General features: G+C 38.7%; 7 protein-coding genes and 1 pseudogene across 10 annotated transcripts; 5 read left to right on the top strand and 3 right to left on the bottom strand.

Annotated features, from left to right (window-relative positions):
* Positions 1–49,704: 49,704 nt before the first annotated feature.
* On the top strand, positions 49,705–51,718 carry LOC127659542 (WD40 repeat-containing protein SMU1-like; annotated as a pseudogene).
* Positions 51,719–58,389: 6,671 nt separating this feature from the next.
* elp1 (elongator acetyltransferase complex subunit 1) lies at positions 58,390–98,892 on the bottom strand. The gene is made up of 37 exons (XM_052150212.1): positions 98,788–98,892; positions 89,476–89,655; positions 89,129–89,281; positions 88,941–89,022; positions 88,752–88,832; positions 88,576–88,661; positions 88,358–88,457; positions 84,262–84,352; positions 82,511–82,634; positions 82,311–82,404; positions 81,963–82,193; positions 81,589–81,759; positions 81,250–81,331; positions 78,713–78,868; positions 78,421–78,527; positions 78,156–78,259; positions 77,999–78,052; positions 77,700–77,805; positions 77,495–77,610; positions 74,561–74,634; positions 74,310–74,388; positions 74,095–74,174; positions 73,602–73,739; positions 73,344–73,429; positions 73,118–73,266; positions 71,388–71,511; positions 71,179–71,276; positions 66,788–66,989; positions 66,592–66,653; positions 64,295–64,357; positions 64,080–64,140; positions 63,874–63,987; positions 63,494–63,605; positions 63,238–63,365; positions 62,190–62,341; positions 58,695–58,770; positions 58,390–58,609 (listed from the first exon to the last, which is right to left on the bottom strand). The coding sequence occupies exons 2-37, from the start codon at positions 89,623–89,625 to the stop codon at positions 58,542–58,544; spliced, it is 3,954 nt and encodes a 1,317-aa protein (XP_052006172.1). The 5' UTR covers positions 89,626–89,655; positions 98,788–98,892; the 3' UTR covers positions 58,390–58,541.
* A 376-nt stretch (positions 98,893–99,268) lies between these two features.
* On the top strand, positions 99,269–130,019 carry tbc1d2 (TBC1 domain family, member 2). Its single transcript, XM_052150214.1, has 14 exons — positions 99,269–99,435; positions 101,238–101,668; positions 103,724–103,871; positions 114,413–114,536; positions 115,234–115,349; positions 116,051–116,283; positions 119,735–120,118; positions 120,646–120,756; positions 121,011–121,183; positions 122,634–123,131; positions 124,346–124,466; positions 126,846–127,031; positions 127,256–127,377; positions 128,985–130,019. The coding sequence occupies exons 2-14, from the start codon at positions 101,246–101,248 to the stop codon at positions 129,184–129,186; spliced, it is 2,841 nt and encodes a 946-aa protein (XP_052006174.1). The 5' UTR covers positions 99,269–99,435; positions 101,238–101,245; the 3' UTR covers positions 129,187–130,019.
* Positions 130,020–137,588: 7,569 nt separating this feature from the next.
* Positions 137,589–191,542, bottom strand: slc44a1b (solute carrier family 44 member 1b). Of its 2 annotated transcripts, XM_052150218.1 has the most exons (17): positions 191,410–191,542; positions 186,566–186,689; positions 182,324–182,413; positions 180,010–180,152; positions 169,372–169,508; positions 164,578–164,671; positions 164,310–164,479; positions 163,601–163,690; positions 159,088–159,254; positions 158,804–158,990; positions 155,105–155,273; positions 153,700–153,856; positions 150,531–150,614; positions 150,259–150,396; positions 146,987–147,223; positions 141,793–141,897; positions 137,589–138,360 (listed from the first exon to the last, which is right to left on the bottom strand). In XM_052150218.1, the coding sequence occupies exons 2-17, from the start codon at positions 186,623–186,625 to the stop codon at positions 138,337–138,339; spliced, it is 2,052 nt and encodes a 683-aa protein (XP_052006178.1). In that variant the 5' UTR covers positions 186,626–186,689; positions 191,410–191,542; the 3' UTR covers positions 137,589–138,336. The 2 variants fall into 2 exon arrangements, with proteins under 2 accessions (XP_052006178.1, XP_052006179.1); XM_052150219.1 differs by lacking the exons at positions 186,566–186,689; positions 191,410–191,542 and adding an exon at positions 182,995–183,263.
* Positions 191,543–197,652: 6,110 nt separating this feature from the next.
* abca1b (ATP-binding cassette, sub-family A (ABC1), member 1B) lies at positions 197,653–248,702 on the top strand. 3 transcript variants are annotated; one of them, XM_052149292.1, is made up of 47 exons: positions 197,653–197,746; positions 199,203–199,303; positions 201,416–201,509; positions 207,440–207,581; positions 207,753–207,871; positions 211,884–212,005; positions 212,583–212,774; positions 215,426–215,515; positions 218,835–219,075; positions 219,942–220,081; positions 220,237–220,353; positions 220,508–220,702; positions 224,291–224,496; positions 224,623–224,799; positions 225,126–225,348; positions 227,086–227,307; positions 228,755–229,070; positions 229,214–229,388; positions 229,511–229,642; positions 229,894–230,033; positions 230,151–230,288; positions 230,377–230,597; positions 231,163–231,238; positions 231,347–231,585; positions 231,702–231,753; positions 233,751–233,870; positions 233,968–234,116; positions 234,208–234,332; positions 234,415–234,513; positions 234,919–235,203; positions 235,288–235,426; positions 235,514–235,594; positions 236,098–236,267; positions 236,366–236,543; positions 236,654–236,769; positions 237,506–237,650; positions 237,742–237,865; positions 238,065–238,194; positions 238,357–238,477; positions 238,772–238,834; positions 238,940–239,046; positions 239,662–239,803; positions 243,427–243,561; positions 243,990–244,093; positions 246,107–246,199; positions 246,345–246,588; positions 247,166–248,702. In XM_052149292.1, exons 2-47 carry the CDS (start codon positions 199,238–199,240, stop codon positions 247,307–247,309), a joined length of 6,849 nt encoding a protein of 2,282 aa, XP_052005252.1. In that variant the 5' UTR covers positions 197,653–197,746; positions 199,203–199,237; the 3' UTR covers positions 247,310–248,702. The 3 variants fall into 3 exon arrangements, with proteins under 3 accessions (XP_052005252.1, XP_052005254.1, XP_052005253.1); XM_052149294.1 differs by having other exon boundaries at positions 197,717–197,751; XM_052149293.1 differs by lacking the exon at positions 197,653–197,746 and having other exon boundaries at positions 198,974–199,303.
* Positions 248,703–248,841: 139 nt separating this feature from the next.
* LOC127659475 (protein NipSnap homolog 3A-like) lies at positions 248,842–255,511 on the bottom strand. The gene is made up of 6 exons (XM_052149323.1): positions 255,360–255,511; positions 253,827–254,034; positions 253,362–253,523; positions 250,678–250,827; positions 250,418–250,504; positions 248,842–249,185 (listed from the first exon to the last, which is right to left on the bottom strand). The coding sequence occupies exons 1-6, from the start codon at positions 255,444–255,446 to the stop codon at positions 249,109–249,111; spliced, it is 771 nt and encodes a 256-aa protein (XP_052005283.1). The 5' UTR covers positions 255,447–255,511; the 3' UTR covers positions 248,842–249,108.
* Positions 255,512–279,716: 24,205 nt separating this feature from the next.
* Positions 279,717–282,154, top strand: LOC127659480 (probable pancreatic secretory proteinase inhibitor). Its single transcript, XM_052149328.1, has 4 exons — positions 279,717–279,885; positions 279,981–280,012; positions 280,105–280,217; positions 282,109–282,154. Exons 1-4 carry the CDS (start codon positions 279,834–279,836, stop codon positions 282,152–282,154), a joined length of 243 nt encoding a protein of 80 aa, XP_052005288.1. The 5' UTR covers positions 279,717–279,833.
* Positions 282,155–283,010: 856 nt separating this feature from the next.
* Positions 283,011–288,038, top strand: LOC127659473 (probable tRNA(His) guanylyltransferase). The gene is made up of 6 exons (XM_052149320.1): positions 283,011–283,473; positions 283,706–283,882; positions 284,057–284,226; positions 284,593–284,681; positions 286,834–286,941; positions 287,034–288,038. Exons 1-6 carry the CDS (start codon positions 283,220–283,222, stop codon positions 287,193–287,195), a joined length of 960 nt encoding a protein of 319 aa, XP_052005280.1. The 5' UTR covers positions 283,011–283,219; the 3' UTR covers positions 287,196–288,038.
* Positions 288,039–288,358: the final 320 nt, after the last annotated feature.

Here is a 288,358-nt window from a genome sequence, read left to right as displayed (position 1 = left end):
CAGTATTTGTCTGCGTTCCAGTCCTTCCGTGGTCCAATTTCACTCTTCTGTAACACTGTGTACAGAGTGGTTTGATCCACTCTGCTTCAAAGAAACAGTCCATCAGCGCTGAATCATCGCCACCATCGCCTGATGAATTAACCCCTGTACTGGGGAGTGTAGTAAACCGTTTTAAAAACATCCGCCTGTTTTAAATAAGCGGTTGTCAATGGTCCTAGATTTTACAACATTGTGGTCAGCACAATTTCCTTATTATTTTTCCTTGCTGTCTGTGACCCTATCAGAACAGACCTACCATGTGAGAAAACAGCCACTTCAAAAGAAGAGAATAGGCACATTCTTATTGTGTGACGATATTTGTTATTGAACTGTAAAGCTTTGCCATTTGTAATGGCTGCGACTCGACTTCAAATTGTCTCTTTTGTTTTCTCCATCAGCAGGGTTCTGTTTTTCTCATAGTGACATTTTTTAAAAGAGTCTGGCACAGTCAGAAAATGTCATGCTGTAGTCTATCAATGTGGGCAGAAGTTGCTGTGTAGTGTTGATGCTGATCTGGGATCCGTTTTATCGTATCACTAACAGTTAACTGTTTTGGCTGGTGTGGCTGAAGCTGGTCCTAGATCAGTGAAGTGTCCACCAGACAGGGACTGATATGTTTGCTAAAGGGCAGGTCTCCTGGGATATCTGCCATCTCTCATCATGCTGACGTCCTGATGCTTGGTGAAAAACCACAGGAGAGGCAGAAAAATATCACTGCTTGGCAAAGATATTGTTTTTTGTGTGTTTTTGATTCAATATATAGAGGTTGTTTCACAACTCCATATTATAAAATGTGTATCCTGCTTCTACAACGAACACTTTTTTTTTCCCCTGCCCTACAATCTAATCTGTACTGTGCTTTCTATCAGATCTATTCAGCTTCAACTAATAATGTAGACAATGTAGACACAAAAATAGACAGAACAAACTGAAGTCTCTCCAACAACAAACAGATATACATATGTGGTCTCTAATATAAATACATATATGATTCTAAGTTAGTTAGTCTTAGTTCTAACCATCAAACTGCTACTTGCAGTAAAAGACATTGCAATAAAAGGAGGGAGGGAAAACCAAGGCTTAATTATCACAAAAATACTGCAATAAAATAAGTGTCTAATTATCTCCAAATGTGTCTAATGCATATATCATTATCAATGAATGATGACTATAAACCAACCAAAATAGACAATATAATAATAGTAAATAAAATCAAACAAAATAGAAATGTAAATGTCCAAAAGCAAACATTTGCTGCATGTTGTTTGATTGACAGGCGGCTAATGTTTGTGCGCTAATTCCTCCAATGCCCATCTTGATGAGGCATTAAAGGGGACCTATTATGCAAAATTCACTTTTACATGGTGTTTGTACATATATGTGAGTCAGCAGTGTGTGTACACAACCACCATATAATGTTAAAAGTCCCCCCACTCCTCTTTCTTATATTTCTATTAATCACATTTTTTTCTGCGCTGGAGCAGATACAGTGAGAAGAATAATGTCTCTGCTTCATAAACGTCATAAGTGTTTTATAAAATTGTACATAAAAATCTTCATGTACTCCCGGCATCACAGCCACTGAAGACGCAGTGGACAAGGTGGACTGGTAATCTGGCATACCGGCATTTTCTCAAAAGGAGGATAATGTGACCCCCCATGTGCTACTTAAAGAAATAATTCACACAAAAATGTACATTCTCTTATCATTTACTCACCCTCGTTCTATCTGTCTATGACTTTATTTCTTCAGAACACAAATTAAGATTTTTAGAAGAACATTTCTGCTCTGTAGGTCCATTCAGTGTAAATTATGGGGTGCCAAAATGTTGATGCTCCAAAAAGCATATAAAAGGAGCATAAAAGTAATACATACAACTCCAGTGGTTTAATCTATGATTTCAGAATTGATGTGACAGATATGGGTGAGAAACAGATCAATATTTAAGTCTTTAATTACATTTATTTGCTAGAAATTCTTCACCCTGCCCAGTAGGTGGCGATATGCATGAAGAATGTGAATCACCAAAACAAAAGAAGAAAGTGAAAGTTAAAGTGGAGATTGACTGAGCAGGGAAGAGAATTAAAAGTAAAAAAAGGAATTAAATATTGATCTGTTTCTCACCATATCTATCATATCGCTTCTGAAGTCATGGATTAAACCACAGGAGGCACATAGATTAGGCAAGGCAAGTTTATTTATATTGCACATTTCATACACAATGGTAATTCAAAGTGCTTTACATAGAAGAGATTAAAATAAGAATAAAAAAAAAAATAAGAATAATTGAAACAGTTTAGAATATAAAATAAAATAACAGTACAAACAGTCGGACACACAGTGGCACAGTGCTCATTCAGTAAATGCACAGCTAAACAGATGTGTTTTGAGTCTGGATTTGAATGTGACTACTGTAGGAGCACATCTGATCTCTTCTGGAAGCTGGTTCCAGCTGCGGCTGGCATAATAGCTAAAAGCAGACTCTCCTTGCTTAGAGTGAACCCTTGGTATTTCTAGCTGATGTGATCCTAATGATCTGAGTGATCTGTTGGGTTTATATTCAGTGAGCATATCTGCAATATATTGAGGTCCTAGCCCATTGAGTGATTTATATACCAGTAATAATACTTTAAAATCAATCCTAAATGTAACTGGGAGCCAGTGTAAAGACCTGAGGACTGGTGTGATATGTTCATATTTTCTGGTTCTGCTCAGAATCCTTGCAGCAGCGTTCTGTATGAGCTGCAACTGTCTTATGGTCTTTTTGGCAAGGCCAGTGGGAAGTCCATTACAATAATCCACCCTGCTGGTGATGAAAGCATGCACAAGTTTCTCTAGGTCTTGACTGGAAACAAAGCATCTAATTCTTGCAATATTTTTCAGATGATAGTATGCTGATTTAGTTATTGCTTTGACATGACTACTGAAACTAAGGTCTGACTCTAGAGACACACCAAGATTCCTGACTTGATTTTTAGTTGTTTGACCCCTAGCGTCAAGGTATGCATTCACCTTGAGAACTTCATCTTTGTTTCCAAACGCAATGACTTCAGTTTTTTCTTTGTTTAACTGAAGAAAGTTTTGGCACATCCAACTGTTTACTTCATCAATGCATTGGCACAGGGAGTCAGTGGGGCTGTAATCGTTAGGTGATAGGGCTAAGTAGATCTGTGTGTCATCTGCATAGCTGTGGTAAGCATGGATTAGACTACTTTTATGTTAATTTATGTGATTTGAGGAGCTTAAAATATTTTAGCACCAATTAACTTTCATTATTCAAAAAATCTTAATTTGTGTTCTGTTCTGTGTTGTGGCTCTACAATCAGCTTGTATACACTATTATCCAAGCTGATAGGTCCTTTCCTTTACAAAAAAAAATAGAGTTCTGGCAAACTAGCCCACATCGTTCCTTCTTCCCACGGGATTGGGGACGACCAGGCTGGCGATGAAGGCGATTTGGGGATGACGACGGGCTCGGTTTCGAACCACCCGAACCACCCGCCCCCCCGGCACGCTTGCTTGCTTCCGTCCGAGCTCGGGAAGAGTGCGGCTCGCCTCGCAGCCAGCTAGCATTCTCCCTTGAGCCCCCGGAATTGGATGATGACATCACCGCTGCATCGGAGAGCGTTACAGCGGCATCTGATGCTGATGACTCGCCTGGGCTGCCACCTTGGGGTCTACTCGCTCAGTCTGAGGCTGATGCGCAGATGTCCGCTATGCTTTCCCGGGCCGCCGTGAGCACAAGGCTGGACTAGAAACTTCCGACCTCCCCTCACGGCTACTCGATCGGTTCCTCGGGTCATCAACAAGCATCTCCAAGATTGACAGGAAAACGGGCCAATTAAATACCACGCCCGCTTGCTGAAAACGAAAGAGGCAAGAAAAGTCACATTTATGACATGGGACGTAACAGCGCCGCTCATAGCCATTCCTGGAAGTGCATGACGAGCTGACGCGGTTGTGGAGGGCACCTTTTACTGCACGGAACCAACCCCTCCGCTCATACGCTCCCACTACCCTAGATGGCGGGGCGGACAACGTGTACACGGAGGTCCCCCAGTTTTCGGCAGTGAAGAAGCAGATGGAGGCGATGACCCACATCAACTCAGGTCACAGCACTCACATCCCTGGCAACCGCAACACGACGGCGGAGGCACTGTCGCGACAGGTTTCGCCCAGCGGAGAGTGGAGTCTCCACCCCCCAGGTGGTCCAGCTGATTTGGGACCGATACGGCACAGATAGATCTCTTCAACTTCTACTGCCCGCTCTGGTACTCCCTGACAGAAGCTCCTCTCGGGACAGACGTGCTGGCACACAGCTGGCCCCGGGGGCTGCACAAGTATGCATTTTCCCCACTGAGCATCCTTGCACTGGTGCTGTGCAAGATCAGGGAGGACGAGGAACAGGTCACCTTGATGGCTCCTTACTGGCCCACCCGGAACTGGTTCTCGGATCTTACGCTCCTCTCAACAGCACCTCCCTGGAAAATTCCCCTGAGGAAGGACCTTCTTTCTTAGGGACAGGATACCCTCTGGTACCCACGCCCAGACCTCTGGAACCTCCACGTCTGGCCCCTGTACAGGACGCAGACGATCTAGTGGATCTACCACCTGCAGTCGTAGACACGATCAACCAAGCCAGAGCTCCCTCCACCAGGCAACTTTACGCCCTAAAGTGGCACTCGTTCACGATTTTATTTGTGTTCTTCCCGAGCCGAAGACCCACAGAGATGCACAGTTCAGCCAGTGCTTTCATTCCTGCAGGAGAGGCTGGACTGGAGGCTGTCCCCCTCCACCTTGAAGATGTATTTTGCTGCTATTGTGATGGGAAGTCCCTGGGTAAGCACGAATTGATTATCAGGTTCCTTAAAGGTGCCTGGAGAACCTCCCTGGCCAAGCCTGTTCCCCTCTTGGGATCTCTCGGTAGTCCTCATGGGCCTTCAGAAACCCCCCTTCAAGCTGCTTGATCCAGTTGAGCTCAAGGCCCTCTCCCTGAAGACGGCCCTCCTGATCGCGTTAGACTCCATCAAGAGGGTTGAGACCTACAAGCGTTCTCTGTCAGCGACACCTGCCTGGAGTTCGGTCCGGCACATTCTCACGTTATCCTGAGGCCATGACCGGGCGATGTGCCCAAGGTTCCTACGACCCCCTTCAGTGACCAGGTCTGCCCCAGGAGGAGGCAGACCCAGCCCTCTCATTGCTGTGTTCGGTACATGCTTGGCCTTCCAGACTCAGGCCGTGCCCGCCCCCTTGTGGGTTCGAGCATACTCAACGATAACTGTGGCATCCTCGTGGGCACTGGCCAACAGCACCTCCCTAGCAGACATCTGCAGAGCAGTGGGCTGGGCAACCCCCAATAACTTTGCAGATTTTACAATCTCAGGGTTGAGTCGGTATCGTCCCGCGTTTTGTCAGGTCTGAGCCGGTAGAACTCGGTAATGCGGCACAATGTAATGCGACCAGGTGTTCCTCTTGCACACAGCGCCCTTCACCAAGTTTATCCTGTGTGCCTTCTCTTCCAGGTTAACCGCTAAGCGTCGCTTCCAGAATGTTCTCCTCCCTAGCCTTCTGACCTGCGAATTCAGTGGAGCAATTCTCATCCAGACCCACTATGAGCCACAGGTGTTCTGTACTGGGGTAGGGCTCCACATGCTTACTTCCCTCCTAAGGCAAACTCCCTGTGATATATTTTCTGCGGTACGGTCCCCCTGTCGGCAGACATGCGTCTCCCTTGGGCAGTCCCACTGCCCCGGTCGCCGTGCTTGTAGAGTTCCCCCCTCATTAGGTGGGACCTACCACCGCGCCACTCCTACGTACGGTTTCACAACCCTCGTGGTGTATTTGCCACACGTGAACTCCCCCTAGCTTGGGTAGGATGTGGCCTCCGCAGGGTCTTTTCCCCCTGAAAGAATAGGACCGGGAAAGACCGCCTTCCCCGACACATTTCATAGCACTAAGATAGCCCCAGCCACTTCACACTCTAAAAAGGCCACGGCTGCCGGGCTTGCTCCCATGCTGGTCAACCCGGCACCGGCTGGTGAACCCGGCACCCCTGGTTCACCACTCAGGGGTGCCGGGAACCTAAGGTCTGTATATGACATCTCTTTTGGGGGCCTTGGGGAGGGCTACGTGCAGCCGACACAGTTGCCTCTAGCATGCAGCAGCCTGCTTGCACCCGTCTCGTCAGTTCACGTAACATGGACTAGTGCATGCCGCTTTTGAATTGGACCCCTTGTGTCACTTCATTCGACACAACATTGAGTGAGTGACAGAAGGGGAACGTCATGGTTCCTGTCGTAACCTCCGTTCCCTGAGGGAGGGAATGTTCGTTGTGTCCCTCCTGCCACAGCTCTAGACCTACCACTGTAAACGACCATGCCTTATTCTCGGCTCCTCAGTGCAAATCCTGACTGACAGACGTATACCCGCTTCTATTTATACCTGTATGTTTGGGGGCGGAGCATGCAAATTCTGTCTGCCAATTTCACATTGGCCTATTCTCAAGTTCAGAGGTACGCAAGGCTCCCAAGGAAGACCCCATGTGTCACTACATTCGACACAATGTCTCGTACCCTCCCTCAGGGAACGGAGGTTACGAAATTAACCATGACGTTTTCAATACACTGATCACCATTTTAAATCATAATGTATGAAACAAATACATTTAAATCAGTTTATGTGTAGGGTCTAAATTGCCCTTAATGGTGACATAGTGAGTTATTGTTGTGCATAAAATATTGTTCAAAACTATGCAAAGAATGCAAAAAATGCTAATAAAGCAGAAAAAGATTGTCACTTGGCATGTCACATCCCACACAATAGAGGTGGTATAGAGCAGGGGTGGGCAAAGTTTTTTGGTATGGGGCCACATCAGGCTTTAAGTAGCACATGGGGGGTCACATTGAATTTCTTTTGAGATACAATGTTGTGCATTGATTTAGTTATTGTATCGTTTAAGCCAAGAAACAGTTTTATGTATACACAATTTAATGAAGTGTATTTGTGACTGATGGGAATATTCTGCCTGAAGTATTGCTCTACAAAGGCAGATTCTTTCTGTCAGGCATTAGATAATCTTGATAAAGGCTGAGCATAATTATCAATTATTTTATCATCTCTACTTTCCTGGTAATGTTTTATTCAAATTAACACACTATCTACATCAGGGGTAAGTATTATTAAAGAACTTACATTTTCTCCTATGCTATACATATTATATATGATGATGATCTTCTTTCGCTCCATCCAAGTGACACATTCACATGCATGACCATGGCTATGGGCCCTGGAAATCATTCCCACCTTTCCCCCATACTCCCTATGTATATTCGCCTTCAATTTAAATCTAAAGGATTTTCTCACCTTTTTTATCATGTGCCAGGTGAAAATTCAAAGACGGATTGCTTAGAAAAGTAATAGCACTCCTCTCCACAGCACTCAATTTGAGGTACCTGTCATGTCTGTAGCACAAACATTAGAGGGCAAGTCACATGCCTTAATTTAATACTTAAACCCTTAACCCTACCTATGAGCAATAGTAAATGTGATGCTTGCCTTAACAAGCAACACCAATAAACACAAATGTGCAACACCTAGCTGCAAATACAGTGTTTTATATTTGACAAGTTTGATCTTCATTTCACAGTGGTGCAGTCATCTCTAAAGCCCCAGTGAAGTGAAAAGGAGAAGATTATATATTCAAATTGCCGTTTCTCATTTGATGTCTCATTGTCGTAAAATAATATGGGATGAAAATGAATCGATTTCTGTTGTGTATGTGATTGAGGGTGATGCCAAGAAGCCTTTCAGACTGGCATGTTGTTTGGATGAATTTATGCATTAAGAGATGTGTATGCATGCATTTGCTAATAATTGTCCTTGTGAAGAAATGTTTTCTCGCAAAGGAATACACCCAGCTCTGCACATCATCTTTAACTAGTGGTGACACATAATCCACAAATGGGTGGAGGCACAAACTGTGCCTGAAAATGGGATTCAAATTATGCAAAGACTTCTATAGGTGCAGGGTCATTTGGTATGCTGACATTTACTTAATGACATTATACAGCCATAATGAAAAATCGAGTAACTAACCAGGAACGTGACGGAAATATAAAAAGATGTCAAGGAGCAGAACTTCCAAACGTAGGATTCGCCCTAAAACTGTTTATTCATGCTGGGTTTTAAACACTTGTGCTCATCCAAAACCTCTCCTCCCACGCACCATATTTGCTATTGCTGCAAGCATGGGTTAGAATTCATGAGTCTCTACTTCAGCATATGCAGGGGATCAGTCCTGCTCATTTATGCCTTATTCTCAAATGGACAGTACACAGCGATGGAAAGATTTCTTCTTTGTGACTGCAAGCTGCCTGTTGTCTGCTCAGTAGAGATGAGCATAATTTTCCAAAGTATGCAACTCTTGCGGCCATACGAAATGGGATACCATTAGTATTCGTAGGTATTTGTAAACCATACAAAGCACTAATGTACTAACGTCAAAATTTTAGGTTAAAACTGATATGAATGTATGTGGAAAGTGTATATCTTGTTTTAATTCATTTTCACTAAAAGAGAACTTGAAGCTAAATCCTGTCCTTTCAACTGACATGGCTCCTGCTCTTCTTTGATGAGATATCTTCCAAATGTGAGTGCTGTACCAGCTCTGTGTGTGAGTGTGTGTGTCAATGAAAGCAACAGAGGCACATTGCTGAAGTCTGATACTGACATATTGATTTGTCTTGTGTGTTGAGTGTGTGTTGCATGTTGGATGAATACGTGTGTGTTTGTTTTCCATGGTGAGTGAGTATTTATCCCAGCAGAGTGCACAGATATTGACTGGGGAATCTCCGACAAACAGAACCCTCCTCTAAATTATTTTCCCTCCATCTGTTTTTCTCCACTGACTTCCAGTTACTATCGACCTACAAAATATATATATATGTTTTTTTTTTTTTTTATTTAGCACAAAGCTGAGCTCGTCTAAATGCCCTTGTAAGTATGTGTGTGTGTTATGCTCCTTCCATTTTTCTCCTTCCATATTATTGTGCCTTTTTCAGATGAAAGCAAAGTAATTAGCATGTTAATTGTATTCTAATTGAACAAGCCCATTTCATTTATTTTACAATGGGCTCTCTAATCAGTCAGTCCTTTTTTTCTTTTTCATTTAGAAACGGATGGGCAATGTGCAAAAACAGTCAACTTTATACACAGATTTAATGGTGAATTGAGCAGTGAAAGTCCAAAACTTTGCACTCAGAAAGCAAAACTAAGTAGGCTACAGACCCCATCTAGAAATGTTTTCACACCTAACTTTATGCAGAGAAATTAACCCTCCATAACTTTACACAAAATAACTGACTCTGCATAATTTCACACAAAAACAAACTGACCCTCCATAACTTTACGCCAGAGATTACATGACAGAGTCTGTTCTCACAGGAAACCTTTTAACAATGCCCAGAACATTAGTATCACCTCAAATGTGAGATGGATTTTACCTTTGTAGGCTTTTATAGTCATTTGTTATTACAGAAGAATAAAAGATTTATAAATATATAGTGGCAAGAAAAGTTATGCAACCCCTTTGGATTTGCCTGCATTAATGTATAAATGGTAACACTGTATAATGATGGCCCATCAATAATAGGTCATTGTTCAGGAATTAATGCAGTACAAATGAGTAGTACTACATTAACACTTTAGTTACTACTATTAACTAATATGGAAACACGATTAACTAATCAATAAATAATAGTGAACTGATGACTGTGGTAGTTAACTGTTAGGTAATCAATAATCACTGAATTTGATTTGCCTAATTGAGAACTATTAACTAAATATGGCTAATTTAAAATAACTACTAATTATTTACTACTCACAACATTAACATGTGTCAAATGTTTTTATTGTGAACAATATAATGAAATGTGCCTTTAGAGAAATATGTGCCTCACACTTGTTCTTTGCAGGAATTAATTTATGGATGTAACAGCTCTTTAAATCATGGTTACAGTGTCTGGTAGAGTATCATAGTCAGCTTGCCTTACAGAAATATAAGGATGTAGGTGTTGTGTACTCTTTGGGATATCTCTTCGGTTCATTACAAATTATTAACTTCTGCATGTTTGATATTGCTGAAGTTCTTTTTTTTTTTCATTTTGGTAACCCATAAGTAATGAGTCAAGTGTTATAACGTAAACATGAAGGAAATACTAATGAGCTGGACCATTATTCTAAAGTGAGGGTCATGGTTACGCATTATTAATTAATGAAATCTTTCTATTTCCTTCCTTGGGAGTTAAAGGTTATCCAGACCATTATTCTGTGAAAACACATTATAAACCATTAATAGTAACCGAGGATACTTGTCAGTTAGTAATGAATACTCAAGTGTTTGTTCCTACATTTTATTCATTTAATCAAACAGATGGATAACAAACATTCAAAGACATTAAAAAAAACAATTCTGACATTAAATTATGAATCATTGAATTAAGTGCATATTCTACAAACCTTTAACAGGACAATGCTTTTAATTGCTAGTGCTCATGGTTACTACATGTTTTAAAAGCTTTATCTCTTAACATAAAGTAAAATAATGAATCAAAATTAAAAAAATATGTGTCTAAAAGACAAGTATTTTGATCTCCACAAAACTTCAACAGACAATGGAGAGAAAACCGGTGTGCAGCTATGAAGCCGATTCCACCTGTGTACTTCTGCCCTAGAGAGTTCACTCAGTAAATATGTACAGTTTTTATAAAATCAATTTTACATTGATTTCTGAAGGCACATTTCATGATCTTGTTCACAAAAAAAACATAATCATTCACCTTCACAAGTTAATGTTTTTATCAGAAATTCATTAGTAATTATTTTACATTAGCCATAGTTAGTTAATAGTTAATAGAAAATCAAATTCAGTGATTATTGATTACCTAACAGTGAACTACCACAGTCATCAGTTTGCTATTACTTACTGATTAGTTAATCATGTTTCCATATTAGTTAATAGTAGTAACTAAAGTGTTAATGTAGTACTACTCATTTGTCCAGCATTAATTCCTGCATAGTTACCTATTAATGATGGGCCATTATAATAAAGTGTTACTGTATAAATTTGTCTTAAAAGTTTATCTTCACCTAAGTTACAATGACACATGCAACAAAACACAATCTATTTTAAGTAATAACACTCAAATTATTGTATTGTTCTTGTACATGTTAAATACATCATTCAAATATTCACAGTGTAGGTTGGGAAAAAATATAACCCTTAGGATAATGACATCAACAAAAGCTAATTAGAGTCAGGAGTTGGCAAACAGGGCATTCAATAAATGAAATGGGAGGTGTGGGTTATAGCTACTTTGACTTATCAAAAGCATTCAAACATTTTGAGTTCGATATTCACAGGAAGCATCTGCTGACGTGGACCATGCCTCACAGAAAAAAGAGATCTCAGAAGACCTACGATCAAGAATGGTTGCTTTGCATAAAGCTGGAAAGGGTTACAAAGTTATCTTGAAGAGTTTAGGTATTCATCTGTCCACAGTTAGACATACTGTCAATACATTTATTAGAGATAATTTAGTACCGTGTCTACTCTCCCTAGAAGTGGCCATCCAGCCAAAATTACTCAAAGGGCACACCACAGAATGCTCAATGAGAAAAAAGTAAAATAGAATGGCATCTAAAGGCTTGAAGGATCATTGGATCTGGTTAACATCTCTGTTCATGAGCCTACTATATGGAAAACATTAAGCAAGCATGTGTCCATGGCATGACACCACAAACAAAGCCACAGCTTTCCAACAAAAACATGGCTGCACACCTGAATTTTGCCAAAGACCACATTGGCACCCTTGACATTCTCCGGAATGACCTCAGAGAGCTGTTCACACCAGAAATCCTTAGAATATGGCTGTGCTGAAGCAGTTTTGTACGGAAGAATTGTCCAAAATTCCTTCTGAAAGTTGTGCAGGTCTAATCCGCAGCTACTGGAAACACTTGGTTGAGGTTATTGCTGCCAATGGAGGTTTGACCAGTTATTATATCCAGGGGTTCACTTACTTTTTCCACAGCACTGTGAATTTTTAATGGGATGCGTTCAATAAAAGACATGAAATATTATAATTGTTTGTGTGTTGTTAGCTTAAGCACATTGTTATTTGTCTAACATTTTATTTGTCGAATTTGAGATGATACAGTATTACTATTATTACTGTGAGGATTTGTTGTATAAAATAGTTATATTCCTGTCATATTTACTTTGCATTCACCTGGAGCTTATACACCAATCAGACACAACAATAAAACCACCTGCCTAATATCATGTAGGTCCCCCTCGTGCCACCAAACAGCTCTGACCCATTGAGCTATGGACTTCACAAGACTTCTGAAGGTGTGGTATCTGGCACCAATATATTAGCAGCAGATCCTTTAAGTCTTGTAAGTTGTGAGGTGGGGCCTCCATGGATCGGACTTGTTGGTCCAGCACATCCCATAGATACTCAATCAGATTGAGAGATCTGGGGAATTTGGAGGCCAAGTCAACACATTGAACTCTTTGTCATGTTCCTCAGACCATTCCTGAACAATTTTTGCTGTGTGACAGGGTGCATTTTACATGGGAGTACACAGGGTGTAAGTGGTCTGCAACAATCTTTAGGTTTGTGGTATGTGTCAAAGTAAAATCCACATGAATGCCAGGACACAAGCAGAACATTGCCTAGTGCATCACACTGCCTCCTCCAGCTTGCCTTCTTCACATGGTGCATTCTGCCATTACATTACTGGGTTTCATTTTAATTCATGTGTAATTTAGTGAGAGATTATTGAAAAAGGACTTTTACGAGAGCAGGGCACTCTGAGCCACTGTCACAGACTGTCACTTAATCACTGCTGCAGCATCAAACTCTTCAAAGTGAAACACTGTCTTCACTCCGCACAGTGAGAAAAAGAATAGTTTTGTCATGCAATGCCTTCATTTCACACCAAGACAAGAGGATATTTCAATATTAAAATTGCAGCTCCAACTTAATGCAGCACATCGAGGTAAGTTTTAGCTCTAATTCTAACATGGGCTTTTCTGTGTAATGTGATGGTAATTTTCAGGGTGACAATGTAACTGGGCTCTTATGATAATTTTTTAAGTGTACATTTTTAAATCAGTGCAGCAATATATCAGTGTGCTTTGTCCCATGTCCCGCATTTGCAGCTGCTTCGGGTGGATTATTATACAGTATAACAAATGTTGAAATGGTACGGTCTCTTTAAGAACAGTGGCTGTTTAGCAAATCTGTTTCGGTTGAGCTTTTTACCACAACCATGCTGTATGTTAATCTGACTGTAAATAACAGAATGTGTATTAAAAGCGACTTAAATTGATTGTGTGGATCTCAACTTTGAAAGAAAAAAGGAAATTGGCCTCGGGGCCCTTGCTAGTCATAATCCGCCCCTGCATGGTGCAACAGTCAAGGATTTTCGTCCAGCACGTTTACATAGGAAAACAATGAAAAACAGAGCAGACACAATCAAAAACGTGTTCGGTGTGAACAGACCCTAACTCATACATTCACACACAGTAAAAAAAGTTCATAAGGCCTATATATTTAGGGGTGTGAATATATAGACGTTTTTTGGGGTGTGAACTATCCTATTACATGGCCTGAAGGAGCCATGACCTGAAACACTGAACTTGTTGCACCGCCATACTCTATAAAGAGCCATTTAATCTCTGCTTTCATAATAAATAAAAGGTTTCTAATTTGCTCTCCACAACAATGCTGTCATACAGGTATCTAACCATCCCAACTGATATACAACTGATAGTGTTATCACCACATGCACTGCCAAACATGTGTGACTGCAGAACCCAGTACATAAAAAGCACTCTTTAGACTGCAGGGCAGAAAGTAAAGGCATTATATGGAAGTGACAGACTGATCAGCAGATGAACGGAGGGAGACAGGAGGTGAGGACGAGATGAAAGCGATGGACACTGTGGTGAAGAGACTCTTCACAGCATTTGCTTTCAGCATGCCACTTCTGATCAAAGCCTGCTACAGTGCACAAAACTATTCAACAAACACACCAGAACAGAGAGAGAGAGAATTTTTTACATTTTAAATCCACCTTTATTATAACAATATTCATAAATGGTTAATTTTATGAGAACCTTTTACATACTGTACGCGTGTTCCACGAGACTGCACGCCTCCGTACAATGCGCATAGACTGCTTTTATGTCATCTGTGAGCTCAGCCTCTTCCAGCTTCATCAGAAACAGCTGAAACCCATTCCACAGTACCATCCAAAGTACCTTGGCCTGACTAAAAAGCCTCACTTTTGCTCAGTTTACCTTTGCTGATAAGGCTTTCACATATAACTGAAGAACCTCAGCCTTAATATTCTGACCGTGACTAACAAAAATGGCAGAGGCCTCCTCTTTGGTGCCCTCCCAGCAGTTGGCACTCAAGGCGACCGCCTAGTTCGCCTCTCCCTAGAAACGGCCCTGAAGACAGAGCCCCCTTTTTAGGAGGTAAAGAAAAAACAGCCCAATGACAAGTATCAGGCAAACATCCATCTTTGTAACATTCACAAAATACCTCGTTAAGATCAATTCCGATGGAAAACCATCAATGCCAGGGACCGCCCTTAACTGAGCAGTGTAACTGCAGTGGTGAGTTCATCAAATGATAAGGGAGTATCCAGAGCAGTCTTTGAATCCAATTGAGGGAGATCTTGAAATAAATGTTTAGCACAGTCCAGATCACAATGTTTTGCAGTATACAGACAAAAATAGAAATTCAATGCATGCCGACGTATCTCTGTAATGTTCGTAGTAATCTTTCCATCATGCAAACGGAGATAAGCCATTTGTTTATGTTGTGCCACAGAATGCTCCAAATTAAAAAAGCAAGCACTGGGAGCGTCCATATCATTAATGGAGACGAAGCAAGTCCTCACCAAAGCTCCTTTCACCCTCATTTAACTAGGATCCCAAGTCTTTTTTTATTCTGTAAAATGTGAAACAATCCATGATCATGTCTATGAAGCAGTTCTTTCTCAATAAAATCTATAGATTTTTCAAGTGCTTTAATAGCATCACTTGTCCTGCTTGTGGAATTAGAAGAATAATGCTGACAAAACATCCGTATTAGTGTTTTTCCAATTTCCCACCACTGTCTTAGTTGTCAAAGTATATATTTTTTATTTACAGCATTCTAAGAAAACCAAATATTTTTTTTACAAAATGAGGTATCTTTCAAAAGTTTAACATAAAAATCCCAATATGAAGATCTCCTTGAAAATTGTGACAAGCTTACTGTAATAAAACCATGTGATCCGAAAATCCCACTGGAAAAATAGAGCACTCAACAACCCATTACTGAAACACTTAGACACATAAATTCTATCCAAATGGGCAGCACTCATTCTATTATCAGTGACTTTCACCCAGGTATATTGTCTAGCAGTTTGATGTTTAATCCTCCACATATTTAGGAGTTCACTCTCTTTCATTAGTTTAGACAGATAAACAGAAGACAGCATATGTGGCTCCTCATAGGATAGATCAACAGTAAAATCTGCAGTACAATTCCAGTCTACCCCAACAAAAACAATTGTTATATCATTCTTTCAATACATCACTTAAAATGCTGAAAAATCTGATCCGCTCATGCCCCACATTCGGTGCATAAAAATGTATCAAATAAAAAAGAAACCTGTTAATTTCAGCTTTAACTACAAGACTGCCTTTAACTGATTCTTCTGTACTTAGTATATTGACTCCAGTTTCTGGGGAAAAAAGAATAGCCACCCCTGCACTAAAATGTGTGCCATGACAAAGTGCATACTGCCCCTGGCACCACATTCCCCACTCTGCTTCATTTGCTGCATCACTCTGGGTCTCCTGGAGCAAAGCAACATAAAAACTATTATTTCTGAAATCATGGCTCATTTAAGTCTATCCCTCCCATCATTATTATTAATTGAACCCACCCTTTAATACATCTGTGTCTATATTTAAGAGGGAGAATACAGATTAAAATTATATCAGAAAAAAGGAGAGATCAAGTGATGCATAGCTAGTCAATTACAAAAGGACTTCCTTTTTTCACCTTTCTTACATTTTCTTCAATACCCTTCAACATTGCTGGTATTTGGCACTCCAAGATTAATATTACCAACCATCCAGCAGCACTCGTTGTGGGTATATTCTCATCAAATTCAACAACACAATTATTATTGCGCTCACAATGCTCTGTTGCAGCTGACTGTGTTTGCACTTCAAACACTGGCTCAGAGACCACGGTTTGTGTTGTATTGGTATCCAAAATGTTTGCTTCAGGTCCGCCTGCAATTTCTTCTCCAACAGAGTTTGCGGAGGCAACTGCAAAATCAACCTGCAGTTCTGAAACAGTGCTCTGCACTCCTTGCTCCCTATGTGGACAAGCAAGCCGCTTATGCCCTATATCAACATTCAAAACACGCAAGTTTCCAATAGTTGCATAAACCATATAAACATGTCTACTAAAAGACTGAAAATGTTTTAATGACTGATGTTTACAGCCCAAAGAAATCATACTATATGAACTTGCAAACTTACCAAATCTCACTAGTTCACGTTCCAACACCTCGTGAGCAATGAACTGTGGAACATTTGATATTGTAACTTTACAAGAAGGTGCATAAAACGGAGTAACTTGCACAAAAATTGAATTTATCACAAGGCCACTTTTGAACAATCTTTTACAACCGCTTTGTTCATGTGGGAAGCCGATGCAATACTCTCATAACCCACCTCCTTCTCCTATTACCATGAGAAACTCCTCCACCACAACACCCTCTTTAGGTATACACCTGAGAGAGATCGAGGCTTAAAATGGGTTCCCAAATACTCCATGTGTTCTCGAGTTGACTAGACAGTCGAAGTCTGTATCTAAAAGGTGATTTTCTCTTTTACCTGTAAGGCCATATTGGGTGTTCCAATTTCTCCCAATCATTTTAAAAGTGCTCCAGCTCAGTCTTAAGAGTCTCTAGTTATAATCATTGTTTGGGGACAGGACTTTTTTTTACAGTAAAATTCTGTTGTACCCTAGTTAAATCATGTGACATGGGAGATTACCCTATTCTAACCCAAGAAACATTAAAACTAATTTCTGCCATATTTTCTGTTGGCAGTTGGCAATCAAAACTTGTGATGCCCAATTTACAGATAAATCACTCTATTTATTTATTTATTTATTTTTTCAATTAAAGATGGCTGAGAAAATAAGCATGCTGGTCAAAGCCAAGCTCATTATTTAGATCTGTTAGTCCGACTTCGCAAAATTCGGACTGGTGCAATTTCAGTTCGAATAATGCGTTTCCATGGCATTTTAAAAAGAAACAATTTTAGGCTTGGGATCGGAAAGGCATCAATAATCAGAACATTTTCCAGATGATTAATCGATACAGTATATTGGCATGTTTTTCAGATGTAATTAGGGATGCTCTTTGCACAATAATCTTTGTCTCTTCAGACATTTTTCTTAAGAGAGTAATTAAGTATTTCTTATGAGAGTAATATAAGTATTAAGTATGGCAGGATAAATTAAAGGGGTGACATACCGGACGCATCTGGTGGATGACATCTACCAGATGATATCTTGTTCTAAACTTCGAAACATTTATTTTCTACGAAGGTACGCACACAACACCACCGCCGCTGGAGTCTGCTCAAAATCATGTCGCAAATGGTCACGAAACACTTGAGAGCCAATGGCTGTGTCTCGTTTGGAAGGCTGTGTCCTCCGGAGGTCGCATTTGTCAACCGCATACGTCATCGAGGCTGTCTCGTTTCAGAAAAGCTAGTAGGACACTCTGAATGCAGCCTTCGAATGTGGCCTTCTTTCACTGGAATTCGGAGGATGCATGAGGTGTATCCTTCGTGGGCACTCACGACCCACAATTCTTTGCTTCAACGGAAATGTCTAAACCAAATGACGCCAATTTGCTCATAAATATGATGTTCAAACTCAAGGAATGTTAATTCACAAGTTGAAGTACCTCATTATATGGGTGCAGAGTATATATATATATAATAAAGTTTAGACTAAAAGTACACCTGTAAAACTGTCCAATAGAATTAGCCTTCTAGAATAAGTCTTCTAATTCTCCACCCGGTTGTGGTACAGTTCAGAGGAAACATCAAATCCTGCCAATGTTCCACTAATTTTTCGGTCCAATGAGACTTTCTTGATAGTCATGCTAGTTGATGTTCTGTTGCTGGTACATCAGGACTCCTCCCACTGAAACTTCCCGTGCCCTGTTTCTTGCTCTCTCATTGACTGTAGTTCAATGCTGCAGTTGTATTCAGTCAAAACACGTTTACATTGCGTTCTTTGCTCACGGCAGCGAGCTCCGATTTGCCTATGATTTCGGGCTTTTCACGGCGATCTCCACAAAACTGTCAAATTCATGTAGTGTAAACTCGGCAATAGTGAATCAGGCGCTAAACAAGCACAGATTGCACGTGCAAATAAACGTCCCTTTAAGCAGCCACAATTAATTCTTAGTGAATCTGCCCCATAGTTTTCCATTCAATTCCACCCAAATCATTATCAAAGGACAAAGTTAATTTACTCTAGCCATCTTTGGATGATATATTGTGCATATGTGACTTTCATATTGCCTATACAATGCATTTTAAGTTAAAAGTATGTTGTTTTGTAGTTTGACAGCTTGAATGAATCCTATTCAAAGCTACATACTGAGAAATTGCATAATAATTTATAATCTTTCAAAACCATTGTAATTTTTGTGTGTATGGTGACTAGATCAATGACTGCCTCCTGCACAGCACTGAAATCGAACTTTTAAAGGGCATGTAAACATAATGAAAAAGAAACAAAAGGCTCTGGATGAAGTGGAATATTTAGCTAATAGTGTAGCTAATTACTTTTTCAAAAGGGTGGACTAATTATTGCTTAAAAACTTGAAACTCTTTAAATTATAAGTAGTTTATACAAAGTAGTTTACCCAACATTGGTTACTTACAACAGTCCAATTTAAGTTGTGGCTCAGACAGTAAGGCAGATTGGACTGAAGTCTGTGATTAAGCTTTCTTCCGACCCAAATTCTGCCCTGGAGTTTCAGAACTCGGTGTATCCAAGAAAATCAATCATACATGTTAAATTATGCAAATCTTCCCTCTAATAGAATTTCACAGATTCTAGAACATTCTTCAGGAAATGTGTCCAACTGCGGATGTAATTTCCTGCCAGGTTTGAATCTCAATAATTCTGACTGATGAAAATCTTATTTTCAGAGATCAGGGCAGGATCATTGGTCTGTGGTAAAACTGGGCCATTTTTAGAGTATCAATTTCTCTGTGAAATCTGTCTTTCGAAAGGCAAGCAACACCAAATATTCTTTGTTCTGCCCTTTATTCTGTTAAAATAAATAGCATTAAAGCTTCACTAACCTACAATAACATGAATAAAATTATTGATAGTAATATTTAGAAGATATTATATGGAAAATGTGATTGATCACAGTTAATAAACTGCTTATATAAAAAAATCTCACAAGTATCATGATTTGTTCATGTTTTAAAACATTCAAAACATGTATGACTATATCATCTATTATTCCATTGTGTATTTAACATTTTTGCTTTTTTAATGGATTATTTCATTTTGTTTGGTATTCTCCATGTAACACAATGTCATATCAAATGTCCCACTAACAAGGAGATGTCTTACTGGCAACCTATTTTCTGCACCACACTGCCGTTATGCCCAGGAAGCAGCACTGCATTTGAAAGATGTCCATGACCGCTGCTGACCTTTGCCATTCATTTAGACCCATTTTGTGTCTGCTGAGAAATGTTACTTTATGCAGTGAGCCCTGTTTATACAATAGCTGTCAATCAAATGGCTACACACAAAATTGAAACTGATGGAATGCGAGAGCCACAACAAGCCTGCAGAATCCCCTGATAAACACAACAGCATGATCATATACATTCAAATGTTATGCAAACATAATACCACTTTGGGCGATAAAGATCAAACAAAACAACCCCATAAGTATCTATAGATTACTGCTACTTTAAAATATTTTTTTCTGCAGTGTGCGTATGATAAACATCCTGGTTACTTTCGTTGATAAAAGGCTAATGGGAATTGGAGAGCGGTATTTGCATGCCCCTCCCCCGGACATGCGGGTATAAAGGAACATTCATACCATTCATTCAGGTTTTGTGCTGAGGAGCTGAGAATAAGGACCCGGCCATTTCAGCGGGTAGTTCAGCGTCGTGGCAGGAGGGGCACAAAATATCTTTCCCTCCATCAGGAAATGGAGGTTCCGAAAGTAACCAGGACATTCCCTATCTGTCACTGACTCGACGTTGTGTCGATCTAGTGACACTAGTGGTCCCCTACAATAACGGCACTCCCAAGGGGAAGACACCGCAGAGACAACACCCCGCCCAGAGAGAGGGGGGAATTAAGTGGTAATACGTCACATGGTCTTGCTGAGTCTAATCAGAAGTATGCCATGTGGAGAAGTAACATGGTAAGTCCTACCTGGTCCTACATGGTAAGTGGGGAGGAAGCTCTATGAGGATGGAGACTAGGGCAGAGGGGTCTCTGCCCAAGGAAGACACAGTTTGCCAACCGGGAATTTTTATTTCAGCGGAAAATACAATCGCAAGGGGTTGCCTATAGGGAACCAGCGCATGCGGAGCACCTGTCCCAGCATGGGGCGTAGTTATCACAAGTTTTGGGCTGGCAGTGAGTTTCTCCGCAAACTCATTTGTTGCAAGGCTAGGAGGAAATCAGCCAGGGAACACATTTGTGAACACTGCTGGGAATCAACAACGCATCTTCAGCTCAGGGAGGTGAAATGTGCTAGGTGCAAGCGGTATACCCGGCCGGTCTGTCCGGACTTACCCATTTACGGACGGACTTAGCCGGTCTCGTCCCCCAACACGGGACGAGACCGGTTCAACCCAAAGGTTGTACAATCTCGCAAAGGTGTTGGGTGTAGCCCAGCCTGCTGCTCTGCAAATGTCAGCTAGAGAGGTGCCAGGAGGCCGCCATGCTCCTGGTGGAATGGGCTCGTAGCCCAGCAGGGGCAGCAGGTGCTGGGCCTGGTAGGCAACAGCTATCATCAATGACCCAATGGGTGGTCCTCTGTTTGGAGACAGCGCTTCCTTTCGCTGTCCACCAAAGCAGACAAAGAGCTGCTCAGAGATCCTAAAGCTCTGCGTGCAATCCAAATATATGCACAAAGCATGCAGTGGACACAGCAATGCTAAGGCTGGGTCTGCCTCCTCCTCGGGCAGTGCTTGCAGGTTCACCACCTGGTCCCTGAAAGGGGTCGTGGGAACCTTGGGCACATAGCCCATTCGGGGTCTCAGGATTATGTGAGAGTAGCCCGGACCGATCTCCAGGCACGTTTCAGCTGACAGAGAACGCTTGCAGGTCCCCAACCCTCTTGATGGAGGTGAGCGCCATCAGGAGGGCAGTCTTCAAGGAGAGTGCCTTAAGCTCTACTGACTCTAGGGGCTTGAAGGGAGCCCCATGCAGGCTTTGCAGGACTACGGAGAGGTCCCATGAGGGAACGAGATGAGGTCTGGAGGGATTCAACCTCCTAGCACCTCTCAGGAACCTGATAATCAGGTCAGTGCTTTCCTCGTGGTTTGCAGCTATGGCCGCCACGTACACCTTCAAGGTGGAGGGGGACAGCCGTCCTTCTAACCTCTCCTGCAGAAAGGAAGCACTGAGCTGACTGCGCATCTCTGGGGGTCTTCGTTTGTCAGGAAGAACACCACTTAGCAAATAGACGCTACTTCAAGGCATAGCCTGAGTGATGGTGTCTACCACGGCAGGTGGTAGGCCAATGAGGTCTTCTGCATCCCGTCCAAGGGCCAGACATAGAGATCCCAGAGGTCTGGTCACGGTTGCCAGACGGTGCCCCGTCCCTGAGAAAAAAGGTCCTTCCTCTGGGGATTTGCCAGGGAGGAGATGGCGTGAGGGGCATGAGGTCCGAGAACCAAGTCTGTGTGGGCCAGTAGGGAGCCACTATTAGCTGAACCACCTGAAGGTGGATTCTCCACTCTCCTGTCGCATCCGCCGTGGTGTTGAGGTCACCCGGGATGTGAGTGGCTCGCAGCGATTTGAGGTGCTGCTGACTCCAGAGGAGGAGACGGCGGGCGAGTTGAGACATGTGAGGGGAGCGTAACCCGCCTTGGCAGTTCATATATGCGTCCTTCAGGTCTACCGCCGCAAACCAATCTTGATGCCGGACGCTCGTTAGAATGCATCTTAACGTCAACATCTTGAACGGGAGTCTGTGTAAGGCCCAGTTCTGAACTTGTAAGATTGGCCGCAACCCACCACCTTTTTTCGGTACAATAATCTAGTGGCTGTAGAACCCGCTCTGCATTTCGGGTCAGCCATCGTGACGGGTTGGAACGCGTCCAAGCTCCAGGCGAGGGGAACCAAGGGAACAATTTTGTTGGATGTACCAGCAGGTGTCAAGTCAAGATTAATGAGACCTTCATATAACAAAAAGAAAAAAAGTGTATATCTGTTCATTTTCAGCCCCTTGAACATAAAATTGCCAAAAGTTGTAGAAACAACCTTATATAAACCCAACTAGGACCACTAATTTTAATCGGTATTCTCAGTATCACACCATAAAGGATTTCTCTCCAAATGTTCAGTGATGCTAGAGAAATAAAATGTGATGTATAACTGAAGCTCAAACAGATGAGTTTCATTAAGTTACACTGGAGAGAAATTGGTTCCTCTTTCTGTTTCATCATTTCTTTCATTCTGTTTAATTGCATTGATTCCTTTGAGTAAAGAAAACTCAAAACTAATCAGCTGCAGTGTATTTAGCATCATCGCTCATGAAACATGCTTTCCTGAAAAAGATAAATCAAGAGTCACAGCAAAGCTCTTTGGTCCGGTCTCATACAGAGAGATGCCTTGATATTGATTTTTTTCCTGTGAGGCAGTGAGAAAATTAAAGTTTATCCCACTAAATTTATGGTGTGCTGCCATTGCGGTCTAAGAAATAAATGTTTCTGTTAATATGTATTTCTTCAAGTACATGCACTTTTACAGGCGTGATTTTACTGGCCCGATTCATCTTGTGTTGTGAAGCGTCACAGTGCAATGAGGCCTTGAAGGTTGAAAACTGTGAGGATTTGACAAAAACAATTCCAGTTCAAATACGTCCAAAAATAGTCTTTAGTAATCACTGTCTAACCTCAAAGAACACTTAGAAGAACACTTCAAAGAACAATGCATGAATTAATTTACATCAAGATCAAACCGTAAAGAGGAAATAAGTCTGTAGGTAAAAACCAGCTGAACTGCTGTCTTTTCTTTGGAAGGGGTCATCTCCGAATGTATTGCTTTCAGTGTGAGAAAGATCATTTGAAAGAGAATGGGTGCCCTTTTAATATCATCAACAAAATGTCCTGAAAATCCCTTTTGTCACTTTAATTTTGTTTGTCATCTTTCTGTATACTTATGGGAAATAGGCTCGTTTGAGCAAAGCAAAGAACAACACAGGTGATGGACCCGACATAAGTTTTTGGTAAGAGACATAAAAACACTTTGAAAGGACTCAAAAGGTAAAGGGATGAGACAGATACAGTATATTGGATTATAATTTTAGTGTAGCTTAGGTTTATATTAAAGATCCTATGAAATGGCTCCTGCAAACACAGAATTTTTCCCTAACATTAGTGTCACATTTAAATGTGTTTTTGTTCTTGTTTTTGTTCATGTCTTTTATTTTGAAAGTTTAGTTCCTGTTCCCGTTTCATGCCATGTGGTTTCCTGGTCATGTGATATCCTGTTCCCCTTCGGTCACTCACTCGACTTTGTGTTGATGTAGAGACACTAGGGGTCTCTCTTGAGAGCTTTGGTTACCTCTATCTTTGAGAAAAGGCCAATGAGCATATGCTCTTGAAGATACGGCACAAATCAGCGGCTTTTCTCTTCTGCACCCCAGTGCAGACTATGCCCCTGGGTGATTCGTTAGCCTATCTAATATAGTATATTTCTCTAAACGAGAACAACACTTGGATGTTGAACATCTTTTTAAAGAAGCAAGATGCCCTTCCATCCTTGTGTTATTCCTGGATGAGGTCGTTACCTCTCCGCTTCAGACGGCCACGGGTGCTGCCTCACGTGTCTGGGCAGAGAACACACTGAGGCAGTGTTTGTGGATGGTTCATGTTCTCACTGCGAGAACTTGACCATGGCAACATTATGGCTTTCCTTCTCCGGGGATAAGCCACTCTAGCCACCCCCCACATCGCACCTTATACCCACGGGTGTAGGGCTGGCATGGCTAGAGGTGTTTTCAGGAGTTCAACAGGTGAGGTTTCGCCGGGTAAATCCCCTCGGACCACCCGTTCCCCAGCTTGCCCCGTTCGGGTCCAAGATGAGACCGGCTCGCCTTACAGCCAGTCTGATGTCTCTTTCGGAGCCCCTGAGCTGGATGAGAGTTTCGCCCCCATGAACGTGGACCCTCCAACTTCACGTGCCAAAATGCACCATACTCATGCCTCAGGCCAGAAGGTGGTGATGAGTGTAGAGATCGTCGCTAAAGAACCTCCTCCTCAGTCGCCTACCTGCCCCTGGCCAGGTACGCAGAGCAAGGTAAGTGTTTCGAGCCTCTCCTCAGCACAACCACCTTGGGAAAAAGCAACGCTCCCTGATGTGATGTCGCCTGCTCCCCCCCGGACCCAGGCTGTGCCCCCTTGTGGGTTCAAGCACACTCAACAAGGAGTGTGGCATCCTCATGGGCACTTGCCAATGGCACCTCTCTAGCAGACATCTGCAGAGCGGCGGGCTGGGCAACACCCAATACCTTCGCGAGATTTTACAATCTCCAGGTTGAGCCAGTCTCGTCCCGTGTTTTGACAGATCCGAAAATGTCGAATTTGGTAATACGGGACAGCTGGCCAGGTGTATCGCTTGCACATAGCACCTTTCCCCTCCCCTGAGGTGAAGACGTGCGCTCTACTCCCCCAGTCAAGTCAACAAGTCATGGACCCTGGGTGTCCTTCCTCCCTAGCCCTCTGGCTCCGAATTCAGTGGAGGAAGTTCGCAGCCAGACCCACCACAGGCACGGACTTGCCTGTACTGGAACAGGTGCTCCACAGTTTCTGATTATTCAAATATCGCCTGTGATGTATTTTCCGCGGTACGGTCCCCCTGTCTGTGGACCTGCGTCTCCCTTGGGCGTCTGTCCCCTGGTCGCTGTGTTCATAGAGCTCCTCCCCATCGAAGCAGGACCAACCACCACGCCACTTCCATATGTGGCTGGTATGCCCATGTGACGTATTTGCCACATGTTAATCTTCACGCCTTCCCTGATGTGTTATAGCATTAGATGCCCCAGCCACATCTAACACTCTATGGAGAGTGCATCTCCTTTAAGACTTGACAGTACACGTCCACTGTTATGATTGGCTCTCTGCTCATGACTGACCTGCTCTCTTCTTGCAATCTCACTACTCACCGCTACTGAGTGGGCTACGGAAGTGATTAAAGGTAAATTAGGTGTTGATGTGTGGTTTTGGAAAAGGTCAGATACAAATGTCTACCACAACGTGACATCACAGTTTGGAGGAAATAGAGCACAAGTCGTATTGGCAGCTTGGTTTCAACAAATGCTCTTTTTGGGGAAGATTTGAGATCTGAAAGTTACAGTATGTTATTATAATACAATGACTTACTAAAAGTCAAAAACTCAAGGACAATTTGTTTCTTAATGTCAGGAACCCTTAATGTCCTGAGCTGAGGTACAGTGTTTTATGAGACACAAAATCAAGACTCACGTTTTGTTAAGGTAATTATGTACAGCAGCATTACAGAAAGGATATTGATCCCCAAAAAAATATTTTTAATGATTTTAATGATTATATAATATTATATATTAATTATAAATAATCATTATAATAAATATTGAATCTATCAATCGCTTGTTTGTTTATTAAGGTTGCAGCATGGTTGCAGAAAGGTTCTAGGAATTAATAGGGAGAAAAAAACTTTCCTAGAAAACCCCAAATTCTAGGAATTTTCTAGGACCCAAAACATGACATTCCCAGAACGCTCTGGGACCAAAAAATGTCTAGTCTGCCGCAAATTTGCCACAAATTCACCGCTTGTAATTTTCATATGCAAATGAGCTTTGCGGCAAACATATCATGATTTTCTGCTAGTCTTTAGAAAGCAAAAAGAAACTGTATCCTAATCACTTATTATTATTATTACTAAAAAATATTGGTGGAACCCAGTTTGAGAACCGCTGGACCTAGCCAACTAGTCGATTAGCTGTCCACTCTGTGCAACCTCTATTTTCTATACTGCATAACGTTTGGTTACGTATGTAACCTCCGTTCCCCGAGGGAGGGAACGACACGTTGTGTCGGAGAAGCGACACTAGGGGTCTCTCTTGAGCGCCGATATTCACCTCTGATCTATGAAAAAAGGCCAATGAGAGTTGGCAGCCAGTATTTGCATGTCCCGCCCCCGGACATACGGGTATTTAAGCGGCGCAAATACGGGAGTTCATTCAGGATTTTTCTGAGGAGCCGAAATGGTGCGGCCACAACAGTGGCTCGGTTCAGTGACATGGCGGAGGAAAGACACAACGTGTCGTTCCCTCCCTCGGGAACGGAGGTTACATACGTAACCAAGCGTTCCCCTTCTGTCGCTCTCTCCACGTTGTGTCGGAGAAGCGACACTAGGGACCCATTCCAATCTTGCCATGTGCTGAACCGTGTACGTGAACTGCCGATACAGAGGCGGGCAGGGATTCATCCAGTGCCACGCATCGTCTGTACCCGGCTGCACGTACCCTTCCCCAATGCCCAATACTGAACATCGGGATCCTTCTAGTTACCCTGGGAGGGAACAAGGCGATGTTTGCCAACATGGGAACGGGCCAGCCTGGCTGGGCCTCTTTTCTCTCTATGTTTCTCGCATAGAGCAATCACGGCCGGGGCCCTTACACGCATATAGGGAAGGGGTCTTACCCAGACCCTCGCGGAGACCACACCTGCCCTTTTTCTTGGGGAGGAAAAGTGGTGGACACGTCACACGGCCGTCTTAGGGCTCGTGTGGAAAGTATGGTGCGGTGGTAGATCCCAGCCTCGAGGGGAGTTGCTACAGCAGCGACGGGCAGCTGTAACTGCCTAAGGGAGACACAGGGGTCCGCTCGTAGGGGACAGAACCGTGGAAATACACACAGGGAGCGTCCGCACAGGAGGCCTTCTACTTTACCTGTGGAGCACCTATACCAGTACAGGGTAGCCATCAGGGTACCCGCGGTGGCTTGGGTCGGCGAGTTCCTCCGCTGAACCGCTGGACCCAGAGGGCTGGGGAGGAATCGACCAGGGGCCCGACTTCGGAGTGGAGCGCCCTGGGAAGAAGGCGCACTACTTTACCTTGACGTCAGGAAAAGGGCTGGGCACAAGCGATCCACCCGGCCGGTCGGTCTACGTGTTACCGAGTTCTCACGGGCTCGGACCTGAGAAAACACGAGGCGCTAACCGACTCAGCGGAGGTTGTAAAACCTCGCGAAGGTGTTGGGTGTTGCCCAACCCGCGGCTCTACAGATGTCTGCTAGGGAGGTGCCCTTGGCCAGTGCCCACGAGGACGCAACACCCCTTGTTGAGTGAGCTCGGACCCGTACGGGTAGGGGCGCGACCTGGGTGTGATAAGCCAGTGTGATGGCATCGACAACCCAGTGGGCGAGCCTCTGTTTGGAGACGGCATTCCCTTTCTGCCGTCCCCAAAGCAGACAAAGAGCTGCTCAGAGCGTCTGGTGCTCTGTGTGCGGTCCAGGTAAATGTGCAGGGCGCACTGGACACAGCAACGAAAGGGCTGGGTCTGCCTCCTCCGGGGCAGTGCTTGCAGGTTCACTACCTGATCTCGGAATGGTGTGGTAGGAACCTTGGGCACATAGCCCGGTCAGCGGTCTTAGGATCACAGACGTATCTGCCGGACCGAACTCCAGGCAAGTGTCGCTGACAGAGAACAGCTTGCAGGTCCCCGACCCTCTTAATGGAGGCTGGCGCGATCAGCAGGGCCGTCTTAAGAGAGAGGCCCTGAGTCCAACTGATTCGAGCGGCTCGAAGGGAGGTCTCTGGAGTCCTGCCAAGACTACCGAGAGATCCCAGGAGGGAACTAGGCCTGGCGGGAGGGATTCAACCTCCAGAGCCTCTCAGGAACCTGAGGATCAGGTGGGTGCTTACCCAAAGACTTGCCGTCTACAGGATCGTGGTGGGCGGCGATAGCGGCAACATACACCTTGAGGGTGGGCCGGGGACAGCCTCCTGTCCAGCCTCTCCTGTAGGAACAGAAGCACTGACCTAATCACGCATCTCTGTGGGTCTTCGACTCGGGAAGAACACCAATCTGCGAACAAGCGCCACTTTAGAGCGTAAAGGTGCCTGGTAGAGGGAGCTCTGGCTTGGTTGATGGTATTCTAGCGGTCGCCGGTAAGCCGGCTAGCTCTTCAGCGTCCGTCCAGGGACCAGGCGTGGAGGTTCCAGAGGTCTGGGCGCGGGTGCCAGAGCGTGCCCGTCCCTGAGAGAGGAGGTCCTTTCTCAGAGGAATTCAGCCAGGGAGGAGCTGTCGCGAGGAGCCTGAGTTCCGAGAACCAAGTCCGAGTGGGCCAGTAGGGGGCCACCAACGTGACTTGCTCCTCGTCCTCCCTGACCTTGCACAGCACCGGTGCAAGAAGGCTCACTGGGGAAATGCGTGCTTGCGCAGCCCGAGGGCCAGCTGTGTGCCAGCGCATCTGTCCCAAGGGGAGCCTCTGTTAGGGCGTATCAGAGCGGGCAGTGGGAGGTTTCCTGGGCGGCGAACAGGTCTACCTGGGCCTTGCCAAACCGTTCCCAAATCAGCTGGACCGACTGGGGGTGAAGCCTCCACTCCCCACCGGGCAGGCGTTGTCGTGATAGCGCGTCCGCTACGACGTTGAGCTTGCGGGGATGTGAGTGGCACGCAGCGACTTGAGTTGCTGCTGGCTCCATAGGAGGAGACGGCGGGCGAGTTGTGACATGTGGCGGGAGCGTACGCTGCCTTGGCAATTTATGTATGCCACCACCGTGGTGCTGTCCGATCTCACGAGGACATGTTTGTCCCGAACTAACGGGAAGAACTTCCTGAGAGCAAGAAGGACGGTCAGCAACTCCAGGCAATTGATGTGCCAACGCAGCGGGGCCCCTTTCCAACGGCCCGCTGCTGCGTGCCCGCTGCACACGGCACCCCACCCGGACCGGGAGGCGTCGGTTGTGACAGGACGCGTCGGGACACCTGCTGCAGGGGCACTCCTGTCCGTAAAAGGCAGAGGTCTGTCCAGGGTCGGAGTGTTTTGAGGCAGGCGGGGGTGATCCTTACCCGATGCGTGCCGCGGTGCCATGCGTGTCTCGGGACTCGAGTCTGGAGCCAGTGCTGGAGTGGTCTCATATGCATCAACCCCAGCGGCACGACCGCTGGGAGGACGCCATATGCCCCAGGAGCCTCTGGAAAAGTTTTAGAGGGACCACTGTGCCTGGCTTGAAGGAAGCGAGGCAGTCCAGCACCGACTGAGCACGCTCGCTCGTGAGACGTGCTGTCATTGAGACCGAGTCTAACTCCAACCCGAGAAAAGAGATGCTCTGAACCGGAGTGAGCTTGCTCTTTTCCCAGTTGACCTGAAGCCCCAAGCGGCTGAGGTGCCGGAGCACCTGGTCTCTGTGTGTGCATAGTAACTCTCGAGAGTGTGCTAGGATGAGCCAGTCGTCGAGGTAGTTGAGAATCGCGGATGCCGGCTACTCATAGCAGGGCAAGGGCCGCCTCTGCGACTTTCGTGAAGGCGAGGGACAGAGACAAGCCGAAGGGGAGGACTTTGTACTGAAATGCCTGGCCGTCGAGCAGCGAACCGTAGGAAGGGTGGGTGTCGTGGCAGAATTGAGGCGTGGAAGTACGGCGTCCTTCAGGTCCACGCTGCGAACCAATCTAGATGCTGAATGCCAGCCAGAATATTTCTCTGCGTAAGCATTTTGAGCGGGAGTTTTAACAAGGCCCGATTGAAAACTTCGCAATTCCAGGACTGAGTCAGTAAGCCGCGCCTTTCTTGGGTACAATGAAGTAAGGGCTGTAGAAACCCTTCCTCATTTCGGTTGGAGGGACGGGCTCTACCGCGCCCTTGGCTAAGAGGGTCGCGATTTCCGTGCGCAGGGACCTGGCGTGCTCGCCGTGTACTGCGGAAGCGGGCGCCCTGAAGGGGGCGGAGCGGGCAAACTGAATTGCGTAACCGAGTCGAATGGTCGGTGCAGCCAGCGTGATGCGTTGGGAAGCGAAAGCCATGCTTCCCAGCTCTGTGCTAGGGGCACCAAAGGGTCGAGTATTTTGGGCGTACCGGCGGGGCCTCGCAGCGGGCGGAACAGGTAATGCAGTGTCGGGCGGCTTCGTTGCGGCCTGAGGCTGAGGTGCTGAGAATAGACTCAAAGCACTTACCTTGCTCCGCGCCCGGCAGGGGCGGGTTCTTGACTGAGGAGGAGGTCTGATGTTGGCGTCCTCTGGACTCGTCTGAACCGGCCGGCGCAGGGGACAGTCGTGGGCAGGCGGAAGGCGGGATCGCCGCGTCCGGTGTACCGGGACTGTTGTGATCTGAAAGCACATTGCCGTGAAAGCGGCATTTGTGGGCCAGGTGACCCAGAGGCAAAGGAAATAGCTCTTTTATTGAGAATGTGGGTACCACAGCCCCGTCAGGGGTGTGGCAAATGAAAAAACAAAGGATTCTCCTCCCGGCCCTCCACCGGAGGCGGAGCGGTCTTACCACCTCGGAGCTAACGTCTTCGGCTCTGGGTCAGCTGTCTCAGGAGCGGCTTGGGAGCCTTCCGGGTCCTGGAGGGGTTCGTGAGACAGGGGCGTCGCCGCCTGCGGAGTGCTTCGGCGCTGGGGCTGAGAGCTGGGCCGGGTTGAGGCGGAGCAGGAGCTGGTTTCCTCGCAGGGGATGCCCTCGGCGGGCAGGCGGGGCAGGGCTCGTAGCGGCAGGTCTGCGGCGGGGCATGATGTGCTGAAATGGCCTCCGTCTGCTTCTTCACCGTGGAGAACTGTTGGGCGAAGTCCTCGACGGTGTCACCGAAAAGGCCAATCTGGGAGACAGGTGCGTCCAGGAAGCGGTTTTTGTCAGCCTCACGCATCTCGACCAGGTTGAGCCAAAGATGGCGTTCCTGGACCACTAGGGTGGCCATCGTCTGTCCGAGTGCCTGCGCTGTGGCCTTCGTCGCTCTCAGGACAAGGTCGGTCGCTGAGCGCAGTTCCTGCAGCACATCAGGATCAGGTCCACCCCTGTGCATGTTTCTGAGAGCTTTGGCCTGGTGGACTTGCAGGAGGGCCATCGCATGCAGGGCGGAGGCAGCGCGTCCAGCCGTAGTGTAGGTCTTCGCGTTAAGCGAGGATGTTGTCCTACAGGGCTTGGACGGGAGTACGGGGCGACCCCGCCAGGAGGTAGGGCTACCGCGGCATAGATGGTGCGCAACTGCCCTATCAACCTGGGGAATCACGTCGTACCTGTGGCGCTCTCCGCGAGCCGCTATCACGCGGCGCGGACGGAGACCAGCGAGCGTGTCGGGGAATGGGAGGATCGCGGGGGGCTACCCGGCGAAACTGCACCCACTGCCGCCCCCAAATCGCCCCCAGCGCCAACCGCACCGTCCTTAATCCCGTGGGAAGAAGGAGCAATCGCGGGTGCAGCTGGGGTGGCTTGCTTTCTGTTGAAAGCGAGCCGCGACAGCAACGTGGTCATGGTCATGTTCTCGCAGTGAGAACATGAACCATCCACAAACGCCGCCTCGGTGTGATCGCGGCCCAAACACGCGAGACAGCGCCTGTGGCCATCTGAAGCAGAGAGCACTCTACCGCATCCAGGAACGACACAGGGGCGGAAAGGCATCTTGAAAAGACGGCGTCCTTAAAAGGACGTTCAACGCCGCTGTGTTTGCTCTTTTAGAGAAAATTACTCTTTTAGTAAAAACTCTTTTAATACACAGTGTGTGTGTATGCGTGTCTGCGCTGTCGAGCGCTCAGGGGCAACAATGCACGCCGTGCACTGAGAAGGAGAAAGCCGCTGTTGTGCGCCGTCAAGATCCAACAGCATGCAGATCGTCAGAGGAAAACAGGAACGTTTAAGTGGCGTGTAACTCGCAGCAAACTGCAGACAGACCATCGGCATCGGGGCGGGACATGCAGATACTGGCTGCCAACTCTCATTGGCCTTTTTTCATAGATCAGAGGTGAATATCGGCGCTCAAGAGAGACCTCTAGTGTCGCTTCTCCGACACAACGTGGAGAGAGCGACAGAAGGGGAACAATACACTAGACATTTATAGAAACTTGTTTGAAACCTTTACCACAAATTAAAGTTGAGATGCTAAGTATGGAGTGTTGCCCTCACAGGCAGAGCTGTTGTTTATGTTTCAAACACCGTGAACTAATCATTTTGACTGGTGGACTCTGTTATTTTCCCTGTCAGGTGGAGTCTATTCTGAGGAGAAAGTAGCAGCAGATGTCATCTGCAAAGGTTCAAAAGAGGAGCAACAAATTATCTCCACACTGTGATTTCCTGAACATGCCAATTAAAGCATTGCTGGTTTTACTTGAGGCTTGTGCCAGTGGTTAGCACTACTTTAGCAAACTTAAAATACTAAATTAATGAACATGAAAGCTCATGATTTGTCTTTAAATCTTTAAACCTTTAAATATGAAACTTTCCACAATAATCATGGTAACTTCAGTAGTACTTGAAAATCATCATAAATTTTCAAGTGCTCTGAAGTAATCGTCAAGCACTTAAGAGAACCATAAAGACATGGACTTATACAGACCCATGCAGGACAAATGCGAAATTACACTTCATACAATTTAATACAGTTAATGTTGAGATTCTTAAGCAGTGTCCCAAATTATGCAATATGTACTAAATAGACAGTTCGTGTACTCGGTACTAAATAATATATATTATGCACTCCCATGTAGTGTACGAATTTTCAAAGTGTAAGATTGTGCCAAATGTGCCAAAGCATTGTCCATTTAATAACTGAAAGAGAAGTGACGTTTAAACGCATCTGATGTGTTGCTGCTAGCTTTAGCACATTAGCCAACCTCAGTAATGCATACATACTGTTCACATAGAGTGTGGGGGGGTAAAGTATTCAACTTACATTTTAAGGTGCTGTTCACTGAAGTTTCACTTGTTACATTCTCCATTCATTACAATTGTTTTGTCAGAAGAGCATCTGAGCAAGGTAAGTCCAACCCTTTTGCAGTGCATTCCCACAGTGCATCCTGGTGCCATCACTTTACCAGTTAAAGGGCACAGACATACCCATACATCCACGTGATGTAAAAGAAAATGGGACTCATCGGACCAGGCGACCTTCTTCCACTGCTCCAAGGTCCAGTTCCGACACATATATGCCCATTGTAGGAGCTTTCTATGGCTGACAGGGGTCATCATGGTCATGCTGACAGGGAGCACCCCCACAAGCTTGCAGTTTCAGAGATGCTTTGACTCAGTCGTCTGGCCATAACAAATTGGCCCTTGTCAAAATCGCTCAGGTCTTTACTCCTGCCCATTTCTCCTGCATTCAACACATTAACTACAAGAACTGATTGTTCGTGTACCATCTAATCTACTCAGAACTTGACACGTGGCCTTGTTAGGAGACGTTATTCGCTTCACCTGTGAGTGGTCATAATGTTTTGGCTCATCTGTGTGTGTGTGTGTGTGTGTGTGTGTGTGTGTGTGTGTGTGTGTGTGTGTGTGTGTGTGTGTGTGTGTGTGTGTGTGTGTGTGAGCGTGTATTTATCACTTTATGGGGACCAAATGTCCCCATAAGGATAGTAAAACCCCAAATTTTTGACCTTGTGGGGACATTTTGTCGGTCCCCATGAGGAAAACAGCTTATAAATCATACTAAATTATGTTTTTGAAAATGTAAAAATGCAGAAAGTTTTCTGTGAGGGTTAGATTTAGGGGTAGGGTTAGGTTTAGGGGTTAGAATATAAAGTTTGTACAGTATAAAAACCATTATGTCTATGGAAAGTCCCCATAAAACATGGAAACACAACATGAGTGTGTGTGTGTGTGTGTGTGTGTGTGTGTGTGTGTGTGTGTGTGTGTGTGTGTGTGTGTGTGTGTGTGTGTGTTTTATATATATACTGTATAATGGTAGCTTTGTAATTTAAATTTCTCCTATTATTTCTCAGCTCGAAAGTAATAATCCAATGGCATTTTATTGTATAGATCATTATTATTATTATTAGCTTAACTCTTTATTGACATTTCAGTCTCTTGGAAATAAATCCATAACATATTCCCATGGATTTAGTTTCCTTAATATGTCAAAAGGTGTTGCTTTAGTAAACTCAAATGCCAATGCTGAGAGTAAAGTGGAAAAGGATATTAGTTTACATAGACTGGATCAATGGCTGTACACTGAGCTTGAGTGGGACAAACCTGTAAATCAGAAGTGTTGTGTCTCTAGAACATGGAAACATAATCTCTGATCTCATGAGTGCATAGTGAAGAGGATCCAGAAAGCCATCGACTAATCGATACAGCTTTTCACTGCACTGTAGCACAATGACAGCATGCCAATGTTTTGCTAATGTGCAATAATTAAAGGGATAGTTCACTCAAAAATGTTGATTGAAAATTCATAATTTACTCATCATCATGTTATTCCAAAACATGTATGACTTACTTTCCTCTGTGAAGGAGAGAATGTTAGCCTCAGTCACCGCTCATTTGCATTGTATATATGGAAGGAAGATGCAATGAAAGTGAATGGTGACTGGGGATAACATTCTGCCTAACATCTCCTTTTGTGTTCCACAGAAGAAAGAAATTCATACAGGTTTGGAATGACATTAGGATGAGTATTCATGATGACAGTATTTACATTTTTGGGTGAATTACCCTACAAAACACACATTTTGAGGAATGGTTTGTTATTTTCGATCACTGGAACTCTTTTGGAAAATGCACAGATTAGATGAATGATTTGATTTTGAGGAAGGTGGTATTAAAAGATATTGCTGCTCAGCTGGTGAGGAAATTAAATCTTAAGGTTTTGGAGGAAGATTGAATTTTAAATTCTTCATGTATTTTATAGAGAGCCATAATATCATGGCCATAAAAAGAGAGATTTTCATTTCTTTTTTTTATCTCAAAGCGGAATATGTTATGTAACATCCAGATGATGTGTAATTACCATATTTATTCAAAAAAATTGCCCAAAACCTAAGGATAGATTTCAACTGAGTTTCATTTTAAATACCGCAGGTAATTTACTTTCCACAGCATGCATGTTTTAAGCCATGAAAAAATGCAGATACAGTTCACTTTGGTCAATAATTATTCTTAGTATATGAATCATTCTATGTGGAATCCAGGATATTATTAAACATGCTTTTGTTTGACCTTTCCAAGCTCACACATTCCAATTCCATTCCATAAATGTCATTATTGATACTTACAAATACTGTATCTCTTTCCATTGTGTGGTATACAATGGCACAGATGGATGAAGCTATATAACATTTCTCCAGGGATAGTGGAGGAGTAATCCGAGAGATGACCAGATACCTCTCTTATTCTTTGGAAAGCACTCTTAAAAATGGTTTACTTCAAGAGCTGAAAGCCAAGAGCTTCTACATTGAAAAAATTTGGTGACATCTAAATGAACTGTTTTTATTTCAAGCCAAAAAACTAAATAGTATTTAACATCACTAGATGAACCTGACTCCATCAAACTTATTTTAAGGGTTAGATCAGGTAAACTGTTCATTGCTTTTGTTTTCCCACCAAAACTAATGTTACTTACTGGATGAAACGCTTACTGATTGACCAATTAAAACAGTTTACCAGGATAAACATTTTTGTTTGAATTTTTTTTCTCGCAATTGCAAGTTTAAAACACACACTTTCTTTAGGCTGTTGTAGTCTATCTGCCTCAAGGTTTGACATGTTGTGCATTCTGAAATGATATTATGCTCACTACAATTGTACAGAGCTGTTATCTGAGTTACCATAGCCTTTCTGTCAACTCAAACCAGTCTGGCCATTCTCCATTGACCTCTCTCATCAACAAGGCCTTTCCATCAACAGAACTGCCCCTCACTGGATGTTTTTTGTTTTTGGCACCATTCAGAGTAAATTCTAAAGACTGTTGTGTGTAAAAATCCCTCTCTCTGTAGTGTTGTGATGTATCAGCGCTTCCACTCCAGATTGGCTGCTGTTCTTGTTTAGTGCTCCATTAGGAGGAGGTGTCCATTACCAGTGAGGCCAGAGGAAGATGGATTTAGTTATTATTGCCTTTCTGCCAGTGCCGTGTGAAAGACTCGGGAAATCAATAGGCTCCTTGGAAAAGGCAACACCTCATATGTATAATAACACCAGATGACATCAGCTAATTTATGGGCCTTTAATACATGTTTCTTATGTCTAGTTCCCTTAAGTAGCACATTACAAAGCTTAAAACACTATAGGAGAGACTGGGGCTAGTTGTCACACTTTTTACTCCAGTGAAAAGTCCGATTCCCAGTGTAGGTTTATTTCTGAAAGTTAATTTCTGTTTTGGCACCAGTGGCGTAGCCAAGGGTGGGTCGGGGTGGGCCTGGGCCAACCCAAATAAGACCCAAGCCCACCCAGGATATTAGAGACATCAAATACTGTATATATTTATAAAATAGTTTAAAAATTTATACATTCTGATTTCTGATAGTGTGAAAGAACCTTTTGAATGTACTGTATCTCTGTTGTCAAATTTGGTTTAAATAAAAGATATGTATATCTTAAAATTGTACCTACAGTTATTGCCCACAAAAAAGGTACAGATCATTTAATAGCAGGTGGCAAGTTGTCACACTATGTGTTACATTTATTATAAAGTTAACACTACCTTGAATGTTGTTACGTTTGCAGGAGGAGGCAGACGAGGAGTGAGAATCTACATGCAGGTTTTATTGAACAAAGTGAAAACAAGACAGGAAACAAAGGAAACATCCACGGTGGGAAAACTGAAACCAAAACATGAAAACATAAGGGGGTACATGAACTTGGTAAAACAGGGCAAAACATCGACTAGCAGACATCTACAAACAAGCATGAGCAAACAACGATCGACAAGGGAGTGGAGGAACAGCGGGGTTTAAATACACAGACATGATGATAACAAAACGACAATCAGGTGAGAACAATGACAGAGTGATGAGGGCCGGGAATCATGGGAATTGTAGTTCATAACAAGTGACAAGAGAAACACGGGGCAGACAACAAGGGATCGTGACAAATGTACACCACTGTCATTGTTCAATTGTTTACCAAAGAGATATTAGAATATATGATATGGGAATTTTAGTTTAGAGGATAGAATTCATAAAAACTATTCTAATTGAAGAGGGTTTTGAATCAGTTTGAAGCCAACATACTTAACCACCTTTGTAGGAAAAAGCATTTATGTAATTGTTCTTTTGACTAATTAACTCAGTGTGACAACTAACCCCAGTCTCCCCTGTATTTCTTCCAATTAGTTTTCAATTTCTGACTTGTTTGAAGTGCTTGGTGTGGATATTACAGTTTCCATAATTCTCTAATAACGCAATTAACCGTGTCCAGTGCCTCGGGCCTGTGATAAACAGGGTCTTTGAAGTGAACTAACTAAATATCCATGACAGAGGTGAAAGGGCTTCAGAAAAAATTGGTGGACGGATTCAATTCAAAATCAAATGTTGTTGGTCGTTATAACATCTAAACCAGTGCTCGAATTGAGGGGGGGGCTGGTGGTATTCAGGGCCCCCCATAAGGCGTTAGGGACCCCCCATAAGAAGTAAAACATAGACTTAGGGGGGTCCCCAAGATACTTATATTTTAGTAAAAATAATAATGACAAATCTGATTAAATTCATGTAGTGGATACGGTAATTTTCGTGAATTAATTATTTATAATAATTTAAATTAAGTTTGTTTATAGGCTAGTTGTCATGTCTCTTTAAAATGTAAATGCCCCGCCCCACATCTAAAGACTGCTAAGCACATGGCAGCGTTGACAAGACTGCTAGCTTGGCACCACTCCGGTGAAGCTAACTTGCTAAGATGCTAAAAAATGGAGAATAATAAACCTCCACTTTCCTTCTCGGGAAGAGTAAGCTTCTTACTGACTTTTTTGAGGGGTAATTTTTTCTCTCTTTATATTTCTATTATATCCACCCCATTTCAGGGCTTTTGTATTCCTTGCATAAATTGGAAACATTTAGACTAACTCATCTACCTCATTTGCCTGCTCACACTACCCAGAGCATTAAAGAGCCACACCAGATGCTTGTTAGTGGAGCGTTTGATTTGCTTTAAAAACACTGCAGTGACAATCAGTCTTTGTCTGGCCTTGCATGTTGTAATTCTCTCTGTGCACTCATGGAAGGACTCCTCGTCTTATATTTTCCTGGATGTTATTTGTGTCTCAGATTGGACTCGTAGATAAGTGTTTTCTACGAGTGCTGTTTATATTGAAAAAGAGACTTTCCTTGTTTGATTCCTGATTGTTAATTCTCGATTTTTCCTAGAATATTCACTCAGCTACTTCAAAGTTATATTTTTGAACTATCACGTTTATTCCTACTTGCATTGAGAAGCATGTAATGTTCAGTTCTCCATGTCAGTTGTGGGCAAAGAGACTGAGTTTATACCTAGCCTGAGTATGCATTTCTTTTTGAGTTTCATTCCTCATTTGAGATTTTCGTTATCCCTGTTTCTGAATAAATGTGATGCTTACCAGTGATACTTACCTGTCCTGAGTTCTGTTCTAATCCAAGGACATGTTGATGATACTAGTCAGTGAATACTTGCCTGTCATGAGTTTTTTTATGTCTTCACCCACTGGTTCCTGAAATTACCTTGACAGCTGTTATGGATAAATGCTGAGTTGACTTTTGAGAATCTCCTGTGGACAGGCATATGTTAAACTTATGTACTATTCTAAAGACTGTATCCTGTTTCTCTATAGTATCATTACAGCCTGATAGTATTTTGCCATCCTTCTGCTACTGTTTAAGTAATAATAAAAGGTCCTTTAAACAGGTCCTTTTGAAGTTACCGACTGCTCCTTTATCACTGCCTTCTGAGACATTATAAAATAATTATTCCTGTGCCACTGCTGAATCTGACAGTGAAACCATCTGATTGTTTTCGAGACATTTCAATGTATTTTGAAGTCACATGCTTTTATAGGTCTTCAAGTGCCTTATATGTAGTCCCCTGGTATATTTGTCATAGTTGCCCCTTTGGGTCTGCTGCTTTGCCACCCTCTAAATCCAGTATTACTTGGAGTAAGCCATTTAAATGAAGAATAGTAGCTTATCTCTCTTTGTTATATAACATTGGACTGAAAATGTATTTTTTTTAAATTCTTTATCAACACAAAAGCCTGTTCTTTTATGTAAGCCTGTTTATAATAAATAGTATATAGTTATGCATATTATGATCAAATAAATATATTGTATATTTTGAATGAATTGTATATTGCGAGACTGGGTGGGGACCCGCCCATAAGACTTGATTCAATTCGAGCACTGCTCTAAAGTCACTTAAAACCATGTATGTTGTGAATGCTGAAGATACTTAAATTACAAAAGCACTACTACTCATGTTTGAAACATTAAACTAGAACAGTATGACTCAGTAAAATGTAAGCATTGAGTTCAGATCGTACAGATTGAGAACAAATTGTTCAAACATTAACAAATGCATTTTAAATACGGTAGACAATATCCTGTTATAAGAAAAGCATTTATTTGTCAGCACAGTGAGCTTTATGTAAATGTTTAGATGAAAAAGGATGCCAAAATACAGCTTGTACTGAAAGATCAGCCACTATATTCTGCTCTCTCTCTCTCTCTCTCTCTCTCTCTCTCTCTCTCTCTCTCTCTCTCTCTCTATAATGCAAAAAGACAGCTGTTTAATCACTTGCATAAAACAATTCCCATTCCAAAATAAGCTGTTTAAAAATAAGCTGCCCTGCTGTTTCAGTCCATTGTATATTTTAAAGAAAAGTAGATTTTTGTATTTTCCTTAAGAAAACGTGAGTGTGTAATATTATGTGATGACATTTTAATGCATGAAATAATGAAGAATGAGAACATAGGGGAGACTAGTTTTAGTTGTCACAACAAACCATCAGTTTGGCTAACAAAAATTGTCATGAATGAATTGTATAAAATAATAAGCCCTGGTAACACTTTACATTAACATTCCCTTTGTTAAGGGTTTGTAAAGGGGTTTATTAATGACTAATATGTATTTTACAAATGCATTATAAATTATTTATATGCAGTCATAACATGAATAAAAAAGGGCGACTGTCATTTAATATTTGCCTAACAGTGAGCATTTTACCTGACATGTTATACATGCTTAATAAACACTCTAATTCATACTTATATTAACCGAAAACATAAAATGTCCTAATTCATGATTTATGTCATGATGCAGCAAAAATAGATTGTTATAGTGAGATTAAAAGGAGTGATTATGTCATTTTGCTACATTTGAATAGGTTACTCATGTTGAATATGTGTTATTAAGCATTTATAACAAGTGAGGTAAAATGGCACACTGCATGTTGTTATAACTGCATATTCATGGTTTATAATGTACTTGTAAATGAATAATTAGTCATTACAAATTTGTTATATCTTCATACACCCTTAACAAGGGTTATGTGCCGAAATGTAATACAAAGGGTCAGGTGTTTGTTCAAATCAGTATTAGCAATAGTTGGCTAAATATTTATTATTGACCATATCAAGCTCCACTATTACACATGAACAGTTCTATGGAGACAATACATCATGCTCATCTTTTCTAAGAATTATAAACAAATTAAGACTTAGTGTACCCGCTCTGTAATAAACCATGGAAAAATACACCTACCAATAGGCCTTTATTAATAATGTAAGAGTGTGCATTCAACAATTCATTGCCACCCACTCTCTTTTCAGTCTGTGAGTAGTGGGGCTGTTTCCAGCAATGTACAGACTCATAAGTCAGAGAAAATACATTAGCTAGTGTGCGGTATGTGTACAATACCTCTGCTGTTGTAATACTCCCTAGCATAATAAAAAATTGCTCTCTTTGGCACTCAGTCTTTTTGACACTACAACACATATTGACTAGTTCGTAATGGACTCAAAACAGGTATTGAGGTATTATTGCTATTTGCAAAATGTCACAGTTGTGTTACTTTCAATGCTAGTGTTTAATGGCAAGCATCGCAATGGTAATCTGTGACAAAGACCCAATTGTCGTAGGTCCAAAATCTTCACATTAATAACAAAGCGTAAATATGTGCTACTTTGTGGTGGGCGATTAGATATACAGCAGTTAGCTGTATTTACAGGCAGGCAAATGATCTTGGCGTGTGTCCACACAATACACCAACATGAGAGACTGATGCAGTTATAAACGCTTTAACCTTGAGAGACCTTCACTCCCAGGCAAACGAGTCTTTTGGCGCCCCCTTCAGGGAAACTCAGAACTGCAGGTAATTACATGAATTGCCTCGTCAGTCGGAACTGGTACTTCGTGATTCACGCAAATGTGAAGAGGCTCATAATGGCACACCGTCCTGAGGCATAGGCTGTAATACAAAGCATGCAATCACAGCAAGATTTCTCAAGTGCTTGTGATCATTAGAGCCCGTGTTGGGATAGAGGACACTTACTCCAGACTAATTTTGATTATGCTTGGCTGAAAGATTAAATGGAATGGGTTGGATTGATGAGTCACGACCAGATTTACTTTTAATGTAACATATAAAAAGGACAAACAATGATATTTCATATATGGTGGTGCTGCCATTTACTGTAAGTGCTCAAAATAATAAAGAATAAGTGGAATTGGAAATATAGAGGAATTGTAAATTTTCCACTATAGTTTGGCTAACAGAAATGTAATTAATGAGTCGTAAAAAATAACACACAATTTCATATTAACATAAAAAGCCACTGCTAGAGAAAACAGAAAACATGCATCATGCAACTGGACTCCTTTTGACATCTTGACTGATATTAGTGGGGTATAACCTTTTGACAATTTCCCTGTGTGACAATTAGCCACGGTCTGTCCTACGTCAAATTAAAGGCAAATGTGTAATATTAGGCAAATTGAATATACTATAGGATTGCTGTTGAAGAGCTAGAGAATGAAAAGTGTTTTTAATCACCAGTTTATTAAATGCAAACACAGAGACAACTATATCAGACAACTACATTAATATCTTGACAGGAAGTCATTTTGCAAGACAGTGAATTTAGATCACACTTTAATAAAATTATATTTTATGTTGAAACTTATACCTTGATACATGCTGTGACAAAATTACAATGAATTGCAGCTGTTATGAATAATTAAATAGCATCTTTTCACAAACAGAAACAAAACCTAACATAGAAATATGTTAGACGATAAATCTTTTTAAGGAATAATAATATTATAAAAGTCAATTAAGCAAACTACAAAAAGAAAAAAAAAACTGGTGAAATGAAAATAGGATAAGATACAAATACAAAAGGAATAATACATTGCATTAATACATTGTAACATTCACAAACACTGAGATTCTTGGTTGCTGTTTTTATCTAAAGATTCTCTGAAGGCATTAGTATACTGCCTCATTGCACTTAAAGGGATAGTTCACCCACAATTCCCTCATTTACTCACCCTCATGCCATCCCAGATGTGTATGACTTTTTTCTTCTGCTGAACTCAAATAAATATTTGTAAAAGAATATGTCAGCTCTGTAGGTCCATACAATGCAAGTGAATGGTGATCAAAACTTTGAAGCTCCAAAAAGTACATAAAAGCAGCAAAAAAGTAATCCATAAGACTCTGGTGGTTTAATCCATGTCTTCTGAAGTGATCCAGTTGGTTTATGTGTGATCAGTGATAACAGACCAAAATGTAACACATTTTTAATTAAAAAAATGTATCAGCAGTCTCCTTGGCGATCTTGATTTCAAGCTACACTTCCTATAGCGCCATCTAGCGCTCTGCACATGCATCAAACCCTAGGAAGTGTAATCAATCTTGAAATTATGATCGTGCCTAGAGACTGCAATGGCAAGATGTACAGTGAAAAATGACTTATGTTTTGGTCTGTTCTCACACCAAGTTCGTCACTAGGTCAAAACCTTCTTGAGCTCGAGCCCTGAATGATTTTGTTCCAGCCCCAAATGATTTTGTCTGAAATTGCAGGTGTTTGAGTAAAACTGAAGCGGGAGTTAAGTAAGTGTTGGTTATTGTAGTGGCATTCCTGCTATTAAATGATATTCATCGGCTGTTTGTCACTTTATACCCGCTAAATATGCTTCATCGTCTGAAACACGTGCTATTCAAGCCTGGTTTATGCACGAGTGTTGCGCGAGCCATCACAAAACCACTCACGTGGCACCACAGTGCAGCTTTACAGTAAGTGTTGTTTATTGCAGCAGCTTTCATGCAAATTGTTTTAAAAACATGTTAAAAAAATGTTGTAAGGCGATTGTGAGAAACTTCAGCTTGGGAGGTCATGTAAATACTAAAAGTCTAGAGGTGCATTGTATCTCATATTTACATTCAAGTTACACAATAAAATGTACAAATCTTGCTCCCAAACTCCTAAAAATCACATGTTTTGGTGCTGTTCTTTTAGAAAATGTGTCATGAGGGAGCATGCCCATAGAACCCCCTACTAAATAAGCAGGGGTGTAAAGTAATTGAGTAAAAATACTTAAGTATTATACTGAAGTATTACTTTTAGGGATTTGTACTTTACTCTAGTGCAATTTAACATTTAACATTAACATTAACATTTATGCATTTGGCAGACGCTTTTATCCAAAGAGACTTACAGTGCACTTATTACAGGGACAATCCCCCCGGAGCAACCTGGAGTTAAGTGTCTTGCTCAAGGACACAATGGTGGTGGCTGTGGGGATCAAACCAGCAACCTTCTGATTACCATTTATGCGCTTTAGCCCACTACGCCACCACCACTCCTTAATTGAATTTAAACTGAATACTTGTACTTTTACTTAACTACATTTCCTAAGAAAAAATAGTACTTTTTACTACTTTCAATTTTATTTAAACTTGAAAGTATTCATTAAATTTTTGCATTTAATTTTCTTTCTTCTTACTGGACTGAAGTCACCTTTTCACTCCATCTGACAAATGAAAGATGACAGGCCAGAGGTCAGGCATTTCAATGGAGTGTCACACGGCAGCTGTGTGGAGTTCCGACTATCTGCAGAGGTGGAATTTGAGCTTCGGATACGTTTAAATATTTGTGCGACTAGACCGTATGTGACCGCCCGACTGAATGTGACGTATTCATACAAAACTGTTTCTTATGAAGTGAGAAACACTGATGGTTTTTGTCCTAAACTTTATTCTAAATGCCTGCTACTTCTACTGATTGGATAGTTAAGGTCAGAAATGATCATTTATTTTGCAAATATATCAAAACAAAAATATTTTCTAATTAAATGTGTAAATATAATTTATTTCAAAGCTTGTCTTTATATTTAAACCATATCTATTAATTTGTACTCCATATTAGCTGAATTATTATTATTGTTGTTGTTGTTGTTGTTGTTGGGCAACTATTAATTATAATAATAACTATAAAGCCAGCAATAATTATTAAAGTATTATAATAATAATGATAATACAAATAATTGAATATGAGTAAATATTAAGTATGAATGTTATTAAATTCATCCCTCCACTCAACAGCAAAATGTCTCAAAGGGGCTGTGTGCTCTGACATCGCAATTCATGAGTGCCATCTCCCATGCTATGAACACTGCGTGACTGTGGCAACATTTATGGGAAATAAAATGATGTGGCTCATTTCACATCTCAGGGCAGTTACGAAGTGAAATGTCCACTGTGTGGCGCTAAAAGTGAGTTTCTGAAAAAAAACACTACATTTTGTGGTGTCTCTATGACACTTTTGGCTCACGTGTCTTCTCGCGTGCTCTTCAGGACTCGTGCTCTGGTGCTTTGTATCGCAAATGCAACACTCAATCAGTTGAGCTTCTGCACAATTTGATCATGCTTAAACAAGCTTGTAAATGTAGTTTATTATGTAAACATTTAAATGAGTCATGTGCTATAGTAAAAGTGTTTATTTGTCATAAGATAGCATCAGGCCCAGTTCCAGATCAAAATCTCTGAGGGTGCGTCTGAAAATAGTGGGGTAATTACACATTTTTTAATAGTTTAAATTCTAAAGGTTTTCATGTACAAAAAATTTATTGCTTCATTTTTTTTTTTCACATGATCTTTCGTGAAAAATTCAATTGCTGCACCTGCAGATTAGGACGTACAGTACATTGATGCAGCATTCTGTGTGTTCATAAAACGCAGGGATTTTTGTATGTTTTCTGGGATTCAAGGAAATCTGCTTGCCAATTTACAGTATTAGACTTACATATTCAATTGAGCAGGGGTGTGCAATTATTTTGATACAGGGGTCACATCTACCATTAAGTAGAACATGGTAGAAAAATAGATAAGTTTCTGCCTAGTTGTATCTTTTAAGCCCGAAGTAGTAGTAGACTCATGCACTCAATGAATAATGCACAATTTTCTGAAGCGTATACAGACTGATGGGACCATTCTGCGATTGCTTGAAGTTTTGCTGCTTTTTAATCATGTGTTAGTAAAACTGAATAAAGGCTGTGTATAATTATTCATTGTTTATTTGACCATACTTCAATGCACTGGTAATTTAGTATTCAAATTAACACTCTACATCAGGGGTCTGGTTTAATATTAAAATAAAATATTTGGAAATTATAGATTCTAAAAGCTTATTTTAATGCAGAATATATGCAGAAAAGGACAGCGAAGTGGAGTGGCTGCATCACACTTTTCTTTGAGCAGAATATTGCACCATTAAGGGCTAAGAATTTTTTATAATTTTTTTTGAAGAGGAGAGAGAGAGAGAGAGAGAGAGAGAGAGAGAGAGAGAGAGAGAGAGAGAGAGAGAGAGAGAGAGAGAGAGAGAATGCACTCATGTAGGCCTATGTTTGCCAAATTGCACAAATTAAGGATGACATTAGGCAAAATATGTGCATTTATATATCTCTGCCTGCTTGCATTTATTATCTGTCAACCCTGAGCATATTAAAAGCAATCTCTTTTTTTTTTTTTACACTTAAGTTCAATTTATCATGAATACCTTTTTAATTTCACTCGAGTATATTTTTTGCTAGATACTTGAACTTTTAATTGAGTCAAATTTTCACTCAGTATGCATCCTTTTCACATCAATAGTTGTGCTTTTTCAATAAGGGAACGCTGCTTCACTTTATAGGTGCATTCATAAAAGTCTAGAAATGTACATCCTATGTGTAAAACAAAATGTTATAAATGTATATAGATTTTATTTCTATGCATTCATAGCTTATGTTTTGATACTAGAGACGCCCCTGCACAAAACCGATTGGATCGCTTCAGAAGACATTGATTAAACCATACTGATTAATTTTATGCTGCCTTTATGTGCTTTAATAGCATCATTAACTTGATTTGTAATTTGCAAATCTATTTTGTGAATATTAATTTTGGTGTAAATTATGATAAGTTAATTCAATAAAATCATCATCTTATAATGATCTGTGAAACTAGTGGGACTGTTGAATTCTAATTAATATTCTTCAGCGTTGCGTGACGTATCCTGTGTCAGTTAGTAGTTGTGATTGCTGTTACAGACCGCCAAGTGTCGCTGTTGTTTTGTTTTTCAGCGATACATCCAGCGTAGTCGAAGCGGACGCGCGTGTTGTCTTGTTGCGGTGTCTCTCCAGTGTGTCTATCGAAATAGAATCAACCGAGTAAGTCAATTAAAAGTTGTATTTGAAAACGTCGTATGTGATTATAACGTGCATGTCCGTTTTTGCAAGCTGTGTTTATGGTGTTTTAGGCGTTTAAGTGGCTCTCGAGATAGCATTGAGGAGGATTGTTTATGTTTTGCAAACAGTTTAGACATTACATGTTGTTTTTTCGTCCTAATCGCATCTGGTTCATTTGTGGTTCTTTTTCTAACCGATTCTAAGGTTTCATCTTACTCTGTTACATCTTAAGTGTCTATTTGCAAACACTGCAGAGCTAGATCTTTCCATCTGTTTTCTTTTCATTCTAATTAAATTCACCTTCGGAAAAGACCTGATGTTACACATAATATTTCATTGAATTAGAAGAGACTTTGTGTCCTTTTACTGTGAAGATCGCATTTTTGCAGGTCTTTCTAGACAACACAAGAAAACTGGAGACAGCAGAAAAGATGCCAGGACATTGCTACTTAATTTAAAGTTATCATTTGACAATAACATATACATGGGCGGCCAAAAGTTTGGAATAATGTACAGATTTTGCTCTTATGGAAAGAAGTAGTTACTTTTATTCACCAAAGTGGCATCAAACTGATCACAATGTATAGTCAAGACATTAATAATGTGAAAAATTACTATTACAATATGAAAAACGTAAACTACTTCAAAGAGTTCTCATCAATAAATCCTCCATGTGCAGCAATGACAGACACCTTTGTATGAAATCTTCAGTTTATTGGAGTTTAGAGAATTTTTTTTTTGTTGTTGTTGCCATTTTTGATCTAATATTGACCATAAGACATGTCAGTCTATTGCATATTGTGGCAACTCAAAAACAAATACATGATGAAATTTGATGAAAAATGACTTTTATTTTCAAATAGTGATGGTGCTGTTTTGTACATCAGTAATGTCCTGACTATACTTTGTGATCAGTTGAATGCCACTTTGGTGAATTAAAGTTAAAATTTCCTTCAAAAACATCAAAGCTGTACATTATTTCAAACTTTTAGCTGCCAGTGTAAGTGTGAGGATTGTTTTTTACTTTGAATTCAAAACCATTAGTTAATGTATCACTCTATACTTGAATTATATTTGTCTACTGAGAATCTTACAATTTGTTTATGAATTTGTCTTTGTCATGTTTCTCCAGCGTGATCATGCAGTACCTGAAGAAAAACAACTTGCATCGGACTTCAGCAACACAGGGGACAGTATTGAGAGTTTTGTGGCTGATATCAACAGCGGTCACTGAGACAATGTACTCAGTCCCTCAAACTCCCAGACAAGACCCTCATTGACCTTTATGAAAAGGTGAGAGGCCAATAAAATCAGGACATGATCGTTTTTGGTCTAAGTATGTTGTAATAATTAAGCTAATTACAAATGAGTTACTGACGTTTTTAGATGGATCGGGTATTAGTCCGACGAGCCTGATCCAAATCCGATACATGTGTTTGTCGTGTTCGTTACTATCAAGCTCAAAAAATAACAGAAGAACCAATGAAACACAATTAAAGTAGTTAATATGACTCGTGCATTTAATTCCAAGCAACTTGAAGACGTGCGATAGCTCAGTGAATCACAAAAGGCTGTTTTATAAGTAAAATGCACGCACAGCTCCAGTGTGTTATTGAAAGGCGCTGCTTTGTTTACACACACACACACACACACACACCGCGGCTATTTTTAGCCTTCACAGCGGTGCACAATATTTGAGCACTACTCAAGAACAACTCTGATTTAGATGCTTAAAAAGTTCAGTTCACTTATAATATACATTTAGAACGGCACCGGAGGTGCATTTTACCAGAATTTGAATAAGCAAATTAAACTACAGTGAACATATCTACAAACCGACACATACAGGACTTCCTGGAGAGCTCAGAATGTCAAAATAAAAGCCTGAGGGTTTTAAAAGTTAAAGGTGTCATGGAGAGACCCACGGAGGCAGAGATATGAACTCAGTAGCAGGGTTTATTGAACAGGTGATTGAAACTGTGATGTAAACATTGTGAGTAAATTCAGTTGAGCAGTGTGGCAAACAGCAGGTGAGTAATATCCAGACAGGGTACAGACACGATGAACAGATAACTCACAACAGTCTTATGATACTTGCAGGCAATAATGAAGACATAGTAGAAAGGTCTGGAGTCTCAGAGATACTATCGATGAGAACAGCCAAAGTGTATGCAGTCCTTGATTAGCCACTAATTATATGCAGGTGCGTGTAATCAAAACTCAGAGGAGAGCGAGCGCTGTGACAGCAGTGAGGAAGAGAGAGAGAGAGACCAACCAACCAACAGGTGGTTCTGTGACAAGGTGCACAATTATATTACTATATATTACTATTATAATATATTATTATTTGTTTACAAATTATAACAATATTTAAGTTGAATATGCTCCAAAAAATAACTGTGTGAATGAAATGTGAGCTGATGTTTTACAACTTAATTGAACAAAAAAAGTGAGCTGAATCCTTTAAAGTCCAGATTCAAGATGAAAAAAAAAATTTGGCAAAAATATAAATAAATATTAAAGAGTACTCTCAATTAGTTCCACACAATAATGTAAAGATATTCTAAAATGATTATGCAAAAAAACAACACTGGTATCGGATCGGGATCGGCCAATACTGAGATTTCCAATATCGGAAGAGAAAAAGTGGTACCGGTGCATCCTTATATAGAAGGCTGGATAACATGGATATTTACATTAGGAAGTGGGGTGGCTCTCGGTGAGGGGAAGCTGAGAGGGACTAGTGTTTTATTTATTTATTCTTTATTTTTATGACTAAATATTTTCTGCTTTATTGTATATTTGTGTTTGTCAGTTGACTTTTGATCACTGAACTGCTTGTTTATGTCAATAATTACATTGTTACTAGTGCAAATGTTCATTCCTGATATCGAAAACTGAATTACAACAAGTAAAAATGCTCATTTTTATATCTGTCATTTACTTTTCACTAGTGTCAATGTTATTTTCAGATATTTGTATATGGATTTCAGATATAAATAATTTGAAAAGTAATTAAAGATATCTTTAAAAGCGTACTAGTTACAGTGTATATATTATACATATATTATGTTACAGCCTTATTCCAAAATGGATTCAATTCATTATTTTCCTCAATTCTCCAAACAATACCCCATAATGACAACGTGAAAGAAGTTTGTTTGAAATCTTTGCAAATTTATTAAAAATAAAAAACGGAAAAATCACATGTACATATTTTTCACAGCTTTGCCATGACACTCAAAATTGAGCTCCGCTGCATCCCGTTTCCACTGATCATCCTTGAGATGTTTCTGTCAGCAGTAAGGAAAAGCGTAGAGCAGCTATTGCTCAGGCTCTTGCTGGTGAGGTCAGCATGGTGCCACACTCACGTCTCATAGCTCTGCTTGGACAGGTGAGAAAAACGTTCCCTGAAACTGATTATATAAATGGAGGATATTGTAACTTTTTTTACAATGCCACTTCATTGAGAGAGTCTCTTCATTTGATGCCTAGATTCCTGCGTTATAGTTTGATATGTTTTATGGTTTCTCGCTCTCTAAAGTCTCTAAAGTGGCAGCAGCATCAGCATCAGGGTCTTCTGCCTCCTGGTATGACCATTGATTTATTCAGAGGTACAGCAGCTGTGAAGGACGTAGAGGAAGAGCGATTTCCCACACAGCTGAACAGACACTTCAAGGTACAGGAAAGACCAGCATCTCTCCTCTACTGCAACATGAGATGTGTTAAAGAATTTGTACTAACCTGTGCATGTTTGTGTCTGCAGTTTGGTCAGAAGTCTCAAGTTGAGTGCTCGCTTCTCTCCTGACAGTCAGTATCTGGTCACTGGTTCTGTGGATGAATTTATCGAAGTTTGGAACTTCACCACTGGAAAAATCAGAAAGATCATTACCTCTACAACATAGCTACCTCACCGAGACTTCCTCATGTGTGTTTGCAGTATAATAGTACACTTTAACCTCTCAACTTTAACAATGTGTGTGTTTGTAGAGTATGTTAATGCACGGATGTGTTTTCATGTTGTGCAGGATCTGTAGTATCAGGCTCAGGATAACTTCATGATGATGGATGATGCCGTGCTGTGCATGTCTTTCAGTCGAGACAATGAGATGTTGGCCACAGGAGCTCAGGACGGCAAAGTTAAGGTCTCATACACACAACCAAACAAATTTCTGAAACATTTGTTAAATGCTGGTACATTCATTGGGATATTGATTATATTTTCTTGATTGTGTGATTCAGGTGTGGAAGATCCAGAGCAGTCAGTGACTGCGGCGGTTAGCTCACAGTAAGGGTGTCACCTGTCTCAGCGTCAGTAAAGACAGCACTGCATCATTCGACCTGACCATCAGCGGAGCACCACTCATCGCTGTTCTCAGCTTCCACTAAAACACAGTGAAATTAACCACATTACATTTGTTTCACAACAGGATTCATGGGCTGAAATCAGGCAAGTGTTTGAAGGAGTTCAGAGGTCATTCATCATTTGTGAACGAAGCCACATTTACTCCATCACGCCATTAGCGTCTCTTCCGACGGAACTGTGAAGGTATGAATGTTAATGCAGTATTAAATAAAAGGAATGAACTTTTAATATAGCTCTGAAGATTTTAACTTGTTTTGTAACAAGCTTGTTAAAGTGAGAACCAACTTGTAAAGGGATAGTTCACCTGAAAATTAAACTTCTCTCATAATTTACTAGGGATGGTACGATATATTGAATTTTTATGTATCACGACACAAACAAAACGACGAACCATATCGTGGCATAACTCGATATTTAGAAATTTGCAACATTGCTTTCTGTCCATGTGATCATAAATGAAGTAACCCATCAAACATCAATCTTTCTATCACTTGATTTTACCCATACTGCACTTTTTTCTACACAGTTTACAGTGTTCACACAAGGTCCTTTTGAAAGTGCTTGAAGTTAGCTTTTAGAAATGTAAGTACTGTAATACCTGGAAAATCACCTTATTTTGATGATAAAGTGCTTGAGATTAAAGCAGATCGATTCCTCTGTGTAATGTGTGTCCATCAAAGATGAGGCGCACTCCACTTTCATTAAATGTCTTTTCTGTTCTTTACAGTCAGATAAAAAAAAAGTAAAAAGAAATATTAATTTTAATCTCACACAGCATGATTCACTAAAGATACCGAGAGATTCTCATTAATGTTCAATGAACCAGAACACTGTGAGCTGCTCGTTGAACCCTTACCCTTAACCCTATACTTTGGTCAGACGCGTAACGCAAATCTCGTCATCAGCAGAGTGCTCAAGCACTGAATGTGTGCAGCCTGATTTTTCAAAGACGCACAGACACCTGAAATTATTTCACGAATTAGTGGATCCACAAGGTGGTAATACTCCCATTTGAGCCATTGTTGTCATGAAGAACTGCTAGATGATGACATAATCGCCAGTCAATAACAGGAGTTGAAGGCAAAAACAGCAACAGTTGATCTGCACGTCAAGTGTGTGTATATAGTATGAGGAGGTCAGGAGATACCTGCATTTGTATAACTCGAGTCTGAAGAAATATAAAGACATCTTTATGGGTCTAATCTCCTGAAGAGAAACTGTCCGGCATCTCATAGCAGTCGTAGCGCACATGTGCCAAACACCTGTATATGCACGCACCATTAAATGCAGTATACTTTGACAGGCTTGTGTTCGACTGTATGCAGATGCCGAGCGTTCGCATCAAAATCAAAGTATACTTTGGGCTTTAAAGTGACAGTAACCTTTTAGAGTTTCTTATAAAAATGAATGAAATCTCAATGTTATTACTTGTAAATGTGATAGCTCATATCATTATTATATATACAATTTCATGATATAAAAATAATAAATACAATGTAGAATTTTTGTATTTTCACAAAGTTACATTTTGATTATAATAATGATGACAAACACATTATTAAAATTAGGGCTGTCAATCAGTAAAAAAATGTAATCGAATTAATTACATGGTGTCCCGATTAATTAATCACGATTAATCGCATATACAAATATTTGCTGAGAAAGCCCCTCATATAACAATAATTCAATATATAATGATGAAATAATTATACATAGTTATCTTTAAATATATAAAAATATAAAAATCATAATATGATTAGAATACAATGTATTGTTTATTACCATATTATTGATCATAAGTCAATCATTGGCATACAGTTCACAGAAATCCATTTCACAAGTGAATTTGTCAATCAGTTTGAGATATATCATGAGGGCTTGTTTAAGGACCCGTCAATTTACACCTGCGTGAGTCATGCTTGTGTTGCGTCTCAGGTGCGTTGCATTATAAACATAAAATTTTTAGGTCACTGTGTCAAGTTAAATATAGTTTAATACTTGGAACACATCTTGAGATCCCTTGGTTCAGATTTGCGCTCCATCAAGTGTTTTGAACATAAGAACGTGATGCATGTTTGTGTTCTTCTGTCTGCTGAAGTGTTTTTCTTCACTGTAAAAACTGCACGTTGCCACACAGCTGAAGTTTCACTTACTGCCCTCTGGAGTAAACAGGTGGTACTACAAGCTTGCATTTCTCAGGAATCTTCTTTATTACATAGCGATTAATTGCGTACATTTTTTTTAACACGTTATTTTTTTATAAAATGAATCGCACTGAATTAACGCGTTAAATCGACAGCCCTAATTAAAATATAAATATACACTTTTGGGGCAGCGGGGGCGGTATTGCACTCTCTCTATCACACCGTTGTCACAAAAAGAGAGTTGAGCCAGAAGGCAAAGCTCTTGATCTACCGGTCAATTTTCGTTCCTACCCTCACCTATGGTCATGAAGGCTGGGTCATGACCAAAAGAACTAGGTCGCGAGTACAAGCAGCTGAAATGGGTTTCCTCAGATGGGTGGCAGGCTTTTCCCTTAGAGATAGGGTGAGGAGCTCAGTCATCCGTGAGGAGCTCGGAGTAGAGCCGCTGCTCCTTTGCGTCGAAAGGAGTCAGTTGAGGTGGTTTGGGCATCTGGTAAGGATGCACCCGGGGCGCCGACCAAGGAAGGTGTTCCAGGCACGTCCAGCTGGGAGGAGGCCTCGGGGAAGACCCAGGATTAGGTGGAGAGATTACATCTCCACACTGGCCTGGGAACGCCTCTGGGTCCCCCAGCCAGAGCTGGTTAATGTGGCTCAGGATAGGAAATTTTGGGGCCCCCTGCTGGAGCTGCTGCCCCCGCGACCCGACTTCGGAGATGTGTATGACTTTCTTTCTTCAGCAGAAAACAGACGAAGGGTTTTGGAAGAATATATCAGCTCTGTAGGTCCATACAATGCAAGTAAATGAAGGGCTAAACGGAGAAGCTCCAAAAAAACACAAAGGTAGCATAAAAGTAATTCTCCTGTGGTTTAATCAATGACTTCTGAAGAGATATAGTTGGTTCTGGGGGAGAACAGACCAAAATATAACTCTTGTTTCACTGTACATCTTGCCATTGCAGTCTCTAAATACAATCATATCATCAAGCACGATTACACTTCTTAGTTCTTAACATATTCACAGAGTGCTTGCTAGCTGGCGCTAGGAAGTGTAAATGAGCTTGAAATCATGACCTCCAAGGAGACTGCTGATGTCAAGATTTATGGTAAAAAGGAGTTTTATTTTGGTCTGTTCTCACCCAAAACGATTGGATCGTTTCCGAAGACATAAATTAAACCACTGGAATATGTATTACATTTATGCTGCCTTTATCTGTTTTTTGGATCTTCAAAGTTTTGGTCATAATTTACATACATTGTATGAACCAAAAGAGCTGAAATAGTCTTCTACTATTCTTGTGTTCAGCAGAAGAAAGAAAGCCTTTCATATCTGGGATGGCATGAGGGTGAGTAAAAAAAAAAAAATTTCTATTCCTCATTTAATCATATGCTAGTTTTTTCAGAAATCATTTAAGTCCAGTTGCAGTCTCACAAATATACTTATCTGTATTTTCTCTCCCAGATCTGGAATTTGAAGAGCACCGAATGCACCAGCACATTCAAGTCTCTGGACACCTCTGCTGGCAGACATCACCGTCAACAATGTGATCCTGCTCCCTAAAAACCCTGAACATTGTGTCGTGTGTAACCAATCTAACACTGTGGTCATCATGAACATGTAGGGCCAGGTGAGGAAAATAAAACACTGATCTGAAAACAGTTTTAAAAATGTTTTCTTCTAGATTGAATATAGAAAATTTGTCATATCAAATGAACTTGAAAAGGAAGACCAAATTGAGACGGTAATAGCATTGTTTATTGTAAGTTCATGCTAACTATTGTATTACTATTTCTGGGACAATCAATTAATCAATAAAATCCATAATAAAAACAACTGACAACAAATTTCAGTCGGAAATGAACACCATTCACGGAGAATCTCCATCAGTGAAGTCAGTTTACAGTATTATAAATTCAGAAAGTAGCGTTTGCTTTCATAAATCATTGCTGGAACTAGTTGAAGTGGAAAACAATTAATCGAAATAAAATCACAATATGACCTTGTGCGATTAATAAATCACAAAGGGCTGCGATTTTTACCCTTGTGCGACCTTCGGGACATTTTTGTCATTTTTTTCAGATAATTTGGTGCATTTTATACATTTTGCCAAAGATGTGTATTTTTGGGGGAATTTTATCCTCAGTTCCTATAATACATCTATAATACACTGTGTACACATAATGGTTACACTTAGGACCTTCAGGACAAAAATATCCCCATCGAAACCCATTAAAACTGCAATATTTGATCCCAGTGCCATTAAAGCAATCATTCCGGAGGCCTGGCTTCAAAATGTAACTTGTTTTTATATTTTCCACCAGATGGCGCCATTTTCCTCATGTTTTTCTCTATTTTCTGTTTGTTGTATTATAGAGCGCTGCAGGTCAATTTAATAAATGATGCAGCTAAAATTGTGTGGGTGTGTTGGTATGAATGCAGAGTGTGTTTTTTTTATGTGTGTGTGTGTAAAAAAACAAAAACAACTGGCATTATATAAGCAAACTGGCATTTGAAAGGTTAAAATCCTGAAAATGAATGAATATTTGGTTATGATCAGGACTGATGTTGGTACCGTTAGGATGTTGACTAACACATTGAAAGTGAGTTATATAATATTATTAAGGCAGTTTTTTGACACATTTTTGTCCTCTAAGGACCTCTGAAGCCACCAGACTATTTACTTAACCCTTGTGCACCCATTAAAAAAAAAGTTACTCAAAGTTTATTTGTGCTGCTCTGTACTTCTCCAGTCTATATTAAGAACATTATTTCAGTGTTTTTAGAGCAGTTCTGTGCTCCACAACTCCTGTTACATTCTTACAGTAACAGAAGTGCTTAGCGTTCGGTTCTGTTCGTGTGTGCTAAGTGCTTTTATTTATCATCTACAGTAGCAGCATCTCAGTCTCCGCCAGACACAGGTATCATAAAAATAATGTGAAATACAAAATGGGGTATAATTCAAACATCTTTATTAAATGATTACTGAGCAAACAGCATTAACAGAAACACCTGTAGAGTCCAGAAACATCTCCTCATTCTCCTGTCATTTGTTTACATCATGAGAGACTATCACTTTTATTACACTCCCAGCGGAAACAAGTGAAAGTGGAACTAATATTACCCACACCCACCATATAATAAATCTATATAAAATATTTACAAACTATAATATAATGGATTGTTAAATGAAATATAATATTGAATAAAAATACTTAATTGAAATGGTGACAAACTGGCCAAAACTTTCACTTTAAATTTAATTACACCGATGGGTTATCAGTTCAACTTCAGTTTGATTTAAGCCTGGTTCTTTAGGAATATCTTATATACAGTAGAGAATAGTTTGTATAGGCGTCATTGTTTTCAGTACCTAGTGTAAAGAGTAAAATAGAATATTTTGTGTTTTTTTTTTAATTATTCAACCAAACAACAGTATTTTATTACAGCAAAAACAAGGCAACAACTGGTATTACCAACAGGGAAATTCAGTGACATTGAGCAGAAAGCTTACATAAAACCAGTTTGACAGAGCTGCTGATAAAAAGTTAAACGATCAGCATCGGATGTTTAGATTAAAGGAAAATCCTGATTGGAGCATCCTTAATATTCAAGTTGACTGGGTTTCAAATAATTATAATGATAATTAGTAAACTAATAGTGATGATTAGTGGGCTGAGACCCTATCACAAAATGGACAAAAGCAGGTACATGGTGGAAGGGTACAATTTTAATAAGGCAGTGTTTTTTTTTGTTTCACCGTTTATATTTTAATTTGTTTGTTTGTGAACATGTGAATTATAATTTTTTTTTTTTCCATAATCTGTTCTAATCACTATATTTTTCAAAATAATCGCAGTATTATTTTTGGTCCAAATCGTGCAGCCCTATGATTATGCATATTACTGATCTCTGAGAATTTGTTTTCCCGTTACAGATTGTGAGGAGTTTCAGCTCCGGTAAGAGAGAGGGAGGTGATTTTGTGTGTTGTACTCTGTCTCCGCGTGGAGAGTGGATCTACTGTGTCGGAGAAGATTTCGTACTTCACTGTTTCAGCAGTCAATGGCAAACTAGAGAGAGAACCTTAACCGTAAGACTTCTCTTCCTCTGCCTCTCCCTTCATTCTTTGTGTTCCCTTTTGAATCGACAGCATTGGACAATGTCATGTCGACAGAACAACAAAGGGTTCCCACAGTCTTGGAAAATTCACAGAAGTTAATGTGTAAGAAAAATTCTTTTTTTGCTCAGCTCTAAAACTTTCAAGTCATAGTGATGTTCATTTTGTGAGAATTGTCCCAAAAGAACTTGAAAGTTTGAAATTGGTTAAAAGAATTTAACCAATTCTTTTCAATGAATTGGTTAAAACTTATCAGTCTGAATCAAAAGTTTCTAACCATTTTTAAGCACAAACAACTGGAAATGTTATGGAAATTCATTGGTTAAAAAGAATGGAAACCCTGACAATCATTTGGCCAATATTATTTATCTGTAATGTATGCTAACAAGTTTTGTTCTTTAGGTAAAACATTAAACTATTGTTTTATTTTTTATTTTTTCATTCCTTTCCATTAAATTTCTCACAGTTTACAATTAAAACATCTGACCACAAGTTGTCTGTTGCATGTTTAGGAAACAAATGTTGGAAACAAATGTTTCATTGACACTTCTCAGTTTAGTGTTCACACAGTGCTGTGGTTTTTATTAATGCTGTTATTTACTTGCCCTCATGTCATCCCAGATGTGTCCGAGTTTCTTCCTTCTTAATACAAATCAAGATTTTTTTAGAAGAATATTTCAGGTTTGTTGGTCCAGACAATACAAGTGAATGGTGACCAAAATTTTGAATTTTGAATCATACAGGTCTTTAATAGTGAAGCTGACATGGATATTTAAGCTAAATGAAACTCAAAAGACAATAGGCATGTAGGAATCTTTAATTCTTCCATAAAACAATGCAGAAATTTTACTTGAATAAAATACAAACAATAAGGTGTAATAATTAGTAACATATGAAGACTATTTAAGAATAGTTAGTTTCCATTTGATGGAGCTCCTCATCTTTGGTGCAGTCAAGATCTCCGTGTCTAAGGAGAAGACAGAAAGGACAGTTGTAGATTTACAGCAAAGATCACATGACTGCAGGATGAGTTTACAGTTCAAGTGACTCACCATGCTGAGGAACGCCTGGACTCGGATGCTGAAATGATGCCATAATGCTATTGGCTGTTGAGTTTGGACCAGTGAGCTGGAGAAAGAACCACCACAATTTACAATATGGTAAGCATGACTTAAAGCAGCAGTTTCACAAATGTAAATTCTGTAATTATGCCCTAATGTTGCTCCAAACCAATATGACTTGCTTTATTCTGTGGAATGCAAAAGGTGAATTCTTCACTGGGTTCATTTGCTATATTCACTGCCTGGCCATAAAAATTCACAGTCTAATATTTCATTGGACTGCCTTTAGCTTTGATTACAGCGTGCTTTAGTTTTAGCATTGTTTCGACAACCTTATGTTACAACATTTCTTTCTGTCCAGAGTTGCATAATATTTTGCTCGAGATCTTCTATTGATGACGGGAGAGTCGAACAACTCCAGCACACCCCCAAGACTTTCAATGGGGTTAAGGTCAGGACTCTGTGGCGGTTAATTAATGTGTGAAAATGATACCTCATGCTCCTCTTTAGCCATTAGAGGCCGATGAATCTTGGCATATTGTCGCCTTGGAATATGCCCGTGCCGTCAGGGAGAGAAAAATCCATTGATGGGATAACCTGGTCTTTCAGTACATTCAGCTGACTTCATTTTATTGCCGCATAACGTTGCTGAGCCTAGAACTGACCAATTAAAGCAACCCCAGATCATAACACTGCCTCCAGAGGCTTGTACAGTGGGCACTATGATGGGGCACTATTTACCACTATCCTTACAGGTTTTAATAATGGGTTGGACAGTTTTTAACCCAATTCCAGTGATTTCAGCAATATCCTTAGTTGTTTCCTTTGCTTGATGCAGGACAATAATGTGCCACTTCTGAAACACAGTAACATATTTTCCATGACCACGGGATAAATCTTCAGACAAGGTTGTTTACAAAATGAGAAGCTACACACTGCATCAGTTAGGGTTAAAAAAAAATTGTTGCCAGCTGAAACATTAATAACTGCAATAACAATCCAATCATAGGCTCTTAAGTATCTGCTTACAGTATTTAAAGCCAAACAGCAACTTTTTTTGGCCAGGCAGTGTGTGGCAGTGCAGGCCTCCATACTAAGAATAAATTACTTAGGAGCCATTGGCTCCTTAACTGAAACAAAGTAGCCAATTGGCTGTTTTTAGTAACCAAATCATATAGCTACTTGATTTATATAGAAAGCAGAAGAAAAGGAAGACCGCTGATAACCCATTAATCTAGCGTTTAATAAACGGTATATATAGTTGTGAAGATTCCAAGTTTGCATTTACCTTTTGTCTCATCGATGTTCACACCCCTTTCATAAAGTATCAAAAGCTGGATCTCATATATAAACTCAGGAAAAAAAGAAATCCCTTTTTCAGGACACTGTATTTTAAAATTATTTTGTAAAAATCCAAAATACTTTATTTAAAAGGTTTAAAGGTTTTCCATGCTTGTTTAAATGAACCATAAACCATTACTTTACATGCACCTGTGGAACAGTCGTTAGGCAATTAAGTTCACAGTTATAAAAACTTAGGACACTAAAGAAACCATTCTACTGACTCTGAAAAACACCAAAAGAAAGATGCCCAGGGTCCTGCTCATCTGCGTGAATGTGCCTTAGGCATGCTGCATGGAGGCAAGAGGACTGCAGATGTGGCCAGGGCAATAAATTGCAATGTCCATACTGTGAGACACCTAAGACAGCACTACAGGGAGACAGGAAAGACAGCTGATCGTACTCGCAGTGGCAGACCACATGTAACACCTGCACAGGATCGGTACATCAGAATATCACACCTGCGGGACAGGTACAGGATGGCAGTAACAACTGCCCGAGTTACACCAGGAACACACAATCCCTCCATCAGTGCTCAGACTGTCAGCAAGAGGCTGGACTGAGGGCTTGTAGGCCTGTTGTAAGGCAGGTCCTTACCAGAAATCACCGGCAACAACGTCGCCTATGGGCTCAAACCACTTTCACTGGATCAGACAGGACTGGCAAAAAGTGCTCTTCACTGACGAGTCGCAGTTTTGTCTCACCAGGTGTGATGGTTGGACTCAAGTTTATTGTCGAAGGAATGAGTGATTGATTTGGAAGAGGAGGGTCCGTCATGGTCTGGGGCGGTGTGTCACAGCATCATCAGACTGAGCTTGTTGTCATTGCAGGCAATCACAACGCTGTGCGTTACAGTGAGGATATCCTCCTCCCTCATGTGGTACCCTTCCCTGCAGGCTTGCCCTGACATGACCCTCCAGCATTACAATGCCACCAGCTATACTGCTCGTTCTGTGTGTGATTTCCTGCAACACAGGAATGTCAGTGTTCTGACATGGCCAGCGAAGAGTCCGGATCTCAATCCCGTTGAGCACGTCTGGGACCTGTTGGATCGGAGAGTGAGGGCTAGGGCCATTCCCCCCAGAAATGTCCGGGAACTTGCAAGTGCCTTGGAGAAAGAGTGGGGTAACATCTCACAGCAAGAACTGGCACATCTGGTCAGTCCATGAGGAGGAGATGCACTGCAGTACTTAATACACCAGATACTGACTGTTACTTTTGATTTTGACCTCACCTTTCATCAGGGTCACATTATTCCATTTCTGTTCATCACATGTCTGAGAAACTTGTTCAGTTGGTAGTGGACTTTTAATTATAAATAAACCTGAAATAAACATGGGACTTCTATTTTGAAATGTCTGCGGTCCCAGTTGTGAGCTCACATGACGGCTGATTCGCTGAGAAAGTGAATTGGATTCAAACTGTTAACCTGAGCTTCTGGAGTTCAAACTCTGTTCTTTTCAGGTGATTTATGAAAACGACCCGGTTCTAAAGAGTCATTTCTTCACACACAACCAGACTGTCGCCAATGGCAACTAGATATTAATGAATTATTTTTTATTATTTTAGCCGCAGTCTGGAGCCCTGTATTGCAAGTGAATAGTGACTCCAGTCTGTCAAGCTCCAAAAAGGACCAAAAAAAGGAAATGTAATCAATATGACTCATGCAATATATTACAAGTCTTCTGAAGCAATGCAGTTACCTTGTGTGAGAATTTTGGTCGTTATTCACTCATTTCAAATAATTTATATACCTGTTGAAAACCTTATCGTGTCTCGAACATCATGATCAGGGGTGCTTTGAGGTACCTCTGGGACCATGGACTCGCTGGTCCACTGACATTATTTTAGAAAGTAATTTTAAAGTAATTAGTATTAAGTGAACAGTAAATAACATTTTTAGAGAAGTAATTAGTAATTTGTAGTGGATGTAACTTACCAAATGAATCCTTGACTAACATTAAAGAAATTAAATGCTACAAAAGTATAGCATATGTAATATGTCATACGTGTATTTCATGTTAATGTACTAAAACATGTAAACTATGTAAAACATGCAACAAATGAGTTGAAAAGTTTGATTTCTCAGCCTAATGTGAGCCAGTCATGACTCTCTTGGCATGTGTGTGTGTTAATGTGACTTACTGGAGTTTGTCCCTGCTGCATGTTGTCACTCCAGATATCTGGGATGCCTGTCTCCATGAGCTGTAGAAGATCACTGTAGTTTCTCTGCAGGCTACTGGCCTGACCATCAAACTGGAAGAGCACCAGAGCCTTCAGCAGACTATGAACCTCCTCTGCAGGGTCACATGAGAATAATCATCACCATTAATCACACTTTATAGTTATACAGATGATTAACCAAAACTGAAATATCAATAACACTGCTGTCAATCTTTAAAGTAACATGGAGGTCAAACTATAATGTCACATAGCGAGATTTTAGCATGAGATGTACAATATATAGGTGATCGCCAGTGTTGGCTGAAATCCGATTGCAAAGTAAATACTGTAATTTAATTGCTTGTTTTAAGTATAAAGTAGTGTAATGCATTACATTTAAAATTCATGTAAACAGCCAATTAATTTAATTACTTTTAAGTACATTACTAGAATAATATCAGTTATGTTTAATACATGAATTATGTTCATGTGCATATCTGTTTGTGTTTCTGTGACAGCTGAAGAGTCACTGATAAGTAATTATAGAGGAGAAAGATGTTGTGCAACAATGAACAAGGACAAAATAAAAACGTTATTTTGAATTTGCTGAGTGTTTTTGAAAGTAACTTAAAAGTAATTAGTAATATGATTACTTTTTCAATGAAGTTATGTAATTGTATTACAATTTGTGAGTAATTTGTAGTGGATTACTTTTACCCAATACTGGTGACCAACATATCGGTATTGGCCAACATTAATATTTTTTTTCTCAGTATGATTTAAGATAATATTGAAAGAAAATAAAAGTGGGGTTTCCTTTAATAATTTAAACAATTTACACTTTTTCCTGAAACTTCCAAAAGTGAAACAGTTATTCATCCTTTCTACTTTACATTGTTTTGATATCTGAATTCACTTATACAATACTATTTATGAATTTCAGTGTGAATGCTAAACTAGAGTACTTAGTCATGTATAATTCAGAGTGTGTGTGTGTGTGTGTGTGTGTGTGCTTGTGTCCTCAGCTGACCTCTCATCTTATCAGCAATGGTGATGATCTGAGTAAGTGCATTCAGGAGGGCGATGTCTTCAAACGGGCTCCCCTCCTTCAGACTGTGCTTCTTGCCCTCTGCTTTCCTACGATTCTTAGATGACCTCCTGTCGAAAACATTTACAATCAATCAAGATCTTGATTCTTTGAGACTCAGTTAGCCTTGTGCTGGTTTCAGGTCATGAAATAATACAATATTGAAGTGAACTGGTATCTCTGCACTGATGTGACTCACGATGAAATGCGCGAGTTACTGTGAGAGTATTTTGAGCCAAGATGGCTGCCGGTCAGAACACTGCTGGCCTCAGAGTAGAGCTCAGCGTCTGCGCAGTCAGGACCATCCTCATCTGAAACAGACAGTAAGAGACTGTCAGCGATGCGATAGGAAATAATAATAAAAAAATATATACATGATAACTTCTGTTTTAGGTTCATAAGTTCACATGCTTTAATGACAGTATGTGCTCAACCTGACATGGACTCTCTGTACGTTTCATTAAAAATTAATGTAATTATCATATCTGAAACAATATTTTGTAAAAATCAAGCATGTTCATCCAGTCTCTTCATAAATGCAAAGCAAATCAATGAATATAATTCAAACTTCCTGTTTACCAAATAACTCAAGTCTGGCCTTGACTTTGAGTTCTCGCACCACAGCAAGACGGTTCTTGTGACGGATGAACAAAGCCTTCTGGGACTCCAGAAAAGACATCTGATTGCTTTGAACTAAAAACAACCAGTTAAAATATGTACTTAAGAAAAAGCACAAAAAACTGGATGATGACAAGAGAAATAAAAACATATATATAAGGGTTTACCTTCTAAAAGAGCAGGTTTAAGATTTGTCTCAATGATATCCTGTCTGTTATAAAAATAAATCTGAAATAAAAGATGAACAAGTTACAGATTATCATTCATTTTAAACCGCTATGAAGCTACTTACAAAATAAATGGACCTGAAATATTGATCCGAATTGAAATGATTTTATTATATGAAAAGACAGTGGAGTGACACAATAATGAATAATCTCACCAATCTCAGGGCTTCTTCCCATGCAGCTCCCTCTATCAGAGCAGATATCGCTTCCTCACAATCCTGACAACATACAGCCATCATGACCATTAGATCAGGGAAAAAATATCACAGCAACACATTTACAGAAGCAATATTAGGTCACTGTCAAAAGTAGACAGCACAGTCTTGAGGAGTCTTGTTTGAAGCAATGGATAAAAATAGAATTATGAATATAGCTGCAAGCAGCAATTATCTGGGTCCGAGCACATTTTGAGAGAAGATGACAAAACTAATCAAATTGGCTAGAATAGATCTTGTGTATTCTGTGGACACAGCTGTTTTGGAGTAAAATTTCAACTGCTTTGATCACAGTTGCACAATTAGGACTTTAAGATATAGCACCCAAATCATCAGAAACCGATTACATTTAGCATGTGACCTCAGAATGGGCTGTTATCCATGTGTATTAATTGCATTTATTTTTGTCATTTTTGACTTGAAACCATTTATATTAAATTAGGAAAATGTATTTCTTTATTTGAGCAGTACAAGACCTGGGTGACATTTTCTCCATTTGTCATCTGAACATACATAAAACAATTGGGCTTGATTTGATAAGACTAGGTAGTTGTAAAAAAAAAAAAAAAAAAACACTTTGGTATTCGCTATCAAAACTGACTGACCATTAAATATGAATGGGAAAGAACAAAAAACAAAGCATTTCTCTATCTGTAAAATACAATAAATAAATTAGCCATAAAAAAAGCAGACAGATATTACAGGGTGAGATTCTGAAACATCCTCAGTGCAAAACACCCACACAAACACACATACAACACACACAAATTAACTGGTGAGACCATAACACATATACATACATTTTATATATATATATATATACATACACATATACACACACACACATACATACATACGCACACATTTTTTTTTTACATTTGTCAAAAAACGAAAAAATATCAGTCAGAATGCTAAACACACACACACACACACACACAGAAATGAAAGTGCAAAGGTAACACAATGCAGAACACACACACATTTGCAAAAATAAATTTTTACTATAGAAAGTTTTAAATTGCAAAATGTTTATATACTTAAAAAAATAATAATTTGCAGTTCATTTCTGTTTCTTGATATTATTATGCATTTAATTTGTAACTACATTTTTATGTTTTAAATAATTTATTGGTAGAAAAACGCTTTTGTCTTCTCTTTGTAACATCATGGTCAGGTTTGATACAAGCATAATGACATTAACTGCAAAAACTGACACTTCAAATCAATTTTAAAATGCTAAACTTTGTAAAAAGATAGTTTGATAATGTCTATATATATAGACATTATCAAACTATCTTTTTACAAAGTTTAGCATTTTAAAATGGATTTGAAGTGTCAGTTTTTGCAGTTAATGTCATTATGCTTGTATATATATATATCTCCAAATGCATATCTTGTGATAAAATACAAGCCATCAGACTACACAGTAGGTGGCTACAGCCATTTACTGGCTATTACTGGCATGACATGGTTTTCAAATCATTTTATTTATATTTTGATCACCAGATAGCAGCAATCTACCTCCAATTTATGTCACATTCTCATATTTTCATCATGTTTCAACTTACGGAATAGTAGGTTCTTATTTTAAAAAAAAAATTTTATAAACATTTGCTTATTTGTAAATGCAATTTAATGGTAAAATTCAGAAATGTATTTATAAATAAGATAAAAAATAGCATAAAATCCTAAAAGAAAAGCATAATTTGATTGTTCTTCAAGGAAGAAGAAATGGTATCAATATAATCATATAAAAAAGGGTTACACATCTGACCCTTCGAGTCAAAAATGACTGCAAAAAGGGAGGTGCAATTTTTCAATACCATAGGACGGTTAAGTTTGAATAGTGCAGTCACAAAATACAGTCCAATTAGTTATAATATGCCACACCCAAAAGTGCAATAGCTCATCTCTTCCGATTGACTTAAAATGGGAAGTGAAAAATGATGGCTTGTCTCAAGGAATCTGTGGAAATACTTATTTGGATTCTAGCCCTTAAGGTTGCAGCGATATAAGCAGAAAAGTAAAATAGCTTCTTATAGCACCACCTAGCATCAAATGGGGTGTGTGTGTGCTTGAGCAGTAGTTTGAATTTGCGACCACCCTGCCAGTTTTGTGAGTCTCTGATGCCCAAACTGTTTTAGGGTAGAAGAAAAGGGTACAAATACAAAAGGGTTTCAGCACCTTCGGTGCTTGGACCCCTAATTATGAAATTAATAATAGAAGTCTTCTTGTACCTTAGCATACAGCTCCAAACACAGGGCGGCTTCTGTGTGCCTTCTGGCCTCTAGAAGTTTCTCTAAACATTAGACATGCACGTAGATTTATACAAGCTTTAATATTTTACAGATACTTGTAATGTAAGTAAATGACAAAACATTTAATTAGATTTTTCAAAATGTGGATCTTTGATTGCACAAATACACTCTTTACCTGCCAGGTCTCTGGCGAGCAGTGCCAGCTGTTCAGGTGGCAAGGGGATGTTTGTTGCCACTCCGAGGGCGTGTCTCCAGCTTGTACAGCTGATGAAGGCTTGGAGGGCACGAGTGGTTTCTCCACACCTCCATAGCAACAGCCCCGCCTGCTCTGCCTGCTGCTGCTCAACTAGATGCTCCCCATAGGCCACACTGAGGGTCTGATGAGATCACAAGGGTCAGAGGTCAATATCAAAACAACAGTATGTTCTTGCTGGGTGCTTCTAGTGTTATTCCTAGTTTTATACACTGCCTGGCCAAAAAAATAAAAAGTTTCCACACACAATGTGACAAGAACTTACAGGGACTAAACAGCTGTGTGGCCACAAGACAGACACTTGTTAGTGAGGCTAATCAGAAAAAAACAACTTCAATTTGTTAGGGAGCATAAAGATTGTACTGTGGAGCAATGTAAAAGTGTCATGTGGTCTGATGAGTCTAGATTTACCCTATTCCAAGCAGTGGGCACATCAGGGTAAGAAGGGAAGCACGCGACGCAATGCACCCATCATGCATAGTGCCCACTGTACAAGCCTCTGGAGGTAGTGTTAATATCTGGGGTTGCTTCAATTGGACAGGTCTAGGCTCAGCATTGTTATGCAGCAATAAAATGAATTCAGCTGAAATGTACTGAATGACCAGGATTTTTTCCTTCCTCTGGTGGCACGTGTAATTTCCATGATGACAATGCCAAGATTCATCAGGCTCAAATTGTGAAATTTTTTTAACTCTTTCCCCGCCAAACACGGAATTTTCCGGGTTTTATGAAAAAACGCTTCCCCGCCAAACACGGAATTTTCCTGGTATCCGTGTTTTAGGTGGTATACGGTAAGGAAGACCTACGCGCATGTTTTGAAAGAGTACGCAACTCTTTGATCAAAGAAACAGACTGCGATCGTCTAAAACGTGAAGTGGAACACCATACTAATACTAAAGCACTTGTTTGATAAAAATGCCTTTTTCTCAGCTTTTTGTCCGAAATGTTGTTTTTGACAAAACCTACCTCTGTTCAAGTGGCAATAAAAAAAGAACAAATGAAGATAAAATAAAATCGTTTTTTTTTTGCCTAAAAGCAGAGGCTCAGATCTTTATTTTGATATATAGCATCTTCATATATTCATGGAAGAAAATATTCTGCAGGCCATTAAAGTTTAGCGAAAATCGTCAAAAACCCTGGCGGTGGCTGGCAACTTTTTTTAAAAACGCTGGCGGGGAAAGAGTTAAGAATCAGACTGATCTGTGCTTGTGTCATGGTTGGCGGAAGCTTTTCATTCTTTAATGATTCCGTATAAACTTCTAGCAAAAGTGGAGCTAGTTCTGTAGCATAAGATCTAAAAAATTCAGAGGCAAAGCCACCTGGCCCTGGAGTATTGACTGTAGGCAAGGCCTTAATTACCTCGGCAAGCTCCTCAAATTTATCTCAGAATCAAGAGAATGTTTTTGCTCAGTTGTCAGTTTAGGGAGTTCTAATGATTCCACAAAGATTATAATATCTTAATCAGTAGATGAAGATGTGGAACTACAGAGATCAAGATAGAATTCTTTAAAAGCATTATTAATATTAATGGGTGAGGTAAATATTTCACCACTAGCAGATTTCACTGAAGGAATAGTAGAAAAAGACTTTATGTATCTAGCTAAAAGCTTCCCTGCTTTGTCCCCCGACACAAAGTATGACTGTCTTGCCCTGAATAGCCAAAACTCCACCTTCCGAGACAAAATAGTATTATATCTGCATTTCAAACATTCGGCACTTCATCTCTGCCTCGGCTCTTTTACTATTCCCTTCCCACACAATGAGTTCTCGTGCTTTGGATTTTTTGATGAATGAGGCATACTGTATGATCTGACCCCTAAGAACCACCTTAAGTGCCTCCCAAGCCACAACCACAGAGGATACTGAGGAACAGTTGGTCTCCATATAAACATTAATTTCAGCCTTGAACATTTGTTGGCATTCAGGATATTGCAAAAGGGATACATTAAAGCGCCAACTATATGTTTTTTTTTTCTCCGTATGTGGCAACACCTCTAAACTCACCAGGGCGTGATCGGAGACTAAATTGTTTCCAATTGAGCAATCCACAACAGATGAAATGAGGGACTTAGAGATATATATAAATCTTATGGGCTGATGAAAAAAATTATCGTCCCTACCAGATGGGTTCAAAAGTCTCCAAATATCTGTAAGACATATATTTGTACACATCCTGTGAAGCGTCAATGTTGCTCTAGGGGGCTTACTCACTTTTGCTTCACTATGACCAAAGACTGAGTCCATCAAAAGATTAAACTCCTCCCAATATTATATCAAGAGGGGTGCCTGCAGCTTGCAACATCCATTCATGATCTATAAAAAAGCCTGATCATCAACGTTAGGTGCATAAATATTAACCAAAATAAGTCTTTGCCCCTGAATTTCTGCTAAAACAATAATGACTCTTCCTAATTTATCTTTATTCTGTTTGGGATATTTGAATTGTAGAAGTTTACTTATCAGTGTAATGACTCTCCTGCTCTTACTTGAGCCAGCACTAAAGAAAACCTGTCCACCCCATATCTTCCCAAACTTTTTCAACTTCATGTGGGGAAAGATGCATTTCTTGAAGAAACACTATATAATATTTCTTACTCTTAAGAAGAAAAATAACCTTCCCTTTTTTTTTTTTTTTTATGGGGTGCCCCAACCCATTCACATTCCACGTGGAGAGAGACAATCCACTCATAATAACATTTGACATTTTGACATATTAGAAAAATTAGATTGTGTGTCAAAAATGTAATTATAGACCACATTCCAACAGTAGAGCCACAGTCAAACCCCAAACTTACCCCTGAACCAAACAAACAGAAAAAGAAAAATGTGCGCATTAACCCTGCGCACGACAGCGCCCATCCCTCTAAACTCAAACAATCCACGTATGCCTACAAGAGCTCCCGCGACAACTTTGCCACTGGAATGCTCAAGTCCAGTGTTTCTATACACATTTTGTGAGACAGAATTACACAACAAAATATAATCTATTAAACAAACTCCAGCCAATAGTAGGCATAAGTACAAAGAACATGCAGATTCATCCACAACACTGTCCTGAAGGAGCGTTATTCCACAAAACAAACTACAGCCGCTAGGCAGATCCAGCACAAAAAGAAACATTAAAAGGCACTCAGTACCTCGAACAGTCAAGTGAAGTCAGGCCCACTTGGCTGCAACGCGAGTACCACAAAATAACGTACTCACTCGATTGACTTTATGAAGGACAATGCTTAATGTGGGCATGTAAATATTTTGCAGCCATCCATAGCATCTATTCTCAATTTGGCCGTGAACATCAGTGCAAAAGCAACCTTCTGTTGATGTAAGAGTTTTTCAAGATCCTCCAAGTCAGCAACGACCTTCGTCAGCATTGCCAACAAGTTCAACAGTTCTCACCGAAATTCCCTCATTGCTAACCTTGTCAGGGGCATCAGCTTGAGCACGTAAGTGTCTTTTAATGTCTCCAGAGCCCGAAGATTTTAAATTCTTTTACATATTGTCTTCCTAGAACAGTCAAGGAACAGAGTGTATCGAATCTCACTGGTTTATGACAATAATAGTCTTAAATCTTACAAAGTGTGCAGAGCTCGTCATTCACGCGTCCGAACCTCGCATGGCATCACTCCCCCAATCAAACTCTTTAAAGGGGATCTAGGCGTTTCCTCAACTATAAATAAACTCTTAAAACATTTAAAACTTTAAATTGTGTATTAATGTCCAGTAGTGAATATATTTATGCATCACAGGAGAATTCTGTCATATTATGAACATTTCCACCATTTTTGATAAAGCTTTATTAATTGCAAAATTAGATTGGTTGTGATGTAAATGACACCACAACTGAGGGACAATTTTAATGACCTCCATTTAAAAAACAAAAACTGCTGCTGCTCAACTTCAACATCCTTGCTCTATTGAAATAAAAGAGTTTGATGTACTATTAAGACATACTCTAGCATTCACATCGCAAAGCTAACTTCCCAGTCCACCCAGAAAATTGTATTTAAATTGTCATGGTTAAGATGTTAAAATCATATGGCCGCACTCACGATTACATTTCAAAATGTATTCATTATTCAGCTACTTGGCCTGCTCTGGTGAATGACAGTGTGGACTTTGTATATAAAAGTACAGTTAAAAAGTACTTAAAGATACTCTACAGGAGCAAAAACAGTCTCTTTATTGGAAAATGGTCATGTAAAACAAATGTACAATGTTTGTAGCGCAAGACATCTTGACTAACAGTATTAGTGGAAGGAAAAATAAAATGTATGTTAAAAAAGTGTACAATATGGCCCCTTTGAAAAGCTTACCTTGTATTGTTGACTGTCTGAAGGGAACAGCTCAAGAGCATCACTGTACAGTCTCTGATCCTTTACCAAGTTTAACAACTCTGTGAAGTGCTCTTCACCTGAAATACATGAGTCAGAACAAGAGAATTAAACAGACAGATGGAGAAAGGAAACTGATAACAACAAAGTGAGAGTATTTGCTGATGGATTTACATGAGGGATGCTCTTACCACACTTGCTGAGGTGATTTAAGGCTTTTCTGTATCTCTTCAGGTGTCTATCAATAGTGTAGCGCTGATAGTTTGGCTCCAGGGTTTTCAGCATGTTCAGGAAGGGCAAGTACTCTTTAGGATCCTACATGTATGAGAGGAAAACTATAATCCATATACATTTACAAGTGTTATAAATAAAATGGTAGAAATATACTGAGCAATGTTGGGGAAGAAACTTGCCAGGCAACAAGCTACAGATAATTTAAATTAGTTCAGTCATGACAACTCTTTGAATAGCTAAAAGGGTTTATAATGGATATAACAAGTAGGTAGGTTTGGTTTTGGACAAGATCTGCTTGCACTGCAGAGCATGTACGAAAATGTGCTACCATTAAGAACATACACAGAAATGCTGAGTTGAGTATGTAAGCCATGTTGCTGCTGCACAATTAGACACATACACTCACCGACCACTTTATTAGGTACATCTGTACACCTACTTATTCATGTGATTACAACAGCAAAAGACCACGTTTGGTTCCACTTCTGTCAGCCAAGAACAGAAAGCTGAGGCTGCAGTGGGCCTACCATTTGTGTAGCTCAGCAAAAAACGAGATTTATCAGACCAGGCTATGTTTTTCCACTCTTAAACTGTCCAGTTTTGGCAAGCATGTGCCCACTACAGCCTCAGTTTCTGTTCTTGGCTGACAGAAGTGGAACCCAACGTGGTCTTCTGCTGTTTTAACCCATCCACCTCAAGGTTCAACATGTTGTGCATTCTGAGATGCTATTCTGCTCACTACAATTGTACAAAGTGGTTATCTGAGTTACCTTTAGCCTTTCTGTCAGCTCGAACCTCTCTGGCCATTATCCATTGACCTCTCTCATCAACAAGGCATTTCCGTCTCACTGGATTTTTTTGGCACCATTCTGATGGTTGATGTGAACATTTAACTAAAGCTACTGACCCATATCTGCATTGATTTTATGCACTGCACTGTTGCCACACAATTGGCTGATTAGATAATCATATGAATAAGTAGGTGTACAGGTGTACCTAATAAAGTGATCGGTGAGCGTACAATCCACTTGAAGCTCTTGAAGATCTAGACAGATGGTGATGGTGAGGAGGAGGGTTTCAGAGAAAAGACTTGTGGTGTGCTGCAGGGAAACTGGCTTACCAGCAAAGAACTGAAAAATTTAAATGTTAGACATTTCTAAAAGTTAGACATCTTCAGTCTCTAGTGCTCTGCGCATGTAACAACACGAGGCACAATATGCTCTGTGCATGCATCAAACATGAGGAATTGTAATCGAGCTGAATCAAAAGGAGTTATGAACAAACACACATCATACATACACATACATTTGTGTTCCCAGAAGAAGAAAGTCATAGGAGTTTGAGATGGCATAAGGGTGAGTAAATGATGAGATAATTCACATTTTTGGGTGAGCATTACATTAAATGAATCAGATTTCCCATCACTATTAGAAAATGAGAGATGTTCTAGTAGTGCGCGTTTGATTATTGACTCAAATTGCTTGGTTGCAAGGCTCTGTGTGCAATACAATGCAACATAAGAACAGCAATGTAGCGTTTTGTCGGGCTATACTGCTACTTGTTGGGGGGGGGGAAAGCTATAGTATTTTCAAAACAGCAACTGAAAAATCTAGTAAAGCGTAGCTAATTTTATGTAGTTAGCTATTCCCCAACACAAACACATCAGCGTTCAAATCTCTTGACTGACCTTCTGGGATTTCTCGGCCACCATGAGCACCAGATCAAAATCGTAGGTGCCGAGAGAGTGCTCATAAAGCTCGTTCACATTGACGAGGAATAGAAGGTACTTCAGGGCCTCTTCTGCGCTCACACCATTAGTGGCACTGGGGGGGTTCACTAAACACAACATCACATGGATGTTACAAACACATATTTAAACAAGCGTTTAATGGATTTCAGTAACTATAGCTCACCTCGTAATTCATGGACCTTCTGTAGAGCGATTTCCAACTCTGGTGGTGTTTTCCTCACATGCGACGTCAGAATACATAAACAATATCTGTGTGTAGATACAGTAAAAGCATCTCAGTGGAGGAAGAACAGGGCTTAGTGTACATAGAGTGTGGAATGTAAATAAATAAATGGGAGAAGCCTGTGGTTACAGCACCATACTGCACTTCCTGCATTATATTCAACATGAAATGCATGTACATTTATGACAGAGAACTTACTTCTGTGCATCGAGGGTCTCCATTGTGGATATAAAAGCATTGCAGATGATGTCCACCTTCTTTCCTGATTTACCTGAAGTAGAACTGGAGGTAGAGCTTGAAGGACACGGGTACATTGTTTTAGTGGTGTCTTCCTCTCTAAGAGTGACAAAATATAAAAATGTATTGACAATTATAAAACAGATTGTTCTGGATGCTGATTGGTCAACACAGCTGTGCTTAATTACACAATAGAGTAACAGCCCTGATGAGAACCATAGCAACCAACTATTAGCATTATTATGTCAGGGACTGTATTTTCAAGTGGAATGAAGACACATGATGAATTTACTTAATAAAACAATGTTTTAATGAAAAATGTGTCCTTAATATTTTTGCTTTGTTCACTCAAAAAACAAAACACGTTTATATTTACAATAAACCACGGCTTCTTGTGCCTCATTGCTTTAACATACATTGATACACACAAGATGAATTGATGATTCAGACTTACTTGAGTTCAGTGAGGAACAGGCTGATGTGGTTGATGGAATCGATCTGTTTTAGGAACATCTCAATGTTTTCGAGAAACACCTGTGAAAGGGATTATGGGAGAGAGGGTGGGTGGCAGTGCTGTTGTTAGTCATGCAGAAGATGCAAAAGATGTAGTGCAGAACTATCTTTAGAGGTTACTGTAAGAGGAAATGGCATAAGAGTGAGGTCACTCACACTGGGGTTGTGGTCATATATAAGGTTTAGGTTGATCCTCAGCTTCCTCATGCACTCGAAAGCATCTTTAAATCTGAGACTGAAACAAACATGACAACTAAATGACAAATAAAATCATTTGAGTTTCATTTGAGTTTTTACATAATATTAATTTTAAATGAGTTTTTCATGTCAAAACATTTCTTTTTGTCTTCTAGTCCTGTATACACTGTATTATCTGTAGCATTTTAGTGTCTGTAAATGGCAAATACCCATCAAGCCATTTCCTAAGCTGAGAAAGTACGAGGGCACGATGATGGATGGTTTCCAGGTTTCCTCTTGGCATCTTAAAAATCAAGAACAAAAGCATACATTTAACCATACACCACTGCTAAAATCAACAACAAAAATGCACATAGAGTGGGGTCCAAAAGTCCCCATTTAAACCTGAAAAAAAAGAAAAAAAAAAAGAAGATATATTTAACATTTTGCACTATTTCTTGATCACTATTAAAATGGAAGAAAATTTGTGATATTGGCCATGTTAATTCCTTTTTAGACAGGCCTGATTACCTTTCTTTCATTGAAGCACACAAGATACTAATTGGAACATTGTCAATCATCCTGGATAATTTATAAATCCGACAGCTCATACATATTGAGAATCATTCACAGCATGTTGTATCAGATGAATGAGTAGAGCACTAATCTACGGTGCACCATGCAGCACATGTAAACTATATTTTTATATAATTAAATCATAGCATTTGCACTTTAATCTCAACACAACTTTATTTAAATACCATCTAAAAAATGAAGGGGTATATCATGAAGGGGTATATCATTTTCATAAAGAAAATTTCCACACACAAACTTCAGTAATCTAAAACACAAAATACAAACACTCCAAAACTGTCCTACATTTCATTTGTCAGACTCAAAGGTCAGTGTAAAGAGATGAGATTTCAGACGTGACTTAAGTCTCTGTGTCGCAAACTGTTTATCCGGAAAGTGAAGTTTACGGCAATAAATACATGTCATAATAAAAGCATATTTCAAAATATAAGCTAGAGAACTGAAATTTAAGAAATTGTAACAGAAATATAACAGAACTGTATAGTACATTTTAATATTAACTGTAAAAATAATAATAATAACTAAGCAATATATCACAAGCAAGACTGCTGTTGAATAAAGGATTGGCAAAAAAATGCAACGACATGACGAAAAGATTAAGAATTAATTGATTAGACACCATTTTGATGATGAAATAGTGTTCAATAGCACATTGTCAAATTAGCATATTTATGCTGTGGTAACGAAATTGGTATCAAGACCGGCTAATGACATTTTGGTACCATGACAACACAACGTGTCCATTTCCACCCGGAGGCTTTCGGAAAACAATGCAAGATAGATTCAAGCATTTGGCATTTGACATTATTCTAAACAATTTTGAAGCAATTTGGGTAAATACAAGAGGACTATTTTAAAGTCTGTTGTAAGAGCCACACTTCCTGCTCACTTATGACCGTGAGCCAAAATAGTCACATCCATGTGATTAGCTCCGAAGACTATACATAAATCTCAATTTTGATCTAAATCACATATTGCGCACAGAAGATTTGAGACACTTCCCGTTTCCCATTTTTCACCATTAATTTAATGCCTCACCTTGGCAACACCATTCAATATATCAAAAATCTGTTCACGATTTAGCATTTTCAATGTCTTGGCATAATGTTGTCAGTCTCATGAAACCCCTAGGGGGAGTATTTAAATAAAATATTCAGAAATATTCAAAAAAAATCCAAAAGGGATGACCTCCTGTTGGGCGGAGCTAATAACTATACTTGTGAAAATTGTTCGGCTTGATGAGAACAATATATGTACCAAGTTTGGTGACTCTAGGTGAAAATGGGGGTGCTACAGAGACCCTGTTACATGACCATTTTAAAGGGGGCACCACAGAGCCCCCCCCACATGCCTGTGTGTGAAATTTTGCCCAGTCCCAATGGCCGACAACTCTGTGTGTGCAAAATTTCATTACATTTTAAGCAAGCCAAGTGCCTCAAAAACACCCAATTATAGGAGGGAATACTAACAATTAATGCATTGCCATGGCAACACTATTTAACATATCAAATATTCCTTTACAATATTTAAGCAATTTATGTAAACACATGAGAGCCATTTAAAAAAGTCTGTTAAAAGTGCCATACTTCCTGTCGCCAATTGGTGGTGCTATGACCGAGACCCATAATAGCTTTATCAATGTGATCAGCCCCAATTACTAAACACACAGCTGAAATGTAATCAAAATCACACAATGTACACAGAAGATATAAGGCACTTCCATTTTCCAATTTTTTGTCAAAAACGTATTGCTTTGTCATGGCACCATTCAAAATATTAAAAAATCCATTCGCAATTTAGCATCTACAATGCCTTGGCATGATGTTTCACAAATTTGGTGTTAGTCACACGAATCCACTAGGAGTATTTAAAATTTCAGAACCTGTGATTTTCAGAAAATCCAAAATGGCCTACTTCCTGTTGGATGGAGCTAATGACTGCGAGTATGAAAGGTGTTTGGTATTTACCAATTTTGGTAGATTGGTACATACCAACTCTGCCCAGCCCTAATGGCCGACGACTGTATGTGCAAAATTTGTGTGCAAAGTTTTCAAGCATGTGAAGTACCCCAAAAGTACTGAAAACCTTGAAAAAAATAATAATGATAATCCTTAGAACAACAATATGGCCTCTTTCAGTGATTGGGCACTAAATATTACATGTTCTTAGAAATGTGGCTATTATAATTTCTGGATTGAGCTTTTTAATTCACAGAAATGTTACAAAGTGATTTACTAATAAATTCTAAATAAAACCTTATTTTATTCATATTGGTGTTTTCATGCTAATAACAGATATGCCAATGGTTTTAATTTGGTCAAATATTAGCTGATAAATATCAGCAGCCAATACATTGGTGTATCCCTAACATACACTATTGCACAAGCTGTGGATTAATTTATTGCTTCTTGTCCAACTCCAATGCTGATAGTATAATTTGTGATAAAAAAAATTATCAAACTAGAAAAATGCAAAATAGCAGCAATTTCATCAGTAATCTCAGACACTTGGACCCCATTTTGTACTCCCACAATCACATGCATATGTGAGCCAAGTCACTGTCTGTTTACCTGCAAGATGAGTCTGGTGTCCTGAGGAACCACTGAAACAATACGAGAGCCACGTTCCACCTTACGCACAGTCTCATCATTCTGATTGGCTTCCGAGCTCAGAGCAGACTGCACACCTGTTTAGGGATGCCAGTGACATGCCTGCTCATTTATGTTTCTTTATTCTAGTACTTTCAAAAGTTTAATTCCTTTGAATACCACATACCTTTAACAGAGAGTGTGCGGAGGTTGAGACAGTGGCACATGTGAGAGTGAGTGGTGAGCAGGAGGAACTCATCGTACACTACAAACGAAGAGATGTTGGAGGCCACCTGAAGAAGAGCAGAAAAAAACTCATGCTCGCACATTGGCACCTGAGGCTTCATTTATTCATATATTCAATTAGCATTTTTAGCTATCTGTTGAAGTAACAGCCAAGGTTGTCACAAACACAACATAAGCAACATAATAAAAACACCATGTCAAATGGGACTAATTCATCATTTCTGAAATCCTCACACGTACCAGTGAGTCACCGATATAGAGGTGTGATCTCTCTGTGAGGCCTATCAAATACTCCTGGTGAAAGACAATTTCATATTAAGTGCTTGTTTTAGTTGAAGGGCAAGGCATGATATGAAACAGGTCAATTTAAAGTGGAGAATATACTGTATATCTTTACTTCTCCACTGAGGGTACACAGTGCTGTCTGAACACAAGGTCGGGGGAAGTTGATGGTATTGCCAGTTGAATCCTTCCATTCTGTTACACTGAGCTCTGATGAGTCTGCAATTCAATTACATATTACTTCAATTATAAAGATATTATACTGCTTAGAATATTAACAGACCTCGTATACATCTCAGGGTATGAAAACCATAAAACACAGGACACGTCACACAAAGATATATATGTAGAAGTCAATTGCCATTACTGGATTGACTCACCCATGACAAGTTTCCTTATCTGTCCATCTTCAAGCTGCAGGGCCACTGTACCACTTCTGAGACTGTGACACAAGCTGATCACATGACCATCCACTGGAACCTCAGACCTGAGGAATCAACATTACACATTTACGAAAAAGAAATTGTCACTTGATATACTGAACAGTTTACTCTTTGTCAGCAAGACAAAGTTCCATATCTATGGCGATTAGATCAGTCTGTTTTTGCTTGAGCTACAGTGAATGCAAATGTGGGCAAGATAGGTGGTGTTAGTTGTTTGAAGTGGCGGTACCCAATGTCCAGCGTATCCTTGGCATCATGGCTGTCTGATGGGGTGATTTTCAGCAAGTGGTTCAAGCTTTTTCCATGATTCACTGCTAAAAACACGTTCTCACTCAGCCACAGCAGCAAACGTAGTGTCAGAGGTTCCTCCTGATCCATGGCGATCCTACACAAGTGTTTATTTGAGTCCAAATTAGGGCCATCGATTTATTGGGTTAGTTCAGTGCTATTAATATATATGTATAAAATATACAAAAACAACAAATATTAATGCAATTAATCATGTCTTCGCACCCTAATAAGGAATTTTACTACCATCGGAGCAATTCCATTTTGAATTACCACCTGTTTTCAGCAGGGGGCAGTAAGCAAAACTCCAGCTGTATAGGCAACACGCAGATGTACAAACAACACTTACGGACAGCAGACAGCACAAGATGAGGATGTGTTCTTGCATTGAATCACAGCTGGATGGAGCTCAAAGACAGATGCTTGAAAATGTGTAAATTGACAAACTTGGAAAAGCCCTTATAATATATCTATCTTGGACAGATTGACGAATTCTATTGCAAAATGGATTGATGTGGACTGAAGGCCAATGATAGTTTATGTTCAATAATATAGAAATAAACAATATATTGCCTTCTAAAGACACTTTGTATTGTCTTATTAACGCTTTACTCGTCTGCCACAATAATATAATGCATTTTAATTATCTGAATTATTATATTTATAGTACATTTTATATTTATTAATTCACAATTTAGTGAATTTTTATATATCCGATTAACTGCGATTAATTAATTAACATAATTAACATTATGGTAAGTGTCTAATTTAGTTCACTTGTTAATTCGCTTCATTGTCTGTGCAGATGTAAGTTGTAATATTACATATAAGTTGTGTATATAGCTGATTAATTTCACATATGCAGTATAGGATGTGTTTGAGTGATATAATTAACATTGATTCAATTTGCCGTTGTTCAGCTCCTGCACCTCGCACATTTTGAAATCCCCAACATACTATGGTTGGATTATTTGAATCAATTAATTCTAGATTTAAAAAAACACAACAATTTAAACAACAACATTGTTCATATTTTTCCTCATCATAATTTTGTCAAGTTAAAATCGTTTGATTATCGTCATGACATGTCTTTTTCATCTCACTTTCGTTATTGTTTGTCAACAATCATTTTCAGCAGTAATTGTATTGTCGAGATTGGCTGGAGTGTTAATTTCGACCAAAAAAGAACAGCTGAAATTCAGCTCATTTCCATACATCTACTCGTTTTCAAACTGGGGTCCAGGGACCACCATGGGGCAGCAAGGGGTGCTACGGGGTCCATGAAAAATATTAGTGAAAAAACAAACAAAATGTAAACAATGTTTCTAAATGAAATACAAAATTAAAAAGCTAAAATAATTTACATTTACAGATTTTGACATTATTGCGTTTCATTCTGCTCTCTGAAGAATTGTTGAAAATTATGTGATTAATTGCGATTACTCTATTGACAGCACTAACTTTTATCAGGAAGTTGAACTCCTTAAGACATGAATTGTAATTTTGCAGTATATGTTGGAAATCATGAGCACTCACATTAAAATGAAGACTCCAGTCATATCAGTAACCTTATAAAAGCTGTTTTATTCTACATGAAGAGGGTCTGCACATGGGGGCTGCCATGTTAGAATCACATGACCAGCTGAATACTACTCACTTAGTCTCAGTAACCATCCTGTTATTTGACACTCATTGATTAAAGAAATCATGGCTGACTATGAATACTACATTTCTACAACAGCATCTGAAACAGGAAACTATTAATTTTAAATGATTCTGCATCCAAACCACTAGGTGTCAGTGTAAGACAAAAGTTATTGAGTGCACCTTTAAGTTTTATTAAAAATATATATTTCTTATTTATTTTGAAGAGTACATTGCTCTCCTTCCTTGCAGCGTACATATCCTCAAGAATAGTTGTGTGTTGTATTTTTCTTGGGACTTTTTCCTCCCCACTGTCACCTTTATTTAGCTCACTGGGGGTTGGTTAGGCACTATTCTCTGCAAAACTGCTTTCAAAAAATATTTATTGTGAAAAGCATTACTTTAATGAATTGAGTTGAAAAGGTTTTTCTTCAGATTTATACATTTATTAACAGTGGGCAAAAAAAAAAATATATTGTTGTCAATACAAAGTAACAATTTTCCAGATTAAATTTAATAATCGTATTATTATTTTTTTGCTTCATCACAATGACAATACAACATTTTTTTAAATCTTTAATTTAGCATTTTGCTAATTATTTAAGAGAGAGAGAGAGAGAGAGCTTCCTTTATATTTCAGGAAGGGAGATCATCATATTTTGAAGTACTTGGCAACAAAAAGTTTGAAAACCTCTGTTGTAGAAACCGCCTAAATGATTTAATCTGAATTCTGATTGCTCAAGAAGACCATCTGACTGAAATTTGTCAGTCAATTGTTATCAATGACTGCCACATATAAGAATGCAATTTTAAACAGAAAGGAAGTGTTTGTACCTGAATGTTTTCTTTAGAACTAACGGTGATGAGAGTACTCTGAAGCCAGATGCCCCAGGAGTTCCTCCATTTTCAACACCACCTGCATATATGAAATACAAGTGAGAAACTTTAATATATGCCTGATTCAATGTATAAAAAGCCTTTAAACAACTAACTAAACACAGTGTGTTGACTCTTGGTTTAGACTTTGAGCATGCAAAAATAGTCCAGCAACAAAGGGTGGCTTGCATCTTCACGTGAGAACTTGCACAGTTCAGCACTTGTTTTAGCACCTTAATGATAATTTTGGCTCCTTTTTAAGCTTTAAAGGAAGTTTAAAAATTCTCCTCAACCAACCTTGACCGTATACATAAATACGCCCGTCGGCTGTGAGAGCTGCGAGCTCATTGGTTCTCTCGGCTTGAGAGAGGAAAGTAACCAGGTTGACAGGAACAGGAAGTTGAAGTTCAAATGCACACATGGGTGGAGGAATTACACACTGACGAAATGTTGTGACTAGGACTTTATCTGCAAAACAGATGTTGGACAATTAGCTGTGAACACTGAAATCATAAAAAATTACATAGTCAGATGTGCCACTTGAAGTGCCAGACTATACTAAAAGTTTATTCATGAAACAAATGATCTAAAGTTGAATGTAATTAAGAAGCACACCACATAACAACAATCACTAATCATTCTAAAGAAAACTGGTCAGTCTTCACACTTACATCCATCGATCACTGCCACATTGGCATTGTCATAGCAATCGTTGCCCTGACTGCGCTGGGTGCTCCATCCCCAGTCGTAAGTGTAGCTGGCCCATCCACGGGTCAGGAGATGAAGACGCAAGGGCTTCTCTGGATCCCAGCACACATACGCTGGGGCCTTCAATGGCTCATTGCCAAAATGTAAACTCTGCTTTAGGTACCAGTGATAGTTCCCCACCGTCCACAGCTGAACTGGGAAAGAAAGAGGTCAGAGTTCATTCAAAGGAGAAGTGTGCAATTTTTCAATGTTAAAATACTTTCTACTATTCCAGTTTCATGTGCAAAGTTGACTCTGCAATATTGTCTTACAGTATGTGTTGGGATGGCCATTCTCTTCAGAATTCAAATCCTCCATCCAGACAGCCAGTACAGTAGAGTCACTGTTCCACAGAAGTTCCTTTACCTGACAAACACATTAACACTCTCACGTATCTACAAGCAAAAATATACATGTACACCATCAATCAAAATCTTTAATATCACATAGGTACTGATGAGTGAAAATCTACCTTGACCTGCTCTTTGCCAAAGGGAAGAGTGAACTCTCCATGTAGAAGTCCATTCTTCTCCATAAACACCACACTGTGTTTGTTTGGGTGTCGTTGTGTGGAGGCGATCAGGCTGCCAGAAGGTCTACAAAAAAAACCTAATTTTTAAATTTTCTAAACAAAATGTGAGTGGTATTAAAAGTCCATTGCTATTATATTCTGGTTTCTATATATGGTTCTGGTCCCTCCTTCAATATACAGGTAGTCTATGGGATATTTTGATCCTCTGGTGAAAATCTTATGTTTGATCCCTTAGAAAAGTATTATCACACCTCTATTCAACAAGTCACATGATTTGATGTAGCACAAAAGATGCGGGACGAGTTACAAGCTGAAGTTTAATACTAGGATAAAGGGTTTGTTCAAATTAAGAATGAGCAGAAGTGGTAACACTTTAAAGAAGATTCCATTCATTAACTTTAGTAAATGTATAAGGTATCATGAACTAACAATGAACAATCTAGCCCTTTAAGCTCTAAAAGTTGTTTTTAAAGATTTCCTGTTTCCGTAGCATGACCAAAATTAAAGGCTTATAACTTGACAAAAAAAAAAAAAGAGGGTCAATTGTTTGGTATAATTATAAAGGTTTAGGTAGCTCTGAAAAACTGCTTTTTCAACTCAACTCACCTGTATCTGAGTAAAATTGTGTTGATTCAACAAAGCAATCAAAAGTTATTTATCCTACAGTCCAAAAGCCTCTCCAAACAAATAAAACATAATTACACATGCAAAAACAACAATTACTAAAGGTATGCTCTATCTCTGAAGCATGCCAGCATGAGTAACGAGATCTCATTCAGTTCCATTCTGTGCAATTTGAGTCATCATTGAGTCTGTGTCATGTACTTGGTGCAATCTCCTGGTGGTCATATGTAACTAGAGTAAACGGTCCTCTCTGCCCATCTGATGACTTCCAAATTGCAACAATCTGAATCCTAATACAACTGGTTTAGCGTTCCGTGACACTGGACAATGTACTTCATCATTTCTGATGATGTCATCTGATAGTACATATAGTACATTATAGCCAGATAGTACATTATGTGCTGTGTGCACATACTGTAGTACTTAGCGTGGATTATCTAATGAGCAATGCATCCGATTATGTTGTGTGTGTGTGTGTGTGTGTGTGCTTATTTTAATGGATATCCCCTAATCTAAGTAATAGTATGTGATATTTCATGTTCCGTTTATTTTACGCGAAGTTATAAGCGAAAACGTGGCACATAAGCAAGGCTTGTTTACGTGGGTTTTGGGTGCTTAAACTTTAACTTAAAACTGCATTATTGTATGTTGAAATTAACATCAACCAAGATGAATAAATGCGGTTAAAGTATTGTTCGTTGTTATTTCATGTAAATTTCGTGTTCGCTGTTCTGCATAATGCAGCGGCTCATTTTAGCATATCGTAGCCCATTCGGCCCATTTTGCGGCCGACCCACCGGCCCGCTCGGTTCTCCCGATGGCCCCTGATCGGCCACAAATTGTGTCGGCCCACCGGGAAAATGCCCGGGATGCCAGATTACCAGTCCAGCCCTGACTGCAGAAATAATAGTTTATAAACTAAATATAATACCACAATCACAACCAGAACCAGAGGACATTTTGGCCTTTTTATGATACACATTAATATAAATAGTTTATTACAAATAATTTAAAAACACATATGTAAACTACTGTATATTGATTTCAAGACATTCCAAAGATCTTACTTCCAGCAGAGAGGCTGCTCCAGTCCATTAACAATCTCACTTGTGGCCTGCAGAACACATTCTCGGTTCCAGATTCGAACTTTTCGAGCACCTGAAAAACAAAATGCTGCTTTAATACAAAAATATCACAAACCTTCTCATGTAATGACAATAGGGTGCACAATTTTCAATTACATCTGTTAAAGAAGGGCAGCTTACTTCACTGTTCCTTCTAGGAAACAGTACATGTGTCATTTTTTATAAATTATAACATTTCTTCTTCACTCAAGTAAAAACAACAAAATAATGCACTTCTTTTGGGGTTTTATAGGTATAATTTACATCTTAATTTCTCAATTTAATCAATCATTTACATAAGCAAATAAGCAAATTTATGTAAATACAGTGCATTCAGAAAGTATTCAGACCCTTTACATTTCTTTCACATTTTGCTGTTACAGCCTTATGCTAAAGTATTTTTTTTTCCACATCAGTCTACTCTCCATACCCCATAATGACAAAGCAAAAAACAGATTTTTGATAACTTTGCAAATTCATTAAAAAGAAAAAACTGAAATATCACATTGACATAAGTATTCAGACCCTTAACTCAGTACTTAGTTGAAGCACCTTTGGAAGCAATTACAGCCTCAAGTCTTTTTGGGTATGATGTGACAAGCTTTGCACACCTGGATTTTCTGCCATTCTTCTCTGCAGATCCTCTCAAGCTGTTTGGTTGGATGGGGACCATCAGTGGACAGCCATTTTCAGGTCACTCCAGAGATGTTGGATTGGGTTCAAGTCCGGGCTCTGGCTTGGCCACTCAAGGGCATTCAAGGAGTTGTTTTAGGCCACTATTGTGTTGTCTTGGCTGTGTGCTTGGGGTCATTGTCCTGTTGGAAGGTGTACCTTCAACCCAGTCTTAGGTCACACTCTTTGCTGCATTCAGCTTTCCTTCAGTCCTGACCAGTCTCCCAGTACCTGCCTCTGAAAAACACCCACATAGAATGATGCTACCACTACCACCACCACCATGCTTCACCGTTGGGATGATATTGTGCAGGTGATGAGCGGTGCCTGGTTTCCTCTAGACATGATGCTTGGAATTGAGGCCAAACAGTTCAATCTTTGTTTCATCAGACCAGAGAATCTTGCTTCTCACTCTCTGAGAGTCCTTTAGGTACTTTTTTATGAGTCTTGCACAGATGAGAGGCTTCCGTCATACCACTCAGCCATAAAGCCCAGATTGGTGGAGTGTTGCAGTGATGGCTGTCCTTCTTCAAGTTTCTCCCATCTCCACACATGATCTCTGGAGCTCAACCAGAGTGATCATCGAGTACTTGGTCACCTCTCTTACCAAGGCTCTTCTCCCCTGATTGCTCAGTTTGGCCAGGTGGCCAGCTCTAGGAAGAGTCCAAACTTCCATTTTAGAATTACGGAGGCCACTACACTCTTGGAAACTTCAATGCAGCTGACATTTTTTTGTAACCTTCCCCAGATCTGTGCCTCGACACAAACCTGTCTCTGAGCTCTGCAGGCAGTTCCTTTGACCTCATGGCTTGGTTTTTGCTTTGATATGCATTTTCAGCTGAGACTTTATACAGGCAGGTGCTTGTCTTTCCAAATCATGTCAAATCGATTGAATTTGACACATGTGGACTCCTATCAAAGTGTAGAAACATCTCAAAGATGATCCAGAGGAATGGGATGCACATGAGCTAAATTTCAAGTGTCATAGCAAAGGGTCTGAATACTTATGTCAATGTGATAATCAGTTTTTTGCTTTGTCATTACAGGGATGAGTGTAGATTGATGTGGGAAAAAATAAATAATTAAAATCATTTTAGCATAAGGCTGCAACAACAAAATGTGAAGGGGTCTGAATACTTTCTGCATGCAATGTACAGTAAATAAAACATCATTTCTATAATTTGTAACAGAGAAAAAATTTGAATATTTCAAGAATTGGGGGCAGATTGCTGCAATCTGATGAAAAAAGAAAACTGAAAATCATGTTCCGACAATAATGGCCAGTAGATGGCTGCAGTCTTCTAGGCAGCCACCTACTGTGTAGTAATTATACATTTTATCACAAGTTATGGATTTGGATATATATTTAGACATTATAAAACTATTATTTGTCAAAGTTTAGCAATTGTTTTTTGTAAGTGTCAGTTTTTGCAATAGTCACATTATGCTTACAGTCAAACAAGCCAAAATCATCTTGTTACCAATCATTTATTTCAAACATCAAAATGTAATTAGTATAATAATGTCAAGAAAATGAACAGTAATATTCAGAAATGAACAGCGAAAATTCAATTAGTGTATGAAACAGAAGATTCAGACCTTGAACTTTGCTCTCGGTGGGTGTGTGTGTGTGTGTGTGTGTGTGTGTGTGTGTGTGGTGTTCTGCGTTCTGTCTTCTGGCTGTGTTAGTCTCGCCCATTAATTTGAGTGTGCTGTACTCTGGCTGATTTATAGATTTTATTTGACAAAATGAAAAAATACAATTACGAAATATGGCAAATGTTGTGTGTGTGTGGTGGTAGTGGGGCGTCACATTTTTTTTCACAACCGATTAGACTTATCGAATCAAGCGTTCAGATGGCTAGTGTAGGAAAAGTCACCAAGTCTTGTACTGATCAGATAAAGAAAATAATTTTTATTACATCAGAAAAAGTGATTTCTGTCCAAAATTAACAAACATTATAGGAAGGTTAAGGAGTGCTTAATACATACACCTTAATAAGTCATTAAGTCATTTTTAACTTGGAATCATGAAATAAAATAGGGATATATGATTTCCTTTAAGGATTTAAACCTTGGAAATATTGCACAGGGACAGAATGACATCAAAAATAATACTTCACAAACATTACTTAATATCAGTCTCTCTTTTTGGTCAATATTACATTTCCTGCTGTTTTGGGAACTTAGCAAACCAGGGTTTGAAAGTAACAACTGTCAACCCGCCAAATGCATGTGCAGAGTGCAGGACATTTTGCTCATCTATCCACCACTATGGTGGCCAAGTAAGACTGAGACTGTAAGACGTCTCAGAGTGACATTTGACAAAAAATGCTGTTAGACACAAAGATGCGTATTTGAAGAAACACACAATTATATTTTGAATAATGTTTCCACATACAAGGTTCCACTTGTATCAGCTAGGCACCTTGAGCATGTTTGATTAATCCATCTATCGCGACAAACAGCTGTGATCGACAGTAGTAATCCGAGGGACCGTGAAGTGAGACACAATTCAAAGAATTCAAAGAAACCCACGCACTTACTGAGGACACACATTTTTCAACGTCAGCTCAACTCGCTCATAACAAACACACACACACAAGATGGTCTTTTGTCGCCACCTGCTGGCTCAAATCTTTAATGTCACAGGGATGAATGAAAATTCACACATCTATGCTGCTTTTATAGGTTTGTTACGCCACAAACACAAGCGGAGTGATACAAATAGTAAAGCTTCCCAGTGCTGATGATGTGACCTTTCAGCACTCTTGGAAACCCTCTAGTCCAATCAGATTTGAGGACTGGAACTTACTGTTGTATAATATTTTAGATTATATTATATCCCTTATTTTGCATGAAGGAAAACCTTTGAGATACTGTGTGTATTTGAAAGTCAATTAAGTTTCTTAATTCGGAAGTGGACATCTCCTACTCTGTTTCTCTGCGTTTCATTAACACTGCATCTATGAATCCTCAACAACCCAGAACATTTACCATTACGCCAACGTAAAATGGAAGTGTCAAATCCTAGCTTATATATTCCTAGGAGTTTTGCACAAACTTCAGCAGATAGCACACACATCGGAGCGCTTCAGAAGCTGTTAAACTTCATGTGCTTTTCAGGAGCGGCTCTGAGTGCGGTCCACAGTGCTGGTCAGCGAGATGGTCAATGTTCATTTGGAGTGCTCACATCATGCAATAAAATCACACAGAAGTGACATTTATGCCATTTCCATATTTGCTTAAAACTCCCTAATTCGGACAGTATAATGTGATTGTAATGTGAAATGCACAAGCATCACGGTTAGATCAAATAATCGCAACAGGCCTAAATTACAACAATAGTACAGAGGGATATACTCACCAGTCTGGGGACAGACAGCGCTGACGGCAAAGAACTGCCCATCACCACGCCACGTGATCCTGGGCTTTCTGTCGTCCCACTGCAGAGCAGGTTGAACTTCCTGTAGCAGTGGAAGAGAACTATGTGAGGCCCTTCTTGAATTGAAAACTTTTTCAAATACTTGTAGTTGTTGGTGTTGTTCGGTTAGTTTAATCAATAAGGAGTCAAAGAAGTCTTACAGCAGCTTTCCGCTGAGCAGCCTGCTTGCCCTCAGATCCGTGAAACTGAGTCTCTTTCTTCCCCCAACCAACTGTGATGAACTTATCTGATGCACAGAAACAAAATCAATGTGTCAGCGGTGACAGTTTGAAAGCATGATATTGAGGGTATTAATAAAAACTGTTTTGTGACATACCTTCTCCAAAGTCATCCTGATGGATTGCAACCTCAGTTATGGGTTCAAAGTCTTTGGTCATCATGATAATGGTCTGCTGACCTGACATACCATAAGAGACACAAGCAGACACAAAAGTGAAATGTCATTATCACACACTTGGTTTCTGAACAGATCTGTCTGAGGTAATGAATGCGGTGTGTTGCAGACCTGTTGTCAGAGTGACCAACTCTTGGTCCGGGCTCCAAGTCATGCCGGTTAGGCCGCTCTCCACACTGCCAACACACTCTAACTGTGAGTGAGATATTTATATTGATAATCAGAACACAAAGCAAGGCCAGATGTGTTCCAAAAGATAATTTGAAGTGCAAAAGCATGTAGTTCAAATGAATAATCACCTGATCGATGTTGAGGTTGTAAAGAATGACATCACCGTTAGCAGTGGCCACACACACAGACTCCTGATCCGACAGGTATTGGATCGCCACGACAACCCCACTACCATCCTCTGGGAGATAATCATCTGCTGTCAGTGACACCTCCTTGTAAACCTAAAAAAGCACATTATTCAGCTATATCAAAATGTATTGAGGTTCGAACCTACAAACTTTAGGTCACCTTTCTAGATCTTTTAACCACTACAACACGCCACCTCACCAGCATGTGTAACTTTGAATGAAATAAATATCCTCAATGTCATTATTTGAAACTGAGACAATGGGAATTCATTTTAATCTTGAAATACCTCTCCGGTCCGAGGGTCATACTCTGTGATGGAAAGTTCGGAGGCCACCAGCACGGTTCCAGCTTCACTCCTGATGGAGAAACACTGTGGGGATCCCAGGATGGAAAGATCCACACACCTCAAGCGCTGCAGCAGACTGAGGTTTCTCATTTTGGGTTGATACGTTCAACAAGACGATATCTGGAAAAGTGTAACACCTTTGGTTAACATAACAAATGATTTGATTAAAAGAAATGCAACACAATGCCTTTAAACAAAATGTACAGTAACATGGTACAGTAATGGTATCAAATGTCATTGGTTACCAGATATATTAATTTACCATGGTATTTACAACCCCAATTCCGAAAAAGTTGGGACAGTATGTAAAATGCTAATAAAAACAAAAATGAGTGATTTGTCAATTATATTCACCCTTTGCTATATTGAAAGCACTACAACTACACATTATATGATGTTTTAACCTGTGAATTTCATTGTTTTTTTATGTACAGTCATTTCAAATCAGATGATTGCAACACACTCCAAAAAAGTTGGGACAGTCGAGTGTTTTCCACAGTGAAACATCACCATTTCTTCTAACAACACTTATTAAACATTTGGGCACTGAAGACGCAAGTTTGTTAAGTTGTAGAGAGTGGAATTTTCCCTCATTCATCCATTATGTAGGTCTTTAGTTGCATAATTGTACATTGCCGTATTGTGCTCTTCATAATGCACAACATTCTCAATTGGAGATGGTCAGGACTGCATGCTGGCCAAACTTCCACCCACACTGTCTGCTTATTCGGCCAAAATTGTGGTTTGAAGCTGACCTGGAGTAAATGGGATGTCCCTGGAAAAGAAGGTGCTGGATGGCAGTATATGCTGCTCCAAAATGTTTACATAACTGTCTGTATGAATGGTGCCCTCACAGATGTGACAAAGTAAGCTGTGGTACCATGATACATTTCCCAAAAAAAACATAATATCTAGGCCACAGTGAGGGTCTTACAATGGAAGTGAATGGGGGCCAAGTTCTAGAGGGTTTTAAGGCAGGAATGTGAAGCTTGTAATTTTACAAAAGCACACATTAATTATTCTGTTAAAATTCATGTGTTATTTAAGCTGTGAAGTTATTTAAACATTTTTTAATTTTAATACATATATAATAATTTAATAATTCTTACAGTCATTTTAAGGTTTGGTGAATACGTTAGATCATCATGGCAACAAAGTTGTAAAATTGGATATCAATTTACACAGAAAAGGTAAAAATGTAAGTGACTATCACACTAAAATCATGTTTACATGCATATTGTTTGTCATGTGCACTATACTTTTGAAACGGTGAGTATTTTAATGTTTACAGATTGGCCCCGTTCATTGTACAGGTGAAACTCGAAAAATTAGAATATCGTGCAAAAGTTCATTAATTTCAGTAATTCAACTTAAAAGGTGAAACTAATATATTATATAGACTCATTACAAGCAAAGTAAGATATTTCAAGCCTTTATCTGATATAATTTTGATGATTATGGCTTACAGCTTATGAAAACCCCAAATTCAGAATCTCAGAAAATTAGAATATTACATGAAATCAATAAAAAAAAGGATTTTAAATACAGAAATGTCGGCCCTCTGAAAAGTATAATCATGCATATGTACTCAGTACTTGGTTTGGGCCCCTTTTGCATTAATTACTGCCTCAATGCGGCGTGGCATGGATGCTATCAGCCTGTGGCACTGCTGAGGTGTTATGGAAGACCAAGATGCTTCAATAGCGGCCTTCAGCTCTTCTGCATTGTTTGGTCTCATGTCTCTCATCTTTCTCTTGGCAATGCCCCATAGATTCTCTATGGGGTTCAGGTCAGGCGAGTTTGCTGGCCAATCAAGCACAGTAATACCATGGTCATTGAACCAGGTTTTGGTACTTTTGGCAGTGTGGGCAGGTGCCAAGTCCTGCTGGAAAATGAAGTCAGCATCTCCATAAAGCTTGTCTGCTGAAGGAAGCATGAAGTGCTCTAAAATGTCCCAGTAGACGGCTGCGTTGACTCTGGACTTAATAAAGCACAGTGGACCAACACCAGCCGATGACATGGCTCCCCAAACCAACACAGACTGTGGAAACTTCACACTGGACTTCAAGCATCTTGGATTGTGTGCCTCTCCATTCTTCCTCCAGACTCTGGGACCTTGGTTTCCAAATGAGATGCAAAATTTGCTCTCATCAGAAAAGAGGACTTTGGACCACTGAGCAACAGACCAGTTCTTTTTTCTTTAGCCCAGGTAAGATGTTTGACATTTGAAGCCCATGTCCAGGACCCGTCTGTGTGTGGTGGCTCTTGATGCAGTAACTACAGCCTCAGTCCACTCCTTGTGAAGCTCCCCACACATTTGAATGGCCTTTTCCTGACAATCCTCTCCAGGCTACGGTCATCCCTGCTGCTTGTGCACCTTTTTCGTCCACACTTTTCCCTTCCACTTAACTTTCTATTAATGTGCTTTGATACAGCACTTTGAGAACATCCAACTTCTTTTGCAATTACCTTTTGAGGCTTTCCCTCCTTGTGGAGGGTGTCAATGATGGTTTTCTGCACAACTGTCAGGTCAGCAGTCTTCCCCATGATTGTGAATTCAACTGAACCAGACTGAGAGACCATTTAAAGGCTCAGGAACCCTTTGCAGGTGTTTAACTGATTAGAGTGTGACACTTTGAGCCTACAATACTGAACCTTTTCACAATATTCTAATTTTCTGAGATTCTGAATTTGGGGTTCTCTTTCATCATCTCGTGTTCGAGATCCACCTATGGGAAGGGCATCCGTACCTGACCTCTGCAGAAGCATCCAATTGCACCAAGTCTGGCTAGACAGACAGAAGCGCGTGTCCTATGCTCGGTAAGGTCCCGCCCCTTACCTAAGGGCATATAACAATCTGCACGCTGCTGCTCCTCAGTTGACATTCAGCTTCTCGCGACCTCTGTTTTGTACTCAGCTCGGTTGAAATTAGAGTTTTTCACTCACCCGTCTACAGGAGGATACATCGCACAGATCAGCCTCCGCCTGACATGATTAACCTTTTTCAGCCAACTTAGCTGTTTATTGTTTATTGCAAGCCGCCTAAGCTCGCTCTAAACTACCACCAGGCTGCCCGCCTTTTCTCTCTCCTGCTCCACGCAAGGATTTTTCGGAGTTTTCGAACATTTATGGCATTTTCTAAGCCTACGGCCTCCTCTGGGGGCAGCCTATCAGCGTGCCTGCCCGGCCGCGTCGCGATGCCCTCATCGCAGCCAAGGATTCCCATCCTTTATGTGTTGTGTGCATGGGTCTCAAACATGCAGAGGAGGCTCTAGAGTTTCCGGAAAACTGTAGCCACTGCCTGGCGTTGCCTAAAAAACTCCGCCGCCCGAGGCTCAAGGTCGCCGCTACCCAGTGCACCGACCTCGAACTCTCCGACTCCGATGGGGGTAACGGTGATGACGACGCGCTCCTGGTTTCCTCCGGGCGCGGCCTCGCTCAGCTGGGCTGATCAACACAACCCGAATTTCCTGAGGAGATTCTCTCAGTGGACCCCTCGTTAGCCAATGAGCCGGCTGGTTCTGGTGAGTACGACGATCGCGGGCCTTCTTGAAGGTTCGGAGGACGAGGATGCCATCCCGTCTTCTGTGACTCAGGCTAACGCCCCTGCAGCCCTCACCCAGTCTGTCCTCATCGAGGTTTGTGAGCGGCGGCCGCTCGCCTCAATATCGAATGGCCAGCTTTACAAAGTGCCACTGACCAAGAGAGGGGCGTGTATGACGGGAAACTCCTGGGACCCCCTCCAGGCTCGAGAAAACAACTTCTCCCCGTCCTTCCTGCATGCATAAAGCATATGAGGTACTTTTGGGGGACCCGCTGGACCTAAAACACGGTCTCGCGGGCCTTGAAGTAAAGGACATGACGGCCCTTGGGATGGGTGACCCCCAGCCATCGAGCCCTCTGTCGCCAGACACCTTAATCCATCTCAAGGTGGTCTACTTGCCCCCCAAACCTGTTCTCCCGAACAAAATGGACCGGTTTTCTGCCTCTATACACCAGGCCTCTTACAAAGCCTCGGCCTTGGCCGTCAGAGCCCTCAATGTCTCCTCTCTTCTGTCTGCATACCAGGCTGAACTCCTGGTCGATATGGGGCAACAATTGGAAAAAGGACCCCCACACCCTCTCTGTGGAAGGAGATTGTTACGGTGAATGACCTTGTTCTCCGTAATGCCCGTCAGGCCGTCCAAGCCTGCGGGCGCTCTATAGCGTTCTCAGTGGCTGGAGAACGTGCTCTTTGGCTTAACTTGTCGGGCCTCCCTGACAGTGAGAACGGCGCATTGCGGGTGCCCCTGTAGAGCCTGGCCAGGCTCTATTTGGCCCTGCCGTCGCTTTAATGCAACAGCGTTGCGACGACAAGAGGAAGGAGGACGGCGCTAAAATTATGCCTCCCGAGGAGGCGGCACCGCGCCAGGCACCACCAGCGCGACCACCCAACCCTCCTGCTTCGGGCGTCCTTTCCATTACCCGGTAAGGCAAAGCCTCGGAATAAGCCACCTCATCAGCAGGGTAACCCGCCTTCTGCTAAGCCTTGGGGTAGAATGTCTTTCGCGCGGCTGCGGCAAGAAACCCCCACTCTACCCCTCCGATTCTAAGCGAGGCGGCCGGCCTGATCCATGGCCTCAGGGGCTTTGAGTCCACGTTCTCGGGCCACCAGCCCCGGACTCTTGTTCGACCCTCCAAGTTCTCAAGAAAAGGAGGGTTTCACTCGGTGGGGTCAGCCCCCTACCAGTGGGTGCCCACCCTGTGTGTTCGGTTCAGAACCATGTGTGTTCCCCTGTTCAGCCCATATCAGGGAACTTCCATGTGCTGGAAGTGTTTACAGTGAGAAACAGTATGAGAGCAGTGTCACCACACAGCCCCTATTACATCTCTCCCACACACTCAATAAAGGCTTCGGCCCAAGTGTTTCAAAAAAGAAAAAGAACACAAAAAATCACAAAAATCCAGCACAGAGAGAGAACATCTCTCCACAACCCCTTATGTCACCCCTATGTTGTCCACTAGATGGCGCCATTGTATTTCAAATGAGCAACTTCGGGCATAAACGCAGCAATAAGCGCTTCCCGGCTCAGGTGGGCTCACTTGCGAGCCACACAACAGCTTGGCAGGCTGTGTCGGCTCCCGAGTGGGTGATTCGAACCATAACGAAAGGGTACAGGCTCCAGTTTGCCAGGAGACCTCCACCTTTCGGGCGTTATCTTTTCTCACACAGAAAAGAGCTGCACACATTCTGAAAGAAGAAATTTCCTCCCTCCTCGTGAAGGGGCGATTCAAGTAGTACCCGAGATCAATGCAATCAGGGGTTTTACTCCCGTTATTTCCTAGTTCCAAAGAAGGACGGCTCTCTCCGTCCTATTATGGATCTCAGAGTGTTAAACAAACATTTGAGGAAATACAATTTCAGAATGTTAACACACGGCACACTCGCAGCTCAATTCATCAGAACGACTGGTTCACATCAGTCGATCTGAAAGATGCCTTTTCCACATCAATATGTACGCCCGCACAGGAAATTTCTTACGCTTTGCCTATCAGGGCATATGCTCACGAATTCACAGTCCTCCCTTTCGGCCTCTCGCTGAGTCCGAGGGTGTTCTGTCTATGTGCTGAAGCGGGCTTAGCGCCGCTGAGAATAACGGGTCTCAGGATCCTAACATACATAGGCGATTGGTTAATCATAGCCAATTCCAGGGAAGAGGTGGTGCAAGACACTCGCCGTGTGCTCACGCACATCACATCACTCGGGTTCAGAGTGAATGTGAGCAAGAGCAATTTCACACCTGCCCAGAGTGTTATATTCCTGGGTCTGGAGCTGAATTCAATCTCAATCTGTGCGCCTTTCACAAGAACGCGTTAAGCTCTCTAATGAATTGTCTATCACAATTCAAGGAGGGGACGAATGTGCCATATCGCAAGTGTCTCAGATTACAGGGTCTTATGGCATCAGCTATTCAAGTTTTGCCTTTGGGCCTTCTGCGTATGAGGGCATTCATGAAGTGGGTTTTATCCCTCCACTTCAGCCCATTACTGCGACCTCTGCCGCTCTGTCACAGTGGCGCTGCGTGCACAGCAGCCTTGCGCCACTGGAGGAGTGCAGACATGTACGCACATGGGACCCCTCTCGGGGCTGTTATGTTGTGAAAAGTGGTAGCGACAGGCGGCGTCCTTAACAGGCTGGGGAGCCACTCAGGAGGGCAGGGCGGTGAGCGGTTCGTGGCCGAGCGAACTTCGTTCAGCCCACATAAATTATCTGGAGCTCATGACCGTATGGAAAGCTCTGAATCATTTTCTTCCCGTCTGCAGGGGCATCATGTGCTCGTTAGCTGCGACAATACCACTGCAGTGGCACACATCAATCGCCAGGGCGGCATGCGCTCGCCCAAGCTTCATGCCCTAGCTCACAGGCTTTTGGTGTGGAGCAGGCGGCACTTCCTGTCGTTACGCGCAACCCATGTTCCAGGTGTCCTGAACAGGGGCGCGGACCTTCTGTCGAGGGGAACCCGCTCTCACGGAGACTGGCGACTCCACCCCCAGATAGTGGGCATGTTGTGGGAGAAATTCGGGAAGGCTGACGTAGATCTCTTAGCCTCGCGAAAACTCCCACTGTCCTATGTTCTTCTCGCTAAGGGCGAGGGCAGCCCCTCGGCGTGGGCGACTTGCCCACCCGTGGCCCAAAGTGCTGCTCTCGGCGTTTCCCCCTGTGCCTGTTAATTCCTACCCTGGCCAGGGTGAGAGAGCAGGGCCTGTCCCTAATTTTGATAGCACCCAGGTGGCCCAAGGCACCATGGTTGGCAGAGATAATTCCTCTTCTGCATGCCCAACCGTGGCCCCTCCCTCTTCGCACAGACCTGCTGTCTCAGGCTGAACGGGGAAATATATCACCCACACCCGGACAGGGTGGCTCTGTGGGCTTGGCCCGTGAGAGGACAAACTTAAGCTCGATGGGGCTCCCCCACGGGTGGTTGCAACTATACAGAACGCTAGGGCTTCCTCCACAAGGTCCCTATATGACTGTAAGTGGCAAGTGTTTGAAGGGTGGTGTGATGAGCGTGGTTCAACATCATATCAGTGTTCAGTCTCTGATATTTTATGTTTTTTACAAGACCTTATGGATAAAGGCAGGACTTTTTCCACTATTAAGGTCTACCTGGCAGCTATTTCCGCTTGTCATGTTGGGTTTGATGGCTTAACGGCAGGGCAGCACCCCCTCATTCAGTAGATTTATGAAGGGTGCCCGCCGTTCTCTCCCAGTTACTAGAAGAACTGTCCCTGAATGGGACCTCTCCATGGTGCTGGAGGCTTTATGTCAGCCACCTTTTGAGCCCCTGGGAGGCGTTTCCCTGAAAATTCTGTCTTTTAAGACAGCGTTGCTCCTGGCCTTAGCATCAGCTAAACGTGTCAGTGACCTACATGCACTCTCTGTTCATTCCTCGTGCACTAAATTCTCTCTTAGTGGAGATAAGGTTTTTCTTAAGCCTAACCCGGCCTTTATGCCGAAATGCTTCCCAGCATTCTCGTGTGAGGTAATGGAGCTTTCCGCTTTTCACCCTCCTCCTTTTTCATCTGAAGAGGATCAGAGGCTGAATGGTCTGTGTCCGGTCCGTGTCCTGCGGGCTTACTTGGATAGGACCAGTGCTTTTCGGAAGAGCAATCAGCTCTTTATCTCTTGGGCTCCTCCTCACTCGGGAATCCCATTTCTAAGCAACGCCTCTCACATTGGCTTGTGGAAGCTATAATTTTGGCTTATGAATCTTCAGGAGTGCTGCCTCCAGAAGGCATCAGAGCCCACTCAACGAGGGGCATGGCCGCCTCTTGGGCTCTGTTCAGGGAGTTTCATTGCAGGACATCTGTTCTGCTGCCAGCTGGGCTTCTCCCCATACTTTTGTATGCGTTACTACCGACTGGATGTAACCAGGACCCCGGTAGCTCATTCTGTCCTGGGGTGGGTTCTTCATAGCCCCTCCCTGTTGGTTCCTTTTTTCTTTATATATGTAATATATTTTATATATATATATATATATATACATATATGAAGTAGGGAAAAAGGGGTAATGGGCCGGTTGGCTGTACACATTCATGTCACCGAGCATGCATTAACATTCCTGCTGGGTGTTGTCTTTACTGGGTGCTGCTGGGCTGATATTTATGTTTGTGCCACTAACATGTTTCTTCAGCTCTGCCAGTACACAGTTCTCACTTGTGTGCTTCAGGGTTGCCATGTGTGTAATTACGGGACGTGTCAAGCACCGCCTCCTTGGGGCTGACCGTTCCCTTTTCTGGCTTGCAGGACCTCACTGTGAGTGTATTGGGCAATCGGGGAGCTGTCCATGTCTCCCATAGGTGGATCTCGAACACGAGATGATGAAAGAGAACAATAGGTTACTCACGTAACCCGGTTCTCTGAAACATCGAGTGGAGAGATCCACTAGCTTGCCCCGCTTGCTGCACGAGAGCGAATATTCTTACTGAGGAGCAGCAGCGTGCAGATTGTTATATGCCCTTAGGTAAGGGGCGGGACCTTACCGAGCATAGGACACGCGCTTCTGTCTGTCTAGCCAGACTTGGTGCAATTGGATGCTTCTGCAGAGGTCAGGTACGGATGCCCTTCCCATAGGTGGATCTCTCCACTCGATGTTTCAGAGAACCGGGGTTACGTGAGTAACCTATTGTTTTCATAAGCTGTAAGCCACAATCATCAAAATTATATCAAATAAAGGCTTGAAATATCTTACTTTGCTTGTAATGAGTCTACATAATATATTAGTTTCACCTTTTAAGTTGAATTACTGAAATTAATGAACTTTTGCACGATATTCTAATTTTTCAAGTTTCACCTGTAAGTGCCTCACTTCAATTAATAAATCCTTTACAATTAAATAATATATACAAATTTTCACGTTGCTGTAATGTGAAAATCGTTACAATTTATTTTCTTACTGCGTTTTATGATAATTTGAGATTCAGAAAAATTCTTAAAAAGCTTAATTTTCTTTCTGCATACTATAATTTGTTATTCATTTGATTCTGGAGTAAAATAGGACAGGGGGGACATTTTCTTGACCGGTATGTGAAAATCCCCTATTCAGGAAAATAACTTTCCAAACATGTCAGTAGTTAAAAAAATGATGATACAGAAAAAAAAAAAACTTACGTTTAGACTAGCACAAAATCAAGTCAGTGAATGTAGGTAAAAATACAACTGTTATCTGAGATATATATATATATAATCGGAGAGAGATCAGTGAAACATACCTTGTTGTTTTCTTTTATCTCTGTTTAAATGAGCAAAATGCTCATTTACTACATTCACAACACACGCACGTTGTTGACAGTGCAGCAGGCTGAACTCTGACTTCCTGCACTGCACTGTGCTCATACTAACAGGTGCGGCCTCTACCGTCCTGGAGGAGAGTTACATGTTTTATTAATCGCGACATATGTAAATGAATGATCACACAAAAGTGTACAATTGGAGTACAAAATTTTCCAGTGTGTATATAATATATATAATTATAATATAATTCTATATATATATTAAATGTGATTATAACAGTGATCAAATCAGCCTTGACAATGTAAAAAACAGTCAACAAGTTTCAGAAAATTCGTAAGATAAGTTTTGCTGTGAAAACACGAGAAGTAATTGTTAGTTTGTTCTTGATGTTGTGGGAGGGGAAGGCTGTTTGTGGCACACCTCCTTAAAGACGTACCGGGTCCTCAGCCCTACCTAACGTTCCATATTTATTTTTTGTCTTATTTTCTCAATGCTTGGAAGCACTGAGACATGAGTCATTGATTTAGTCTCAGATATTGTTTAGATCTGCAGGAGTTGTGCTGGAGAGGCGCGCCCTGAACAACACATGGAGTGAAGAACCTTTGAGCGCTGTGTTAAAACTGAAGGTATGCGATCATAATCAACACATTTGATCATCTAACACACCTGACAGTGCGAATACTCGCGTCTAAACACTTGACAGCGTTAACAAGAATGACTTACAATACAGAGAAGGGTTTACTTATTACACGACAGGGTTCAGTTTTAGAATTAGTTTCATTAATGACATTAACAAACATTATTATAAAAACTGAACAGATTATTAATGCTATGTAGCTTCAATTCACATTAAATATGTGATTTTTGATTGTGTAAGTTTCTTTGATGGGAACAGATATGAGGTTAGAAATAGTTGTGAATATTGTGTAATATGTTCAAAGACTTGCATAAGGATGTCCACACTTTTTCTTCTCCTGTTTAGAAATTATGCCTGATCAGTTTCTTTACAGCTAGTTTTTTAAAAAATTTTAATAATCGGTAATTTATAAAACAGTTTGTATTATGTCTTTTGATGTAGACTGCTCAAAACAAATGTGTTTCTACTTTTTATTAATGTGACCTAGAAATGCTAAAAAAGTGACTAACCACTGTATCCCTTCTGTAAACGAAACACTTAGATAAACCGCATGTAAGGTGCCACAATAGAATCACTCAGTAAAGCACAGAGATGAAAGTGAGACACAGTGAAACAATAGTGATGAAATAATTCAAGATTTTTAAGAGTGCATTAACATGTGATTCAAGTTAAAGGTATAGTACACCCAAAAATGACAGTTATCTCATTATTTACACACACATCCCAGATGTGTATGACTTTCTTTCTTCTGCAGAACACAAACTAAGATTTTTAGAAAAATATTTCAGCTCTGTAGGTTCATACAACGCTAGTGAATGGTGACCAAAACATTGAAGCTCCAATAAGCACATAAAGGCAGCATAAATAGTTATCCATAAGACAGTGGTTTAAGGTATGTCTTCTGAAAGGATATGAAAGGTGTGGGTGAAAAGCAGATCAATATTTTAGTCAGTTTTTACTATAAATTCTCCCTGCCATATAGGTGGCGATATGCGCAACAAATGTGAATTGCCAAAAACAAAAGAAGAAAAATGTGAAGGTCATTAATAGTCAGAAATTACTTAAATATGAATCTGTTTCACACCCACACATATCATATCCCTTCTGAAGACATGGATTAAAACACTGGAGACATATGGCTTACTTTTATGCTGCATTTATGTGCGATTTGACTTTCAAAGTTCTGGCCACCATTCACTTACATTTTATGGACCTACAGAGCTGAAATATTCTTCTAAAAAACGTTGTTTGTGTTTAGCAGAAGAAAGAAAGTGTTGAAGTAATGCAATGCCATGAAGAATGAATAAAGTTAATGTATAAATGTTTTGTCGGGTAGCCTAAAAAAATGTGCTTCATGTGGTAAGATTAGGACAACTAGAAATAGATCCTTAAGGTAAGGGCTGGAAATAATTGAAGCCAATGGGATTGTGTCTCTTTCAATATGCATCCTTACAATATAAATGTAGATTTGAGATGTATTTCTATTTGAATAGACTCTGGACATCTGAAAGTGCCCCAGAACAAAATTTTTAATAACAAAAACAGACTCCTTAACTATTTTTGTTAAACTCCTTACAATTATTTGCGGATCTCATTCAATTTATTTGTGAACCAACTTTCTGTTTGTGAATCTTTTTCAATTTGTATGTTAATATGCAACAATTCCATCTCCATACTTAAGCTACCAAATGCAGGTTTCCACTTTGTACAGCACATTTCATGTGCACACTGAACCAAAGTCATACATTCTCCAAAATGAACTGTTCTTTTTTTTTTCTTCTTTTTGTGGAGATAACCAAATGGAGAGCGAGGGAAGTCTCTGCACTCGTTCATCTCCTCCTATACCACCAGACATTCATATATCTCCTGCAGACGGGTGTGTGGACTCTAATGAGACCCAACAGAAGAGTCTGGTCCAGTCAGACGGGGCTCAAAAAAAGGAAAACATCCAGATCAACCCTGCTCAGACAGACGGTACCCCCCCTTCCTCCAGCACTAAACTGTGTGGCTACCTCAACAAGCAGGGAGGACCTCTCAAAGCCTGGAAGTCCCGATGGTTTACTTATGAGGAGAAGAGCTGTCAGCTGTTTTACTATCGCATGGCACAGGATATCAATCCACTGGGTAAGGTGGATCTATCTCGGGCCACATTCAGCTACCCACTGCAGGGAGAGGAGGGGACCTTCCATATACAGACACCAGAGCGCACTGTCATTCTCAAGGTATGAAAATGTATTTAATTAAAATGAACATGAACATTTTGTTGCAGCTTGATTTCATTGCTTTCTATCCATTTAAATTTGTAAAATGGAAGTTTACTTAATCCATTTGAGTTGGGACTACACAAATACTTCCTATGGTGTAAATGTAGCATTGATGAAACCGGGCAGGGGATTTCCATTTCCCAGCATGCTTTGCAGGGGACTTGATAGGGAGAGTAAATGTTAAATGTAGTGTTATTTTATGTGTTTTTGTGCTAGATGAATATAAAGGGGAGATGTGTTAGTGCTTAATGTTTTGTTATGTTGAGATTTAGAAGAGTTTTTGTTAGCGTGAGCTAATGACAAGGACACTTAAATTTCACACGTGAAACTGATTGCTTGCTTTGTTGAGCAATTGCTGTGTTAACCATAGCATGGTTACTAAACTACACTCTGTAGTGCTTCTGACCAGAATGTATTTAGCATGCAACTTTCACTTAGTACATGAAGAAATAAAAAGAGATTTATTTGAGTTATATTTATATATAAATATGTAAAAAAAAATAGTTTACACAATTCAGCTGGGTTTTTCTACACATAGTGTTTAGGTTGAGATTACGTAGTCACTTACATGTAACAAACATTAGGAACCACAGTCTACGATTGAGTCAAGTTCAGCCAAACAGCAATTTTTTGAGTGTAGTTTTACATGATTACATGATTTAATAATACTAGATGGTGGATGTTGCCTGCAGCAGGGATAAAGAGTGTGCTAATTCAAAATCAATGAGAAATTTTCAGTGTACACTGTTGTATATATATACAGAAATTGTGCTTCATGTGGTAACATCTATTTCATTCATGGAGTCAAAATAGTATTTCATGTGACTAAATCAAGCTGACAAAGTAGAATATATATATATATATATATATCCCATAAAAATCCCATAAAAATTTCTTATATATATATATATATATATATATAAAGAAATTTTTATGGGATAAATCAAAAATAGATTTCAGTCTCCAAGTCTTTTTTATAGACTCAAGCCAAAAACGCATACCTATATAAATGTTATAATTTGTTTTTTTTTTTTTTTTATGGCTCATTTGGTGCCCTATACATGACATAAGTCATATATGGAGAAGACATGACCATTTAAAAAAATAAAAATAAATGTCTTACACTGAAAAAAAGTGGCAACCTGTAATTGTAATCTCAATGATCCTTTTTTTACATGATCTAACCCATAAAAATGGCACATCTGATGGGGTGTGTGCATGGTAATGACACTTCTGGTTATGATACACTGCATACAAGTTTGCATGATTATGCTTACTTAAATTGAGAAACAACACATGAAAAATAGCCATCAGGATTAAGCTACACACTTCCTGAATGAACTTTGGCTCCCATGTTTCCTCCTTAATGTATAATATAATGGTCATTGTTCTTTCTTTTCCCACAGGAAGAGTCTTATCAAATGTCTAATGAATGAGCATAGCTCATGTGACTTCAAAATTATCTATAAACTGTTTTATGGGCTATTAACAGCCTGGGAATTTCCAGGAAAAATCACTATAGCAATTGAAAGAGAAAGCAAACAAAAGAAAGTCTTTGCTTAATGATTTATGACGTTGATAACTCTAAAGGTTGCATTTCAAAAACGGGGGTGAAAGAGAGAGGGATATAAGAGACAGATTCAGAAAGCCTTGAAGACCTCATTATACATCTTTCTCTCTCTCCAAAATCTTGCATTTATCAGTGGGACCAGACAGCTGGCATTTTTTGAATGGGCACATTGATCACATGACTGCACTTCATGTTACATGAGCCTGAAATGAGGTCAAGTGAGAAAAGGCAGTTGGCTTGGCAGATTTTAATAAAGTACTGTGAATATGTCACAACGAAAAGACTAGATTCTGCTCTTTTATGGATTTTTACTGCTTTGCAGTGTTTGATTGCGTCACTTATATCACTTACACTTTAAATTTGAACGATGATGCAAATGTCTATAAATCATGTTGCGCAACTATGATTTAATAAAATGCTTTGAAACACCATTTTGTTTGCAGGCCGCTAACCGTGATGCCCAGATGTACTGGCTGCAGCAGCTGCAGTTGAAACGGGCGTTATACAGGGAGCAGCATAGTAGACATCAATCCCTGCCAAGAGCAGACAACCAAACACTAGACAGCACACCTTCAGCAAACAACAGCACTGGTAAGACTGCAAGACTTTGAGATTTTCAGCTCTGTAATATAAGGCAAGATCTTAAGGAAGGAATCATGAAACCTAACATTCCTAACATGAAAACGTTTGAATGCCAATTATCATTATGGAAGATACAGTGTATATAATCGGAATGTGTATGTGGTTTGTTTTTGAACTTCAGCTGTTTAGCCAGTCTTGTGATAATAAATAGCAGGGTTGGGAGGGTTATCCAGAATCCAGGGTGTGCTGAGTGACTCCAGCCAGGCAACCAAATTGGTCCGGTTGCTAGTGGTAACGATTAGTGGTTCTTCACGGAGAGTAGCATGAGCCTCCACATGCTGTGAGTCTCTGCAGTGTCATGCACAGTGAGTCATGTGATAAGATGTGCAGATTGACAGTCTCATAAACGGAGGCAACTGAGATTTGTCCTCATCCACCCGGATTGAGGTGAGTATCTGTGCCATATCGAGGACCTACTAAGAAGTGGGAATTGGGCATTCCAAATTGGGAGAAAAGTGGATAAAAAGAAAAAACATTTAAAAAACTAAATATCTTATGAAGTGTTGCTTCTAAAACAAGATACATTTCTAATTGATCTTGGTTTAAGGAGTTTTAGATATTTTTACAAAAAATAAAAAACAATGGATTTCCTTGATAAAAAAAAAAAAATACGATCATGCCTGGTAACAGGTGCATGTAAAATGACTAGAAATAGCATTTTAGCTTAATGTAAAGCTAAATATTAACATGACAGTTTTCACAAGGTTTATCTTTCTTTCTGCTGCTCCAAACTTCAAACGAACTTCTCTGTCTGCTCGTATGAATGTAACACATCATAAGAAAGAGTTTCACTGCTGTTCAAATACACTTTGGATTGCATCATTTAGATGTATAAAGGTTTTCCATCTGTACCCCAAATACCATAAAACAAAACAAAAAAATAGTTTTCATTGGCTTTAAAATGTGTTTCTGTTATCTTATATGTAGACATAAATATTCAAGAATGTTAAATTCTGTTAATATTGCTAAACTTGAATATTCAACCAGACTAAATATAGCTTTTCAATTGTCAGATTAACAACATTGTCCGGCTTTAGAGAGGACCTTTCTGGAAAATAATACACATTATGAGGATAATTAAACAATTATACTTAAAACATACTGTTGACAAAAATAGAATGTAAAATGAAAAACACTGCAAGATATTAACAATGCACTAACAATGTTTTATTTAGAAGATTTAAAAAACATTTCTCTCCCCAATTTAGAATGCCCAATCCCCATTACTTAGTAGGTCCTCGTGGTGGCGCGGTTACTCACCTCAATCTGGGTGGCGGAGGACAAATCTCCATTGCCTCCGTTTATGAGACTGTCAATCCACACATCTTATCACATGACTTGCTGTGCATGACACCGCAGAGACTCACAGCTTGTGGAGGCTTATGCTACTGTCCGCGATCCATGCACAACTTACCACGCACCCCATTGAGAGCGAGAACCCCTAATCGTTACCACAAGGAGGTTACCTCATGTGACTCTACCTTCCCTAGCAACCGGGCCAATTTGGTTGCTTAGGAGACCTGGCTGAGTCACTCAGCACACCCTGGATTCAAACTCGTGACTCCAGGTGTGGTAGTCAAAGAAGAAAAATCGTAAATAAAACCTTGTCAAATGATCCAGTCATAGGTTTTCGCCATCTGATCTGCGGGAGCCAATAAACGTATATAATTCTGCATAGAACCTACACCGTAGTCTGACATGCACCTATTTAAAAACTTAACTGCGTGTTGCATTGATGCAGACCACAACAGTTGTGATTGGTGGACTTTGTAACCAGGACATGCATGAATAGGTTTTCTTTGCCTAGCACAAAGTTAGCCCAATCAATCAAATAAAGTTGAACCATTTGACATTATGACATCAAAATAACTATGAGATTTTCTTTAAAAATATCCCTTTCGTGACTCAAGACTCTGTTTGTGGAATTGACATTCTATATGTGTTCAAATAAATATAGTAGTGTAAATATAATTCGAATATTTCAAATATTTACACTACTATATTTATTTGAACACATATAGAATGTCAATTCCACAAACAGAGTCTTGTGTCACAAAAGGGATATTTTTAAGAACATTTAATATTTTTTGTGATGTCATAATATGTAATGGTTAAATTGTTTCATCGATTTAATAGGCTAATAAAATGTATATGAAATCAAATAAATCTTTTAAATTCAGCTTTCTGCTAGGCAAAGAAAACATATTCATGCATGTCCAAGTTGGTTTGGCTTGAAAATGTGATAGACACAGAGAGTTTAATGGGTATTGTCACGAATGTCAAATATAAAACTAACTTTACCGCACTTCATGACTACTTGTAAATAAGTGAGACGCGACAAAAGATATCTGTTTACAGCTTATAAACTCTAAAAGCTTTTTTCTCATGGCTTTTCTTTTATGTTCATTTGATATGTCAGTGAAATAATGTGCGTGTTCTACTTGCAAACGTTCCGATCTGCACGATGATTTGAACATGTTTGTGTAAGCTTCAGGAATCATATTTAATAGTCTAAGTTATGGAAATAGAACTTCTTTTTGTCACTTCTAATTTGTCAGCAAATTAAAAAGCACATAATAAGAGTTGGTTATATTGCCTAAATGCATTGTAAAGTCTTTAAAACATACCCATTCAGTGTTCACCAAGCGAGGTATAGTTATTCAATACAGCGCGAACAACAAAAGTATGCCAAAATAATTATTTATTATTATTTAAGCCACTCAAGAGCAAGCATACAGGATTTTTCTCATTTATTTTTATTTATTACTCCTAGCAGTGTAGTAACATGTATAGCCTACCTTAATGTCAACGTGTTCACATATTTTGAACTTTGAATTTATAATGCTACAATAATTTAATAAATAATTTACAATACACAAATGGCATTGCTTTTGTTTATTTATGTACTGCATGTGTAATTAGCATTTTGGCTGTGTAAAATCAGTATAATGCAGACACCAATGCAGAACTATAACAATGCCGTAACAATGCCTCTAAGAAGTCTCCAAGAAACAGAAAATGAATGCATTTCTAGCATTAAGAATCAACAACACAGTAACTAAGTATCCAAAACTTCTCTACACTCATATGCTATTATTTCATTAATTTATTTAAGATTTTATCAAGGTCATATAAACTAATACATTTAGTGGACCGGAACAACTGCACAAGTTAAACCTGAACTCAATTTTATCCTAACTAACACTTAAAATGGTTGATCTCAGTTTGGGCCGTCGTGTTTTTTTATTACCAGAGGAGTTATGTACATTTAGATTATAAATTCCTTATTATAAATTCTTTATTTCAGGTGATAATCTGTGTTTGTGTTATTCTTTAAATTCAAAATAATCAGGAAATTGCACGGCTGTGTTTGCTGTTAAAACATATCTCAAAATAGAGGCCAGTGTTGCATGTGATTTCCACCCATGGCTACACTATAGGCCTGGAGCATTGGGAAAGGGCAGAGGGAGTGTTTGGAAATGCCCAAGAGTGGAGGGAGGAACAGAAAGAATTATGGGGGATGTTTAGTCAACCATGATACATGATCTGTAGCCGCAAAAGGGAGGTTGCAAAACCTCAGTCTGATATATTATTATAGCTCTCCGGGACTCACTCTTATGTACAGTCTCCAACTGCTTGTGTGTACATTCCTAGTGGGCATTCACTCATACTTTTATCCTTCTCATCAGGAGGGTGTGTAGCCAGGAAATGTGAAACCTGTGTATCATCTGCAAACCTGAAATAAATATTTTGCAATTACATAGTTTCACATGTTGTCAGTCAAGTAGAATCTTCTGTACAGACAGTTCTTTCTCATGTGTGGCCCATTTCAGACATGCAGCACTTACAGTAACAAACAATCTAGGGTTTGATATGAACGTTAACTGAAGATTGTGCTCAGTTTAGTTTCCCTGCACACTCGAGAGGAGGTATTCATATGCTTTAATGCTAATTATATTCCATATCCTCTACATGCAAATAATCGGCTTGAGTTATTAACCCTATAACACCGCCTGTGTCAAATTTGATATGCTATTTTCTAAAGCCTGTATATATTTTTTTTGTCTCCTTTTTTCTCCCCAATTTGGAATGCCCAATGCCCAATGCGCTCTTAAGTCCTCGTGGTGATGTAGTGACTCACCTCAATCCTGGTGGCAGAGGATGAATCTCAGTTGCCTCCACGTCTGAGACCATTAACCCACGCATCTTATCACGTGGCTTGTTGAGCGTATGTGTGTGTGTAGGCTTTATGCTATTCTCTGCAGCAATCACGTACAACTCATCACGCACCCCACTGAGAGTGAGAACCACATTTAAGCAACCATGAGGAGGTTACCCCATGTGACACTACCCTCCCTGGTTGCTTAGGAGACCTGACTGGAGTCACTTAGCATGCCAAGCCTGTGCATCATTAACATAATCAAAATCTTGCTGAAAATAGATAGATGTCTGCTGCAACCTGGTGTACTTTTCCGGGCTATTCTTGATTGAAAAATATTTGTTTAAATTTTCCAAAAATGTCCGCTTATTGCATGCACTCATTTGTTTTTATTTTAAATCTTTGCTGATTTAATAAATTAAAAGTGACAGTAATTATTTTATTGTTACTGATATTTTAAAATTAGTAATTGTGAAAGATAAGAAACTTGTGCTTGGTTAAAATTGTGTATATTATTTTATTGAAATTCATGGATCAAATATGATACCACAGGCTTTTGAGGCATATCTCTCAATCACCATTACATTACATTCATGCCCACCACACCAAAAAAAAAAGATTTGAAAATTCTGACTGTTTTTATAAGAAATATTTAAATTGTGAACTAATATTTCTGTGTATTTTCATATATGCAGCCTGCTCCGTCATTATAAAAATCTCATTATTTTACATTACTCTCAAACTCTCAAACATTTTGTATCTCTGAAAAGCCCAGTGAGTCCTCTGTATGTATGGGCTAAGAAAAACTTAAATAACAAATGTCCTACACAAACAATGTATTGCTGAGCCTCAGGATGATAATGACCTTTAGAAAATGATGTAACAAATACAATACATAAAAAAAGGCCTATTTATTTAAAAACAAAAATTTTAAGTTGGTACTAAAATCAGATTAATGGAAAAAAAATATGCATTTTCTGACAATTCTTTCACATGTCAGGCTTTACAGGGTTAATATTGCAAATACATGCATACATACATACTTTTCCAGAAAACCAAGTAGGACTGGGCTTATGACCAAGAGTGCTAAAAACACGTTCATGTCTTTTAGACAGAAGACATTCCTTTACAATCGCAAATACTGGTTTTCAGGCATTTGGACACAGCTGCTGGATGACACAGTCAAATGCAGAAAATAAGAAAATACATTTCTGAGCAGCTGAGGAGAAATTTCTGTGTAGAATCTTAATTACCGCACCATCTGATCAACCTAATCACCTAAAATTAGGCTACATTTAGAAACTATGATTTACTTTTAGTTTCACTCTGTGGTGGTTCACATATAGCATATGTGTCTTGTAGGAAGCACTTTTGTCATTATCAGGAATTTCAGGCATGCTGTGACATGGTAGAACTTCACCCTGTTTTTAAAACACAGAAGAATAGAACATTGTCTTGTTTCATCATTTGCAGAAAACAGGGTGGAACAGAACAGAGCAGAACAGTTTGTGATAGAACACTGAACATAATTGAGTCAAATGAATCATATTTTTCCAGTATTTTTTTCTCAATCATTTTTACATCAGTATCTACGGAGCCTGTTAGAGGACAAGGAGGGAATTTTTGTTTCTGAAATAGTCGTGTGTTCCCTCTCAATAGTTTTGAGTTTTCTCACCAAAATCTTTGCGTTCCCTAACAATAGCTTTATGGAAAGCCAATGTTACCTATGGCATTTGCAGTAAAACCAAAGTAAATTTTGTGGTTACTATGTTTTTACTACAAATACCACTGTTCTGCAATGGTTACTGTAGTAAAACCATGGTTAATTTTGTTTAAGGTGCACTCACTACTTTTTTTCTCATTAAAAAGATTAAATCCTAAAGACATGAATTATAATTTTTAAATGCACTAACCTAAAGGATTATTAGGAACGCCATACTAATACTGTGTTTGACCCCCTTTCGCCTTCAGAACTGCCTTAATTCTACGTGGCATTGATTCAACAAGGTGCTGAAAGCATTCTTTAGAAATGTTGGCCCATATTGATAGGATAGCATCTTGCAGTTGATGGAGATTTGTGGGATGCACATCCAGGGCACGCAGCTCCGTTCCACCACATCCCAAAGATGCTCTATTGGGTTGAGATCTGGTGACTGTGGGGGCCATTTTAGTACAGTGAACTCATTGTCATGTTCAAGAAACCAATTTGAAATGATTCGAGCTTTGTGACATGGTGCATTATCCTGCTGGAAGTAGCCATCAGAGGATGGGTACATGGTGGCCATAAAGGGATGGACATGGTCAGAAACAATGCTCAGGTAGGCCGTGGCATTTAAACGATGCCCAATTGGCACTAAGGGGCCTAAAGTCCATCCATCCATCTTCAACCGCTTATCCGAAGTCGGGTCGCGGGGGCAGCTGCTCCAGCAGGGGGCCCCAAACTTCCCTATCCCGAGCCACATTAACCAGCTCTGACTGGGGGACCCCGAGGCGTTCCCAGGCCAGTTTGGAGATGTAATCTCTCCACCTAATCCTGGGTCTTCCCCGAGGCCTCCTCCCAGCTGGACGTGCCTGAAACACCTCCCTAGGGAGGCGGCCAGGGGGCACCCTTACCAGATGCCCAAACCACCTCAACTGACTCCTTTCGACGCAAACTGCCTTAAAACTGCCTAAAGTGTGCCAAGAAAACATCCCCCACACCATTACACCACCAGCCTGCACAGTGGTAACAAGGCATGATGGATCCATGTTCTCATTCTGTTTACGCCAAATTCTGACTCTACCATCTGAATGTCTCAACAGAAATCGAGACTCATCAGACCAGGCAACATTTTTCCAGTCTTCAGCTGTCCAATTTTGGTGAGCTCTTGCAAATTGTAGCCTCTTTTTCCCATTTGTAGTGGAGATGAGTGGTACCCGGTGGGGTCTTCTGCTGTTGTAGCCCATCCGCCTCAAGGTTGTGCGTGTTGTGGCTTCACAAATGCTTTGCTGCATACCTCGGTTGTAACGAGTGGTTATTTCAGGCAAAGTTGCTCTTCTATCAGCTTGAATCAGTCGGCCCATTCTCCTCTGACCTCTAGCATCAACAAGGCATTTTCACCCACAGGACTGCTGCATACTGGATGTTTTTCCTTTTCACACCATTCTTTGTAAACCCTAGAAATGGTTGTGCGTGAAAATCCCAGTAACTGAGCAGATTGTGAAATACTCAGACCGGCCCGTCTGGCACCAACAACCATGCCACGCTCAAAATTGCTTAAATCACCTTTCTTTCCCATTCTGACATTCAGTTTGGAGTTCAGGAGATTGTCTTGACCAGGACCACACCCCTAAATGCATTGAAGCAACTGCCATGTGATTGGTTGATTAGATAATTGCATTAATGAGAAATTGAACAGGTGTTCCTAATAATCCTTTAGGTAGAAAATCATGGCCTATCATATCATATAATCATATCAGTAACCTTATAAAAGCTGTTTTATTCTACATGGAGAGGGTCCACACATGGGGGCTGCCATGTTAGAATCACATGACCAGCTGAACACTACTTGCTAAATCTCAGTAACCATCCTGTTATTGGACACTTTCACTCACTGATTAAAGTAATCATGGCTGACTGTGAATACATTTCTACAATGACATCTGAAACTGAAAACTATTGATTTTAAATTATGCTGCATCCAAACCACTAGGGGTCAGTGTAAGTCCAAGATGATACAAAAACAAAAGTTACTGAGTGCATCTTTAAGGGATGGATAAGGCTATTATAAAGCTGTGGTGGGTCTGGCGTAGTGTGCTAAAGCACAGAACATGTAAGCAGAAGGTTGCTGGTTCAATCCCCACAGCCACCACCTTGAGCATGGCACTTAACTCCAGGTTGCTTTAGGAGGATTGTAATGACTGTACTATACTGTAAGTCACTTTGCGGGAAAACATTCCCCTCTAAGAAGCTCTGTAAGTATAAAATAGACAGTGTTGAATATTTGCTCTCTTCTAACGTAAAGATCTCATCATGGCCGAAAGTGTATGGTTGAGGCCCATGTACGTATATCTTTGAAACGACATTCACAATTGCTTTTAAATATGAATTTGTCCGACATGCTAACACTAAAGCAGGAAAATCCATCGGGATAACCTGAATATTTCTTAGAAAAACTTCCATTTAAATTCAATGTACTGTGACTTAACACTGTGATCCCAAAGTGAATTTGTGTCTCGTTGTGTTGGAACCACCACATTCGTTGCCTGCAGAGAATGAGAGGGGTATAGTCCTGGATGAGTGAGGTGAAGTATAAAGGGGCCTTGATTTTGAAGCAGGCTGCCACAGGTAGCCAGTGGAGACAAAGACGGGTGTGATGTGAGCCCTTTTTGTTTGATTGAAGACCACAATGCATTTTGGACCATCTGCAGTGACTTAATTGCATGAGCTGGGAGGCCTGCCAATAGAGCATTGCAGTAGTCCAGTGCTGAGATGACAAGAGCTTAGACCAGGAGCTGTACAGCACATTCAGACAGGAAGAGTTTGATTTTGATGATGGTCTTCAAACACTAATCCCAGGCTGTCCTGGTAGGCATCTGTATTGTGTTGTTGTTATCAACAGGTGGGTTGGCAAGAATCACAAGAATTTCTGTCTTGGCAAGGTTGAGATAAAGGCGGAGGTTTTTTATCCAGGCAGAGATATCTGAAAAGCAGGAAGAGATATAAGCTAATGGTGGAGTTGTCAGGCTGGAAAGACAGGTAGAGCTGCATATCATCTGTGTAGCAATGATAGGAAAGAGAACCCATGTGCCATTGTGATCAGACCCAGTCATATGTATATAAAGAATAGGAGGGGGCCAAACACTGAACCCTGAGGCACTCCAGTAGTTAGTTAATGTTATTGGACCTTGAAGGATCTGCCTGTTAGGTATGACAGCTAAGTTAGTGGAGTTCCAGTTATGCCCAGCATGAGGATGAATGGTTTTGAGTTATTTCCTGTCAGTTGCATGGTTTCAGCAACAAACCAAAGGGCAAAAAGGCGAGATTTACCCAGTGGAGCGTTTGTTTTTCCTGAAAGTCAGGACATCAGCATTACCATTGCTCCAATATCACTCCATCACGAGCATAGGCTAACATATAAAAAGAAAATTGATTTTGTCAAATAGGCCTATAATAAGACTCAGACTGATCTCAAATATAGGAAATGACAGATGTTGAGAATGAACGTGAGTGCAGAAGGTAACCTACAGTGATAATGAGCTTCCACAAGCAAATATTCATTGTGGAAATAAAAAGACTTGTGGCATGAATTACAAACTTCTCCATTCACATTGGAGAAAACAAAAAAGGGGAGTTATAGTACGTCTTTCTCCTGTTTTAGTAACCTATCGGCCTCGCAAAATTTAGGAAATTCATAAAGTCTGATAATTACGCTTGCAAATTCCCTATGGATGATGCACAAACATGTAGATTTCTATAATTGAATCCAACTGTATTTGCTGATTTGGATTAAAAAATGTCCCATAAATACTTACCAGTATAAATTGTTCAAACTTATTTGTATTTTTCTTCTTCTTTTTTTTATAAGAGTGTTGTGAACCTTAACTAAAGAAGTTACAGACGTTTAAAGTAAATTTATTGAAAGTAAAATAGTAATTAAAATAAAGTTGTTAAGAAAATGCATGATAAATGTAAAGAAAAAAAAATGCAATCATTTATTTATTTTTGTTTTGTTTGCTCTGTATTTATTTAATTCAGAGAATAATGCTTTCATATTGCTGAAGTGTTACAATTTTCTCCAAGTATTTTCTGCTTATTTATTTATTACAACTTTTTATATAAAATGAAAAGAAGAAAAATCATTGAAAGTGCTTGAGTAGAGTGATAACTGTGCACAAATGTAGCTATGGAGGAGTAAAACACAGAGCAAGTTTCTTTTGATTTAGGGTGCGAGAGAGGGGCGGACAATCTCATTTGGCCATCCTAATAGCAGTCACACTAAATGTATGACACTGCCAGAACTTCATCAGAGGCTAAAGATCATCGCAAAGGCTATTAATCGCCATCTGTGAACATGTCACACTGAACGTTGTAAGATTGCCGATTTTGCCCAAGGACGACAGAAATCCTTTAGGATTCCTGTAATTTGTCTAAGACGGCAGAATCGTGGCCAAAATAGTACAGTGTGCACCGGGCTTTAGGGATAGGGTTAGTATGGGTTAGGGTTGGTATGATTGATACAGTCATGAATATAAAGATGACATTTTATACATTATTTCTCTTTCAATTTGCATTTGGATGTAACTAATACTTGAAGTTTGTTGAATGTACTTTATATTTTTGTTTTTTCAGCTGATTTCTTGCCCATGGTTAAGACTCCCTCTGGCCTGGTGGGCGAAGAAGCTGCCAGTCTACCAGCACCAGGAGTAAAAAACCCTCTCAATGTGTCAATCAAACACCCGCTGATTGAGCTGCAGTGAGTGTCTGTGTTTATTTAGCTATCTTGCAGGTCTTTTCTGGATGTTAATAGGGATGGAGTGGGATATTTCTATTTTTTTTAAATGAAATATAGCACGCACTGGCAGCCAACGTTAGTATCTTCCAAAGTATTTGTGTTGTAATTCTCAGAATTTCTCTAGAATTATGATTTTAAGGAAGTTAGACCCCTTATTCAGGCAAAAGCATGCACAATTTCCTTATAATGGTACTCTCGCTTACGTAAGTGACCAAGCTGCAGTGCTCAAGTTGACTCATGTCTTGTGGGGGGTCTTTTAAATAGGCGAGATCAGAAATGTATGTGATCCACCCATGCAATAAACTATATTATCATCATCACAGACGTCTGATGAATTTGCATATAGCAGGGGAATTGAAGATCGCAATAAAACCCCTTTTGCAGAAACATGTACGTAGAAGTGACCAAGTGTAAATGATGCCTAATTGAAAAGCAATCCGATCTGTAAAGAAGTATGAAGTAACCACATTTAAATACCCCGATAGGAAACACGTCTGTCTCAATGAGGATGTGGGAAGGGATATTTCTGTAAATGCTATGTCTAAATAAAACAACACGAAAACACTATATTTCATAGTAATGTGCCATTTGAAAAACAAATGAATGAATTGTTATTGTGATTTATTTCTTGAATGGTGTATCTGTGTTTGTATTACAGGAATACAATGTATAGTCTGCTTTGCCGACAGTCCCAGGAAATACGAGAAAGTGTTTTCCATGTGGATGATGATCACAACCCAAGTGACACCCAAAAAACACCATCTAAAGCATCAAGTAAGCATCACCACTTCCTCACCAAAAAATTATGGTAACACGGGAGGGTAAAATCTATTATAATGATTTTTATGGATGTATGATGTGTTTATATCCATTCAAAACTTAAAAGCTCTGAAAATAACATAAAATAAGCATAAAGGTTATCCGTATGACTTGAAGGGTTTAATCCATGTCTTCTGAAGTGATACAATCGGTTTTGGGTGAGAACAGACTAAAATGTATCTCCTTATTCACTATAAATCTTGACATCAGCGGTCTCCTTGGTGCATTCATGGAGCTTGAAAGTTTTCATTTTTGAGTGAACTATTCCTTTAACATAACGTAACGTCACATAATTAACAGTCATAATCCAAGCTTATAAGTTTTATAATGTGTTCCCCCACTTTTTAGATCATTCTTATGCCCCTGCTGTAACACATAAAAATGAATCTACTTGCATTTCAAAAACGTGTGTACTTATTTCGATGTTGAAATATTTTCTCCTATCCCAGTGTAATGTGTAGAGTATGTAAAAGTATGTTCTCCCATTTTTAGGTTGATTCCCCCCAAGGTATAAACGTTGCAACATTGACTCTACCAATAGCATGAGTTTGGGGCGGGACTATATGCTTGAAAACAGTCATTAGTTTTGCAGTTCTGTTTAGTGCCAATAGTGGTGCAGAAATTACCCACTTCTCATGAACGTCCTATCTCCACAGCTTTGCCAGTCCCCACACCTGGCTCCTCTCTAACCCCAGAATCTTCTAAAGCCAGGTGTCAAAGCCTGCACGAAAACCTGCAAGGTCAGTGTCTCTCCACCGTGCCACAAAACAGGAAGAGTAGCAAAGAAAAATCCAAACCTCCGGAACTCAAGGGTGCTAATGCTTTTGAACACACGTCTCACCTTCATCAGGAGAATCTTTCACTGGCTGAGGAGGTCAAAACACAGAAGGTAAAGTGTGGACAGTAAGACTGGATATTAATTGTAGCTTTATAGCTTTAGATTCCTGCTGGATTATTGAGCAACTAAAACTTTGTTTCATTATTATGTATCATTGTGGTACGTGCAAAGACAAGCATCACTATTACTAATGCTCATTCTAAAGGTTAGGGATTTGTTCCAACCATCTAGTGATCAGAATATTATAGAGACAGGGTTCTTTTGACTTGCTTACATAATAGTAATGGGTGACTATTTGCAGACCAATTGACTATAAATAAAAAAGAGGGATAAAGGCCGACTGGAAACTGCAGTGGGACAGAGGGAGATTTACAGACAGCTGTCTGACTGCAGTCTCCAGTCGGTCTTTATCCCTCTCTGAGGTTTGATTAGCCTGATTAGGGGCCGGGTGTGTAGCGTCACGACCTGGCCCTGCCCTCCACCCTGTCGCATATATATATATATTTGAACGATCTTGATACTGATTCTTAAATCACAAATCGATCTTTTACGCTGTGCAACCCTCCACTACACTGAGAGGAAATCACTCACATTTGCAACTAAATTTCACGTTATGCAATTAAAATGTATATGCTGAATTTGGCAACTGGCTGGTAAATGTTTACAGTTCACTCACCTGTAATTGTGTAGTATAGTGGTGGAGTATTCAGCAGCGAGATCCTTTCACTGCGTGTTCACTGCACATACAAGGAATTTGTCTTGGTGACAGAAGCTTCCAGTGCACAAACAATACAACAACAAAACAGAGATAATAATAAAAAATAGAATAAAAATAAAAAGTGAACAGATAATTGAAGTACAGTATCTCAATGTAAATTCTTGCAAATAGTACAAATTATGCAATTAAACAATAAACATGTAAAAAAATATATATATGAAATATAATATCTCATTTATTGATTGAATACATTGATTTATTCATTTTAAAACATTTGACAAATTATGAAAGCAAATTTAATTAAATCAAATTTAATTTTAGTATTTTTATATCAAATTAATGTATATTTTCATATTGTACCTAGTTAGAAGGTCCCCTGTATAATTAACAGTATTATCTGTAAGATAATGAAGGTATGAATCGATATTGAATGAAATCTAATTGAAATTGGAATCTAATCTAAGATCTTGTGAATCAGAATCGAATCAGGAAATCTTTATCAATCCCCATCATTTCCTAAATTCTGTACTAAAATGTTATTTTACTATATGTTATTAAACTATATCTAATGATACACTACATATTTATATTATTATATTTTATACTATTATATTGAACACTGGTATATTATACTATTATAAAAGTTTGTTAAAGACAAAATGAAAGTAATTTTTGTTAATATTATTTTATTAAACCATAAGCAATTATATACGTATATGTTATAAACAGCATATGTTTTTATATTCAATAATATTTTATAATATTATATGTTATTATTAGGGCTGTCAATCAATTAAAAACTTTAATTACATGCTATGCCGATTAATTAATCAAATTAATTGCAATTACTCAAAAATATCAATATTTGCTAACAAAAGCCCTCTAATAAAAATAATTCAATATTTTATAAATAATTAAATTTGAGTAATTTTAACTCAAATATACCTGTAAAATAAATATAATTCAGATAATTACATTACATTATAGTTGGCAGACGAGTAAAGCTGTAGTATGTAATGTCTGCGCCACCAAATTAAATTGCAAAAATAAACATGGTTTTCAAAGCTTTCTAAAAATGCCCTCCTTCTGCCAACAAACAGACAGTCCCGTCCCCAACTCACGCCGTTGGACGTGTCAATGTTATTTTCTCTCGAGACGGGTCGCTCAAAAAACAATTGAACTTTCACAGCGCCACTGAGAGTTTTCAAGAAAATGAACCTATAAATGGCTATTTATGGTTTTCTCTGTATTTTAATACTTCAGCTTTAAACATAGTTTAGAACCAAGTCTCAAGACCCCTACATTTGGAGGAGCTCACTTTGTGTTGTCGGTAAGTGTAGTGTGTTGTAAAGATGAGTCGTTCATGAACGATTCATTCATTTTGAACAAATCTTTTATATGAATCAGGAGAACAAGTAGTCTCAGAGAGTGATTCGTTAATTTTGTCGTAGCCGCGCATGGGCAAAATTCTTGCTTGTGATTCGTTCATTTGACGCAGGTACAGCTGAATAGGCTCTGTACAGGAAACCGAATTGATTAGTTCAATCCTCCCGAGTCTTCGGGTATGAGTCTTTCGTTCATTTGACACGTGACAGCTCCATAGGTACCCATGGGATCTGTACAAGAAACAAGGTACAAGACGTTCATTGACAGATGCATGGGCTCTGTATTGCAAACGAAGTTACTTTATACCTCCCAATTTAATACTCCCAACAAGTGGTTTGTGATGCTTTATTTTTGCCCTTACAGTTTCACTAAGTGTTTCTGGTCTATAATTTTAGCTTCTTTATTTCATGCAATTCATAACTATGTGAATATTTCTGTCATGATGTTTTTTTTTTACCCATAACATTGAATCTGGCAATAAAGAGTAATGTTTTAAACTTTGTATGACTTTTATCTTCTCATCAGAATATATCATAGACTACAAGGGCTAGTGGAAAACCCCATCCCCTCATTATTTATTTATTTATTTTTATGTTCTTGTTGGGAACTGTTGAGCCAAATCAAATATGCCTTACAGAATTTCCCTTTGAATTTACTGATATTTACCTAAGATCATTTTACTTTAATTTTACACTTGGGGAAAATACTGTGTCAACACTTCCTGCATTAAATACATGAATCAAATTAATCGTGGCAATTCTTATGATTTTAAAATGTCATTTATTGCCATACTGACATTCACTGATCACGATACGGACAACTACAACACACTGACTGTGAGCTGTAAATAAAAAAATGATGAAAAAAGACCAGTAATTGAACGAGTGCGGACCTATTAATGGTCACTTGACAAATGAACGAAGATCTGAAGACGGACTGGGGAGGTGAACTAATCAATTCTATTTCCTGTACAGAGCCCACACGGCTCTCACATGACAAATTAATGAAAGACTTGTACCCAAATACCGACTCGGGACTTGAACTAATCGATTCTGTTTCCTGTGGAGCTTGTGCGGCTGTCACGTGACAAATGAATGAAATTACTTGAATAAAGATTCGTTCATTTTGCTGAACGAGACCCAAAGATCCATGTCAGTAAATAGATCTGATCGTCCCATCACTGGTGTGTTGCCTGTACAGCTTACTGCCCCCTGCTGAATGAGACTTGTAAAAACATAAAGGTTGTACTTCAGCTAAAATTGCTTTGTTATTTTCAATTTTATATAATTAATTGCACTGAATTAATGTGGTAAATCAACAGCCCTATTTATTATATGGTGTGTAAAGGGCATTTAGGTGTGTAAAGAGCAGCTGTCTAATATTAAAATGTTTGATCAGGAGTTGGTGGTGCTGTTACATAAGGTGGTGGAAGCTGCCCAGCTGGAAAAGTGCACCTTTGCTCAGTTTCTAGCAGCTGAGGGCGAGCAGGAACGGCTGGAGCTCCTCAGACACGGCGAGCGGCGTATGGCCAAAATGCAACACCATATAGAGTCCCTGCAGCTGGAGAACGAGACTCTACAGAGGGACCTGAGTCAGCGGGATGCACATGTTGCTGAGCTCCAGGAGAGCGTGCAGCTCCTGATGCAGAAGAACCAGGCCAAACAGGAAGTCATCCTCAAGCTATCTGAGAAGCTGGCAGCCTGCGATGCCAACCAGCAAAGCACCAATGGATTGAAGTCAGAGACCTTTAAACATCTAGCTTTGGAGAATGAGAATTTGAAAGTGAGATAATGTTTGTAGAACCTTTTTTCTAGTTCGTTCTCAAGTGTCTTGGTACCGATCATGACACCAAATTTGAATATGCAATTGTAGATTTGAGAACTGACATTTCAGTCTGTTCCTCACACAAAGCTATTGTTTGGCTTCAGCAGACTTGTAATACAGCACACAAGTCATAATGCCTGCAGTTATGCTGCTTTTATGTTGACATTTTTGGAGATTGATAGCCCCTGGTGACCTTTCACTTTCATTGTATGGAATAAAGCAACATGCACATTCTGCTAAACATACCATTTTGGGGTTTATGTAAGAAAGAAAATCCAACACATTTGGAACAACATTAGAGGCGTAGACAATGACAGAGTTTTCCTTTTGAGGTGAACTATGAATTTTCTAAGTTGTGTGTCAGTCTGAAAAAAATTGAAAATCAATGCTGTAAATGTGCAAAATTTATGATCCAACCTTTTTATGCATGCTGAACCTCTTACTGTAAATGCAATCATAATCCCATTGGTTGCTATTTGTTTCAGGATGATTTGAAGGCATATACAATTCAGAACAAGTTCCTGAACTCAGAGATCTACCAGCTGACAACACTATGGCGGAAAAGCTCAGAGCAAGAGAAAAGTCTGATGCTAAAGGTGAAATTATTACTTACTATTCTATACTCTTACTTGAAATAGAATAATCTCTGTTGTGTTATGGCTGGAGATGTTGCTATAATCACTGAGCCTTCGAACAATCGCTGTATTTCTTGTCAAAACATTGCATCATTCAATGCATCGCATAACTCACTCAAGTTGTGTAGGGTAAATTTAGTCAGTCTTCAATGTCCCCTGGGACTCACAAAGTCATGTTGGAGGATAATCTTTGGGATCTTTACTGTGTGTGTTAGTGTGCTGTCCTGGAGGCCAGTAACTGTCAGATGGAGAGCAGGTATCTGGGAATCCTTCAGAAGCTTCAGCAGAGTAAGGAACTGAATTCAGAGCAGAGAGAGGAAGTTAAGAAGGTGATTAAGGATTCGGTTCAGGCAGATCTGAACACTGCCATCAAGCTAAATCCCATCAGGTAAACACAGTTACCTCTATGCCTGAAATCTTAACGTTTTGTTGGAAATGGCTAGCTGAAGTTCACAGCAGACATCTTCAGATTATTAAAACATGGTGTGGCTTAGTGGTTAAAGATTTGGGCTGCTAAACCAAAGGTTGTAGGCTGAAAACTCTAAAAAAGTTGAACTTACAGCACTATAGAGTGCAACAGTGCCCACCCACTTTTTTCAGCCATCTTGGTTCTCAATTTTTCCCATTCATTTTTTCCATAAGGATTTCATAGAGTCCTTCATAAAAGAGTACTAAGCTAAGAATCAATTCATCCAGCTCCAAAGTTAATCATAATATCACAACTTGTTTAAGTTGTTTAAGCCAAAAAAGGATTTGAAATTCGGACAAAACGACAAAGGTATAAGACTCTGTATTTAACATTAATCCCACGAGTGTTGTTATCGAAAATTAAAAAAAATTGGAAAAATATAAAACTATTGATTTAAAGTTGTTGATAAAGTATAGAAACAATATATATAAATATATTCAAATTAGTAATGATTTTTCATTGTTAATCGCGATTAATCGCTGATTTCTAAAGTGCTGAAATGTGACTATATATATATATATATATATATATATATATATATACATCTATATATACATCTATATATTTATTTTTTATTACTTCATAGGGAAAAAACTATTTGTAACAATAATGTTTTTTCAAACTAATCATTAATCATAAAACGTTAACATTAAATGGGAGGTTAACTAATTGAAATATCTAGCCCCCACAGTTTGCAATTTCATTGCAATGCACTTTAAACCTCTTAAACCCTCATTCTCCACAATATTAATAGTGGTTATCCACTTTCCAACAGCAATTGTGAAGCTGCATTTACATGATTTGCTGCTTTGAACTCCACATGAAAAGCGCTTGCAGAAAACGTCTTGTTTAGCTTTTAGCACTGTCCTCGTAATGATACTTCATCCAAATTGTCTATAACGTGACACAGGGTAAATGCTGATGCATCACTCCAGCAGGTCACATGAATGGGAATTATCACAGGCCCATATCGGTTAAGATGCCCTTCCTCCATCACTTGCTCGTTGAAATTGAATCGCTGTTGTGTGTGTGTTTGTGGTGTGTGTGTGTGTCAGTGTAATAATCCCCAGACACATCACAAAGGTTTTGCCCTATTCCAACCAGTGTTAAGAACTCACTTGGAACTTGGAGCTGAATGAATTATCAAAATCTATTGTGAAAATTGGTAAATGCGTTAATTGCGATTTTAAGAAAAAACCTATTATTTAAATTAATCGCATGCCACGTTATTTTTTGATAGCTCTAATAAATATATAGTAAAATAGTGAGTTTTCTATTATTTCGAACAATTTTTATCTCTACTTTTCAGTATTTAATTGATTAAATTTTTCTGTTTGTCCTCACACTAACAATTCACAATCTTCCGCAGTGATTACGATGAGTTTGGCTTTAAAATTGCCATAGACTACAAAGCTGAGGACCTTAAACTCCTTGCTAAGATTCAGGCCCTGGAGATCCGATCCCAAAACCTGCTGAAGCAAGAGGAATGCGACGGGCCCTTGTTGGCTCGCTGCACTCAGCTGCTGTTTGGACGTCCTGAAGAGGAGCTTTCCTCATCACCAGAACTGAAGAGTCTCCTCCGGACAGGATTACCACGAGAGTACCGTGCCAAGGTGTGGCATTTTATGATACATACTAGAACTAGAGAATATAGAGAGCGTTATCCTGACCGCTATCAGGAACTGTGTGAAAAGAGTAGAACCTCTCCTCACCTGGTGCCTAGACAGATTCAGCTGGACCTGGATCGCACGCTGACCAACAATCAACACTTCTCTCCTTCAAGCTCTTTGATTACACAGCTGGAAAGAGTGCTGCAGGCCTTCTCATGGCAAAAGCCCACCGTCGGATACGTCCAGGGACTCAACAGGTATTTAGAATCCCAATACTGAACACAAACATCCTCTTAAACAATGTTATAATATAACTTATGCAGTTGGTAATTGGTGCAGAGCCCACAATAGAAGTGAGAGAGAGAGAATTGTTATTACTTCTCAGTCCTTTAATAAGCTCTTTATTGGGGAATTGACTTTGGATGTACAATAAAAACATGTTGCAAAAAACAGTCTAATGTTGTCAGGTTCAGCAACAAAAACTACCCAATTTTCTCAGATTCACCTTAAAACCAAATTATAAAAATGTCTGAATCTAAATCTTAAATGCAAATGTTTAATCTAAATGTAAATCTTAAATAAAATGTATACATTTTTCAGGATCTGAGTCACAGTCTGTCTCCCTCGTGTTTCCTAAGACTCTTATTTTGAAGTGTTTCCCCCGGACAATGTTTCCCATCATGCACTGCCCTCATCACTACCACCTGTTCCCCATTGTTCTCACCTGTTTCCATTCCCTCATTAGCCTGTGTGTGTGTGTGTGTGCGTGCCTGCGTGTGTGCGTCGTGCGTGCGCGCGTGCGTGCGTGCGTGCGTTCGTTTTGTTGATTATCAGGCAAGGTTGTACATATTTTTGGTAAACACAAATTTTATATTGCCCCAATTGACTGGTTTGGTTGAACAATGGCAAACACTATAAAAAAAAATCTGAATGCTTAACAAAGCACAAAAAGGCAGAATATGTAGTAAAACAAGAACAGACGTTGACATTGTCAGGATTTTTACAGTGTCGACAGGAAAGCCTGGCTTCCGTTGTCAACTCTTCCTATTACAAATAAGTGTTAACAAAGTTGATGTTATCCAGACTTGTGTTTAGTTACTTGCTAAAAGTTACTGGCCAGATAGTCAAGAGAGGGGGTTGTTGGGGTGTTTGGGCAATCTATTTTGGAAACAATCATCATTTTTGCAAGTCTATTTGGTGCCGCTAGTGAGGTTGAAATTATACATATACCTTTACAATTTTTAGATGAGGTCAATCTACATTGTAAGTGATGTCTGCTTTATCCACCATAGTGACTACAGATGAAAACCTTTTAAAGCATCATCATGGGATATACTGACATCTTGTGGTCATCTATTGATTAGCCACTTTCTGAACTTGGCATTTTGCATAGCAAATAATAGTCCTAAAAGTGTATACACCCATAATCTAAATCAATGTTAAATAACACCATCTATGCCTTTGTAAACAGACTGGCAGCCATTGCACTGCTGGTGCTGCAGAAAGAAGAAGACGCCTTCTGGTGCCTGGTAGCGATTGTGGAGTACATCATGCCTCACGATTATTACACTAAAGACCTGCTGGGTTGTCAGGTATCAACTCTTTCTTAGGAAATCTGTAGTGGTTAACAGATATGTTTTTTTAAATGGGAAATTCCGATATCTGAATGGTATGGTGGTTGTTGTAATGCCAGTATATAAATACAAATGAATTAATTAAATGTAACTTTGTTTTATAATTTTTAGTACTCATAATTCACACAATTGTCTAAATACTTGATGTGCCACTACTTTTATATACTGTGTATTTATATATACAGTGGGTACGGAAAGTATTCAGACCCCCTTAAATTTTTCACTCTTTGTTATATTGCAGCCATTTGCTAAAATCATTTAAGTTCATTTTTTCCCTCATTATTGTACACACAGCACCCCATATTGACAGAAAAACACAGAATTGTTGACATTTTTGCACATTTATTAAAAAAGAAAAACTGAAATATCACATGGTCCTAAGTATACAGACCCTTTGCTGTGACACTCATATATTTAACTCAGGTGCTGTCCATTTCTTCTGATCATCCTTGAGATGGTTCTACACCTTCAATTGAGTCCAGCTGTGTTTGATTATACTGATTGGACTTGATTAGGAAAGCCACACACCTGTCTATATAAGACCTTACAGCTCACAGTGCATGTCAGAGCAAATGAGAATCATGAGGTCAAAGGAACTGCCTGAAGAGCTCAGAGACAGAATTGTGGCAAGGCACAGATCTGGCCAAGGTTACAAAAAATTTCTGCTGCCCTTAAGGTTCATAAGAGCACAGTGGCCTCCATAATCCTTAAATGGAAGACGTTTGGGACGACCAGAACCCTTCCTAGAGCTGGCCGTCCGGCCAAACTGAGCTATCGGGGGAGAAGAGCCTTGGTGAGAGAGGTAAAGAAGAACCCAAAGATCACTGTGGCTGAGCTCCAGAGATGCAGTCGGGAGATGGGAGAAAGTTGTAGTAAGTCAACCATCACTGCAGCCATTCACCAGTCGGGGCTTTATGGCAGAGTGGCCCGACGGAAGCCTCTCCTCAGTGCAAGACACATGAAAGCCTGCATGGAGTTTGCTAAAAACACCTGAAGGACTCCAAGATGGTGATAAATGAGATTCTCTGGTCTGATGAGACCAAGATAGAACTATTTGGCCTTAATTCTAAGCGGTATGTGTGGAGAAAACCAGGCACTGCTCATCACCTGTCCAATACAGTCTCAACAGTGAAGCATGGTGGTGGCAGCATCATGCTGTGGGGGTGTTTTTCAGCTGCAGGGACAGGACGACTGGTTGCAATCGAGGGAAAGATGAATGCGGCCAAGTACAGGGATATCCTGGACGAAAACCTTCTCCAGAGTGCTCTGGACCTCAGACTGGGCCGAAGGTTCACCTTCCAACAAGACAATGACCCTAAGCACACCGCTAAAATAACGAAGGAGTGGCTTCACAACAACTCCGTGACTGTTCTTGAATGGCCCAGCCAGAGCCCTGACTTCAACCCAATTGAGCATCTCTGGAGAGACCTGAAAATGGCTGTCCACCAACGTTTACCATCCAACCTGACAGAACTGGAGAGGATCTGCAAGGAGGAATGGCAGAGGATACCCAAATCCAGATGTGAAAAACTTGTTGCATCTTTCCCAAAAAGACTCATGGCTGTATTGGATCAAAAGGGTGCTTCTACTAAATACTGAACAAAGGGTCTGAATACTTAGGACCATGTGATATTTCAGTTTTTCTTTTTTAATAAATGTGCAAAAATGTCAACAATTCTGTGTTTTTCTGTCAATATGGGGTGCTGTGTGTACAATGAGGAAAAAAAATGAACTTAAATGATTTTAGCAAATGGCTGCAATATAACAAAGAGTGAAAAATTTAAGGGGGTCTGAATACTTTCCGTACCCACTGTATATATAAATATATACACCGATCATCCACAACATTAAAACCACCTGCCTAATATTGTGTAGTGCCACCAAAACAGCAACAACCCACATCTCAGTATAGCACTCTGAGATTATGTTCTTCTTACCACAATTGTACAGAGCGGTAATCTGAGTTACCATAGACTTTTTTTCTCCATTCTGATGGTTGATGTGAACATTAACTGAAGCTCCTGACCCGTATCTGAATGATTTTATCCACTGCTGTCACATTGGCTGATTAGATAATCGCATGGATGATTGTTGGTGTCAGATGGGCTGGTTTGAGTGTTTCTGTAACTGCTGATCTCCTGGGATTTTCACATACAACAGTCTCTAGAATTTAAAGTTAACTCAGATAACCGCTCTGTATAATTGTAGTGAGAAGAATATCATCTCCGAATGCTATTCTTAAATGCGGGTTGGAGCTGTTTTTGCAGCATGAGGGACATACGCAATATCTCATATATATATATATATATAATGTTTCTCATCTTCCTTTTGCTGCAGGCAGATCAGCGTGTGTTTAAGGACCTCATGTGGGAAAAGCTGCCTCGACTTATGGCCCATCTGGAAGCACAGAGAGTAGACGTGTCACTCATTACCGTTGAATGGTTCCTGGTTTTGTTTGTGGAGAGTTTGCCCAGCCGCATACTGTTTAAAATATGGGATGCCTTCCTGTATGAGGGCACCAAGGTAACAAACCTTTCTTGGAAATATGTTTATTTCATTGCTAGTGTCACAAACATTCAGAGTTTTTGGGTCAGGTCATATTTTAAATGTCAAAAACTGGATGTCAAAATTTTGGAGGGTGAAATGAAGAGGGAATAATGAGATAAACCCACATTTACCATCATTGTATAAAACAGAAGACAACCCTAAAGTTCAAATACAGTACAATGATGTATTTATTTTCACAGGTGATATTTCGGTATGCATTGGCTCTGTTCAAATACAGAGAGGAGCACATCTTAAAGATCCATGATAGTGTTGAGATGTACCAGTACCTCCGTCTCTTTCCCAATACCATTGCAGATGGAAGGTGAGATGAAATGTATAAAATGGGAGAACTGATTGAGAGAGAAAGAAAAAGAAAACGCTATTATACTTTAATAGGAGCGTAAAATGACAATATTAAAGCAACAACGACTGGGGAAAAAAGTCTGTTTATATTATGCATTCTAAATGTATTCTTAAAACATTACAAAGATATTCATAATACATATTGTAATTCATTAGATGTTTTCATAAACAACTGTATTTACAGTTATGCTATAATAGTTCATTTTTTAAAGGTATTATGAGAGTATAATAGAGGATAAACTATATAAAAAGTATTATAATACTCCTATTATTAGTATACAAATATAAATACATTAGAATAATTATAATGAATTATAACTCTGGTAATTTATTTAGGATAACATACAAATGGTGTGCATTATAAGGTATTATGAATGCTTTTTATAAACAGTCTACATATAAAGTGTCACTAACTACATAGATCAGCTCTGCTTGTCTGCTTTAATTTCTCATTTTCTGTCCCTTTTGCTCTTCCATCCATGTTAAAGGAAGCTGTTGCTGGTGTTGACAGCTATTTCTGCCATAGACATCAGCATATATAATTCATTGAGCCATGAAACAAAGAATCTTGTATGTGTGTATGAGAATGCAGCACTCGCACACAGAGGAACTGAATATGGGTCAATTGACTCTATGCTGCGGCTGTTTTAAAACTTTAAATGATGCCCCTTGGCACTGCAAGCATGCACCTGCTTTCTGTTTCTAGTGCATGTCATTGTTTCAAAACACTTTACACTTTTAAAGAACTTAAATATAGGCTTCATTTTCTTTGACAAGAAATAGATTTCTTTGCATTACGGTAATGAAAGTTGGGCAAAACCTGCTTAATTTATGCTAAATTAGCATCACAATGTTTAAGATTGTTAATAGTCTTACAAACAAGCTTAATTTTTTTATGTCAAGATTGAGATTTTTGCATTACGATGAGAATATTTAAAAAAAAAATTACTGTAATGAAAGATGGGCAAAAGCCACTTTTATTTAAAAAAAATAGGCTTTTAGACAAGAGATTATTTAATTACAGTAATGACAATTGGGCAAAACGTGATTGTCACAAAATTAATGTCGCTATGCAACACTTAAAAACAAGTGTAATCTTTTATGACAAGAACTAGATTTCTGCATTACGGTAATGAGAAATTTGTTTCGTTTTTTGGATTACGGTAATAAAAATTGGGTGAAACATACTTTACTAATGTATAAATACAAATATTTTTTATGGTCATCATTTTCTTTAACAAGAATGAGATTTTTGCATTACGGTAGTAAACAATTCGGGAAACCATGCTTAATTGTCACAAAATTAATGTCACAATGCAAAACATTTTTAATGGTCTAAAAAATAGCCTTAATGCTCTTTAACAAGAATGAGATATGTGCATTACGGTGATGAAAATGTGATACATTTTTTAATAAACGATCCAGAATTTTTTTTCTTGAAACATATAATTTCTTATTTCTTTCTGATGATCCTGGAATAAAATATAACCCAGGTATGTACTTAAGGTTTCATGAGATTAATCCTCATGTTTACTAAACAATCCCTATCCTATCTTCTGTCCACAGGAAGCTTACGAGCATTGCTTTCAATGACATGAACCCACTTCCCATGAAGCTGCTGCGGAACCGGCGCGCTGTGCATATGGAACGCCTCCGTGCAGAGATGAAAGAGCTGGAGAATTTGCAAAAAGCATACGAAGCTGAACATGTCCAGTGCAAAGAAAAAGAGCTGGATACACTGGCCAGTGAAGATGACGAGGATGTATAAAATGTCAGAAAATAAGATCTTTTTACAGAAAAAGCCTTGAATGCTGAAAAAGAAACACTACTTAAAGGGACAGTTCACAAAGAAATTTCAATTCTGTCAACATTTACTCAACCTCATGTTGTTCCAAACCCATTTGACTTTTTTTTTTCTTGTTTAATGATTGTTTATTTTGGGGGTGAACACAATGCACAAATGGTCAATTTTAAGACTTTATCAGTAGGGGGCTGAAGAAAGCTGCACTGTTCTCAGAATTGGGCATTTTGAGGGCCTATGATTTGCACTGACCCCTTAGTATGTTGTATTTAAACCCACAGCAAATGATTTTGTACTACACTGCTACTGTATATAAGACAAGCATGCAAGCTTGTAGTAATTACAAACTGATGACACGCTGATGATCAAGTCTGGGAGACTAGCATGCATATTATAAATGTTGTTTTTTTCCCCCACATCAATTTATTCATGTTTGATCCAAAGCCTGCTTAAAAAGCTGACACACCTGAAGAAACATTGTCCTTTTTTCTCCATTTTATTACTTTAAAAAAGGATACAATTGAAATCATAAATATAAAAATCAAACAAATCAACAAAAACTTAGTTCAATGTTACAAACAACTTTACTTCAGGTAAGAGCTAATAGTAATATCACATCAGATGAGTAAAATGATGTATTGCCTATCAATAACTGTATCTGATGACAGAAACGGCCCATTCCCCCTGTGTGACAAGAAGAGAAGCAGTTTCCCAAAATGAAGAGGAGAAATACTCACAATCTCATCTGGAAAAAAAGAAAGACAGTGGCTTGTCGCATAATAAAGCTATTGTTCTATCCATGTTAAGTCACATTTATTCTAATGCCAAACAGTTCACATTCCTACAAAAATGGCTCATTGTTTTAAAGAGTTAGAAAAGTCCCAGGTCAGGAGCATGCAAGTAATCTAAGTGTGTGTGTGCAGTGGTTATGGGTTTTGCTAGTTTGGCTCTGTCTCGTTCTAATACACACTCACAAGCCTATAGCTTTATGTCACAGCTGTTACTGTGATTTATAAAAGTAATGTTAAAAAAAGGCTGTGACAAAATCAGCTAAAAGGGTTTCAACCAGGTAACACAATAAAGAGTTTGTGCACTATTTAAATGTCCTTTTGTACACATTTGCAATAAAAAGTGTGAGCAAAAGCCAACATCTGAGGACAACATGATCCCGTCCTTGTGATTACAATACTGATGACCAAAGTAATGTAACTTTCTCAAGCAGTATTTGCCCTTCTGTACTGATCCTAAATGAGTTTTCCTGCCTAAATTGTTAATCGTTCAGAGCCCAAAACTCTGATCTTAGTTCAGCATGAAAGGGTGAATCTCACGAAAACATTTAAAAACATGTCAGTGTCATATTACATCCTAAAATCAAAATACAGACATATGTTATATTTTGCATAAAAAAGATGTATATTTTAGGACCATTAAGGTATTTTGCATGGTGCATGTTATTTTAATGAAAATTAAGCACATTTCCACCCCACATTCTTATTTATACATAATGGTAATATATGTTGTACATTTAATGAATACCATTATATATATATATATATATAATATAATAATCATATTACAGAATTTCTTAATGTTATATATTTAAAAAATATAATAAAGTACTTATAAAAAAGTAATAAGAATAATGAGAATCACCATTGAGAATAATGGGAAATACAAAAAGATTATTTATTATTTTTAATTTTGTTAAAGACAACTCAATTTAATTTGATGGAAATTGTTATGTTAAAAATAGGCTTAACCCTTTAAGCTCGGATGGGCCCCTGTCGGCGGTCTTGACCATTATGAATAGGTATTGTTTGAAAGTTTAAAAGCTGTACTTTCCAATGTATGCAGGCATGATGACCAAAACTGAACAAGTGCTTTGAAATTTGCAGACAAATCAGAAGTGCTTCGTTTTGATAATTTGTGAATTATTATAATCAGTAAAAACATCAAACTCATCAAATATCCAAGTGTCATATGTTGTTGAAAAGCTCTCAGAGTAGAATATAACCAGACAAATTGTTTTACTCACAGAGTATATGTCAGCCATTTATGAACATAACTTAGAGGAGGTGATTATCTTTCAAATGAGCTCACACACAAGGTAATCAGGGGCAAAGAACATGAGATAATTGAACGAAGCACAATGTGCACAGCATCTGGTATCAGTCTGGTATGACGTCATCAGAAATTATGTAGCATCATGGAACACTAAACCAAATTTGTTTACTACTAATCCTGAAATTGTTGTACAATCTTTTTTTAATAAAAAAGAATGCTAAACCAATCGGATCCTGTTCAGATTGGTGCAAAAATCATCCATATTTGGGCAGAGAGGCATGTGATTTGTGACTGTTACATATGGCCACCAGGAGATGGTGCCTAGCAAATAACACAGACTCAATAGTCGCGTTTCCACTATCGGGCCAAATGAGGGCATCCTAGTGCATGCCAGGGCCTATTGCGTTCCCACTCTCACTTCTAGGATTTATTGTGCCTCCTCGAGGCCAATGGACTTTGGCCCACTGATTACCCTTGGGCCAAGAAAGGCCAACTTGGTCAAAGGCAGAGTTTCGACAAACTTGCCAGGATATGCATCCAGCGCACAACGGTACAGGTTCGGGGATTTTTTATTTTTAATGCACGCAGTTTCTTAGGCTGAGAGTCTCAGAATTTATTATAATATATATCATTACAAATTTTGACATTTTTCTTTACACTGATACCAAACACTTGAATCTACTTGTTTTTGTTTTTTTGTCAAGTTATAAACCTTTATATTTATACATATATTCCATTCTGTGGTAAAATGTGACCGGGATATATTTCATGAGATTCACCCTAAAAGGCCATTTTCACCAAGCATCTTTAAACAACCTTCTAGTTTAGTCATCATCAATTTTTTGTTACCTGATAAAACTGTTGGTTGTGTAACCAAAAACAAATATCTCAAGCATTTCAAAGACAATTTTGTTGACAGAGAAGATCTTCTTTAAACATTTATGAAACATCTCTATATTGAATGTGCTATAAGACAATTGTAAAGTTCTATAAATGTTTTTACAGACATCTTTAACTCATCTCTGTGTTTAAATGTATGCCATCTTAGTGCAATATTTAACATGCTTTGCGCATAATAGTTTTGTGTGGCAAATTTTAAATCTTTCAGATTTTTTTTTTCTTTGTTTTTTGTTTTTTAATTCATGCTCTTAATATCTCATAAGTACATCTGTGTTCAATTGTGAATCCTCCCAAAAGGTCTTTGTGGTCTCCTTGTTTTAACACAATACACAAAATTTCCCTCCAATACAAGACACATAAACATGAAATAATGTATACGGTCAAGATAACCCATGTAAAGAATAATTATTCTTTTAGAATTATAAAAGCTAATTCCTCAGTCAATATTTATCAATATGTAACATGACATTCAAAACATCCATACATCAATTATTCAAGTCACAACATTTTTGCTAAGTCTGACATATGTTAGAAAAAGGACATAAATAAATGGATGCAGATTTTGAATTTATACATATTGTCGTAAGTGGCATCTGCCATGTTGTGGCATTTGATGAGCAAGGTAAATTACTATGAAGGTAGGGAGCTGTCATTTTTCTATTCATGTCCTGTACTGCACTGAACTAACCAAGGTAATCCAGCAGGGGGCGACATTCACTAAATTGGATCGGGCAAAATGCACAGCGCTGTCTAACAGAAAATAAAACAATGATTCTTTCAACATGTGCTGAACGAGTAGGAAGACTTTGGTTTGATGCAGATATGAAAGTTAGTGCTGCTATGCAGGTTATATGCCCTTAGCTTAAAAGGGTCATGAAATGGAGAATCAAATTTCCCTTGATATTTAGACTGTAAAGTTCAGAACTCAAAACTTACTCCACAGTCTAAAAAGAGCATTTATAGCTGCCACCCTGCTGAAACATCTCGTTTTGAAATCTGTCTGTTTGTGATGTCACAAAACATTGCTCATTTATTACTTTGACCGCTGCCATATATCTCACCGCTTTTAAAAGATGCAGTGTCAAGTTACAACTCTGAAAGGGAGAATCAATTCTCTTTCATTCAGCTGCTGCATGGACACGTTCTTCCTCCTATCTTCGCTATTTTCATTCTGTATGTAAGCATAGGGCGTCTTTGGCGAAGAACAATGGTCATATTTGGCCGTTTCGGTGCGTTTCCGGCAATGTGCGCCTCAATGCGCCTTCAGTATGTGTGTGCGTAATTTCACCATTCTTTTGACTATGATGGGGTTTGTTATTTTTTGGCTCATGCAGCATGGATTGCTTGTTAACAGTCAAAATATGATTCAAGCTTTGCAAAGGAACTGTTATTGAAGGATAGGGCAGATAAAAAAAAACTTCAAAAATGCAAGTAAACGTTTCATTCATGAATATTTCAAATGTCAAGACTGTTTGATAGTTTATGGTGCTGAATGTTAACAGTTGTGCATGAGATGACCAGTTTAATATTTTCAGATGCAATGTATTAGATGTGTGTTGTGTAAACGCTGCAATTTTATTTTATAATGTCAAGGTTCATTCTCTGAATTTGAGGGGCAGCATGATGTTAGCCAATCATAAGAGTGGGCATTTACGTTGAAGATTTAAGGAGGCGCTAAGGTCAAAACTGAGCGTTTCAGACAGAGGGCCAAAAACAGGGTGGAAAATGGTCATATATTACTAAATTGTGATTGTTTTGGTGCAAAGAAAAAAGTTTTATAACATTATCATTGGACCTCAGGGAATATTATATAAAGAAAAGCACTTCATGACCCCTTTAAAAGGGATAGTTCACTCAAAAATGTCAATTCTCTCATCATTTACACAAACAAAGATTTTTAGAAGAATATTTCTTAGCTCTGTAAGTTTATACAATCCAAGTGAATGGAGACTAAAACTCTGAAGCTCCAAAGAGCACAAAGGCAGCATAAGAGTAATCCTTAAGTCTCTGGTGGTTTAATTTATGTTTTCTGAAGCGTTCCAATCTGTTCTGGGTGAAAACAACCCAAAATATAACTCCTTTTTCACTATTAATCTTGAAATCAGCAGACTCCTTAGCAATCATGATTTCAAGCTCGATTACACTTCCTATAGCATCATCTAGAGCTCTTCCTATTGGTCAAGCACTAGGAAGTGTAATAGAGCTTGAAATCATGACCGTGCCTAGAGACTGCAATGGCAAGATGTACAGTGACGAAGGAGTACAATTTTGATATGTTCTCACCAAAAACTGATTGTATCACTTCAGAAGACAACAACTGGTGTCTTATGGATTTATGAAGCCTTTGTGTGTTTTTTTGGAGCTTTAAAATTTTGGTAACCATTCATTTGTGTTCTGCAGAAGAAAGAAAGTCATACACATCTGGAATGGCATGAGGGAAATGATGAGAGAATTGTCATTTTTGGGTGAACTATCCCTTTAAAGCAACAGAACACACCAGGGGTGGCAAAACAAAAACAACAAATGAGACATTTAACAAACAAAATGAGTAAACCTACAGAATAAGCTAAAGAAACAATGTAAAAGCTAACATTAAAACATGTTACCCAAAAGCAAAGGCAACATTTTGCTATAAGAATGTTAATATCTACCGGTTGAATGAAAAACATTTACCTGAGGAGAAATCAGGACTTTATGCTATTTATCATAGTTAGAAGATGCTCACGCACTCAATTTCAGTCAAATGGAAAAGAAAAGTCATGTCACTTAAACAAAATCAAAGAGATACTTTTACAAAGAAAACCCACATTGCAGCACCATCATTTCCCTCACTGCTGCTCATTTACCAACAGGAGCGACCTCATGTTTCTTTGAGGGAAGAACACGATTCTGTCATGAGGAATCAGCTCTGTAGCTTAAAACAAACCATCTCTGGGAACAGGCCCCAAAAATATTATTTTTTAAAGTCACTTAAATATGTATGAATGTCACTGCATTAGATATAAAATATCAAACAAAGTGCTAAACCTTTTCAGACTTTCAGAGCCATTTTTGAAATTACTTTCAACCAATTGGTGTAATATGATTATTAATGGATGTATGAAGTATGTTCCCCTAAAGTTCACACAGGTGTCTTAGAAGTTACCACTGGTGTCGTTCAGAACAACTAAAATTAACAATGGTCACGTTCCAAAAATGAGAATTTTTTTTTTTGTACCATGTTTATTGTAAATACATTGGCAAGAAAATGTATGTGAACCCTTTGGAATTACCTATATTTATGGATAAATTTGTCTTAAAATCTGTTTTGATCCTCATCCAAGTTACAATAATGAACAAACACAAAATGTTTAAACTAATAACATACAAATTATTGTATTGTTCTTGTACATACTGAATACATCATTCAAATATTCACAGTATAGGATCGAAAAAGTATGTGAACCCCTAGGCTAATGGCGTCAAAAAAAGTTGGCAAACCCGGCATTAAATTCATAACACATGATTGGAGGTGTGGGTTAGAGATACTTTGCCTTATAAAAAGCAAAAAAAAATTATGAGTTTGCTATTCACAAGAAGCGTCTGCTGATGTGGATCATGCCTCGCAAAAAAAGAGGTATCAGAAGACCTACAATAAAAAATTGTTGCTTTGCATAAAGATGGATAGCGTTACAAAGTTATCTTAGATATTAATCTGTCCACAGTTAGACAAACTGTCTATAAATGAAGACTATTTAGTACTGTAGCTACTCTCCCTAGAAGTGGCCGCCCATCCAAGATGACTCAATGGGCAAAGTGCAGAATGCTCAATGAGGGGGAATTTTATTTTTTTAAATACCATAGAGTGACCACTAAAGACTTTAAGGAATCTTTGGAACTGGTTCTCTGTTCATGAGTCTACTATATGGAAAACATTAAACAGGCATGGTGTCCATGGCAGGACACAGTTTTTTCCAGCAAAAACATTGCTGCATGCCTGAAGTTTGCCAAAGACCACCTTGATGCTCCACAACGCTACTGGGAAAATGTTTTGTGGACTGATGAAACTAAGGTAGAATTACTTGGGAAGAACATGCAGCACTACATATGGCATAAAAAAGGGCAAGAAAATCCAACTTTTGGAGTGGCCCAGTCAGAGCCCAGACCTTAACTTGATATAGATGCTGTGGAATGACCTCAAGAGAGCCATTCACACCAGACATCCTAAGAATATGGATGAGCTGAAGCAGTTCTGTAAGGAAGAATGGTCCAAAATTCCTTCTGAATGTTGTCCTGGTCTAATCCGCAGCTACCGGAAATGCTTGGTTGACGTTATTGCTCCCAAAGGATGATCAACCAGTTATTAAACCAACATTCTGAACAGCACTGGGCCAGCATTTGAGTCATTCAGGTTCCTGGGCACTACCATATCACAGGACCTGAAGTGGGAGACCCACACTGACTCCATTGTGTACAAGGCCCAGCGGAGGTTATACTTCCTTCACCAACTGCCACAGGCGCTGCTGATACAGTTCTACTCCGCAGTTTGTCCTCTACACTTCAATAACTGTCTGGTATGGTACAGCTATTAAATTGGACATCAGAAGACTACAAAGGACAGTTTGGACTGCTGAGTGGATAATTGGTTGCCCCCAGCCCTCCCTTCAAGAACTGTACACCTCCAGAGTGAGGAAAAAAGCTGGAAAAAATCCCTCTGGATCCCACTCACCCAGCCCACCTTTTTGAACTGTTGTCTTCTGGCCAGCACTACAGAGCACTGAGCACCAGAACCGTCGGGCAGAGAAACAGTTTTTTCCCTCAGGCTATCCTTTTCATAAACAGTTAAAACTGCCTCATTGAGCAATAATTAATGTGCAATACACCGCAATATTTTTCTAGTATACCCTACCTCTTCTGCTATACATTCCCTTGCATCTGTATATAACAGAATTGTATTTGTACATACGCATATACAGTATGTATATATATTTTTTGTATTATTGTTTATTTCTATATATACTTATAATTTCAATTTGCTTTTTATTTTTATTCTATTTTTTTATTATGTCTGTCTTGTTGTTATTTTGTTTGTGCACAGGAAGCTTGTGTCACCAAGACAAATTCCCTGTATATTTAAGCATACTTCACAATAAAGCTCATTCTGATTATTAAATACAAGGGTTCACTTACTTTTTCCACAGAAATGTGAATGCTTAATGAGATTCAATGAGTTCAATAAAGACATGAAAATGTATATATATATATATATATATATATATATATATATATATATATATATATATATATATATAATCTAATTTTATGACCAATTAATGCATTAAACCATCTACTTACAAAGGGTACACACTTTGTTTTCCACTGTAAATGCAATTGGTTTGATATTGTGTTGAATAATGCAAAGACATCCATACATTAAGAGTGTATTTTTAAATTCCACTCATATCCTTAGTTACAGCAGCAGCTGATTGTAGTTTAAAACCATTATCTTCCTTCTATCTTTCAGTATAATGCAACCAGGCCAATGTCTCACAACACTAACAGTCACAGCAAGAAAAAAGGACATTTAAAGTTTTGTCGTAACTCAGAAACAAACAAAAAAAAACATTGGAGGGAAATCAACCAACCTTTTTACACAGATGTTAAATGCAGGGATCTTCATTTTCAGGCATGGTAAAATTATTTTGTAAAACAACATGGCTAAGCATAAGTCTTTTTTAAAACGTAAGAAATAAAAGCATAGATGCTTCAGTATTTAGATTAAAAGAAGAAAAAAACAAGTGCTGCACTGCAGTATGACGTGGTTATTTTTTTTCCATTTACGCAAAGAAAACCAATTTAAAAAAGGTTTGTTATGAAAACTATACATAATAAAAACAGTGATTCTAGATATTATTAATACTGTGTTTCACTAGATGGCAACTGGTTTTTTTTAGTCTTATAAAAAGGACATCACTACGAAAAATGCATCAGCCTTTTAAAATATGCAGCGCTCCAATATAAAGTGCTTCATTACATTGTTATTTCATTTATTTTTTTTACAGTTTCTTATTAAAATATTGTATTCCCTGGAGTGAAACCATAGTAAACATGTTACACATTGGTAAAAATAAACATTTTGGAATGTCTTTAAAAAGTCCCATGGGCTGATTTTGGTCAAGCAGAGCTTGTCCCGGGAGCCTAAAGGAAAGAAACAAGTTATTTAAGTCTCATAACTCCCAGACAAACAAAGAATCAATCAGAGAACATCTGGAGGAGGCAATCCACTTCATCAATCTTCTTCAAGTAGCAAAATGAAATGCCAAAAAATGGGTTAAAACCATAAAAATGGCATTGCAAAACTTGAAGCAGGTGTGATAAGCCATGCATGTTGAGATATGATGTGATGTATGGAAAGCAGATTCTCATATCTGTAATAAGCCAACACCATTTACAGTGAAACATTCATGACTATAGAGAGTATATGGGTAGTTGACAAATAACATCATTTCAACATAAAGATTTTACATTCAAATGTATATGTATACTGTAAGGGAACATGTATATTTATATGCTGTGATCATTTCATTTCCATTTATTACCCATTTAAGTTTATTGCCATTTTTAATCACCAATTAACACGCAGTGAAAGGATCTCGCTGCTGAATACTCCACCACTATACTACACAATTACTGGTGAGTGAACTGTAAACATTTACCAGCCATATACATTTTAGTTGCATAGCGCGAAATTTGGTTGCAAATGTCAGTGATTTCCTCCCAGTGTAATGGAGGGTTGCACGGTGTATGGAGGGGGAGGCCTGGGTTGCTCAGTGGTAAAGATGCTGACTACCACCCCTGGAGTCTCGAGTTCGAATCCAGGGCATGCTGAGTGACTCCAACCAGGTCTCCTAAGCAACCAAATTGGCCCGGTTGCTAGGGAGGGTAGAGTCACAAGGGGGAAACTCCTTGTGATCGCCATAATGTGGTTCGTTCTCGGTGGGGTGCGTGGTGAGTTGTGCGTGGATGCCGCAGAGAATAGCGTGAAGCCTCCACACGCGTCATGTCTCTGTGGTAATCTGTTGAACAAGCCATGTGATAAGATGTACAGACTGACGGTCTCAGACGCGGAGGCAACTGAGATTCGTCCTCCGCCACCTGGATTGAGGTGAATCACTACACCACCACAAGGACTTAAGTGCGCATTGGGAATTGGGCATTCCAAATTGGGGAGAAAAAAAATAAATATCAATATCGAGATTGTTCAAATGAAGAAAATCTATATTTGTACGAGTCGAAAATTTTTCTGTGGTTATCATTATGCTACAAATGCTGTCGTTTGAAGCCTAGCGCACACTACAGGACTCAAGCTAGTCTCTTTATATGGTTTGAGATAGCAACTGGTCTGCGAAGAGAAGTCTCAGATCTCACGACTAACGGTCATGTAGTGTGCACACTCCTGCGACACGCCCTTTCATACCAGCTTGATATGTAGACGTCTTCTCATCAGGTGTGTCCCAACGAGTGAGAGACCTACAATGAGCCACAGCCAATGAAGTATAGAGAGAGCACAAGAGGAGACCAAGTTATTGGGAAGCAGGAGACAAAAAAAATTATACAAAAATAAAATAAAACAAAACATCACCCAATCTCCCTCCCTCTTTATTATTTTCATCTGGTTTTTTTTTATATATATATATTTCTTTGGTACAAATCGGCGCAAAAAGTTTCACGTATAAACTGTGCAAGTTTGTCAATTAGTTGCACTTTTGTAATTTTTAAAAGTGTTTTATCTGATCAATTTGAAACAGGACTTCACTAAAGACAGCTATAACAAGGTCCAAAATGTTTTCAGATTTGTCCCCCTCAGACACATTCAGACAATGGGCTCTTAGAGCCACAGCAGCAGAATGCCACTTAATAAAACAAGAATTTAAACTTTGCCGGTTACGAGCAGATTTAAAATAACCATACGATATGACCATTTTAAAAAGAACTAAGAAATCCACAAAATTCTTCAGTGTGTCAGATATCAACATTCAGATATGAGAAACATGCACATTAGAAACTCACTTAATACATGTAATTAGCCTTTAACGTCATGTTTGCGCTTATGTTAAATGCAAGTATAATTAAGAGAAACCGTTCTTCTTTCCTTTTTTGAACCTTTATTATCATTCAGTAAACTTCATACGTAATAACTGATGTCCTCGTGAAATCAGAGACTTTCCCCATGAAATCTGAACACAAGTGTTCAAAAGAGGCCAGGTGTAACGGTGATGTCTCGCTTGTACACTTGTGATCGGATCACCCAAAACGCATCTTAATAACAGGTGTACACAGGCTTCAGTCAGTGAGGAATGATCATGTTTTTGATACACCCAGTCTGCGATCAGTCCTGTAGTGTGCACACCAGCACGACGGAAAACAAGATTGAGTCATAGGGCGCCGACTGCAAGTCGTGTAGTGTGCGCTTGGCTTGAGCTTAACTTGTATTTAACCTTGAATCTTCCTTTAAGATGAGGTCATAAAGCACGTAAAGTGATATCAGATTTAGCTAAATGTTGTTTAAGTTGATAGTTCACCCAAAAATTAAAACTCTGGGACTGGAGGGTCTTTTCCATCCAAGCTTTCAAGCTCAAAAAAGGATGCAAAAGCACAATAAAAGAGGTACATACTGTACAACCAAGTACTCCTAAAAGCTTTGTTTGAGGATCAGGCCAAAATGTATGTCGTTAACCACATTAAAATGCAGTAAAGTTTAGACACTGCTTGACATTTCATGTCAACTACCCATGTACAGTGTGTTCCAATTATATCCTATAAGACAAACTATCCTGTTCTTACTAAAAGCTAACCACAATATCCCAGAGCTGCACAATAATAATTCAGGTGAGTAAACTGCATGATTTCCAATGGTATGTCCAGTAAGTTAGACTTTACAACTGTTTAACAATCCAAAGACTGTCTATTTCCAATGTCAACTTTAACTTTCACAGCTGAAAGATGGCCAATAAAAATGATGGGGAATCCATAATACCTGTTAAAATACAGGTGATATTTTGACACCAAACGTTACAGTGAAAGACTGTTATCATTACCTTTCCCTTCCTCTGGTCCTCTTGTTTATCCAGTCTGGTAGATAATTATCTTTCCTCCAAAGAGCAACATGGTGATTTTAAGGCCACAGATATAAAAATACAGTTTACAGCCACCAAATAAGTTCAAGAAAGTCAGTAAAAAAGAGGCATGAATGGATAAAAAAAATTAAATAATAATAATTATGAAAAATAAAACTATGAATCCACAAATAGAAAACTAGATGCTTGTGCTCTGTTAGTGTGAAGAAAAAAGGATGGATGAAAGAATGGATGTAGGGAGGTGGTGAGGAAGCATTAGTCAGTATGCAGCAGCAGCAGCGACGGGGATGTTCTGGAGCAGAGTGCCCAGGAAGAAGAGGGTGGAGGTGGGCAGGCAGACAGACAGGAAGATGATCATGTCTTGGGTGAGGCACAACACCAGCGTGTGCTCTGATAGGGCCCAGTCCACCAGCACGAACAGCAGCAGATAGTACAGGTGAAACTCCTGTAAGATCTGCCACTCTGTCCCTGCAACACCCACATCACCACTCACCATGGCCTTAACTTCCGTCAACTCTACATCTTCCTTGGGATGGGCGCGCTTGCTGCGCCCCCGCTCCTCCATCGCCATTGACCTCCGGCTGTTCTCCACAAACTCCTGCAGAAAATAAAACATGTTAATTCTGTGCGATTAACTATATAAAAAAAACAATTACACAACAGTAATAGAGAAGCTTCCTACTAACAGAGCAATTAAACTTGTTTTTGCAAGTCTCAGTCAGTATGATGCAGTAAGCGGATTTCTGCTGGACAGAGCAGATGTTTTAGAGGTTAGACGATTATGACGACTAATTGTCTGTTTTAGGGGTTACACGATTATGACGACTAATTGTCTGTTTTAGGGGTTACACGATTATGACGACTAATTGTCCGTTTTAGGGCTTTCCACGATTATGACGACTAATTGTCTGTTTTAGAGGTTACACGATTATGACGACTAATTGTCCGTTTTAGGGCTTTCACGATAATGACGACTAATTGTCTGTTTTAGAGGTTACACGATTATGACGACTAATTGTCCGTTTTAGGGCTTTCACGATTATGACGACTAATTGTCTGTTTTAGAGGTTACACGATTATGACGACTAATTGTCTGTTTTAGGGCTTTCACGATTATGACGACTAATTGTCCGTTTTAGGGGTTACACGATTATGACGACTAATTGTCCGTTTTAGGGGTTACACGATTATGACGACTAATTGTCTGTTTTAGGGGTTACACGATTATGACGACTAATTGTCCGTTTTAGGGGTTACACGATTATGACGACTAATTGTCTGTTTTAGGGGTTACACGATTATGACGACTAATTGTCTGTTTTAGGGGTTACACGATTATGACGACTAATTGTCTGTTTTAGGGGTTATCGACTTGATTATGACGACTAATTGTCTGTTTTAGGGCTTTCACGATTATGACGACTAATTGTCTGTTTTAGAGCTTACACGATTATGACGACTAATTGTCCGTTTTAGGGCTTTCACGATTATGACGACTAATTGTCCGTTTTAGAGGTTACACGATTATGACGACTAATTGTCCGTTTTAGGGCTTTCACGATTATGACGACTAATTGTCCGTTTTAGAGGTTACACGATTATGACGACTAATTGTCTGTTTTAGGGCTTTCACGATTATGACGACTAATTGTCCGTTTTAGGGCTTTCACGATTATGGCGACTAATTGTCCGTTTTAGGGGTTACCACGATTATGGCGACTAATTGTCCGTTTTAGGGCTTTCACGATTATGGCGACTAATTGTCCGTTTAGGGGTTACGATTATGACGACTAATTGTCCGTTTAGGGTTACGATTATGGCGACTAATTGTCCGTTTTAGAGGTTACACGATTATGACGACAAATTGTCCGTTTTAGAGGTTACACGATTATGACGACAAATTGTCTGCTTTAGGGCTTTCACGATTATGACGACTAATTGTCTGTTTTAGGGCTTTCACGATTATGACGACTAATTGTCCGTTTTAGGGGTTACGATTATGGCGACTAATTGTCCGTTTAGGGGTTACCGATTATGACGACTAATTGTCCGTTTTAGGGGTTACACGATTATGACGACTAATTGTCTGTTTTAGGGGTTACACGATTATGACGACTAATTGTCTGTTTTAGAGGTTACACGATTATGACGACTAATTGTCTGTTTTAGAGGTTACACGATTATGACGACTAATTGTTTTAGAGGTTACACGATTATGACGACTAATTGTCTGTTTTAGGGGTTACACGATTATGACGACTAATTGTCTGTTTTAGGGGTTACACGATTATGACGACTAATTGTCTGTTTTAGGGATAACACGATTATGACGACTAATTGTCTGTTTTAGGGCTTTCACGATTATGACGACTAATTGTTTTAGGGGTTACACGATTATGACGACTAATTGTCTGTTTTAGGGGTTACACGATTATGACGACTAATTGTCTGTTTTAGGGCTTTCACGATTATGACGACTAATTGTCTGTTTTAGGGGTTACACGATTATGACGACTAATTGTCTGTTTTAGGGCTTTCACGATTATGACGACAAATTGTCTTGTTTTAGGGCTTTTATGATGATTTCTTCACCACTGGAAGAAGATCGTGCAAATTTCCATTGAGATGACTGTAATGCACCTGCGGAATTTTGACATGCAAAGATATGTTGTGACCGCAATTTTAGTCCAATTTACATTTACACTGTTGTTTTTGGAACCAAACCAACCTGATATTAAGTTATATTAAATTGTTATATTATATTAATCATAAAATGGATCACTGGGGAATGTAGGCCAGTGATACCATAGGTTCATGTTCAGTTATATGTAAATAAATCAAACAATATATTGACTTCTAAAGCAAATTTTCTAATCAATGATTTACTCATCAGCCACAATAATGTAATGCCTTTAAATTATCTAAATTATTATACTTATTATTTATAATATTTTTGATTATTTCAATGAATATACTGAATTATCTTTATTTTGGGGTGTTTTATTTAGCAAATATTACAATGCGAATAATTTAATCAGCATTTCATGTATGTATAATTCAATTAAAATTGTATATAAATGGACAACCCTAATTACAACAGATCATAATCAGACAGACCCAATCAGACACGTTTCTTGCATGGCATTCACATACTGAAGGATACGTCCTATTGCAGAGCACAAAAGAAATGAAAAGAAAGCAGGGGTCTTAAAAAAAATACAAATATTAAGATAAACTAGTCTACCTCACTAATTAACTCCTAGTCCTCCCATCCCTAATTGTACTACCAAAACTTAAATGCATAGAAAAGGTTTGAAAATCTCAGCTTTCAAAAGTTGTGTATTTTAATTGGGCCATATTTTTAACAAACATTCAATTTCCTCTACAAACCTCTGTTTAACCTTTTCCACTTACCTTGGAAATAATTTTGCGATTGTCACATTATACAAAATATTATACGTCAGCAGTAGCAATTCACTTCCACAAAATAGGTCAGACTATTTTCATACCAATTACAATTCATACTGAAGTCCATATAAACCTGTCTCCAGAGCCCAATTTTCAAGCGGACTAGGGTTCCTTGGTGCTCATCTGAGTTTGGGAAAAACTTTCACACCAATCAAACCAACTGGACATAAAATTTACTTGGGTTTGCAACAAATGCTTTAGTACGAAAACAGGCTTAAATGGTCCCAGTAACTGAAGACAGAAAAAACAGAAACACTTTTAACCAAACCATCTCTCAGTCTTTCGCTGTGCAACAACCTCTACTGCCAATGACTTAGTATTTCTAAGGGGCTGTGATTCAGTGCAGCATCACTTGGCTCTAGTTTTTTCTTTTATTTCACAAAGCTTTTGGCTGCACCATTTGGCTAAATACAGGTGAAAGGGAAACCACCTTTCATAATAAATCAGCTTCCATTCAAGTGCATAAGAAACCAGCTTGCATGCATTTAAAAAAATGTCCAATGAAAGTTGGAAGTTGTCCACAGAGAATATCTGGGACACCATCTGAATCCTGAAATATTAATTGTATCCAAGTCAGCATACAGCCTACATGCAAAGGGAATGAAAGAAGCTACAACCACAAAAACGTGACACAGATGGCAAGTGCGCTTCAAACAGAGAAACCATTTATGGGTTTCTCATCCAACCCAAGTGACAGAGAAAGTTATTGAACACAGATTAAAGCATTTTTAAGATCAATGTTTTTTTTTACCTCTGTGTTTACAGTTAAAAGTTACTTATTTAATGTATTTTTGAAATATATACATACACATATATATATATATACATATACACATATATACATATATATACATATGCATATATACATATATACATATATATATATATATATATATATATATATATATATATATATATATATATACGTATATATATATATATATATATATATATATATATATATATATATATATATATATATATATATATATATATATATACATATATATATATATATATATATATACACGTATATATATATATATATATATATATATATATATATATATATATATATATATATATATATATATATATATATATATATATATATATATATATATATATATATATACGTATATATATATATATATATATATATATATATATATATATATATATATATATATATATATACATATATATATATATACACGTATATATATATATATATATATATATATATATATATATATACGTATATATATATATATATATATATATATATATATATATATATATATATATATATATATATATATATATATATATATATATATATATATACGATATATATATATACGTATATATATATACATGTATATATATATATATATATATATATATATATATATATATATATATATATATATATATATATATGTATATATATATATATATATATATATATATATATATATATATATATATATATATATATATATATATATATATATATATATATAAACAGTGCTGCAGCTCAGTGTCAGGGTCTTGGCAGTCTTCATATGGCCTAGGCCATCTTTATGTAGAGCAACAATTCTTTTTTTTCAGATCCTCAGAGAGTTCTTTGCCATGAGGTGCCATGTTGAACTTCCAGTGACCAGTATGAGGGAGTGTGAGAGTGATGACACCAAATTTAACACACCTGATCCCCATTCACACCTGAGACCTTGTAACACTAACAAGTCACATGACACCGGGGAGGGAAAATGGCTAATTGGGCCCAATTTGGACATTTTCACTTAGGGGTGTACTCACTTTTGTTGCCAGCGGTTTAGACATTAATGGCTGTGTGCCGAGTTATTTTGAGGGGACAGCAAATTTACACTGTTATACAAGCTGTACACTCACTACTTCACATTGTAGCAAAGTGTCATTTCTTCAGTGTTGACACATGAAAAGATATAATCAAATATTTACAAAAATGTGAGGGGTGTACTCACTTTTGTGAGATACTGATATATATATATTTTATAATTATAAAATATTGATAATGCATATTATTTTTTCATTGTGGTAATGACTATTTAGGTGTAATTGTAAAAAATAGAAATATACCAATAATAATAATCATCACTAAAAATAAAAATGTAGGCCATATACTGTAAAATCAATATGAACCATTCTCTACTTTTTTCTTCAGGATGGTGACTCACCATCAGGGCCTTGTCCATGTAGAACTCTCTCCCAGGTGTGCCGTTGTTGTATTTGGTGTCAATGGCAAAGCAGAGGAAGAGCACGTCCACCACGATTTCGAAGATAGACAGAAAGCAGTGTGCCACCAGGAATGCAAACAAACACACGATAATGAGTGGCAGCACCCACTCCGTGTAATCCCTCTGGTAGTTCAGAGCCAACACCCCTGCAAACGCTGTACACGTCACAATCAGGATCTGCATGGGTAAAATACATAAATGTTCAGTTTTTAGGTATTGCTCAAAGTAACAAGTATTGAGAAACATTGAACAGTTACATAACAGGTTGTTCATGGTTTCACAATGTTATTAAATCACCTGATCGATATACAAGTAGCATTACACAGCATAATCCCCACTTTACTAGTCATGGGAATTGTTAGGAAATAAAAATATTGTTTCTGATCTCAATTGTTCTTATTGATTCTGGTTCCTTAACAGTCCCATTAACGATTCTTTTAGTATTTTAGAAATGCAATTTTTATTGGATTTATTGTTCTCAGCAGCCTGTTACCAAATTATGCGATAATTTCATATTTTAACAGAAGGTTTAAGTTTCAAAAAGCCTAAAGTGCACACACGATAACAATTCTTGGTCCATATCATTCATGAAGAAATGAAATGGCTCGCGGTTCAATACGTTTTTGATTCACTAACAATGACTGGCTGATGAGAGTCATTCGTTCAAGAGGAAGCACTGTATGTTTTGCAGTTTCAAATGTTTTGCAGATTAAAAAAAAACAGACTCGCAAGAGTCGTTCATTTGGGAATCGAACTACACTGGTCTCGATGTATGTTTTACGATTCATAAAGGCCCCAATACACTTCCGGAGAAGTTCTTCTTCGTTCTCCGTTCAGGGATAAAAAGAAGTTTGAAACAACAGAGCAATGGTATACTGTTTGAGAATATTCAGAAGAGCAGAAGAGCTTGTGTAGCACAGATTGCTGATAAACTTAATGCTGGCCATGATAGAAAGATATCAGAACAAACAATGTATGGGGCTGCGTAGCCGCAGACCAGTCAGAGTGCCCATGCTGACCCCTGTCCACTGCCGAATGCACGTACAATGGGCATGTGAGTGTCAGAACTGGACCATGGAGCAATGGAAGAAGGTGGCCTGGTCTGATGAATCACTTATTCTTTTAGTTTATGTAGACGGCCGGGTGCGTATGCGTCATTTGCCTGGGGAAGAGATGGCAGCAGGATGCACCATGGGAAGAAGGCAGGCTGGAGGAGGCAGTGTGATGCTCTGGGAAATGTTCTGCTGGGAAACTTTGGGTCCTGGCATTCATGTGGAAGTTACTTTGACACGTACCACCTATCTAAAGATTGTTCCAGACCACGTACACCCCTTCATGGTAACGGTATTCACTGATGGCGGTGTCCTCTTCAAGCAGGATAATGTGCCCTGCCACACTGAAAAATTGTTCAGGAATGGTCTGAGGAACATGACAAAGAGTTCAAGGTGTTGGCTTGGCCTCCAAATTCCCCAGATCTCAATCCGATTGAGCTTCTATGGGATGTGCTGGACCAACAAATCCAATCCATGGAGGCCCCACCTCACAACTTACAGGACTTGAAGGATCTGCTGCTAATGTCTTGGTGTCAGATATCACAGGACACCTTCAGAGGTCTTGTGGAGTCCATGCCTCAACGTGTCATAGCTGTTTTGGTGGCACGAGGGGGACCTAGACAATATTAGGTATGTGGTTTTAAATGTGGTGGCTGATACCGATATGTATATGCAGTAGATAATGTTTCATTTGTCTTGTTTACATTCTAAATTCATTATGCTAATGTGCTAAAACTTTATACGTGGCCATAATATGCACCGATTATATTCTGTCATTGTAATTTATGTAATTTGTAATTTACACAGATACAACTGCAAAGATTGGTATATAAAGGAGTGTTAATGGGTCAAATACAGACAAAAGAATGATGATAGGCATATCTTAAGGCAGATGTGTGAATAGCTTTCGCTGCAGACGGTACATGAGTGAATGGGCACTTGAGAGTATTTGAGTCGATTCCATAGTCTTGGAAAATGTCTCTTTCGAACGCCCGTACAGATGTAGGTCAATTTGCACCAGCTCGCTAATAACTCTGCACGCCGTTTTGTTCATGCTGAATCTGACTGATCTTGACTAACTGAACAATGTAAACAAAATTAGCTGTCTGCCTCAAAGTAGGTGGTTTGGTCTTTGATTTCATATATAATATATCAGGGCCTTAAGAGTCATTCATTCGGGAATTGGACTACAATGGTCGTGCTGTATGTTTCACATTGTAGATTCAATTGAACCGATTCATAAGTGTCATTAGTTCAAGAATCAGACTACACTGGTCATGCTGTATGTTTCACGCTGTAGATTCAAAACAAAAGATTCATAAGAGTCATTAGTGAGGGAATCGGACTACACTGGTCGCACTGTATGTTTCAAGTTGTAGATTCACGCTGTGTGTATTATGCAGTAGATTCAAAAGAACAGATTTTTAAGAGTCATTAGTTCAGGAATCTGACTGTACTGGTCGCACTGGGAGTTTCACAATGTAGATTTAAAAGAACCGACTCAAGAGTCATTTGTTTGGAAAATCGGAATACACTGGTCACACTAAATGTGAGAACAACTCAAAGCCATCAAGGAATTAGCAAGAGATTACAATCGTAAATGGGTCATATCATGAGGGTTACAAATTTCCTTGAACTTTTAAAGTAAAAATGGTTCGTAAAAATAAATATTGTACATTTCCAAAAATAGCATTTTTTGAATTGAATCTAAGCTGCAAATACAGCTCTAAAATCCTTGGATATCTGACATTAGAAACTTAAAAAATTAACACATGGCCACCCAGATCTATGTGTCAATGACATCTATTCAGTGATAAGCGTCTACGACTTGTCAGTCACGATATTGTAAACAAAGTAATTTAACATATAAGTCTAAAGGCACAGTAGCAGACAAAAAGGACAGTTTATTTCTACGGGTCAGGGAAGGGGTGAAAATAATGGTCATTAAAAACTAACTTTTGACTACTTTTTGGCACAAAGACCTAAAATATTAAAAAGTATGATATGAACCCTTAAAACTGTTCAAAATCAATGAAGGTTTCCACCCTGTAGCAACCATGAGACCAAAACAACAACCTTTTAACTTACAGCTCTGATCTTTAAATACTTCCTGTAACCCATAACCCACTTCCCACAGAACCCACATAAGCTCCCCTTCACCTTGCCCAGAAACAGTACAAAATCTCCCACGGTGTTGATGGTCGCCACCCGTAGAGCGTTTTCCACCAGGATCATGAAGGCATCACGGGCCGACGTACAGAAACTGGTGCTGTTGATGGCCGTTGCCGCATATGCATTCTGCAAACAGAAAGATTGTCACCACAAGCATAAACAGATGCATCACCACACATCAGTGAGCACTAAAATATCAATCTGCATGAGCAAGCAACCTCAAATTGCAGTTTGTGAGAGTAAACCATTAACCGGCTCACCTGATTCAAATAATTGAGGCACTTCTCCAGGCACCACAGACAGCAGATACAGGCCTTCAGCATGCAGCGAGCACAAGCGTTTTCCTATGGGGTGTGTACATGGGGAGATCAGAATCAAAACACAAGCAAACATTACCCACAGTACATTGCTCTTGTTCTTTTCTTTAGAGCAGTGAGCATTTGTCAAGCTCACCCTTAATGTTCCAAATCTGCCCATATAAAGCTCCTGTTGATATCTATTAGCTCATTTATATTCCCAAGGTCCCCGGCCATATATCAAGTAAATGATACGTCACCTAAGTGGAACCCAAGAGGACAATAACAAACAGCTTGCAGTGTTACCTTCAAAATATACCTACCCAAATCACAACAAAATACCAAACGATTATTTGTGTGACATTTCAGAAAGAGGAAACTGTGCATCAACATCTTGTTTTACTTTTTGCATATTTTCATAGTCAACTAGTATTTTTAGTTTAAAGACATCATGTTACAAAATTGGGTACTATTTATTTTAATAAATGCCCATGATCTAAGTTATTCTAAAGAAGAAGAAAAAACATTTTTAATAAAAGATTTGGGACTTTTTATGTGGGGTTTTCTTCAGCTTTCATTTACCAGTGGTTTATTTTTATTAAAAACAAACATTTCTTTTTTTCTTTCTTTTTTTAATTTTTTATTATTTTAACAAGGTCTCATAATAACTGATTTAGATTTTTTTTTACCGGGTTTTCATCCTTTATTTTTGTAACTTTCCCAGTGCCTATTATGAATAGATTTTACTGTTTAACCTTGTCCCAGACTTTCAATATTATAATATAACAATCCATTACAAAATGATGACATGTTTAGGACTATGATAATCAAAGCAAAGAGTGGAATGAACAAACCATTTAAATATTTATTGTGTGAAAATTATTTAGTATACAAATATATTTTATTATACACTCACCTAAAGGATTATTAGGAACACGATACTAATACTGTGTTTGACCCCCTTTCGCCTTCAGAACTGCCTTAATTCTACGTGGCATTGATTCAACAAGGTGCTGAAAGCATTCTTTAGAAAGGTTGGCCCATATTGATAGGATAGCATCTTGCAGTTGATGGAGATTTGTGGAATGCACATCCAGGGCACGAAGCTCCCGTTCCACCACATCCCAAAGATGCTCTATTGGGTTGAGATCTGGTGACTGTGGGGGCCATTTTAGTACAGTGAACTCATTGTCATGTTCAAGAAACCAATTTGAAATGATTCGAGCTTTGTGACATGGTGCATTATCCTGCTGTAAGTAGCCATCAGAGGATGGGTACATGGTGGCCATAAAAGGATGGACATGGTCAGAAACAATGCTCAGGTAGGCCGTGGCATTTAAACGATGCCCAATTGGCACTAAGGGGCCTAAAGTGTGCCAAGAAAACATCCCCCACACCATTACACCACCACCACCAGCCTGCACAGTGGTAACAAGGCATGATGGATCCATGTTCTCATTCTGTTTACGCCAAATTCTGACTCTACCATCTGAATGTCTCAACAGAAATCGAGACTCATCAGACCAGGCAACATTTTTTTAGTCTTCAACTATCCAATTTTGGTGAGCTCTTGCAAATTGTAGCCTCTTTTTCCTATTTGTAGTGGAGATGAGTGGTACCCGGTGGGGTCTTCTGCTGTTGTAGCCCATCCGCCTCAAGGTTGTGCGTGTTGTGGCTTCACAAATGCTTTGCTGCATACCTCGGTTGTAACGAGTGGTTATTTCAGGCAAAGTTGCTCTTCTATCAGCTTGAATCAGTCGGCCCATTCTCCTCTGACCTCTAGCATCAACAATGCATTTTCGCCCACAGGACTGCTGCATACTGGATGTTTTTCCCTTTTCACACCATTCTTTGTAAACCCTAGAAATGGTTGTGCGTGAAAATCCCAGTAACTGAGCAGATTGTGAAATACTCAGACTGGTCCGTCTGGCACCAACAACCATGCCACGCTCAAAATTGCTTAAATCACCTTTCTTTCCCATTCTGACATTCAGTTTGGAGTTCAGGAGATTGTCTTGACCAGGACCACACCCCTAAATGCATTGAAGCAACTGCCATGTGATTGGTTGATTAGATAACTGCATTAATGAGAAATTGAACAGGTGTTCCTAATAATCCTTTAGGTGTGTAATATATAAACATATATATATATATATATATATGACTTTCCAACAGTTGTGGGGTCATTTCCACCACACCAAACAATTTAGCAACCAAGACTTATTTATTTGTTTCAAAAGTTAGTGTACTTTCTAAAATCAAGCTGTAACTTTGCCAAACCAGGCAAAAAGTGTGAAAGTATATTCAATAGTGTGTTTTTAAGAAACATAAAATGTTGGCTATGAAATTAGCCTTAGCAAGACAAAAGAGTCTGTCATTTTATTTCAGAAACTTTCCATCAGTGTCATTTCCATCACAGAATTTTAAACAATACAAAATTGTTACATTTTTTTTTTACTTTACTTTTAAGAAAGTGCCTGAAGCTGAAACACCCTAGTATAAAAAATAAATTTTTATTTTTTGTACACCAGTCAGTACAGAATACTAGTGTTAAGGCCCATTCACACCAAATCTGGTGAGACGAACATTTGATGTAAGTCAGTGCTGTTGCTGTTCAACAAACATATTTATACCAATCTCCTGTCCGCACCTTCAGCTTGTATAGATTAATATAGCATTTATTTACCTAATTCAGCATAACTGTTTCATTATGTTCTTTCTATGGTGTGGATGCATTTTGAGGAATATATTGTCTGTGTTTTTTATACGAGTGAGATGAGGAAAGAGCGCTGTTGTGTAAATATATGTCCTATTTATATTTGCACATGTATTTATCTACGAGTATCTACCAAACGGACTCCAGAATCCAACTTCTCATTTTATAATGTCTGGATAATATAACACAAGTTACAGTGATATAAATACACGTGCAAGAGCGTGCATTAAGAATAACAGTTTAGTATAAAATATGATGCATATATAAAAAATTATATAAAAGAAAATACAAGCTCACTGTCCTGTTGTCCTAGTAAAAAAGCATCTTGTCATAAACAAACATTCAACATGTATGATTTTTAATTTTTAAAAATTTTATTTCAATGGGACTATCATTGAAACAGAGCTGTGTATCTACCTTTCCTTTGAGTTGGTTGTGAATGTACATGAGGATGAGGCGTGGGATCTTGACCAGGGTGATGATGAAGGAGCCCTTGGCCACAGTGCCCAGGTGATAGCGCACCAGCCGCAGCACTGATGACAGGATGGGCGTCACTGGGAGTTTGGTTTTGTCCCTGGAGAATTATGAGAAAAGTTACTCTAAAGCATACATCAACTTCACCTTTCAAGGTATAACTGTAATCAACACTAAAGATTAGCTGAAGAAAAATAAAGTGATAGGCTCAAACTTCCACAAAAATAATATTATAAAATGCTAAGGTCTTATTTTTAAGGTGTTTAAAGCTGCACTGTGTAATTTCTGCACAGCTGGCAGCACCAAATGGCAGTACAAAAGTTGATAAAAAAATAAATATTAAAAATGCCACAAAGCCACATTGTTCACACTATACTTGGAAATCAGTCTACAAATGCTTTACTTACACAGTGACCCAAAAAGTACACTTGAGCCAAAAAAAGACTTAAAATAAGAATGTGCATTAAATAACAAAATAACAAACTAGATGGAATTTACACCGATCAGCCACAACATTAAAACTACCTTCCTAATATTGTGTAGGTCCCCCTCGTGCCACCAAAACAGCACCAACCTGCATCTCAGAATAGCATTCTAAGATTATATTCTTCTCATCACAATTATACAGAGTGATTATCTGAGTTACTGTAGACTTTGCCAGTTCAAACCAGTCTGTCCATTCTCTGTTGACCTCTCTCCTCAACAAGACATTTCCATCCACAGAAATGCCGCTCGCTGGATGTTTTTTTGTTTTAGGCAGCATTCAGAGTAAATTCTAGAGACTGTTGAGTGTGAAAATCCCAGGAGATCAGCAGTTACAGAAATACTCAAACCAGTCCGTCTGGCATCAACAATTAAGCCACTGTTGAAATCACTGAGATCAAAATTTTCCCCATTCTGATGGTTGATGTGAACATTAACTGAAGCTCCTGACCCATATCTGCTTGATTTTATGCACTGCTGCCACATGATTGGCTGATTAGATAATCATATGGATGATTGTTGGTGCCATACAAAAACACTTTTCAAACAAAACACTTCACAAAAAGTTTGTTAGTTTTCACATTTTAAAACATTGTTTAAAAATTGTAGTATAACAATATACTGTTAAAATTAAATAAAAAAGTATTTTACATTCACTGGTTGTCAAAAATGACAAAGAAAATTAAGTTAGTTCTGAGAAAAGCTCTAGCATCATTAAAAGCGACATAGATTTCCAAAAGTGTCTGAATACTTTTTTGGGCCACTGTCATTGTCTCTGAAAAATTACACAGTATAAACAAGAGAAAACTGTGGCATTGAGTGCATCTTCTCTCTAAAAACAACAATAGAAGGGAGCAATCCAGACCTTGTGAAATAGTAGGTTACCACAGCACCAGCAACGGTCATCTGTTGACAGGCCAGGATGAACTCACTGATCCAGATCAGACCCACTGCGTGGTACCAGGTCATGTACTGCAGCGCGCCTGTGAGCCTGAACTCAACCAAACCAGTGTCCTCATTCTTCTCTGGGTTCCCTGTGGACCAGAACGTGCAAGTCTGAGATTCTGTTGTGTTTGTAAGAGCCTTCTAAAATGGTAATGCTCATTTTTAAAATGAGAACGATATTACTGAGCAAAATTCTGCTAAAATTATCAGTACAAACAACTTGAACAGAATGCATTTTAAATTCAGTACACATTATTAAAAAAAAAAAAAACATTTTAAAATGTACAATATATTATAGTATAAAATCATTAACATTTACTATAGTATGACTGAGGTTTGAATTTGACATTGAGGAGTTACTAAAAGGAATATTCAGGGTTCAATACAAGTGAAGCTCAATTAACACCATTTGTAGAATCATTTTCATTTCAACAAAGATGTATTTCGACTCGTCCCTCATTTGTTCAAAAAATTATTATTTTAGTGTGATAACGAAAATCTCTTACTAAATATCTCTGTAAAGTTTTATCCAATTTTACAACTTAGGTTAGGGATGCAATCCTGCAATTGGATATAATTTTACACAAATAAGTATGTTTAAGTGATTTTATCACATGTTCACACATATCTTATAGCAAAACTTTTAACCCTTTAAGCTCGGATGGGCCCCCAAAGAAAACAATATTATCATAATATTAATAACTACAGTCTTGACCAACACAAAATAGGGATCATTTGAAAGCTTAGAAGCTGATGTAGGCATTATGAAAAAACTGAACAAGTGCTTTGAAATTTGCAGACAAATCAGAAGTGTTCCGTTTTGATCATTTATTGAAACATTTGTACCGTACCTATTATTTTCATCTGTAAAAACATCAAACTCATCATATAGCCACAAGCCATATGTTGTTGGAAAGCTCTCAAAGAGTATAATATAACAAAAAAATTTTACTCACCGAAAAATCTAGCGAGTAATAGCTAAGCATATGTTTTTGACATTCATGTTTCATATGAACAGATGTTGCTTATATACAATGTTTTGCTTATAACTTCACGATAAACAAACAGAACATGCAATCTCGCTTACCATTACTTAGAAGAGATGATTATCTTTAAAACGCGACCACATACAAAGTAATCGGATGCATATATCATTAGATAATTCACACAACGCACAATGTGCGCACAGCTTCTGGTTACAAACATGTTAGCTTTCCTGGATAAGATGACATCATCAGAAATACTGTAGCATCATGGAAAACAAAACCACTTGGATTGGGTTCTGATTGCTCCAACCGGTGGTGATAGTCCTCCATATTTGGGCAGAGAGTCATGTGATCAATCACGCTATTTACAAATGTCCACCAGGAGATGGCGCCAGGTCCTCCATGATGACTCATGAAAGTCATTCTGTGAAATGTCATTACTAAAGACATTACTAAAGTCTACATGCAGTGCTGGGTAGTAACAGATTACATGTAATCTGGATTATGAAATCAGATTACAAAAACGGAGTACTTGTAATTGGATTTAAATACATTTTTAAAAACTTGTAATCAAACAGTTACTTTTTATAGATTACATGATTATATGTTAACAAGGCAACGGCAGTAAATTGTAAATAATTTATTGATAATTTTCATATCAACATCATCATATTCTTACACCGAAGTGTAATAGTCTTAAACATGAAAATTTTGAGCATGTGCTCCTTTTACGTTACAACAGTAAGATATGCACCTCAGCTAAGGAATAGGTAATGGACTATTACTAAGTAGTAAGGGTTAAAAATAAGTCAGTCAGAGTTTAGAACACACATTGAACTTAATTGCTTCAAAGGATCTAGTGGATACCACCTCTAAATGGCACTTTTCCACTGCATGTTATGGTTCGACTCGTCTCAACTCTACTCGCTTTACTTTTCTGTGCTTGCATTTCCACTGCAGTTTAGTGCCCCGTCAACGTGGGTGGGATTATAGGCTGATCGTCATAGTTACGCCGCCTCTGCTGCCATGACTTTATCTTAAACACGACACAAACTGACTAAAACAATAACACGACCGCTAGCTGTTAGCTACTAGCTCATTGTGCTGCATAAAGCAGTTGTTGCATGGTGATTTTACACAAGTGTAACAGTTAAATTGAGCTTGGTTGTTTTAGAAGCAAGCTTCCAGTAGCTGGTCAACTAAATAAAGTGAAGCTTTCAAGGAGAGTATAGAGTTAACGTAACAAAACATACCATCCTCCATCGTGGATCAACACCTGTCCAGGGCACTCTGCCTCCAATTGCTCGCCAGTTTAGATACCGTCCATTTGGTCAAACCACTTCCACTTTACTTGATGGTTCTGTAGTCACTTTTAATTTTTTTTTTTTACTTTTCCCTACACTTAAAATGAACTTGATGTCTCAGCGTTTTGCATTATACACTTTGGCATGCACTGTCATTGCTATTAGATTTAATGTTTATTTCATCCATGTAATGTTTAATGCACTTTTAAAAAATGCCATACGTAAAGAGCTCTTTTTTGTTAGTAATGAAGAATGGAATACATTCTTCCTCTTTTTGTGATTTTTCTTAGGAATGTCTCAATCTATATAATAAAAACATTTGTAAAAGAAATTACTTAAAAAAAAAAAAAAGTGTTTGGTATAGTTTAATTATAATATTTTTATAACTTTTATAATATTTGTGTTGAGTTAAATTTGGGTATGCCAATGAAACAGGAATCTTTAAAAAACACCCTCAGAGCTTAAAGGGTAAAAAGGTGTGTACTCAGCATTTAGGGACTGGCCCCATTTACTTAAGTCCCTAACTGCATTTTTTTAATAAACAAGGCCCAAGTCAAAACTAGTTTATGTGGCAATCAACATATATCCCTTTAAAAGGGATATTTTACCATAATTTATATTATTTTAAAATTCTGACAAAATGTACTCACACTCGTGTTGTTCCAAAGATCCAAAGACTTTCTTTCATTGAACGCAAAATGAAATCCATAAATACGATAAAAGCGTACAATGACTAGGAACTACAACAACAACAACAACAACAACATAATAGTCCATACAGTTTATGCATCATATTCCAAGTCTTCTGAAGTCATAATGCATAACAACATAAATTTCTATACATGTGAGGAACAGACTTACATTGTTATTCACTGAAAATATTCCCATCTGCCACAGCTCTCAAATGTCATTAGTGTATGCACATATTCAAACTTGCAGTGTCAAGACACATCACCCCAGGTTTAATGTTAACAAAACCAAATGCCATTGGTTCTCACACGTCTTGTAACTGAATATGACATGCCAAGTACGAAAATGCGGAAATGTGAATGACAGTTTAAGAGCCAAAGCGGAAGAGATTTTATTTTTGTTATTATTACTTCAGTTTAACTCAATTCCTCACACAAAGCAATCATATGTCTTTAGAAGACTTGGAATAGAGTGCATGTGTCATGTGGACTACTTTTAAAGCAGTTGTAGGGCTTTTTTGTAAAAAAAAAATTATTTTTCCTGTATGTCAGCAAAAACATTCTTTCAAAAAACAAGTCATATGGTTTTGGAACACCATTAGTGAATTTGGAGAGAAGTTTCACTTTAAGGTGATCTCACCAGTGGTGCCGAGGAAGAGAAGGACCAGTATCCAGTAGACCCAGAATACAGAAAGAGCGAGAAAAGTATAGAAGGGCTGTAGTGCCAGCAGTGGAAGGTGAATAAACACTTTTCCTGCCACATGGAAAAGGGCAATGGTCAGGGCCACCCTTTTCCTCATGAACAACATCAGAAGCAACAAAATTCCCTGCCAGAGCAGAAAGGGGGAAATTAGCAGTGTGGCATAGTGAAAAATACCAGCTGAGATCTCTCTAAAAGATGCACACAGTGAGAAGAGGGCATACCGTAAACACAGTCGCTGAAACTGCGTAGATGAGAAGACCTTGAGCGTGGTTTTTCGGGGGCTTTATGTCACCATTGGCCTCATCTAATTCCTTCAAGTCCTTAGATATCGTTTCATTCGTTGTCATTCTGTAGTCGATATATAACCACCACAGAACGCTGGTGCCTCCTGAGAAACAAAGTACACAACCCAAAATCCCATTTCAACACTGTAACTACATGTATCAGATTAAACTGCATTGTCATTAGGTTCTTTCACAAATATAGCATCTGTTGTATATTTTACATTACATGAATACCCATTGTCAAACAGAATTTTCTTATGAAGCTGTTGCATTGCTGAGTGTAAAATTAGCTGTTTGAACATGTACAAGGATGATGTGATGCAAATAGTTTGCTGAAAAAGAGTTGGAACCAATCCCAAAGTTTAGAATTTTGGTGGTCATGTGTGAATGGTAGCAATTATATATATATATATATATATATATATATATACACTCACCTAAAGGATTATTAGGAACACCTGTTCAATTTCTCATTAATGCAATGATCTAATCAACCAATCACATGGCAGTTGCTTCAATGCATTTAGGGGTGTGGTCCTGGTCAAGACAATCTCCTGAACTCCAAACTGAATGTCAGAATGGGAAAGAAAGGTGATTTAAGCAATTTTGAGCGTGGCATGGTTGTTGGTGCCAGACGGGCCAGCCTGAGTATTTCACAATCTGCTCAGTTACTGGGATTTTCACGCACAACCATTTCTAGGGTTTACAAAGAATGGTGTGAAAAGGAAAAACATCCAGTATGCAGCAGTCCTGTGGGCTAAAATGCCTTGTTGATGCTAGAGGTCAGAGGAGAATGGGCCGACTGATTCAAGCTGATAGAAGAGCAACTTTGACTGAAATAACCACTCGTTACAACCGAGGTATGCAGCAAAGCATTTGTGAAGCCACAACACGCACAACCTTGAGGCGGATGGGCTACAACAGCAGAAGACCCCACCGGGTACCACTCATCTCCACTACAAATAGGAAAAAGAGGCTACAATTTGCAAGAGCTCACCAAAATTGGACAGCTGAAGACTAAAAAAATGTTGCCTGGTCTGATGAGTCTCGATTTCTGTTGAGACATTCAGATGGTAGAGTCAGAATTTGGCGTAAACAGAATGAGAACATGGATCCATCATGCCTTGTTACCACTGTGCAGGCTGGTGGTGGTGGTGTAATGGTGTGGGGGATGTTTTCTTGGCCCCTTAGTGCCAATTGGGCATCGTTTAAATGCCACGGCCTACCTGAGCATTGTTTCTGACCATGTCCATCCCTTTATGGCCACCATGTACCCATCCTCTGATGGCTACTTCCAGCAGGATAATGCACCATGTCACAAAGCTCGAATCATTTCAAATTGGTTTCTTGAACATGACAATGAGTTCACTGTACTAAAATGGCCCCCACAGTCACCAGATCTCAACCCAATAGAGCAGCTTTGGGATGTGGTGGAACGGGAGCTTCGTGCCCTGGATGTGCATTCCACAAATCTCCATCAACTGCAAGATGCTATCCTATCAATATGGGCTAACATTTCTAAAGAATGCTTTCAGCACCTTGTTGAATCAATGCCACGTAGAATTAAGGCAGTTCTGAAGGCGAAAGGGGGTCAAACACAGTATTAGTATCGTGTTCCTAATAATCCTTTAGGTGAGTGTATATATATATATAGAAAGCAGGGAAAATACAGAAATCGTAAATATAACAATTTTGTGTGCTAAATTGTTTTTTATTATTATTTAAAAAATTAACCCAATGAATTATGTCCCCAGACAATTATAAGGAATATTTCTACCATCAAAGCAATGCAAGCTTGAAATACTACCTGTTTTCAAAAGGGGGCAGTAAATGAAACTGAAGCTGTATATGCAACGTGCAGCTGTGCAAACAACAAACCGCACTAGGTCCACTAGCAACAGCACAAGATCAGAATGCATTCTTGCATTTCTAGCACAGCAGGACATATGGCAAAAGTGTGGTTCAGGAAGTAAAAATTAACACTCCAAATAAATTTTTTCCATTGACAAACTGATTTTCAAAGATAACCTTTAAACCTTTAGAGACTGACCTACCATGAGCTCAGAGGTTTCATCGATGGTGTATGCCTTTTTTGAAGCCACCAGTCTGCATTATTTCAACATCTTTCTTTAACAATCGTTTGATAGCAAAATTTCAACTAAATAAAAAGGTCCCGGCACACTTCATATGAAAACAAAGAACGAACGTGTGTGATGACATTTAGAACAACATCTGGCCAAAACAAAGGTGTTTTTGCATTAGTTTCGGTGGTTTGTAACAGCTCGCAAGGACAAACTTTCAGGAAAACATCTTAAGGTCCCGATATACTGCATACAGAATCAAAAAACGAACAAGTTTGATATAATTTAGAACTAAATCTGGCCAGAAAGAAGGTGTTTTTGCATTCGTTTCGGTGGTCCGGTGGGCAAACATTTAGGAAAAATTAGAACCGGCTGTTCAACACCTTCTTACTGCCATTGATCTACGTCATCAGTAGGTGTGACCTGAAGTTTCACCTACCTTAAGGCCATCACCTAATTCTGTTTATCTTGTGCAGTCAGTCAAAATCAGTCAATAAGAACACACCAGCATGTAGCGTTATTAGCTAGCTGGTGCAAATTTACCAACATCTGTACGATCGTTCATGTAGAGACATTTTCCAAGACTACGTCATGTGATTTTTTGTTTAATTAGTCTACAAAAGGAATCAAATTTACTCGACTAATCAAGTGCCTATTCAAAAGCCATTCACACATCTGCCTAAAGTAAGATATGCCTCTCTTATCATCATTCTTTTGTCTGCATTTTACCCATTAACACTCTTTTATACACCCATCTTTGCAGTCGTATCATAGTCATCATAAAGTACAGTAGCAGAGTGTAACTGGGGCATATTATGGCCGCATATAGCGTGTTAGCGCATTAGCGTAATGAATACAGAATGTAAACAAAACACATTACACATTTTCTACTGCATATATATGGTATTTTACTTTAAATCATTATCGAGTCGTTAAAACAGCTTCTTTTACTGATCTCGTGTGAATTATATTAACAGAAAGAGGCATGAATTCATTGATAATACATTGTAATGTCACATTAGTTCAGGTTTTACATGTAGTCTTGTGCATCCTCATATTTAAATGCTCCTCTAAATGCCTCCCACAGTGGTGTGGCAGTTGTCTATATTTGCCAGAAGTTTGCAGCTCTTCACCGGTAGTGGTGAACATGCAGCCAACCTTTTTGCATCAATGGACAATTTGCCGCAAGTTTGCCACAAAATTCATTTACATGTGAAAATGATTAGTGGCAAATTTCAAACATGGTCAAGCAGAGAAAGCTTCACTAATCAGAGAACCACGGCCAACAAAGCCAGCGAAACGTGCACACATTGTCAATGACGCAGTCAAGTCAGTCTCCCTTCACCTTTAAACTACCTGTACATTTCTGAATATATTGTTTCTATACTTATAATCAACAACCCCAATGATTCATATGTAATTATATTTCGCAGTGCTTCGTGGGATTGTAGAGTGTGCCCTTGTGAAAGACGGTAAGTGCACAGTCTTGTCCCTTTGTGAAATTTTAAAATACTTTTATGGCTCAAAACAAAGTTTGTAATGTTGTGATTCACCTCGTAGCAGGTTGGTTTGGTTTATTGCACATATGCTCTTTTATGAAGTATTTTATGAAAAGCTTGTGCAAAAATACTTTTTGGGCGGGCACGGTTGAACTTTATTCCGAATGCAAGGATTTCGAGATGTGTTTTTGTAGGTTTCAACTACGTTTAACTTGACACAGTGACCTAAAAACACTGTTCATGATGCAACGCAACCAAAGTGAGATGCTCCAAAAGCGTCACATACTGAACCTCTGTTTGCATGATTTACACCAGGAGAAGACCGTCACATCTTACACTGGCTATCAATTATGTCATTAACAACTAGTTGATCAATTTGTTTTGGTATACACTGCATGTAGAATATATGATAATGTGGTTGTCACAACCACTTCCACTATTCGGTAGTTAATTTGGTAGTACAATGCTGTTGTCACGCCAGTAAATTACAGAACGGTGTGTGTACAAACAAGATAACGCACTAAAAGGTGAACTGACAAAGGCATTTAGCTGCAGTATGTATGTGGCCAAAGTCATATGGGTTTGTAACGAGTAACCACATCGAGGTTGAGTAAATCGGGTGAGTAAATGAAGACAGAATATTAATTTTAGGGTGAACTATCCCTTTAATCCAGCAATTTATTGGGCTTCATGTGTGAAAGTGGTTGATGATGAGAACCAAGAGGACTTGATTTGAAAATCTGTCCAACCAATAATATTCAACTATCAAATGTTGATTTAAGAGTAGTACCTGAAATGTGCAAACACAGAAAGCAATGATGCCATTCACAGCATAAGAGGAGAAAAGTAGTGCAGAGAAAGTAAACTTGCCCAGAGAACCCAGAACCACCATTGCAGTGAGGATCCAAACCAGGACAGCAGAGATGTAACGGATTATCACCATGAGGATCATGGACAGAACTGCAGCATGCACAAAACAGATTGAGCAGTTAGAAGAATACACCTCCGACAGAGTGAGATCTCGGAAATAATGAGTGTTTAAAGACAACATGAAATCAAACTCGACCCAATTTACTTTTTGTATACTAATCGTTATATTATTGTGCACAATTCAGCATTCATCGCTGTATTTTATTCTGAAAACAAGATGTTTTCAAAATCTTTCATCTACTTTTGAAATTACTTTTCAAATCTGCTGACATCACCAATGCTGTGTGGGTGGGGAACATAACACATTAACCAATAATATTACAGCTAATTATCATAATCCAATCAAACCCAGATGGATACAATCAAGTGTTTAAACAAGGATTGTAGATTACACAAGTTTTTGCAAATGCCATTTCATGATGTCTTTAAGGGCTCAAAATCCTGCAATAATTTCAACAACAGGCCTTACATTAAGACATCTGTTTGTTAATGCTTAATCATGCAGAACTTAATGAGTCTTGATTAGATCTAAATATCAAGGGACCACAATTATCCATTTCAAATGAGAATAATTTCACAGATAAACACTCATTATCAGACAATTAAATCAATTCAGGTTCAACGGCAACCGGAGAGAAAAGTCAGTTACCTAGCGCCAGCAGACAAAGCCCGACAATGATCTCTTTGCTGGCCGCCACCCCGGCGATCAGTCTGTTTAACATGCTGTTATCACTGACAAACGTCACCACCGCTTCAGCAAACTTAGCATAGCAGGAGATATCCACCGGCGTGCAGCGGTTAAATACTGGAAGAGCTTTGCTGCAGTGATAGAAAAGGCCAGAATGATAGAGGACAGATCAAGGATGAAAGAGAAGCTTTAAAGGAGGAGATTGTTTATCAAGGGTTTGTTTTAATACCTCTCTGGTACTGGAAGTTTGGGACACTTGTCGAAGCGCTCGGGAAGTTGTGGGTACTTATGACCAGGTAACTCATATGAACAAAGCTCAGACCCTAAAAGAAAAAAAAAAAAAAAAAAAGAGGAAAACAGATGCAATTTATTCAATATCACACATCAGAGTTCCCACTCTTTCAAGGCACAATTTCACAGGACATTTTATGTGCCCAACAAGTGTAACATTTAAGCTAAAATACAAAATACTTTTTTATTTTGGCGTTTCAGTGTGTTTTGGACAATAGATTCTTACCTCCAGACAAGCAGTTCGCTACACGGCCAAGCTGTAATTTCATTAAATAAATACATAGTCTGTATGCGCTGCACACTTCAGAGTGTTCTGCTCTCTGTCATCTCACACACGCAAGAGCAGGCGTGATGATCATTATGAGGTGTTTTCAGTCTGTGAGCAGCCGGCTTCACATATATATTTTGAAGCACGCATCACTTGCAGACAATATATATATTCAATTAAATCACTTTTGCGGTATAATTAAATCACACAAGGGCATAATCACAATTTCAATTAGATTAATTGTGTATTCAAACATTCATTTTTGTCCAAATATGTCACATTCCATGACATTCTGAATGCCATTTTTATGACTAGATTCTGTGATTTCGTCCGTGTTTTCCGCATACTACATGTGGAAATCGCAGTAGAAGCAGACTCCGATCGTTGAATTATTGAATATGTATTCACATACCAAGGTGTAAAGGCCAAATCACCATGCTACAATTCAGGGTGTGAATTCGTTTTTCAAAAAAATCAATGTTCTGACCGTCATTGTTATCTAAAGTTTTTTAACTCAAATGTTTTTGTGGATAACGCAACAGCAATGTTGCAACGAAAATAAATCGTATTTTATACTATATCATACTGCTGAGATGACAGCAGATGAGCAGAAAATGTATGTGACAGGGATTCGATCATGACAGTCAACCGTTGACGTTGTTTCACAATGTGCAGCCGCCGGCAGTGACAAAACAATACAAATTTGTTTATAAATCCCGATCATTACCATATTTTTGTGTATGAAACAAAAACCTTGTTAGCAACACAGTCAAACAGTGCTATTATACTAAAATATTTTCCAGGACAAATAATTATTTTCCAGGACATTTAGGTATTTTTCAAAATATTCCATGACCTTTCCATGACTGGAAACTGCATTACAAAATTCCAGGTTTTCCTGGAAGCGTGGGCACCCTGCACATATACCTGCTAAAAAAAGATGGTCAAGCTTTAGAACGAGTTCAAGCTTTGCTTTTAAACATGATTATCCAGCTCAATAAGGTCACCGTACCAGCTTAACAATGGGGGTCTTCCAGTCATAACCAGATTTAACTTGATGGTCTTCCAGGTTAAACTAGGCCCCACCAGCTGCTAGCATGGCTAGACAATATACTGAATATTCTGCAATATTTTCAGAGTGTTAAGATGGAGATAATTGGAGTGTTTCTGATTTGAATCTCAGTGGAGTTCAATGCTGATAGATTCTAACAAATTTCAGTGAATCAGTTTAAAACACTGATTCAACCATTAATTTACGTCATCACTTAAAGGGGTCATGACATGAGAAACCAAATTTGCCTTGATCTTTTGGTATATAAGAGGTCTTTGTATCATTAAAACGTCCTGCAAGTTTAATATTTTAAGACGTCCTCCCCATTCTAAACGAATCATTTATTTAATCAAGCTCAAAATACAGCTCGTTCTGGATTCATGGTTAGAAGTGACGTGACGGTTAGAAGTGACGTACCAGCGTTTGCATATGACCGCCTCCAGCACAAGATAACTACGCTCATTTCGTATCGCCGTGCGCCTCACAAGTGTTCAGTCGATGGACAGCGAGCTCTGACAGAGACTACTTGTGCACAGGAAAATTACGATGCCACACAGATGTGCTGTTCCTGGCTGTGGTCAAACAAAATCTCTGAATAAGCTGCCGAAAGATCCAGACGTCAGGGAAAAATGGATGCAGTTTATTTTTTGCGGACGTCCCAGTCACGGCAGTGTTAACTTAAGCGTTTGTTCTGTACATTTTAAGGATGACTGTTTTGAGAACAAATCTCAATATGATGCTGGCTTTGCCAGAAAACTGTTGCTCAAAGATAAGTACGTGCCGACTATTCTGGGAACAAAGACGACGCAAACTGTAAGTAATCTATTTTAAACTTTAAACTACTTTTTAAAGCGCAATTTCATTCATTATGAATAATCACAGTGTTTTTACTTAGTTTACTTGCATATTGTTCTGGCTGGGGGCGTCAATAATTGATACATAGGCACTGACGTTAGCCAATCATAACAGTGGGTGTTAACACTGAAGTCTTAAATGGAAAACGCCCCCAAAACAGACTGTTTGAATCAGAGGATGAGAAACAGGGTGGGAAAAGGTCATAAATCACTAGATTTTAAAAGTTTTTCTTAAAAACAAAATATATTAATACTATAATTGCACCTAAGTGAACATAATAATACAATAAAAAAAACCCATGTCATGACCCCTTTAAAAATATTCATGGTAGTTCCAGTGTGACATTTTACATGGTTTAAATGAGCACTCAGTAATTTTGTTGTCATTAAAAAAGTTTAACTCCTAAAGACATGAATTGTAATTTTGCAGTATATGTAGGAAATCATGAGCACTCACATTAAAATGAAGACTTCAGTCATATCAGTAACCTTATAAAAGCTGTTTTATTCTACATGAAGAGGGTCCACACATGGGGGCTGGCATGTTACAATCACACGACCAGCTGAATCCTGTTATTGGACACTTTCACTCATTGATTAAAGTAATCATGGCTGACTGTGAATACTACATTTCTGCAATGGCATCTGAAACTGAAAACTATTGATTTTATATGATGCTGCATCCAAACCACTAGGGGTCAGTGTAAGTCCAAGATGACACAGACAAAAGTTACTTCAAAGTGCAACTTTAAAATGTTTTATTCAATATTGTTTATTTGTATTTATTGTAATTCTGGTGCATAAAATTTAAATGATTCAAGTTAATGATTATTAGAAGTCGACCAATATATCGGTTTTGCCGATTAATCGGCACTGATAACGATTTCTGAAACTATCGGTTATTGACAAAAATCCACACCGATAATTTTCCCCCATTGTGTCCCATTGAGTCCTGTTGTGTATAGTGCTGGAGCGGCTGGGAAGGGTGCGCTGTCATTATACAGTATGAGAGTGGCCTCTAGAGGTGAAATAAAAACTAGCACTGATGCCTCGTGGTGTTTGTTTTGACACATGAGACTGCACGTTGAATGTGTTGGAACACTGCACGGAGCTAAACAATGCAGATTTAAAACACCAACAACTAAAAGGTATGTTTACAGTACACATTGCTACATAGATGCTACATTAATAGAGAACAGCAGTATGTTTGCTGACAAGGCTGAAAGGATGCTAACATTAAATCTAACCTCAAGCGGTTAGAACAATGTGACAAAAAAGACGCAAGTCCTACCCAAATGTATAAATAAAATGTATTACCCTCTATTTGCATTAGTTTATATCAGTCATGTTTATGCTTTAGCCAGCCAAGTTGTATATTTAAAGGTAGTGAGAGATTTGAGAAAAATATCTTCATGCAGTCAAGCGAAACGTATAAACAAATCAGAAACGCATCTGAATTTAATTCATTTTTGTATCCTCACAGTAAAACGTATTTTTGTAATTTTGATTAGATAATCAAGTCATCTGTGTGTGTGTGTGTGTATGTGTGTGTGTGTGTGTGTGTGAGTTACTCACTTTCGTTCAATTTAAACAAGCGTAACAGTGCAAAATACAAACAAAAATATCACTGAATCTTATAGAAGCGTTAAAAAAAAAAAAGCTTAAGACATTGCAAATCACTAGTTTGCCCTAGTTTCACATTAAAGACACCTCACCAGAAGTGAAGTGATCGTTGTCTTAATTTAGGGTAATAAAGAGCGTTTACCTCACGCTTTTCATGAGAAGAGAAACCCAAAAGCATGTAAAATATAAAATACATTTTTATACGTACTTTTCATTGTTAGTTGATGTTAATTTCAATTTATCAGTTATCGGCTTGTCTTACCAACTTAGTTATCAAAATCCTGCAAAATCCTATATCGGTTGAACTCTAATAATTTCAGCAAGGATGTCAAATAAGATATACAAGGTAACTAATTCTTTTACTGTCAGAATTTTTGGCCCAAGCCTTGCTTAATTTCTCACTCTGCTTTCGACATACTACTTTTTTTTTTTTTTTAACAAACAACCCTCTCTACCCATTCAATTTATAGGTGAACTCCACAGCCATAACGAACTGTCCTTATAAACAGATGCACAGAAAACCACAGTGAAACTCCAGGGACATGGTGATGTCATTTATACTGCTCAAATGGAACGTGTCAAACCCTACAGACAGCAAAACTGGACTGTAAGACCTTTGTTCTGTTAGCTCAACCCTGAACGGGCCTTACTGGCTGTGTCTGACAGAAACGTATGTGTATATCTATATGCGTGTGTGTGTGTGTGTGTGTGTGTGTGTGTGTGTGTGTGTGTGTGTGTGTGTGTGTGTGTGTTGTTCATGGAGTGGCCATGAGTAAAAAAACACTGTGAAAGGACATAAGGCATGGGGGTCATGACCACATATACGAGTAAAGCCTTTGTCTAATGAGCTGAGGTACAGTCAGTGATGTCCTACCATTATATCTGTGACAATGACATGTTACATGCCCACAATAGCTGATTGGCTGACTGACTCACCATTCATCATGGCAAACCTCTTGAGGTCGAAGTAAGTCGACAGTTCCTCTGTGGGACATTGTGAAACGCACAGCGCCATGGATTTAATCTTCCTCTGGATGATGTCTATGTTGCAGGGATCCAGGAAAAAGACATATCTGTAAATAAAAACAACCACAAATTTTGTGTCAAGGCAGTATTTGGGTCATTACACAAATCGAATTTTAAACATTCTATTAGACATATGAGGTGTTGAAATGATAATAAATTGAATTGTGACATCTAAAGATAAATATGTTTTTAAATATATTGATAACAAATATTTAACAAGATAACAAGAGGTTTAATTTGAAATTAATTGAATCCTGTTTAGAAAGATAATTTAATGCTAATATTTCAACAAATATCCATTTAATTTATCAATTGTTGATTTTACAAAAACATGGTAACAGCGATGATATTTTGAGATCTAACATATATAACACAACAAAACATTTTAAAACTTTTTTAATATTAAAAACATAATTATATTTTTCCAAGGATGATGTCATTATAAAAATATATATATATATATATATATATATATTTATATATTTATAGAATAGAGAAACAAATCAATATTAAAGTCCATTTTTACTATAAATCTCCACTTTCACTTCCACATTCTTTTTCATTTGTTTTGACAATTCACATTTTCTGTGCGTGTTGCCACCTAATGGACAGGGAGGAGAATATATAGTAAAAAAAAAGAAAAAGAAAAGAAAAATCTATTTCTCACCCACACCTATCATATTGCTTCTGAATATATTGATTAAACCACTGGAGTCTTATGGATTACTTTTATACTGCCTTTATGTGCTTTTTGGAGCTTCAAAGTTTTGGTCACCATTTACGTGCATTGTATGGACCTACAGAGCTGAAATATTCTTCTTAAAATCTTTGTATGTGTTCTTCAGAATAAAAAAAGTCATACACATCTGGGATGGCATGAGGGTGAGTAAATGATGAGAGCATATTCATTTGTGGGTGAACTATCCCTTTAACAATTTTATTGCCATCTTTTATACATCATGTGCCGACAAGAAAATGGGCTGGTTACCCAGAGGCAAGACAGGTGCAATAAGTCTATTTTTACACATATGAGGGACACAAATGTCCCATTTAACATCATACCTAATGACGAATGAAATACCAAAACAAGCTGTTTTTTTTTTTTCATGAAGTATGATCCGATACCGCCGTTGGACTTCAATTACGGCATTGTTTGATAAAAATCAACTTTGAACAGCAGATATTTTTTTTTGTCACAGGACTGTTCAGCCCAGTATTTTGGCAGAGGGAAACTAAGAGCTTGTTTACGAGCCAATCCTCCGCTGTGGCCGTGGCTTTACTTCAGCACTTCATGCGGTGTGAAGTGGGCACCACACCCACATAGGGACGAGGGAGCCATTGTCTTGTGTGCTCAGCACAAAAACAGATTGTCAGTAGCAGGGGACGCACACACCTGAGGAAAGAGCTCTTCAGCATTCACACACAGCCTGTCAAAACAGCCTGGCCATACATAGATGAGGGTTTACTTTAAATACCCCGTGAAATCAAAATTGAAGTTCTGTGGCTTTTAGTCCATGTCTGTTAGATTAGAGTATGCTGGAGTACTCCTGAAATGTTGACAAAATAATTTTTAGCACTTGCAGACATTTAAAATTTACAGTCGCTATCTTCTGGTCTATCTTTTTTCAAATAAAATGCACTCCTCAGCATCACCGAACAGAACTGCAAAAAAATAACACTTCCCTCAATTGCCAGTCGGTGGAGAGACAGATGGTCCTGCCCAAACCTCAAGCTATTGAAAAATAAAAATAAATAAAGAGGCTAGCCTGTAAAATACAGAGAATACTGATGACAGGAGCAATGAAAATAAACCCTGAACCAGTATAACCCAATGCATGCTAAACAAACTGCTCACTACTTTTACGGTATGCAATAAATACACTGAATGCACATGAGGGCTAATTATAAGCCATAACCCCATTAAACAGAGCTGGATAAAGTGAAGGATCATGGGAAGTGGGACTAGGCTACTGGATGATGGTATAAACAGCTGAGAAAGTAAAACTAAGCTAATAGCATTAAGCAGATGAACTTTGCTCGGCTAACAACATTAGCTTGCTAGCTCAGTCAGTTTCCTAACACACACAGTACACACCCATGATGTACTTTTTCCACTACAGCAGCAAAACACCATGATTCCCAAACCTCACAAATACACAAAATAGAGCCTGAAACTCTTCAAGTCAAACTCACTTGAAGTACTCTTTTCTTCTTCAGCAAATGGTCAATGAAAGAAGGTGAAAGGTAGGTTCAGTGGCATTGCATAGGTTATCATTTTTACATTAAAGGTGCAAAAATCTGATATGATTTTTTAACAGGGGTGTGTAGAGTTTTTACATTAACTGTATGTCTCTACATGTTTTCCATGTTTCAAAGTAACTTGTCTCACAAACAAAAACTGAAACAAAAAGCTCATTATTAACTCACATTAATAAAATTCAGAAAGATGACACTTGTCCCTTTTGTAGGCTAACTGTCCAACATTTGTTTCCACACCCTTTGACAGAAAATAAATCGGGCCAGATCATGAATCGGGGCTGTTTTTAAACAATTGGCTGAATGCACATTGGTGCATCTCTATTAATAAATAGTTACTAAATTGTAATAAATACTGTGATCCATTGAATATCGATTGAACAGGTTGTAACATTTTGCTATGTTACTGATTGTAGTAGATACAGTCGAAAAGGTCAAAAACCACTCAGGAGGCACCATTTTTGTGGTGGTTTGCAGACATTTAACATTTTAAACTACCAAAGGTATGTTAACTTAGTTATATTATAGTCTAACATATCTAACAATTCTCCCAGCTGAATTGTTTTGGCTTTTGCTTGTAATATTTGTTTGTTAGGTGTTTATTGCCATATAAGCTACAATGGCTATTTCATGGCAAATACAGGTGGCAATCAAACATAAATACATAAATACAACACCTTGTGCTTGTAATGCTTTAAAAATTATGGGACATTAAAGTGTACCCATAGAAAGTGCCATTAGCATTACTGGGAAAGAAGACTATATGCAACTATAAAACAGACATCAATCAAACAGACTGATGTGTGAGTCAGAAGCCCTTTTCAGAGATCCAGGAAAGAATCATGGAAATGTCGTTCTGGCAAATGTTCAGGCACTGCAAGGTTTTGTTCATTCACACAGCCCAAACTTTCCCATAATCTGTGTTCTCACATTTACACACATCCCAGAAAAATGTTGTAAAGATAAAACTGACATCACAACGTGACATCTCATGTACAGCATCCGGATCCAGCTCCAGTCCTGCCCGATGTCCTACTCTTACCGCTATGTGTCGCTGAGTGATGACTACTAACTTCAGCCTGTGCCAGCCAGACATCACTTTAGTCTACTACGATGGACTTCACATAGGATGAACTGTTGCCAACTCCAAAATGAAAAACATCTGATTAGGGCTGGGACAACGCGTCGACGTCATCGATGACGTTGACGCCAAAAAATATGTTGACGCAAAATATGCCCGTCGATTCATCGGACCCAAAACAAAGATGGCGGCACCGGCGAGTAGTAGCAACACTAAAGTATGGGAATTCTTTCATTTAAAAGGAAACAATTCCGTGATATGTCGTCTTTGCAAAATGGAGATGGCCTTCCATTCTAGCACCACGGCAATGCACCAGCATCTGAAGAGGCGCCACCCGGGAGCAGCTGCAGATGACAGAGCACCGTAAGTTTTTTTTCAACTCCCCACTTTGCACTCGATGTTGGAGTAGGCTGTAATACGTTGTCGACACCTAAAGTTTTCGCTTATAGCTATTAATAATGCGCTTATAGCTATGAATGTCGTGAAAAATACATAAGAGGACACTGACAACGCGCTGACAGACAGGACCAAGCAGGTAACATTTAATAAAGTCTCAACTTTCAAATTTGGTCATTCAAAGAAAATTAAACCATAAATAGGCCTACTATTTTGTGGCTCTTTAATGTGTCGTGACAGATTGCCTCAGTTAAAGCTGCTCGTGAACCGATCATCTTTTCCTTGGTTAATTTATAGCATCAAATAGGCTAAACATGAATGTAGCCTACATCAGAAGGACTGTTGTTTTAACCGCGAAAAGATGTCAGTACAGTAGCCTACAATCCATTATTCAAATTCAAATCCACCGACGTTAATCTTCTCACTCCTGACTACTTTGTCGGACAAAAATGGCGTATTATGATTGATTGATCAGATCGCCAGTCAATCAATCTCCCGGCAAATGTTTTTTTTTTTTTACATTTTATACACCCCCACCCTCGATTAAAAAATAATCATTTATCCCAGCCCTACATCTGATACTTCACTGGCAACTGCCTGCGCCTCGGACTTAGGATGGACTTCACCAGAAATGAACTTCCACAAGGTTCCAGCCAGACTGTAAAGCACCTCACAGACCTCAGCCTGCATCATCTTTGTCAATAGATGGACTACACTCTCTTAAAATATAATACATAGACAATACATTAATGCCCATCTATAGCCTTCATCATCCAAATGACAAGGCATCTACAGTATGTGCACTTCTGCAGTTAATTCAGGATGCACTTCAAAGGCTTTTAGTCATTATTCTTAAAATAATTTGCCACTAACATTTACTCAATTTACAAATTCAACCCATGACTTCCTACACAGATAACTTATATTGGCATTATATTCATGCTGTATTCCCAGAGCCCACTCTTTCATTCTCTTATTAACAAATACATTGTGTACTGTATTACTAAACTTATGGTTAATTTAATAATCCGTGCAGGTGGCAAGTACCTCCCTGGTTTTGTTTTCAATCCATAGTAGGGCTGGGCGATATATTGAATATTAACGATATAATCGAGATAATTTACCAATATCGGGAAGATTTTAATGTGATTTCATTTGGCCATTAAGGTGAATCAGTAGAATAACTTCAAGATCCTTCAGGGCTGCACAATTAAACAAAATAACATCAAAATGGCAAATTGGTCATATGTGATTATTAATCCACAAAAGGCTGTGATTTAAAGACAGATAAACATTGTCTGTGTATGATTCAGATCAAACCGCTGTCATGCTGATCTGTGTGCTCGTGCATGGAAGTAATGAAGGTTCAAGTATTCGCGCAATTCCAAACATTAGTAACAGTTACAAGTTATTACACAAATCTACAAAATCGGCACAGAATAAAAGAAAAGGAGGAGATTACAGCGTTTCAGGATATGCGGAACATTGTAAACTGTCAAATACACATTGCCTTTTCTGTGTCACAATAAAAGCTCCTTGTGAAGTTGAAGTAAATACTGCAGTACTTTCGGTGTCAAAATAAAAGCCCCCAGGTTAAGATGAAGTAAACAGGGTATATTACTTTTTTATAACACAAATCTAATAATTAGAATAATAATGATAATTCAGCATTATATTATGATAATCAACCTGGTGTGTCCCAAAGTAATAATTTTGTATTATGCAATGTTCAATTGGGGTTTCAAAAATAAGTCAGTGAAGTAGATTTGCACAGTAAAACATTTGAAGGTAAATAATGTGTTTTATTAAGCTACTATGTATCATTGTGTGTGAAACATAAATATAAAGTGCATATCAATGAAAATTATTTAATTGAATTTTCCCTTGTTTTTATTTAATAAAAAAACTAATTATTCGATTTTTATGGAGGAGTGGTGGTGGCGTAGTGGGCTAAAGCACATAACTGGTAATCAGAAGGTTGCTGGTTCTATCTCCACAGCCACCACCATTGTGTCCTTGAGCAAGGCACTTAACTCCAGGTTGCTTCGGGGGGATTGTCCCTGTAATAAGTGCACTGTAAGTCGCTTTGGATAAAAGCATCTGCCAAATGCATAAATGTAAATTTAATGTCTTTAAAATATTTAATCTTCTTGGATACAGTGGCTGTTTGAATGAAATTATGGTTTCTCTGATAAAAAACAAAACACTTTTGAGCAATTTTAAAGCAAATACATAATTATCGAGATATATGTTGAATATCGTCAATAGGCTGAAGTAAACAAACTTCCACATTTCCCTCTAATTCAGTCGGTCGGTACATGTACCAGGTCATTCAGTTTGTTTATGAATGAGAAGTTTCACGATTTAGGTATTTTTTCAACTTTCCATGACTGGAAAACTGCATTGGAAAATTCCAGGTTTTCAGGACGTGTGGAACCCCTGTTCTAGTGGATAAGAGCACCACAAATCAGCCATCACAGGAAAGTCTGTATTGGGAAGATCCAGTCTGCATATCAATCTGCCAGGCCCAGACCAGTACCAGGACTGCCATTACACTTTGAAGTCCCAGTGCCTGTGCTAATCTAGTCAATAAAAGGCTAATATCAGCAGAGCGAGCAAGGTCAGTTGTCAAATCTTCCTAATGAGCGACATAATTGCTGCTTACTATAGGCCAACAGCAAGATAATGCAGATTAAAATCAATACAAAACATCATTCCTAATCCATTTAACTTGGATTTCCATTTAACAGTAGGAATAAATCTCCTACTGGATGTGCTCTTTTCTGCATCAACAATACTGTGTAATGGGTGAGAGGTGTTGTACATAATGGCTAAGAGCTTAGCCAGCATTCTTCTCTCCATCACCACCTCTAGGGGGTCATCCCCAAAACAGTGCTCACTTTTCTTATCAGTTTGTTCAGTCTTTTCAAGTCACCAGCCCTAATGCTGTTCCCCCAAACACACAATAGCATAAAAGAGTACTGCTGCCACCACAGACTCACAGAAGGAATGGAGCATTTCTCCCAAACTCCAAAAGATCTCAGCCTCCTCAAGAAAATAAGAGTCGGCTCTGGTCTTTTTTATATAAAATGTGTGGTGGCCCAGCTCAACTTATTTTCCAAGAGCACTCCAAAATATGTATAGGAGGTAACTATCTGAATGTCCTCCCCATGAATACTGACAGGAGACAGTGCTGGTTTTGCCCGCCTGCAGTCAACCACCATCTCTTTGGTTTTATGTACGTTAAGCTGGAGGTGGTTCAGTTTACACCAGTTCACAAAGTTCTCCACCAGGCTCCTGTACTCCTCATCTTTTCCTTCACTAATACACACCATGATCACAGAGTCATCAGAAAATTTCTGAAGGTGGCATGCCTCTGGGTTATATTTGAAATCAGAGCTGTAATAAGTGAATAGAAATGGTGCCAAAACAGTCCCCTGTGGCACACCTATATTGCTGACTGTCAAATCTGAAATCCAGTTCTGTAGATGCACATATTGCGGTCTGCCTGTCAGATAGTCTGTAATCCATGTTACAGTAGGTAAATCTACATGTGCTGCCCTTAACTTATCTTGAAGTAAGTGTGGCTATATAGAATTAAAAGCACTCGAGAAATCAAAGAATATAAATCTCACCATACTCCATGGCTTCTCCAAATGTAGATAAGCCCTGTGTAGTAGGAAGATGATGGCATCCTCCACTCTCACTTGTGACAGGTAGGCAAACTGCAGGGGATCCAATAAAGTGCCAACCTGTGATTTAAGGTGGGGCAAGATTATCTTTTCCAGTGTCTTCATCAGATGCGATGTCAACACCACTGGTCTGAAGTCATTCAGATCTTTACAGTTCCCAATTTTTGGCACTGGCCACACATGAAGTGTTCCAGAGGACCAGAACCTTTCCCAGACTCAAGCTCATATTACAAATCCGCAGCACCACTCAACTCAGCTTTTCTGCACATACCTTAAGGACCCTTGATGCCACCAGGGTCGGCTGACTTCCCAGCATGGAGCCTCCTCAATTCCAAAACAGTCCCTTAATGCATCATTCGCCTCATTTGACCATTTCCTCACTGTTCTGGTCATTATTGCCAGTTGCTCAACAAGTGGCTTATATCTACATAACAAATTAACCAAATTATGATCAGATTTGCCAACAGTGGGAGTGGAGAGGTACTGTTTGCATCACTGAGACTGGCATATAAAAGGTCCAATGTTTTGTTGTCTCTGGTTGGACATTTTACGAACTGGGTAAAAGTTGGCAGCACAGACGCAAGAGAAAAATCCCCCGTTATTAGGAAAAGTGCTTGTGGATGCAAGGTCTGCAGTCCAGCTGCGTGGTTATGAATAACATCACACACTAAGGCTGCATCGGCTGTAGGTGGTACATACACTGCAGTAACAATCACATGCGAATATTCCCTGGGTAGATAGTATGGCCACAGGCTTACCATTGACTGTGATGTGCCCTGGATTACACTGCCAGTCCCCCTCCTCTCCACTTACCACTTTCTTTAGGTTTCCGATCTTCCTGCACCATTTGAAAGCCCTCAATGGCCGCGTTTGCATCCGAGATCAGTCTATTCAACCGTGTCTCTGTGAAACACACGATACTGCACTCGTGATATTCCCACTGACTCTTCATCAGCGTCATGAACCCTTCCATCTTATTAGTGAGGCATCTTACATTTAACTGAAGTAATAACTGAAGATAGAGTTGGTTTAAACTTCTTTCTCTGCTTCTGACACTTCACCCCTTGTTCGTTTCTTTAACTCGCTGGGAATTTCCATTCTTAGTCCCATAAACACTGCCAGTTTCAGCAACTTGAGTAGCTGATTTTGTAAACAATGGGGAGTCATGTTTGCTTGGTCTGTTTGGTCTCTCTCAGGTGTTGCGAAGAATTTTAACGTCCGTTTTAGCATCATTCAAAATGATTACTGCTTCTCTAGGTGTCGTAGTTACTTAAAAACAAAGAATCACTCTAAAAACACTATAAAACAAAAAAAACATAAATCAAAACATAAAAACTACACAGAGCTGCTGCAACACAGTGCCACAAACACAGCGCCACCACATTTTGTGTTGGTTTAGATTGCTTTATTTAAAATAGCGTAAGGATCTCTTATGGGATTGTATTTATGTCTCTAAAAAGTCTGCAAAGCCACCTTTTATAAGAACTGTATTAAATGTATTTGTTATATATGCTCTGTACAAATCTGAAATTTAAAAAAAGTACTAAAAGAATTACTGGAATCGTTACAGGAACTGTTAAGGGACTGGAATCGTTAAGAGGAATCGGAACCGGAATAGTAAATTTCTTTGCGTTAATTAAACATAGTCGAAAGTAAGGTTGGGAATTGTAAAGATATAAATTACTGAACCTGCAGAGTTGTGTTCACAGTGCATGCTAACTGCATGGAAATAAAGCAAACTAAAATCACAGCACCTCAGAGATGATCGGAGATAATTTGCAGCATACTCACAGATGACATTACTCTTGCAAACAGTTTTCAGACGAATGAAACAGTGAAAAAGGGTGAAAACTCTTCTACATGCACTTGTTCCATGAGAGCAAACAACAAACAGCGAACCAGACACGGGCATTGAAAGCTTTTCTTTTGTCTGTTTTAAAAATATAATAAAGTGTTTCTTCAAGTGTTTGTGATTAACTGCATTTCTTGTCATGTGTCTCTCCGAGACAGGTCGCCCGCATGTTGCGTGTAGATGAGCAAAATTAACCTTGCATGAAATACATTTGGACGAGGAACTTGCGAACTTCAACCTCTTCGCATTTGGCAGGTTTCACACCCTGGCCACTATTTAATACATTTGGTGACTTTACAGATCCATGGTTTTGCCATTTTCCGATACTGTTGATCATCATCTGTTCACAATCGGCATCGGGATCTTTGGAAGACATCATCGATATCCGATTACATCATCCTATCCCCAGCCCTAGTATTTACAACATCCATCTCCCTAAGCTTTTAAAGCATGAGTGAATGAAGCAATAAGGTTGTAATCAGATAAAACAAACACCTAAATCACACAAAATCAAGGGCACCCACATGAAAATGCCACTAAAGTGAATCGGTAAGATTAATGATTCTGCATACACTACGAAAAAGGCTGTTTTCACACTTGGTTCGAATGCTTGGAACAAACTTTTTTGACCAAACATGCTTTTTCTTAAGGTGGCAGTTGCCACTCGATACCACCTTGTTAGATACGCCCCTGAATATCACTAAATATGAAGGTTAACCGAATACCCTCCGCCAGCACAGCCATCTCTCTGACAGCTCCAGAAGACATTTTCAAGCCATTATTATGTTCACTTCTGCTCTGACAAGCTGTTGAATGCTGCACCAAATGAATGCTGCACATAGTCCTGCGTCACGATGATGAGTCAGATCTCAGGACATCTCTGCTTCAGCTTCTTATTTAATTCAGTTCAACCACACTGGAGAACGACAAAAAGTAATTTGACAGCCATGAAAATTAAATGGCCTGAAATACCTATCTTTCCTGCAGGCTAGCACCCATTAAAGGCCACACACTGTGACAGTGCCCATACTGAATTATTCAAGGCTCGATGTGCGTAGCTCAGCCTTCTCGAAGCGAAACGGCAGCTGTCTGACATTCGCATTGATGTGATAATTGAAGGGCAAGAGCTTGAGCACTCTCATAGCACTGCTGACCATTCAAGACATGTGTGAAAAAGTAGAGGATGAGAAAGAGGGAATAAAAATTAGGGAAGAGGTTTCTACACACAGGCCGGGCACAAAAAAGGGTGAGACAGGCGAAAGGCAACTCACTTTCTGTCTGTGTGGTCAAGACCACTCAGCCGGACCCCTTCGATGGCCTCGTTGCGCTGGCCACATGTGTTCCCGTAGCTGTCATATCCAAACACCAGCCGTGCCGCCCCTCCAGTCATGATGGTAAAACCACAGATTCCACACTGAAGTAAGAGTGAATCAGCATTAATCAGAGGCAGTCAGCTAAAAAGAAAATAACTACAGGCATTGATTTGGGAAATAGAAAAGGCTTCATAATTAACAGAATACATCAAAACCTACATTAGTTATACAAGGCTTTGCTGCTAAATCAAGCAATTCCTGTGGATTTCATAATTTCGCAAACTTTGGCATTCTAGCAGAAGACTTGAATATTAATAGACGTAAACTGAATGTGGCATGTTCCAAACTAATATCAGGGTTCCCAAATGTTTTTAATTTCCATGACTTTTCCAGATGTTTGCGATAATTGGATGACAAGTTTTAAAAAATATATTCAAAAATCAACCAAATTCATGTATTAACTATTCAGACCAATTTGTGAACCAGTTTGACTGATTAATTAAAGAACAACTCAAAACATTATTCAAAGTAGAGGTCGACTGATATAGTTTTGAAGGCCAATGCCAATAGCGGTGTAGCCGATATTTTGCACAATTTAATATATTAGTAAAATACATATACATACATTTTAGCATTTAGCATTATTTTTACTTAATCTTCACGCAAACCTTTTGTAATATTGTAAAAAATAATAATAGAAAAATATTTTTTTCCTTATTTCTGTTTATTCTTCCCACTTTAGTAATTGTTTGCACGTAAAGACATTCTAATACATTAGGCTGAAGGCAATAACAACAGTACACAGAGTAGTCCAGCAACCTCGGAGGGTATGTACGCATTAGCAATCGCACTCTCATAAAAAGAAATGCGCAAGCACATAAACATAATGAGTTCATATGCGTCTGATGAGGCTAAGATATGCAGGACCATTTAAATGAGGCTGTTGCACACCCATCTATTATTGTAGTAACATTATGGCACGTAACAATTAAACATATTGTGATTGGTCATTTACATGTCTCAGACAGCACCTTCACGTGTTAGCAGGCGATTCTCTGCACCATCCCGGCTTAATAAACAAATCTGCAAAATGTGTAAATTTATCATCCAATGCTGATTATTTAAAAATATGAAATATCGGTCGATTTATCGGCCTATGTGATATATCGGTCGAACACTATATCAGACATCACTATGGTTTACTAACACAAATGTGCAATTAAAGTAAATATGGGGCACTTTAATGCACTCAGTGCACATTAGCACACCTAACTGAACTCAGAGCACATCCGTCATTCAGGGCACCAGATAGAGTTTGTGTGTATGGAGCACAGAACCACTCTTAAACCAATACAATGATACCTTTACATGTATTTAAGAAAGCACTACAGACAAAACAGCAGTGCACATAGGCGCAGAACAGCAGGCAGCGTGTTGAGACTACAGTATTTATTTATTTACATCGCAGCCCTCGTGGTTTGAAAATCACACTGGGTCATATCGCGATTTCGATTTTATTTCGGTTAATCGTTCAGCCCTAAATAGAATGATTTCAAGCAAAAAATTCAATATATGATAAGGCAATATATATATATATATATATATATATATATTATATATATATATATAAAATATATGATCGGTGGTTCGACAAAATCGTGTAATTAGTGTAGAATGAATTTGTATGGTAACACGTTACATTGTAGTGTCCATGTTATAGGGGAGGCCGGGGCTAGTTGTCAAAAAATATGTGTTCAATGAACAGTAGCTTTTTTTACTGGGCAATATTGGTGAAATTGTATGTGGCTATGTAGAAATTGATTTTCAAAAATAAACAAACTATGAGAAATATATCTACTGGAGTAAAAATGTGACAACTAGACCCAGTTTCCCCTATATATTATATATGTTATTAGAATGAATTACTGTTGCAATAATACAAACAATGTGTAATTACAAGCAGTTGGGGCTGCACAATTAATCAAATAAATAATTGAGATTAGTTAATTGTGGCAGTTGTAATTGTAATCGTGAAAAGTGTCAATTATAACAGTCTACTCATGTTGCGTCATCATTCTCCATTTTGTTTTCTATTAAATTTGTGTTTTTGCTGCAGTGCTTGATCCTTTTAACCAATCAGAAATATGTCCATTTCTCACTTCTGTGTATGATTTATTAAAAATTGGTATAATAGCTTTGTTTTATGCTTCTGGGAGTGTCAATAATTGACAATCAAATTATGAATTATGAATAATGACAATTGTTGGCTTACCATTCCTACACAGAACAATGTGAATAACAGGAACCACGGCAGATCCGTGCAGCTTCGGTCCTCCAGTGGTTTCCATTCTCTTTTTGTCCTCTGGAATACAAAAATCATTATTAGATTCAAATAATATTATTTTACATAACAGATAAAAATCATGTACATGTTAAGCAGACATCAAACAAGACTGCACAAATGAAACTGATGTCAAAACAAGACCATGTAGCCCTATATAGAATATTTCACATTAAAAGCAACAACCACAACAAATATGCAATTATCGGTGAAATCTCGTTACATAGAGATGACAACTGAAGTGAGACATATCTTATACTGGCAGTAGGACAACGCACCCCAGCTCATGTTTCCTAAAACACTGCAAAGCGTGAATATTGATCATGTGCACGAGTGCGCTGGTTTGTATTCTGATGCAAAGAACAAAGCATCATATAATCGGTCGGGTCAAATGCATGCATCGTTTTGAGCGAGCGCATAGAACATAATAATAGGATTACATGTGCTGCAAGCGACAGTGCAGCTCTTCACTGGCCCATCAAAGGCAATCAGCCGTGCAACAATGTATCACAGCGAGCGAAACAATGTAACAAACATTCCAAACAATGTATCGACACATTCATGTGAGCGATTCAATACATTGTATCAACATCCTGGTTTACCTCTGTGCTTCCACAGCATCCCATTGCCGGAGGGAGGTAAGGATCACAACAAACCTAATCGCTACACCGCAGGAAAACAATAACCCCAACTTGCAGGGAGTTGACGGTGTATTTTTGACCCTGCATTAATCGAGTGTCACACACTGAAACGACGCATCGATCACGTGAAGCTAAAAGGAGGGCTTTCCCCGGATACACTGCATAATAATGTTTGTTCGGTCCTCTCGCTCCAGGTAAAAGGGATTAATACTTTAGGATTTATCTCTCAGCACTTCCTGGTGGCTTGAGCAGGTGTAGCCGGAAAAGAACCGCAGCCGTCCAGTCACTGAGCGAGCTGGATGGGGAGGATCCAGAGGGGAATGTTGGGACACTGGAGGAGCCCGGGAAATTTAAAGCCTTGTGCTGCTGACTGGAGCGCTTAACAACAAACATTTGGACTCCGAGGCCATCCCATTGTCCAAGAACTCAAACAAAGCCCCAGAAACTAGCAATGCTAATAGATTAAAATACTAATAACGATTAATTTCCTGATTCCAGATGGTTTAGGGACAGTTATTTTATGTGTTGGAGGCCTACATCGTGGTTTTAGCTCATTTCAGTGATAAAATGAAGTTATTACATTTTAATATAATTATTTGAATCAGTTTTAAGTTATGTTGAGGCCTTCTTGGTTTGAAGTTTCCTGAGGTTCCCTAGTTGGCTCAGCCCCCTGGTTCAATAAAATAATAATATTTCATTAAATCTCCAATAAAAATTTGAATAGTCGCACTTTATTTTTCTTCTTTTTTTTCTCCCCAATTTGGAATTCCCATTGCGCTCCAAATCCCTGTGGTGGCGTAGTGACTTGCTTCAATCTGGGTGGTGGTGGATGAATCTCAGTTGCCTCCGCCTCTGAGACCGTCAATCCGTCAATCTTATCACGTGGCTTGTTGAGCGCGTTACCGGAGACATAGTGTGAAAGTCAGCCTCTTAACTCAATGAGCTACCCAGACCCCCAGTCGCTAATTCATTTTGACATTCCTTCTGTTTATTGGGTATTGGAACACTTGTCCAACTTACTGAAAAGACCCAAAGCAAGAACAGCAAATGTTTAATTGTGCATAATTGCATTGTGAAATGTATTGTTAAGATTTGTTATTACGGTCTTAATAACAAAGGCTGAAAAATCATATTTATAAATGTATTGCTAATTGCTAAATGGTTAACCCTCAGAGACCCTATAGCATAGAGATTGATGATATAATAATACGCTTCATTGTAAAAGTTTAATTGTTACAGCTGTCGCTTACATCATATTCTTTTTTAAATATTACTGAAACTAAAACTAAATGGTCCCACCTAACTTTTGTCTCAGCCTCAGATACACTCAAAGTTCAGAAGTTGCATACTTTTAACATTATGTTCTTTAAAAAGTTATTTTATAGTTTTGAAGACCCTTTCAACTTTCTGAAGTTCATTTTACAGATTTATAGCCTATTATTCATTCGAGTTGAGTGTGAGTCAGTATTTTAAGTTAGGTTAGAAGATAACAGGTTGTAAACAATAGGTTAAAAAATAATAATAATACTGAACTAAAATAGTACGTGAATCGTAATGTCAATATTTTCTAGTGAATCAACCTAATTTTTGTTAATAGGATCAACAATGGGGTCCAAAAGTGTGAGACCACGGGTTGCTAGGGTAAAATGGGGCCAAGGTAGGAAAATTCTTTATTTTTTTACTGATCGCAGTGTATCAAGACTATAAATGTATTTTTATTGAATATTAAAATCTGAGTGAAAATAAACATCGGAAGGTTGTTTTGATTCAAAATAAAAATTAAACGACGGTGAGGGGCCCTTTTACCCCACACTTGGCATTAAAAAAAACCTATGGGTGTAATATTGATACAGTGTAGATATAGGGGCAGTAGTTCTATGGCAAAATTTGTCAACTTGTGCAAATACTTTTCAGACACCAAGATGCTTTTTTGAGAAACAAATTAAGATAATGCTTATTCAAAATAACCAGTTCAGGAAAGGGTGCTCAAGCTCCCAGTAAATTACTGTTAATCACATCTGGCATTTCATAACATCTCAAGTATTTTATAAACAAATTACTCTCCATTGTGAGGCCTCTTTGAAAATTCTTCATAACAAATGTATTCACAAACAATGAAAAACATTTAGAACTTTCCTTATTGACCCTCATTTAATCATGCACTACATGACAAATGGACACCTTCCACAGCGAAGCTCAATGCATGCTTTGTAGTCTATTAGACAACATCATCTTGCACTACTGTTAAAATCAGAAAGATGCAGAGCTGCACATGTGCACAAAACACGATGATGTGACAATCAACAGACAATTTTTGGATCATGAACAGGTTAATTTGAGAAGAAAATCAACGTCAGACTACACAAAACAAGACGTTACAAAACATAACAACAAAATAAAAAAAATTACAACTTGCAGACAATGAAACTATGCAAGATCATTAATTATTCAAACCTGGTATATGCTGGGAACACCAGCTTTGAAAGGTTTAGTAAAACGGACATATTTTATTCAACTGTGAAATTTACTCAAAAAAGTGAGTAAATATGACAAGGCTTTCTACTTTAGGATTGATATACAATGACACATTTTAAAGATAAGTGATCATGAATAATATTTACTTATAAGCTAGAGCATTCATTTTTACATGTTTGAATTGAGCACAAATGTAGAATTTACTTAAAATTTTCAAGTTCACGCTTAAACTAAATTATTCAAAGTAGAAAGTTCTGTATACGCTATATGTACTTCACAACAACAACAAAAAAAACTCTGTGTAATCTTTCACTAACTGGACAGTTATTGCAAAAAGAAAAGAAAAAAAAACATTTGATTTAACCACCTTGAAGGAAACTAAAAGTGACAAATAAATATTTTGTCTCAAAATAAATGTGATAATTTAATGGATCTCAATAGCTACATTTGAAATTGCAAACATTTTAAAATTGAATAAATATTAGATCAAATAACCTCAACATTGATTGCACAATGACCTCATGATCAGGAACATTTTTGCAGTGCCTTGTGACAAACTGTGGGAATTTGTGCTGCTATTTAGTGTTTTAAGAAGAATATTTTTTTTTGAAGTGCCTTTCAACCCAGGGCCTTCAGCCCCATTGTACCCTACTACTATTCATTACTTACTAATTCATCAAAAACACTTTCATTACAAATTATATTATTAGCAAAGTTAAGATACTTAAACTTTAACGGGATATTTAAAAGTAATTCTCAATGTCTTTAAGCGCCATTTAGTAACACGAAAATAAGAGTAAAATTTAAATTTGAAGAACTCCTGAAAACAGTTCAAAACTATCGCTAAGCTATCTATAGCTTAAAGCAGACTGTTCGAGATATCTCCAGAAAACAAAAGTGAACACTAAGTGTAGTAAAATATGTGTTTACCTTTTCCTTGTGTATACCTTTTAGGCTCTATTTATTCTTAAAAGTGACACTTTTAATTTTTCTTCAGCTACTTTGACTGAGCTAAACTTATTAGCCATTTATTAAAGCTCATTAATGTCATTTTCACCTTTATCCAGCTGGACCTCGGCCGGTAGGAGCTTGATGTTGACCGTCTCACCTCGCTCATCTTCCGCGGTGTGCAGCATTCCAGCGCTCTACGCGGGGTCGAGCCCCAGCTCAGAGATGCCAGCCTGCAGCACAGAACAGAAGCATTGTTCCATTGTTCTCTGTAGTACCAGGGAGAGAGTGAGAATACTGAGTAATTGTGTGTGTTTGCGTGTGTCACAGGGAGAGATAGAGGAAAAAAGAAAGAAAAATAGAAAGATTGAGAGAAAGGGGTTCCACCCAGATTACAGTAAACAACATGAGCGATTTTAATATAAAAATGTAGTGTGCTTTGAAGCACTTGTACACTAGAGGGAGCTTGCACACAACAGATGCAGCATAACTTGTAATATACCTTTCTTACTGACAGACTTTCATTATTTCATCGATTTCACTTTTCAATAAAACCAGAAAACGACAAAAGTAGACAATTTTATATATCTTATTAAATATCAAATATACTATATAGAAACATATGTATATACCAAATATAAAAAAAAACTTCAAACAGAGTCTTGAAGGTCTAAAGGTGTCCTTTCTGTTTTGGTTTTTGATCAAATAAAAACACAATGGTGATTTGCATGTTGGTAACATCAACTGAATTTGATTTGGTGGATAAAAGCTTTTTAAATATTAATACCATTTTAAAACAAAATTGTTTCACTGCTTATTTTGAACACTCTATTTATTTATTTGTTTTTAGACTTTAATGAGAATTTTGTTATTTTCTTTTTACATTCCCTGGATGGTTACACAAGAAGTTCATCATAGAAGAGTCAGTTCATTTGTTTTTGTATAGTGCTTTTCACAACATCGTTTCAAAACAGCTTGACAGAAAATGAAACTGTAATATCTATAATGTCTTAGAGTCATCAGTATGTAGTATGATTAAACATGATTTTAAATAGTGTATAAAAAGAAGTAATTAAATAATAATTGTATTTAGATCTCCAGTGAGCAAGCCGAAGGCAACTGTGGCAAAAACACAAAACTCCATAAGATGTTGATTAACGGGAGAAAAATAGCCTTGAGAGTAACCAGACTCACTTTGGGTTCCAGTTCCTCTCTGGCTAAACAGCATATAATGCCAAAATTACTTATCTATAGTGCAAGTTATGGTTTAAAATTATTAAACTAAGTAAGTGTTACTTAGTGTTACTAAACTAAGTAAGTGTTACCTCCAAGCAGGAACGGAGCTAGTGCTTAAACAAAGATTTTGAATGAACTGTAAGATTAATGACTAATGACGTATGCAGTTCATCCAAGATGGACTTCAAAGTTCTCATAGATGCAATTGTCTTTTGTTAGTTGGCTGATGAAGGCTTTTGTTAGCAATTTATTGATAGTCTATGTATTCCATTTCAAGAGTGTAGTCCATTAATAAGTAAAAGTGATGTGGGTAGAGATCAATGAGGTGCATCGCAGTTCAACCGGCAGGTCAATTCGGTGAGATCTACCCTAAATCCAAGGATCATGCAGTGGCATATTGTCACTGTCTGATGAAAAACACAAAGAGAGACACGTAGCAGTGGAGTCAGACTCCAAGTAGGAAAGGAGCTAGATCTGGACAGCTCTGATAACCTTGGGATATGAATCCCAAGGCTGAGACAGGGAAACAAATAGAATAATATTAGCGTAGATGAAATTCAATTTATAGTAGAGTTATATATTATGAGAATTGTTTCTGAGAAATGTTTCTGGTTCCAGCAGACCTAACTAAAGCAAAACTAAACTAAACCTAACTGTGAGTTGATGGATAAATTAGGTATATGCCTGGCTAAATAGATGAGTCTTTAGTCTAGACTTAAACTCAGTGAGTGTGTCTGTGTCCCGATCAGGGTTAGGGAGACTAATCCATAGTTTAGGAGCCAAATATGAAAAGGATCTACCTCCTTTTGTGGAAATATAAAGTTGGATACCATCGGCATAACAGTAGAAACTTATTCCACGTTTCTTGATAATATCGCCCAGATAATATAAAATAATAATATAAATAATAACAGATAAAATAAAAGCAGAGACCCTAAAACTGATCCCTGTGACACTCCATACTTCTCTTTTGTTTGATCTTGATAATATCTCCCAGGGAAAGCATATATAAGGAGAAAAGCAGAGGCCCTAAAACTGATCCCTGTGGCACTCCATACTTATCTTTTGTTTGATTTGAAGATTCCTCGTTTACACAGACGAAGTGGTAGCAGTCTACTAAATAGGACCATGTTGATGCAAATCCACAAATGCCAACATAATTCATAGCCTATTCAAGAGAATGTTGTGATCTATCGTGTCGAAGGCAACACTAAGATCTAAAAGCACTAGAAGTGAAATGCAGCCTTGATCAGATAATAACAGCAAGTCATTTGTAACTCTTATAAGTGCAGTCTCTGTACTGGAATAGGGCCTAAATCCTGACTGAAACTGTTCATATATACTCTTTCTCTGTAGAAATGCACATACAGTAGTTGGCAGGACTCTACCTTTCCTAGTATATTTTACCTAAATGGGAGATTTGAAATTGGTCTATAATTAGCCAATTTGCCAGGATCAATCTGTGGCATCTTAATAAGTGGTTTGATAACTGCCATTTTAAAGTTTCTTGGGACATGTCCTAAGGATAACAAGGATTTAATAATATAAAGAAATTCATGAAGCCATTATTATTGAACTTCAACAGAATATCTGGTTCAATCAAGGCTTTATTCCTAACCAATTTAGCCAGAGTACTGAATAAACACCTAGGATTGTTGATGTTATTTTCTAAAGTTTGCTCAAATATGCTGACCTGCTAGCTTTTTGTGCCTGCTTGTAGCTACAGACACTACCCTTCCTTGAACTGCAAAATACCTCTAATTTTGTATTCTTCCACTTGCATTTTCTGAGCTGCTCTCTTGAGAGTATGTGTGTGATAATTTTACCATGGTGTGAGGCTTTCTTTAATTTTCTTTAATCGAAGTTGGGGCAACACTATCAAGCGTGCTAGTGAAGACTAGATTTTCTGGTATTACATCAAGTCCTGCTAGACTTTTGGGCTTACTGAGTATATGAGATAAATCTGGTAGATTATTAGTGAAGCTATATTTAGTGGTCGAAAGAATAGTTCTACCTGAACGATAGCGTGGTATAGACTGTGTAACAAGAGCTGATCGCAGCATACAAGAGATGAGATAATGATCTGAGATGTCATCGCTCTGCGGCATAATTTCTTTAGTATCAACATCAACACCATGTGACAGAATTAAATCTAGCGTATGATTATGGCAATGAGTTGGTCCCGTCACATTTTGTCTGACTCCAAGAGAGTGGAGAATGTCAGTAAATGCTAATCCCAATGTGTCATTTTCAAGTCACCATCAAATAAAGCTCTAGCCAGAGTAACTTCTAGATCTGATCAAAATTAGCAAATTCACCAATGAAATCAGAATACAGCCCGGGTGATCTATATACTGTAGCAAGAGCAACAAATTACTTTTTTATTTGTATATGATGGTGTCACATTAAGAATTATTAGTTCAAAAGACTTAAACGTATATCCTGTCCTCTGAGTAACACCAAAAAGTTTACTGTAAATTGCATCAACACCTCCTTGACCCTTCTGATGAAGCTCATATTTATAACAATAACCTGGGGAAGTAGATTCATTTAAACTAATACATTACTTTATAGTTTAAGCCAGGTTTCCAAACTATGATCTGTAATAATTTCATTGACAATTAGCGCTTTGTTTGAAAGAGAGTTTAGCCCTACATTTATGTGATGTTTATCTTAAATGTTTTTGTTATTTTCAAGCTTTATATTGCAAAATTTTCTCAGTGATTTTGTGAGGGGTTTGTATTTGGTAGGTCAGGGAACAGACACAGACTCTATCTGATATCTAGTTGATACAGTCTCTATGTGTTGTAGTTTATGTGGCCTGTGTAAAGTCTCAAGGCAGCTAGCAGATGTTCGGATTAGCCAGTTTGTCTGCTTCCTGACCTGGGCCCCAGTTAGTCAAATATTATCACTAATAAGACTATGAGCCAAATTACTAGAGAGGAGAGTGGCACCTTCCCTGGAGGGATGGAGTCCATCTCTCTTTATTCAGTCAGGTCTACCCCAAAAACTCTTCCAATTATTTATACATCCTATGCTATTCTCCAGACATCATTCAGACATCCAGCCATTCAGTGAAACTAATCTATTATAAACCTCGCAACCACAATGAGCAGGGAGGGGGCCAGAGCATATTACAGTGTCTAACATAATTTTTGCAAGTTTCCACACCTCTTTAACATTATCTCTAGTGATGTCTGATTGGCGAATTCTGACATGTTAGTACTGACATAAATAACAATTTTAGAAAATCTATATTTAGCATTAGCCAGCACTTGTAAATTTAACAATAGTGGCTGGAGTCGCTATTTCCATGTTCCTTACAATAGAATCTCATATAAAGGGTGCTTTCAACATGATTCTCAGTGGATGCATCACTGAGTGGGGAGAATAGATTGGAAACCCGAACAGGAGAGTGGTGTCGCTTTGCTGAGCGAGTATGCTGCCGAGACCTCACTCAAATGTCCTGCTGCGTGGGCTCTACAGCTGGAACAATGTGTGTGTGCTGCTCGCTGTTCTAACCACATCCGAAACAGTATCTATCAGTTTCTCCACTTGCGTTCAGATGTGTGTCTTTAACTCATTAACCTTCTCTGTCAGCCTGACTAATTCATTACATTTATTACATGTAAATCCCTCAATGATGATGGAAGAAGCTTTAGTAAACATGTGGCATGCAATACAGGAAAAATAACATGAGCGGATGCCATGACTTACTGCAATTGTTTGTCGTTGATATGGTGGTTCTTAAGCTGCGTGGGTTTGTGCTCGATGTGAATCTCTCATGCAATTGTTTGCTGTTGTTGTGGTACTTCCTGATCAGCAGAGGTCTGAGATTGATGCAATAATCTGTGACACAGAGGAGAAATGAATGCATGCAGTCAAAATGGAGATGTAGACAAATATGTTTTTTGTATGAATTGCCATTTTCAGTGTGTTTAATAAATAAATAAATAAATAAAAATGTGTCATTGACCCATATAAAGAAATGTTAAATAGAATAGTGGTCTCAGACCCTGTAAATTAATAATATTATAATTACTATTAATTATACTAGTAATGTTTCAAACCCTCTTCTCTTTAAACACTATTCATAGATTGCACAGTTCCCCTGTTGAATCCTGTAAATACTGATGGCAAAAATTCTTTATTCTATTATTCTGTAACTTAGGTTTTGTCATTTTTTAGGTTTTATTTTCTCAAGGTACTTGGCCCTGAATTCACAAGGGTCAGAGTATGGTTCTTGGCCCAACTTTATCTCAAACATTTCAATAGGCACTTGCACTTTGTGTTTATGTGCGATCTTCAGCTATTTTATTCATGGAATATTCAGAAAGGTGCCTACTCTCTCATTGCCAGATGTTCAAATATTTTTAGAACAGTGAAAAAAATATTTCAAAGTCTTCACAAGATCTGTAGGAGGCTGTTTTGCTTTGCTCTTATAAACAAGGCAAGGTTATAACTCCTTTAACCCTGTGGCCTGAACTTTCCCCTTAAATCTGATGAAACAGCATCGACATGTCTGTCACACACTTACTAAGTCAGCAAGTTGTGCTTGTTTATTAGTTCACCTATAGTTTTTAGATCTTATTGTTTTTACTCTAATTTGTGTGGTTCATATTAATCTTCTAACTCCCAGCATCTGGATATGTTTTCTTCTAGAAAGAATCAGTCTTCAGTCCTCTTTTACATTCAGAGGGTACACTGAAGGTGGCAGGTATTTTCCCTGCAGGCTACACTGAGCTAAGAGCTGAGGAATGACCCCCTTCTCTGGGAAACAAAACTGTGTGCCTACTTCTTGAGAGCAACATAAAGGAAATTTACTAATCTGCTCATCAAACTTTTAAAACTTCTTTAAAGGGATAGTTCTCCCAAAAATGAAAATTCTCTCATAATTTACTCACCTACATGCCATCCTAGATGTGTGACATTCTTTCTTTTGAAGAACACCAATAAAGATTTTTAGAAGAATATTTCAGCTCTGTAGGTCCATAAAATGCAAGTGAATGGTGACCAAAACTTTGAAGCTCCAAAAAGCACATAAATACAGCATAAAATTAATCCAGATGACTCCAGTGGTTTAATTTAGATCAATATTTAAATCCCTTTTTACTGTAAATCTCCACTTTCACTTTCACATTCTTTCATATTTTGAAAGTGATAGTGGAGATTTACAGAAAAAAAAAAAAATTTAAATATTCATCTATCAACAATAGTAGTCTATGAACAGTAAACTGTGGGAAATGTCTTTATTGTCGATTGCAAAATTAAACTATAATAGATTTAAATTTGGGGCAACAACATTAGCAGCTATTTCTAATCCTTTTTTTATTATTATTGGTAACAAGCGTTGAGCATGTGTTTCAACAGTTTCTGAATATTGTTTTCCGTTATATCATCACTGTCTCCACCAACTGCTTAAAATGCAGAAATATTTCATTATTTCCTGTGGAAGGAGCTGACAGTGGTTGGCAGTACGTGGCAACAGCTGGAGTGGGGCAGCCGCATTGTGCCAAGTGATAAGATGTGTTGACCTTTCCTCCAGAAAATAAGATTACAAAACAGGTTACGTACGGTCATCTGCAGCTTGAATCGACTGGATCTAATTTTTACACTTTCCAGTTCTGCCCTACAAATCCTTAAAAAAAAACTATACCAACACTGAAACTGAGAAAATTGGCTTCAAAGCATTTTGATGACATTTTAAAACTCACATTTCTCTGAATCTGAGCATTGCTGAGCCAAAAGACAGATCATAGTCTAAGAGACCCACTTACAGTCATAACTCAATTTTGATTTGGGATCTTGGCTTTGTAGGGCATTATTGTTTCAGTATTCTAGATTTAACTGTGTACAGTTCATATTATAAATCATCTTATCTGGATACATATTTCATGCTTTCGTACAGTTATATTAAACGTGTTTCGTTCCACAATAATGATTAAATATTATCTTGTTTCATATCCCTGTCTGTTATTCAGTTTTACATAAGAATGGATCAAATTATACTTTTGGAACACACAATTCATTTTTATTTGGCAATCGCTTGAGAATCATTAAACAGTACATGACTCAGTGTTTGAGTTCCTCAAAATGCATACCAGACCTAGCTTGAGACCAGCACCGGGATTGTCCAGAATTTCATTTTCTTTCACAATGTCTACATTGCATCTACACTGCAACACTATGTGAGAGACACAACAGATAATAGCAAGGCATATAGAAAGTAAATCTTGTCATATGCTATGGTACAAGATTAGATTATATCTGATAAGCTGAGTTTCCATAAGTGGTTTATTGAGAATTCAGGCCCTGGTTTGTAAATCATTCATTTAACTTGATTTAATTTAATTAGATTCACAAATAAATGAATCACCATATACGGATGAAAAGAAGTTCTTTCAATAACAATAAGTGTCATTAATATGTCTTATTCTGGTCTAGATCACCAAAGAAACCATACATACCGGGCCAGCATGAGAGATCTTTTGGATACATCATGATTCAGAATGAACCCTTAATCATATGTACCTGGACATTGAGTCAGATAAAAGGAAGATGACCTTTGCTTCTGTTCCCATAACTGGTCTGTCACCTAATACTCCATGTTTGCCTTTGTGCACCATTTCCCATCAGCACATAGGATAAAAAAAGAAAAAATAGCCATATCAAAACTATAACAACTTAATTGACCCTTAACCTTTTGTGAAATTCCACTGGCTGTGTTAGTTGAGTTTTTAACACAGTTGCTGACATGCTTAAATACTCAGTCTCAATTCTGATGTTTTGGGGCCAACATTGGTTGTGCCAAACGCAGGCTGTAACAAACTGAGGAATTCTATCATCCTATCCTGGTAAATGTATATATATGTATGTGTGTGTATATATATATATATATATATATATATATATATATATATATATATATATATATAGAAATTTATATACACTGGCAGCCAAAAGTTTGGAATTATGTACAGATTTTGCTCTTATGGAAAGAAATGTGCATGGCCGGCCCCAATCAAGCAAATCAGCCGAGCACGCTCTCCCTCGAACAGCCGCACCTCGGCTGATTAGCCCGATTAGGAGCTGGCCGTGAGCACTCATGGACTGCCCCCTCGTCACATAATTCTATTATTTATACATATACATCACAAATTATTATTTAGTATTTTTGTTATCTTTACAAAGCGTCATCATATATCAGTCCAAAAGTAGAAAAACTTGTTATATTTATTTGCTAATTTGAGAAAGTTTCACTGGTAAATAAAATAATAATGCATTTTATTTAACCTTTGCTGGTGTTCCCAACATATTTGAATAATTAATGAGCTTACATGGTTTCACTGTTTGTAAGATTATTTATTTATTGTTGATTTTTTGGTAACTTCTTGTTTGTGTTGTCTAAAGTTCATTTTCTACTAAAAATTTCCCGTTCATGATAAAAACTAATTCTGTTGATTGTGAACACTTGGTGATTTTGTGTACCAAGTGTTCAGGTCTGGATGCGCAACTTTGCTTTATCCATAATTGTCAATAAAAAAAGTTACTCAGAAATCCTTTGAGGACAAAAATGTCCATGTCAAAAAAACTGCCATTATAATAATATAAATATTATTTACTTTCCACTTTCAATCAGTTTGTTTTTTAACCAAAAGCATTCGTGAACATAACAACCAAAATTCCTTAATTTTCAGGATTTTAAGCCTTTAATCATTTGTTTATATAATGCCACTGTTGTGAAAAAAACACAAACAATTATTTATTATCCATATAGGCTACAAAATGGGGAAATTATTAATTAATTATTTATTTTAATACAATTATTTATTTTTTGGGATAATCACAGTCTGGGATATTTCAGTGATTAGCAACAGCATTGATTTTGATGCATTATAATGTTTTGTAAACCCTTTAAATGCCAGTTTGTTTACATAATCCCACTGCTATTTTTTACACACAACACACACACACACACATTGGGTTTCCATGTTTTATATGGACTTTCCATAGACACAATATTTTTTATACTATACAAACTATTTATTCTATCCCCTAACCCTAAACCTAACCCTCACAGAAAACTGTCTGCATTTTTTAGATGTTTTGTAAGATGTTTTCCTTATGGGGACTGACAAAATGTCCCCACAACATCAAAAATGTTGGGTTTTACTATCCTTATGGGGACATTTGGTCCCCACAAAGAGATAAATACATGCTCATACACACACACACACACACACACACACACACACACACACACACACACACACACACACACACACACACACACACACACACATTCACACATTTCTCACACATACAAATCACACTCTGACATTCATACCAACACACCCACACAATTTTAGCTGCATCGTTTATTCAATTGGCCTTTAGTGCTCTATAAACAGAAAATAGGAAAAAAGCATGTATTTGCTCCATAGGCTAAACATGAAAAAAAAGTGGCGCCATCTGGTGGAAAATATTTAAAATTTACATTTTGAAGCTAGGGCTCCGAAATGAAAGCATAATATTATACACAGTGTATTTTTATTGTATATTATTTTGTATACTCTATATTGTATATAATTTTTTTATACAGTCTTCTTATTTTATGTATACTATATATTGTATACTGTGTTGTGTAACAAGATGTGTAAACTGTGTTGTGTGTAAATCAGATGTTTATTGTAAATGTCATACTGCTATGTTGCTTGGAACCGCGCCCAAGACTTTCACCCACTGCTGCACTTGTGTATTTGGTTGAGTGACAATAAAAGGATTTGATTTGAATTTATTTGATTTGATTTGATTTGAACGAGTTTGAAATATCAAAATTCCCCAAACAATCCCAAACTTTTGGCTAAATTTATGCTGTTGGCATTAACACAGCCAAAATGAACGAAAAAGACAAAAATGTCCTGGAGTTCGCACAAAGGTTAAAGTTTCTATTGCCAGTAATGCAAGGTTGTCTTATGGGCCAGTGGTTTCTACCACTTTCATGCCAAGGACTCCCAAATATTGTGATCCTCTTGCAAGGTACTTTTCTTGATATATAAAGGAGGCCATAAATTATCATGAATAAAGGCAAATTTATACTATGTGAGAAAAATAGTGAAATGCACAATTAAATAAATAAATAGCTTTTATATAGTCATTGTACTGAAGCCCAAGAAAAAAGATTAGGCTAAATATAATTAATATCACTTGTGATTTAAAAGAAAGAAAGAAAGAAAGAAAAGAAAGAAAGATGCAAAATTAAAGTATAATTAAGTCAAGTTTGTAAAAAAAGAAACAAAATCTCTAAAATGTGTTAAGGCTCCCAGTGGAACACGTCTGTACATCATGTAGTCCATGAAAAAGGATAAATATTAAATTAAAATTTTACCTTTTTTTTAAGTAATGTGTGCAGATTTGTAAATAAATGTTACTGTATAAACTGAAATGCTTAATTAAATTTGCTCACTTTCACTTTAATCAATATTATGTCATGAAGTTTTTACTTAATCTTATACCATCAAAATGTAGTTAGAAAAACTGTGCAAACGCTTCATATAAATGAAATAAATCTTACAGCTCTGATTGATAGACTGCCTGCTTTTAAGATTGGTTCAGGGTGAATATAATAAGTACATTGTCATCATCTGCGCAGTTCTACTTTGAATTATATATGATAGCACTGGTTTTGTGAGCAATGAAAATCAAAAAAAATTTTTTTTGCCTTTTTCCCCCAGTTGTTTTTTTTTTTTATTATTTTTTTTTAGAAAAGACGTGTTTCATGCCCGTGCTGTTTTCATGGCATTCATTTGTTAGCATATGTTTGTCATTAAGAGTTGTTTTGGGCTAACACGTGTTCATTCAGTAAAACACATCCTCGTGACCGACAGTAACCCCAGCGCTCGCGCAGAGCGGATGCGCTATAAAACCTCTTCAGTCGCGTCAGAAGCTCCTTCAGAGCCTGTGAGAGCGACCGGGTGCGTCACAAACCGGACTATACCGCTGTTTTTAAAGGATTGCAGCGAATGTCCATAAAGAAGTCAAACAGTGTGTCTGGGTAAGGTACATGTGTGCTTCATTTCTTTGAAAACGTTTGTATTTTCTAAGAAGTGCGTAGCGAACAAACGGGTCCAGCTCTTTATTGTCATTGTAAAGGTACAGTGATATTATAGAAATGGTCTGGCCTCTTTTATTTAACTTTTTGAATTGTCATTATACTAAACACAGTGCAAATACTAGTAAATAATAGTTACTTTGATATTTTTGGAAGCGACCGTAACAGTAGTCAAAAGAATTCCTTCAATGAGAGGAAAAACAGAGTTTTTTTTTTTTAACATAATGCTACAAGAACAAAGCAAACGAAAAATAAAGAAAAAATGAATAATAAGAGTAGACAAACATGCTGTATCAGAGCAAAAAGGAAAGTGCTCTGGAACAATGATACATGCAGACAAAGGTTCAGGTCTCAGGTGACTGAAATAACAAAAGCAGATATTCAGAGAGCTTTTACCACCTGCATCTGGGATGGGGAAAGAAATCAAAAGATATACTGTATGTGCAACAGTATGGAAGTCGAGGGGTGCCAATGCAAAAAGAACAAAGGGGAAAAAAGCATGTATTTGCTCCATAGGCTAAACATGAAAAAAAAAATGGTGCCATCAACCTGTTACTTTACAAATAAACAAACCAATTTGTAAATGGACAAAAATAGACACATAATAAATCATGTATATAATTCACATTTAAAAGTTAATTAAATGTATAAAATAGTATATTAATAAATAATTGTTAATGCATAATTGGGAGAGTCATAGAGAAAACACTAAAGGACAATATCTCGGAATAAAAAGTATCTTCCAGCTGTTCAATGGGATTTGAGCTGAACTTCAAGGAAAACACTTTTGTAATTCTACTTAATAACAAATGGAATCATTAATCATAGGAAGCATTTGGTTTGTCATAGATACAGGCATGAGTTCTTACAAGCATATGGAGAAGATTGAACTGAGAAATCAAAGAGGTCTCTTTTGTGATTCTTCTGTTTCTGGCCAGCTCATTAAATCACAGCAACATTTTTAGGACATAAACACTGAGAACACTGAGAGCGATAAATAACGACCACTCATGGATGTGTGGACTCATTTTGCATTTGAATAGTGTTGTTAGCAAGGGCACACATTTGCCTCCAGCAAATCTGTGCATTTTAAATGAAGCTCTTTGATCAAACATAGCCGTTAGAGTGAATCTAACAACCCCAGACACCCTAATGGCCGGTGAATTTCCTTGCTTGATCATTTACTGATACTGCAAGGTCCATCACTTCCAGGAATTCTGGGAAAGCAAAAGTAGGCCCTCCCCAAAACAGAGCAGGAGAGATGAGACGTGATAGAGTGAGTGAGTGAGTGGCAGAAAGTCAGATAGGAGGCTGCACTTTGTCCTGGACTTTTGAGCTGCTCTGTTGGTCGCTGCTGGAGGCCTTTTTCAATCTGCGTGTCCTCGGTGTATCATTGCAGTTGAGAGCTGAGAGTGAAGAGGGACCCGAGTGAAGATGTCTGTCTCCACTCAGCTGGGTCTGCTGCTGTGGAAGAATTTCACCTACAGAAGGAGACAAACGGTAAGGAAACCACAACTTTCCCTCTCTCTCTCCCTCTCTCTTTCTCTCTCTCTCTCTTTCTATGTGTAGAAACATAGAAAGATAGAAACATAGCTTTTCTGTGTATTTTACATTCAAGATTTTGGAGATACAACGTTAGGGCACTTTTATTCTCAGAAATGGAACAATCGTGTCTGATTCAGTAATCATGAACAGACAAGTATAACATGTTCCTAATAGACCTTTTCCACACTCCGGGTTACGTGTTCCAAAAATATTTTTCAAGTGTTAACATCTAAATTAACTGTTTTTATTCAAGTAAAAATACTATTTAACATCACTGAATCAACCTGAATACATTAGACTACATCAACAAAACTAATTTTTAGGGTTAGATCAAGTAGAAATAGCACCTTAATGTAAGTTGCAGGCTACCACTTTTTACAGTGTGGTTGAGATTCATTTGTATTTATGAATTTTATGTCACTGCTGATTAAAACTTTTTAGTCATTTTTGATTTACCTACATTTTTATCACTTTTTTACTTCTGAAAGTGCATTCCTGTAACGTTGAGCTGTTTACATTTGATAATAACTGGCCTGTTAAGTCATTATAATAATTTCATTGCACTATTTAAACGTAATGCTTCTCTCTCATGGATCTTTCACTATAAAAAATTGCTGTAAATTTACGGCCAAATTCCTGCAGTGATTCTTAAATACAGTAGTTTGCAGTTGAAAATGTTGCATTCTGGGAGATCAAGAGCAGACTCACTGAAGAGACTAGTTTAATTACTAGCATAACTCTTGTTGTTATCAAGACACAGATATCAACTCTCGGAATACAAAACGCTACAATGGTGATAATTAACAAACATACTTTTACTTTAAAAAGTAAAACCTGAACATTAAAATTCAAGTAACTTAGACTACAACAAAAACAACATAAAAATAAACCAGTAAATAGAAACATTCTTAAGTAATTTCTTCATGCCGCTGTGCATGCTGGGAACATAGCTGTTAATTTCAACAACAGTATATAGTGTGTAATTTGACTGCTATATGCTGCTAAATTACAGTTGTATACTGTAGCTGCAAAAACAGTAATTGATTTTACAGTATCATGCTGGCAACCCTGCTGCCAGTTCTTTACTGTTTTTTGACGAGAAAATCTTTAATAGTGTAGGGATATGCTTAGGAAATCTGTAAAAAAAAAAAGTGGTTCCATTAGTTAACAAAATTAGTAAACATGAACTAACAATGAAATGTACTTATTAAACATTTAACTAATATAGTTAATGTTCATTTTAACATATAGTAATACATTTTAACATGAAAAGTTGTATTTGTTAACATTATTTAATGCACTATGAACTAACATGAACCAACAATGAACAATTGTATTTTTATTAACTAACATTAATAAAAATGTATAAATGCTATTGTTCATTGTTTGTCCATGATGCCTAATGCATTAACTAATGTTAACCAATGGAACCTTACTGTAAAGTGTTACCAAAACAGTTGCAATTGTTACTTTAAGGAGCTATTTCTACCTGATCTAATCCATCAATGCTTTTTTATTTGGAGTAAGCCCATGTAGTGAAAAATTGTTGTCAATATTCTGACTGGAGTTTAGCTGTTACCACAATATGAAGCACATGTCTTGGGTTACTTGACAGTGTGAAAACCCTGCGTGATAGACTTAGTTTTTAAGATTTGAACAACACATCACTGATACATGTACTGTTTTATTGGTTCAGATAAATAAGCATTACCCTCAAACATACTCACTGACTGGAGATACAGGAGTCATGTCTCTTCCATTATCCACTGGCTCTTAATAGACTTGCCTTGGTGACACTTTGCTCCCAGTGGATGCTTCTCTATATACATACTATATCTAGAGAGTCTGATTGATCCTCTGTTATGTATTAATAATAAATGTTGTTAATAAAAACTTGCCCTTGACGTCAGTAGACCAGAGGCCCTTACTTTAGACATGAGGGCACATTAGAGACTGAGAGCTTTTTCTTAAAAGATCTGTTATTGAGCGAGACGCTGATGTACTCCATTGTCTGCACTTTAAAGAAAACGCTGACTGTTTTTGACCCCCTGTGTTTGCCTCGTGCAGCTCCAACTACTGACGGAGATTGTATGGCCTCTATTTATATTCTTCATCTTGATTTCTGTGAGGTTGAACTACCCACCTTATGAACAACATGAATGTGAGTACAAACTCCTCTTTTTTCTATGTATTTAAATGTACACAGTCAAAAACAATTCTATTCAATTTTATGCATGTTCAGAGTTTCAAAGTGGTTAAAAAGTGGAATGAACATTGCAGGTTGTATATTTTTACATCACTTCAATTCAACTCAATCAGACTCTTCAATTCAAAATGTTTTTTTTTTTACAGTAAACAAACACAGTGAAAACTGTTTAGAAGTGAAGCTGTGTCCATACAATGCAGTAACAATTACAGTACCTGTTTTGTTTTTTTTTGTTTTTAGTTTTTGTTTTTTAACTCAGACTCCTGACTTGGCATTGGAAAAAGAAATGGCTCCCACTTATTTTTTGCAAAGCAAGATCTAATCAAGAATATCAACTGGTTGTGCAGTGCAACTATTGTTGATCCTGTGCAAACTCATTTTTACATTCACTTGATTACAAAACATAAATTCATGTTGCATGGAAAATGCAGGTTCGATATCTATGATTTGTGCCATCACTGAACTCTATTTATCATTATCATATATGTCAAGATTGCAAGGTGTTTTATGAGTTCTGACTGATAACTGTAGTAATCAGTGATCTGTCGGTCAGAGATGATGTTTAGAATGATTGGGAGATGCTATCAGGGACATGCTTGGATTTAAAGTGTGCCCAATAGACAAAATGATCATCATTGCCACAGTTTAGGGCACATTTAAACTGGAAATGCAGAGAATATTAAATTAAACTTGTCAGTTACTGCATAAATGCATGGAAAAAACTGATTTTCCTAACTTGTAAAACCACGTGCATCAATTATATTGTGTGTATACAGTATACATATATTTATATTCATTATCTTTTTGTACAGTCTTTATTTAGTACTTTGATAGTGCTTAATTGCCTTTCTAATCTCATTGGAAAAGTTCTATATAAAGACGTTGCCCTGCTCTGTGTATATTATTCATGAAAATGGCACACAATTAAATAATTTTATACACAGTTCCTGACCAGTTGAATCTTCCCTTTATTTTATATTATATTAGTTTAAATGTATATATTTAGGAGATGTTTTTATCCAAATGAGGAAAACAAAATGAATTTATACTATTCACATTGCATTGTAGGCTATGTTGTATATACAGCTATGGAAACTTAAAGGGATAGTTCACCCAAAATGAAAAATCTCTCATCATTTACTCACCTTCATGCCATCCCAGATGTGTAAGACTTTTCTTCTGTAGAACACAAATTAAGATTTTTAGAAGAATATTTCAACTCTGTAGGTTTGTCCAATGCTAGTGAATGGTGACCAAAACTTTGAAGCTCCAAAAAGCACATAAAGGCAGCATAAAAGTAATCCATACGACTCCAGTGGTTTAATCAGTGTCTTCTGAAGTGATCCAGTCAGTTTTGGGTGAGAACAGACAAAAACATAACTTAATTTTTCACTGCACATCTTGACATCATCAGGCTCCTTGACGATCATGATTTCATGTTCGTTTACACTTCCTAGCACCAACTAGCGCGTGCGTCAAGCACCAGGAAATATAACAGAGCTTGAAATCACGATCATGCCTACAGACTGCAATGGAAAGATGTACAGTGAAAAAGGAGTTACATTTTGATCTCTTCTCACACAAAATCAATTAGATAACCTTATAGACATGGATTTAACCTCTGGAGTCATTTGGATTACTTTTATGCTGCCTTTATGTGTTATTTGGAGCCTAAAAATATTTGGTCACCATTCACTTGCATTTTATGAACTTACAGAGCTGAAATATTCTGCTAAAAATCTTTGTTTGTGTTCTGCAGAAGAAGAAAGTCTTACACATCTGGGATGTCATGAGAGTGAGTTAAGGATGAGAGAATTTTCATTTTTGGGTGAACTATCCCTTTAATGAATATGAGTTTCGTGAGGTTATGGACTTTCTATTCTTCTTTGTGGAAATGTGAGTCCTGATCATGTGATCATGGTGATGTCCAAATAGTCACATTTGTTTATGTGCTTCAACTATGGTTTGACAGGAAACAGGAAGGACTCTTCTTTGTATAATTTCACTTCTCCTTAATGTCGGGATTTGTGTGCTGATGGACGAAAAGGTTTGCTATGTATCCTGTTGTATGTGAGTGCGGGCACGTTGCATTCTTTCACGTTGATGCGATTAGATGGACACAAAGCACTTTGCACAGTGTCCAGAAATAATCAATTTAAGATTCCTAAACTGACAATATTACTAAGTGCTTTAAGTTGTATCCACACGAATTAGGGAAAGTATTATTAGAATATTGAGTGAATCTTACGAAAAACATAGCTATAAAGAAAATGAAGCCCATTTTAGGACCATTAAGATTTTTTTGCATTTTGATATTATTTTCATGACATTTAAGCATTATAGTAATTGTTTAATGTATTACAGTAAAATAATTACAGCTATAAAATGTAGTCTTGTGTTAAATCTGCAGTACAACAATTACTGTCATGATGTATAAATGCTTGAGAATTAAAATAATAAATAATTAAATGTTATTAAATTATAATTTTTAAATAATAAATCATAATTTATTCGTAGTGGAGATTTTGTTTGCATGAAAGTAATACAAATAAAATAGGTTTTATTTTCTTCAAGAAATATATATATATAATTTTTTTTCTTTTGATTTTGAAGTGAAATACGACAGGTGAGAGAGAAATATATTCAAACATTTTCTACATTTGGAACAAATTCCCCCTATGAATTGATTACTTCATGTTTTAAGAGTTATCTTATCTTTGTTGTGCTCAGCAGTGGAGCAGCTGGCAGTCTCATGGTTGACTGATAGCAGACCTACATATTTGACTCATTATAGAAATAGCAGTGATACAGGAGGACATAGGTCAGACATACCGCTTAGGTAATCATTCTATAAGGTCCCCTGTTCGAGTATGCATTCTCCAGGGATGAAGAGTCTGATATCTGATGACAGTTGTCTTGTCAGATGTCAGTGTCTTGATTATGTTGGTTTAATCGTATACACCAGTAGTTCTCAACTGGTTTTGCTTGAGGACCCAGATTTAGCATTTAAAATCAAGCGGTGACCCAACACAGTACCAACATTTTTTATTAGGTAAAAACTGATTGGACCCAACAATAAGCAAAATTATTAACATCACAGGCAAAATAGGAAAAATGACTCTAGCACAATGAATAATCAACTACAGATATGTAATCTGGGTTGCATTTTCTTTTACCTTGTATTGTTTTGTTCAAGGTTTTCGAAGAAGTGGGCATGTCACGCAACCCGCCTATGTTGACACCTGCCTAATTTATCTGGCTTCTACCAAGTAACAGTTGAATTTGTGTCAAAGTACCATAGAGGTTAATTCCGTAGAGTTTGATTCAATTCTCCTCCATTTTAAAAAGTTCATAAGCCTATTTATATTTGCTCTCCAAACTATGCACGACTATATGGCTGGATTCATTTTAGCATTGATTTTCCCTGCTGTCTATCACCATATTAGAACAGACCTGCAACCCAGTTTTTTAGTCGTGACCCACCAGTTGAGAACCACTGAAATACATTTTATTTAGCTGTCAATACATCAACTCTTATATACATACCTTGGGTCTTTAGAGACCCGGGACCTGATTCCACCTCCTGTACCTCATCCATTTTTTGGAGTTGTAGCCAAACCTCTTAAGTGTTCCTCAGTCTCTCGCTTATAAATAGTGTAACACATTTTTTTTTTATAATGGCTTAAGAATCAAAAGAGCCCCTAGGTATGTAAGAGTGTTATTTTTTTATGTATTTTTTTGCACTTCCATAAATTATATTTTAATGGTTATTTTGTATCATCTGTATATGCACTCATTTAGCACTTTAGGAACACTATGGTCCTAATAAAATTATTCTGCTGTTGTAGCCCATCCGACTCAAGGTTCGACATGAGATGATATTCTGTTCACTACAATTGTACAGAGCAGTTATCTGAGTTACTGTAGACTTTTTTTCCAGCTCCAACCAGTCTGGCCATTTTCCGTTGACCTGTCTCATCAATTCCATCCACAGAACTGCCATTCACTGGATGTTTTTAGAGACTGTTGTGTGTAAAAATCCCAGGAGATCAGCAGTTACGGAAAAACTCCAGCCCATTTGGCACCAACAATCATGCTACGGTCGAAATCACTGAGGTCAAAAAATTTCCCCGTTCTGATGGTTGATGTGAACATTTAACTAAAGCTCCTGACCCATATCTGCATGATATTATGCACTGCACTGCTGCCACACGATTGGTTGATTAGGTTATCGCATGAATAGGTAGATTTACAGGTGTACCTATGTAAGGGGGTTAAGATGGGCAAGGAGGAGGCGAGAACCGGCTTGTCAATATAAATAATAATTTAATAGAAACTTAAACCAAAAGCACAAACATAAACACACACACACGATGGACATGCCCGTAATTCTCTCTCTCTCGAACCGTCGTCACCGGCCACCTTTATCCCTCGCGCACCCATCAGGCTGATTGGGGACCGGGCGTGCGACATTCTAGCCTGGCCCCGCCCCCCTCCGCTCCACAACCTAATAAAGTGCTCAGTGAGTGTAAGTTTACTATCACATAATATCTTTTTCTTTGTTTATTAAAATAGAAATGAATACTATATTCGATAAATAAATATTATATCACGTTGCTTTTCTATACAACAGTGAATTAACAAAAGCTGTGAATTATCAGTATTCCAAACAACTGCACACATACTATTATACATGTTTTTTCTTACTCAACGGAAGGTCACTTCACACCCGAGTCCGTAAAAACATGAAATGAACAATTATTTCACTCCTGTACAATAGCGGTGCTGTTGTCATACAGTCTCCTGTCCGCACCTTCAGCTTGTATAGATTAATATAGCATTTATTTACCTAATTCAGCATAACTGTTTCATTATGTTCTTTCTATGGTGTGGATGCATTTTGAGGAATATATTGTCTGTGTTTTTTATACGAGTGAGATGAGGAAAGAGCGCTGTTGTGTAAATATATGTCCTATTTATATGTGCACATGTATTTATCTACGAGTATCTACCAAACGGACTCCAGAATCCAACTTCTCATTTTATAATGTCTGGATAATATAACACAAGTTACAGTGATATAAATACACGTGCAAGAGCGTGCATTAAGGATAACAGTTTAGTATAAAATATGATGCATATATTATAAACTCGCTGGATTGAGCAGCTGCACTGACTGACAAAAATCTCTTATCTCATTGGTCAGTCAGTTTTCATTGCAGTCCGAAGAAAAAAAATTTGCACACTCTCCATAAAAAACCTTTGGATTGTCGGAGGATGATTTGTTGGACACAGTATGAATAGTGGCATCAGAATCCGTTGTTTCCATACAAGCGAACATTCGTACCAAAAAAACGGGTTCAGTGTGAACAGGCCTTAACAAATGAACAGTGTGATATGACTATTGTCATTTGGGTGTTCTAATGAAATTATGTACATTGTGCATTTATTTAGACTCATTAAGTGCCTGAGAAAATACATATAAGCCACACATAAGTTACACATACATTACATATGTGTAGATTGTGTGTTATGTGTAGCTCAATATGTTTTTGACAGTCAGTTTCGTCTCAAGAAATTTCAGTGTGCAAGTAATGAATCCTGTTCTAGATTTGTCCTGATTTGTTGCATTACCTCTTTGATATATGATAAATAAAACATGAAATTATATGAAAATATTATTTTATAATTATCTTGAAAATATTTAGAAAATCTGACACTATCTGGGCATTTTGTAGATCCATTTGTGAAAGATATAAGTGCCGGGTCTCTAAAGACCTGAATATGTAAGCGTGGTTGGTGAAATAATGTGGAAACTCTTTTCACTGCTCTTGAATGCGGTAGTTAATTTTGTCTCCTTTGATTTGTCTCTTTGTTTGTTACAGGCCACTTTCCCAACAAAGCCATGCCCTCAGCGGGGACCCTGCCCTGGATCCAGGGCATCGTGTGTAATGCCAACAATCCGTGCTTCCGACACCCCACCCCTGGGGAATCTCCGGGAGTTGTTGGGAACTTCAACGATTCCATGTAAGTTGTTGCCTACAGCTGAAGATTTCGAAAAAGTATAAATATCAGCTCTAATATGGTCAATTAAATGTGATTCATAGCTGTGAGTGCAACTTGGGAAATTAACTGTGTCAGTTGGTAGTGATGCATGATTTTTCAGGTAGTAATTTGGATTTCAAACATCTTTTTCAGAATCTCACGCCTGTTTTCTGATGCCAAGAAGATATTACTGTACAGTCAAAATGACAAGAGTTTAGATGGATTCAAGGAACTCATCAGTGCTGTAAAAGTCATGCAAAACAACACAGATAGTGAGTACAGTAGACTGGCCTAGAATGAAAACTTAATCACATAGTCTTAAAGGAGTGATTCAGCTAATAAATTACAATTCTATCATCTTCTTAACCTCATATAGTTGCAAACCTGTGTGGCTAACTTCCTTACATGGAACAAAAGGAGATGAACATAGAATGCACAGTAAAATCATAAAGTGCCTAGGGCACCAAAAAGCACCATAAGAGTACATTAAAATTAGTCCTTACAATTTGTATTGTATTTAAAAGCAAAGCATGATCAGAACTGCTACATCTGTGTTGCATGGAAGAGAGAAAGCTATATGGTTTTTCAACAAATCAACACGAGACATAAAAATGACAGAATTTTCATATTTAGTGGAACTACTCCTTTAATGTTTCTTGTCTGAAATGTCCTCAGCAATTGTTCCTGCCTGTCAGCAATGTGTTGTCTGATAGCCCAACGTGACTCATTCAAATTCACAGTAAATCCTTGTAAATGTTAAAGGTTGAAGCCCATCAATCTTTGAGGATTTGTTGTGATAGTGAAATTTTCCACTGGGACAGGAGGTGGGTGGCTCAAAAGATCAAAACCTGCATACAAGCTGTGGCAAGTCAGTGTCAGGGCTTGTGTGGGTGCAAATGAGACAAACGAACCCAGAATGCAATCTTCTGGCATTACCTGCTCTGCTCACTTAGCGTATGCTGGGTAAGCAGTACAAAACGGCTCTTTCCAGACTTCTCTTCTCACGCTAAGTGATTTTTAATCTAATGGAGGAGGTTACACAGCATGTCTGGACCAACAATTTCGAACATGTATTGAATAGAAGATAGAAGTACGCTTGCTACAGTTCAAAGATTACATTTTTTAGCTCAGTGATGATGAGTGAAATGAGTAGATAATATTTCATTGTTATCTTTAGAGGTGCACAGATAATGTAAAGAGAGAAGATGTGTAAACAGACAGAAAGTAGTGGTATTGATCCAAAGGTTCTCAGGTAACCCGAATACACTCCCAAAAGGCAATGTAACTCACAACAATTCCATAATGCCCCTCATCTTATCAATTTATCTCATTAAGTTTTTTTTTTATTGATTGCCGTACTCAGGAAACCGACAGAAACTAAGAATGTAAGAACAATTTAGAAAACTAGTTTCTTTTTAGTTTTTTTATTTTCTTTAATGATAGCAAAAAAATGACAAAATGTGAATAAAAGAGCATTTTTTTTTAGAAGTTGTATGTTTTAATTAAATATTATTTATTTTTGGTGTTTTTGCCCCTTTTTGACTTTATTTTGTATTGAGATGACAGGAAATGGGGGAAGTGGGGGATAGGGTTTGGTGCATAATGCCATTTGGAATTGAAACTTGTGTCTCAAAAATAATCTGAAATGTTTTAGTATGATGCTTTATAACTGTTCAGTTTAGGGGTTAAGTCAAATGTGAGAGCACAAAATGTGGAAAATCTTAAGTGAATTGAGCCCAGTCAGTCCACCTGTTCAAATTAAAGCTTTAACATTGTCTATCCTGCATGACAATAGGAATGCTTTGAACTCAAATTCCAGTCATTGTGAAGCTTATCGCAGCTTCCACGTGCTGCGATCTCATTCATTTTTGTCTTTATTCTTTTCTTTTAAGTACAAATGATGGCAACAAACATAAAATAGTTTACTGGGTTTATGGTTATAGTTATCGCTTGAACCCAATAACACAGAGATAATTTGCTATGATTAATGTGATTCTGGATTCCCAAAGAACTTCAAATATCTGCTTTTATTTAAGTCTCATAATGGGTTACAATTGCATTCAAAACATGTAGACCAAAAATATGAGGACAGTCTTTCTATATCCAACAAGCCAAGAGCTGTATTAGGCTTAAAGGACACAAAAGACCTGACAAGTATATCTGTGCTTCAAATTCTCTGGTCTAGACTTTAATGATTTGGGATTCTTTTATAGTTTGTCTGGTATTCTCTTTGACATATTGAGGCCCAAGCTTAACCTGTGACTTGTATCACTATTCTTGTAGAATTCCAGTACTGATAAAATGTATAGGCTACAATAAATGCCTTGTAAAGGTTAAGTATACTTTGGTTTCCCCAAGCCACTACGTATCATGCACAGTGCACTTGATGTACATGTTGTCATCTCAATACATCTCATACATCTTAACTGTATTTTAATACTCTTTTAGAAATGGCGCATGTGCGACGACCTGCAAAGAAGCGGACTGTTTGCGTGACTTGAAAAACTATGCTGTTTGATTTTGCCGATAACGAAATTTGCGAAATGCACGCTGTGCACGAAACATGAAGAATATTTTGGCCTTAATTCGTTCGTACAGGCTCGCAGTCAAAAGAGTATAGTTTGAAAGGCTTGAGCTCTCGACCATTCTTAAACTGAAGTACTGTATACTCTAGCCTTAAAGGTGCTGTAAGTGATTTTTGCCGTTCTGGAACTTCCACGTCCATGAGACTGAGCCGTTAAATTAGACACTCTCACCCCCGCTTTCCAAAAACACCATCATGCAAATATAGTGTTGAGATCACCACTGAACAGTAGAGCAGTGCATCTTCTCACGGTTGTCATGCACAACAGCAGCTAAATAGAGCCCTCGGCTAACAACTGTTATGAATCTGATATTAAATCTGAATGTTCCACTTCAACTACTACACTATGAGAATGTCCAAAATTATTGACAGGCAGAAAGCATATCAAAATCTTCTCATTGATTGATCAAAGAATGTGTCCGTGGCCACTTACAGCATCTTTAAGTCACACAAATTTAATACATGTAAATGTTTTCTTAGCTACCCATATAGTTGCCACAGATTACATTTGCAAACTTTAAGGTTATCAATAATAAATAGGTTATAATGTTTTATTTTTTTTTACACATGTGAATGAAAATGTAATTAAGGATCTGTGGAATGGGCTTCGGAAAACCCTGCATTATGTAACTCTTTTGCATAAATCATTGTGTGGTATATCCCATCTGCTTACTTATTGGAAGAACTCCAAACATTTATCATGTGACTTCACCACAGCTCATTTGCAATCTGTAGACCTTCTCATTTTGAACTTGCACATACCTGTCCTCTCTAGAATACCTTTCAAATGCAATTGGCCATAACCTAACAGAAGTTCCTTGCACATGTCCTCTCAAACCCAATTGACTACTCCTACCCCCTTTTCCCTTTTTCAAAAGAATGATTAGTGAGAATGGGTTTGAATAGTTTAGGAATCCTCAACCTCCTGGGGGGTTTTGGCCCTCTCCAGCAGAGATGAGTTTGGACACACTTCCAGTCTTTGTTTCTCTGAACAGCACAGAAGGAAGACATCGAGACTGTTGGGTTGCTTTGGGTGAGGGCTGTGAGTTGGTAGCAGGTAGTTGTTAGGCAGGTGTGAATGACCACACTTAAAACAAGCATACACATACACAGGTATGAGATTTTAGGTGTATGCATATACTGTGAAAAAGAGTAAATGTAAATGTAAAATTGTAGTTTGTTTTTACACATGACAAAGGAGTTAATGCCGCAAATTTAGGAAAGAAGGGGAGTCTTGTGCAACTCCTGTCCCATTTTTATGGATTTGTGGAGGTTTTTTTCAACCCCTCTCACACGATGAATCAGCTGATGTTTCTTTCCACACCCAGCTGAACCACACTACCTGGCCTGCTCAGACATGCACTTGAACTTTCAAAGAGGAATGAAATTTAAGGAGAGTAGGACAGTGTGTGTACAGTCTCAATGGCTCTATACCTCACTGAACACCACTAAAATTCAACATGTGAGTGCATGTACTCACAAACAAAAGTTTGACGTCTCTGGAAGGAATGCAACTTGAAAGCAAACTGATGGAAAAGGGGGTGTGTTTCCCAAAATTAATCCTAAAATGTGGAGGTGGTTCTGCTGAAATGTAAAGTCTGGTCAAATTGCTGAAAACTGATAAGTACAGCCATTGAATGGAGGTTTTGAAAGACATTCCTTAACACACACACACACTAAAGTGGTATATCTGTCCTCAGGTTTCAAGCTGAAGGACTTCCTCCGTGAAAACGAGACCCTGTCCACATTTCTCCAACAAAACACCTCCCTTTCCCAGCATTCTGTTAAGAATATTCTGGATGCTGATGTGAATCTAGAAAAGGTGAGCAAGTAACAGCAATATTAGTGTGTGTGAAATGTTAGTTCACCCAAAAATGTTTGTTCTGTCATATGGGGATTTAAAAAGGACCATAAAAATAGTCCATTGCGTATGAAACTTGACACATTGCCAAAGTATACTTCGTTTGGCATCATTGCGGATCGCTCCATGCACAGTATTGGTTCCAGAATGCACAAAAAAGAAGTATACCCAGGCCTTTAGAGAAAAGGGAGCTGATGTAATTTGGTGTCATTGGCCAAGCTTGAATAATGTCTTAAATTTCAACGGCCAAATTGGCTTGGGCAAATTGTCCCAATTAAATTTTTTGTTTGTGAATCAACAGTTGCTATCCGTATAACATGCCCTTGTGGCATAAACTTCTGTTAACACAAAATGACTAAATGCTGCCCAGTTTTACCCTAATGTACCCTCAGAATGTGTATGCAGGACATCTAGGCCAAGTGATTTATAATGTCCCTCTCCTGATAAGAAACTCTTGGGTCACATGAGCAGCTCCTCTCAATATTCCTCTTCTTATCTGGCCCTCACTACTTATCACTGATCCTACTCATATTTTTAGGTGCTGATCAAAGGTTTTGGAGTCCATCTGAGGGACATGTGCAGCTCCACCACACTTGAAGACTTTGTGACCTTCTCAGACAAGCGGGTGGCTAGAATCACTCAGGACACCATCTGCAAGTCTTCTAAAACCTGGCTGGACCAGGCCGAGATACACTTCAAGTCCAACCTGGATTTCCTCAAACCTATTAGGGTAAGAAACCTGGTACAATTATCAAAGTGAACTGCTTTGATAAATGGTTTACCAATTACCAAAGACATACCATGGTAATACCATTACAGTAGCATTATAATTGGGTGAATTCGGGTAATCTGCGACATTTTCACCCCAACACTTCAGACTTGAACATAAACTAAGTTACGTTCTAGTCAGAATGTGTAACTTGGGTTGTGAATACACAGTTTCCTTAAAATTGTGCTACATATAACTCAATATCCTAAACTGTCTAAACATGAGGAATTCACAACAGATATTGACTTAATTTAAAGGTGCAGTATATAAGATTCAGAAACCTTCGTTGTTAATGACACTTGTGGCCATTTAGTGAACTGCAGCCAGCTACCTGTTGCTCATGCTCACGCTCGTTCACACTCCATAGAAACGCGAGCGAACAAGCATCAGCCAAAACAGTGATCAGCCAACAAAATGGCTTTTTTGGTTTGTGTAGGAGTCAGTGTTGTGCTGGAAGTTGGACATTTGCTGGATTCCATCTCTAAGATTACCTAGTGTTGCTGTTTGTTGTCGCTGTTGAATAGCGGAAGAGAAACACTGAGGCAAGGCTCTCGGGAGCGCACATAAACGTCACATCATTTGGCTTTTCCCGGCAAAACCGATCCGCTCCCACATGAAAATCAGTCTACAGACTTTAATAGGCAACCTAGGAAGTCCAGGAAGAGCTCATTTTTAAAGTTGCATTACAAGCCGTCCACAAATTGGCAAAAATAAAAAGGGCGAAAATTGTTACATACTGTACCTTTTAAAGGACATTTTCATCAAAAGACAAAAAAGTTATAACTAAAATAAAAAAATCTCTTTGGGGTAAAACTTTTATTTTGAGGAAAAAATATTTATATAAGAATAGACTTGCTTGTTATCAAGAATCATCAGAATTCCCTACCATTGAAGTACCATGCTATATGAATATGGTCATCAAGCAGTACCATGGTATGACCATAATTTACCATTACTGACCTATGTTACTGCCACAGTACCTTTCTAGTAAGAGTATCCAGATTGGATGCTATTTATTTTATGGCCCAGAGGGTAACTGGTCTTATGTTTTTTAACTAAAAATCCCAACTATTTAATACCATAAAACAAATGGATCCTTCAAGATAACCTACTGACCAAGCTAGAGACCTGGATATGTTCAGAAAAGAGAGTACATTAAACTGTTGGCTGATAAAGTCCACTCATTGTCCACTCGTGAGAAGAGTTCATCATCTTATCTCACCAATCAGCTCAATGCCATCCACCCCTCATCCGTTGCTGTATTTGAGTTATGAAAAACAGCACCAGGTGACTAATCATTGGCGTGCATTGTGGTAAAACACAAACACAAATCAAGCTAAAAGATAGTGGCGAAAGAAAGAAAGTGAGCGGGTTGCAAGAAGAGGAACAGCGTGGGATGATTCATGTTGTTGCCTGTTGCCGTACATACCTACCTTAATATATAGCCTGGAGGAACGGCAGCAACACGCAACAGAGGCTTCCATTCTTCTGTTCCACATTTTCACACGTCATGAAATCACACATGCCGGGGTGTCTCATCGATCACGTTAATCAACAAGAGCTGATTGTAACTCAACATTGGGATTCTAGGAAAGTATAGTGCAGTATATACTATTGTGGATAAATTGGTTATCTTTGGTTGTGTGAATAGGTGATGGCACCACGAATGCATGGAATGAACATAACCACCTGTCGTTGGTTGACATGCCGTTTGTCCCACCACAGACTCATGCCATTGGTTAAGCCAAGTTTGCCGTTTCATGCCGGATGTTCAGACAAACAGAGCAATGTTTTAGTAGTGCCACAGTGTTTAAGATTTTCAGGGAAATCAACCTACTAATGGCTTACAGTTTTCTTTGCATAATAAACTGGGATAGGAAAAATATGAATATAGAAAAAAATTGGGGGCCTGGGTAGCTCAGCGAGTATTGCCGCTGACTACCACCCCTGGAGTCGCGAGTTCGAATCCAGGGCGTGCCGAGTGACTCCAGCCAGGTCTCTTAAGCAACCAAATTGGCCCGGTTGCTAGGGAGGGTAGAGTCACATGGGGTAACCTCCTTGTGGTAATGATTATTGGTTCTCGCTCTCAATGGGGTGCGTGGTAAGTTGTGCATGGATCGCGGACAGTAGCATAAGCCTCCACAAGCTGTGAGTCTCTGCGGTGTCATGCACAGCAAGCAATGTGATAAGATGCGCGGATTGACAATCTCAGAAGCGGAGGCAACTCAGACTTGTCCTCCGCCACCCAGATTGAGGTGAGTAACCGCACCACCATAAGGACCTACAATTGGGAATTGGGCATTCCAAACTGGAGAGAAAAGGGGAGAAAAATTATTTAAAAAATGTGTATATATATATATATATATATATATATATATATATATATATATATATATATATATATAGAAAAAAATTACAAACATTGCCTTTAAGAAGACTCTTAATTTTTAATCTTTGAAAAAATGTCTTCAGGTATATGAATATTTTTATAGTATGTTCTCCAAATCGAAATTCTATGTAAACAGATAGCTATCTAAAGTATCTATAATGTAACTAGTGCACACTAGTATTGTTACAGTCTTAGTTAGTCTTTCGCTGTTTTTTTTTTACAGTCAGATGTAAGGACTAATGCCACTGATGTCCGACAAGTTGCCAAAGCCACAGACAACCTTCTGGAGAGCCTAGGATCACTGGCTGCAGAGGTAAATCTTGTATTATTTACTAACTTATACATATATTCTATCATTAAAGACAATCAGTTTATCACAAAAGAGAAGATAAAACAATGCCGACCTGAACTGTGAAATGTCAAACTGCAACATGACAGGGTCGTCAATCATAATTTGTATTAACAGCACATAAAACTGCTTTCAAAGAATAGTTCACCCAAAAATAAAAGTCCTGTTTTTACTCACTGTCATGTTATTACAATCCCACAGTTATTCTGTAAAAAAAAGAAATTTTTTAAATAATCTTCACACAGCTCTTTTCCATAAAATGACATGCATGGTGACCACATCTGTCACCGCAAAGGGGAAGATTTTCAGTGATTAACAACTTAAATTTGGTCAGTTCCACAAACAAATCTATAGTATGGCTTCTAAAGACATATAACTTAAATCATAGACTACTTTAAGGTGCTTTTAGGTTTTTTTTTCTTTTTTGGAGCTTGACAGATGTGGTCACATGAACTATCAATGTATGGAAAAATATGTGTAAAGATTCATAAAAATGACATTTTTTACAATTTAGGTATAGAATGACAGATGGGTGAGTAAATCATTTTTAGGTTAATTATTACTTTTAATCATCCCACATGAGAGAAAATGAAATGTAATGGCAAAGGCAACTGCTGGGCTTGAGACGTAGCAGCAAAGTGTCGATGGGTTTGGTAGTGCCTTGGTTGCCAGCTGTAGCAGTCCACAGTGGGGGGAAGAGAAAGTTGTTTTAACTCCCAGTTGGAGAGATATACAACCAGGCACAGCTGAACAAGCATCCAGAGAGAGAGAGAGAGAGAGAGAGAGAGAGAGAGAGAGAGAGAGAGAGAGAGAGAGAGAGAGAGAGAGAGAGAGAGAGAGAGAGAGAGAGAGAGAGAGAGAGAGAGAGAGAGAGAGAGAGAGAGAGAGAGACACACATCTACTCAGCAGTCAGCATCTAAAGACTACAATAAAGATGTCCGGTTTACACAGTTAGATGGGCGTTCACGACCTGTTTACCCACACAAAAGCCTCTCTGTTTTCTGTTCAACTTTGGATACAAGTCAAACTGAATAAAACATTTCACTCAAGCCTTTGCTATGGTTTTCTGTTTGAATCTCTCATGATGGAAGGTGAATTCCAGTAACTTTGTTGCAACATTCTGAATGTGAAATTTTGGCAAAGCTCTTTTTTAACTTACTCAGCAAAATAAATTTTTCTGATCTATAGTATATTAATATAGTATAATAAAGTATTTACTTTCCCAGTAAAAAGTCTAAACATTCTTGACACAAGATAAATTCACTTTAGAAGCAAAATTGTGAAAGATAATAAGACTTGAGTAAAGTTTAGTTTTCTTACCCCATTTGAAAAGTTTTTTGTTTAGGGCATAAATTTCATTAATAGCATGATACATTTATATGGAGCCCCTTAAAGAACAGGAAAGGAATATGGTTTTTTAAATAATTTTGCATACCCTGGCAATATGTTTTGCATATCTTGAGTTTAGTTTTATTAAAAAAATAATAATAATAAATTGTGGTTACTGCAGCCATGGTAACTGCAGTTGTACTATAGTGGAAACATGTTACATTTTTGTAAGAGCTTGTTTTTTATTTTTGAATTTTTATGGACTGAACCATGGTTTAAAAACCATACTTGTGTTACTATATTAAAACTGGTAGTAACAATGTTTTATGGTTGGCAGAATGATTATGATTTTTATTACCATAGTTTTGGTTTTCCCATGGATAATTATTGTAATAAATCTTTTAATGTGAAAATTATTGACTAAACTATTACAGTAAATAAATTTAATTTCTGTCCTCCAGAAACAATATTTGTCAATAGAGAAGAAAAATAAACTTAAGGAAGTATTATTTTAGTTTTTTGTGTGTATACAATAATAATCTAATGGTGACTAAGACTTTCTTTGAGGGATGGGCATATTCAAGTACTTTTGTAGTTGAGTACTCTAACCCACAAAAAAACTAGTAATCGATTACTCCTGAATTCAAATGTCAGTTTAAAATATCATATATGACACATACGAGAAGTGTATAGTATAACATTTGTATAATGTCACATGTTATTATTCAGAAAATCAAGTAGTGAAAGTTGGGTTTTATAAAATACGTTCTGTCCAGGTTTAGATCAGCTTCAGAGTTTCTCGTACCACTTCACATATTTTTCCGCTATAAAAACACACATCTACATGAGGCTAAGTAAATGATGAGAGAATTTTCATTTTTGGGTGAACTATACCATTAAGGACATTACACCCTCTTGATCTCTCCCTCCCTCGGTAAGAGTATATCAGTTTTGCAGTGTGACAGCTGTTTGTATCACCCCTTCCTCCATTCTTTGTGCAATTTTACACAAATTAGCAGCATGTGACTTGCTTACTTGCTGAGTCAGAACCGTGAGGCTCACACAGTTTTATCCGGGACAGTAACAAGCCTGCAGAGTACTTTGTTCTGCTCCACACCTGACTGAAAATGAATGAGCCAAAAACAATTCCCTCGACAGTGTTTACATTTCTCTTGCCTTCCAAGATTCAAGTTGACCCAAGAGACTGGAAATGCACCCACTGGAAAGAAAGATCACAAACTAGATCTCAAATGTCTCTTTTCCTCAAGACAGCAATTAAATGAAATGGAGAACAAATGGAGAGTCTAATATTCTCACATTTGTGTCAAGTGCAGTTGAACGTGAAACAGGGAAATATTGGCCAGCACTACGCGTGTCCTCTTAGCCACCCTCTAACCTCCCAGATTTGTAATGAATTCGTTCTGACTAACTTTTATTTTATATTTGAACCATCTCTCAAGGGAGTGTTTGTTTGACTAAAGCGAGTTGTGTTCAGTTTGACAGGCCCTTGGGGCATTTGCTTTCTGGATTTAGGATTCATGTGTAGACCATACAAACATTAGAGTTAGACAATGACAGCAAAATCAACAAGGATTAAACAAACACAGCTTGCAATTGAGTGAATAATGCAACACTAACAATATATTTCGTAATTTCCTCAGACTTTCTTTAAGAGATATGTGCAGTATACTGTATGAAAATTTCTTGATGATGTGCTTTTAACAGATATACACCAACTTAATATTCAATTGACAGACAGTCCCACTCTAAACTCATGCCATTGGTTGAGTCAGTGTTGCTGTGTTGGGCTGAATGGCCACTCAAACAAACAGAAGAATGTTTGAAGATATGCCAAAGAATTTTAAATATAGAAAAAAATACACATTTGTTATGCCATTGCATATCATTCATCCATACTTGGCACTAAAGTTGTAAGCTCTTGTTATTGTTTCAGCTGGCCAGTATGAGGAGCTGGAGTGACCTGAGAAATGAGATCCTGTTCCTGACTGAAAATGCCACTGGCTCTCCAAGTCTGATGTACCAGGCAATGTCCCGTATTGTGTGTGGACACCCTGAAGGTGGTGGCCTAAAAATTAAATCCCTCAACTGGTATGAAGACAGCAACTTTCAGGCACTGTTTGGAAACCACAACAACAGTGATGAAGACCCAGTTTCAGTCTATGACAACACCTCCAGTAAGTCGAACCTACTGAAATGATTGATTGTTTTCCTTGAGAATGTGAATTCATTCAAATGAACATACTATCATACTGCATACTTGTACACAATACAGTACAGTACAGTGTATGCAACAAGGTTTCTTAGTGGTGCATTATTTATTTTCCAAGCAAATAAAAATCCATTAGTCTAAAGGCCGAAACATACTTTACAAAAGTATTTGAATGCACTTAGCTATGCAAGCTCAATTTTGTCCGTTGTCATATAACATAATCATTCATAAAGCAATTGATAAAGCAACGCATTTATGTGTTGCATCCTCAACGTTGCTACAGGTGGTGCTTAAACAATTATTTTTGTGTACTGTCCAGCAGTTTGAAGAGAATATTACTGAGCAAGTAAGGTTAAGTCAAAATATTTATAGCAACCAAAATAAGAACACATCCAGTTCAATAGCAGAGACTTTTGAAGGTAACTCTATCACCCCCTTAAGTACTAAGGTTTGTTACCACCATAGTAGCACAAGAAAACACTTTAAGCATGTTTAATGGCCAAGCATTCTGCTTTCATGTACTTACTTAAAGTATGTTTCTGGCCTTAAGAAATTCTTAATATTTAGAAACCAGAATATAACCACAAAGAACACCCTGGCAAGCACCTGGCTATACCTTAGAAACCACCAAGAACACACTAGCAACTGCATAGCAAAGCCTTGGCAATAACCCACAACACACTTACATTGTAATGGCGACTTTTTGCCACACAAGTTTTGTTTAGAAAATGTAAAAGTGTAGTACTTTACATTATAAATTATATTACTGTCTGGTCCTTACAAACCTTCCATTTTAAAATATTGGCATATTATTTTGTGTTGTGATTCTAGCTCCATATTGTAACAACATGATGAAGAACATGGAGACCAGCCCCATCTCTCGTATGATCTGGAGAGCATTGAAACCTCTTCTGATGGGGAAAATCCTCTACACTCCACATACACCTGTAACACAGAAGATCATCCATGAGGTAACCACATCAAACGGAATTTCAATATCTGTATGATTGCATGATACATGCAATGATTTTATGGGGCAATCACTCTATTAAACCTTAAAACATGCATTTGTTGTGGTTTTGACATTGACCCAACATTTAACCTCCTTCTCGCCTTTTTTCCTCAGGTCAACAAGACATTTCAGGAGCTGGGTATTCTTAGAGATTTAGGTGGAATGTGGGAAGAAACCAGACCAAAAGTTTGGAACTTCATGGAGAAAAGTGAAGAAATGGATCTAATGCGGGTATGTTACACTTAACTCTCACTACTGCCACTATGTGACAAGTAATTGTTGTGTATCACTGGATATCTAGTGTATCCAAGTCATCATAACACAACTGATGGTGTGTAAAAATTAATGTATTTTTACCGCTGTCTCTTTGCTCTTCCAATCACAGACACTACTTCGAAACAATGCCACTGCTTATTTCTTTAGTGCCCAGTTGGCTGGGACACAGTGGAGTGTGGAGGATGTAATCAGTTTCCTGTCTAAGCACTCTGAAGACACACGTCCCCATGGAACGGCATTTACATGGCGGGATGTCTTCAACGAGACAGATCAAGCTATTATGAGCATATCACGTTTCATGGAGGTCAGAAAAGCTCCTATTCATCCTACTTTTCCCTTTCTTTTATCCTCCTACACACTTTCTATCTCGTAATCCATCCATCTCGCAATCAGTCTTCGGTTGCATATACCTGTATTTGTGTCACAACTAGCTGGAATTCACGTTTTTCTCTAGAGAGCAGCACATGATGTGTAGGTTTTGATCTCCCTTTCATGGATTTCATGGGTGTTGGTGCATTTAATAAATGTACAGGTAAAAGTTTGGACACACTTGACTGAGTGGGTGAGTTAAAGAAGATAGTGAAGGAAAAACAATAAAAAAAAAGCAATAATAATAATAATTATTATAGAAAAGGAGTAAAATCCAAATCCTCATTCAATTCAGGATATTCCATAGCATTTAGCCTGTATATCCAAGAAGTCTCTTTTAAGTTTTTTGTTCTCTATTAACTTTCCTGATTGAAGTAATTATATGGTAAATACCTTGTATTGTAAGAGTAGAAGGATTACAGTTGTGCATTGATTTAAAATGTTTTAGCCAAAGGATACTCTTCATTACCCCTCGTAATGGCATATTTATTTTCTGCCAGACGGTCTTGCAATCATCTTTTTATTCTACCAAAATAGAAAACCTTACATTGTGGACATTCCAACCTGTAGATAACATGAGTAGTTTTACAGTTAATGAAGTGTTTAATAGAAAAAAATCGTATTTGTTTTTCCATCTAGAAGTTTTCCTTGTACTACATTATCGCAATGTATGCATCGATGACATTTAAAACAACCCTTAGATTTATCGCCTTCTCAATGATTTTCACGAGTGGGTGGTAGGTAACTATATACTAATCTGTCACCTAAGGTAGTGTTTGTCTTTAAACTTATCATTGGAAGATCTGGGTTTGTATCTCTCAAAAAATCATCACTCTGAATAATGCCCCAATTTTTTTGGATAATCCATTTGACTTTTTCAGCAAAACATTTTTATAAAGGTGTTTTAGCTTTTTGGAGAGTTTCAGACTTATACCCTCTTTTTAAAAAGCATTTTTCTAAGTCCTTAGATTTATCCTTAAAATCTTGCTTTTTTTCACAAATCCTATGTAGTCTTTCAAATTTTCCAAACTGTATAATTGTATCAGTTTAGGAGAATGGAAACCACATTTCTATCCTAAATATTGATGTATGTAAAAAGCCATCTTTATCTTTTCTAATATTATGATCCAGAAAATGTATCTTTTTCCTTTTTGTACTCTAGGAATAGTTTAACATTTGAGTTAGTACTATTAAGATATTGGTGAAATGGTATTAGATCTTCCTCTGAACTCCCCCAAAAAATAGGATAATATGTAACGCCCCCACCAGATGATATTATCTCAAAACAATTTGTTCTACGATTCAATACATAATCATGTTCCCATTTGCCTAAAAATAATCCAGTGTAGGAAGGACTGGAACAAGCACCCATAGTACATCCTTTACTTGTTTAAAAAGCTTTTCTTGGAACACAAAGATATTATTATTAACGGCCCATTTAGTAATGCAATATGAACCCTGAATGTGGTAAGTCTGTATCAGGTCTAGTTTTCAGAAAATATTCCAAAGCCAACACTCCATTTTCACGTTCAGTGTTCGTATATAACGACTCTACATCCATAGTAGATAAGTCTAGATAAGAAGAAATGCCAATGTTGTTCAATTCTTACAATTCTTTTCAATACATCTGTAGTATCTTGGATGTAGGCAGGTAATGAAGGTAATAAGGGCTTAATAAAATAGTCAGTATACTTTGAAATGCATTCAGTTAAGCTCCTAGTACCACTGATCACTGATCTACCTGGAGGATTTTCAAAATCTTTGTGAATTTTGGGGAGCAAATAAAATGAGCCTAAATGGGTTTTTTTTAGTTTTGAATCAGAAATTCAACTACCATCCAGAGAAGAGAACATTCCAGCTCTAATTTGAGGCTATCTGTAGGATCAAAAGTAAGCCGTTGATAGTATTCTGTATTCTCCACTTTTCTATTAGATTCTTCTATGTAATTATCTTTACCCTAATTTATTAGTGCACACCCTTTTATCAGCTCTTTTTGTTACAATTCTATAATTTTTCATCAAACTTGTAAGAGTTTTCCTTTTTTTAGATAAATTAATCTTATGAAATGTATTGTTATTCTCACTGAAAAGTTGCTCCACATCAAGATTAATTTTCTTTACAAAAGTATTTAAAGTAGCATTTTGAACCAAAGGACAAAAAGTGGATTTAGGTTTAAAGATACTGCCTGGTGTCGTAGTGACATACTTAGATGTACTTGTATTGTGACTTTGACAAGGATTTGATTTATATTACGCTTTCAAATGCAAGTTTCTATAGAAACATAAAAGGTCTATTTTTGTATGAAATTCATAGGAGTAGATGTTGGGGCAATTCACAACCCCTTGGATAAGACTTTTACACTGTTCTCTGAAAGATGTTCATCTGAGATATTGATCACAGTTTCAGTCTGTTCCTGCTCTGTGTATAAGGGCAATCAAGGCTTCTTCCTCCCTCTCTAGGTAGATCTCTTATTCCTCTTATCTCTCTTTTGCTCCACTCTCTGTGGGTTTCCCTTCTGGATGATAAAAAAATGTTGGCAGTGGCTTCATTTTTTCTAGAGTGATCCTCATTCTCACTACTGAAGGAAACTTTCAGAGAGTTCTTTTAAGACGTTCTTTTACAATCTCCCATGAATGCATCCATTTCTACTTTAATATTTACTTCCAGTTCTTTTATCTTGCATCACCACTGCATGTCTTGATAGATCTCGTAACTTCATCAAATTGAGCTTGAACAGTCAGAATGTCTTTTTGATTCCTCTTTTAGAAGCAGGATCAAGTCAAAGGAGCATTTGTTCAGAATTGCCCACTCATCTTTAAAATCGGTCCTATCTTGTCCATACTTCCATTTATGTTCTTTCATAGATATAATGACTTGTCTATTACTCTTAAATTTGGAAAATAGTAATAACATTTGACTTATGATTACAAGTGATGTATGTATTTACAGATGGAGGATGAATGTAATGTGACAAAGTCTGAGAAAAGTAGATGTGAAAGAAAAATAGGTAGTGAAAATCAGCTTTTATTTAGACCAAAGAAAAAGTTGCTGCTGCATCAATATAGCGTTAGACAGGCAGACACTTTTTAAGAGTCAAAAGTTCCTTTAAGGTCAGGAGTCCAGGACATTACAACAGTTATTGGTTAATTGAGACACTAGCATGTTTACCTATTTTCAAACAGAGCCTAAAAGTGTCCCTTTGTTTCATGAGTGCTGTTTGGCTGTGCAAAACTCGGGTTTTGTGGATTACTGCAAAGGTGTGCATAATGTTTCTAGAGCTTTATTATGCGGTTACTAGGGTGCTGTAGGGTGGTCGCTAAGGTGTTATGGGTGCTTGTAAAAAGTCTTGATGATATTCTTCAATGAGTGCTCTTAATTATTTGGTTTACAATGGATGGAGGTGCCGTGTGTAATGCTGTATCCAGGATAAATTAAATAGACAATCAGTCAACATATAATCTAAGTTGTGCACTGATTTAATGCAAGAAGTTGGGACTGAATTATGTCTTTTTCTCTCTTATAGTGTGTCAACCTAGATAAACTGGAACCTGTGAGCACAGAGGAGAAACTAGTGAATGAATCCATTGGTCTGCTGGATAACAGAAAGTTCTGGGCGGGGATTGTGTTCCTGGACATACAGTCCAACAGTTCCGAACTTCCACCACACATCAATTACAAGATCCGCATGGACATCGACAATGTGGAGCGCACCAACAAGATCAAAGATGGGTAAGTCATTGATATCACTTTCTCAGCACTTCTCAATGGAACAACAATATACAACAAATGTTTAAGAGTCTAGCTAATATAGTTACTCATAAAGTCAGATACTTATGGTATTTTTTGTTGTGGCAGGTATTGGGACCCTGGTCCCAGGGCTGATCCTTTTGAGGATTTGCGGTATATTTGGGGAGGATTTTCTTACCTTCAGGATGTTATTGAACACAGTATTATCAGAGCAATTACTGGGACCAAAGAGAAGACTGGGGTCTACATCCAACAGATGCCTTACCCATGTTATGTTGATGACATGTAAGTATTCCATTTCATAACCAAGACATATTTCAAATACTATACAAAAGGTATTATACAAAAAAATATTTCCAGTGTCCTTTTGGTGCTGGTTTAGCTGGTGAACCAATATTACCATGTTTTTTACCAGCTAAACTCAGAGCATGAAGCTGATCAATGTACATGGTCTTTCTTGGGAAGTAGGATCACCAAGGTAGTTTTGCTGGTTTAGTTGTTAAAAACCCTTTTGGGGCCACCAGCTCATCACAGGTGACCAACTATGCTGGCCTTCTCAAATTGCAAACAACCTTTGTAGATTTTTGAACCCACTCTCTCTCTTGCCATAGTTTCCTTCGTATTATGAGTCGTTCCATGCCCCTCTTCATGACTCTGGCCTGGATGTACTCAGTGGCCATCATCATCAAAGGTGTCGTCTATGAGAAGGAGGCCCGGCTCAAGGAGACCATGAGAATCATGGGCTTGGACAATGGGATCCTGTGGTTTAGCTGGTTCATCAGCAGCCTCATTCCTCTACTGATCAGTGCAGGCCTGCTGGTTCTTCTACTCAAGGTACAAAATAGGGATGCACATTTTGGCAAATTCTTTAACCGAGTAATCGGCAGGATTAACCGGTTATTAAGCAGTTGATCGATAAGCCATGAATCAAACAAGTGGCCAAACAGGCATGATAAAGATCTCTACTGGCTGAAACAAGACCACTCACATGACAGATTTACATGTTTAACAATAGCTACTACATTAAGATTTGAATGAACTACTGTTTTTTCCTTCATATATTTTGTAACAAACAATTGAATGGATCGCTTGCACGCCCTATTAACCTTCGAGGTGATAACTTTAGGCTGTTTAACAGTGGAATAATAAAAACAGCCAGCCTACACACAAATTGTGCTGCTGGGAAACCCTAATACTTATTGTTTAGAAAAATAAACACATACCTATATGGGCAGCGTTCAGTATGGTACACAGCCGGTTGACTGTAAGCACGAAGACAGAAACCCGCTCTCAAGGCACTGATGTCCAGCTGCGAATCACATTCCCTTCTCCCGTACAACATAAGCAGGGGCTATAAACATATGTTCTTAGATATTGAGGTCTGCAGATGTTTGGTTTCTATATGGTACTGCATTGTACTTGTGCTACTACTAAACTTTAAAATCCTACCTTACAGTTTTTATGCCTTCCCATACGAAATTGTCCAACAGCGCATGCTTTACATTTCCTTGTCTATCAGACTAAGAGGAAGCTAGTGGTTTACATATAAACAGCACCCTCGTGTGTACATAAGATGCCCTACATGTAAAACCCATCAAATTACATCTCTGTTATTTCTTGAATTAACTTCTCTTAATTTTTAACTGATATTATTAGTAGAAAAAATTGTTAAAGCCGGTTAATCAGTTACCTGGTTAACCGTATACATCCCTAGTACAAAATGAACCTCAGCATATCTTATCATCTCTTATTTAGAGTCCTGTTCACACCAGACAGTAACATTTTACTCCCCGGCCATTATTTTTCTATCATCCTTTATGTGTTGTTGATCTAAATTTCATCAAGCAGCAAAAATGGAGCACACTTCTAAATTATTTGAAGGTAAAGTGTGTAATTTCTACGCCACTAGCGGCATCAAACAGAACAGCAAAAACAAAGGTTGTTTTCAAACAGGTTCTCAAACACCCCCATTTACCATTAGCTGGAAAAGCAGATAGTCCCACCTCACATTCACACCATTAATTCACACATTTGTGGTCATGTAAACGCCTTAAACAGCGTTGCGCACATATCTGATTATGTTTTGACGTCAAAAGCAGAGAAAAATCCGATAAAGACAATGTAAATTTACATTGCATCTTAAATATGCGCTGCTTCTCTGCAAAACTCTGAACAACAGCGAGATAACTGAGAGGCATCAGCCAAAGACACCATCTAGCACATTTTACACAGAAAAACCAATAAAAAGTGCACCTCAGTGTGATCTGAAAAAGTAATCAGCTTGGCTCATGAATATTAATTATTGTGTCTTGTTGCTTTGTCATATGTCTACTTAGATGTATGATAAGTTTGATATTATGATAGTTTCCTAAAGGAACCTCATTTCATTTGTAAAAAATAGAGACGTATGAACTTGCTGATAGTGAGCCCAGTTATAATAGTTGCTAAACCTGTGGTAAAAACACGTAAAATATGTGTTGAATGTGAATGGTTCGTTAGAGTAATGTTCATATTACTCAGTCCAGAGATATTAACTATGAGTTCTTAAATCTTTCCAATTCTTCTATACAGCTGGGTAATCTCCTGCCCTATAGTGACCCTGGGGTAGTCTTCCTCTTCCTTGGATCATTCGCAGTGGTAACCATCATGCAATGCTTCCTGATCAGTACGGCATTTGCTCGTGCTAATCTGGCAGCCGCCTGCGGAGGCATCATCTACTTTACTCTCTACCTGCCTTATGTGCTGTGCGTGGCCTGGCAAGACTATGTGGGCTTCTCTGCCAAAGTCATCGCTGTGAGTTTATAACCACCTATGTAATATATCAAAGCTTCAGAATTACAAAGTGCAAATGTGCATGTGTGCAGTGTCATCATTGTTGATGTGCTGAGCCAAGTGGATTAGGTTCTCTTATATTGCATAAGCAAACTAATTTATGACACTCCCTTTATCTAAAAAGACCTACAGGTGCTCTAAATACATTACTGCAAAATTGAATTTAGTTATGCAACTTAAGCATTGTTCACTGTTAGTTCATGTTAACTAATGTAGTTAACTCATGGTAACGAATACAACCATATTGTAAGTGTTACCATAAATAATTTTCTTAAATCAGTATTTTTGACTTTCTTTCCAGTAAAAATATCAAAACATCCTGAAAGATATTAAGAGGTGTTTTTATATTCCTTTGACCAAGGCACTTAACCCAGGTGTTTCAGGGCATTTTTATCCTGCAAGGTTATCTGGCTACTTGTCATTTTATCCAAAGTGACTTGCAGTACACTATTTTCATAAATGGTTCAGTTGGAGCTACGTGTGGTTATGTGCATAACTAAAGGGCACAGCAGTGATAGAGAGTTCAAACCTGTGCCCTTTGGAGCAGCTAACCCAGTTTAACAACCCTTTACTCTACTGTAAGTCCCTTTAGATAACTCCCTCTTTTTACTAATATTTTTAGTTGTATTAGTTGCAAAGTTGTTTAAATTGTCGTTTTTACTGTAGTTTTTACGGTAGTTTTATGGCAGTATGTCGTCATGGCAACAAAGTTGTAAAATTAGATATAACTGTACACATATAAGGTTAGTAAGCAGTTAAATATAAACATGATTTTGAAATATGAGAAAAGTTATTTAGACTCTCTTTAGAAAACTATAACCACAAGATACAAACATTATATGCGTTAACATGATTTTAGTGTGAAAAAATCACATGGTAACTAGCGATTTTTTTCCCCCAGTGTTAACCAGCGTTATGTTGTCATGACAACTTCACAGAAATAAGGTTTCCAAGTGATTTTACCACAATGAAATCATGTTACATATATTGGCCCCATTCACTACCATTGTAAGTTCCTCACTGTAACCTCGAATTTACTAATCAAAATAATTTTTTGTAGTAATCAACACATTATACAACAAATGCTGTCGACTGAGCATAACTTGTATTGAACTCTGAAAATGTCTTTGACATGACCACATTAACATATGGTCGCCCATGGTAACTAATCAGAATGAGGTCATTTTGTTATTTACAACCTATTTAAGGTTCAAAGATAGGGTGGAACATGTCCATGTAAATCTACACTAACCATTCAGGGACTTAAAAATATATAAATAAATAAATAAATAATAAAAAAAATTAGGCATGGCCCCTTTAAATCATACAACAATTCTACTTATATTCTACTCTTCATCATTTCCAGAACAGTACTCACATCTCACTCTGATTATGTTTATGTCTCCAGAGTTTACTGTCTCCCGTTGCATTTGGGTTTGGCTGTGAGTATTTTGCCCTGTTTGAGGAGCAGGGTGTGGGCATTCAGTGGAATAATCTATTCACCAGCCCTGTGGAAGAGGACAACTACAACCTAACCACCTGCCTCATCCTCATGTACTTTGATGCCTTCATGTATGGCATCATGACATGGTATATAGAAACTGTCTTTCCAGGACAGTATGGTATTCCCAGGCCCTGGTACTTCCCACTCACTAAATCTTATTGGTTTGGAGAGAGCAACACAAAGAATACCACAATACATGGAAAGAAGTGCAATGCTGGAGGTAAGAAGACATCATTTAATATTTTATGGAAATCTTTTGATCATGTAGTGTATATATCATTCATGTAAACGTGTTTAATTCATGTAACTTAATTTAAATTGGCAACTGCCAGAATGAAATGGTGTTTTGTGTTGTTTTTTAAGACATCTGCATTGAGGAGGAACCTACTCACCTTGAGCTGGGAGTTTACATTGAGAATTTGGTGAAGGTTTATAGTCATGGTAAAAAGCTGGCAGTCGATGGGTTGACATTGGGCTTCTATGAGGGACAGATCACATCTTTCCTAGGTCACAATGGCGCTGGAAAAACCACCACTATGTAAGTTCTCATTTTCATTGTTGTTTTCAATTACTGCATTACAATAATGTTGAAATTAAGCTGAAATTTTATTTTACAGTCCTTTTATTTCCTTTCCTTCAATCTACATTTAATATTTTCAGGTCTATTCTCACTGGCCTTTTCCCTCCAACCTCTGGCACTGCTTATATCATGGGCAGAGACATCCGCTCAGAGCTGAGCACCATCAGACAGAGTCTAGGAGTGTGTCCACAGCACAACGTTCTCTTCAGCATGTAAGTGCCTTCATTAAAACCACATATTCTAAAGCAACATAAGTCATTTGTTGATTGATTCACAGCATATTTTACTTCCATAATGTGCTAGAATTCCAAGTGAAACCAATCACAAAGTTTGTTAAGCTCAACTTATTGTATTCCTTGAATACAGTAAATTGGGTCAAAGGGTGATTTCACATTGATTTTAAGGTTGTATTCTTATATATAAGAGTGACAGTTAAAATTTTACTTGGCTTGTGGTGTTTCAGGTTGACAGTGGAGGAGCACATTTGGTTCTACGCCCGTCTGAAGGGCCTGTCTGAAGAGGAAGTGAAGGCAGAGATGGAGCAGATCCTGGCTGACACTGGCCTTCCACACAAACGCAAATCCAGGACAAGCCAGTTGTCAGGTGTGTGGTCTTTTGACCTTCAGTATGAGTGGGTATTTATAAAAGTGTTCAAAGAATTTGTTTGTTGTTATATTTGTTGCTTATAACTTGATTTTCTTATTTGATGGTGTTTCACAGGTGGTATGCAGAGGAAGCTCTCTGTGGCCCTTGCGTTTGTTGGTGGGTCAAAGGTCGTCATTCTGGACGAGCCGACTGCTGGTGTGGACCCATACGCCCGTCGAGGCATCTGGGACCTTCTTCTGAAGTATCGTGCTGGTAAGTCCATATTTATTAATATTTTAGATTTATGCATAAAAAATGACAATTTAGTGACCAATTATGGAGGGCTGTTCTCTTTTTTTAGGTCGGACAATCATTCTCTCCACCCATCATATGGATGAAGCAGACATTCTAGGAGATCGCATAGCCATCATCTCCCATGGAAAGCTCTGCTGCATTGGCTCGTCTCTCTTTCTGAAGACTCAACTTGGAACAGGATATTATCTCACCTTGGTGAAGAAAAACACAGAACCTTCAATTAGTTCTTGCAGGAACTCAAGCAGCACAGTGTCCTTTGTTAAGAAAGTAAGTAACCTTTCTTCTCAAGTATCACCACCTATATAAAAACTCACTTGTAACAGGAATTGTGCAGTGAAACATGTCAATTCTGTCATTGTTCAACCTCATGTCATTCCAAACGTGTCTGATTTTCTTTCTTCCATGCAACACAAAAGGAGATGTAAAGCAGAATACATACACTTTTGAAAGCCTTTAGTGACCACTGGCTGTCGAGCTCCAAAAAGGACAAAAAAAGCACCATAAAAATACCCACAAGTTGTAGTTCTAAAGCCAAATGATAGCTTTGTGTAAGCAAAAAAATTTAAAATAAACCTTTATTTATGGATAATCTTCCCTCTCCACCATAACTCCCATACCTCATTTGCATATCCGCATATTCAAAATTGCCATGTCACGAAACAATCACGTTAAGCATCATTGACATCAAACTTGGCATGACACATTTGAATATATGCAAACGATAATGGGATTGGACAGATTCTCAGAGAATAACGACTAAAAGGTTTGGAACAACATGATAGTAATTGATGTCAAAGTGCTAAACCAAAGCAATGTTTCATTGGTTTTGTAGGATGATGATGCATCAGAGAGCAGTTCAGATGCAGGTTTGGGCAGTGACCAAGAGAGTGAAGCTGCCACAGCTTTAGGTAAGATACCACTTGCCCTCAAACCTTAAAAGTATTGGTCATTTTCACACCATGCTTTGAAGCTAACTAATCCATGATGCTTTCTCTGCATTCTGCATGTATTTGCAGGAACTAGTTGGCCTGAATCTCCTGTTGTCCCCGTAGACGTGTCCCTTATCTCCAGTCTAATCCTGAAACATGTTCCTGCTGCCCGTATGGTGGAAGACCTGGGTCATGAGATCACATATGTGTTGCCGTATGAATCTGCTAAAGATGGTGCTTTTGTTGAACTCTTCCATGACATGGATGAACGGCTCACTGACCTGGGCATTTCAAGCTATGGTGTCTCAGATACCAGTCTTGAAGAGGTGCAGTACTTTCTTACCTGCCACCAATAAGCCATTACTTATTATATAATAAGTAAATACAATAAATACTTCTGAATATGAAATCTGTTTATGAACTCTCCTTCTTGCTTTTATAGATTTTTCTGAAAGTGGCAGAGGACAGTGGAGTTGACACAGAAATCCTCTCAGGTAAATTTATATTTGGGTAGTTGATAAATGACATGTACTTTAACAAATTTTTAATAACAGGTTTAAAATTGATATCAATGTATCAAGGAAAATGTATATTAAAGGAGCTGGTGTGACAAATCCATTTTTAAATGTATTCATACAGTCTCTTAATAAATAAGGTAAAACAAACTGCATGAATTTCCAAATTGATGTTTAAAATTGTTTTAAATGGAGTATAACCAGCCAATTCTAACAAAATCTAAAAAAAATCTAGATTTCCACCTTGCTCATTGTCGTACACTCAACACTACACATTTTCTAGTCTAATTTATACAATGGAAGACGCTCAACTTTTTTCTCATAGATGAACTAAATCACTCTAGGTGAACAAAGCCGGCATTTATACTATGCGCATCATCATTTTAAAATTAGTTTGTTGAGGTTGACGCCATGGTTTGTAACGTACAGTTCCAGCCACGGAAGTAATGCCAATAATGCTGGTCTTCCTCTCCATGGATCACCGCTTTTAGTGCTGTATCGCTTCTTTGACTTTTTAAACTTGTCATGGAACCTCTTCCACTTACTCTTTCTCTCTCTCTACACATTTGTCGTGGCCAATCTGTCTTTCTAAAGTTTATTGTTAATCATATAAAAAAGGTGTACTTCTGCACAATCTTTGAGAGACGGTCTTCCAAGTTATCCATTTATAACAATAGTAACCTATGTAACTTATCCTCGGCTGGCACGCATGATTATACAAAACAAACTTCACGTCCAAACCACACCCACGTGGTAGCCGAGTTCTCAGAGGTCAGGAATATCAAGAAGGATATAACTGCAGGCAGTGCTCCAAACCACCATTAAAGATATAGGGAGCCCCTTAACTAACCTTAACCGCGAGTGTTAACGCCCCCTTTTGGAGTTGGTGCAACCCCCTTTTGGAGATTCCGCCCCAATATTCCATAATATTGAAGTGTCCTTGGGCAAGATGCTGAACCCCAAGTTGCTCCCAATGGCAAGCTAGCATCTTGCATGGCAGCTCTGCTGTCATTGGTGTATGAGTGCGAGTGTGTGTGGGTGTGTGAATGGGACATAGTGTAAAGCGCTTTGGTAACCACTAAGGTGAAAAAGGTGCTATTTAAGTGCAGTTCATTTATCATTTGGAGGTCTCCGGCCTGCAGCTATACCTACTTGAGAATTTCAGAGATGTGGGCAAACTAGAGAAAGATCAACAAAATACCACCTTGGTAGAATAAAAACTTCACTGCATTTCATCATAATTTAAGGTGAATTAAGAGAAGCCTGTTTGCCCAGTAAATATAAATTAGCCTTTACAATGACACTTCTGCTTATACAGAAACGTAAACAGATAAACATACATAATTCATGCTTTGTATTCTAAATAAATATTATTTTGAAAATATGTTTAACCAAAGTAATGAACTTAAAAGCTGAAGTGTGTAACCTCTCTCAGCTTAATATACAGAGACAACTAAGAAGCAAGCAATTCGTATGTTCATTTTCTCGAAAACGGCAAACACTGTGTCTCTGTGGCACTATAAAAATTCCTTTGTTTGTTTGAGTGACCCATCCAGCAAAACACAACAATACTGACTCAACCAATGACACGAGTTGAGGCGGGACTATCTGATTATTCAATCAACATTAGACAGGGGAATGTTCACAAGGCTGTTTGAAAACAAATGTTTATTTTTACAATTCCTTTTGATGTCGTTAATGGGCGCAGAAATTATACACTTCAGCTTTAAATGTAATAAACCTGACTGAAAGTCAGTAATCTTACTACAGGAATTTAAAATGTAATATGTTACACTACTTTTTGACTTGAAAAACTAATTAAAAACGAATTATAGTAATTAATTACTTTGTAATCAGTAAGTATAACATGTTGCATTGCAGAATGTTTCAACTCCCCATTTATTATCTTACTAGTACTGAATAAACATTAGAAATGCATCAAGTAAAGATCTCTTTTATATTAATGTTTTTATTAGATGGAACTGTGCCCGTGCGCAGACACAGACGACATGCATTTGGTGCCGACCGCCAGAGCTGCCTCAAACCCCTGACTGAAGACGATAACTTTGACTGCAACGACTCTGATGCTGATCCAGGTAAACCTTCTACCCTGAAATGTCTCCTTTTTACACAGTACACATTCATTCATTTTGTTGAGTAGTTGCTGACTCTTGCTGTTATGTTTGATCACAGAATCTAAAGAGACAGACTATTTGAGTGTTACTGATGGTAAAGGATCATACCAGGTGAAAGGCTGGAGTTTGAAGAGGCAGCAGTTTGTGGCTTTATTGTGGAAGAGATTTCTGTATGCTCGCCGGTCAAGGAAAGGCTTCTTCGCACAGGTAAATATATCCCACAGCATTACGAGAATGACAGAATACAAATCCAGTCAGTGCAGTTTAGTTTTGATAAACTCAATTATTATTTTTGTAGATTGTTCTACCAGCTGTTTTTGTGTGCATCGCACTGGTATTCAGTCTAATTGTTCCACCCTTCGGAAAATATCCCAGTCTGGCTCTTAATCCATGGATGTATGAAGAACAGATCACATTCATCAGGTACATAGGAACACTGTTGCTCTACATGAAGTTAAAATAAGTGCATGTTTGCAGACTAATTCACTGTCACTCTTCATTACAGTGACGATGCTCCAAATGATATAAGTACACAAAAATTACTCAACGCTTTACTAGATGATCCTGGCTTTGGAACACGGTGCATGGAAGGAGAACCAATTCCGTAAGTAACTCAATACTTTTTGCATTTTTACAGGATTCCCATAATCAAGAAAAACTTGAAAATATCAGGGAATAATAACATTTATGATTCCAGGCCTGGAAAATTCACACATTTTTATAGTGAATATAATTTTTTTAAGTTCTGTTCATGTTCTGTTCTAAAATATTTAAAAAATATTGCTCTTATGTAGATTGCTTGTGTAGAGTAAAACTAGCTTGCAAGCCAGCGTGATAAGTAAAATTGTATTAATTAAAAGACTTGTATGTCATTCAAATGAAAATCCATCTAGCAATATATAAAAGTTATGTTACAATGATGAATTACATTTGTTGGTGAAAACACTTGGGAACATTCTGCTCATAATTTTCAATTCTGGAAAAATGAATAGTCTGTGTTGGATTTTAGTGATGCTCCTTGTACAATGGCTGATGAGGACTGGTCTACACCAGAAGTTCCAGAGAGTGTACGTGACATTTTCAAGACGGCAAACTGGACCATGGATAATCCGTCACCTTCTTGTGAATGCAGCTGTGATGGTAATAAGAAGATGCTCCCAGAATGCCCTGCTGGAGCCGGTGGACTGCCACCTCTTGAAATGAAGATCAGCGAAACCGAAACCCTCCAAAATCTGACGGGACGAAACATCTCAGACTATCTAGTGAAGACCTACGTCCAGATCATTGGCAAAAGGTAACTTGATAGTGAACCATATGAACCATCAGCAGTGAGTTTGTGTTTTTGTTCAGCACATTCATGAATGCTTTTCTTTCATAGCTTGAAGAACAAGATCTGGGTAAATGAATTCAGGTATGGTGGATTTTCATTGGGTGCCAGAAGTACTCAGGTACTTCCTCCTGCCGAGGAGATTGATGATGCCATCTCTCGAGTCAGGGAGATCTTCCAGCTGGGGAAGGTAAGCTAAAACATTGACTCTTACAATCTGAATCATACACCTCTCCGGAATAATGTGCATAATGTATTTCTTCTTGAATACCTTCAGAACACAGGCTCAGCAGCGGACCGTTTCCTGAACAGCCTGTCTGCTTTCATCAATGGGCTGGACACTAAGAATAATGTCAAGGTGAGTGAGCAGCTGGACAACTGGACCCATTTTAAAGTCAACATAAAATCAAAATTTACCAGTTCATCAGTGCAAATTATGCCAAAGGCATAATTTTCTCAATTTCTTCAACATCATTTGATGAGTATTTGATTAATTACTGCTGGAATGATCGTTGAAAGTGTTCACAAATATCTCTTTTATATAAAATACATTTTATCGACTACCTTTATTTGGCAGTAATAGCCCGATGTAAACTGCGCTAGTCAAATGAAGCGCAATCTTTAATGAGCCTAATTTACATAGAAAGGAGGCATGTTTGTGCAGAATGTAATGACATGACTTAATTTAAATATTGAAGACGCAGCGCAATTTAAGAGCTGATGTCCCCTGTAAACATGATTGAGGGGGTTAAGGAATAAGACGCAGTTTTTTGCACTGAAATATCATGCACAAAAGTGCCGCAACTGTATAGTGAATCTGCCCCTAAGTGTTACTTATTGGTTTTATGTCATTATTTTTAGATATGGTTCAATAACAAGGGCTGGCACAGTATTGGCGCCTTCCTTAATGTCATGAACAATGGTATCTTGCGTGCCAACTTGCCACCTGGCAAAGACCCTCGCAAGTTTGGCATGACTGCCTTCAACCATCCGCTCAATCTGACCAAGGAGCAGCTTTCTCAAGTGGCACTGTAAGAATTTATAGGACAACTATATATAAGTAATACAAATGTATTTCCTGTTTATTATTATTACTGAAACGATTTACTCATTCTTAAACTCTTTTCAGGATGACTACCTCAGTGGACGTGTTAGTTTCCATCTGTGTCATTTTCGCCATGTCTTTCGTCCCGGCAAGCTTCGTTGTCTTTCTCATTCAAGAGCGTGTGAATAAGGCCAAGCACATGCAGTTTATCAGTGGAGTTCAGCCCTTCCTCTACTGGCTGGCCAACTTTCTCTGGGACATGGTGAGTGTCTGCTCCTCTTTTATATCCCATAATGCACCTCACTCCAGAGTTCACCTACACAGCTACCAACCTAAAGTCCTTATATAATGCATACTTGTGTTTGTTTACAGTGCAATTATGTTGTTCCTGCAACTTTGGTCATCCTGATCTTTGTGTGCTTCCAACAAAAAGCTTACGTTTCTTCCACCAACCTACCTGTTCTTGCCCTTCTGCTGCTTCTCTATGGGTAAGACAGATCAAAGAATTCCTATGTAGCTATTTCTATAACACTCATGTACTTACGGCACACAGCCCATGCAAAACCCACTGAGTCTTCACCTAGTCAAAAGTGCTTACCACTAGGCCTTTGTTCGATGCCTTTTACATGCATTTAGTTTTTCTAATATAAATAGGGCTATTCGGTGCACAATACTCTTTGTCTTTTCAAACATATTTGTCAACACAACTTTGGTAAGTGTGAGCAGCAGGGTAAATTAAAAGGTTTTGCACACCAGGCACATCTGACGGACGACATAGCACGTTCTAAAAACAAAGTTCTATGAAGGTACACACCTATTTGTGCTGGTTTGACAGCTTGAATGAAAGATCTATTCAATGCTACATACAGAGAAATTGCATAATAAACATCGCCATTCCTAATCGTTCAGTTTACCCAGTTACACCAGTTTCATACACTAACCTGCAAACTCATCAACGCCAATGTTCATTCTTGAAGAACACAAACCTTTATAACTTTGGACTGCCATCTGCTGCACAGCATCAGCTCATCCTGTGTGTGTAATACCTGTGCCTTTCCTACCTGCTACCAGCTTCAGTTAATGTTATGTCACCCTCTTGTGACCTTGAAATATTCCTATAGTGACTCATCATTGACACACTGTGCATATATATATGTAGGTTCATGCCATTTTGCAGCACAACTGATATTGTGAAGATAAATAATTATTCTTTTCTCATCTCAGATGGTCCATTACTCCTCTCATGTACCCGGCTTCATTCTTATTCAAAATCCCCAGCACTGCTTATGTGGTTCTCACTAGCGTCAACATTCTCATTGGAATCAATGGCAGTGTGTCCACTTTTGTAATGGAGCTGTTTGGAAATAATGTAAGAAATCAATTTACCGGTCTGCTTCTAATGTTGGTAATTGTGATATCACAAGCAAGTCCTCATTTTGCACATCTCTTGTCATCTTCAGGAAATTGGTGGCATCAATGACATCCTGAAGAATGTGTTACTGATCTTCCCCCACTTCTGTCTGGGGCGAGGTCTTATTGACATGGTTAAGAATCAGGCCATGGCTGACGCCCTTGAGAGATTTGGTAAGATTAGCTTACTTACACTCTGAATCTGGGTTTCCAGATTCTTGGATACAAATTAAGCTCTGTTAAGAATTATAGCAATGAAGTTCAAAGTGACTTGATAACTTGTCCTTTGCCCTCTGTATTAGCTGTAGCTACTGCAAGGTACTGTTAGGGTAATTGTTAAATATGGCGAATATTAAACTTTGTGTTTTGTCAGGCGAGGACCGTTTCCGTTCGCCACTCGAGTGGGACATGGTGGGCAAGAATCTTTTCGCCATGGCGGTGGAAGGAATGGTCTTTTTCATCATCACGGTCCTTATCCAGTACCGTTTCTTCTTCAAACCCAAGTAAGTTTCATCGATATATACACAATCTCATATTCTGTTGAAACCCATTGTTTTCTGAAATAAAACAGTTTGTTCATAGAAATGGTAAAATAATTCAAATGATTTGCAGATATCATAGTTTTTCTTGATGATCTAAAATAAGTGATTGAACAACTCTTACAGGTCTTTAAGTGCCAAGTTGAGTCCGATTGGAGAAGAAGATGAGGACGTTGCCAGAGAGAGGCAGAAGATAATAAGTGGAGCTGGACAAGGAAACATTCTGGAACTCCGACAACTCACCAAGGTAAGAAGAAATCTTCACCCAAGGATATCGGGTCACCTGCAAGAGTTTAAGCTAGAAAAGATACAATAAAATAAGAAGTTAGATAAAAATTAATGGTGTATCAGAGCAGTGGCCTAGCATTTATCACATACTCCTGACAATATGAAGTGGTGCTCATATGGTGCATGTGGGTCTGAACCTGGACTGCATTCTGTCCTAAACCAGTTCCCTTCTTTTCTCCATATAATTTCCTGTCATCTCCTGATACAAAGCCCAAAAAATGACCAAACAAAATTGTTATATTTTGTCTAACAGGTGTACAAGAGGAAACAGAAGCCTGCTGTTGATCGTCTATGTGTAGGCATTCCTCCAGGAGAGGTAATTCATGATAGCTGCCTCGTGATCAGACTCATCTGAATGAATCACTCTTCTTGTTGACTGTGGTAAGATCACAAACTGATGACAGTTTCATTCTTCTTTCAGTGTTTTGGTCTGCTCGGTGTCAACGGTGCTGGAAAGACAAGTACCTTTAAAATGCTAACCGGAGATTCTACGGTCACCAGTGGAGAAGCTTTCCTAGCAGGGAAGAGGTAAAGCGATCTGAACATATGCAATTAGGAGTTTAATGGAAATGTTTCATATACACTCACTTAGCACTTTGTTAGGAACACTATGGTCCTAATAAAGTTCCCGACATGGTCTTCAGCTGTCCATCCACCTTAAATTTTGACGTGTTTTTATTCTGAGATACTATTCTTCTCACTACAATTCTACAGAGTGGTTATCCGAGTTATTGTAAACTTTCTGTCAGCTCAAACCAGTCTGGACATTCTCCATTCATTAGAAGTGTTATTGGCACCATTCGGAGTAAATTCTAGAGACTGTTGTGCTTGAAAATCCCAGGAGATCAGCAGTTACATAAATACCCAAACCAGCCCAGCTGGCACCAACAATCATGCCATGATCAAATTTTTTCCCATTCTGATGGTTGATGTGAACATTAACTAAAGCTCCTGATCTGTATCTGCTGTGATTTTATGTACGGCACTGCAGCCACACTATTGACTGATTAGACAGTCGCATAAATATGTAGACGAACAGGTGTACCTAATAAAGTGCTCTGTGAGAGTATATGTTAAACTTTATTCATAAAATAAATTTTATGGTTGTATAAATTTGGTAAACATTCTCTTTTTGATGTCCAGTATACTCAGGGAGATAGATGAAGTTCATCAGAACATGGGCTACTGCCCTCAGTTTGATGCCATCAACGACCTGCTAACAGGTCGGGAACACCTGGAGTTCTATGCCATCCTGCGCGGTGTACCTGAAAAGGAAGTTTGTGAGGTGAGCAGAACATACAAACCAACACAATTATTTAGGCATTTTCTTATCTTTTATTTACTTTCATGAAATATGACCCTAAGTGTGAAATACATCCTCATCATTACCATAATGCAAAAAATGTCATCCTCATTACTGCAGTGCGAGAAAACATTAACAATATATATTATTAATAACCATTAATAATATTAATATTATTTAAATTGTAGGTGTAAATGGTTTTACTTTTTTCAAATTTATGCTGATTTAAACAATCGTTGAATTACAATGAGATTCTGAGAAAAATGTGCATAGATAAAATAATTCAGACGCATTACGGTAATGACAATTAATTTGTTTGATGTAGTGCTGTCAGTCGATTCAAATTTTAAATTGCAATTAATCGCACATTTTTTCATAGTTAATCGCGAGATTTTAAAAGTGCTGAAATTTGACTCCCTCTCTCTCTCTATATATATATCTATATATATATATATATATACACACACACACATTTATTTATTTATATATTTATATATATATACTTATTTTCTAAGGAAAGAAAACAAAACAATATGTAACAATACTGCTTTTTAAATTTTTTTCAAACAAATCCTTCCACATTATAAAGAAATGAAAAAAATACCACTAATTCTAGAGAGACATTGACTAATTAAGAAAATTAGTCCCCATAATTTGATTATTCATTGCCATGTGCATTAACTCTCATCCAACACAATATTAAACTGCCGGTACACTGTGGCTATCCACTTTACTACTGCAATCGTGAAGCCGCATTCATGATTTACATCAGGGCATCAATGCCATTGTCAAGTGCCATTTTTAACTCTAAATGAAAAGTGTTGCAGATGTCTTGTTCTGCTATTAGAGCTGGCATGGCCCACACAATACTTCACTTGTTTTTTTGGTGAGTGTTAAGACTTGACGTGCTTCTGTGGTAATTCAATCGCTTAAAATTGTGTTTTGTATAGCAAATAGCGTAAAGAAGTCTTTTCCCTCTCACTTGATCACTGATGGCTGTTTGTTTGAGGTGTGTGCATCAGTGTAATAATGTTCCCAACTCAATGGACACATCTTACTCCAACCAGTGTTCAGAACTCACATGGAGCTGAATAAATTGTCTAAATTGGCAAATCTTTTTTTTTTCAATTCTTTATTTTGGTGTAGCAGTATATACATTAGCACATGTTACAAAACAAATGTGGATGTATTTTCCTACTGCCATCCAGTTTTTCATTTAGAACAAAACAAAGAAAACAACAACAACAGTAAAACTAAAAAAAACAAAAAAAAAAACACTTGGAGGCAAAGTGTGTACATAATAGTCCATACTGAAGATCGGTACTTGAGGATTCTTAGTCTATGGTAGTGACTGCGGGAGAAAGTAAGTTAACTTCCTAATGCGTGGTAGGGAAAAGGTGTGAACAGGTAAAGAATAAGGTGTGTACACTCTCTGGCTGTGTACAGGGAGTATACTTAAGGGCTCATGCTGCATCAAATAAGTAGGCAAACAGATGTGGTTACCTTTAAAAGTCATTTGTTCAATACCTCCACAAAATCTGGTCGCAATGGTCTTACATATTCAACCCACATGGTCCAGAATTTGATAAACACATTTTTCTGAAGACGAAGGGAGAAAGTAATCTTTTCCATGATATAAATGTCACATACTATATCCATCCACTCCTGTATTGTGGGAGGTTCAGGAAGCAACCAGTGCCTTGTGAGTGCCTTTTTACCCGCTGTCGTTAAAATACAGAATAAATATTCATCCGGCCTTCTTGCCTGAAAATCAGCGTATCCTAAAAATAATGTGAGAAACTGCAAAGGCAGGACAGTGTTAAATATGCTTTCCAATGCTTTATGAAGTTCTGCCCAGAATGGTTTTATCACTGGGCACTCCCAGAATATATGCCAGTGGTTGGCTTCTCTAGATCCGCACTGTCTCCAACATTTGGTATCCCCCACCATATGTGCTTTCTGTTTTGGTGTTATAAAAAATCTGATAAGACACTTCCACCCGAACTCTCGCCATATGTGAGAATTGGTACATCTCCATGGGAGCTTACATACATCAAACCACTCATCATTTGATATGAGAAAATTACCTTCTTTTTCCCATTTTTCTTTAATGTATTCAGTAGAGTGGGATTTTTTTATCCTAAGGGCTTTATAAAATGTAGATATAACACCCTTATTTGGATCTTCTTTGTATGCACCTATAAATATCCTCAGTATTGGGTCATCAAGGTCTGTTTTATTTTTAATGTTATGTTCAAAATGATTACGTATTTGAAGATATCTATAAAAGTCAGATTTCTTAAGGCAATATTCTTTCTTCAGGCTTTCAAAATCTTTTAAGTGTCCCTTTTTTGTAAGGGAGTAGAATGTTGTTATTCCTTTTGCAACCCAGGATTTAAATCTATGATCCATTATATTAGGCTTGAATTCAGGATCATAGGCACACCATTGAATTATTTGTAGTTTATGAATCAGATTGTATTCCTCTCTTATCATATTCCAGGTTTTTAATTGGGCTTTTATCCATGGGTTTTGCACCTTATCTATAAATCTTCCCAAATTTTTATATGCTAGTATTGCATAAATTGGGGGATCACTCACTATTGAGAGTTCAATATCTTTCCACCTTGCATGATATGTAGGGTTACATATATTAATTAGTGGTTTAGTTTGAGCTGAATAAAAATAATCCCTCAAATTAGACAACGCCATTCCTCCTTCCTCTGTTGGGAGCTGTAGAGTTTTGAATTTGACTCTGGGTTTCTCCCTTGCCAAATAAATCTGGAAATTATTTTGTTCAATTCAGACCATTGTTTTGAGGGAACTTCTACAGGGAGTGCTTGAAATAAATAAAGATATCGTGGAAGGATGTTCATCTTTACAGTGTCAATTCTATGACTGAGGCTAAGGAAAGAGATGGAATTCCATCTATGTATGTCACTTTTTATTTTTGTTAAGAGAGGATCAAAATTTATCTCCGCCAATGTTGGAATTTCTTTCGGTAGATGTATTCCTAAATATTTCAGTGAATTCTGGTCCCAATTAAGGTGGAATTTCTCTTTAATGTGTTTTGATGGAGTATAATTAAGTGTCAAAATTTGCGTTTTTTGTATGTTTAGTTTGTATCCTGCATATCTACCGAATATTTCTAGGAGATTCATTAATTCAGGAAATGAGCTATCGGGTTTACTTAAATAAATCAATAGATCATCAGCATACAATGCCAATTTGTGGTCTTCTCCCTTTATGCAAATGCCTTTGATGCTTTCAGACTGCCTTATTCACTGTGCGAGAGATTCTATATAAAGTGCAAAGAGTATTGGTGAGATCGGACACCCCTGTGGAATCAGAGAGATACCCGTTTATAAATTGGCAAATCTAATGTGAAATTGGTAAAATGAACATGTTAAAATTTTCAAATTAACTGCATGGGTTAACGTACTAATTTTGACAGCTCTAGTTTAATGTCATGAAATAATGTCTTTTACAATGCAAAAATCTTTTCCATTTTTGGGTAAAATGTGACCGGCACATGTTTTTGTGAGATTGTTTCATGTTAAACTGTTAAAATGATTGGTTTCACTGATGTGTTGCTTCTCGTACAGGTGGCAGAGTGGGGAATCCGTAAACTGGGCCTTGTGAAGTATGTGGACAAAAATGCAGGAAGTTACAGCGGCGGCAACATGCGCAAACTCTCCACTGCCATTTCTCTCATAGGAGCTCCACCAGTGGTCTTCCTGGTACATGCATTTCCCCAAACACACACTTACACAACTGGCTCAAAGTCTTGTTCCTCCCTCTGTGAATGTCTGCAAACAAATCAACAAAATAAATATGATCATATAACCGCTGTTTGATTATATTCTCGGCTGGGTTTCCTGCTCTGGTTGTGTAAGGAGATCAGGATTATAACACCACCAGAGCTGAATAACACTGAACTCCTTCCCCTTTGCGAATTCTATAAGGCCTCATAGTGGGATGATTACACAAAGGGCACGTAAGAACGCTTAATCCCCGTGTTGAACATAACGAGTGTGTTTTGGTTCATTTGAGTTTGTGATTCACGTATGAGGGAGAGACATGGCTTTCTTTCTCATGTTGCTGTTCAGTTTGTGTTTCCTGCTAAACCTGTGGGCTAATCTGAGTCTGGCTGTGCTGTTGGTTACAGGACGAGCCCACCACTGGCATGGATCCCAAGGCACGGCGGGCACTGTGGAACTGCATTCACAGCGTAATCAAGGAGGGACGCTCCGTGGTGCTTACCTCACACAGGTAAAATGCAACAGATTTGACCTAATGCCTGACTGCTGAATGAAAGAGAATGGAAAGAAAATACTACCATGGTTTATGTACTTAATTAAATCAATTGAACACTGATGCTGTAGAGGTAATATCAGCTGTTGTTTATGCTAATTTCAAGAACATTAAACATGAACATGAAATTTAAATTGACCACATTTAGTTTCCTAATACATACTAAAAATAAATTGCTCTTTGGCTGAACTTGATTCAGTCGTAGCCCCACAAACCTAGTTGAATCGTGTAAACCATAAAAAAATACTTGTCAATTTAACTGAAATAAAACTTCTTTATTTCTTTTTGTACTAACTAGTGAAAGTTAGCTTGCTAATTACATGCTGGCTGGAAGCACTACAGAGTGTAATCTAGTAATGATGTTATATGTTAGCACAACAATTGCTCAATGAAGCTAACAATCAATTTCATATGCGTCATCTACATCATGTCCTCATCGTAGCTCAAGCTCCATTCTTCAAAATAATTGTAACCCCAAAACTCCAACATAACAGAAGCTCTTATAAATCTCATCATAACAAAACATTAAACTCTTAACAAGTATCCCCCTTTATATTCATCTTGCACAAAAACACATAAAATAACACTTAATTTTAACATTAACTCTTCATATCGAGTCCCATGCCAAGCATGCTGGAAAATTGAAATACCCTGACCAGTTTCATCAATTCTACACTGAAAACCCTAATAAGTTGACTCTACTCAATTGATTGAGTAAACTTGTTCCCTCAATTGAATTGAGAATTGCTGTCTCCAAAACATGTGTAATTACATTCATTTAACTTAGTGATCATTTAGAATGAATATAACTAAGTTAAGGTAACTAGATAACTAGAGAACTAGACTTGACACCAAAATTACTATTAAAATATGTTGTTTCAATGTAATAATGTTAACCAAATGGACTCTAATTTAGGTCATGCAATAACAGCTTAAATTAAGAGGAAAAAAACTTAAAACTATATTCTAGGTTTGTTATTAAATAAACTCATTTCTCCACAGAAATGCATAGACACCTGTACTTCAGTTGCACATGCACAAGGAGAACTGAGATAGAGTTAACAGGGTCCAACTTGACCAAAGGGGACACAGGTCACGTTAATGGTGACATCACACAAAACAACAAAATTAATACTACAAAAGAGCTAAACATAAATACATAAATAATTGAAGCATAAGGCATTGTGGTTATTCCCCATAGCCTCAATTTTGTACTCAATAATTTTAGTTATTACCACTTAAGAAAAATAAGTTCAAGGAACATAAATATTTGAGTTATGAGACCAATATTTGACATTTCAAGTACTTGATTTTTCCAGTGATGACAACATTAGGGTTTACAGTGTACATCAACACCACACAAAGTAATCATGTAGTTTCAACTCAAATGGATTAAGTAAACTTTCATTTTACAAATTGAAATGGAATGGATTCATTTGAAATTTAAACGCAATTAAATCAAGTTGTTACAAAATGTTCTGGAATCATGTTGCATTAGTTCATTTTAATTAAGTAAATTGAACAAGCAGCAATACTGATTTTTTTTTCTAGTATTACTGAATAACTTATTGGATAATCTTATTCCAAATAATTAAAACATGTCTTTAATCAAAATATAATAATGCTCTGCTTCGGAAACTACTTGTCTTTTTTCTGACATCACCAGTTTTTGTTTCATTCAGAAATTAAAATGGGTTGTGAACATCATTTCATCTTGATTTTAAACTCTTCACAACTTGACATTGTGAATGAAGTATTTGATCTGATGCATTTCTTGGCATAAGATCTAGGCAACATGTCAACTCTACTATTTCTACTTAATTCACTTAAGTCAATTAAATGTGCTCTTCATTCATTCTGCAAAGTCCTCTGTTTATAATATATAAATATTATATCTGGGATATACCACTAGGGGGAGAAATAATTGAATCCCCTTTCTACCATACTAACCTTGATTCTGTTTCCTCTCAGTATGGAGGAATGTGAAGCGCTGTGCACTAGAATGGCCATCATGGTGAACGGCAGGTTCCGCTGTCTGGGGAGCGTCCAGCACCTGAAGAACAGGTGAGACAGACATGTTTAGTACTTAGAAAAGTTCCATTAAAAATTAACAGTTTCTAGAAAGAAGCAGTTTTTAGAGATTTTTATTAGAATTTGAAGACCATTATTTTAGTGTGAATATCTGTGACCCTACTTCCTCTTCCTCCAGGTTTGGTGATGGATACACCATCATTCTGAAGGTAGCGGGCCCTGACCCTGATCTGCAGCCGGTAATGAAGTTCATAGAGAGCGAGCTACCGGGTAGCACCCTGAAAGAGAAACACAGAAACATGCTGCAATATATGCTTCCATCCTCCCTTACGTCCCTCGCTCATATCTTCAGCATCCTTGCCAAACACAAAGAGTTTCTCAGAATAGAGGACTACTCCGTGTCCCAGACCACTCTGGACCAGGTGAGAGGGCATTTTTACCTATCTCATCTATCTATCAGAACAGAACTTGTATTATGAGCATAATAAAGACAAGATTTATTAAGGAAGTTAATGGGGTTGATTTCATTTTCATTTCTCATGTGAAGTCTAAAGCCATGTGCACACTGAGACACTACAATGAGCGAACTATGGGTCCAGTGATAAGCACTGAAAAAAACCCCTGCACAATAAACCCATAACCTGTGGCTTTTGTGTCCTTAAATGATATAAAGCACCAGTACCGCCGCTCCCTACTGCGTGTACTATGCAGTCTGCGTAGGGCACCATCTTACCCTAAGAGGACACCATAAATTTCACCGACTGCCCTTACTCGCACGTTATATGTAATTCAAGGACCCGAAAGCAGTTGTGGAACACAGACGATCGCTTCACGCTCATATCAAGCGAACACCAACACCCCCCCCACAGCACGGAACTCTGCGTAGGGTATCAATTTGGCCAGCGGCGGGCCTGCAAAGGACTATCATAACAGAAATGTTTTTATTGTATGCTTTTAACCCTGCCATTTTGACTGAATTCTGTTCTTCTTAATCAACAGGTATTTGTTAACTTTGCCAAGGACCAAAGTGACGACCATTCAGACAGCTCCATTCGTCGTAAAGAGACAATGGTGAACATGGCATTACTCAGCCCTCTGTCTATCAAAGACAACATTGAGAAGCCCATAGAAAGCTTTGTGTGAGCTGGGCTCTCCCTTTACACTACAAGCTAACTGGAGCCAATGAATTCAATGTGTTTCACAATGTTTTTGTGGCCTTTGTGCTGCAGTTCTGCCATTCTGGCCACTGCCCGAAGATAAATGCCTGCATTGGTCAGCTGAGATGCAGATAATGCAGCCAAGATACTTAATGCAAGTCAATGCAAAAAATGTCTCTTGTTTCAAGCATGGCTCTGTCCAAGCCAAGTTGGTTACAAGGTGTTAGAGTGTTAATCTTGAATATCTGCCATCATTTCTGGTGTAAAACGACTGCGCAGTTGTTTAGCAAAGGGGTCATCGATTTCATCACGTGACGTAATTCGCGCTGATGGGTAAATGCCAATGATCAATAATTCAGGGTCAGTGTCTTTATATTGTATTTTCTTCAGAAGACTGGAAATCACATGCTGAAGAAACAATCATTTGTGTGGCAAAATGTTCAATTGATTTTGTTTGTTATATGTCTATTTATAAGTGAACGAATGTTTCGATTTTTTTTAAAAGTCCAATGGGGCATTATTTTATAGGCTGTTCTATCATAGGGTGCCTCATTTAACTTTGTACATGCCAATCAAAGTGGAGTAAACAATCTTTGTATTGAGTATGGACAGTGTAGAACAATGCCAAGTGATTGATTTTGTAGAGTTTTTTTTATAAAATAAAATGTATATATTATGTCACACTATGTAATAAATACCTCGACTGAAACCGAAATCCTAGAGTCGGAAGAATAATTTTATTTAGAATGAAGTGAACGAAATCAAACACATAATGTGCCTTCTGTCCTTCAAAGGAAGTCTGGAACATAATTTGAACTCTAAAATTTAACACACCATTAATTTCAGCTGTATTACAAGTAGCTGTTCAGTACAGTAAGGGTGATCTGTCCATACATTCCGTCTGGATTGTGAAATCAGTATTTTGGATCTCATTGGGAAAGGTGACAGTGAAGTCTGCCTTTCGTGCAAGCACTTTACTTATGGTGTAAATTGGAACTTAATTTAATGACAAAATGTGTTCATTTCTTTGCACTGGACTTTCCACAGACAATGTATTCACCATTTTTATATAGTGATCATTTTGGTCTGACCAAAAAACCCTATAAAAGTGATATTTCTCATTTAATACCTGTTTACAATTCCAATTTCCGGCTGTGGAATGTCTGTTACTTGCTTGTAGACTAACTTACTGTATTTACACAATAAAACATGACATTTCTACAATCCTAATATTTGTTTTTGACCTCTTATTGAGGTATGAATTATTTTCAGTGTCAACCTGCTTAAAATTCTGCACCTTAAATCACATCCATAAATGCATGCAATAATAATGTTCCTTCATGTACATGAAATTCAAGTTGATTTCATTAGCATGTAAGAATTTATGGAAGAAAAGAGATGGCATGACATGTTGCCCATAACATTGATAGAATAGATTCTGGAATAGATTGAGGTTATGTTGGAAGTCCCTTTAAAGAAAAGAAGACAGTTTATATTTGTCATAATTTATTGATCAACCTTTAGGCAAGTTAAATACCCTCAACACATAATACAGGCCTAATGAATAAAACCTAAGAAATATCATGAATAAAGTGACAAAGTGATACTTAAATGACAAGATGCAAAGTGTCAATGTTTCACTGACTAACAACTAAATATTTTCTTCAATAACTAACACATCCATCTGCAAAATGCAGCTGGAACTTCATTGTTTGATCTCTTTTACTACATTAATGTAACCTCACTCCACATTTCTTCATTTTGGACTTTCACCTAGGATTCAGGCTATTTGATGGGTGAGAAAGGACAGGGGTACATGAGTTTATTCTTCTGTGACACCAGGTATGCAGCACTTTCCCTTACTGCAGAAAAAAGAAAACGTAAAAATGTACAAAATTAAAAAGGTACTTTCATATAGTAATCAAATTATTGTTAGTACATTTAGGACCTCAGTCATGAACAGGGACGGATTATGACTTGCAAAGGCCCCGGGGCCTTTTTTTGCCCGGTTGGTTAATCCATCACTGGTCATGAAACATGAACAGAACGATTTTGTGTGTAAATTGTTTGTAAAGAAATTCTTTAAAAAAGCAACATGGTTTCACAAACAATTTATACACAAAAATTCAAATATGTGTTTTGGCTTAACCCTTTAAGCTCTGAAGGTGTTTTTAAAGATTTACTGTTTGAGTGGCAGACCCAAAATAAAAGGACTACTTAACAAAAAAACAAGGAGGGTGAAGGGTTTGTTATCATTTTCAAGACATATTTTCAAATGTTTTATTGATATAGATTATTATACATTCTGAGACTCTCGTTCTAAGAAACTATTGAGAATTATTTTTTATTTTTTTAAATCACAACAATTAAGCCAAAATTTTACTTTTGTCCTTATTTTTCTTATTTGACATTATATATCTCTGGGTGTAAATAAGTTGGCTCTGAAAAAAAGCTTTTTTGTTCCCAATAATGTTAACTCTGAGAAAATGTTTGTTCAAAAGTTCTAGCATTACAAATATAATTTATCACAGTGTCCAAAAATGACTTCATGTATCCAAAAGCCTCTCCAAACAAGTAAAACATAATAATTGTACATAAGAACTAAGTACACAAACACAAATATGACTCAAGGTTTGCACAGACATTATTTTAGTCATGAGATTTCACAGATTGAGTGCCTTTTGACTCAATGAGTCTGCATCATGGCGCCATCTCCTGGTGGCCATATGTAACTTTGTGCTTCATGTGGATTATCTAATGATTTATGCATCTGTTTACCTTGTGTTGGCTCGTTTGAAAATAATCACCTCCTCCAAGTAATGGTGTGCAATATTTTGTGTTCCATTTATTTTTCGTGAAGTTATAAGAGAAAACGCAGCATATAAGCAACACGGACGTAATTGTCTACAATATTTTTGTCTGGTAGTAAAATAAATTTCAAATGTCTGCAAATTTTTAAAGCACTTGGTTAGTTTTGTTCATAATGCCTGCATGCATTGGAAAGTAGAGCTTCTAGAGTCCAAAGGCAAGGCAAAATAGCCCAGAATGCTCTCATAATGGCAGTATCTGCTGTAATAAACCATGTTTAATGTACCTGCTGCAACCACTCTGACGTCTCCATGAGATTTACGCCGAATTGCTGCTCGCTCGTCTGCACTCTCATACCACCATAAAACATGCACTGTGCACAAAACACAAATGTCAGAATGCCGTTTATAAAAACAGTTCAAAATCTTTCCATGATATTCATTAGTATTGTTACTACACTTGACTCTCTCATATTCATATTATTGTATTTTTGTGGTATAAATGTTAATCTAAAACATATCTGCTTACTGTCTAGTCTACACTCACCTTGATTGAGCAGTCTAATTTCAGAGTGAAAAACCCCCACTGAATGAGTGTACCCTGATCCTGTATGGGTTCCCACTGCCGCCTGGAATGCTGCGCCCCACACTGCCGGGCCACCCGGCTTCATCTGGAAGGTGGCCAGCTCATACACTCCTATAGGTGTATATATTTTAATTACACACTAAAAAAACATTTTGATAACTCCTCCTAGATTGTCTGAAAAGTGTGCATTCATTTGTTTTGTCAATTATAAAAATGTTTCTGCATATTTGTAAATCTGTTAATGGCAGTGTTTTTGGTGATGAACACATTTTAAAGGTTATTTGTATATTTTTTTCTATGTTAAAATATTTTCTCCTATTAAAGATTAACCCTTGAATGAAGTTCATTCATTTAGAAATGAAGCTATAAAAATAGCATCAAAAAAGTAATGGGTCCACTTGACCCGGTTCATATAAAGACTTATGAGAAAGCTGTAATATGCCAGAAAATGTGTATTTTAAAATTGTAATGCATTGTCAAAACATTAACAAAATGACACCAGAGCCTAGAGCTAGAACAATAGAAACCAATATTAATATGATGTATTGACCATGATGGTAATTAATGTGTTTGTGTGTGTGGTTGAAGTAAAACCTGACACACACACACACCCACCCACATCTACCCACCCATCTGAGATCTCAGAAGACCTACGATCAAAAATTGCATAAAGCTAGAAAGGGTTACAGAGTTATCTTGAAGAGCTTAGATATTGATCTGTCCACAGTTAGACATATTGTCTATAAATGGAAATTATTTAGTACTGTGGCTACTCTCCCTGGAAGTGGCCGTCCATCCAAGATGATTCAAAGGACACAGTGCAGAATGCTCAATGAGGGAAAAAAGAAACTAAAGTGACAGCTAAATAAATGAAGGAATCATTGGAACTGGTTGACATCTTTGTTAATGAGTAAACCATATGGAAAACATTAAACAGGTATGGTGTCTATGGCAGGACACCAAGGAGGAAGCAGCTGCTTTCCAACAAAAAACAATGCTGAGAGCCTGAAGTTTGCTAAAGACCACCATAATACTCCACAACGTTACTGGAAAATGTTTTGTGGACTGATAAAACTAACGTTGAATTGTTTGGGAAGAACACACAGCACTACGTATGGCATAAAAGGCACCACATACCAACATGAAAACATCATCCCAACGCTGAAGTACGGTGGAGCATCATGATTTGGTGCTGCTTTGCTGCTTCAGGGTCTGGACCGCTTGCCATCTTCGAGGGTAAAATTAATTCCCAAGTTTATCAAGATATCCTACAGAATACTTTCAGGGTGGCTATGCGTCAACTGAAGCTCAGAAGTTGAGTGATACAGCAGGACAATGACCATAAACATCGAAGTAAATCCACAACAGAATGGCAAACTGGATGGAAACTGAATGGAAAGACCTCAAGAAAGTCATTCACACCAGATGTCCTAAGATTATGGCTGAGCTGAAGTAGTTCTGTAAGAATAGTCCCAAAATCCTTCTGAACTTTGTGCAGGTCTAATCAGCTAATGGAAATGCTTGGTTGAGGTTACAGCAGTGTACATGTTTAATGGGATGTTGTGGCAAGGCGGAGGGCCAAGCCGGGTCGTGATTCCACACACCCAGCCTCCATTCAGGATTATTAGCCCTCGAGAGGGTTAAAGGCCAACCGAAGACGGCAGTATGACAGAGAGAGAGAGAGATTTATGGACAGCTGTCCGACACCTGTGTGTGTGTGTGTGTGTGTGTGTGTTTTTGGTTACGTTTATAATTAAAATATAATTTATATTGTCAAGGCGGTTCTCGCCTCCTCCTTTCCATGAATCCCTTTTCACTTTTGCCGAAACCCGGGGAGGAGGAGGGATGCGCCGTAGTGGAGTTCTCGCCGCTACCATCCACCCCAAAGGAGCAGCCGTGGCCATCCGCCGGGGGACGGAGGAGCCCGGCCACCTGGAAGCGGAGGAACGGCCGCCGACCGTGAGGGGAGGAGGGGCTCCCAACCAACCGTAAAGCTGTCCGTAAATCTCTCTCTCTGTCGTACTGCCATCTTAGGTCACCCTTTATCCCTCTCGAGCCAGATTAGGGGCCAGGTGTGCAGAATCATGACCCGGCCCACCCTGCCACAGATGTGTTCAATAAAGACATGAAAAATTATAATTTTTATGTGTTTTGTCTATACTTGTGACTTTGATGAAGATGAGATCACATTTTATGATCAATTAATGCAGAAAACCAGCTAATTCCAAAAGGTTCACATGCTTTTTCTTGCAAAAATCATATGGCCTTTAATTGTCACCGTTTTTAAACACTTTTTTTCTACACTACATTATTTAAACTAATCCTACGGTGTGACAAAAGCACTTTTAAATTTTCTGTTAATATGAGGCCATTAAATCTACATACATAAACATCACATGTATGCTGGACACTTGATTGCTGCTTTTTAAGTTTTTCTTCACAGTCTGGTCTAGTTCATCCATTTAAAATGTTTGATTTGTGAAGAAATTCATACATAAGCACAATTTAGATTTCTTTACAAAACAAATTTAAATGCATTAAAGAATAAGCCTTTAGACCAAAAGAATTTTAAGACCACAAGAATGTGTCCAAACGTTTGACTGGTAGTGTATATGATAATTCCATCAACTGCATATAGTTCTCACCTCCCTCTTTAGGTGGCTTCTGAATTTTACTCCAGGGCACGAGGTATGTGATTTCATTATCCTGAGAGCTCAACATTGGCAATACTTTGGATGAGAACTGCTCAATCCAGCAAGGGTCCTGAGCAAGGGATGCCCGCACAGATGCCCGCTGGGCATAGCTGTCTAAACAACATCACAGTAATGACAGAAAAAGAGGGATTCATATTATGGGGTTCTATGCAGAGTTGCACTTTGTCATAAGAAATGTTACATTTAATAAACACAAACTATCTTTGAGGCAATACAGTAAAAAACAATTTCATTTCTTTGAACTGGCAAACTTTGATGATAAAAGGTGTGTGGAGTGACGAGGGCTATAATCCGTACATGGGGTTGGTTGTTTAATTGCATTAGAACCCTATAAACCATAGAATGGATGTAATTTATATAATTTATATAATTTAATAGCCATGCTGAAGTTCTCACCATACTTCCAGATGTGGAAAATCTGATTGAGACCCCCATATTCCACAGTCCAGAAGCCAATAAGCTCTGAGTGGGCAGTCCGCAGGTGGATCTTCTCATTGGTCAGTTTGAGGAAGGCAGTATTGAGATGAGGGTGGATTGAATAGGTGCGGAACTCATAAAAGGTTTCATGCTGCTGCTGTGGTCCAGTGGATAGTGATGCCTTGGGCTGCTCAGGAAATATGTAACAAGCTGTTAGTGACACCAAGTGTTCATTTCTGAAATTGAACTGCTCCTATTCTGCCTTGACAATACATTTGCACTTGGTTGAATCTATATATGATTAACTGAGATGCAAAACACACAATATTTGAGGTTGGTGACGTTGATATTGCAGCGTTCTGCCTCCTTGTTTTAGATCAAGATAATATTATCGGGGATGTCATTAGAGTGGAACTTCATAATATATGATGTACACACATGATCCACAATCAAAGGAATCATTAGAATCTTTCTTCAGACACGGTACAAGGGAAATAGGTTTAAATAAGCTTCTTCAAAAATAAAAAAGTCAGAGCCTCTCCAAACCACCATGATCTGTACAGCACATTTAAAACCCTAGAAAATGCTGTCTCATGTTAAACATCAACTACAAATTTTTACATTCTGCAAAATCAGACTGGCTATACTGACTTAAGTACAAAGGTCAGACTCTATCCAGTAACCTCCCAAATCCTGGATCCTACATCCATCTTTTTTCTTTCTCAAAACAAGACAAATCAATACTTAATTGAGTGTCACAAACCATATGCAAGGACATAACATAGGAACTAGGATACAGTATTTATATGATCAATATTATAGGAATATCCTATAAGCAGGCAAATTGAATAGTTTCTATTTTGATTACTAATCTCAGCTGGTCTTTTGCCATGCTTATTAAATTCCTGACATTGTCAAGTAATGAACAATAACAGGGGAGATACATGACACGCAGGCGCACGCGCGCACACACACACACACACACACACACACACATGTTGTGTTTCCATGTTTTATGGGGACTTTCCATAGACATAATGGTTTTTATACTGTACAAACTTTATATTCTATCCCCTAAACCTAACCCTACCCCTAAACCTAACCCTCACAGAAAACATTCTGCATTTTTACATTTTCAAAATACATAATTTAGTTTGATTTATAAGCTGTTTTCCTCATGGGGACCGACAAAGTGTCCCCACAAGGTCAAAAATTTCGGGTTTTACTATCCTTATGGGGACATTTGGTCCCCACAAAGTGATAAATACACGCTCACACATACATACATACATACATACATACATATATATATACACACATACACACACAAGTTTGTCTGAAAAATTCCCAAATATTTAGTTTATCAATTTAATCACTTTTAAATTTGGTCATGCACATAACATTGACGCAAAATAAATGAAACTATTTCAGTTGTTGTTGTTGTTGTTGCCATGTTGTCAATCAAATAATACGTAGTACCGACGATTAACGTGTTAAACAATATAAACTCACCACAGGTCGGTTTTTCAAAGAGAGAAAGTGCTCTGTGAGAAAAGCCGCTTTCCGAAAGGCGCCTATTTTGTTCATTGTTAGTGTCATAAAGCAACTACTGCAGTGTGATTGACAAGCCAAATCAGACGTGCAGCTCTGAACGAGGTCCACTGTGTACGGAGACCGAGAAGTTATACTCAATCTTCCGCCTACTGGCATATACATTTGTATTTTACAGTTTTCTCAATCGCTTTGGCTGAATTCTCGAATTAGTATATATATATACATCAACTACAGACTGGCTATATATATATATATATATATATATATATATATATATATATATATATATATATATATATATATATTTCTTTTTTTTTTTTTTAAATAAGTTAAAATCTGAACAATTAGTTTCTTGTTCACGACAGATTTTAATTTCTTATTCATTTAAACAAATTGCACGTGTTTTGGCGCATGTGTGCAAAAGAGCAATTGTCTACAAGTTGCACAATAACTACATGCACATGGCTTGCTGATAAAAACTGATGAGTTGATTCTCAGTGAAATTGTCACTCTACACAACTTTCAATCTGTCATTCCCTAAATATCTATGACATGGAACGCTTTTTCATTGTTGCGTTTTTTGTTGTTGTTTTTTTGTTTGTTGCATGGATGTAATTTTATGGCAATTTTCTGTTCACTATATGACTTTACATGATGTAAGAAATGTGTAAAAATGGACATGTAAATGTGAATTTTATGTTTACATGTAACACATTGTTACAAAAATAAATTTACTGTATACATATCCTTTTTCTGTGTACAGTATTGACTTTTCCCAGTTAACTTTTTCCTACTCTTGAAATCGGTATCTAAAAAGCTCAGTGTGATACACAATAGCATTTGATACAATAGCACAATAGATAACACAACAGCATTCAGCTAGACAAACATTTCCAGGGTTGAATGCCACCGTGAAAAAACATCTAAACATTTTGACCAGTAGGCCTACGGCTCACATAATGACAAAAAAAAAAAACTTTTCATTTTGGTGGCATTGAACTATTTACTGACACATTAAATTGTTTTTGAAGCATTAATTAAAAGTTTTGGGTGAGATGCTACATTTTGCAGACATGCAATGGAGTTGTGATGTCCCATGAACAGTTGTGATTATTACACTTACATTTCAGAGACTGTAAAGAATGTTTAAAAAAATTAGCCAAAGTGACTGAGAAAAACTGTAATATACACAGTTTGTACAGTTGACTATTTATGAAAGCATTTAACACACATTAAATGTATATATTATTTTATTATATTTAATAGATTAAAAACTAGATAGGTTTGTCAAGACAAACTTTGATGTTGACTTGAAAAAGTCAAGTATTGAAGATTAAAATAGTAAAAGCTTGATGTTTGGTTTTACAGGCCCAAAAGAACAGACAGAAAAAAAATCTGATAGATAGACAGACAGACAGGCAGACAGACAGGCAGACAGAAGTTTTGACAAATGTCCCCAACACATTTTCAAGAACAGTAAATTCATCCAGTGTGTTGAAAGGCATTTTTCGCACTTCCTGCTCCAAAGCATTGCTGACATCTGCTCCTTTCTGTGCTTGGTCAAGCTCATCTTCCTAAATGCATAGAAATTATCTTTCAAAATGTATATTAACAGTTTCCATTGTATTTATTTGCACAATTAAATATAATCAAAATCAATAATTATAGAGTAAAAAGAAAAGTGATGCTTAAAGGGATAGTTCACCCAAAAATAAAAATTCTCTCATTTACTCACCATCATGCCATCATGCCATCCCAGATGTGTAGGACTTTCTTCTGTTGAACGCAAACAATTTGTTTAGAAGAAAATCTCAGCTCTGTTGGTACATTCAATCCAAGTGAATGGTGGTCAAAAAGCACATTAAGGTGGCTGTAAAGCAGTTCAATGGAAAGGAGGAGGCGAGAACAATATTTAATGGTCAATTTAAACAAACAAACAAACACACACACACACACACACACACACACACACACACACACACACACACACACACATGTTGTGTTTCCATGTTTTACGGGGACTTTCCATAGACATAATGGTTTTTATACTGTACAAACTTTATATTCTATCCCCTAAACCTAACCCTACCCCTAAACCTAACCCTCACAGAAAACTTTCTGCATTTTTACATTTTCAAAAAACATAATTTAGTATGATTTATAAGCTGTTTTCCTCATGGGGACCGACAAAATGTCCCCAGAAGGTCAAAAATTTTGGGTTTTACTATCCTTATGGGGACATTTGGTCCCCACAAAGTGATAAATACACGCTCACACACACACACACACACACACACACACACACACACACACACACACGCGCGTCCGTAAACGATCTCTCTCTCGTCGCACCACCGTCCGCAATCGGCCTTTATCCCTCTCGGAGGCTTAATCAGCCTGATAAGGGACCGGGTGTGTATAATCACTACCCGGCCCCGCCCTCCACCCTGCCACATTCCTCCCTTGTTCTCTCAGGCAGGGGAGCCCCCGGCATGACGTACATCCCACCCCTCTTTAACTGGGGGAGGGCGTGCCCTAAGCCCCATCTACCTGGATGAGGGAGGGGACAAGGCTATTGTGTAATTCTAGTCCTCCTTGATCCTAGTACTGCATTTGACACAACAGATCATGAAATTCTGCTGGAGTGTTTAAGACGGTGGGCAGGGATTCAAGGGACTGCATTTGAATGGCGTTCCACCTATCCTATCAAAAGAGAGATTTTTCTGTCAAATTGGGAAATGTTTCCCCTCCTCTGCACCCATTACCTGTGGGGTTCCTCAAGGCTCTCGTCTGGGCCCAGTTTCTTTATATATGCTTTCTTTGTCCCATATTTGTCAAAAACACAACATATCCTACCACTGTAAAGCTGATGATGCTCAGCTTTATCTTCCTCTAAAGCCAGGGGATAATTCTTGTTTACGTTCACTTTTTCACTGTTTTAATGATATTAAAAAGTGGATGGCAAGGAACTTTCTCCAGCTTAACACGTCAAAAACCAAAGTGGTAGTGTTTGGCCTCCCTTACTCAACTAAACATAAATAATCATCTAGGCCCCTTTACCTCTAATTTACACAAACAAGCAAGAAATCTCTGCGTGACATTCAATACCATTTAAAAATTTGATAAACACATACATTCTGTGGTAAGAGGTGGCTTCTTCCAAGTAAAGGCCATGCGACATGTGACTTTGGTCAACATGTGTCATTTTTAAATGTGCTATAGAAATGCATGTGATTGACTCATTGATGTGGTTTGAAATCCTGTTTCTAATTACTTTTCTGGAAGTTTTTTCAGTCTGAATAGATCTCAAGGGGCTTTTTGCCATATGTAAATTCTTTGCCTTATAATACAGTAGCACCATACACATTGCCATGTTATAAACAAAAATCACGGTTCCATTCCGCTCCATGTTGTTTTGTTTTTTGGTGTACTGACATTGCCATAGCAACCAGTGCAGATATACCAGAAAATGAAGATAGTCAACTGACACACAAATCGGATCTGATCAGTTGCAATACACAGTGCGGACAGTCAATCATGAAAATCGGATTCCAATCGAATACACACACACACACACACACACACACACACACACACACACACACACACACACACACACACTTGGACTGATAGTCTGAACATAGACTAAATCTCTCCCTACTAGTGTTGGGTTCAAAACCAGCTTAGAAGAGTCGAAAAGGGACTGAGTCAGACTCAAGACAGAGTCCATAACAGGCTGAGTCCGAATGACTCTGTTCATGACTCTGAATTCAAATTGTAACCTTAAACTCAACATCAATAGTTTAAGCTTATTTTATCATACACAACTAAGAAAACACAATTGTTAATAGAAATGTAACAAAAACACCTTTATATTTTATGGTTTCAAAATGAAAGCATATGCTTTAGGTGAATACAAAACTCTTCTTCAACACACTTCTTATTGCGTTCGGTTGATATTTCAGTTATTTGTTGCTTTTTCCCCTCCACTCAAACATAGATAGAGACAGTGATGGCGGAGTTAGTCATTAAAACCAGAGTTATTATTGTTTTGAATTCTAATTTTGTTTTTTATTTCTACTTCATTTTCAATTTGTGCATTCAGTTTAGTTTAGTTTTATCTAAAACAGGGGTTGGGAAAGTCAGGCCTCAGGGCCGTATAAGGTGATTTTACACAGCACGCTAGGCCATTTGAGAAATAATTTGAAAAGCAAAAAAATGGCCTTGATTCATTTAAGCTGAAAAAAAAATCCTTTCAAATAATGTTAACATTTTAAAAAGAAATGATAACAACACCAGTTGTGAATACTCAGGGCCAGCAAAGCCTTCTCTGCTGGCCTAAAATGCCAAATAAATAAATACATATTTTTCATCCTTTCAGTCACTTTTTTGCCTATGTATTTTTAATTGCTTTCCACTCTTAATAAATCTATAAACAAATAGAGAAAAACAAAAAATGTATCCAGTCAGAATTTATTCTTTCATGCTTACAAGCAAAGTGTGACAACTATTTCACAAATTACATGCCTGAAGCAGTGCATGAGTCTGAGCTCCACCCCTCAGGCCTTCAGAATTTCTTCATTATCCCTCAACAAATGAATGAGAAAATATAGTCAGTTTGTCAGATTCATCAGTCAGTCAGATTGATTTATTTGTTCTTGGTGGGTGTGATCTTAAGGATATGTCCCAGGTCAAGGCCTTCTGGCTGGCCTTCAGTGACACAATCATGCTTTAAGTGACGTATTTTAAAGTGAAGAGCGTGAGATTGTCATTGTAGTCTCCCTGGAAAAGGGGAACATAGATCATTTAATAACAGACACGACAGACAAACACTTGTTGCGTTTCCCTCGATCTCTGGATTATAAAAATGCAGGAAGAACATTCAATCTTTAACAAAATAATCTTGAAGCTCTTACCAACATGCATTTAACAACTGTGTATTCTCTTTATACACAAAGTGACACATATTGTATTTGCTGACAAAACAAATAGAGGAGCATCAATTGTCAAAACACTATATCCATTTCCAGTACACACAATAAACAAGATAGCTTGCATCAGTATGTGTGACAAAATAACTTGTATAAAATAAAGAAAATGCAGAATAAATGTAACACTCTACATTGCAATCTGTACTCAAAGTGCATATCAATCTCATAATCATTTCAGTTATCACAATATGGTAACACGTTACATATAAATTTAACGAGGTGACAAGCTGGTTCTAAATTAAATATGGACGATTAACCAAGGATTCAGCACGTGACCCAGTGACATCCAATCATCCAATCTCAAGATAAGAATAAAACATTGCTAAAAGATAACAATATTACAGCAAGCTTCTAAACAGCATAATTACACTGCATTTTCATCATACATATTGTTAGACAACCCTCAATCTTCATGTATTAATAATTTAGTGCACGAGCCGTGCTAAACGCTAGCATAACATCGGAAACTATTCACGTTTGCCATGTGCGACTCAATCTCATCTCTTTTTTTAACAATATGGGTAAATAACAATTATATGAACATTGTATATACTGAAACTCTTATGAACACATTATTAGGATATTGAGAGGCTTACCTGGAAAAGGGGAACATATATAATTTAAATAACAGACATACACTTGTTGCGATTCCCTCGATCTCTGTATTGTAAAAATGCAGGAAGAAAAACAACTCGGTTACTAACGTAACCTCGGTTCCCTGAGAAGAGGGAACGAGTATTGCGTAAGTAGCTTACGCTATGGGAAAACTCAGTTTCTCGAGAAATATTGAAGTATTTATGTAAAACGCATTGCAGCTGCACAGCAGACAGCAATGAGCGAGGCAGCTCGGTCATTGGCTGTGCTGCGGCAACTTGCTCGAACCAATGACGGGGCGACTCTGAACGCGCGAGCAATGAGAGCCCGCCAAGATTAGCATGGCTAAGGCTATATATTAGGCGCCCCGTCATGAGAGTTCTTTAGGTTCAATCGACTGAAGCGACTGACCAAGCACAAGCACGGCAGCTTACGCAATACTCGTTCCCTCCTCTCAGGGAACCGAGGTTACGTTAGTAACCGAGTCGTTCCTCTCGAGAGGTCTCTCCTATTAGCGTAAGTAGCTTACGCTATGGGAACACCATGCAAAACGCCGTGCGTGCTGACTTCGCTCTATAAAGCCAGAGGCAGATGCCTGAGCCTTAAAGCAAAGTGATTATTCAACGAGCCGCCAACGGCGAGCTATATAATGGGATAATACAGACGCCTTTGCCCCAAGGTGGCCCATGGTGGGCGCTCATTGTAAAAACACACTACATATCTTATGTAATGATTTTTCTTTTTACTGATATGCATAAAAACTCCCTAAGTCAGTCAGAGACGGACCTTATAAGGGAGAAGATAATGCTCAGCATATATGTACTCCAGTCCATACTACAGTCAGGCTGATAGAATGTTGGAATGCAATGAGGGGACCTGTAGGTTATAAAACCTGATAAATGTCGAAGGCGAGGCCCAGCCTGCCGCCGCACAAATATCCTCAATGGGTATCCCACTCAACCACGCCCACGAGGAGGCCATGCTCCTCGTAGAGTGAGCTCTGACGCCTAAGGGGCATTGAAGGCCATTGGCTTCATAAGCCAGCGCTATAGCATCTACTATCCAGCACGATATTCTTTGCTTTGAAACTGCAAGACCTTTAGTGCGGCCGCCAAAGCATACGAATAATTGTTCCGTCTGTCTGAACGGGGCAGAACGTTCCAAGTATACTCTGAGCGCCCTGACCGGGCAGAGTAAATTAGCGTCGCTTTCGTTTGCTGAAGACGGAGATACAGGTGATATCTCTGCCAGAGATATCACCTGTACTCTGAAGGGTGTGGAGAGCACTTTAGGAATATACCCGTGCTTTGGCCTAAGGACAACTCTGCAGTCGTTAGGTCCAAATTCCAGGCAAGCAGCGCTTGATGACAGCGCGTGCAGGTCGCCCACTGTCTTGACTGCGGCGAGTGCCAGCAAGAGCGCAGTTTTGAGCGAGAGCTGTTTAAGGTGCACGGTTCGGAGAGGTTCGAACAGGGCACTCTTGAGTGCGTCCAGGACCGTGGCCAGGTCCCAGATCGGTACCGAGGGGGGAGAGGAGGGTTCATCCTCCTAGCGCCTCTCAGGAAACGAATGATTAGGTCGTTTTTCCCTAATGAGCGTCCTTTATCAGGATTATGTGACGCCGCTATGGCAGCCACATAGACTTTGAGCGTGGAGGGTGTGCGGCCCGCCTGAAGCAGCTCTTGCAAAAAGGCGAGTACACTTGGTATCTCGCATGATTTGGGGTTCAAGCTCTTGGTATCACACCAGTCACTGAACACTTTCCACTTTTGGGCATATAAGCGCCTCATAGAGGGCGCCGCGCCTCAGTGATGGTTCTCAACACTCTGCTGGGAGGTTCTCTGGAACCCGTTGAGGGGCCATGCATGAAGGGCCCACAGATCGGGCGGGATGAAGAATCATCCCGTTGGCCTGCCTGAGGATGTCCAGCCTCAACGGAATCGGCCATGGGGCAGATTGCATCATCTGCATCAGTTCAGGAAAACACGTCTGGTTCTTCCAGAGTGGGGCTACCAGGAGCACTGCACATTTCACCTCCCTGATCCGACTGATGACCTGAGGTAGCATCGCAATCGGGGGAAAAGCATACAAGGGGCAGCTCGGCCAGACTTTGGCGAGCGCGTCCGTGCTCTTTGAGAAGAAAAGAGGGCAGTGCGCATTTTCCCTGGAGGCGAAGAGGTCGACCTCTGCTTCGCCCAAGGTTTGCCATAACCACTGGACCGTCAGGGGGTGGAGAGACCATTCTCCTGGGAGAACCTTGTCTCTGGACAGCATGTCCGCTCCCTGGTTCAGGATGCCTGGCACATGCGCTGCTCTCAGCGAGCGCAGGTTGTGCTGTGACCATAAGATGAGCTCCTGTAGTATATTTTTATCAAGTTAATCAGGAATAATCAATGAAAACATTGTTGATTTATACCACAGTTATGTCTGAGGGGCAAACATGCATTTTCCTCTACGTAAAGGCCTGTGACGTGATGAATATGTGCTCACATATGTTTGACTATTTGACTGTGTGTGCAGAAACATAAATAGCATTACTTAGGGGGGAGAATTGATCTCTTCCAAAGGACATTCTGTTACTTCTTAATATGGTCAAGACCAGAGTCAATGAAGAGCATGATAGATAATGCATGTAAGCCCCACCTTGTTTGAGGAGGTGTATTTAAGTAAAACTAAACCAGAGATGGTTCAGTTGTTGTTGTTGTTGGTACTGTGGTTTCACCGTAGGCAACTCGGCTTTATTGTGTGATAATAAAGTCTATTCATCTGAAATCAAAACCCCAAAGATGCTGAGTGATTTTTCACAAAATTGGCATGAAAAACTACTACACTCCCTGGCCATAGAGTGCAGGGAGCTCGACCTGAGTCCAACCTGGCGATTTATATGCGACACTACCGTCATGTTGTCCGTTCGGACCAGGACGTGTTCGTTTTTCAGGTACGGAAGCAGGGCTCTGAGAGCCAAGGCGACCGCTTTCATTTCCAGACAGTTTATATGTAGGCGCTTTTCCGGGTTTGACCAAAAACCGGAGACAGGCCTGCCCTCGTAAAGGGCCCCCCATCCTATTTTGGAGGCATCTGTCGTGATCATTTTTCTCCGCGCGTTCACGCCCAGACTCACGCCGGTTTGATACCAGTCGACGGCCTTCCAGGGCGTCAGGGCTTTTATACAGCCGTGATTCGCTCTGATTAAAAAGTGGCCCGAGTGCCACGCGTGAGTGGGGACACGGCTCTTGAGCCAGCGTTGGAGAGGACGCATGTGCAACAATCCTAGCTGGAGTACAGCTGATGCCGAGGCCATGAGACCGAGCATCCTTTGAAATCGTTTGACGGGCGCGCGCGCCGCTCTGAATGATGTTGCAAGGTGCCGAATAGCGAGCCAGCTCTGATGAGAGGCGCGCCGTCATCTGCACTGAGACTAGCACTATTCCCAGAAAAGAGATATTCTGGCTGGGGATAGCACGCTCTTTGCAAAATTGATTCTCAGACCCAGACATTCTAGATGACTGATAATCCAAGATCTGTGCGTCATTAACTGACTCTCTGATTTTGCTAGGATTAGCCAATCGTTGAGGTAATTCAGTATTCGCACTCCCGCTGTCTCAGGGGAAAGTGCTGCGTCCATACATTTCGTGGAATGTACGGGGGCCAATGATAGGCCGAATGGTAGTACTGTGTACTGGTATGACTGTCCCTCGAAGCTGAATCTCAGAAATGGCCTGTGATGAGGCGCTATCAGAATGTGAAAGTAAGCGTCTTTCAAATCCACTGATAGAAACCAATCCCGGAGCTGAACTTGCGCGAGGATATGTTTGGTCGTTAACATTCTGAGTGAGGGAATCATTAAAGCTTTGTTCAGATGTCTGAGATCTAGGATGGGGCGGAGGCCACCGTCCTTTTCGGACGAGAAAGTAGCGGCTGTAAAAACCCGCCTCGCTCATAGAGGGAGGAACAGTTTCTATAAGCTCTTCTCTATCAGTTTGAGCACCTCGGTGCGTAGAACATGTGAAACATCTTTCCTCACTTTCGTCTCGACCACCGCTGAAAAGCGGGGTGGTCTGCGAGCGAATTGAAGCGAGTAACCATGTCTTGTTATGTTCAAAACCCATTTCGGCATGTCGGGATTTTTCCCGGCTTTTGCTCGCACAGATATGGGCTGAATGCTGGCTGGGGGCGTGTCGCAGTGACGTATGGACCCTGTCGGCGAATTGCCTTGTGCTAACACTGAGCTTACAGCTCTCAGAGGCGTGAACGCAGCTGAGCAGCTTTGTTGAGTGCCGAGTGCAGGGGTGCGTGTGAGATTACAGGCACGCACACTATCTCTGTAATGCTCGCAGCATGAGCTGGAGAAATGTTTGAAACTGTATAGACAGTGTTTACGGGTGGGGGTGCATACATTGTGATAGGCACGCCGCAACTTTCATAAAGCTTCCCGTTCTTAGCGGGGAGTTTCTTGGCTCATGCGCCGCATCTGTGATGCTCGCGGCATGGGCCAGAGAACTGTTTGAAACTGTATGGGCAGCGCTTATGGGTGGGGGTGCATATACCGTAGTAGGCACGCGCGGCATTTTCATAAAGCCTCCCGCTCATGGCGGGGGGTTTTTGGGCATGCATACAGTGTTTGTGTGTAGGGGTGCATGCATGACAGCAGGCACGCGTGTTACCTTTATAGTATTTCCCGCTTTTACTGGGGAAGTGTTTATAACTGTGGGAACAGTGCTTGTGTGTAGTGGTGCATACATGACAATAGGCACACGATCTACATTTATGGGGCGTCCAGCTTGAGCTGGGGAAGTATTCGGCACTGTTTGGACAGTATTGATATGTGGGAATGCGCACTTTAGTGTGGACACGTGACCCCTTAGTGACACAGGCAGAAAATGACTCTTTTTGTGATTTCTGCATGTTGCTGTTAAAACGGTGTTTGATTGCAGGTGAGCGAGTTCTGTGACTGGCCCATTGACTGCTGTACAGACATTTCCAGCCGCTTGTAAGGGGACTGGGTAATGTTTTACACGTTTTGGAGAGAGTGGTCCGGCTTTTGCGAGACACGCACTCTCTCTCTTTCTTCCTATGGCTAGGAAGGCTTACGAGGCTCCGGGTTCAGCATGATCTTGGGCCGAGATCCCCGTCGCTCAGGCGGCTGCTTTCGGTTAGCGGAACGCGAGCGGCGTCGAGCGTCCGTTTCAGGTCTGGGCTGGGAGACGGGAGGCCTTATCCGCGTCTTTCATTTCTGTTAGCGTCAGCCACAGATGGCGCTCAAGGACAGTCAGGTTAAGCATGGCCCGGCCGATGGATTGGGCGGTGGCCTTTGTGGCTCGCAGGGCTACATCAGTGGCGCTGCGCAGGTCCTTGAAATCCTCAGGTTCAGCTCCAGATTCGTCCATGGTGCGGAGAAGTTTGGCCTGATAGACATGCAGAACAGCCATGGAATGAAGCGCTGACGCAGAGCTGAGGTAGATCTGCAGGGCTTTGAGGGATGAGAAGCTTTGGCTTTCCATCCAGCAGTGGAGGGTGGGCACAGATGGTTGGCCATAGCCTCCTCGAGGGGCGGGGTTCCCTCGTAGCCTCTTTCTCTCGCGCCGTCCACCGAGGAGAGCGAGGAAGAGAAAGAAGGCTTCAGGTGAGCAGAGTGCGGGGCTTTCCATGACTTTGTGAGTTCGTCGTGAACTTCGGGGAATAAAGGGGAGGGTCTCTGTCGAGGGGCCTGCCGGCGCCCTTGCAGGAACCACTCGTCCAGCCGGCTGCGGGAGGGTTCTTCCGGAGAAGACCAGTCGAGCCTGAGGTCTTCCACGGCTTTGGACAGTATGCGGACGATTTCTGAGTCCATGCTGGTGCCCCTGCTCGTGTCCGCTAGTGTCGACGGCGCGGGGTCGAAGGCCGAGCCCGGCCAGTCGTCAGATGCAGCGTCAATGGAAAGGCTGTCATCCTTTTCACCATTGTCCCCTGATGCGCCGAACGAGACGAGACCCAGCGCTCCGGAGGGGTGCTGGTCTGCCTGCGTGAATAGAACTGGCGGCAGGGAGTCCCCGGGTGGTGGTGAAGCATGCAGAGACTGGCCCGGCGTGACGTCACTGAAGTCCGCGTGCTCTGGCGGCCTCCGTGAGCGGCACTTTTTCTTGCGCGGCGCGAACAGGGGATGGCAGCAGGGTGGTAGCAGGCTCGTTCGCGGCGAAGGTGGCAAAGCGAGCACGCAGCTCGGTGAGGCCCAGGGAGTCACATTTGGGGCATCCGCCTCGAGTGAGAGCAGCTTTTGCGTGGTCAGGTCCCAGGCAGCGAGCGCAGATAATGTGACGGCCCCCGTCAGGAAGAGGGCCTCTGCACGAGGCGCAGGTCAAAGGCATTTTAAACAACACCTCGAATTTGCTCTTTACTAAGGACAAAAAAGCGTCGCAGAGGCGAACACTTGAAAAGTTATTGCTTAGTAAAGGATATTAGGTGATGCGCGCCGGATGGCGAAGCAGAAGGCTTTGAAGGCGGCTGAAGGCGCCGGCGACCTCGTAGCAGTCCTGCTGTAGGCTTGTCGACGGCGGGCGAAAAGACTTCAATAATCCAGAGGATCCAGCGAAGAGAAGGTCTTTGCTGAAGGAGATTAAATCTAAAGAACTCTCATGACGGGGCGCCTAATATATAGCCTTAGCCACGCTAATCTTGGCGGGCTCTGAGCGCGCGGGCGTGAAGCGCGCTCATTGGTCGTGCGTTCAGAGTCGCCCCGTCATTGGTTCGAGCAAGTTGCCGCAGCACAGCCAATGACCGAGCTGCCTCGCTCATTGCTGTCTGCTGTGCAGCTGCAATGTGTTTTACATAAAGACTTCAATATTTCTCAAGAAACAGAGTTTTCCCATAGCGTAAGCTACTTACGCAATAGGAGAGACCTCTCGAGAGGGAACTATGTGCCCTTTACTCTCCATAATCGCCCACCCCCTGCTGGAGTCTTTTGGTACTGCATCAGACTACAGGAGCCAATGAATTAACAATGAAATAACCAAAATAACAATAATATTCTCTTATTAGTTATACCAGTTACACCATCACTGCCGCTATCGCCATTGAGAAAGAGATACTTATGGATTTAAAAACACAAGATGTTCTGCATGACCGTGTGATTGATTAATTTATTAAACAGGAAAGGAGGACCGATTTTCACTTCAATTGGTTAAGTGTTTTTTGCATTGTTATTGCAACATCAGGATTTTTCTAAGTGTAAATTAGGCTGCTTGAGCATTCAGTGTGGGATCAAGTTTTGTAAAGTTAGTGCTGCGTTCCATTCAAATCGAAAAGTCGGATTATACAACTTCCTACTAGGAAAAGTGTAATGGAATGCACCATTAAGTCAGTTTCCTCCCTCAACTCCGATTTCGCCAGGCGCATGATGTCACACAAACATGTCGAAACGCGGGTATATTTAAAGGGGTCATATAATGGTACATGCACTTTTTCAAGTTGATTGTACTGAAATGTGTGTTGGCTGTGCCTGTACACAACCATCCTATTAAGATAAAAATCCATCCAGTGTTTTTGTTTTAATCTCCTTATATATTTTCCCCTGCCTCAAATCGAGCCGTTCGACCGTGTGACGTCACACGGTCGGATGCCTCTCCCAGGACTGTTGATTGACAGCAGTGTTTCAACACAGACCCGCCCTCGCTCGTGAGCAAGCTGTCAATCATAGTCCGTCATCATTGTTGATACACTGGAGCAGAATGGCGCCTAAGCAATTGTTGTGTTCTGTTCTTCGGTGTAATAACGAACACAGCAGTCATTTTGATGTTCCTAAATCTGAACCGCTGAAGACGCAGTGGCTGAGTTTTGTTTACGATGGGAATATTCCCCACGAGCAACGTCAATGCATTCATGTTTGCGCGAATCATTTTTCACCAGACTGCTTTATAAACGAGGGTCAGTATAAAGCTGGTTTTGCTAAGAAGGGGCGGGGTGACCAAAGCTCATTATCATTTAAAGTCATATGCACTGAAACGGCGTGCTGAAAACAGAGCTGTTTTTGAGCAGGTAAAATTAATGTTTTCTTAAAATACTAATGAGAATTTTTAATAAAAGTATATTACAAAGTTTTCATTTAGACCCTAAAGATTCATATTAACTTGTACAAAAATGGCATTATATGACCCCTTTAAAAAGTAAGTGATAAACATTCACTTTGAGTAATATCGATAATGAGTTCATTTCCACAGTACATGTTAAAGCTCGTTTAACAAATGTAGATTATGTTGATGATGTACAAGATGATGTAGGAGGTCTAGTAAAAAGCGGAAACGTGGAAATAAGGCAGATGTGAATAATATTAATAAAGAGCAGACCTGAGTTCTACACGAGGTGTCAGTAAGTTTGTACACACATCTACATGGTGTCAGAAGTTAACCTAAAGTGACGATGGCACAAGGACTTCGTAAGATCGACCCCTCATCTTTGACGAGAACATTGCGGACAATTGGACTAAGTTTAAGCGCGAATGGCACATACAGCAACGCCGGTCTCTCAGCAGCAACCGAAAAAGTGCGAGCATACACGTTTCTCAACCTCGTTGGTCCCAATGCCCAAGATAAATATGACACGTTCACTTTCGAGGAGGGGGAAGATCCGGAGGATTCAGAGGTACTGGTAAAGAAATTTGAAGAAATCTGCCTGCCTGTAAAGAATGTAATTATGGACAGACATGCATTCAATACAACGAACCAGAAGCCACATGAAACAATCCAGTCCTACGTTACCACGTTAAAGACACTAGCCAGAAAATGCGAATTTGGGACGTTGCACGACGAACTGTTAAGAGATGGATTGGTATGTGGCATTCACAATGACAACATCCGCACACAGCTGCTGAAAGAAAAAAATCTAACTTTAAACTCAGCTATCGAAATATGCATGCTACATGAGCAGTCTGAAAAAGGAACCAAAGAAATAAAAAAAGAAGCAGGTACTAAAGAAGGAAAGTGAAGTTTGTGCAGTGCAATATTTTACGTGTTCGAACTGTGGTGGCCAGCATTCATCTGACCGCATCAGCTGTCCATCCTTCAACAAGTGCTGCAATGCGTGTGGGAAGTGGAATCACTTCTCTAAATGCTGCAGATCAAGCAAAACATGCATCTACAACAGATCAGAACAAGGTCCATCTCAGTCAAACAGAGCACCCCACACCATACGCAGAGGAGGACAGACACATAGAATTAGTGAACTTGATGCACAAACTGCATATGAACCAGCAGATTTGTTTTACTGTGAAAGTGTAGAGGTGCCAGCTGATAAGGGAGAGATATTTACCATCCTGTCCACTTCCAACACAGGGAAGCAACTTGAGGTGAAGATTGACACTGGAGCCCGGTGCAATGTACTGTCTAGAGACGTTCTCCAGCACATCGACCCAGGCGCTCATGTCGACCACAGCCATGTAGTCAACCTTGTGGCCTATGGTGGTCAGATTATAAGGACTTTAGGTGTCACTAATGAAAACGTCAAATGTGGGACACTACAGTTCCATGTTGTTGACAATGATGTAAAACCTCTATTGGGCCTCAGCGACAGCGTCAAATTAGGCTTTGTGCATCTTGGCCCGAATGTGCACGATCTCCAACAAGGGGATCCCGAGCTCACAGAGTATAAAGATCTCTTTGACTGCAGCACCATAGGCAAACTGCCTGTAGTGTATCACATGCGCTTGGACCCCTCTGTGCACCCTACAATATGTGCTCCCAGACGAGTGCCATTGGCAATAAAAGACAAAATAATCAATGAACTCCACAGAATGACTGAACTGGGAGTCATTAAGTCAGTTCAGGAGCCCACTGAGTGGGTCTCGTCTATGGTGGCTGCACGTAAAAAAGATGGTGCCGTAAGACTGTGTATTGACCCTGTCCACCTCAACAAAGCCCTCCTCAGGCCACATCATCCTATGAAAACAGTGGAACAGGTGATCGCTGACATGCCAGGAGCCAAGGTATTCAGCATCCTTGATGCTAAGTGTGGGTTCTGGCAGGTGCCACTCAGTGAGGAGTCATCAAAGCTGACAACCTTCATGACCCCAGTAGGCCGATATGCCTTCCTCCGAATGCCTTATGGGATATCCACGGGTAGTGAAGTTTTCCAAAGGTGTATGAAGCAGCTCTTTGAAGGACAACCATGTGCAATCGTGGTTGACGACATCCTCGTCTGGGGCAGCACAACAGAAGAGCATGACCTGCGCCTCCGCCAGGTCATGGACAGAATACATGCCGTAAACCTTAAACTTCAGGTAAACTTTCGTTTTCGGGTGTCGGGTGTCGTATGTGGGTCACCTTCTAACTGACCAGGGCATAAAGCCCGACCCTACAAAGACAGATGCTGTCCGTTCAATGCCAACCCCAGAAGACAAGCATGGAGTCCAAAGGTTCTTGGGTATGACAAACTATTTGTCAAAAATCCCGGGCTATAGCGAAACCACAGCACCCCTGCGTCAACTCCTGCTTCAGGATGTAGAGTGGTGTTGGCAGGAACACCACATGGCAGCATTCACCAGACTTAAAGAACTACTCACAAGTCCTCCTGTACTTCAGTACTTTGACGTGCATCAGCCGGTGGTGTTATCTGCAGATGCCTCGCAGCATGGCTTGGGTGCTGTCTGCCTCCAGAACAACAAACCGGTGGCGTTTGCCTCAAGAGCACTTACAGAGACTGAGTCACGCTACGCTCAGATAGAAAAGGAGCTGTTGGCCCTTGTCTATGCTTGTCAGAAATTCCATGACTACATATATGACCGTCCAGTGACTGTCGAAACTGATCAACAGCCTCTCATCACTATTCTAAAAAAACCACTACACTCAGCTTCTGCGCGCCTTCAGAGGATGATGCTTAAGCTGCAGCGCTACAACCTCAATGTCATTTACAAGACAGGCAAAGAGCTATACCTTGCAGACGCGCTCTCGCGTGCACACCTGCCCTACACTGACTGGGCTGAAACTAGTGAGGACTACGATGTGATGACAGTGGAAGCTCTCTCCTCAAGAAGAATTGTGGAACTGAGGCAGGAAACACAAGCAGACCATCTGTGCAGGCGCTTATCTGAGGTCGTTGCGGAGGGCTGGCCTGACTCATCAAAGAAGCTGCCACATGACTTCAGGCAGTTCTATGCCATAAAAGACGAACTCACAGTTGATAATGGCCTATTGCTCCGTGGTCAGCGCTTCATCATTCCCCACTCACTGCAACCCTATTATATCAGACAGCTGCATCAGGGCCACCCGGGCCTAGAAGCAACAAAACGCAGGGCCAGAGAAACCATGTTTTGGCCCAGCATATACCAGGACATTGAACATGAAATCTCCAGGTGTGCTCCTTGTAATGCCCTCAGACCACACCAAACAAAGGAGCCCCTTCAATTGCATTATATACCAGTCTAGCCATGGGCTCTCACAGCCGCAGACATTTTTGAGTTGGGGGGGAAAGAACACCTGGTGCTCGTTGAATCATACTCCGGCTGGTTTGAAATAGACCAACTCCCAAACGTGACCAGCGCGACCATCATAACCAGGCTAAAGCGCCACTTTTCCACCCATGGAGCTCCTCAACAGCTAATGACTGACAACGCAGCATATTTCACAAGCAGGGAGTTCCAAGAATTTGCCCACATATGGGACATGTCACCAGCAGCCCCCACTACCCTCAATCAAATGGGCTAGCTGAGAGGGCTGTAAGCTCAGCTAAACACCTGCTGGAAAAATGTGCACGTGATGGTACGGATGTATATACAGCACTGCTCAATTTGCGCAACATACCAAGAGATTGGCTGCCCTCCCCAGCCCAGTGGCTTCTTTCTCGGCGCACTAAGACTCTCATTCCCATGACCAAGGTTATGTATGTGCCAAAGGTAGAAACACAGGTCCGGGCAGCTCTGACACGGACAGGACAGAGAGGAAAGACACATTATGACAGATGAGCCAGACCCTTGGTTTCGTTGCAAGCAGGGCAGACAGTAAGAATACAGACGAGTAGGGGATATGACAGATTGGCGACGGTAATAGGAAGAGCACCGCAGCCAAACAGCTACCAGGTCCAGTCCGGAGATGCGACATATGTGAGAAACAGGCGCCACCTCCTACACACACCTGAACAATACAACCCGCCCACAACAACAGAGGCCCCAGTCAACCCCGATAGTGAATCTCTGCCAGAACCCCAGCCTAATGTCGAACAACCGCAAACAGAACAGGTGCAGGAACCACCCGTAGTTGTCACCCATTCAGGAAGAATATCAAAGCCCAACCCCCGGTACAAAGACTACACGACAGAAGCTTAGAGAGTTCTCTCTACCTCTATTGCAACAGCCCTGTGTTTTTTTTTTTTGGCTGAAAAAAATGTTTTGCTGTGTTGTATCATATTTTGGTACACGTGTTAGGTTTTACACTGTTTTCCAGTTTTACTGCACTTATGTAGCAGATAAAGCTAAGGGCTAACTGTTACATATATATACTCATCATTCAGAAGGGGGATGTAGATTATGTTGATGACGTAGGAGGTCTAATAAAAAGCGGAAACGCGGAAATAAGGCAGATGTGAATAATATTAATAAAGAGCAGACCTGAGTTCTACACAAGGTGTCAGTAAGTTTGTACACACATCTACAACAAACACCTGCAGAAACAGGTTTATATAACATTATAACCTATTGATAATCGTACACCTGAAGCACAAATGCTAGCGCTGCAGAATTTATCAGTTGGGTTGCTAGGAGACATCTCTGACGACAGTCAAACCCCTGCTAAGCTAACGGGAGCGCTGCAGTTTTGTTTCAAAACGTCATCTTCTCAATATCGGGGACTGGAATGCATTTATGGTCGGAGATATCAAGTATGAATATCCCACATCCAACTTGAATTGAACGCAGCATAACCGTGTACCCAGACAAACTAAATTTATTGCAAGCAATATTTAAATCGCAAATATTATTGATAGATTTTTCCAGGTATTATAGACCTCTTTGGTAGATTCATATGAAAAATTATGATTTTTTTTAATGTCTGTTCAGGAGACGCCCATTTCACAAAACAGTCATAAATGTAAATGTAAGTGTCCTTTCAAGTTCTGGCTTTCATGTGTAGATGTTTTTGTAAAATGTCAATTGGTATTATTAGTTAGCTCTGACATAATGTATGATGCCCAAAGGCATAGGGTGTCTTATTAATTGTGAAACTGTATTTTCTTAATGGCATGAATCACACTGAAGGTCTAGACTTTTAATGCACAGCCCACAACTGAACAACACAAAATATTGTATAATAGACACCTTTTAGTGTTTTTGGTGTGTGAGCACGTAACGGAATGCATATGTTAATTTCAACCCACAATCAGAAATTGCAAGTAATTGTATGGCCCCTAATATTTTCATAAAAACTCAAATGGCCCTTAATGGAAAAAAGGTTCCCCACCCCTGATCTAAAATGATCCCTATGAAAATAAATGTTTTATACAGAGATTTCTTTTTTGTCTCTCTCTGCCTGCTGGTTTGGGAAAACAAAGGCAATACAGTAGTATTTAGCACTCGCTAAACCCGGAACCTGACATTTGTTTTTGATCAACAAAACTATAACTCATAAGTATGGCAACACAAATTTGAACAGCAATGAAAATATTCTTTGTGATTATTACTCAGAAGTCCTTACACTTTCAGCACATAGTCTATCCGGTACACTCTGACGTTTGAGTCGGTTCTTTATAATGGTTCAAATGGGTTAGCAAAATGGCTGAAATTGGTTCGTTTACAGTTTAGTTTTAATCCGCTGACTCACACACAGTTTCTCGCTTAGTGAATAATAAAACATTCACTGTGATAAAAGTGAATGTTTATCATAAGCTTTGTATATCTCTCTGGGTGCCGACATGTTTACGTAAAATCAACTGAAAAATACCCTCTCAAACACGCAAACAGGCCAGCCTGAACTATCAAGTTTACATGAGCTCTAATATCTGCAGAATATTATAGAAGATTTGTATGCTTTAGAAAAATGACATTCAAAATAGTGAAACAAGAAAACCTTATAGACTAGTTACGAAGAAAAATACATGCAAGTGGAAGTTATTGGAACCAAACATATTGGAAAGGTGGAGGAACATGACGAATGCTAAATTTGGATAGATCCTGTACATGCTGTGCATAGTAATTTTGATGGCAAACTTCCTTGATTAGGTCTTTACACAGTTTTAAGGATTTATGTTACAGCACACCCCATGCACCGAAACTTGACAGCTTGGTGTGTCCTCGTTGTTCTGATGTTCATGTGAAGAAACTGAGTGTACTCAGTTGGCTGAGAAATCTGATTGAAATTAGTTTTATGTTTGTATTGTCACATTAGACTGTTCCGAAAAATTATAAATAATTAATTATTTAGGTGCTTCAACTCTAAGTTACGATTGTGTAAGACATTCAAAAATAGATCATATACAAAATGGATTCATAAAGAAGACAAACGTTTCTGCATTATGAAACCACTCCAGTAGAATCTCAACTTAATGAGACACAGGTGAAATCATCAAGCTGAATTATTGGTCAAACAATTTGATTGGTCAGACAATATTTTCAAGTGATTCAAACGTGAGTGTTCAAGTACGAAAGAAGTGTGTTTTAAGAAACAGATTAGTCTTTGTGGTTAAGTTTATTATTATTATTATTATTATTATTTATTTTTTTATTTTCTTTATTATTATTTATTTATTTAAAGAATTATAATAACAATAGTTATTTGATATGTAAGGTATGACACCATACTTTGCCATGCTGTGGATAAAATCTATCTTGCACTTTACTGTGGTGCTGTTGGCAATGCTGATACCATCTTTAACTACTGGTCTTGAGGCTTTCTCAAATGTGGGCATACCTACTGGAGTCATCTTGGAAAAAACAGGCAGTTTTGGGAGACTTGCAATTGGCAATGGTACCCAAGGTACAATGTCTACTGCAAAGGAGACCCAAGAGAATGATCACTTCGATATTAGTGTAATATGGATGATAGATTTAAGATACAAGTTTAATATGTTTACTAAATGGGTGACCTGCTTGACTTGTTCTGTTTTAAGCACTGTTCCACCTTGCTGAGACCAAGCTGAAACAAATGGCTCCCTCTGTGCACTGCGGTGACGATGCTATGACCCTGAATGTTCCGGGACCGAGAATGCCACACTTTCTGGTAGATGGAGGTGAGAGCATTATTCTTAATACTGAACTTCATCACTAGCTGTTGAACAACTTGATCAATATTTAAAAAGTGACCTTGCTCTGTTTATGCAAAATATTTTCCTCACAGGAGAGGGGTCTCCGGTGCCTTTGGCTGAGCTGCCAGCCAGCTGTGGATTCTCTCTAAAGCGGGTACGCAGAGACGTCTCATTTGTTGCTCCGTACCATGGCTGTAATGTCAGAAAACAGGTTTGTGAGTAGGTGGCAAAGTGCACTGTTGCTTGGCTCTAACCATGATTTGCAAATTGGCCTTTCAAGTTCAAAGATGCCTTGCTGTCTCTGACAGGGTGGAAGTTATGTTCTGCCAATGATTATAATGGGGGCACCAGTGCAGATGTCTTGCCCACAGACTCTGCCCCTCCCAACAGTCTCTTGCTTCCAGTCTGGTATGGTTATCTCACTTGGAGCAAGGGCAGATACTGTTCAAATTAAAGGTAAGGCACTTATTCTTGAGTGACTTCATTCTCTAGTTTTGTTCAAGTCCAACTTGGAACTTTTTTTCTTCCTACATTTGTTGATGGATCATGGCAGCCACTGCTTTTAACGTACTCCAAATGTGAGTTCACTTTGGACACTACTGGTGGAGCACTGGTTGTTACTGCACCGTTCACAGGAAGCTGCTGGGAAATGAAGGTAACAGCCCTGGGAATCAAGAGTCCTGCTGCATTACTAATGCTCATTGCTGAGGATTCATTATACAAGCTTCACTTCAATTCATGTTTTCAGGATTCTGAAATGCACCTTTCTGTGCTGTATGGTGACCGAGAAGTGACTCTTTCTTGTCCTCTGATGCAGCCAACAACTGCCCCTACTATTCCTGCACCTTCCACAACTACTGTTGACCCTACAACCCTAGTTACTGTCCAAGACCCAGCTGGCATCCCTGAAATACCACCGTTTGGACAACCATGGTGGCAAATTCCACATTTCCACCCAAAACCTGTGCCTACTACCCAAGCCCATCCAGCTACTCGACCCCCAAATACTGTTGCCCCAGTTACTGTCCAAGACCCAGCTGGCATCCCTCAAATGCCACCGTTTGGACAACCATGGTGGCATTTTCCACATTTCCACCCAAAACCTGTGCCTACTACCCAAGCCCATCCAGCTACTCTACCCCCAAATACTGCTTCCCCAGTTACTGTCCAAGACCCAGCTGGCATCCCTCAAATGCCACCATTTGGACAACCATGGTGGCCTTTTCCACATTTCCACCCAAAACCTGTGCCTACTACCCAAGCCCATCCAGCTACTCTACCCCCAAATACTGCTTCCCCAGTTACTGTCCAAGACCCAGCTGGCATCCCTCAAATGCCACCATTTGGACAACCATGGTGGCATTTTCCACATTTCCATCCAAAACCTGTGCCTACTTACCAAGCCCCTGCCACTTCTCCAACTGCTCTCTATGACCCTGTATCCCAGCAACCCCAGTTCCCTCATCCCATGTTTGATCCCAATTACTACTTCTATAACCATAGAGGTGGAGAACCAGTACCACAACAGCCAGACTGGTATCAAATGTTTCCTTTCAACCCAGCTGTTACTCCTGCACCCACCACTACAACTACCTCTACACCGGTCTCATCCACTGCTGCCATGGATGCTGAGCCTGTGCTGTACCCTGGTTATCCCCAAATGTACCCATGGCCCATGTTTCATGGCCCTAAACCCATTAAACTCTTTTTTTCCTCCTGCCTAATACACTTTCATATCCCTAGTTTTTTGCAGATCAATTCTTTGGTCCTCCCAGCCCTTAGTCTGTGCCTTTTGTCCAACTCCATCTCTGACACCAGCTAAAAGTGAGATGAGCAAGTGTGGACATGTTCAAAAGTTGACTTGACTATTGATCTGTAAATATGAGGCATTGTTTTGTTCTCTCATATTCATGGTAACTCCCAAATAAAGCTTCTTGAGACTCCATGCATTTGTGTCTTTGAATTACAATGGTTGTGCACCACTTGACTTGCATGTTCATTATTATTCTAATACATCTGGCTATTGACCTCATGTTACATTTTTATTTGAACTCTCACTGCTGGAAGTGTTTTAATGTCATAAGAAGTTGAAGGGTGAGCAGAAAAACTGAGTGATTTGCTCAAACAGGAAATAGTCTGCCTTCCTGGATGTGGGATATTCGTACTTGATATCGCCAACCATAAATGCATTCCTTTCCCTGATATTTGGAAGCTGTCATTTAAGGAAACACAACGATAATGTTCCTATTAGCTTGGCAGGGGTCTGACTGTCGTTAGAGATGTCTCCTAGCAACCCAACTGATAAATGCTGCAGCGCTAGCATTTGTGCTTCAGGTGTACAATTATCAAGAGGTTAGGTTTTATAAACCTGTTTCTGCAGGTGATTGTTAAATGAGCTTTAACATGTAATGGGGAAACAAACTCATTTATCGATATTACTCCAAGTGAATGTTTTTCACATACTTTGTATATCTACCTGAGTGTCAACATGTTTGTGTGACCTCATGCCCCTGAACAACAAAATATTGTATAATAGAGGGCCCTCTAGTGTTTTTGGTGTGTGAGCGCGTAACGGAATGCATTTGTTAATTTCAACCCACAATCAGAAATTGCAAGAAATATGTCCCCTGAATATTTTCGTAAATACTCGACCTTGAATGGAAAAAAATGGCCTTGAATGGAAAAAAAAAAAGGCTCCCCAACCCTGATCTAAAATGATCACTAGGAAAATAAATTATATATACAGAGATTTCATTTTTGTCCCTCTCTGCCTGCTGGTTTGGGAAAATGAGTCGTAGTTTTCGCACTTGCTGAGAAGTTACAGGACGACAAAGAGCACAAGCGCTAAGCTCGTGACGTCATTATAATGCTAACCGGATGCATTTCAGCTGAACTGCTGTAGACTAGAATGAATGTAGCGTCAAATCAACGTGCGATGCAACAAAATAGATTTTTTTTCTCTGCAAACAATACCAGAGACAATAGTGAGAAGGACAATGAGGAGATTAAATTTAAGAAAAAATCTGTAAAAGAACATATTTTAAGCAGCTTGTCAATGCTTTTAAAACTGAAAAACAATTAGGTGCTGTTTATCTGTTTCTGTCAGTGTTCTATTTCGTCATGTCAACTACCCTGATACAGGTATACTGTACATATTGTTTTGTGACTTATGAACTAAAATTCCCCAGTCCTTTTCATTCTGCTTAATTATACTCTAACTTATGATCATTATATACGCGATTGTTATCTGCATTCAAATTTTAGTGGAATTCTATTAATTTCACTTTGGGGCCAATAAACAGAGACACACCCCCCAGCCAAACCTGTTTTTGGGGACATTATACAGGCCAGTGCATTTTGGATTGTGCTCAGCAATTTTTGGACAGACTGGAATGTTTATCTCTAATAAAGTGAGACAATAGAGAGGCTCTGTTCACACTGTTGTTGACTGGGGGCGGTGGGCCGGTAGGTGGGGTGAACATCAAAATATAAGCACAATTCTCCACCTCTTCAAAAATTACAGCACTCACAAACGAGCTGGTCAGTTGAGGGAAAGAAGAGATCAGGTTTGTAAAGCATTACAAAAGAAAGGCCTTTTGACAGTGAAAGATACTTCCAGAATTTGCAAATCCAGATTTAAACTTTGAGCATCATGACTAGAACAGCAGTGCTACTGATGAGTGTTTTCCTCCTCCTCTCTGCTGGTGAGTCAAGGTGTTCCCTTTACTGTGATTCCTAAATTAGAATGGCATTATTGGAATGGGATGCCGCCAACAAAATCTATCTCCACTTCTTCCAGGTGCAGAGGACAAATCTAGACTCTGCCGAAGGGTAAGCAAACACTGGACCCTAAATATGACCCAACAGAAGATGAAGTGTAATTTGTAGTTATTTATTGTGGATTGTGTGTGTTTATCTGATAGCCTGCATGTGGAGGTTTGAGTGTTGATCAAGCATGTCCTCTCAATTACTCTCCTGTGTGTGGAAATGATGGCATCTCATACGTCAATGAATGTGCCCTGTGTGTAGAGATAATGTGAGTCCATTTGATTGCTTCAGTAAAGTCTTACGTCTAGTATTACATATATATGCTACATTGCAAATAACATTGCACTGAATTCTTGTAAAGATTTTATCCTTGCACTAATAATGAAATATATTTATTTATTTTGCCATTAATTTCTTATGCTGTCAGTAAGTAACTGAGCTGCAGTGGCGGATCTAGAAAATTTTACATCTGGGGGCAAAGGGGTGGCATGAGGTCTTGGCAGGGTGGCAAAGACGGTACATGGGAATCACTATGTGTGAATTGCTTTAGCAAAACAAACACAAAAACACAGTAGTTATAGTTTAATCATGACCGTACACACTACAAAGGTTTTTAACACAACATGAATAAGCCCAGTGCAGTGTTCAAACACAACAAAAATGCATCTTTTAAAAATTAAAAGTATAACAAGAAAAATTAAAATATAAAAAGAAAAGTACAAGATGCAGTGGACTACAAGTAAAGAACAGTGGGCAATACTAAAGTTATAATTATAATTAAAAACGTATAATTATAGTCCACAAATGACCCATGATCACCTATCTTTTTAATAAAGCTTAAGGCGACGGTTGTTGTGCTTTGCAGCAAAAGCGTTTCACAAACAAATCTAAATCTAGTGCTTTTGCACGCTGTTTCTCGATACTGAGAACAGCCAGATTTCTCAGACGGTCATCTGCCATGGTTGAGCGCAGGTGAGTTTTACAAGCTTTAAAGCTGAAAAGCTTCGCTCACACCCAGCAGTACTCACTGGCAAAACAATAGCGATCTTGCACAGGCGAAAAAGCTCAAAGAAAACCTCTTTAAAAGGCACCAAGAACGTCACAAACTCAGTCAAACTGGACGGGTTTACTTTGCCATTTGCTCTGTTTCTTTCAAGAAGTCTTTTTGCCTGGTGTATCTCAGTTTTCAAGTCTTGCAAGTCAGAGCCATATTCCTCAGCCACTAACAAAACCAATTCTTCCTTTAAGAAGTCATTGTTTGATGGGTTTAAAGCTTGTATACCCCTCATTATCTTGCTGCTAGTGTTTGAAAAGCGCCTGTCCACTTCACTGATCATTGAGTCTATAATGGGAATGAATATACCTATTCTAAAGGCATCTTTGCTGTCAACATGTGTTTGCTGTCCAAGTGTAGATGTTACAAGAGTATCATGTAGTCTCCTAGAAGTGTGTTTGGTTCTTTTTGATTTGACAATGGTAGAAATGTTGCAACCATTGCATGTGTCAATTGCTAGACTCCACAGGTCATTAAAGCTCTCCTCTTTGCGATAATCTTCCAGTGTCTGTCTGGAGGGAGCGATTTGACCGCTGATAATGGCTAACGTAATAGACTCGCTGTTTTGATGATGATGTATCCTATTTACCATACAGAATACGTTCATTACAAATGTAAGCTCATGTTCAAGTTAAACGTGTGTTTAAACTACGCCTTTGGAAACTCACTTCACCTGTTCAGAGGCTCTGAGTGGGGCAGCAGCTCAGTCTCTCCAGTCCAGTCGGGTTGCAGGGACACCGCAGCAGAGCAGACTCGCTGTGTGAGTGAGCCAGACTGCGAGCGAACGCGCTTGTCGCGCTCTGTACGTTTGAATCAGTGAGAGGCAGGGGGAGGGGCTGACGATACATTTAAAATTAAAAATTAAATTGTTCACTTTTGGTAAATGTATTGTTTAGTTCACTGTTTTGAGAAGCTTGTGGACATAATAGCGGGTTGTTTTTACAAGTACAGATTTTGGATCATCAAAGTTAGGGGGGCAGCTGGGGGGCTCTAGAGTGGGGGGCACCTGCCCCCCCTTGCCCCCCCGTAGATCCGCCCCTGCTGAGCTGTAATGCTTGTATGGATGCTGGGATGTTAAATCACTAATAGGATGTTTGTTTTTTAGGCACACTAATGCTGACATCTTGATTGTGAAAGAAGGGTGCTGTTGAGGTGTAGAAATCCCTAATGACATCATCACTTCTCCTTTTCTTATCTATGTTCGTTTATAAGTGTTATTTGCTATGCACATCTAGACCTGTTTCACACTTAGAATGTCATCAGTATACCTGTACAGATGTGTCCATGTTTTAAGTACTAAATCGAATTACCACGCGTGTCAGTTGTATAATATTTGAGTGATCTAATCATTTACAGTTACTGCATTTATTGATTGCTCCCTTCAGTTTATTTCTCATCCAATCAGTTTGGATTACATCGATGCTGTGCTGTGTTGCTTAGATATATTTAAGCTATTATTATTAGCCTATTATTTTTATTCTGTAGCAGCTTCTCAGAGTGCAATGTTTCAAGAGTGAGGGTTTTTGAGATACAGCTAATTTTTCTAACTATGTTAACAAGAAGATCATTTATACTTTTAAGGTTTTGATAATAAAATGAACCTACTGAGCTTCATTTATGTCTCATATTTCTACAGTGTTAATTTGTACAAGTTAATAGTTTTAACATATAATTGTTACATTGTTATTTGGAAATAGATAAGTAAAATGTTAAAACTGGCACCAAGACCAATAAGGTTGGTGCTAGAAGCTTTATTCAGATGTTTTTGCAAGTTGAGCATGTTGTATAGGGCATTTTTATCAGTAATCGTTGAATTTCATTACGAAAGTACCAACGAAACATGTCGTTCCGCCATAAATAGTATTTACAACAAAGTGACCTTTTTTAAAAAACGCGACAGTTTCGTCATAAAGCAGCAGATGTTTTGAGGAATCTCCGGTGGCGGAACTTAAATGTTCTGACCTTTGTTTTGAGGGATTATTTTAAATGACGTACCAAAACAATGAATCGTTCACTCACATGTGAGATTTGACACAATACACTTCCGCTTATACAATTAACTTTTTTTGTGCTATATCCTTAAATAAATTAATTATATGAAGCGTTTTTAAGATATAGCGACAATAGATTTCTGGAAGTCTTTATATAACATGTTTATTAAAATGTAATTTGCGACAACGAGCACTCTTGATGCAATTTAGATAATTCTCTCATTAATGTTTAGAAGTAATAAATTAATTCAAGGAATTTCAAGTAAGTTAACACCTCGTTTGTGCCATATAATCCCTATGCTGAGACTGTTGTCGTTAATCGTTGGACGTACAGCGCACATTACACCAAGTCATAAATTCAGTACAGCATCAGTCATGGCAAAAAGTAAGTTTGAGTACGTGAGAAACTTTGAGCTTGACGACACGTGTTTGAGAAACTGCTACATTGTGGTTCGACTGGATGGACGCAACTTCCATAAGTAAGTCAATCTCTGTAATTAATAATGCTGGTAATAGACACAGTTACCTTGCAACATAGTGTTGTAATGCAAGAATTCACATTACATCTCTTGTTGAAATTACTAAAGAAATGCTAATAGAATTTCTGTCATAACTTGGAAGCAATCATAAATGAGTCAAACGAGAAATTAAACTGATTCCCCCCAGGGTAAAGCATGACTAAAGTGATTTCCAACATGATCCTCTTTGCAGGTTTTCAGATCAGCATCAGTTCATTAAACCCAATGACAACAGAGCTCTGTGTCTGATGAGCCGCAGTGCCCGTTCAGTCATGGAGGAACTAGATGACATCACTATCGCATATGGACAGAGTGATGAGTTCAGCTTTGTGTTCAAGAGGTCAACCAACTGGTTCAAAAGGAGGACCAGGTAGGATTTTATGTTGTGATGTATATAAGTAGAATGCTCACCAGAACATATAGGTTATTTCAAAACCATGTCACATCCTTATATTAAACAACCAGAAATGGATGGTGTCGATTTGTTAATGGCTGTCAGTTTTCTAACGTCACATCTAATGTGATTGTTCTTCTCTCCCTGCAGTAAACTGATGACCCATGTGACTTCCCAGTTTTCCTCTAGCTTTGTTTTTTACTGGAAGGAGTATTTTGGGGAGCAGCCACTGCTGTACCCGCCCAGCTTTGATGGCAGGGTGGTGCTGTATCCTAGCAACCGTAACCTTAGGGACTATTTAAGCTGGAGACAGGCAGATTGTAAGTAAATTTGTTTTTTTAAGCATTAAAATGTATGTTTGAAACATGATTATTTGTACATTACAATAGGGTTAATTAAAGGGATAGGTCACACAAAATTGAAAATCTCTCATCATTTACTAACCCTCATGAGGGTGAGTGAATGATGAGAGAATGTTAATTTTTGGGGGAACTACACATCTAAGACATTTTTTGCACTATTGACAATTTACTAAGGTTGTTACCCCAGGCATATTTGACTTTAATGATGTATAAAATTATATAAAAAGATAGATGTGAAATCACTTTTTGACTCTTTATAAAGGATTTGGGTTTTTTTGGTTGTAGAATTTCAATATCGTTTTGACAATTGTTATCATTTCTCAGGTCACATCAACAATTTGTACAACACTGCGTTCTGGACATTGGTGCAGAAAGGTGGACTGACCACAACTCAAGCTGAGGACAGGCTTAATGTATGATCATTTCAAGTATTTACTAACCTGCTGGCAGAAGCTCTGGTAACAATTTGATTAAAAGCAAACAAACACAGATATAGCCAGTTAATGTATTATTTTTTTAATACATAAATAATAAATAAATATTCACACACACACACACACACACACACATATATATATATATATACACTCACCTAAAGGATTATTAGGAACACCTGTTCAATTTCTCATTAATGTAATTATCTAATCAACCAATCACATGGCAGTTGCTTCAATGCATTTAGGAGTGTGGTCCTGGTCACGACAATCTCCTGAACTCCAAACTGAATGTCAGAATGGGAAAGAAAGGTGATTTAAGCAATTTTGAGCATGGCATGGTTGTTGGTGCCAGACGTGCCGGTCTGAGGATTTCACAATCTGCTCAGTTACTGGGATTTTCACGCACAACCATTTCTAGGGTTTACAAAGAATGGTGTGAAAAGGGAAAAACATCCAGTATGCGGCAGTCCTGTGGGCGAAAATGCCTTGTTGATGCTAGAGGTCAGAGGAGAATGGGCCGACTGATTCAAGCTGATAGAAGAGCAACTTTGCCTGAAATAACCACTCGTTACCACCGAGGTATGCAGCAAAGCATTTGTGAAGCCACAACACGCACAACCTTGAGGCGGATGGGCTACAACAGCAGAAGACCCCACCGGGTACCACTCATCTCCACTACAAATAGGAAAAAGAGGCTACAATTTGCAAAAGCTCACCAAAATTGGACAGTTGAAGACTGGAAAAATGTTGCCTGGTCTGATGAGTTTCGATTTCTGTTGAGACATTCAGATGGTAGAGTCAGAATTTGGCGTAAACAGAATGAGAACATGGATCCATCATGCCTTGTTACCACTGTGCAGGCTGGTGGTGGTGGTGTAATGGTGTGGGGGATGTTTTCTTGGCACACTTTAGGACCCTTAGTGCCAATTGGGCATCGTTTAAATGCCACGGCCTACCTGAGCATTGTTTCTGACCATGTCCATCCCCTTTATGGCCACCATGTACCCATCCTCTGATGGCTACTTCCAGCAGGATAATGCACCATGTCACAAAGCTTGAATCATTTCAAATTGGTTTCTTGAACATGACAATGAGTTCACTGTACTAAAATGGCCCCCACAGTCACCAGATCTCAACCCAATAGAGCATCTTTGGGATGTGGTGGAACAGGAGCTTCGTGCCCTGGATGTGCATCCCACAAATCTCCATCAACTGCAAGATGCTATCCTATCAATATGGGCCAACATTTCTAAAGAATGCTTTCAGCACCTTGTTGAATCAATGCCACGTAGAATTAAGGCAGTTCTGAAGGCTGAAAGGGGTCAAACACAGTATTAGTATGGTGTTCCTAATAATCCTTTAGGTGAGTGTATATGTATGTATATATATATATATATATATATATATATATATATATATATATATATATATAGATGTGTGTGTGTCAATAGCTGATTAGATCTTGTCACACGCTCATTTAAAATTATTGTCCAATAAGCAGTTCTACCCAGTAGAGGTAGACATTATAAAGCAGTTTTACAGATTAGTCAGTGCAGATAGTTGTTTTTTATAGTTGCTGAATTTATTTCATTATTTTGTGATTTCAAAATAAGAGTCCCCAGTGTGTTTCTGGATTGTTTAAAACACCTGCATTTTTGGGATATGGGTTAAACAATAAACTGCATCTGGGATTTATTTGGGACTTGGACTTTGTCTTTGCCCCCTTTAGTAAAGATAGAACAAGACATTTTTTACTTTCTATAAATAGATTTTGAAAACTATCGGCCAATTTATCGGTTGTTGGCCTTTCCCCACCACCTTTGTTATCGGTATCAGCAGAATCCACTATCAGTCGACACCTAGTACCCACACATGAATCTGTATTAATAAAAAGTGTAAACATTTCAATTGTGCCTAAAAGCTGACTATTTTAGTGAAGTAAATAAGTAGACTGATGTCAGCAAGCCTGGTATCCTGGTTAATAAGGCTTATTTAACTATTTATTTATTGTCCAGATCATTTTAATTCAATCTAATAGAACAGTTTGTTTATTTACAATGTTTTTCTTGTTATAATATAAAATACACAAGGTACCTTTACATTTATCCCATGTTTTCTACTATTCCAGGGAACACAAGCTGCAGATAAGAATGAGATCTTGTATTCAGAGTTCAATATCAATTACAATAATGAAACTGCACTGCACAGAAAAGGCACGACTTTAATATGGGAAAAGGTGTGTAGTATTTTCTAAATGTTTTTATAAATTGGCCATTATGACTTATGACATTTCCAAACCATGGTCTTCCTCACTTTTATTTTTCTTAGGTGAATGAAACGACAACAAAACATATTAAGCGACCCAGTGAGGAAGAGACAGAAGTTACTGTGACACGGACCAGGAAGACAGTTACTGCACATTCCTGCGATATCATTGGAGACCAGTTCTGGGAAGAACATCCAGATATTCTGGAAAGCGACCAATGTTAAACACCAGGTTAAAAAGCCTGGACCATGCCAAAAATGCATCTACTTTTTATGTTGATATTTAATAAAGAATAATAAAATAAATTGTTCTGTTTTTTTTTTTTTTGAGAGAAAAAAAATAATAATGGGGAGGCCACTGATTCTTGAGATGTGAAATAAAACACCTCCCACAATTTGACCTGGCATTACGTTGGAAAATAGCACCACTTTTTACTTAGAATGTGCTTTATCAATCCATACAAAATTATTCATTTTTCTTTCTAAAACCACCCATCTTCAGACGAACTCAGTACATTAGAACTTTACAAAAAATGTACAAATTTAAATATGTATCTTAATATAAACATTACTACTATGTCCTGACAGAATAAAGAGGTTACTTTTGATAATATTCTTTCATTTAAATCTTCACAGCTGTTTCTCTGTTTATGAAAACATTTATAAAATCAGGCATCATTTAAGTCAGACCTCTTTTCATATTTGACTGTTATGAATTCAACAAGGCCACACATGCTTTTAGTTTTATAATCTTAGGTAACTGTAACTATATTTATTGTGTTGCAACTATGTTATGTCAGCTCTCACACAAAATTGTAAGAAATGGTTTGGGACTTTCCCTTATTTTAACATACTGCTTGTGATTTATTGGCAGCGCCTGTGTGAAGTCTTCCCTTCCTCTTTATATTCTCTCATTTGTCTTGCCTTCCCCATCAGATCGATGTGTTCTGTTCAGTCTCACTTCCGGTTGTATTTCTATCCTGTCCTGTCATCCAGTCTGTTTGTTCTCCCTCGAGAGTGTTTTCTTTGTATTTTGTTGGTTTTTCATTTCAATAAAAACACTTTTCATTGCCATCAGCATCTTGGGCCCTTCCTCAAATATGTGGTTATGGTTAACCCTATCAGATTTTCTGTCTGACGGTGATGACAGTAGATGGAGCTAATGATCAGTTTGAAACCATTCTTTATTCTCCATTCATTCATCAATATAAATGTTGACCAACACTGGGAGAACATGTTTTTTTTGAAAATGCAAGAAACGGGGTTGCAATGATATGTCAATGATAAACTATACAAATGTATCTCTTAGAACATGAAATATTATTATTTATCTGTAGTCTACACTGTGAAAGTGTCATTTTACGTATCAATTTCTACTTGATCTAACC

Source organism: Xyrauchen texanus, chromosome 19 (genome assembly GCF_025860055.1).
Source record: "Xyrauchen texanus isolate HMW12.3.18 chromosome 19, RBS_HiC_50CHRs, whole genome shotgun sequence".
Classification (NCBI taxonomy): domain Eukaryota; kingdom Metazoa; phylum Chordata; class Actinopteri; order Cypriniformes; family Catostomidae; genus Xyrauchen; species Xyrauchen texanus.
This window is presented reverse-complemented; position numbering and strand designations above follow the sequence as displayed.

What these genes read in the sequence shown, in the direction of transcription:
- elp1 (XM_052150212.1), bottom strand. Translation starts at nt 89,625, where the DNA reads ATGAGAAACCTCAGTCTGCTGCAGCGCTTGAGGTGTGTGGATCTTTCC. An exon ending in TGTGGCAGTGATCGATGGAT is followed by an intron (nt 81,760 to 81,962) that starts GTAAGTGTGAAG and finishes TCTGTTTTGCAG; the next exon opens with ATAAAGTCCTAGTCACAACA. An exon ending in GATAAGGAAACTTGTCATGG is followed by an intron (nt 78,260 to 78,420) that starts GTGAGTCAATCC and finishes ATTGAATTGCAG; the next exon opens with ACTCATCAGAGCTCAGTGTA.
- tbc1d2 (XM_052150214.1), top strand. Translation starts at nt 101,246, where the DNA reads ATGGAGAGCGAGGGAAGTCTCTGCACTCGTTCATCTCCTCCTATACCA. An exon ending in AGGAGGTCAAAACACAGAAG is followed by an intron (nt 116,284 to 119,734) that starts GTAAAGTGTGGA and finishes ATGTTTGATCAG; the next exon opens with GAGTTGGTGGTGCTGTTACA. An exon ending in TACGTCCAGGGACTCAACAG is followed by an intron (nt 123,132 to 124,345) that starts GTATTTAGAATC and finishes CTTTGTAAACAG; the next exon opens with ACTGGCAGCCATTGCACTGC.
- slc44a1b (XM_052150218.1), bottom strand. Translation starts at nt 186,625, where the DNA reads ATGAGCGAGGTGAGACGGTCAACATCAAGCTCCTACCGGCCGAGGTCC. An exon ending in CGAGGTCCAGCTGGATAAAG is followed by an intron (nt 182,414 to 186,565) that starts GTGAAAATGACA and finishes TTTGTATTCCAG; the next exon opens with AGGACAAAAAGAGAATGGAA. An exon ending in CATTGTTCTGTGTAGGAATG is followed by an intron (nt 180,153 to 182,323) that starts GTAAGCCAACAA and finishes CTCTTACTTCAG; the next exon opens with TGTGGAATCTGTGGTTTTAC.
- abca1b (XM_052149292.1), top strand. Translation starts at nt 199,238, where the DNA reads ATGTCTGTCTCCACTCAGCTGGGTCTGCTGCTGTGGAAGAATTTCACC. An exon ending in CCTACAGAAGGAGACAAACG is followed by an intron (nt 199,304 to 201,415) that starts GTAAGGAAACCA and finishes TGCCTCGTGCAG; the next exon opens with CTCCAACTACTGACGGAGAT. An exon ending in GCTGGAAAAACCACCACTAT is followed by an intron (nt 229,389 to 229,510) that starts GTAAGTTCTCAT and finishes TAATATTTTCAG; the next exon opens with GTCTATTCTCACTGGCCTTT.
- LOC127659475 (XM_052149323.1), bottom strand. Translation starts at nt 255,446, where the DNA reads ATGACACTAACAATGAACAAAATAGGCGCCTTTCGGAAAGCGGCTTTT. An exon ending in CTTTGAAAAACCGACCTGTG is followed by an intron (nt 254,035 to 255,359) that starts GTGAGTTTATAT and finishes TTTCCTGAGCAG; the next exon opens with CCCAAGGCATCACTATCCAC. An exon ending in GAAGCCACCTAAAGAGGGAG is followed by an intron (nt 250,828 to 253,361) that starts GTGAGAACTATA and finishes ATACACCTATAG; the next exon opens with GAGTGTATGAGCTGGCCACC.
- LOC127659480 (XM_052149328.1), top strand. Translation starts at nt 279,834, where the DNA reads ATGACTAGAACAGCAGTGCTACTGATGAGTGTTTTCCTCCTCCTCTCT. An exon ending in TTTCCTCCTCCTCTCTGCTG is followed by an intron (nt 279,886 to 279,980) that starts GTGAGTCAAGGT and finishes CACTTCTTCCAG; the next exon opens with GTGCAGAGGACAAATCTAGA. An exon ending in GCCCTGTGTGTAGAGATAAT is followed by an intron (nt 280,218 to 282,108) that starts GTGAGTCCATTT and finishes TTTGTTTTTTAG; the next exon opens with GCACACTAATGCTGACATCT.
- LOC127659473 (XM_052149320.1), top strand. Translation starts at nt 283,220, where the DNA reads ATGTTTAGAAGTAATAAATTAATTCAAGGAATTTCAAGTAAGTTAACA. An exon ending in TGGTTCAAAAGGAGGACCAG is followed by an intron (nt 283,883 to 284,056) that starts GTAGGATTTTAT and finishes CTCTCCCTGCAG; the next exon opens with TAAACTGATGACCCATGTGA. An exon ending in AAGCTGGAGACAGGCAGATT is followed by an intron (nt 284,227 to 284,592) that starts GTAAGTAAATTT and finishes ATCATTTCTCAG; the next exon opens with GTCACATCAACAATTTGTAC.